The sequence below is a fragment of the Botrytis sinoallii genome, assembly GCF_014898435.1.
Source record: "Botrytis sinoallii strain Bc 23 chromosome Unknown BSIN_011, whole genome shotgun sequence".
In the NCBI taxonomy this organism is placed as follows: domain Eukaryota; kingdom Fungi; phylum Ascomycota; class Leotiomycetes; order Helotiales; family Sclerotiniaceae; genus Botrytis; species Botrytis sinoallii.
Window position 1 is genome coordinate 1,272,370 of NW_024066038.1, and position 243,793 is coordinate 1,516,162.

The 243,793-nt window shown below is 40.5% G+C and overlaps 64 protein-coding genes across 64 annotated transcripts; 31 read left to right on the forward strand and 33 right to left on the reverse strand.

The window, feature by feature from the left end:
* Window positions 1–28,364: 28,364 nt before the first annotated feature.
* On the reverse strand, window positions 28,365–30,207 carry EAF02_006983 (uncharacterized protein; the record flags this gene model as incomplete). The annotated part of the gene is made up of 3 exons (XM_038903031.1): window positions 28,365–28,514; window positions 28,606–29,751; window positions 29,806–30,207. The coding sequence occupies 3 exons, from the start codon at window positions 30,205–30,207 to the stop codon at window positions 28,365–28,367; spliced, it is 1,698 nt and encodes a 565-aa protein (XP_038757352.1).
* A 674-nt stretch (window positions 30,208–30,881) lies between these two features.
* On the forward strand, window positions 30,882–34,259 carry EAF02_006984 (uncharacterized protein). Its single transcript, XM_038903032.1, has 2 exons — window positions 30,882–31,441; window positions 31,510–34,259. The coding sequence occupies exons 1-2, from the start codon at window positions 31,294–31,296 to the stop codon at window positions 33,903–33,905; spliced, it is 2,544 nt and encodes an 847-aa protein (XP_038757353.1). The 5' UTR covers window positions 30,882–31,293; the 3' UTR covers window positions 33,906–34,259.
* Window positions 34,260–35,262: 1,003 nt separating this feature from the next.
* EAF02_006985 (uncharacterized protein) lies at window positions 35,263–36,362 on the reverse strand (the record flags this gene model as incomplete). The annotated part of the gene is made up of 2 exons (XM_038903033.1): window positions 35,263–35,504; window positions 35,564–36,362. 2 exons carry the CDS (start codon window positions 36,360–36,362, stop codon window positions 35,263–35,265), a joined length of 1,041 nt encoding a protein of 346 aa, XP_038757354.1.
* A 468-nt stretch (window positions 36,363–36,830) lies between these two features.
* EAF02_006986 (uncharacterized protein) lies at window positions 36,831–39,725 on the reverse strand (the record flags this gene model as incomplete). Its single annotated transcript, XM_038903034.1, has 8 exons — window positions 36,831–37,035; window positions 37,110–37,417; window positions 37,532–37,642; window positions 37,728–38,468; window positions 38,517–38,853; window positions 38,902–38,970; window positions 39,037–39,398; window positions 39,678–39,725. 8 exons carry the CDS (start codon window positions 39,723–39,725, stop codon window positions 36,831–36,833), a joined length of 2,181 nt encoding a protein of 726 aa, XP_038757355.1.
* A 4,796-nt stretch (window positions 39,726–44,521) lies between these two features.
* EAF02_006987 (uncharacterized protein) lies at window positions 44,522–46,471 on the reverse strand (the record flags this gene model as incomplete). Its single annotated transcript, XM_038903035.1, has 5 exons — window positions 44,522–45,077; window positions 45,128–45,499; window positions 45,546–46,054; window positions 46,107–46,329; window positions 46,464–46,471. 5 exons carry the CDS (start codon window positions 46,469–46,471, stop codon window positions 44,522–44,524), a joined length of 1,668 nt encoding a protein of 555 aa, XP_038757356.1.
* Window positions 46,472–47,346: 875 nt separating this feature from the next.
* Window positions 47,347–47,863, reverse strand: EAF02_006988 (uncharacterized protein; the record flags this gene model as incomplete). The annotated part of the gene is made up of 2 exons (XM_038903036.1): window positions 47,347–47,688; window positions 47,819–47,863. 2 exons carry the CDS (start codon window positions 47,861–47,863, stop codon window positions 47,347–47,349), a joined length of 387 nt encoding a protein of 128 aa, XP_038757357.1.
* Window positions 47,864–48,039: 176 nt separating this feature from the next.
* Window positions 48,040–48,255, forward strand: EAF02_006989 (uncharacterized protein; the record flags this gene model as incomplete). Its single annotated transcript, XM_038903037.1, has 1 exon — window positions 48,040–48,255. One exon carries the CDS (start codon window positions 48,040–48,042, stop codon window positions 48,253–48,255), a length of 216 nt encoding a protein of 71 aa, XP_038757358.1.
* Window positions 48,256–50,398: 2,143 nt separating this feature from the next.
* On the forward strand, window positions 50,399–52,156 carry EAF02_006990 (uncharacterized protein; the record flags this gene model as incomplete). Its single annotated transcript, XM_038903038.1, has 6 exons — window positions 50,399–50,455; window positions 50,516–50,546; window positions 50,607–50,662; window positions 50,730–50,815; window positions 50,871–51,011; window positions 51,061–52,156. The coding sequence occupies 6 exons, from the start codon at window positions 50,399–50,401 to the stop codon at window positions 52,154–52,156; spliced, it is 1,467 nt and encodes a 488-aa protein (XP_038757359.1).
* Window positions 52,157–53,133: 977 nt separating this feature from the next.
* Window positions 53,134–54,900, forward strand: EAF02_006991 (uncharacterized protein; the record flags this gene model as incomplete). The annotated part of the gene is made up of 4 exons (XM_038903039.1): window positions 53,134–53,322; window positions 53,377–53,451; window positions 53,503–54,540; window positions 54,601–54,900. 4 exons carry the CDS (start codon window positions 53,134–53,136, stop codon window positions 54,898–54,900), a joined length of 1,602 nt encoding a protein of 533 aa, XP_038757360.1.
* Window positions 54,901–58,596: 3,696 nt separating this feature from the next.
* EAF02_006992 (uncharacterized protein) lies at window positions 58,597–63,802 on the reverse strand (the record flags this gene model as incomplete). Its single annotated transcript, XM_038903040.1, has 7 exons — window positions 58,597–58,923; window positions 58,982–61,337; window positions 61,396–61,685; window positions 61,751–63,058; window positions 63,117–63,445; window positions 63,541–63,564; window positions 63,616–63,802. 7 exons carry the CDS (start codon window positions 63,800–63,802, stop codon window positions 58,597–58,599), a joined length of 4,821 nt encoding a protein of 1,606 aa, XP_038757361.1.
* Window positions 63,803–64,254: 452 nt separating this feature from the next.
* On the forward strand, window positions 64,255–65,079 carry EAF02_006993 (uncharacterized protein; the record flags this gene model as incomplete). The annotated part of the gene is made up of 1 exon (XM_038903041.1): window positions 64,255–65,079. One exon carries the CDS (start codon window positions 64,255–64,257, stop codon window positions 65,077–65,079), a length of 825 nt encoding a protein of 274 aa, XP_038757362.1.
* A 1,378-nt stretch (window positions 65,080–66,457) lies between these two features.
* Window positions 66,458–67,500, reverse strand: EAF02_006994 (uncharacterized protein; the record flags this gene model as incomplete). Its single annotated transcript, XM_038903042.1, has 3 exons — window positions 66,458–66,792; window positions 66,867–67,379; window positions 67,446–67,500. 3 exons carry the CDS (start codon window positions 67,498–67,500, stop codon window positions 66,458–66,460), a joined length of 903 nt encoding a protein of 300 aa, XP_038757363.1.
* A 1,198-nt stretch (window positions 67,501–68,698) lies between these two features.
* Window positions 68,699–69,970, reverse strand: EAF02_006995 (uncharacterized protein; the record flags this gene model as incomplete). Its single annotated transcript, XM_038903043.1, has 1 exon — window positions 68,699–69,970. One exon carries the CDS (start codon window positions 69,968–69,970, stop codon window positions 68,699–68,701), a length of 1,272 nt encoding a protein of 423 aa, XP_038757364.1.
* Window positions 69,971–71,776: 1,806 nt separating this feature from the next.
* Window positions 71,777–74,083, reverse strand: EAF02_006996 (uncharacterized protein; the record flags this gene model as incomplete). Its single annotated transcript, XM_038903044.1, has 4 exons — window positions 71,777–72,771; window positions 72,822–72,975; window positions 73,025–73,341; window positions 73,390–74,083. 4 exons carry the CDS (start codon window positions 74,081–74,083, stop codon window positions 71,777–71,779), a joined length of 2,160 nt encoding a protein of 719 aa, XP_038757365.1.
* Window positions 74,084–74,996: 913 nt separating this feature from the next.
* Window positions 74,997–76,108, forward strand: EAF02_006997 (uncharacterized protein; the record flags this gene model as incomplete). Its single annotated transcript, XM_038903045.1, has 2 exons — window positions 74,997–75,065; window positions 75,191–76,108. The coding sequence occupies 2 exons, from the start codon at window positions 74,997–74,999 to the stop codon at window positions 76,106–76,108; spliced, it is 987 nt and encodes a 328-aa protein (XP_038757366.1).
* Window positions 76,109–78,136: 2,028 nt separating this feature from the next.
* Window positions 78,137–80,836, reverse strand: EAF02_006998 (uncharacterized protein; the record flags this gene model as incomplete). Its single annotated transcript, XM_038903046.1, has 4 exons — window positions 78,137–78,591; window positions 79,285–79,668; window positions 79,724–80,508; window positions 80,601–80,836. 4 exons carry the CDS (start codon window positions 80,834–80,836, stop codon window positions 78,137–78,139), a joined length of 1,860 nt encoding a protein of 619 aa, XP_038757367.1.
* A 1,301-nt stretch (window positions 80,837–82,137) lies between these two features.
* EAF02_006999 (uncharacterized protein) lies at window positions 82,138–83,103 on the reverse strand (the record flags this gene model as incomplete). Its single annotated transcript, XM_038903047.1, has 2 exons — window positions 82,138–82,541; window positions 82,629–83,103. 2 exons carry the CDS (start codon window positions 83,101–83,103, stop codon window positions 82,138–82,140), a joined length of 879 nt encoding a protein of 292 aa, XP_038757368.1.
* A 1,104-nt stretch (window positions 83,104–84,207) lies between these two features.
* EAF02_007000 (uncharacterized protein) lies at window positions 84,208–85,175 on the reverse strand (the record flags this gene model as incomplete). The annotated part of the gene is made up of 2 exons (XM_038903048.1): window positions 84,208–84,875; window positions 84,950–85,175. The coding sequence occupies 2 exons, from the start codon at window positions 85,173–85,175 to the stop codon at window positions 84,208–84,210; spliced, it is 894 nt and encodes a 297-aa protein (XP_038757369.1).
* A 630-nt stretch (window positions 85,176–85,805) lies between these two features.
* Window positions 85,806–89,471, reverse strand: EAF02_007001 (uncharacterized protein; the record flags this gene model as incomplete). The annotated part of the gene is made up of 9 exons (XM_038903049.1): window positions 85,806–85,985; window positions 86,052–86,948; window positions 87,157–87,473; window positions 87,505–87,622; window positions 87,687–87,877; window positions 87,899–88,404; window positions 88,471–88,942; window positions 88,972–89,275; window positions 89,352–89,471. 8 exons carry the CDS (start codon window positions 89,469–89,471, stop codon window positions 86,493–86,495), a joined length of 2,484 nt encoding a protein of 827 aa, XP_038757370.1. The 3' UTR covers window positions 85,806–85,985; window positions 86,052–86,492.
* Window positions 89,472–90,930: 1,459 nt separating this feature from the next.
* On the reverse strand, window positions 90,931–92,685 carry EAF02_007002 (uncharacterized protein; the record flags this gene model as incomplete). The annotated part of the gene is made up of 1 exon (XM_038903050.1): window positions 90,931–92,685. The coding sequence occupies one exon, from the start codon at window positions 92,683–92,685 to the stop codon at window positions 90,931–90,933; it is 1,755 nt and encodes a 584-aa protein (XP_038757371.1).
* Window positions 92,686–93,519: 834 nt separating this feature from the next.
* EAF02_007003 (uncharacterized protein) lies at window positions 93,520–95,524 on the reverse strand. Its single transcript, XM_038903051.1, has 6 exons — window positions 95,403–95,524; window positions 95,320–95,346; window positions 95,034–95,169; window positions 94,868–94,921; window positions 94,528–94,786; window positions 93,520–94,455 (listed from the first exon to the last, which is right to left on the reverse strand). The coding sequence occupies exons 2-6, from the start codon at window positions 95,338–95,340 to the stop codon at window positions 94,317–94,319; spliced, it is 609 nt and encodes a 202-aa protein (XP_038757372.1). The 5' UTR covers window positions 95,341–95,346; window positions 95,403–95,524; the 3' UTR covers window positions 93,520–94,316.
* Window positions 95,525–96,700: 1,176 nt separating this feature from the next.
* On the reverse strand, window positions 96,701–98,460 carry EAF02_007004 (uncharacterized protein; the record flags this gene model as incomplete). The annotated part of the gene is made up of 2 exons (XM_038903052.1): window positions 96,701–97,837; window positions 98,431–98,460. The coding sequence occupies 2 exons, from the start codon at window positions 98,458–98,460 to the stop codon at window positions 96,701–96,703; spliced, it is 1,167 nt and encodes a 388-aa protein (XP_038757373.1).
* A 1,041-nt stretch (window positions 98,461–99,501) lies between these two features.
* EAF02_007005 (uncharacterized protein) lies at window positions 99,502–100,155 on the forward strand (the record flags this gene model as incomplete). Its single annotated transcript, XM_038903053.1, has 3 exons — window positions 99,502–99,553; window positions 99,800–99,898; window positions 99,989–100,155. 3 exons carry the CDS (start codon window positions 99,502–99,504, stop codon window positions 100,153–100,155), a joined length of 318 nt encoding a protein of 105 aa, XP_038757374.1.
* A 291-nt stretch (window positions 100,156–100,446) lies between these two features.
* EAF02_007006 (uncharacterized protein) lies at window positions 100,447–101,550 on the reverse strand (the record flags this gene model as incomplete). Its single annotated transcript, XM_038903054.1, has 1 exon — window positions 100,447–101,550. One exon carries the CDS (start codon window positions 101,548–101,550, stop codon window positions 100,447–100,449), a length of 1,104 nt encoding a protein of 367 aa, XP_038757375.1.
* Window positions 101,551–103,104: 1,554 nt separating this feature from the next.
* Window positions 103,105–106,618, forward strand: EAF02_007007 (uncharacterized protein). Its single transcript, XM_038903055.1, has 4 exons — window positions 103,105–104,505; window positions 104,554–105,273; window positions 105,323–105,434; window positions 105,483–106,618. Exons 1-4 carry the CDS (start codon window positions 103,753–103,755, stop codon window positions 105,755–105,757), a joined length of 1,860 nt encoding a protein of 619 aa, XP_038757376.1. The 5' UTR covers window positions 103,105–103,752; the 3' UTR covers window positions 105,758–106,618.
* A 634-nt stretch (window positions 106,619–107,252) lies between these two features.
* EAF02_007008 (uncharacterized protein) lies at window positions 107,253–108,187 on the forward strand (the record flags this gene model as incomplete). The annotated part of the gene is made up of 4 exons (XM_038903056.1): window positions 107,253–107,266; window positions 107,650–107,720; window positions 107,786–107,877; window positions 108,149–108,187. The coding sequence occupies 4 exons, from the start codon at window positions 107,253–107,255 to the stop codon at window positions 108,185–108,187; spliced, it is 216 nt and encodes a 71-aa protein (XP_038757377.1).
* Window positions 108,188–109,985: 1,798 nt separating this feature from the next.
* On the reverse strand, window positions 109,986–110,825 carry EAF02_007009 (uncharacterized protein; the record flags this gene model as incomplete). The annotated part of the gene is made up of 1 exon (XM_038903057.1): window positions 109,986–110,825. The coding sequence occupies one exon, from the start codon at window positions 110,823–110,825 to the stop codon at window positions 109,986–109,988; it is 840 nt and encodes a 279-aa protein (XP_038757378.1).
* A 1,222-nt stretch (window positions 110,826–112,047) lies between these two features.
* On the reverse strand, window positions 112,048–112,347 carry EAF02_007010 (uncharacterized protein; the record flags this gene model as incomplete). The annotated part of the gene is made up of 1 exon (XM_038903058.1): window positions 112,048–112,347. The coding sequence occupies one exon, from the start codon at window positions 112,345–112,347 to the stop codon at window positions 112,048–112,050; it is 300 nt and encodes a 99-aa protein (XP_038757379.1).
* Window positions 112,348–114,017: 1,670 nt separating this feature from the next.
* EAF02_007011 (uncharacterized protein) lies at window positions 114,018–114,878 on the reverse strand (the record flags this gene model as incomplete). The annotated part of the gene is made up of 1 exon (XM_038903059.1): window positions 114,018–114,878. One exon carries the CDS (start codon window positions 114,876–114,878, stop codon window positions 114,018–114,020), a length of 861 nt encoding a protein of 286 aa, XP_038757380.1.
* A 783-nt stretch (window positions 114,879–115,661) lies between these two features.
* On the reverse strand, window positions 115,662–116,681 carry EAF02_007012 (uncharacterized protein; the record flags this gene model as incomplete). Its single annotated transcript, XM_038903060.1, has 1 exon — window positions 115,662–116,681. The coding sequence occupies one exon, from the start codon at window positions 116,679–116,681 to the stop codon at window positions 115,662–115,664; it is 1,020 nt and encodes a 339-aa protein (XP_038757381.1).
* Window positions 116,682–117,605: 924 nt separating this feature from the next.
* On the forward strand, window positions 117,606–120,070 carry EAF02_007013 (uncharacterized protein). Its single transcript, XM_038903061.1, has 3 exons — window positions 117,606–118,387; window positions 118,442–119,583; window positions 119,634–120,070. Exons 1-3 carry the CDS (start codon window positions 117,767–117,769, stop codon window positions 119,758–119,760), a joined length of 1,890 nt encoding a protein of 629 aa, XP_038757382.1. The 5' UTR covers window positions 117,606–117,766; the 3' UTR covers window positions 119,761–120,070.
* A 2,340-nt stretch (window positions 120,071–122,410) lies between these two features.
* Window positions 122,411–127,879, forward strand: EAF02_007014 (uncharacterized protein; the record flags this gene model as incomplete). Its single annotated transcript, XM_038903062.1, has 4 exons — window positions 122,411–122,878; window positions 122,939–123,220; window positions 123,283–127,582; window positions 127,701–127,879. 4 exons carry the CDS (start codon window positions 122,411–122,413, stop codon window positions 127,877–127,879), a joined length of 5,229 nt encoding a protein of 1,742 aa, XP_038757383.1.
* Window positions 127,880–129,496: 1,617 nt separating this feature from the next.
* On the forward strand, window positions 129,497–130,526 carry EAF02_007015 (uncharacterized protein; the record flags this gene model as incomplete). Its single annotated transcript, XM_038903063.1, has 3 exons — window positions 129,497–129,643; window positions 129,886–130,026; window positions 130,335–130,526. 3 exons carry the CDS (start codon window positions 129,497–129,499, stop codon window positions 130,524–130,526), a joined length of 480 nt encoding a protein of 159 aa, XP_038757384.1.
* A 5,001-nt stretch (window positions 130,527–135,527) lies between these two features.
* On the reverse strand, window positions 135,528–138,696 carry EAF02_007016 (uncharacterized protein; the record flags this gene model as incomplete). The annotated part of the gene is made up of 3 exons (XM_038903064.1): window positions 135,528–136,794; window positions 136,932–137,088; window positions 137,148–138,696. 3 exons carry the CDS (start codon window positions 138,694–138,696, stop codon window positions 135,528–135,530), a joined length of 2,973 nt encoding a protein of 990 aa, XP_038757385.1.
* Window positions 138,697–138,928: 232 nt separating this feature from the next.
* Window positions 138,929–139,410, forward strand: EAF02_007017 (uncharacterized protein; the record flags this gene model as incomplete). The annotated part of the gene is made up of 3 exons (XM_038903065.1): window positions 138,929–138,956; window positions 139,040–139,179; window positions 139,264–139,410. 3 exons carry the CDS (start codon window positions 138,929–138,931, stop codon window positions 139,408–139,410), a joined length of 315 nt encoding a protein of 104 aa, XP_038757386.1.
* Window positions 139,411–140,502: 1,092 nt separating this feature from the next.
* EAF02_007018 (uncharacterized protein) lies at window positions 140,503–142,923 on the forward strand (the record flags this gene model as incomplete). The annotated part of the gene is made up of 4 exons (XM_038903066.1): window positions 140,503–140,737; window positions 140,795–141,161; window positions 141,237–142,134; window positions 142,255–142,923. 4 exons carry the CDS (start codon window positions 140,503–140,505, stop codon window positions 142,921–142,923), a joined length of 2,169 nt encoding a protein of 722 aa, XP_038757387.1.
* Window positions 142,924–146,360: 3,437 nt separating this feature from the next.
* On the forward strand, window positions 146,361–148,115 carry EAF02_007019 (uncharacterized protein; the record flags this gene model as incomplete). Its single annotated transcript, XM_038903067.1, has 3 exons — window positions 146,361–146,558; window positions 146,608–147,885; window positions 147,939–148,115. The coding sequence occupies 3 exons, from the start codon at window positions 146,361–146,363 to the stop codon at window positions 148,113–148,115; spliced, it is 1,653 nt and encodes a 550-aa protein (XP_038757388.1).
* A 260-nt stretch (window positions 148,116–148,375) lies between these two features.
* EAF02_007020 (uncharacterized protein) lies at window positions 148,376–149,458 on the reverse strand (the record flags this gene model as incomplete). Its single annotated transcript, XM_038903068.1, has 3 exons — window positions 148,376–148,812; window positions 148,862–149,294; window positions 149,348–149,458. 3 exons carry the CDS (start codon window positions 149,456–149,458, stop codon window positions 148,376–148,378), a joined length of 981 nt encoding a protein of 326 aa, XP_038757389.1.
* A 2,417-nt stretch (window positions 149,459–151,875) lies between these two features.
* Window positions 151,876–152,391, forward strand: EAF02_007021 (uncharacterized protein; the record flags this gene model as incomplete). The annotated part of the gene is made up of 1 exon (XM_038903069.1): window positions 151,876–152,391. The coding sequence occupies one exon, from the start codon at window positions 151,876–151,878 to the stop codon at window positions 152,389–152,391; it is 516 nt and encodes a 171-aa protein (XP_038757390.1).
* Window positions 152,392–153,245: 854 nt separating this feature from the next.
* On the forward strand, window positions 153,246–155,760 carry EAF02_007022 (uncharacterized protein). Its single transcript, XM_038903070.1, has 6 exons — window positions 153,246–153,507; window positions 153,564–153,597; window positions 153,647–154,059; window positions 154,132–154,620; window positions 154,693–154,782; window positions 154,841–155,760. The coding sequence occupies exons 1-6, from the start codon at window positions 153,327–153,329 to the stop codon at window positions 155,548–155,550; spliced, it is 1,917 nt and encodes a 638-aa protein (XP_038757391.1). The 5' UTR covers window positions 153,246–153,326; the 3' UTR covers window positions 155,551–155,760.
* A 2,981-nt stretch (window positions 155,761–158,741) lies between these two features.
* EAF02_007023 (uncharacterized protein) lies at window positions 158,742–159,548 on the reverse strand (the record flags this gene model as incomplete). The annotated part of the gene is made up of 2 exons (XM_038903071.1): window positions 158,742–159,046; window positions 159,110–159,548. The coding sequence occupies 2 exons, from the start codon at window positions 159,546–159,548 to the stop codon at window positions 158,742–158,744; spliced, it is 744 nt and encodes a 247-aa protein (XP_038757392.1).
* Window positions 159,549–160,317: 769 nt separating this feature from the next.
* Window positions 160,318–163,438, forward strand: EAF02_007024 (uncharacterized protein). The gene is made up of 4 exons (XM_038903072.1): window positions 160,318–160,726; window positions 160,792–160,886; window positions 160,948–162,926; window positions 162,981–163,438. Exons 1-4 carry the CDS (start codon window positions 160,547–160,549, stop codon window positions 163,190–163,192), a joined length of 2,466 nt encoding a protein of 821 aa, XP_038757393.1. The 5' UTR covers window positions 160,318–160,546; the 3' UTR covers window positions 163,193–163,438.
* A 488-nt stretch (window positions 163,439–163,926) lies between these two features.
* On the forward strand, window positions 163,927–166,844 carry EAF02_007025 (uncharacterized protein). Its single transcript, XM_038903073.1, has 4 exons — window positions 163,927–164,197; window positions 164,283–164,406; window positions 164,462–164,811; window positions 164,863–166,844. The coding sequence occupies exons 1-4, from the start codon at window positions 164,149–164,151 to the stop codon at window positions 165,285–165,287; spliced, it is 948 nt and encodes a 315-aa protein (XP_038757394.1). The 5' UTR covers window positions 163,927–164,148; the 3' UTR covers window positions 165,288–166,844.
* Window positions 166,845–169,420: 2,576 nt separating this feature from the next.
* EAF02_007026 (uncharacterized protein) lies at window positions 169,421–171,688 on the reverse strand (the record flags this gene model as incomplete). The annotated part of the gene is made up of 1 exon (XM_038903074.1): window positions 169,421–171,688. The coding sequence occupies one exon, from the start codon at window positions 171,686–171,688 to the stop codon at window positions 169,421–169,423; it is 2,268 nt and encodes a 755-aa protein (XP_038757395.1).
* A 1,236-nt stretch (window positions 171,689–172,924) lies between these two features.
* On the forward strand, window positions 172,925–173,522 carry EAF02_007027 (uncharacterized protein; the record flags this gene model as incomplete). The annotated part of the gene is made up of 3 exons (XM_038903075.1): window positions 172,925–173,151; window positions 173,223–173,434; window positions 173,491–173,522. 3 exons carry the CDS (start codon window positions 172,925–172,927, stop codon window positions 173,520–173,522), a joined length of 471 nt encoding a protein of 156 aa, XP_038757396.1.
* A 1,642-nt stretch (window positions 173,523–175,164) lies between these two features.
* Window positions 175,165–175,617, forward strand: EAF02_007028 (uncharacterized protein; the record flags this gene model as incomplete). Its single annotated transcript, XM_038903076.1, has 2 exons — window positions 175,165–175,283; window positions 175,356–175,617. The coding sequence occupies 2 exons, from the start codon at window positions 175,165–175,167 to the stop codon at window positions 175,615–175,617; spliced, it is 381 nt and encodes a 126-aa protein (XP_038757397.1).
* A 1,285-nt stretch (window positions 175,618–176,902) lies between these two features.
* Window positions 176,903–177,254, reverse strand: EAF02_007029 (uncharacterized protein; the record flags this gene model as incomplete). The annotated part of the gene is given in 2 exon segments (XM_038903077.1): window positions 176,903–177,173; window positions 177,190–177,254. 2 exon segments carry the CDS (start codon window positions 177,252–177,254, stop codon window positions 176,903–176,905), a joined length of 336 nt encoding a protein of 111 aa, XP_038757398.1.
* A 7,937-nt stretch (window positions 177,255–185,191) lies between these two features.
* EAF02_007030 (uncharacterized protein) lies at window positions 185,192–187,645 on the reverse strand. Its single transcript, XM_038903078.1, has 2 exons — window positions 186,153–187,645; window positions 185,192–186,052 (listed from the first exon to the last, which is right to left on the reverse strand). Exons 1-2 carry the CDS (start codon window positions 186,833–186,835, stop codon window positions 185,542–185,544), a joined length of 1,194 nt encoding a protein of 397 aa, XP_038757399.1. The 5' UTR covers window positions 186,836–187,645; the 3' UTR covers window positions 185,192–185,541.
* Window positions 187,646–187,859: 214 nt separating this feature from the next.
* Window positions 187,860–188,447, forward strand: EAF02_007031 (uncharacterized protein; the record flags this gene model as incomplete). Its single annotated transcript, XM_038903079.1, has 1 exon — window positions 187,860–188,447. One exon carries the CDS (start codon window positions 187,860–187,862, stop codon window positions 188,445–188,447), a length of 588 nt encoding a protein of 195 aa, XP_038757400.1.
* A 2,664-nt stretch (window positions 188,448–191,111) lies between these two features.
* Window positions 191,112–192,101, reverse strand: EAF02_007032 (uncharacterized protein). The gene is made up of 2 exons (XM_038903080.1): window positions 191,623–192,101; window positions 191,112–191,572 (listed from the first exon to the last, which is right to left on the reverse strand). The coding sequence occupies exons 1-2, from the start codon at window positions 191,933–191,935 to the stop codon at window positions 191,211–191,213; spliced, it is 675 nt and encodes a 224-aa protein (XP_038757401.1). The 5' UTR covers window positions 191,936–192,101; the 3' UTR covers window positions 191,112–191,210.
* Window positions 192,102–194,133: 2,032 nt separating this feature from the next.
* EAF02_007033 (uncharacterized protein) lies at window positions 194,134–195,506 on the forward strand (the record flags this gene model as incomplete). The annotated part of the gene is made up of 2 exons (XM_038903081.1): window positions 194,134–194,223; window positions 194,352–195,506. 2 exons carry the CDS (start codon window positions 194,134–194,136, stop codon window positions 195,504–195,506), a joined length of 1,245 nt encoding a protein of 414 aa, XP_038757402.1.
* Window positions 195,507–202,279: 6,773 nt separating this feature from the next.
* Window positions 202,280–205,383, forward strand: EAF02_007034 (uncharacterized protein; the record flags this gene model as incomplete). Its single annotated transcript, XM_038903082.1, has 6 exons — window positions 202,280–202,517; window positions 202,569–202,599; window positions 202,693–203,518; window positions 203,650–203,832; window positions 203,998–204,135; window positions 204,313–205,383. 6 exons carry the CDS (start codon window positions 202,280–202,282, stop codon window positions 205,381–205,383), a joined length of 2,487 nt encoding a protein of 828 aa, XP_038757403.1.
* A 1,137-nt stretch (window positions 205,384–206,520) lies between these two features.
* Window positions 206,521–208,352, forward strand: EAF02_007035 (uncharacterized protein; the record flags this gene model as incomplete). Its single annotated transcript, XM_038903083.1, has 3 exons — window positions 206,521–206,920; window positions 206,970–207,268; window positions 207,318–208,352. 3 exons carry the CDS (start codon window positions 206,521–206,523, stop codon window positions 208,350–208,352), a joined length of 1,734 nt encoding a protein of 577 aa, XP_038757404.1.
* Window positions 208,353–219,539: 11,187 nt separating this feature from the next.
* On the reverse strand, window positions 219,540–222,096 carry EAF02_007036 (uncharacterized protein). The gene is made up of 3 exons (XM_038903084.1): window positions 221,704–222,096; window positions 220,766–221,643; window positions 219,540–220,712 (listed from the first exon to the last, which is right to left on the reverse strand). Exons 1-3 carry the CDS (start codon window positions 221,725–221,727, stop codon window positions 219,884–219,886), a joined length of 1,731 nt encoding a protein of 576 aa, XP_038757405.1. The 5' UTR covers window positions 221,728–222,096; the 3' UTR covers window positions 219,540–219,883.
* A 623-nt stretch (window positions 222,097–222,719) lies between these two features.
* On the forward strand, window positions 222,720–224,005 carry EAF02_007037 (uncharacterized protein; the record flags this gene model as incomplete). Its single annotated transcript, XM_038903085.1, has 2 exons — window positions 222,720–222,792; window positions 222,873–224,005. 2 exons carry the CDS (start codon window positions 222,720–222,722, stop codon window positions 224,003–224,005), a joined length of 1,206 nt encoding a protein of 401 aa, XP_038757406.1.
* Window positions 224,006–224,236: 231 nt separating this feature from the next.
* Window positions 224,237–225,350, reverse strand: EAF02_007038 (uncharacterized protein; the record flags this gene model as incomplete). Its single annotated transcript, XM_038903086.1, has 3 exons — window positions 224,237–224,449; window positions 224,494–224,759; window positions 224,843–225,350. 3 exons carry the CDS (start codon window positions 225,348–225,350, stop codon window positions 224,237–224,239), a joined length of 987 nt encoding a protein of 328 aa, XP_038757407.1.
* A 1,187-nt stretch (window positions 225,351–226,537) lies between these two features.
* EAF02_007039 (uncharacterized protein) lies at window positions 226,538–227,378 on the forward strand (the record flags this gene model as incomplete). Its single annotated transcript, XM_038903087.1, has 3 exons — window positions 226,538–226,768; window positions 226,829–226,872; window positions 226,991–227,378. 3 exons carry the CDS (start codon window positions 226,538–226,540, stop codon window positions 227,376–227,378), a joined length of 663 nt encoding a protein of 220 aa, XP_038757408.1.
* Window positions 227,379–227,594: 216 nt separating this feature from the next.
* On the forward strand, window positions 227,595–228,027 carry EAF02_007040 (uncharacterized protein; the record flags this gene model as incomplete). The annotated part of the gene is made up of 2 exons (XM_038903088.1): window positions 227,595–227,803; window positions 227,860–228,027. 2 exons carry the CDS (start codon window positions 227,595–227,597, stop codon window positions 227,918–227,920), a joined length of 270 nt encoding a protein of 89 aa, XP_038757409.1. The 3' UTR covers window positions 227,921–228,027.
* Window positions 228,028–228,323: 296 nt separating this feature from the next.
* On the reverse strand, window positions 228,324–230,466 carry EAF02_007041 (uncharacterized protein; the record flags this gene model as incomplete). The annotated part of the gene is made up of 8 exons (XM_038903089.1): window positions 228,324–228,458; window positions 228,564–228,731; window positions 228,803–228,974; window positions 229,026–229,137; window positions 229,193–229,491; window positions 229,544–229,748; window positions 229,808–230,092; window positions 230,175–230,466. 8 exons carry the CDS (start codon window positions 230,464–230,466, stop codon window positions 228,324–228,326), a joined length of 1,668 nt encoding a protein of 555 aa, XP_038757410.1.
* A 1,262-nt stretch (window positions 230,467–231,728) lies between these two features.
* EAF02_007042 (uncharacterized protein) lies at window positions 231,729–234,098 on the reverse strand (the record flags this gene model as incomplete). Its single annotated transcript, XM_038903090.1, has 12 exons — window positions 231,729–231,768; window positions 231,823–231,896; window positions 232,004–232,033; window positions 232,085–232,266; window positions 232,326–232,555; window positions 232,609–232,899; window positions 232,958–233,059; window positions 233,109–233,143; window positions 233,205–233,301; window positions 233,348–233,456; window positions 233,512–233,704; window positions 233,769–234,098. The coding sequence occupies 12 exons, from the start codon at window positions 234,096–234,098 to the stop codon at window positions 231,729–231,731; spliced, it is 1,713 nt and encodes a 570-aa protein (XP_038757411.1).
* A 991-nt stretch (window positions 234,099–235,089) lies between these two features.
* Window positions 235,090–235,725, forward strand: EAF02_007043 (uncharacterized protein; the record flags this gene model as incomplete). Its single annotated transcript, XM_038903091.1, has 1 exon — window positions 235,090–235,725. The coding sequence occupies one exon, from the start codon at window positions 235,090–235,092 to the stop codon at window positions 235,723–235,725; it is 636 nt and encodes a 211-aa protein (XP_038757412.1).
* A 2,112-nt stretch (window positions 235,726–237,837) lies between these two features.
* Window positions 237,838–239,875, forward strand: EAF02_007044 (uncharacterized protein; the record flags this gene model as incomplete). The annotated part of the gene is made up of 6 exons (XM_038903092.1): window positions 237,838–237,924; window positions 238,005–238,082; window positions 238,196–238,245; window positions 238,517–238,698; window positions 238,748–239,565; window positions 239,621–239,875. 6 exons carry the CDS (start codon window positions 237,838–237,840, stop codon window positions 239,873–239,875), a joined length of 1,470 nt encoding a protein of 489 aa, XP_038757413.1.
* Window positions 239,876–240,769: 894 nt separating this feature from the next.
* EAF02_007045 (uncharacterized protein) lies at window positions 240,770–241,628 on the forward strand (the record flags this gene model as incomplete). Its single annotated transcript, XM_038903093.1, has 2 exons — window positions 240,770–241,140; window positions 241,293–241,628. 2 exons carry the CDS (start codon window positions 240,770–240,772, stop codon window positions 241,570–241,572), a joined length of 651 nt encoding a protein of 216 aa, XP_038757414.1. The 3' UTR covers window positions 241,573–241,628.
* A 484-nt stretch (window positions 241,629–242,112) lies between these two features.
* On the reverse strand, window positions 242,113–243,542 carry EAF02_007046 (uncharacterized protein; the record flags this gene model as incomplete). Its single annotated transcript, XM_038903094.1, has 2 exons — window positions 242,113–242,857; window positions 242,908–243,542. The coding sequence occupies 2 exons, from the start codon at window positions 243,540–243,542 to the stop codon at window positions 242,113–242,115; spliced, it is 1,380 nt and encodes a 459-aa protein (XP_038757415.1).
* Between the last annotated feature and the right edge of the window lie 251 nt (window positions 243,543–243,793).

Consider the following 243,793-nt stretch of genomic DNA (forward strand, 5'->3'; position numbering starts at 1 on the left):
CTTCCGAAATAAGCGAATTTTCGTAAAATTCGAATCGCTTGGTAACCAATAACTGCCAGAGGCTTGCTTTCGGCTTCATATTATCTTTGAATTTGAATGAAAGATTGGTGAGCTTCAAAATATATAAATACTCTATTATAGTAATAGATAAACAAGAATAGAATATTCAATAAATTTGTAGGTCGCTCAACAAAATAATTAGATTTGAAAAAGGTTTGCTATCAATATTCGGAAAGGATTATTATAAAGACTGACTTTACAAACGGAGGTTTTTCTTGTTCTTCCTTTTCCCGATAATAGGAGATACCCTCTCAATAAAATCAACTGAAATATCAGAAATCCGGACTCCACAATTCGCAAGGGAATCTGTATAATATTGCTATCGATATCTTGAAGATTGAAATAGATAAGTAGTACTAAGATTATGTTGTAATAATTCGTCTTTGAATCTTACAATTTCGTTTTACAAATTCTCAAAATCTTTAAGAGTCAGCATTTGTTCTTCCTATAACGGGAAAGTGTGCGTCGATATACTACCCTCGAGAGTTAATACCTCGATTGAGAAGTTGTTTCCAGACTGTTTACCCTTTCCACATCTATTAGTATTTATATTAAAACCGTAAAAACTATAACCATCACTCTATTGAGATTAACTATCATCAACTAGAAACGCTCGGCCAGCAAGAAGAAAAGAGCGATAGAGTTTTTTTGAAATAAATGGATCGAATATGATAGTAATACTTGTAACTCTATATATTGAGAGTTTATTATTTTTCATCGAGTAGATTTACTCAGAATCAGCCCTCTTCCTATAAGTGATATCAAATGTCCTCGATATACCCAAGAAAGTATTATAGTTATAAGGTATTATTTGATTGGCCACCAGATAGCCGTGCAATCGTATAATGAGTTGTAAATAATGTGACACTTTGCCTTAAAAGAATTACGAGAGCAGGGTATAATTTATCCTTAAAATCTATAACTATAGAATCGGAAGCAAAGCGCTTGTAGAGCACTCCTATATACTAGCTATATACACGTGATCGTGCACGTGCGCAAGCGCGCACATGAGCGATCGCAGCTGCGATTGGATGCGATCCGTGACACTAAATATAGTATCCAGAAACCCTACTATCAGATAATCTATCAAGAATACTAATAATATTAAGATAATCAATATTCCAAAAGAGATTATTATTAGCAAAACTCTCAAAATAGTTTTACCAAATAAATATCAAGGTAATTGATAAAAACTCAATATTTTCCTTTTATAATTTGAAATCTATTTCAGATTTAATGAGGATAAATTCATTACTAAGGAAACTAAAAGTGTATAGACTATATTATATCTTTAAAAAGAAATAATCAAATAAATGTAATTATATTTGTATAACTATTTCGAATATAACGATACAGATTGTATATAATCTATCCAAATAATCTTTAATAGTTTTGAAGGTTTTAAGATAGAAATTTATAGGATTTTTGAAAATTCTAATAAGCTAAAGATAATGGAAGATAAGATCTTTAACTTTAAGTAGATAGGATTAATATTAAAATATACTACAGAATTCCGAAGATATATAGGGATAACTAAATAAAACAAGATTACTATTATAAGCTATTATCATAAAGAACTCAAATCAGAAATATATTTGAAACTTAATAAAGAAAAGAAAAATAATAATTTGAATAGATTAATTAAAAGCTTTATTAATATCGATAATTGTTTATACAGGTATAAACAAATCTAATAATTATACAAACCTTAAACAAATCATAAACAAGAATATTATTATAAGAATAAGAGCAAATCACATTATAGTATATTTATTTATTTATTTATTTATTTATAGTGATTAACATCTAATATCTGTCACGGGATCACTTCTGGGAGTATTCAGAAGCTTTACCGCTGAGCTAAACGCCCGAAAGACTAGGAGGTAGAACTGGAAGTTCTACCTTACTCTCACATATATAGCAGGACAGGACAGGACAGAAAGGGCTTAGTGTCACCCCGTGACACCACCCCCCTCCTTAAGGTATGGTCTCCATACCATCACCTACTAGGAGGTTTCAGGATTCAGGATTCTGGATTCTAATGCCTCAAGCATTCAGACAGGCAGACAGGATCTATATATGCTAGCCCCCAGACCAATGGCCTGTAAGCTATAAGTGGGCCCCCCACACAGCTCCACTTATAACCAAGGGTAGTTCTACCTAATGTCACGGGATCACTTCTGGGAGTATTCAGAAGCTTTACCGCTGAGCTAAACGCCCGAAAGACTAGGAGGTAGAACTGGAAGTTCTACCTTACTCTCACATATATAGCAGGACAGGACAGGACAGAAAGGGCTTAGTGTCACCCCGTGACAATATCTGACCTCTTAAGGGGTATTCTAGATGTACTAAGAAACGGGCCTACGGACCGCTAGTGTTCCAGCCATTTATAATAATATAATGTTAGCTAATCAGGAGCTTGTTGTCTCTAGTATTTCCCTACTCAATACTACTCATGGCGATTCTGTAGCTGTTTTGTCTAAGGATTTGTGGTTCTGTTTTAAAGAGCCTTATTTTGTATGTTATCCGAATGTTAACGGATAATCAGATCGATCGTTATCAATCGGAAGAGTGCTTAAAGTGCTTATAACTGTTCAGTGCGGATCTTAGATTGATTAGAATAGAAAGCTTATTCTCAAAGTATTAGAGCAGATTGGAATTCATATAGTTTTGTGTAGTTTGAGCATATCCTAGTATAGAATCTGGATCTAATAAGAAGATCAGTAAAGCTATATTGTATTCACAAAATACAATTGATATATACTATCATATTCCATTCGAATTGAAATCGATTTGGTATAAACAGCTAGTCGTTATACATTTGATTATTGATTGAACATTGAAAAAAATATAATAGGCTTTTCTCAATTCTATATATATAAATATTCATACTATTTTCGTAATTGAATCTAATATAATAAACTATAAAGTCATTATATCCGATTCGTATTGCTATAAATCTGTATAGTATTCTGCGAGAAAGCTTGAAGCTTTCCGACTTCAAGATATCATATACTGGTTTTTATGTATTGTACATTTCGGAGATCAGACCCCTTTTTTCCTTTCATTATCTACTCTCGGAGCACCGACATTTGGCATGTAGAACAGAGCAGGAGCTGCTGACTGTGAGGAGGCAGGATGGGCTAGGGTCAAGCGGCCCCACATTATAGTATACAGAGTTATAAAAACCCTATAGAATTAGATACTATATACTATAAGAAAAGGAATAATAATCTAGAAAAAAAATGAAAATGAGAAAATAACTTATATTTTAAATATAGAAAAGCAGGATACTAAGCAATAAACTATCAAAACAAAAGATAAAAGATAAACAAGGAAATTTCAAATCTAAATTTAGCAAAGATTAACTCAATATTATCTTTATAATCTAAAAAGATGCAATTATACCCGATAATCCCGATACCTTTATTTTTGAAAAGTTTTAATAATTATATCAAAAGTTATTATAAAATAAAAAGAGAGAAATATAATAGATCTATAAAAACAAGAGTATTTACAAATCCCAATACTCTTTATAACCAAAGGAATTCATTAAAGGGAAGTAAATGAAAACTCTTAGGAAGAGATAGAAACCAATTATACTATACTATATTGAACTATATACTATAATGAATTCTACGAAATTCATCAATCAAATAAAAAAGCAACCAGATAATTTCTTAAGAAAAGAAAGATAAGGAATCAATAATTCAATAAAACAAATAAAAAACAAGTTATTTAGTAACTAAATACTATAGGACAAATAGGATAGATATATTGTAAGATTAAAATAAACGAATAAATATAGTAAGCTATGATAGATTTAAGGATTACAGAAAACTTTATTATACTAGAAACTATAAAATACTTGGGAGTTTTATTTCAAAAAAAACAATAACCCTATTAATTGTAGTTAGTTGATAGACAATTAATAGAATCTGATGGGAATGTTTTATAGAAAATATAATTAGTATAAATGAATATAATCTAATACTTAGAGATTATATAACTTAATATTATGCTATTAGGCTAATAACAAATTATTTTAAAAATATTATAATTGAAGATATATAATCTTAGGATAAATTAATTATAGAAAATAGTAATATTCAATTAATATAAGAATAGTTATAAGGATATATTTAAGATATTTGTAAAACAGAATATATATTAAAAGGAGTTGAATGTAAACAATCCCGGTAATGTAGGATATCTAGTCTAAAGTTTTTTATTAAGAGCAAAGATCAGTATATTTTCTCTATAAATACAAAAGCCAATGATATAGCAGGAAATTGTAATTAAGACAGAAAAGCTTATGATATCAGAATAGTACAAAAAATATGAATATATGTTTAAAGAATCAGGAATTTATAAGGCTTTATTAGAATATAAGCTATAGGATTATAAGATAATATTAAAGAAAAGCAAGATATTTATATATATTCTAATTTATTCAATATCAATTGATAAACTGAAAATGCTTAGGGAATATATTAATAACAATTTGGCTAAGGAATGGATTAGGGAATCTATATTCCAAATAGCAAATCCAATTATATGGATATCCAAGAAAAATAGTATTAAGAAATTAGTTATAGATTATAAAAAGCTTAATATGCTTATTAAAAAGAATCAATATTCATTTCCATTAGCTATGGAATTAAGAGATCGATTAAACAGAGCTATCATATTTATCAAGATGAATTTATACAATAAATACCATTTGATTAGAATAAAGGAAGGTAAAAAATAGAAAACTATTTTCAAAACAAAATATAGACTATATGAATATTAAGTTATACCGTTCAAGCTAATTAATATACTAACTACTTTTATAAAACTTATAAACAATATATTATTACTATACTTAGATATTTATTGTATATGCTATTTGAATGATATTCTAATATATTCAAATAATAAAAGCTAATATATCAAGAATGTCAATAGCATTCTCGAAAGCTTAATCAAAGCAGATTTGCTATACAAATCAAATAAATACAAATTCTATATTAAGGAAACAGAATTCTTAAGATTTATTATATCAAGTCAAAAACTCAAAATGAGTAAAGATAAGATTAAAATAATATTTAAATAAAAGCAGTCAAATATAATTAAGGAGTTATAATCCTTTCTAGAATTTATCAACTTTTATTGAAAGTTTATTAAAGGTTATTTAGGGATTGTAATATCCTTAATCAATTTAACCAAGAAAAATCAAGGAAGTTTTGAGTGGACTGTTGAAGTATAAAGAGCATTCAATATATTCAAATAAGTAATAGTAAAAAAGCCAATACTATTAACATTCAACCCGGAAAAACTAATTATAATAGAAATCGATTCCTCTGATTTCATTATAGGAACAGTTTTAAGCTAGTTGGGCTAGAATAAGAAATAACAATCAATTATATTCTATTCCCGAAAACTATTATTAGCCGAATTAAATTACAAAATATACAACAAAGAATTACTAGCAATAATAAATGCATTTAGAGAATAACAAATATATTTAAAAGGATTGAAATATATAGTACAAGTATATACAGATTATAAGAACTTAGTTTACTTTATTACAATAAAGCAATTAAACAGACAACAAATTAGATGGTTGGAGATTATAGCCAATTATAATTTTAAAATTTCATATATCAAAAAATCAGAAAACGCTAGAGCCAATACTCTTAGCCGAAAACCAGAATATCAAGAGAATAAGTTATACGAATTATATATTATATTCAAAAAAGAAAGCGAATCATTGATTTACAATACACTATAGCTTGTAGCTATATATATATTAGAAAACAATTATCTTAGAATCAAGATCCAATTATATTACTGTTGGGATAGGGATCATGTAACTGACCGTGCTAGCGCATGCGCTAGCGCCCCTGTACTATAGCATATATGTTCGTAGCCTTTAGTTTTTAGAACCTTGAGCAATATTACAATAATATGAATCATTAGTATTATATTACTTCACCATTCTTATGGTGATATTAATATTGATTAGTGATATTACAGATCAGGAGTCTGGCACCTTAATTTCAAATGTAATGTGGGTTTGTGACTAAGGTTGATATTTCTTTGAAGAGGTATAAGCTCTCGTATCAAAGCAATGTGGTTTGATATCTACCCTTGTGTGAATAAGAATTGTTGGTAATGTGGTGGTAGTTTTTGTGTTCAGTATTAATCTAACGTGGTTTAATATTAACAAATCGAGTTTAGTTGATAATGTGGTAACAATTTTTACAATCAATCTTAGTCTATATTTTATTTTTCAAGGTAATGTGTGTTGAAGAATACAAACCAGTAGCTACCAGTTTGGGCTAAGTATTATTTTCTAACAAATAAGTACAATTTTGCCGGATTTTGGTAAAATTATATTTAAGCATCTCACCTCATTATCTACCTGTTATCCATCAACATGATAGGATCTTACAAAGACGATTTTGTGGAGTATAAGTCTAAACGCAACAACAACATTGAAAGTATGATCGAATTGATTGTATTATTAGTTATTGTGATTGATGATTTTAATATAATAGCTAAGCAATGATAGGACAACTCTATTAATCTTACAAAGGAAGTAGGTATAAAAGAGGTTAGGGATTTTTGTAAGTACAAACTTTATGAATATCAACGATCGAAGTATTATGACAGTGAGCTATGGTCGGACTACTTTTGCGAATTTGAATATTTCAATTTGGGATATTTTTAAGCAGTCGGTATACGTTTTTTATACAAGTTGAGACATGAACTGTGTTTATATAGCATATTTGTTACAAAACACGAGATCTGCATGATACAACCTATTTATGATGCTTTAGTTGATACAATCCAATCATTGTATAGAGAATGGTCAGATAAAGAGATTGTGGATACACTTGCAGATAAAGGATTTACATTTTAATCAAAAAGCATATAGAAGAGGATAGATGAAAAAGATATTTGAGTTTCTGTATATGCATTACTAAAAGAATCCAAGGTATTTCAAGTAAGCAGCCAGCCCGAACCATTAGGTTTCAATCAATACAGGCTACCACAGTTACCAAGTGTTCTATCTCAGATCGCGACAATTTCAGGATTCAGCCCTTTAGGTGGTAAAGGAAAGGGTGTTGATATTAAACAAAAAGCGTTATCAAAACCACAAGTACCCCATTATTATAAATCCGTTCCCCAACCTAATACCGGCTTTCTACAAGAAAATAGTGAACCCAACTCACCCGCATACTTATTCTACAATCAGAAGAAACCATTACCTTTACGACTAGTTTAGTATGGATAGTTTCGACCCGAAATATCTTTTCGACGATCCGACCCTTCATTACTATAACCGCCTCTACCATTATAAAAAAGAAATGGTCAACTATCTGGTAATCCATCCGGTAGTAATGGTGGTTCAAGTAAAGGAGGAGGAGGAGGAGGTAATGGAAGCAGAGGAAATGATTTTCTATAAGGTGGTTATGGTGGGAATGGCAGTGGTGGAGGCAAAGGCGATATGGGAGGAGGAGGAGGAGGTGATCCAGGATACGATTATGGCATTCCGGAGATCTTTCCAAATCCATTATCAAGAGTTATAAATATCGGTCAACTTTTTGGAAATCTTGTGAAACTTTATAATAAGGATAACAAATACAGTGGACAAGATGATAATTTCATACACAAATTTAATATATTCCTCAACAATTGCTAATATATTGATCTATTTGATAATCTATTTCTAAGAGCATTTCCTGCTATGCTTGTTGATATAGTACTTGATTTTTATTATATGAATTTAGAGACTATACCGGTATTGATATAGAAGATTCACAAGTTGTTTATAGATATATTCGAAGGCCCCAAGCACAAAAAAAATATCATACGGCAATAGGAAGTTGTTACACTAAAGAGTATGATAGTATAATCAGAGAATGATAGGAAATCAATTATTCACTGTTTATAACAGATGGTGATAAGATTACATTATTTATATAAAGGATTCAGTAATATGATTAGGATAAAGAATTTATTTTATCAAAAGATTATCAATGTATGTGTATCAATATTAGCATGCTTTCTAGTTTGTTTTTGCCTAGCTAACAATATATCAAATCTCCTTGAAAAACTTTGTTCAGCTATTATGACATAGAAGCTGGCTTATTTGAATAAAAATATGATATTCTATACCGATCAGAAGTATTAATGTGGAGGAGGATACAATTAGAATAGAGGATTTGGATGAGGTGGTCGATAATTATTCAAATCACGAACTAAAAAGAAGTGTTTTGTTTGCAAAAAGGATGATTGTTGGTCAACCAGATATAGCAAGGAGGAGTGTGACGAGTTATGATGCAAATATAAGGAGTGGTTTAAGGGTACTAATAACAATTTTGATAAAGGTTTTGAGTAGTTTTTTGTTGAATACGAAGGTTCCAATTAAGATGATATTGAGAAATCTGATATTAATACTAATAAGAAGGTTGAAGTTTACTTTGCTTAATATGAACTTCAAGATTCACCAGAACAAGAATCACATTCAAGCTTTGTTACTCAAAACAGACTTATCAATAATAAAGAGATTATAATGAAATTAACTAATAAAATATTCATTTATACCCTGATATACCGAACTTAAAAGAAAATCATATTTATAAATAAATACAACTCCAAAAAGTTTAAGGGTATTATTATTAATATAGCTGTAGCGGAATGGTTTATAGTAGGATTTAATCAATATATGGTATACAAAACAACTATCGAGAATGTTATCTTAGACAAAAGCAGAGCAGAAATCGTAAACGTGGTATTCGGGATTGGAAAAGCTGAATCTTTTGGATTAGTCAAATTTCATCTACTTTTAGGAATTATCGAATTTTATATTATGGATGTAGAAACACTATTTCTACTATCATTTAATGATATAAATCGTTTTGGTATATACTACAATAATATTATCGACACTGTCGTTACAAAAACAGGAGAAAATTATTCTTGTATTCGATGTAATAAGTATACAGTTCTACTATAGCAAATAAATATACAGCAGTTCATACAACAAACTATCGAGAATAATAAGTGTTACCTTACCGATATAGAACTACAATACCTACACCATCGCTTTGGTCATCCATCGGTATATAGACTTTTACGAGTACTACAGCAAGCTGACCACAATGACATCTCAAAAGCCGAGATTGACAAGCTCAACAAGTTCTGTCAACATTGTCAAAAGTACGGAAAATCACCGGATCGATTTAAATTCAATCTACGAGATGATGTTGACTTTAATCATTTAATAATAATTGATATTATATATATTGATATTTACCCCATTTTACACATCATTAATGAAAATACACAATTCCAAACTACACAATAACTAAATAACATCACCGCAAAACACACTTTCGATACACTTCGAAAATACTAAATAAATACTTACACCAGTCCATTAGATTTTATTATACATAATACTAGAAAAAACTTTGTAAACAAGGAATTCGTTCAATATGCTATGATCATATCGATAAGAACAAAGAGTATACCAGTTGAGGTATATTAATCAATTAGTATAGTTGAACGCTACTATGCAGTCATTAAGAGAGCATATACTATTATCTCCGATAAGCTCGATAACTCTACCACAAAAGAGATAATGTTACAAATAGCTATAAAAGCAGTAAACGACACTGCAGAACCAGACAGATTAGTTTTAACACTTCTAGTCTTTGGAGCATATCCGCGGATATCTGAATCTGATCCACCCACACCTACAGTTTTACAGCGATAATTAGTAATCAAAAAAACAATAAATAAGATTCATAAATTACAAACAATATAACAAATATCTAACACTTTGAATCAGCAAAATAGATTGTTTACAATAGCTTTATACGACTTACCTGTCAATTCAAAGATTTGGGTATGGAGAGAACATAAAGAATAGACAGAACCATATTATTTATTGGATATAAAAGATGAGATATATATAATATAACTATCAAGCAGATTAATAGAATTTTGTACTACTCAGGTTAAACCTTATGTAGAGGATGTATAGGATTGGCCTCAGGATTAATTCCAATTATCTACTGAATCAGCACAAATACCATCTATACAAACTGGATTGATGCAGCAAGAGTAATTTATTGTATCTAGTGCAAGCAAAACAATTTTGCCAAAATCTAGCAAAGTTATATCTACCCCCTCACCAGCTATTACTAGGAGTAGGAATTTAGAGAAGATCCTCTTGGATATATCCAAAAACCCCCAACCTTAACAATGATAAATCCCTTAAATAGTAATTTTAGCACAATTAACACTTTTCGCAAAAAAAGAAAATATCAAATTTACAGAATACCTACCAGATTTATCGATTTTTTTATCAGAGGAAGATAAGTTTAATGATATATAGTATATTAAATGTTATACAACGTTTACTGATACCTCACCATTAACAATTTTTATAAAATCAAAACGAAAGGAGGTCGACGGACTTATAGAAAACAATATTTTCTAATTTATAAAGATTACGAATATCCCCACAAGTACAAAGATTTTTAACTCTCGTTTTGTCAACAAGATTAAAAATAAAGGAATTGACAAAACATTTCCCAAATCCCAATTAATCATACAAACATAAAAAGATCAAGAAAAAAGTATTATTTTAACACAATCGCTAATAATACAACGTGTCAGCCAACATATTATGCTAACAGTGATGGCGATGCTACCCAAGAACAAGATAACCATAAATATTCGCAACATTATATAAGTATATACACAATCAATATCGAACTTAGTTCGAAAGTTTTATACTCAACCACCACCGGAAATGGACGTTCCAGAAGACTTTATCCTGTAAGTTGTACAACCATTATATGGTATCCCGGAAGTAGACAATTATTGGTTTAGTATCTATCACAAGTATCATACCAATGCTCTTAAGATGATATAATTGATCTATAATCTATGTTTGTTATATATAATTAAAAACAATACAACATTCAGCATTGTTGAATTACAAACAAATAATATATTTATTATAACTAATAAAGTATTTACAGATTGTAAACAAACTGAACTCAAAAACGCTAAATTCACAGCAAAAGAGTGTGAAATATTTATATCAGATATATTATTCAAATTTAATGGTAATTTGATTATTTAGTGGGATAATGGTACAATCTACCTCAACCAGAAAAAACAATACAAAAACCTTTATCTAATCAATTCAAAACCATTTAATATGCAAGGCATACATAACAAGTTTAGAAAGTCGGCGACAACAAAAAACCAATATATTGCATAACACGCTCGAAAAGCATATATGGCAATTATATATTAATCAAAGGCAGCCTTTGATTTGTTATATACAGTATAAACAATCAATCCAAAAGAAAAAAATGTTAATACTTTCAATAAACACATTCAATGGTAAATTGACAATTCAGAAAGAAAACTATAATTTATTCTACTTGATATAAACTCTCTCAAATTGATTATATTCACAGATATATTCTTTGCTAATAATAAAGATTTGTCCTCCCAGATTAGATATATTATCATTCTAATAAACAAATTCGATAGGGCTAATATTATTCATTAATCGTCAATCAAGTGTAAAAGAATTACTAAAAATATATTAGTATTAGAGCTCTATAATATGATTTTGGGCTTTAATATTAGCATAACAATCAAAGGCATATTTGATAAGATCTTCCCAAATTGTAAGATATCATTAATTATATATATCGATTTGAGATTATTATACAACTGTTTTATGAAGCTTGGTATAATTATCAAAAAGAGATTAATAATCAATATAATAGTGATTCAAAAGGTATACAAAAAACAGGAAATTATAAAGATCAAATGGATTAATAGAAAATCTAATCCAGTAGATGCAATAATTAAATCTAAATCATATCAAGCCCTAAAGGATTTGATCAATAATAATACTATAAAAATTAAAATCACAAAATAAATTGAAAAAGATTAATGGTATAGATAGTTATACTGAAAAAGGGATATTAACTAGAAAAGATATGATACGATAACTTTAGAGAATCGCTAGTGTTGGGATAGGGATTATATAACTGACCGCACTAGTATATATACTAGCACCCCCACACTATAGCATATACGTTTGTAGCCTTTAGCTTTTAGAACCTTGAGCAATATTACAACAATATAAATTATTAGTACTATATTACTTCACCATCCCCATGATAATACCAATAATTATAATAAAGATACTATAGCTATATGTATATACAAAATAATAGAATCAGGATTTACAATAGAAAACAAGATCATATATTTTTATAGAAAAGTATATATTCTGAGTCAAATAATCAAGAAATTTGTAACAGAATAATATAAATTATTAATATATAGATATCAAGAAATTGCAAAAACATTTACAAGAATATAGGAAATCAGTTATTTTCTATGAATGAAAACGATAGTTGAAGAAGTTATTAGAAATTGTAATATCTGTATACAAAACAAGTCATTACGATATATTCCGTATAATCAGCTCTAAATCCTAGATATACCTTCTCAATCATGAAAATCTATTATATAGGACTTTGTAATCAAACTATTATTCTCAAAGGATTCTATTACAGGAATTGAATACAATGTGATATTCAATGTAATAAATAGATTAACGAAATTTGTTTATATGATACTATTTAAGGAAATATAGAATACTAAATAATTAGTATATATATTCCTAAAAGGTATAATAAATATATACAGAGTACTAAATAAGATAATCTCAAATCGAAATAAGCTTTTTATTTCGAAATTCTGGATTACCTTATTAATACTTATAGGTATTAAAAGAAAGCTATCGATATCTTTTTACCCACAAACAGATAATCAAATAAAAAGGATTAATTAGATAATAAAAGCATATCTTAAATACTATATAAATTATCGATAAGATAATTAAATAGAACTATTATTTATAGTACAATTCGTATATAATATATCGAAAACAGAAACCACAAAAATCATTCTAGTATAAGCTAATTTTGGATTTAATTTATAAGCATATAAAATCCCGATATTATAAAAAGTTAATATTGAATTAATAATAATACAAGTCAAATAGCTAAAAGATCTCTAAGAGTAATTAGCTTTTGATTTAAGATTCATATCTTCTAGAATAGTAATATATTACAATACAAAACGTAATATGAAACCTATACTTAAAAAAAAGAATAAAATTTATTTGCTATAATAAAACATCGAAATCAAGAGACCAAGCAATAAACTTGACTACAGGAAACTAAGACCATTCAAAATTGATAAGGTAATAAAAACAATTAATTATCAATTGAAATTATTAGATATAATAAATATCCATCTAGTATTCCATATATCCTTATTTGAACTAGTACCATTAGGAATGCCAAATGTATCATTTACAGAAATTGAATTAATCAATCCAAATATTATATACAATATCGAAATAATACTAAACTATAAATACATCAAAAACAAAATTAAGTATTTAATCAAATAACTAGATTACTTATATACACCCTCTTTATCACCGAGGAATAAGAGCCACCTACTCCTCCGGCAGCAGGGAAGGCCAATTGCAGCCAGCCAGAACAAAGGTCCAGGTAATCAGCCAGTGCCTTTCCTGAATCAAGGAGACAACTTTAATAGGGCCCTATTACATATTAGAATATCAAACAGATCCTACTAAAAACCTTACAAAAAAGGTAGCAACAGAGTAATTTCAGGAATGATAAAACAAGCGTATACACAATCAGATCACCATATTCTCTGATAAATCAGAACAAACCGATAAGGATAATAGACGAATAGGATATGGATATATTATATATAGAGAACAGACAATAGTATATGAAGGAAACAGTGAATTGCATTACAACTCTCATGTATTCGACACGGAAGTGATCGGGGTATACCGAGGTCTCCAAGCAGTGATCAGAAATATCACCGGTATAAAACAAATGGAAATCTGTATGTGTATCGATAGCACATTGGTGATATAGGGAATAAGAGGCACAGCCTCTATCACATCGCAATGGGCTTTCCTCAAATATCACAAACTGATACAAACACACTCGATCCAGATCAAATGATCGCCAGGCCACACAGGGATCGAAGAGAATAAGCATACAGATACACTCGCTAATAAAGGGACAAGAAAATCAGTCTCAGAGCATGCGAATCGACCTACACAAGTGGTATCCATTCTATAGCAAAAACTGCTATAAAATCAGCAGTATAGATGTAATGAATCAAACAAAAACCAATGCTCTCCAAACAATACTAGAAATAAAATCCAAGGAGCACAAATAAATGCTTTAATAAACTAGAACTCTCACAAGCTACTTTCTACTGTATGCTAGCGATTCGCTCAGTATATAGCGATTTCGAAAGCTATCATTGATGATTTAAATACAAGGAAACAATAATCCATTGCTTATATAACACATATAAATCCTTCAAGCATATCATGCATTACCACAAAATCCTTGCGATCTATAAAACCTGGTCTCCAGATATCAGGCCCAAATACCCACCCGCAACCGGACGGCTCAAAAACGATTACTGAAACAGCTAATGCATATACCAGCCAAGTTCGCTGAATTTATTGCTATAACAGACTTCTACAGGAGTATATGCCCTAGAATGCTACCAGAAGAATAGAAAGAGGAAATAAAAATGGATTAACCGATCCGGGTGAATACAAATACAAAATAGGAGACAATCGATATAGCAAGACTATAAAGAACAAAATCGATATATACAATACTCTACGCTACACTAGAATACATACAAAAGCTACCCTTACAAAATAAAGCAGCTCTCAATCAAAACATTATATAAAAGATCGGAAAACACGCACAAAAGCACTCAAAGGATCGGAGACAAAGCGCAAGCGCACTAGCTATCGCTTGAAAGGCTACTAAAGGTATTGAGACCTCATTTTTAGGAAAAGGGGATCATGTAAATTAGAGATTATCCCGCAGTTAGCCCAACCGTAATGCCCCCTGGGAGGCTCGCCTATACGGCCCGGTTGAAAATTACTAATAATAATAATAATAATAGATTACTTATATTTAGAAAATATATAGAAACTCAAGAAAAATCTTAGTTATTCTAAGAAACTATAAGCATTTTACCTGAAGTACCCATATCTACCAATAAAGCCTTAAGCTTTGCATTAAATAATAAAGGCAATAAGAGATTGAAAAAACTAAAAGAAAAACCATTAGAAATAAATACAATAACAACAATTACTGTTTCTTTCTTTATATACTCCTTTTCTAATTTTTTCTTTTCCAATCTTTCATTCTCCTCAATTAAATCAAACTCTTCTAGTATACAAAGATCCCAACGAATCATTTCCTTTTTATACTTATAAAGAAATTCTTATTACTTGTATAATCGAAAAATCCGAATATTAATCTTCTGTAATTGAGTGAAGATCTTTTCTTCCTCCAAATATAGCAACTCTTATTATCGCTCCAAAGATTTATAGTCTATAAATATCTCTAACCCAAAATAACAATAATCTTTTTTATAATAGATACACTCAATACAACACTATAATAAACTATCATCAATAATACAACGACAATTGAATTTGATGTATAAATCGCAAGAATCTCTTTCAATACCAGAATGCTCGACACAGCGAATCAAGTTAAGAATATCATAAACAGAAATTGTTTGTGTAGGAGGTATATTGAAGAAGAAAACATTACAATCATTTAAGTAAACGAAAGGGAAGATGTATTAATATAAATACTTGGGATAAATACTAGGCTAAGAAGGGGATAGTGTTATAATGAATTAGTAATAGGTTATAGAATCACTAACTTATAGACTATAATAATATTATAGGCCTTAGTAATTTAGTTGTAATATATCGAGGGATACTAAATACTTAAGGAAAGCCTTAGGTATGTATATAGTATTAGTTATAGGATACCCTAGAAACCTAGAATATAGTTCTTAGAATAGTAGGTTCTAGGAAAAACAGAATACAGTAAACAAGAAGGCTTTATTAGGATTAATAATGTTTTAGGGGATTAAATCCCAGAATAAAAGAACAAGCTAGGATAATAGAAATCATGGGATAAGTGTTATGTAATCAAAAGCTGATTAATTTATTAATCGACTTGCTAATCAACTTATTTATTTATTTATTTATTTATTTTAATTTACATCCAGAGGGCAAGCTGCAGGGGCTCGCCACGATCTCCTAGGGGGTATTAGGGATGGATTATGCTAGTGGGGGTGCTGGCATAGCCACACATTCTATTCTTCTATGGTTGTGATGCAGATTGGAAGAGAAACGGCTAGGAGTGTTGTATGTGTTCCTGCTGTTTGTCTTTTGTTTGTAATGTTGATGCTATTCAATCTACTTCATATTGAATAGTTCAGATTTATAGTTGGCTAGAGGACCCTATATTGTCAGTTTTTGTTTAGTACAGTTTGTATATAATGATAAAAAGGGGAAAGCGATTTCAAAAGGAATGCAATTCTGGTTAACAATGTAAAAGTAGGAGATTAAAGGATCTTTAAAGAGACTGAATGTGATTGCTTGAAGTGATTAGTGATTACTAGAAAGATTGTAAAGTTTATTAGGGTTTTCAGAAAAAGAAAGAGATAGTCGATTGTACTCTTTGTGTCTCGCAAGATTAAACTGGGTTTGTTCGGCTAATTGTCGAATTGAATACAAAAGTATCGGCAAAGCACCAGGTGTTCAGGCTTTTTGCTGTATCCGCAGAAGCATTCTAAAGTAGCATTGTTGTACTGAAAGTGTTGGTAATAGGATGTGAAATCCCTATATCCGATTCTAAGTATTACTAGTCGCTGAAGAATAGGATAGGGGAAAGCAAATTCCTTAAATTCCTTGACTTAATAGTTGAAATACTAGTAATAATATCGGCCAGCAAGAATAATCTCATTTTGCTTTCACTATCTCTATTCTGCTTCTTATCTAAGGGTTCTGACTGTTGAGCTTATTCCACTGATAATAGGAAACAATAAATTGTTATTCTCGATACAATCACTGCGAGTACCCAGATCAACAAGCCGATCGGCCTTCTCGTTTCCAAGGATTCCAGTATATCCAGATAACCATCGGATTGCTATTTGCTTGTTTCTTATAATCTCATGACAGTATAGAAATGCTCATTAGGATGAGTCGAAAGTGTTATCCCTGATATATCAGATGACTGAGGTATTGTTAATATATATAGTGATCTATCTAACCAGCTTTAGTCAGACAGCACGCTCCAAACCTTTTAGAGCACTTACTACCTCAGTATCGAAGATATGCAAGAACGGATTGATTGCTCTATAGCCAAATACTATTGGAAATTGTTCCCGATAGATTGTGTAACCATAACCGACTATCTTTTGTCCTTAATAATATTATTCAATATTATTCAAAAAGATTATAATATAGCTATTAGACAAACAATTCCATTATTGTATGAATTCAAGCGCGATTACTTTTTTCTTCATATTTCCTGTAGAGTCTTTGCGGCTTTCTGTAGAGAAATACAGTGGGGAGAATATTAATCTTGATACTTTCGGGATTAATCCAGTTAGTCTGTAGAGATTGGTATTGTTTATTTTGTATTGAGATGCTTACACTAAACGAATTACTAATGAATGGTTTTCGTTCACCTTATAAAGTCGGAGCGCGAATCTTATTCGTACTTGTTTGAGTGCTAGTTCGCTAGATAATAGTTTAGAGTTTTTTAGGATTACAATAGTTGGAGTTGTGTGCTAAGCAGGTAGAATTCCTTTTATTGCTAAAACGATTGTTCGATCGACTTTAATAATATAATTGTTTAACCTTGTGTTTACTATTATGCCACAAGCAGTTCCCCCTACCCGGTTTGGCTTTATTCGGTCTATATACCATACCTCGAATCCATAAAGAGCAGCGGGGAGGACACAGATGATCATCACCTTGCGCAGCACTGCAGCTGGCGGATCGTGTTGTATCTGTACGAGCCTTTTGATGTGCCTTGCAATCTTATAGGCTTTTGCTTCTTGTTCTGCTATATATCTTTTGAAGGAAAACTTCCAATTAAACTAGATTCCCAATCAGTATAAGACTAGTTAAACAATTTTGTTGCCCGTCTCACTAATTAAACAGATTATTATCTTATTGTTTATTTCTAAATACAAAGTGTATGTTTCTTTCCTTTGGAAGAAGTATATTATCTCTAACTTTTCCGGTACAAATACTATACGGTTTCGTTTACTCTATTGGAAAATCTAATAGAGATTGCATTGAGAAGATCAATATTCTTGCAAATGTTTTTGAATATGCGATAAATATAGATATCGTCAGTATACCCAAAATATAGCTTGGTGTCTTGATTCAAAAGCTCAGTAAGGTATAGAACATATAGTATGGGTGAGAGTGGGGAGCCCTATGGGTGCTGTATTTAACGTGGCTGTATTCTGTGGTTGTGTTTTCCAGCCGAACTTTTATTAAGCAGTCGCTCAGAAAGGCTTGGACTAGTTGTAGGAGTGAGCGGGGCTACCCTTGTTGGTGCATATATTCCAGTAGCCTGTTCGGCAGGAGTGCGTCGAATGCGCCTTGTACATCCAGTATAACTATTATAACTTCTTGTTTACAGACAAAAGCCTCTTCGATATTGTATACAAATAAAATGACTAGATCCATTGCTGTTTGCTTAGAGAGCACTCTACTATATTGAGGGCTGAATATATCTGTTATTATCACAATCTATAAGATATATTGAGCAATTATGTATTCTAGATTCTTTGAGATATATAAGAATAGGGCTATCGGTTGCCAGGATTGTATTAATGATTTGTCTTTCTTTTCAATCTTAGGGATTATTATTACCTCTACCCATCTCCATCTATCTGGAAAGTAGCTAAATTACAAGTATCTATTGAAGATCCCAGCAATTACCAATCTAATAGAATCCTAGCAAACCTTCAGAAGGCAAACAGTAACCTGGTTAGGCCCGGTGAAATACTTGAGATTTCTATAATACTCTTTTTCATTTCTTCAAAAAACACTTCTGTACTTTATAGGAATTCATTGGATATACAGTCTAACCGAAGTGGGTTTGTTGTGAGATCGTTACTGTTATCAAAGTATTCGAGAATTTCCTTTTATAAAACCCAGGCTTTTTCTGTAGTATCTTCGATTGTTACGTTATCGACGACTAGGGGTAGTGCTTTGAGGTTGATAGTAAGCTTGTATCAGTTTATTATTTTGTATAGGTCTCTGTTGTAGCTGATTCTGTCAATGATCCTGTGTTAGTACTAGCGTTTCGCTTTTCTGATTGTGGTTATCAATCCCTGTTGTTGTTGTTTTGTTTGATTGGTGCCCTCAGCTCTAGCTGTTTTATAGTTTTGATATGCCGTTCTGTATTCGCTTGTCTATTAGGGGGCAGAATATTTGGAAACGCTTTTCTCTTTTCTTGTTAAGCGAATTGCTAATTCAAATAAAGAATCTAGTATTCCTATTAATTTATTAACCTATCCAACAAGCATCTTCACTGAACTTGGAAAGTGGGAAACTTTATTCTTTATAATCCTTTAAAAGACTAAAAGGCCTTTCTTACTAATTATACAATCAAAGGGCTTAGTAATAGATAAGATAAGATTCGAAATTATAATTATTTATATTTTATAGTCGGAGCTGCTTTTTAGATTAGTATTAACGACAATACTAGTAAACGGGATATTAGAAAAGGTTAGATCAATTGTGTGATCTGCTTTGTGGATAGGGATTCCTGGGATTCCAATAAAGTTTATTCTACTCGAAATAAACTATTCTGTAAGGAGAGTTCCTTAATTGGCCGAGGTTATATCAGGTTCAAATAAATCATGCTTGGTATTGAAGTTGTTGCCTATTATTATACGATTAGGGAACACTATAGAGATTACTAAATCCACCATCTCTCTGGTGTCTGGCTGTTGGTATATATTAATAATTTATATATTGTTCACTTTTATTTAAAAAAGATTTCGATATGATTGAATATATCTTTGTTGAGTGTGTAGTTGTTTGTTTTTGTGTATGTATATTATCGTTCTTGGTTTTTCCCTCTCTCTTTCGGGATCGTTTAGGCTATCCCAGCTATTTGTCGGTGTAAAGAAATCGTACCCCGAATGGTTTTGGATCCGAATTTTAGGGTATATAAAGAGTTTCTGTATATATAGGATCTTCAAATCTTATTCGTATATTATTTGTAGTATTGCAATATACACTCCTGTCTTTTTCTATATATTTATTTAACCGATTTGTATAGATTGGACTGTAGTTGTCTAACAGCTGGCACTGCAGTGCCAAGAGGAGTAGCTATTTATTCAGATCGATATCGATATCTATACCAATATATTGCGATAGCGTAATGTTGAAGAGTGTTTTCTTATTTAGACTGCCTTTATTTGGGTGCTTTCTTTTAGGGTAGCAGGGGTTCTCAGGTAAGCTGCTAGCCAAAAAGGTATTCTGAAAAGTATATTCGGAGCTACTTAGGTTTTTATACGTAATGATACGTTTCCTACGGATTGGAGGGGGTATCTCTACTGCAATGTTTTAGAAAGCTATTACAGTCGAGGTAAATGTTTTATTGGCTAATGCTTTAACAATCAAACAAGTTTTTCGATTGTATTTCTTAATCTCGTAAACTTCGGATTTCGTAAAGTATACGACTTTTCTATTGACTCGGCACAGCATTACAGAACAATTGTTGTATCCAGCTTGAAACGGTTCTACATAATTTGTATATTCAATCTTAGTTTTACATTTAAACCCAAACAGGCTGTTGTGGTTTGTTTATAGGATACTACAGTTGTTATATCTTGGAACACTCTTATATATCATTAGATTACAGAAACCCTAGTATCCTGAATTATAATAAATGATATATTATTTTGACTTAATATATCGAGCTCATTTAGAATTATCAAAAGCCTGAAGGGAGAGATTTCTTTCGATAGGCTAACGATCCAGATCTGCTTATAAGAGTCGATTGTTCGGATGATAGTTCGACAATCGATTGGGGGAGTGCCTGTTTGTATTGATATTTCCTTGGTTACTATTTCCTTAATGATAAGTATTCTATTTCTATTTAGATTATAAAGAAAAGTTGGAATCCTTTTTAATATATAGCAATACCAGATTATAGATTGTTCTAGGCTATTATAATTCAGGATCTTCTTAATCTTTTCTGTATTCTCGATTTTGAGAAGTTTATTGCATATAGCGCTACTGGTAGCATGTACTACCCAATCAATAGCTGTAGAGGTAATAGCTATTATATTGGTGTCTTTTAGATTAGGGATAGCTTTATCGATTGCCTTTCTTAATATATAGGTGCTTGGGTAACTTATTGTTGGTATAACAATTTCTATTGTTAGTAAACAGGTATCCATTCTGGTTTTCCGGGGTTTGACTAATCTCTATTTATTGGCCTGTCTTTGTATATATACATTCACGTTTGTAAATATACTTAAGTTTTTCGGGGTCTTTATAATATCCGCGTAGGTACGGTTTGGATTATTGCTGTTTCTATTTCCAGTTATAGATTATATTATACTTTATGATAATCTAGTTTTGATATTGTTTATTGCTATATTATATACTTCTTTATTGAAAACTGCTTTCTCTAATATACTATCAGCTTTGAATTAGTAAAGTATTGTTTCGAATGCTTTGTAGACTTTGTGTTTGAGTTGCACTTGCTCGTCGAGAGTATTAAATTGTATTGTAATAGAGGATCCTCTCATTGCTTGCAGGCTTGATACAACAGCTCTCGCAGCTTTTGCACTATAAACACTTATACTGCTGTAGTTGAATGGTAAAGATGAGAATGATGATTGGTTGCGAGTGAACCGAGAATCGATCGCAATCAGCACCCTTGTAGGAATAATCGCTATAGCACTTATGTCATTTGCGACGATTGTAGCTATATCTGATACTAGAGCTTACATAATCGAAAGGTGTGGCTTAATACGATCTAAGCTCGTTGATATGTGTTTTTGATTTGAATTGCTAATCAATTTATTAATTGACTTTAGAATAAAGATCTATATAGAGAATAGATTTTATTATAATATAGAGCTTTATACTCAAAAACAATTATTAGTTTTATCACTATAGTTACAAGAATTACAATCAGTTACAATCTTATTAAATTCCTACTTGAAGTTTAGTCTAAACCACCTCGAGAGATCTCTAGCCACTTCCACGTGACCCTAGAGGCAGCTCCCGTAACATATTGCAATAAAAAACTCTTTTAAAGGAAAATACTCTGCTTTCAGATCAACCCTATTCCCACCCCCTCTTATTATTTCAAAACTACAATGGGAAGGGTATAAACAATCCAGAAAATAGAAATAATCTAACCTTTCTCAAATCGAATTAAGCAATATCTATTTAGTAAAGATATAAGGAAAGACTTCTAATCCAGATAAAATCATTTAAGAGATTATTATAAAGACCTATAAAACAATCCTACAAACCTTTTTTATTCTTTTCAATAAACTTATTAATCTAGAATATCATTCTCAATATTGGAAACAAGCTACTAGGGTCATTTTAAAGAAAACCTCAAAACCAGATTATTCAGCTCTAAAAGTATATAAATGTCATGGGATCACCTCTGAGAGTATTCAGAAGCTTTACCGCTGAGCTAAATGCCCAAAAGACTAGGAGGTAGAATTGAAAGTTCTACCTTACTCTCATATATATAGCAGGACAGGACAGGACAGAAAGGGCTTAGTGTCACCCTGTGACAATAGAATTATTATATCACTAAATTGCTTTGGAAAAATAAGCAAAAGGATTCTAGCTTAATAATTAGAATATTTAGCAGAAACTATTTATCTTTTATATAAGAATTAAATAGAAGGTTGCTAAAAGAAATCAGTAATTAATATTATACTTTTATTAACTACAGAAATCAAAAGAAATAAATAGACTAATAAAAAGACCTTAATATTATTTATAAATATAAAGAAAGCCTTCGATTATATTTCGAAAAATCAACTATTAGAGATTTGTAAGAAACTAAAATTGTTTACAAATCTTATAGCCTGAATAACTTTATTTCTTTAATAAAGATAATTAAAACTATTTTTTAATAATCAAATCGAATCTTTCAAATTAATTTCAACTGGAATATTATAAGGCAGTCCAATTTCTCCAATCCTTTTTCTTATATATATTAGGAACCTCTTTCTATCCAATTCAATCAAATTTCTTTTTATATTAATAATATTGTTTTAATTATTAATTTATCTATATAAAAAAAGAATATCAAATCACTAGAAAGAGTTACAAAACAAATCTACAAACTCAGCTCAAGGAATATTATTCAATTCGATCTAGCAAAAACAAAACTAATATACTTTTCATTATCCAGATTAACGAAAAACTATTTAATCATATTACCTAATTCGGAAATAATTATATCTCAATCTTTAATTAGATAATTAAGAATATAATTCAATCCAAACCTCAAATTCAATCAACATATTAATATTCGGATTATACAAACAAAAGAAGCCTTTTACCGAATAACTTGTTTAGTTAATATCGAAAAGGGCCTTAGTCCTAAAACTCTTAAACAGTTATATATAGTATATATAACCAGTATAGCCGATTACAAATCAGTAATTTGGTGAAGAGATCAAACCCATTTTAAAAATATAATACAATCACTTCAAAACCTAGCTCTTCGAAAGATATTAAAAGTATTCAAAACTGTTTCAATTTTTTCAATAAAAATAGAAACAAATATAAAGCCTGTAAAAATTCAATTAGATTTAAATATTAGATAATACGTATTTCGTTTAATCAAACTAATATCAAATTATTCAATTAATATCGAAAAAGATATATTAACTCAATATTAAACTAATTTAGAAGTAATCTCTATTTCTTTAAGAAAACAATATAAGCCCATTTAATTGAATAAAATCAGAAAATCGATAAATAAGGATTTCAACCTTTCCTTATTTAAAAAAATTATTTATTTTAATTTCTCTCTATAAAAAAAAGAAATTCCTTTCAGAATTAATATTAACAATTCGTCAAAAGAAGATATTACTATTCTTTACAATATTGTTTTTAATCATAGAGATAAGGATACTATTTATATTTATATTAATGCTTTTTTTATTGAAAAGGGAGTAGGTATTAGGGTAGGTATAATAGCTATATAATCAAATAATCGAATTTTATATTAAGAGCGAAGCAATATTGGTATTAATCAATTGATATATAATAAAAAGCTTTATGAAATTACAAGAACTATTGAATATACTAGCTCAATTGCTTATATTAATCAAAAATTCAAAATCTACTCGGATAATCAAGTAGATTTATATTGTTTAAAGATACCTTCAGATTATTTAGGATAAGTATATCAAATAAGAATAATCAAAACGGCAGAAGTTATTAAAGCTAAAGGAACTGAAATATCTTTAAACTGAATTTCAGGATATATTTTAATTGAAAAAAATGAATTAGTAAATAAACTAGCAAAAGAAGTAATCATAATACAATCTATCTCAAATAAAACAAACTTTAGATTACTAAATATAATTATCAAAGAATACACTTCAGATTAATAACTTGATATTCTCAACCAATATAAACTCAAATCAAACCAATCCCTATTAACTTACTCGAAGCTATTTCTATGGAAAATTGGCTCGAAAATCAAGCTACCAAGCAGAACTACTCGAAATACTGTTAGCACATTCTTTCAACTCAAATTAGATTATGAATATATCAAATTCTATTTATATTACTTTAAACTTATTAATAACAAATGTATTATTATTATTATTATTATTAGTAATTTTCAACCGGGCCGTATAGACGAGCCTCCCAGGGGGCATTACGGTTGGGCTAACTGTGGGATGATCTTCTAGTTTACATGATCCCCCTTTCCTAGGGATGAGGTCTCAATACCCTCAATAGCCTCCCAAGCGATAGCTAGCGCACTTGCGCCTTCGTCTCCGATCCTCTGAGCACCTCCGTACGCGCTTTCCGATTTCCTATATAGTATTTGTTTGAAAGCTGCTTTATCCTGTAAGGGTAGCTTTTGTATATATTCTATTGCAGCATAGTATACCGTATGCTTCAATTTTCTTCCATGTAGCTTTTCTAAATCTATCCCCTTCTACTCCCTGCTTATATTCGCTTGGATTAATCGATCCCTTTCCTTCTCTCTTTTTATTCTTCTGATAGTGTTTTAGGGTATATGCTTTTATAGAAATCTGTTATAACAATAAATTTAGCGAATTTGGCTGGTATATACATTAGCTGTTTCAGTAGTTGTTCTTGAGCTGCTTGATTGTAGGGTGGATATTTGGGCTTGATATCTGGGAGCCAGGTTTCATAGGTCGCGAGGACTTTGCAACAATGCACAATATGCTCGGGGGATTTGAATACTCCGCATAAGCAGTGGATTGTTGCTTCCTCGTGTTTAAATCGTCGGTGGTAGCTTTCGAAGTCGCCATGTGCTGAGCGGATCGCTAAATAACAAATGTAGATATAGTAATATCGAGGCATTTCAACATTTCCTTATTAGCTATTCGATATATATTATTATTATTATTATTAGTAATTTTCAACCGGGCCGTATAGGCGAGCCTCCCAGGGGGCATTACGGTTAGGCTAACTACAGGATAATCTCTAATTTATATGATCCCCCTCTCCTAAAAATGAGATCTCAATACCCTCAGTAGCCTCCCAAACGATAACTAGCACGTTTACACTTTTGTCTCCGATCCTCTAAACACCTCTGTACACGCTTTCCGATCTTTTATATAATGTTTTGATTGAAAGCTGCTTTATTCTATAAAAATAGCTTTTATATATATTCTAGTGTAGTATAGTATATTGTATATATTGATTTTATTCTTTATAGTCTTATTATATCGATTGCCTCCTATTCTGTATTTATATTTACCCGGATTGATCAATTTATTTCTATTTCCTTTTCCTATTCTTCTGGTAGTGTTTTAGAGTATATACTCCTGTAGAAGTCTATTATAGCAATAAATTCAGTAAACTTGGCTGGTATGTGCATTAGCTATTTCAATAATCATTTTTGAACTACTCGATTGTGGGGTAAATATTTGGGCTTGATATCTAGGGGTCAGGTTTTATAGATCGCAAGGATTTTGTGGCAGTGTATAATATGCTTAAAGGATTTGTATATGTTATATAAGCAATAGATTATTGTTTCCTTGTATTTAAATTATTGATGATAACTTTCGAAATCGCTGTGTACTAAGTGGATTGTTAATATATAATAAAGAGTAGTTTGTGAGAGTTCTAGTTTATTAGAATATTTGTTTATACTTTTTGGATTTTATTTTTGGTATTATTTGAAGAGCATTGGTTTCTATTTGATTCACTATACCTATACTATCGATTCCATAATAGTTTTTGCTATAAAGTGGATATTGCTTGCTATAGATCGATTTGTATGCTCTAAGGCTGATTTTCTTATTCCTTTATTAGTAAATGTATCCATATACTTATTCCCTTCGATTTTTATATAGCCTAATAATCATTTGATTTGAATCGAGTGCGTTTATATCAATTTATAATATTTGAAAAAAGCCTATTACAATGTAATAAAGGTTATACCTTTCATTCCTTATATTACCAATATACTATCAATATACATACAGATTTTTATTTGTTTTATACTAATAATATTTCTGATCACTATTTGAAGGCCTCGATATACCCTAATCGCTTTTGTATCGAATATATAAGAGTTGTAATACAATCTATTGTTTTCTTTATATACTACCATCTGTCCTCTATATACAATATATCTATATCCTATTTGCCTATTATCCTTATTGGTCTGTTCCGATTTATTAGAGAATATAATAATCTGATTGTGTATATACTTGTTCCACTATTCCTGAAACTACTCTATCGCTATTTTTTTTATAAGGCTTTTAATAGGATTCATTCGATATCCTAATATATAGTGAGGCCCTACTAAAATCGTTTCCTTAATTCGGGGAAGGTACTGGCTGATTACCTGAACCTTTGTTCTGACTAGCTGTAATTAGCCTTCCCTATTACCGGAGGAGTAGATGGCTTTTATCCCTTGGTGATAAAGAGAGTGTTTTGGATTAATAGTTTGAACACGGAGAGCTGCTTTCCATTTTATTTGTTCTAGTACTATTTCTACTAATAGGAGAATACTGTCCCTCATTATTATTATATTCAGGGTTATTCATTAGACTAGAAGGACTCCTCTGATTACTATTCATAGGACCTTATTGATAGCTAGAATCGCTTCTCCTAATTGAACACTCACTACTACTGGTGTCCCGTCTCAGTGCTGTCCAGTGGTTTTTGTTTGTCCTGCGTACCATACCTCTGCCCCATATTCGATATATAAAACAAAAAGAAAAGAGATCTTTAAAAAGATATCATTATCCAAAAACACTATACAATTCCTATTATATACAAAAATAGATATCGGATTAGCTATCAAATTTATCAATATCACCAAAATCGCTATAAGGGTATGGCATTTAACAAGGATTTTTGAATAAGAAATAATAAAGAAAGGAATAGTAATGGAAAAGGAGAGAAAAGAAAAGAATAAAAAAGAAATAATTGAGGAAATAAAAGAAAGGTTTGATTTCCTTATAATTTCTTGATTTTCAAAATTTTTTTATTATATGTAATATATATAATGAGCGGGCATTATTCCCCAGCATTTGTTTTCACTTCTTTAATTAGATTATATCCAATATTATAAATTAAAAAGTTATTTGTTAGGCTCTTAGGGCCTAGCTGTTCTGTATAGTCTTGGACTGAAGATGGATGTTAATAAAATCAATTAATCAATCAATCAATCATATGGAACCCCAATACAACATTCTCTAACCCTTGGAAACAATTCAACGCAAAATCCTCAATTCTTCGCCACCTCCTTAATAACGGAAATCTATTACCTCAAATTCATTCTCACATACCACCTCTAAATCTTCAAATTTCTCCTTTCACTTCTTTGACTAGTCGGACGAAGATTACCCGGAACCTGAGAGATGTACTGCGAATATCCAGTTCGAAGTCAATATAAATAATTACATCATGATTACCCTGAGGTTTTGATATCATCTATATGGGGATCGAAATTTGAAACGGTGAACGGAAGGCCAAATTTAATCAACGCAAAGTGGAATGGGGTCGGCCCCTTCGTATAAGAGTTTGACCAAGTTGATAGCCTTGCGTGAATCCCTAGGTGCTCAGCCGACTACTACTTATCTCCATTTCTCTCTTGTTTTCTCCTAGCTGATTCGACCTCTTTAACTTTCTTTTGACTTCTCCATCGTATTCCATATTTCATAATTATTATCAATATCGGGCTGTAGATCAAAAACAGAAGGGCCAGGATCGTATATGACCACTATGAAAATGTCAGTACATATTCAATCCAATAGTCATATGAGAAGAACATGCCGTTGCTCTGTTAAGCCCCAAAGGAAACCCAAACTTACCCCGGTACCGATGGCATTGACCATAGGGACAATAACCGCAGTCGCAATCGCTCCCAGTTCACATCGTACCACATTGTTTGCAGCTGTAGCTGTAGCTGGTCTACCAGGATAGATATCCACCATCAAGATATTGAGGACTTGAAAACTTGCAACCAGAGCATACCCTATCACAAACAATAATATCACTGGTCCAGCGATACTAACATGGTGACCCATAACCCAGCCATAAGCAATTATGGCTAAAGCACCGAGATAGAACAACGGGAGTGCAATCTCCAGTCGCGCTTTCTCGATTGGAAAATTGGTGAGATCCATTTGACGATTTTTGACGAGTGGAAAGTTATGAAGTTTGGCGTATCGGCGATAGTTGAAGTCTACTATCTTCCCAGTAGTAAAAGCAGAGATAAGAGATCCTGCACCGACAGGAATGAACATTAATGATACTTTTAGCTGTGAGAATCCGTACAAAGAGCTAAATTGTGATGAAGCGCCCGTAGAAATTGCATAATAGCAAGTTAAACTTATACCCGCTGCGCCTAATAATAGTCCTGCTTCTTTATCCGCAAGAACTTTGAGTGTAGATAGTGGATTTGGGACCTGTAGCTTATAGTTCTTGCGCAGGGCTGTAAACTTCTCTGCATCCAAGGGAATTCCTTTCTTACGACGATTCGAATGTCGTATGTGGTCTGTAATGTTCATGCAGAGAAATGGTGGAGGTATGGAACCATCGCCAACTAAATTTCGACAAGTTTCCGGAAGAAAGAGAATAAGAGGTATAAATACGATGCATGAATATATCAAGAGAAACCAAAAAATCCAATGCCAACCTGCATATTGCCCTAATATTCCTCCAATGATAGGAGCAACCATAGGACCAAGAATACTACCAAGAGAAGCCCATGCAACGTAAGTACCGCGCTCAGAAGAAGTGATAATATCACCAACTAAACCATTTGCAAGAGCTACTGTCCCACTACTTCCTGCACTTTGCAAGCAACGTAGGGCCATCAACGCTGGGTATGAATTTTGAAGTCCAAGACCGAGAGTTGTGAAGAAGTAAACAATGAAGCAAACGATATATGCTGGACGTCTTCCAGCTTTGTCTGACAATCCCGCAATCATCATAGGTGCTAAGCCTTGAATAACCTAGAGACTGATTAGAATATTACAAGTACAGAGGAAAGGGCGAATACCACATACTAAGAACAAAGTGACCGTAAGACTGATTTTCGCATTTGATACATGGAGATCTTTCGCAATTTGACTGAGAGATGGATAATATATGCTCGTTGACATGGGAGAAAAGAGGCTTGCCATGGACCCGGTAAGAACAATCATTTTCTTTTGAGAGGTAGAGAAGACACTATATGGAACATCTGATACTGCATTGGGTTCCGTATTCTCAACCGTTTCGGAAGGTGGTTCGAGTACTTCATTATCATTGTTTTTGATCAACTTCTCATCACCGATTCTGCTATGAGGCTGAGCGCTCGTGACATCGGGAGAGATGGGGTTCGCTTGAGGGTTGGAGGGTTTCTGAGCACCAGTCTCAGGAACAAGACCAAGTTGACTAGTAGATGAGATTTTGGGTTCATTCTCCATCGTAGAACGTAAAATCTAACAATAGCTTTAATAGCCATCGCATTTTACAATCACAATGTGTTGAACTTTATATCTCTTCTCATGACACCCAACACGGCAAATATTCACCGTCTATCGCCGGATTTAAATAGTTATCTCCAAAGATTGCAGGGGCAACGGAGCCGACAAATTGCGACACGTTGATCCAACAGAAATTCGCATACATCATGACTAGTGACTGGTGACTGACCAAGTGCAAACCTCGAAAGTTAAGTATGATGATCATACTCGAAGATAGTATCGCTTCTCTTCAAGAAGTAGCAACATCAAGAACAAGAACCCCCATTCTGAGCTTGAGCCCTGTCGATAACATGCAGGCACATTGATGCAGCCATCTCTCTGGGGAAACTTCTCCGCATTTTCTAAAACCGTTTGCCCATACTAGGTATGCTCAATGCTCATCGGGAGGTTTATCAGACGCAATACCCCATACATGGTATAGATGCTCATCTTTGACAAGTTTCTTTTTGAAAACGGCCTGTATGAAATACTGTGATACCACCCATCATCGTGGCCGCATAAGCCATCATGTTGTCCGGGCACTAAAACATTGTGTTGTGATTGGTGTTTGCTGAATTGTATGGTGGATATTGCTGTCAAGCTAGCTGCAGCTACCCAGCCACCAGCTAAAAACTGTCTGCTTCTCATCTCCCCCACGAACCAGAAAACTGTCATGCTTGGTTCTAGGTTTCTTTGATTAAACAATCCTGTAATATGATCTTATATTCTCAGAAACATCAATGAATTATCAAAAGCTTCATTTTTGAGAGAATCATTGTTTCAACAGTTCTGCCCCAGCTAATTGGCTTCACCGCGTTGGTTACCTAGCGAACCCATCATAATTATTTACAACTTTGTGCGATAAGCACATTTTCATAGTCAAGATCCTTCCCAGCCGCCCATATTATAATCTTCCAGAACAACATTTCTTCTACATTCTCCTCTATTTTCGTTGATAATCTGGAATGCGACAAGATTATAATTATCTCGAATTACTCTACGGATTTTGAAATTGTCTGCCATTAGGCGGCAGATCCGCCCGTCGCAATGGCGACTGATGATCTCTCTCCACCGGGGAGCAGTACATATTCATCAAATACAATGTATGTTGGAGATGGGACATGGGATGCTACGAAAAATGATTTCTTGTTGCCCAATTTAATGGGCTTAAATTTTGAGACGATGAGATATAATGGTGAGTGAATCTTTGCCAGCATCTGGTTTGTTGAGATTGCAATGAATGACGGAGCTGACTGTAAATAGGAATGGGAAATAGATTCGCGACAATGCCTGGATATAAAGGATTAATTACAGCTCATGGTGTCCTTGCTGCAATGACCTTTCTATTCATCGTACCTGCGGCGATATTCATTGCGAGATTTTATGGCCGGGATATACGAAATGCGATTCGATATCACATATACTTGCAAATCATGACGCTTCTTCTATCAACGGTTATTTTCATACTTGGATGGATGGCAGTAGGCAATGCGCGAAGTTTAACGAATCCTCATCATGGTATCGGATTGGCAATTTATGTTCTCATCTGGGTACAATTCTTATCGGGCTGGTTGACACATAATTCGGAAAAGAAACGAGTCTTGAGAAGGATTCCATTAAAGGCTGTCTTGCATCAATGGATAGGCCGTGCAACAGCACTTCTTGCAATTGCACAAGTACCTCTAGGACTGACTTTATATGGATCGCCAAAATACCTCTTTATACTATTTGCGGTCTGGATGGGTCTGTTGGTATTACTATACTTCATTCTTTCCTACAGGGCACTACAGGTGCTTCCTGAAGTATTGCGAGAAGGAAGTCGACATGGCGAAGTAATTCAAGAGAGAAGAAAAAGTTCATTTGGCATAGGAATACTTGGTCCATTACTCGCAGGTGCCGGAGCTGCTGCTTTACTCGGAAATCGAGATCGAGACAGGAGTAGAAGTAGGAGTCGCAGCCGCAGTCGCAATCACAGTAGAATTCGAGAAGAAGTTATACCTTCGCGCAGGGGCTCAAGATCTCGACGCGGATCAGTAAGTTATGTCGAAGAAGAGAAATATGAGTCTAGGAAAAAGGAAGGTGGCGGCGTTATGAACTCATTATTTAAGGGTGCGGCAGTTCTTGGAGCTGGTGCGCTCGCGAAGAGCTTCTTCGATCGACGACAACGAACAAAGCATGAGGACGAATATTCTTCTGTTGCTCCGGATACTCCAGGTAGAAGGCAACATAGACGCAATGACAGCGAATATAGCGATTCAACTCTTACAACCGAACAAACAAATCATTATGAAAATCGCCGAGGAAGTCGTTCCATCTTACCTGGACCTGGAGCTCCAGTAGCTGCTGCGGCTGCTATTAGTGCTGCAAAAGCACGTCCAACAACTCCAAGACCCGTAACGCCCGTAACTCCGAGACCAGTACGAAGTCAAGCTGGCCGAACTCATAGTTTTGATTCTATGAGTTATTCCTACGATTACGGATCTGGTACTACAGATAGCCCATCTCGAAGACCACAAGAAAATAATGGACTACGAAATGGCTTACTTGCTAGTTTGGGAATAGGCTGGTTTGCCAAGAAAATGAAAGATCGTAGAGAAAAGAAGGAAATGGATCGCATTGAACGCGAGGAAGATGAAAGATACGAGCGAGAGAGAGCTTCTCGACATATTAATCAAGGTTCACATTTGACAAGCGACGCGTTTCCACCAAGAACTCATATCAGACAAAGTTCAATAGAATCATCTGAACTTTCATCACTTGTCCATCCTCATCCCGCACCTAGAGCAACAGTATCAGTACCAGCTCCAGTTCCGGTAAATATGGGTCAATCTCGTTCTCACCATGATGTCGTTACAGAAACAGTTTCAATGCCTCCTATGCCCACCGATCCACGTGGCGTTCTTCATCAACCTTCCGATAGTGATGTTACTCCAACCCCTGGTCGAAGTCGTCGCCGATCATCTATTCGAAGAGAGGAAGGAGAAGCGGCTGCTGCTGCCGCTGCTGCTGGAGCTGCTGGTCTTGCCGCAGAAGAGGAACGTCGTCGTCAAAGATCCCACTCTAGATCAGCAGTTGCAAGTCCTCCTGTCAGTGTTAAAGTCAAAATGCATGGCGATAAAGACCGCAATGTTACTTTGAGACGTCTTACAGAACAAGAAGCTGCAGCAGAACGTGCCTCAAGAAGAGCTCGAAGTGGCCAAAGACGTTCGCGAAGGGATTCAACAAGTGATTTCAGTGATGGCGAAGTATCATCTAGGTATAGACGAGAAGCTGAGAAGAGAGCTGAGAGAAGAGCTGAATCAATGGTTAGAGATAAACACGAAGAAGCTGGCATTCCACCACCACCAATAGGTCCTCTTACACCACCGAACCCTGCATTTGCAGGTGGAAAGAAACCTAAAGATTCAGGTTACTACTCTGGACGACCGCAGAGTTCTGGTAGACCACAAAGTGCTGGTAAGCTAGATCCGAGTGTTGCTGGAGGAAGTATATTCGATGCAGGAAGGAGTAATATGTCGGAAGATACTCATGGTACATGGAGTGCCATGAGTCCAGATTCTGGTACTGATCACGCAAGAGAAAGGCGACAAAGGAGGAGAATGGAGAGGCAAAGACAAAGTATAGGGACTGGAACGGCTGGCACAGTTGATTTTACTTGAGTTTTGATCCTCGAGTTGTATTATTGTTTGGTGTTTGGAGTTGGCAAAATCGGGCTGGACTATTTGCTCTTTTTTTGATGAAAATATAAAGTGGATGAGATGGTAAAACGGAACGATATGTATGAAGATGTTGACTTATGTTCAAGCTTTTAGTATATGGCTGATGAGATTATGAATGAAAGCGGGATGGGATGCGATATGATACGATATGATTTTTTCCCTAAGGAAAATCCTCAGCGATGCGGTTAGGATAGGCGAGCAATCTGGCATAGATACCTACGTACCTACGTACCTTTTCTGCATGTTATTTTAGCTTCTTGTTTTTCTACTTAATTGATATTATTAATTTTGCAAATGATCATGTTTATCTAGGAACTGATTGCCATTGTGTAGAATTTTGAAGGATCAGGCCAGTGCTTGCTTGGACTTGGAATTGGGTTGGATCAAAGTTTACGGATGGCGTTTCCTGAATGTGGGGTTTCATGAGGGGCTGGTGGGCTATAGGGGTTTAAGTTTTCTACTTGCTGTTTGCTGTGTGATTTTTGGCGTTTCGGATAAGTGTCCAAGTACATCAAGAAGTTAAGGGGAGTGGTATTAATTTGATTTGGTTCGCGTGCTTGATTAAGTGGATCATTCCGAGATAGGAGTAAAGTAAGTGCGATTTTTAGGGCATGAGAGTACCTAGGTACTTAAAGGGCTTTTGGGGGTTATGAGAGTAATTTGCCGTATATACACTCGATTGATCGGCTGGGGTGACGATTCAAATGCCTGTCTAGTGTTTAGTTGGCGATGAATCTTGATGGACATCTCAATAGTTTTCAATTTTGTGCAGATTTGTTTACTCCAAACCGTATTGTTGGTATCAACTTGTTTGATAAGTGTAAAGTACTTTGTTCTATCATGGTTGTAATTGGGCTTGATCATTATGCCTGAAATTACTATGTCAGTACAAAGTACTGTAAACAATAGTGAAAGGGTTCTAGGGTATAGCTCACTATCATCAACAATTCGACTAAGTTTGTATTATTTGAAATTAACCAAGCTTAGGTACTCGGATAAATAGTAATTTGAACACTTTTGATTGGCTATAGCTATATACAATCGAGAACTATACACAGAGTACGTCCTTTCGCTTCTAAGTGTGCTTAGTTGCCCTCACTATCTTGTTTAAGGCTCTGTATGCAATGCACACGCAATTTCAACTATCTATAGGAAGTTAGTACTTATATAAGGAAGCGCTAGCGCCTCGCTGGCTAACAGTGTGACCTGTTATGATCACATGATCAAATTCCCGACACATAGTTCTATCCAACTAATGTACAGAAACACTCCGTTAAAAGAAACTTGTGGTACATATCTAGGATATGCCAAGCAACGATCTTCCGTCGTGGAGAACATCAGTTACGACTCTGATGCCGTTTGTTATAGCATCCATGCGCCGAGAGAGTTGTGGTTCCCACACAGTGTAATAACTTTCCGATTCTTCTGCACATAAGTCCTTCATCTCAGACACATAGTTCAACGACTTTCTTTCCCGAATGTAATTTGTAATGGTGTCCTTATACATTGTGGGGTCGGAAATTTCTATGAAAAGATAATCTAGAAGTGGTCAGTGAGACTGAATTCTCACAGTTTCATGGAGGGGAGAAAGTTATTACCCATGTGTATGAGCACCTTGATGATTTTTCTACTTATCATTTGCTTGAGCTCGTTCGATTCTTCTGGTCCTTGATCCTCAATTCCGCATCTTTCGCATAATTTATACAATTCTGTTAACTTCTCAGATAGGAGTTCATGAAGATCCTGGAGCTGCCCTCTGATATTAAGTGCTTTCAAGTTCCATGCAGATTTGTAGGGATTTTTATCTAAATTCGTGCAGTGAATGAGAGTTCTCAAACCATGCAATAAGGTAAGATACAGAGTGCCGAGATCCTTCAAATCACGAGCCCTAATTCTTTCCTCATGTAACTCCAGTTGAGACTTGTTACCGTCTTGAGAATTTGGATCGAGCCGTTCTCGTTGATTTTGACACTCATACCCCAGTTCCATGCCCTCGATCATCCGTTTTCTCTTCGTAAGAACCACGAAGGTCATCCTCGGGTCATTTTTGATCCGGGATATTTCCTCGCGAGTGCCTGGGACGTAGATAGCAATGGGATTATAGATATCTTTCGCTTTGAGCTCAAAGCCCTCTTTGCCACCATGGAAATACCATCTCATGGCGTTGGTGAAGTCCATGTGATTAGAAAGGTTATTGAAATTATAGCGACCTAAATATCCTTCCATGTCTTCGATAATCTCCCAATATCTATTTACGTCGTTGGGGAGGTAGGTGATGAGCTGGGGTCTTGGTTCATGGAGTGGTCTGCCTCCCATAAGTTGTAACTTGATAGCATTAATTCGTCGAGCAGCATCATTGTAGGTCGCAAACATCCCGTGGATTGTCCATTCTGTCATTGTGTAGGTTAATTGGATGTAGTGAGATAATCAAAAATAGTGAATGCTTGAAGAAGTAGTTTGTCGAAGGAGAAAATTACAAAGCTCTGTGCTCAATCCTTCTTTCTCATGAACGATGATAATCAATCGGAAGTAGAAGGAGATCAAAAGACACATCATGTCCTCACCTTCCTTTGTCAAATATTGACAAACTTGGTCATTCTTGGCATCTGCAAGTTGCAACGCTACTCATTAATATCGTCTATATGTGAACCTTAATACTCACATGCTTCCTATACAATTTATGCTTGAATTCAGACATTTCCCAACTTTTCCGAGTATTTCGCACACCTTAAGTACAAGATTTCGCATGAACCTTTCTACCACGATACAAGCCTCATCATCCGTCCCTTCCCTGTATGCCGCCAATACTAATCACTTCTTGTGACGTATACTGGCGACATCGATAGTAAATGACCAGGCGTTTGTTCAAACAGTCTCTCCGGTATTATTTATTGTTGAATCCTCTTGGCTGTTGTTCGATGTTGAATTACGAGGAAACTTAAGAAGTTGACGCATCCATTGAAATGCATTTCCAAAAGCAACAAAAATCTTCCAGAAAAACTGACTTATCCACCGGAATAAACTTCTAAAGTGAACAAGGAACCATTTGGAAATGATTGTCATCGAATAGCTAGATGAGCAAGATATTATTAGTATAGCTCCTTGTGTCAAGTAGCCTGATATGTATTTCATGGCGAAACGTACATTGGAATCCACCATTCCGAAGGTTCTCCGTCACCTCTCTTGGGGCCAAAAGTCGATTCAAATCTCTGGGCCCGCTTGTCCCACTCAGATTCGTCCGGCCGCCGCCAAGACTCTTTGTCATCCGAGCTCTGTTTACATATCTGCTTTATCACACCTGCCCTAAGCGGCTCATAAACTCTCCTCGACTGCTTTACAATGTTGCCGAGATTGAAGACAATCAGGTATGTTACGAACCCAACAAGAATAGTTGTGAGTATGAAAGGGCTTCTTGTACCACTGCTGGTGATGTCGGGGATCGCCCAAAGTGCCTGCAGAGCTATCAGTACCCATCTGTAGCTTTATCTCGATATATTTGCGCCGAAAATTGAAGAGCCAGATAGTGACGAGGAATTAAAGGGAAATTGCCTTTACGGAGTACTTACAGCACAAAATGCCAGTGGTAAATAGAAGATACTGACATAAGTCAGTAGCTTGACGTTCTCTCCTAGCCGTGTCGACGCTCTGCTTTCCATGAGAGCGCTAGCATTGAACAGCTAAGCAGAACAAAATTTGTCAATCGTGAACTTCTGGTAATATATTAAGTGTACACTAGAGAACAATCATCAGGGAATCACTTACTCCATCGCGGTAAGCTTGTGCAGTTTCTTGTTGGTGCTTAAATTGCGATTGCCAATTTATCAAGGACTCCACCTCAACATCAATTTTCTTGGCCAGATTTTTGATCTTCTGGCTATTCTCTCTCAAGTTGTCAAAGGAGGCTGAGGATTCACTTTCTTTAGGAACGTCGGCATTTCGAAAAGGTAGCTCAGTATTAATTTCCTCGTCTGGACCTGGAACCTTCCTCTTCTTACCCATTCTCATTTTACTGGACGTTGAACATGAATCGTTGTCTCGAGACACATGACCCTGATTTCTTTCAAGATACGATTCGACGCGCGCCTCGCGAAATAACGTCCATTGTTTAATGTTGTCTTCGATGCTGATTTGGAACTCATTGACACACCCAATTACCCAAAAGTACAGCCTAGATTGGCTGAAATTCTCATCGTCAAATAAGAGTTCGACGTAAGTCGCGGGATTCATAAAATCTTCATGTAGCAGGCCTTCTATATGCTGATACAGCTCTTCCCACCGTTTAACAACTAACTTCATAGCGTAAAGAATGCTGGTGAGCTCTGCTGTCAGCATACATCTTTGGATTGCAATATCTCTTATGTCGGGGCCGGATGAAAGCTTGAGAGGATTGTCGAAATTGTCGTGAGACAGGAAGAAGTCAGACGGAGTCAGTAACAGTAAGGTCCAGCAAAGCTCGGATTCTTCTTCCTGGGGGTCTTTACGTGACTCCGATCGTGCAAGAATCTGCTTAGTTGGGGTTAATCGCTTAGTGTATCAATGGCACGGGCTTACTGTGAATGCACTTCTTCGAAAAGCTTCAGCTTCAGCTTCACCTTTAGCTGTCTTCAGGTAAAGTTCTCCGGTTTTCCAGCTTTCGCCTTTAGGTATCTTCCAATACCCGATCTTCTCGTAGAAAACAATGTGAAAACCATTGTTTTGATCGTAATAAGGATTTGCGGATTTGCTACCTAACCTCTTCGAACACTTAAGGTGAAGTTGAATCGTCATTTCAATGGGACCATCTACAAAACGGGCCTTTCTATCGGAAATTAGGTATGGAAACGAACATAGAATTCTATCGCCACAATCTTTTTTCGGGTCTAGTACCGATGAAAGGCCTTGGCACCATCTGTTAGAAGTCAGAGCAGTAAAATATTTCACCTTCAGTACTACATACATAATTCTTCTCCATTGATCAACGAGCCATTTGGGAGCAGTATTTTGTTTTTCTCTCTTCCAACGGTCTCTGTATTGGACGTGAATTTAATACTGCCAAGTGCATTATTATGTAAAAGCAATCGGGGGTACTAACTGGGTGCTTGTAGTTTCAAATAATATGACACTCTCCGTATCAGGCTTATAACAGGCAAGAATTGGCTTCGCTGGGTTCGTAAGATTGCTGTCCAGAATCTCGAATTGAAAGTGTTCATTCTTGATCATAGAAAATTGTTTCAGTCTCTCTCTCGAACCCTCAATTTTGAATCCAAGACCACGTCGTTTGAACCGTTCTACATCCAAATAGAATGAAAGTTCAATTCTAGAATCTTGAGGTACTAATCGACAAGCTCCAATTTCTCTGATTATCTGTTGTATGATGGCCTCCGATTCTTTGGAAACCGGCCAATTCAAATCTCTAAGATCTGGGGGAGGTGGTGATACATATTTCGAAAATTCCTGGCAAAAAATATTACATGAGTGATGAATACATAACAAAGCGATAGATAAAGTGCTTACTTCCTACAATCATGAGCAATTAACATTAGCAATGTTTCAAATCAAGGTACTAAACACACAAGTACCGTTCGCTATTGTAGACTGTACTAACCTGCTGCAATCATCGGAACAAGATTAACAATCATGTACATCAGATAGAATATAAAATCAGCCAGCAAGATTTACTTACATCCTGTCATAAATTAGCGGCTACTTTCATCAAAAAGACTTTTTACTTACCTGACCAGGCTCAACTATATCAGAATTCGCTGCACTCTCCGATTTCATAGTTACTATACCAACTTACTGAAAGTAATGCAATTTCTTCCACGGTATATTGTGAATCCGGTGATTCAAGGAAATTATGTTAAAGTTTCACAAGTATCTTCAAAATCAAAGCAAAGAATACCTGTTACAAATGTATCTCAGAATGATGAGGAACAAAAGTTGAAAATACGTGCTAGTATCTTGTTCTCATAACCTTTACACTATTATAAGATCAATGATGTTCTTCGAACCCTGGATACCAACGACGATCACACAATGAGTGCATGTTATTGACGGACTGTCACTCTATAACGATGTCGGGCGACCCAATCAAAACAGTACACATAATATACATGCGCTCCATATGTTAGACGAATACTACATCAAGTTCAGCCGCATTCTTCTCAGTGGTTCTTTACAATGGAGTAACTGCAAAACCCCCACGCCACCACAAAACACATTCAGTGAGCAGCGTAGCATTTGCTGAAATAGGAAAGTTTTGCGACGGGAGAGTGACAAGGATCATACTTTCGATAAATCATACATGAAGCTTATATAATTTGTGCATCGCCAGCTTGAACTCAACCAACTTACACGTCATGACTTTGAGCTTGTTCTTGTTCTTGGTGTCAAAAATGTGTTGGAATTGGGATATTCCCCTCTACCACTGAGCAGAATGAGAGGAGATATAATCTTTAATAGGATATTGAATTTTGGAAGCAAATATCTCAAAAATTCACATCGTCGCAATGCAAGACTACAATAAGCAGGCAGGAAATTAAACGAATTTTCCTACCAGAGGTACATTTCCCATGCAAAGTATAGAGGTGAGAAAACGTTGCTCCATATTTTCAGTCTAATATAACCCCGCAAGTTTGATTGCCGTTTCTTGGATCTGATTTGCATTTTCTAAGCACCTTGAAACTTAACAATTGGTTTCAAAGCACTAGATGTATCCCGATAGTCTATGAGCTAAATCACCCCCCTGTATATTTAAAATCATTCTTCTATGTAGGTCGGAGTTTTGTAGTTACGCGAGAGACTAGATCTAAACATTATATATCAATCGAAATCACATACTCAAGACAAGATATCTAGATTGAATTGAAGTGCTGGAGAAGCGGGGTAGCTTCTATCAACTTGTTAGAGATTTGATACTCTTGGCAAACACTATTATGCACGTCATAAACTAACAAGCAGGAAGCGGATCACGTGTGTCTGACTTCTTGGACCTAAGCGTGGAGCTACTGCGGAACTAGGGGGGCATATTATGGACTTTCCCGCACTTCATAGATATCATTTTCCCCAGGCACATCAAACCACAAATCGCAAGGATCGATCAATCATTCGACTTAGATTTGCAACAAGATAAACGTCTACCCCACCATCAATAACTACAGCGCATTTAGATGCTCCAGTAACGATTGCTGTTGCTGATCTCACCGACATCATGAACGACTCCAATATTAGCGACTCCCATTCCATCGCTTCTGAGTCTTCTGATGATGACGACCATTCCGAATACTGAGGCCACGATTGTTGCCTCTTTCGCCGATATGAATACGCCATACCCTCATATTTCTTCGTAGCTGCAGGGACTACGGGGGAGTATCTTACTGAGAATTTCCTCAAGTTTCAGTTCTTAACAAATCGTGATTTAGCTTACATATCGCCCACCGTTCGATAGGTATACCCAACTGACAGAATTTGATCCTCCGTAGTAGCGGAAGCCGAATTTGGTGATTCCACCATGCCAGAAACGGAAAAAGAAACTTTATTCAGCATATCACAATAGTTCGATTGCTTTGATATCCAAGAACCGGAGTATAAAAAAGAACTCATGTTCACTGGCCTCCAGAGAAGTACAAGACAGATTATTGATTTCATCGAGGCATAAGCGAAACTTTGGTCCATGCATAGAATTATTCTCCGATGCATTGATCAAGTTTGTGTAACAACCATTTCAGTTTTTTTTAGGTCTCAGTATTGCTAACGGTGGTCTCATTAAATTGCCTAGCTGATTTTCATATAAAAAACATCGAGCATATCATCTCACAAGCATCACAAGCGATGTCTAGCGAGATGATGTGGACAGAGTTTTTCAACTTAAGTCAATCCCGCGCACAACTCCATTTCTATCTACTCATTCGAAAGATGACAATACTGTTCCCTCCGCACATGGAATAGCTTTACGCCATATAATTAATCAGCTCTTATCGGATATAGGTTGAGAAAAGTATAGGACGAGAACCACCAGGTTCATCAAAAACATAGGGAGGATAATACATTCGATTTCATTGACAAGTGTATGGAAATCTGATCAAAATCTCATGCTCAACAAGTTTCTTTTGTAAAAAAGTCTGAGATATAGAGATATTTGATGGCACATTGGAGTAATTTGAAACTCTTCCCATAGTCTCGAACAGCAATTCTAATTCCTTACACCTGTATATATTCTCAATTCTCAATTCCCAATATACACATTACCCACCTTTACAATTAATACGTCCTAGCTACCCCGTAACATCATAAGCACCGATAAGATCTTAATGATATTTCTTTAAGCAAAGACTACCCAATTCTAGCTCCGTTCTGCGATTATTCTTTAAAATGTTATTAAGGAGCGAACTACGCTAGAAAATTAACCGAAACCAAAAAAGCTAGCCGAGGTAACCGATCACGAGATATTCTAACTTCTGAAAGGGTTATATAGTATTAGCATCTCTCATGCTCATTAATATCTGTAACTAGAATCTCGATATTTTGCTTGATATACTAGTTAACATAAAGTGCACTAGGTAATTAGAGCTATTCAATCCAACCCAATCAAAAAAAATAACTCCCAATTATCCAAATAACAAACCTAAACAACAGAAACATATTATCCATATCATCACCATTAATACAAACACCAAGCTAACAAATCAAACACCCAAATTCCAGTATTCCAATCAGAAGAACAAGTTCTCTTCTCCTCCCCATTTCCCTCTCATCCATTTCGCTCTAACTTATTTATCCCCTCTCACCCCAACTCACTTCCCCAAAATAATCATCCCCAAAATTCCAAATCCATCCCCCAAAATTCCCAAATTCCGAGCCCCCAAGATCCCCACCACCAAAAACCCTCCCCTTCAAGAAAAATCATCAATACACAAAATTATAACCTTCTCTTTCACCTTTATTTTCCAAAAAATGTAATTACAATTCTCAACTCTCAACTCTCAACTCTCAATTCTCATTTCTCATTTCTTAACAACTACTCTATTCATCCGCCCATTCATTCATCCATCGATTCTCCACACCCTTTACAAACATTACAAATTACAAATTGCAAGTTGCATTTCCCTCCAAACTTCTTCCTCAAAGTTCATATAATCCAATAACAAACAAACCAATTCAATCATGCAATCATTCAATAATCCCCAACAACAACCAATTCAATCACAACATCAAATCTCAAATCTCAAAATCTCGAATATTTCCCACTCATCTCAAAATCTCAAGCTACCTATTTACCTACCTCTAACCCCAAATATCATTCTCAGCTCACCTCACCTCACCTCCGCTCCACAAAAATACCTCCCTAAGCCTTCTCTTTTCTCCTCTCCTCTCCTCTCCTCTCTTTCCCTCACTCTCCTACCAATCAACTAATTAATACCAACACCAACATTAATCAACCATCAACCATCTCCATTCCATTTCCATTCCATGTCCATTTCCATTTCCATTTCCATTTCCAGGTCCATTTCCATGGTCCAGGTCCATGTCCATTTCCATTTCCATTTCATTTCCAGTTCCATTGCCATTTCCATTTCCAATTTCCATTCCATTTCCTTTCCATTGCCATTTCCATTTCCATTTCATTTCCATTTCCATTCCATGTCCATGTCCATGTCCATTTCTATCTTTATCTGAATCTTTCATTTCATTTCCATCTTTATTTTATTTAATCAAATTCCATAATCTACTGACTACTCTACTTACTACTCTACTTACTACTCTACTTACTACTCTACTTACTACTCTACTTACTACTCTACTTACTACTCTCTACTCTACCCTCCTATCATCCCAATTCACAATCCACAAACCGCAAAAGAACAATAGAAATAAACTCTTCAACTTATTCCCTATTCCCTATTCCATATTTCTGTGTCAGAAGCTAAGAGTAGCTATCTATCTATCTCTCTTTCCATCCTTCTTTCACCCTTCTCTTTCCACCCTCTCTTTCCAACCCTTCTCTTTCCACCCTTCTCTTTCCACCCTTCTCTTTCCACCCTTCTCTTTCCACCCTTCTCTTTCCACCCTTCTCTTTCCACCCTTCTCTTTATATCCTTACAAACCTACCTACAAATCTCGAAAACAGATAAGTAATATAAATAATACATCTCGAATATCACTATATCATATCTATCATATCATATCACATTATATCAACACCACATCAATATCACATCAACATCACACATCACCATATCAACATCACATAAAACACCCAAGCATAAACATTAGATAATATTTCATTTTTCCTCTTCTCTTCCCTCTCCCCCTCCCCCTCAGCTTAACCCTCCCCTTCCCCCCATCCCCACCTCCTCAGACCCCATAATTCTCCCACAAATTATATTCACCCACCCCTTCCCATCCCAGATGTCATAATATGCACTCAACTTTGTTAATCCCAATCTCCCCAACCGAATATCATATCTTCACCAGCCGAAAAACGCCGTACCTCAAGATATAAAGAAAAAAACCTTTAGTTCTTCTTCCATCAATTCTCTAACCAAATAAAATTTCCCCAAACCGATTTTGAGCTAGACTTAACCAGTCTTAGCTTTCTTAGCCGGTCTCTCCTCATCACTAGCCCCTTCATCTTCACTATCACTTCCGGAACTTTCATGGGCAGAATCATATTCTTCTGCCACATCACTCTCGCTATCCGTTTTGAAATCTTCATCCACGCTCTCATCATCCTCATCAGCACTTCCTCTATCAGCTCTAGCTGCCACGACTTCTTCATCCGAAGATTGCATATCTGGATTATTGAGAAGAGCAATGTGTGCTGTATTATCTTCATCCATCTCATTCTTAACACGAATTCCCTTGATCTTAAAGAAATCCTCAAGATTCTTTTGTTCTTCGCGATTGATGTTACTGAATTGAGTTTCGCCAGCTCCACCCTTCATTCCAACTGCGATATCGAAGGTACGGGAAGCCGAAGTGGCTCCACCAACACGAGAGAAAGTTATAACTGTAATTTGCTCGTAGGTAATATATGTAGCAGGTTTTGGAACGAACATGAAAGCTTTCTCCAAGCAATAAAGGAAACCTTCACTAGCTTTGATAGAACATTTGATACCATATTGTGAGTGATGACTAATAATGTTAGTAAAGCATATAGACAAATATTGGGAGAAAAAACTTACCTCAAGAAATCCTTAGCCGGTTGGTTAATCTTCTTTCCGGCAAGACCACGGAATACTTGTGTGACAACTTCATGTAATGGTTGTTCATAATGTATACTCAACTTTCCAGCGTATTTGTCTTTCATTACATCCTCAGTCATATTCAGATCAATGGTAACTTCTTCATCCTTCTTGAACTGCATAACCAAGAAAGGATATCTGGTTTGACCTTGACGTAAGGGTGGATCCAAACCGATACAAATCATAAAATGTAATTCATCAGGCTTTGGTAGAACCATGAATTTCTTGATATTGTCGTATTGAATCTTGTAATCGTATGTTTTACCACGTAATCGGAAGGAGTTTTCGTACATATCGATATCGAAACGTCCTCTGCGAACAATTAGTTTAGTACCAAAAAAACAAAAATGCGACATACCTTGGTGTAAGATGTAAGACATCCAAAAAAGTGGCAACAGTATCTCCAGCAACATCACCAATTTCAGCCTTCTCCATTAAAGTGTCATAAAATATGGTAGAAGCATTGGTTTCCTCTCCATCGGCTTCCTCTCCAGAATCCTCTTCTCCTTCACGAGCTCCTTTCTTTGACGCAACACCAGGAATATAGAATCTCATCTCAACAAGTTGATCTTTTCCAGCACCAGATTTCTTTCCCTTGGCACGCGCACCTCCTAAAGCTCCATTTGTACCCGTATCATCAGCATTTGCAGGAGTGAACTCGACCGCAACTTCATTCTTGCCTGCCAAATTTGTGTTTGAGATCTCGGTGTATGGGATTTCGAATGCGGGTCTGTTTTGAACGTTGAAAACCAATTCCGACTTTCCAAATTCACCTTTACCCCAATTCCACCCTCTTAGAGCGTGCTCCTTGTGCTCCAAATTCGTGCTGTACCAGTTTTTGAAAACTTTACTCAATCGCTCAAAGTCCTACATTGTATCAGAAAGAATGCGCCAAGTGAAACATGTATAGTATACTAACATCTTGTAAGAAACCATCAAGTTGACAGATATCACCATTGCGCAACAAAAGCTTCACTTCAAAACCTTTCGCTGCCTTGCTCCATTGCGCGCCTGCGATATTACTGCTCTCGAGTGTAAATGTATCTCCGCCGCTCGATGGTTTCCATCCGAATCCAGTTTCAGCGAATCTGCATCGACCTGACTCTTTCGAGAGATCAAGGAAGATATTTTCGAAACTCTCCCTGGTGAATTTAACAATGTTAGCAACCAGATCTGAAAAAGCCTCGTCTTTGACTTTAACAACTTTCAACATTTTATTAATTTATATCCGAATCGCAATCGAATCCAATTCGTATCTGAAAGAAGTTATACTTACATAGCCATATTTCGAGTTTTGGTGGTGGGTAGCTATTACTTTTCGTGAAGAACGATTTTTCTGCAGGACAATTTGACAATGGAGGTCGCGGTCGCGTTGAGAAAGACGCATAAATTGATTAAGCTCAGGATCACGTGATGATATCGTTTTTGGCCATACAATGCTATCATAAAAGTTCAGACGAGAAAAGAAAGGGGATTATCTAAATCCGAGAGGATAAACTCGTGTTCAAGAATATCACAAGCTAATTGCGAGCTATTCAGTATTCTCTTGAATCCAGTTCAAAACATTACTATTTGAAGAGAGTTCACATACATAGCTGTTGGCCTATGCTGCAAGGCTACAAGTCAAGTCAAGATGTAGTATCTCTGATATCGTGATTACTCCATTTTTCTAAATGAAATGAACATTCAATAATCCATATTCCTCAACTCATTCCCAAATCTCCCAAATCATTCCCAAATCTATTGTTCGCCTTTTCAATCCTTCGTTGATCTCAATCCAACACAAACTGAAGTATCACTTTTCTCAAGTCTATCTTTTCACATAAAACACATGTAGGAAGCATTCAAGTTATAATTTCATCCTTAGACTCCTTATGTCTACTTGTTCTAATAATGAGCAAGTTACATGCCAATTTAAAAACATCATCTCTCGCTAATGCGTGCGCTGGTGTGGTATAAGAGCTTTGAAAACAGTTGTCGACCCCCATCAAATGAAATGGTATAACAGTTAGGCTTAAGGTGACGTAAAAGACAAAACATGAACGGAACGCCAATCGATGCCCATAATTGTCCCGAGTGAAAATCCGTAACACAATAGTCGTCCTCCTAACATAGTAGCCATATCGTCCCCCGATTCAACATCCAACATCCACCATCCCTTATGCGGCATTCTCCTTTTCACTCTCGGAGAGAGCGGTCTTCTCGTTCATTGATAATGTAGGTGATTCGGCAGATGATTGTGAAGGTGACTTCTTTCGCATGACGGCATCCTGACTACCCATTCTTCGACCCAATGCCCTCTCCAACTTGGCTCCCAATGCCAACTTGCCCATATTGTCTCTCTTCTCCGTCGTCAGATCACAACGTTGACTCTCCAACTTCTTATTGTGTAACTTGTCGAACCCTTCTTCGATAGCGGTGAATTCTTCTCGAGCAGAATCGGTGGTTTCGATAGAGATGGCTTGGCTGTAGGTACTAAAGCGGTTGCCTTTGGAGGAGACCTTTGTGGAAGGCATAATTGTCAGCGATGATCGATGATTATTTGTGGAGGTAATTTTTGCTGGAGTATAAGTGATGAATCGACAGGAAGTTTGTGTAGAATGAAGAGGAGAGTAAAGGAAATAAACATACACTTGGTGCCATGATAGGACGGGAAGAATCTAAGGAAGCAACCATCTTTGCGATATTCGTTTCAGATTGACACGGGGTGAGATTTTATGACAGATTAAATCAAGGTTTCCTCTTGTAGTATGATGTGGTCCCTAATAACCACCGTTATATGATCGAATCGCAGAGTGGCTCGAGGGAGTGAAAAGGTATGAGCTATCTCAGGCTATTCTGGTCTGGAAGTGATGGCGTTGATCCACGTCTTCGGCTTTTTTGTAGTAGCAGCAGGTGTTCAAGTGGGTCAAGGCCTGGATGCCACGAGGAAAAGGGAATTGGAAGGGCAGTTAACTTCAAACAGGAGTGAGAGAGTGTTAGGAAAGTCTTTCAGGAAATTCAAGGGACCCCTTCTCGAAGGTGGATCACGGCCAGTCAAAAAGCTTCTAAAAACGGCAACGCACTGACTAAATATGGCAGCAATCACTTGCAGAATGGCAGACTTGCAGGTGAAATTAGAAAGATACAGAGACGCGAATTTCCTTTTAAAGTCGGTGGAACGTTTGTAAGACTCAATTGAGAGGGACAAGAGATAAAAGGCAATGGTTGATTAGTCGATGGAAAGGGTCTACAATCTCTGATATGTGGTTCGACGGAATTTCTGGAGGATCGATTTGATGCAGTCAGCTTTTCAAGTTCCACGAATATCAATGAGCAATTTGATCGGAATAATAAATGTGATGGGAAAGATTTACCTTGTGGAAGGGAGGAAAGAAACGTGGAGGGTAGGGATTCTGAAATCTATTGATTATGATGGGGTTGATATCAGTAGCTATTCGTGTTATATCTGTGAAGTGGAGAAACCGATGGAAATTTGTAATGTTAGACGTTGAGTGTTAGGGATTCATAGGTATTGCTTTTGGCTGACAGAGAATAGATGGAAGAAGAAGGTATCTTTGAATTAGGTAGATTGGGAAGAGAAGAGAAGAGAAGAGAAGAGCAGAGCAGAGCAGAGTCAAAAGAGATCAATTTTCTAATTTTGTCTGTCTGCCGCCGATATACGATAGATGCACTGCCTTGTATTCCTCTAAGGGTATTGGTGAGTATCAAGGTCAATCCTCCTTCCACTTTCCACTCGTATCCAACCAACAATACCTAGATCAGTCCGAAGCAATAGATGATTTAAGTATGGCAGCACAATTGAGATTCAGGTATCGATACTCATGAATGATCGATTCGAACTGGTCTCGTCTACCTACCTAAGTAATGTCTACCTAAGCATTTACATGTTTCGGAAGAGGCCGTAGTATTCCACGGACAGTTGGTATATGCCCATCTTGTTTAGAAATGGAAATAGAACCTTTGATAAACACTGAACTAGCGAGAAACTGCAATTCATTATAGACAACCATGAACAGTACCTACCTCAAGAAGATCTGAACTGGAGACTAGACACTCGAAGCTATTATTATATAGAGAATCAAGGCTATTAATGATTCATCCAATGAGACAGAGAATCTGGAGTGTCGGGTTCACAATGTATCTACGAAGTATGAAGTACATGACAGATGGGAAAGAACGCTTGAAAAGGACCACCAGGGCCCGACCTGAACATAATCGGTGAAAATAACGTTGATTGCTAGCTCAATCAAGTTTGATTATTACCTTTGCACGTGGCAACCACGATATATTCTAGATTAAGAAGAACGCCGTCGTATTGGGTCGCATTGAACTAGGGAAATCTAGTAATGCTTGTATCATACCATATGAAACAGAAGAGACGTTAGCACGTTCGCACGTTGATTACTAGGTAGTTGAACATGTAAGATCTTACACATAGCCTAAGGTTAATTAGTAATTGCTCTTGCGTCCTGCACGGTACAATAGACATTCATCTACATCACGCACACAACCATAATCAACCAATTGGAAATCCTCAAGGCCATTCGCACCTTACATGTGTGGTGGGATTTTGCTTTTTTCGGTATTGGGTTGGATGTGAAAGTCGTATTGGAGTGCATATGCAGGATGCCATCGAGGGGAAGAGGATAGGAGGGGTAGGCAAAAACACTCGATGGCACCCCTCATCAGCTTTCGGCAATTCTGTCTGGTCACCGGTGCTATCAAAGTAAGTGCGAATAGACTCTGGTACTTTGGATATGTACGGATATGTACAGAAGCCAAAGGTTTGGAAGGCAGTGAGGGAATCTGGGATAAAATATCCAAGAAGTGGTGTGTATTTTGGGTAAATAATAAAGCAGAGCAGTTCAGTTCAAGATAGTACCTGCTTGATCTATCCATGGATGGAATGGATGCAGCAATTGGAAGGAATCGATGAATTAATTGCTAATCGCCCTTTCCTCATGAGTATCATCCCATCACTCCTTGACCTCATACCTCATAAGAGAAGACCGAAAAAAAAAAGCAATAAATTATATACCTTACCCCACCATAAAATATCCACCTTCATTTTCTCACACTCGCAACGTACCTGGGTAGTACATCACAGAACTACGAGTATTCAAACAATTCTAGACACTACCTACCTAGGTAAACATTGAAACTACAAATTCTATTCCCACATTCAAACCTACCAACTGAACCTCCACAATGCCGAAGAAACAATTTTTGAGAGATACCAAGAAAAAGTCCAAGCATGCACCACAGGTAAGTCTTCACAAATGAATCAAATCAATGAATGTATGGAATGCAATGTAACATCTGCAGATCCCAGCAACTGCTGATGAATATCTTGCCGGTAAGTCATGCTTTAATTCGTAAGCCTTCAGATGGCCACGGAAGCTGAGACATGTCATAGCTGGAGTGGATTTCGAAGAAGCAGGTGAGAAGTGGAGAGGTGGTGATGCTATAAAGGTAAGACTTCAGTTAACCACCTCCGCTCATGTCTTCAATGGAATCTAAAAAAACCGAATCACAATAGTCGACGAGATTCTTTGTCAGAGCAATCGACAATTATGAAGAAGCATTAAAAAAGTTTCCAAATTCCTTCGATCTTGCTTACAACAGGTGAGTTCTTTTTGTCCTTGAATTCTAGTGACGAAGATGGGCTAACATTTTACAGAGCCCGAGTCTTGTATGAGCTCACACAGTATCCAAAGCTTAGAGCACAACTACCTGGAACTCTCTTGGACCTTCTATCGGCTGCTCTAGAAGCCAGTCGATTTGCATTGAGTTTAAAGCAGGACAATGCAGATATCCTGTTGTATGTAGTACACAAATCCTTTGGTGCTTTTCACGGCTAACGACATCAGCAACACCGCCCAGGTTCTTACCAGTATTGCGGAAGTAACATTAGAAACGAGAAATGTTGGTAATGATGACAACCTAGCTTTACTGGAGGAAGCTATTGAGCTCTTTCAGAGATGTTTGGCGTTACAGGAGTACCAATACACTGAATCACAAACCCAAGCTGAATCTGTGCCCACATCAGATGACGATCCAGACATGGAAGAAGGTGGAGTTCCATTATCTGATTCTAACTCTCAGCCCCCACAAGATGATCGATGGGCGAGTATTGTTGAGCCAGTAACTCTTGAAACTTTACTAGACACAGTAGTAGCTCAGCTTCAAACACTCGCAATACTGTGTGGACTGGTGAACGTCGATGCTGGTCGAGGTCTTGCGTGGATTGAAGAGTATTCAATGACACTCATTGGTCAAAAATTACAAACCTACCTCGAAGGCACTGTAGACCGACAACAAGAAGCTGGTCTTGCAAAGTCCAACTTTATCGCCGCTCTCGCCGATGCCAATTTCAGATTCCAACGAATTGATATCGGTACATACGAACGAACCTTAAACGATGCTTACGCATCCTTGAGCCTTGACGATCATCCCGAGGGACTTTGTGACAAAGCTGAAGCATTCATCTCATATAATTCTTCTCTTCGTCTGAATCATAAAGCAGTTCAATCACCCGAAGCATCAGCATCACGATGGAAGGTATTAACGGCAGCACTCGACAATCTGACGAAAGCTTCAAAACTTCCTTCGGCCGAAAATTTACCAAAGATTCATATTTTACGGGGTGATGTTGACCTTCTGAGATTTCAGTTGGGACAGCCACCTAGTAACTACGAGATTTCTTTCAAGAATGGGGCAGTTTTGACCAAGAATGCCGAGAAATTCTATCGTGGCGCTGGAAATTTTGCGAAAGTTGAGGGGTTGAGGAAAGAGTTAGAGGAAGCTGAAGTTAAGGAAGCTCTAGCTATGAGTTTGCATGGCGAGCAAGATAAGTTATTGAGATGTGTTAAGTTGCAACCGGAGGTAGTAAGGAATACTCTGGAGGATGCTATTGATGACGGTTTGATTTCATATGAGGCTCTATCCGCCATGGGTATTGCATAGTGGTCAAAGGGCTTTTTGGTATTTAAGGTCATGGTTGTTCAAGAAGCTGTGAAGATGATTGAATTATCCCAACAGACTCATTACTTCAAAAGATGACAATGACAGCCAAAAGATGACTGATTGTCTTTGGACTGTATATGAGACTGTCAATTATTGACATTTATGTCACAGTCGTTGAGAGCATAGATGTGTACATAGTCTCATGGCAAGAAATCATCACGCTACTTTGCTGCTATCTTCCTTCACTCTTATGGCTTCAGCCTCACAACTTGATTTCATGAATCTAAATAAACCCAAATTGTTCAAGCTCTTAACAACTTGGAGGTTTCAATGAAGTGAAGTCCTTGCCCCGTTATGTGTCTAGCTATGGTATATGTATCTGGTATCTTCAACACTCACCTGGAACATTCACTTACTCCGTACATATATCATTTCACTCTTCACTAATAGAACCCTGTTGTTTAGTTCTGGTCTGTGCGCGAAGCTCCTTCATGCCTCAGGCAATAGATCGGAGTTCTTCTCTTCGCTTATGAATTTGTAAAATAATGGAGACTTAGAACAGCTTCATCCTTTCCCACCATCGACTACCCCAAGAAAATTCTTTTCGACATCTTTCTACACCTCAAAACGCATTTACCTACAATCAAGAAGCTTCTTTCTGTACTTCTGATCAATCCCTCCACAAAACGCTCGTAATATCGATCCTCGAATCTTTAAAGTGATTATCTTCTCCAGATCTCACAAATATTCACAATACCTTTAACAAACATTCCCAAAATTTGGAAAACCCCGCGATTTCTGTGATAGGACTCTATTCTGCCATTTTTCACCCAATTTTGAGCTTCGTTCAAACCCATCTGCGACAGTTCATTTCATCTGTCTGAAATTTCTTAGAAAAACATCTCTCCGAGACCCCTCTTATCTTCTAATTCTTGTGAGGTTGACAAAAGTCTTCCTTCCCCACCTTTTCTAAAATCATGGCCGCCAATGGTACTTTCAATCAACAAGACCAATACAAGACAACCGAACAATATCCAGCTACTTCGGGTGCCGCTGGTTCCTCAACCGGAGGTGCTTCCGGTGGAGAGCTCTCTAAAGATGAAGTTGGATGGTACTTTGTTGAGCAGTATTACACTACTTTAAGCAAATCTCCAGAAAAGCTCCACGTAAGTTTCATGATTGCTGCTATTAAAACTACAATTTGCGCTAACACTGTATAGCTTTTCTATGGAAAGCCATCTCAATTCGTTTCCGGTGTCGAGGGAGCTCAAGCGCCAGTATCTGTTGGCCGAGCTGTAAGTTTTGCGCGCCTTCATAACTGCAACTGTGGCTAATTTTTTTCGCAGGGTATCCAAGAACGTATTCGCGAACTCGATTTCCAAGACTGCAAAGTTCGTGTCACCAACGTCGATTCCCAATCCTCCTTCGATAACATCGTCATCCAAGTTATTGGTGAAACTTCCAACAAGTCTGCCGAGCCCAAGAAATTCGTTCAAACTTTCGTTTTAGCTCAACAAGCTACCGGTTATTTCGTTCTCAACGATGTCTTCAGATATATCAATGATGAGGGTGAAGAAGAACAAGTTGAAGCTACTGAGACCAAGGAGGAGTCTGCGCCAGCTCCTATTGCTGAGGACGTCGAAATGCCAGCTGCACCAGGTGCTGCCGAGGAGACTGCAGCTCCAGAAGCTACTTTAGATGCCGAGGTCGTTGACAAGAAGTTGGAAGAGACCATCGAGGCTGAGCCCGCCACTGCCGAGCCAACTACAAATGGAGAATCAACTGAGGCTGCTACCGAAGTTGAGGAGAAGCCAGAAGAGCCAAAAGCTGAGGAGCCAGCCCCTACACCAGAGGAAATTGAGAAGGCTGTTGATGAGGAAGTCAAGGAACCCGAAAAGCCAAAGGACCCCGTTCCAACTCCAGAGCTTTCCAGACAACCTTCTGCCGCTAAGCCAGCTCCTGTTCAACCCGCTACCCCAGCTAAGCCGTTGAGTTGGGCTGCCCGTATTGCCGCTTCAGCTGGCACAGCACCAAAACCCGCTGTTCCAATTGTGCAACCAAAGGCCGCCGCCGCTCCAGCTGCACAAAAGCCCGCTGCTGCCGCTCAACCAGCTGCTAAGCAACCAACGACCCCAGCAACAACCGCTGCCACTCCAGCTGCCGAGAAGAAGGACAACTCACCAACAGGTTCTGCCGGATGGCAAACCGCTGGAGGTGATGCTAAGAGACAAAACAGACCTCAATCTATCTCTCAGCAAGCAACAGAAGACAAGGGAACTTTGGGATACGTCCGTAATGTCAACGCTTCGGTCAAGGACGATGAATTGCGCTCCATCTTGAGCTCTTTCGGCGAGTTGGTCTACTTTGATATCAACCGCGCTAAGGTATGCCATTTATTCCATTCCAATGAATGTGTTTCATGATTATAACTAATTCGCATTCAGAACTGTGCTTTCGTCGAATACGCCAATGCCTCCGGTTACCAAGCAGCAGCTCAGGCCAACCCCCACAAGATCGGCGAAGAAACTATCTACGTTGAACCTCGCCGACCAAAGGCTTCTGCATACGGTGGAAATGGTTACTCTGGTGGTGGACGTGGTGGAATGACCCAACGTGGCCGTGGTGGATTTGAACAAGGTCGTCCTGGAAACCAATCTCGAGGCAACTTTGGTGGAGCAAACCGTGGACGTGGAAATGCTAATGGACCAAGAGGAGGTCGTGGTGGTGCCACTCAAGCAGCTTAAATGCAAATATCAACAAACCCACCTTATAAGTTAAAACGTCGCATTCATCACCGATTACCAGAGCATGGAACCTTCGACGATGTACCATATTCAGTCACCTTGGCTTACGAGACCAAGAACCTTCTACCTTGTACTCTACTTGATCACGAAAATTTCTCGGGGCCTTCCTTTCAAATTCATGCTTTTTAGGACAGCAAAAGTTCAGCAACTTGATTGTTGGCTCATAGTTTATGCGGTATCATGCTATATGAATAGCTTTATGCTTTTCTTTTTCACGTTAAAAATTTGAGGATGGATTGGGTGCAACTTTTTTTTAATGGACCACAGAATTTACGCAATTTATGATGTACTCTTTTGTCTGTCTCGACTCTCTGGCATTGCAAGAATTTGATTTCCCATACGCACTTTCAATTTGCTCTTTTTTGCCATACCACCTATTCTTCAATTTCACATCTTTTCTTTGAATTATAATGCATAGCATGTTATGATGATTACGGATGGATGGATGGATGGGGTCGGTAATGGGAAAACAATATGTGTTGATGGGCTATACCCACGTGTGTTGGGCGAGGCTCATTGTGACGATGGATGGATGAATGGATTGGCATGAAATGGACTGAGAACGGATGGCTGGATACTCCGATGTGTAGACAGAAAATCTATACGTTGCTGGTGAATACTGAGTAACCTTTGGCTTGTGGAAACACGCTTGCTCAATGAGTTTGTGGAGGCAGTAGAGGGAATGGAAGTGGATGCATGGTAGATAGGATTGCTAAACTGAGGTGTGTAACGGGAAGAATGAATAATAAAATTATGAAATATGAGATGAGATGAGATGAGATGAGATGAGATGAGATAATGTTTGAGTGAATGAGTGAGTAAATGAATGATTAGATAAATGAATATCGAAACTTCAAGATGGATTGAGAACCCGGAGAAAAATAAGCGAGATGATGAAATAAATGATCAGGGGTGAGAATCTAATCTAGATGGATGATACGGTATATAAGTATGTATGTATGTATGTTGTATAATTAATTGATTAATGTTCTATATAATTAATAGAGATATAGAGATATAGAGCGTGCGGATGCATTTGCTGATAAAGGGACAAGAAAATCAGCCTCAGGGCATGCGAATCGATCTATAGTAAGCGGTATCCGCTTTATAGCAAAAACTGTTATGGAATCGGTAGTATAGGTGTGGTGGATTAAATAGAAATTAATGTTTTTTAAATAGTATTAGAAATGGAATTCAAGGAGTACAAATAAATGTTTTAATGAATTAGAACTCTCACAAACTATTCTTTATTGTATACTAGTGATTTGTTTAGTATATGGCGATTTCGAAAGTTATTATTGATGATTTAAATATGAGGAAGTAACGATTTATTGTTTATGTGGTGTATATAAATCCCCCGAGCATATTGTGTATTACCACAAAATCCTTGTGACCTACAAAACCTGGCCCCCAGATATTAGGTTCAAATATTTATTCTGCAATTGGGTGGCTCAAGAATGATTATTGAAATAGTTAATGTACATATTAGTCAAGTTTGCTGAATTTATTGTTATAATAGATTTCTATAGGAACATATGTTCTAGAACGCTATCAAAAGAATAGGAAGAGGAAATGGAAATGGATTGATTGATTTGGGTGAATATAAATACAGAATAGGAGGCGATCGATATAGTAAGGCTATAAAGAACAAAATCGATATATGTAATATATTGTGTTGTACTAGAATACATACAAAAGCTACCTTTATAGGATAAAGCAGTTCTCAATTAAAACATTATATAAAAGATTGGAAAGCGTGTATGGAGGTGCTTAGAGGATTGGAGACAAAAGTGCAAGCGTGTTAGCTATCGCTTGGGAGGCTATTGAGGGTATTGAGATCTCATTTTTAGGAGAGGGGGATCATGTAAATTAGAGATTATCCCGCAGTTAGCTTAACTGTAATGCCCCCTGGGAGGCTCGCCTATACGGCCCGGTTGAAAATTACTAATAATAATAATAATAATAATAATAATAATAATAATAATATAATAATAATAATAATAATAATAATAATAATAATAGAGATATAGAGATATAGAGATATAGAGATATAGAGATATAGAGATATAGAGATATAGAGATATAGAGATATAGAGATATTTATATAATATATAGTAAATTATTTTCATCCTCCTCCAAAGTCATTTAATCACTCTCACATTCTAAAATTATGGAGTGATTTACTCTTTTTATACTTCTTAGATTCTATATAGAATAGAATCTATAGTAGAAAAACAAGAAAGAAAAAAACTTTAGATGAAAAGAAATAATATATCTGTAGAATCTATCTTCCGATTATAGAATATAGTTTATGATGATTGGAATTTAGTTTTTTATTGTGGAATCTAGTCTCCTGTTGTAGAATCGAGGCTTTCTTTATCATAGAATCTAATCTAAAATATCTAGAATCTAATTCAAAATGAATAGATTCCATCGTAAAATCTATCGTAAAATCCAAGATACATGAGAGTAAATTATCTTTCAATTTTAAAGCATGAGAGTAATTATATCGCTTTTAGGGGGCAGGAGAGTAATTTGCTATATAATATGATAATTTTATTCTACTCGACTATATAATTGGGATGTAAATATAACTGAAGATTTAGATGTTTTGTTGTTGTGTTGTTGTACGAAATAAAGCTGGGAAATGGAAATGGAAATATTTGGGATTTGGGCTTGAGAAGATTGAGAAGATTGAATGTTATATATTGAGTGCTGAGTGCTGAATATTAAATATCGAGTATTCAGAAACCCAAAAACTACTCGAGTATTATCATTATTATCATTATTATATTATATACATCACGCTATGCTACGCTAGGCTATGCTATGCTACGCTAGGCTATGCTATGCTACGCTAGTCTTTGCTTTGCTAGGTATATCAAGCTAATCTTGAATCAATACTCCATCACGCTGCGCTTCTCTGCATCCATCTCTGAATTAAGTATAGAAAGTCGTTTATTGATTTTTCCAATTCCTGGTTTCCAATTCTTAAGTCCCTACTCTGTATTCAAGAGGTGAGAAGGGGGACGTGTGAGATGAGAGAAAAGTGTTTCGCTGTGTTCATGTATCCTGAATCTTGGATCCTGAATCTTGGATCTTGGATTATGAATTTTGAAATTTGAAATTTGAAATTTGAATAAGGGATTAGTTTTGCTGGAGGGAGGGGGGGGGGGGGGGGAATGTGTGGGGGTGTTGAAGATTGAGAATTGGGATTGAGATTTGAGAGGAGAGAGGTTGGATTGAGTTTGAGATGATTGTGGTGAGGTGAAGTGAGGTGAGGATCATGCGTGGCTTTAAAAAATCGTTTCCGAGAGTTGGGTAATGGTTGGTTCGAGAATATAGCGTAATTCTACCCCCCGGATGACGTAGCTTTCATGGTGTGAGCCTCCATTTATCATAAATGCCAAACCAGACAATCCAGATCTCTTCGGTTTCTTCCAAAATCCCTATCCAAGATACTCATGTGCATCAAACAACTTTCGATTCGGTATCGACCTACTCTCGTCGTAGCGATACAGGAATCGGGTCTAGATTCAAAAAATCGGTGGGCCTCGGAAAAAATCGGCACGAGGATTGCCACACTGCCAACAGTTGAATAAATCAGGCTGATTATAGAAGCCGCAACCAAATACATTACAATTCCAACCCGGGGAGGAAAATAGCCAGTCGTAGTTTGACCAACTTGACCAGGAGCGACGAGAGTGGTATCCGTACCGCCGCATTTCCAACAGCTGATATCCCGGGAAGAATTATGGGCTGCACATCCTGATGCACCGCAATACCAATCACCGGCATGGAAAACATTGACTGTTGCTCGAGGCGGCGGGTTGTGAAAGATAATACGAGGATTACCACATTTTCGACAACGTACCACGCCGTTATCATTTGTCTCGCCACAATTAAATGAGCTACAATTCCATAGAATAGGAATTGCCGGCGCTTTAGAACGACTGCCGCAACCTTTACAGACAACATGATTGGCATAGTTGTGTCTGGAACAATCTCTGAATGGACATACCCAATCCCCGGGCTGGAAAATCTCGATGCTACCATCCACTCTCCTTGTTCCGCGCGGACTGGAACATTTCTTACAGATGATGGACTCGGAAATATTGCGTTCTCCACACCCTCTTGATATACAGAACCAATCGCCAGGAACCGGATAGAAAAATCCAGCACCATTTGTAATTCTCCTTGGTTGGAATGCGTGAGGGTTCCTTGGAGATCCCTTTGTCAGCATGTTTCTTTTTCTCTCCTCCATGTTATAATCATGTCCCATTTTGTCGGCAGTTGCTTTAGTTGGAGCAGGGAGTCTCTTTTTTCTCTCCCTAGTTTCCTTCCGAAGTGTGCAGTCAGAGCTCTTCGTTTGCCAGGGATATCTCAAGATTATTTCATCGTCTTCTGATTTTTCCTCTCCTGACCCTTCATCATCTGAATTATTCCCAAGACTGAAATTGTCGCCCGTATTTCTCATGACTTTCTGGACTTCCCAATACCGAGTCTCAATTAGCTTGTTCACTTCTTGATCCCAATCCGCGTGGAAAAAACTTGAGATTTTCTCCGCTATCTCGATCCAATTCCCAGGTAGTCCCTCGACTAGATGATCACCTTTTGTTAACCGACTCGGGTAGAAAAAATCCGTGGGGGGATCGAGATCAGACTTAGGTTTAGCGTGTAGCTGGTTCCCTGCATCTGCAATATGCGGTAGGTTCGGATGAGGAAAATTGCCAGGAAGTGATGTGTAATCCGGATAACCGCTCCTGGACCAAGTCGGGGTAGAATTATTGGCGCCGAGATTGAGATCTGGCTCATTAGCTTTATTAGCCTGCATAGAGTTTCCTAAGCCAGCACGGTATCGTGAGCTCGAATAAGGAAAATTGTCAAGAACCAATGCGTCGAGTCTCCAGCTCGAGGGGCAATCAATTGTATGATGTCCTACTTTATCGCACGTAAAACATATCTTGCTTGCATTTTCGTCTGACACGGCTTTGTCTGCTTCTTGGATTTTTGAATTCCCACCAGATATTGTACTGCTTGCATGATTGCTCTGCCTGTGAGAACGGGAGTGTAGTATTGTTGGGATTGATGATCTTAGCGATTTCTTATTGTTACAATCTTCTTCATCCAGTAAGAGGATATCTGGATCTGGTAGTGGAATTGATGACTTTAGCGATTCCTCAGTATTGCAATCCTCATTATCAATTAAGAAGGTATCTGGATCTGGCAGTGCGATTGGTGACCTTAGTGGTTCCTTAGTATTGCAATCTTCATTATCCAATAAGAAGACATCTGGATCTCGCAATGGGACTGATAAATCGATTTTATCATTGGGCCATTCACAATCAAGAGAATCAGCAAAGGAATCAGGATCTAGAAGTTCCGGCCATGAATTACTAGGGTTAGAAACAGTCTCCTGCAAACGTGTTGTCAATAAAGGATCTTCTGGCTCTGGTAGATATGCACCAGATGATGATGTACATTGTCTCTCACTCCGCCTCATAGTTCTGGGTGATTTCTGCTGTAAATTAGAAGATCTAGGGCTTGTTTGAAATTGAGGCATAGAACTGGAATCTTCATCATCTGCTTCTAAATAAGATTGATCTGTTGGAGTCGAGGACTTTTTGTTTGATTTTTTCGGGTATGCTACTTCTGAGTCCAATAGCTGTTGATTTTGCGAAATCGAACCATTCGTTGAAGATGATTGTTCCGGCTCTATAATCTGTATTGGGGATTGCGTCACTGAAGGCGGTGATTCGGTCTTTGAAGTAGGTTGCGTGATTCTCATCTGTGGTAGTATATGAACAGGTGTGGCTGATTTGCCGTGGTTTGCAGTGTCTTCTTCCAGTAACGATGATTGATGTCCATTGTCCCGTAGTGATTGCTTTTCTCTTTTATGTGGTGGCTTATAAATCGATGAGGATGATTCACTATTTCCTTGCGGCAATGTCAAAGGCAATTTCTCTTCTGAAGCTAACATCTGCTTTGCTTTGAAAGGAGGTACATATGGTGGGCGGCTCTGCTGAAGGTGATTTTCCTTCAACTTGGTAGCATCTTGATGGATATCGTCAACCTTGGAAACCGTTTGGACCTCCCTTGAAGCTAGCTCCATGTTTTTATTTGCAACATGGCCAAATTGTTTTTCATTTGATGCTGAAGGCAGATTTTGGCTATTATCAATGGTCTTTGGTGAGTTCCTTGACTCCATGGGCCCGGAGATAAGCCCTGTTTGATTCTTGACCTCATTAGTGGATTGCAAGTGTTGTGATTCCGTAGAATCTGAAATTACCATCTGTTTCTTGTTGTTGCCAGAATCGGATGTAGCTACTTGTGTGTGACTCGAGGATAGCTTCGAACGACTATCTGCGACACTCTCACTTTGTGTTTCATTCAAGACCGGGAATTTATCTTGACTTCCAGTCACGTGTTTTAAACCGTCTCAGCGACTGTGGTCTGGCAATAATGGTCATTGTCTTAGCAGCGGGGGCAATGGTTCGTGCATCACTCGATGATCGGTTCAATTCCTTATGCGAAATACCCTTAGCTTTTTGTCTTCTGTTCAATGCCGGATATGTGTCTTGCGTTACAACGAGATAAGACTGTGACTCCTCAGGGCCCGTGGAATTGTTGTTGTCGTTTGAATCTTGGACTCCTACACTTGGTGCGGTTTGAACATAGCTCAAAGGCGACTTTCTAATGCTTGGGAAAGAAGGCGTTGTAAGTGTCTTGGTACTGATGAGGTAGACATCACTGGATTCCGTCTAATATTTTTGGATTTAAGATTCTTGACCTGCAAGCCTTCCGGTGGCAATTCTTCGCTTGTTGAAGATTTACCACTACTGTTACTACTGCCTCCGCTACTGCTGTCGTGACGATTTGCTGGATACTCCAGGTTAGGTGCTTGATTTCCTGGTGCTCCGAAAGATTGACGCCTTTCACTCGTGTTAATCTTCGAGCCAGAAATTGGTTCGGGGGATATTACGTATCGACCACGGATTTCTAACAATACCCTCAACTCCCTCTCCTTGAGTTCTTTCATCTTAAGTTGATTGCACTGATTGGTCGTCAACATCTCCACCCTCTTCTCAAAGCTATTGATCTCTTTGAGGTCTCTCCTTAGGTTGGAAATTCTCTTCTCCAACTGTTTCTGTTCCTTAGATTGTTCGTACTTGAATTCTGCAAATTTTGACAGTTGATTTTCTCCTTGTTCGCTTTGACCACTTGACTGAGTATCTATATTGACAGGAACACAATCTAGAACTTTTTCTGGAGATGATAAATCTCGCCGTTTGTAATTTTCGACAGCGGGAGTGAGGTTACTTCCGAATTCTTTTCTAACAACCAAATTCTCAGACGTAGGTGTGCTTTCGCTTGGGACATTTGACGAAGTACCTTCATTGAAGGGATTATCAGGTGCATACCTCTGTGTATAATTCTGATACATGCTCTGCTCTTCTTCTGCATAACTGTGGGAAGATGAGGGACTGTGAACATCTATTGCCTTGCCTTTTCCCTTTTCTTCGGCCGAAGGAACGGTTCTTTCATTGTCTGGAGATGAATCATGGTTTCTTGGGCGATAGTTTTCTGGTGCATGATAAGCATTCAGCTTTGCTTCAAATTCCAGCTCTTTAGCCTGTTTTGTCTTGATATCTTTTCTCATCCGGATGGTCAACCACTCTCCTCTAGCTTTTTTTGACTCAAACTCTGAAATACATTCGAGAGCTTCTGCCAAGCGAACAATCTCACTAGTAATGATTTCACTATCACTTGCTGCTTCGCTCATCGACTTTAGGAATACTTCAAACTTGTAGCCTAGGTCGGCCGACTTTCGATTTAATCTCCAGTGAAAGTACCATAGCCTTGGTAAGATTGTATCCATTGTGCGGGGGTATGCTTGAGAGAGAACTTTATCTGGTGTTTCCCATGCTGGATCCGGATATAATCCCTTCGGTATCCCATAATCATCGTATGATACCTCAAACTTGCCTACTTGCTTCAAGGAAAAGTCGTATGTCCATGGGTGCTGTCTCCCCGACTTAACTTTTAAAAAATTACGAATATCCTTAGACGAACGAATTGGAGGACAGTTCATTCTTTTCTGGTCGCACAATGTTAGCCATGAATCCCAAAGGCCTTCAGACATTGGAGATTTATACCAGAATAAGATAAGCCCAATCTCCCCTGCCTGTAGACTTTGGTAGCGCACTGCATTCATCATATAAATGCTTCTTAGTATTGCATCGCGGACAACCTGAGATGAACCCAAACTCGTCCACAGGAGCCACACAGTGACTCAAGATGTGACCTCTCATATTACAGTTTGCGCAAATCGCGTCGTGATACCTCTTGTGATCCCGTTTCATATTGCCATGGGATGCTTGCTGTGTCTTAATTGGCGATCGACTCAGATTTGGTGTGATGGGTTGTTTTGACGATCCTGCAGTTGGTAAGAGTGTAGTGGGAGTTTCCTGCGACGAATCCTGTTCTGGTGAAGTGGAAGTGGATCTTTTTACAGGCTTTTGGATTGATTTTGATCTCTGGACTCAAAGGATTGTCTCGAGGTGCTTTTTGACGATATACCCGCGAAGAAAGGTTCATCAGGCCCTGTAGCAAGATCAGTATGCGAGGCAAATTCTCCAGAAGTAGCCCACTAACAGAAATGTTTCCATGTCTCGACTTTGGCCGTCAGTGATCGAAACTCTTCAGACACATTGGAGTCATCACTCTGGAGACGATCCATGGTTTGGCCATACCAACTATAAATCGCACTATATCCTATGCCATCTGAGTGTGCTTTATGGCCCATTGCCTCCAGTCCCTCCGTATAACTGTGGCCGCTCATATTAATAGTTGATCGTGCAATGTGAATGATAAATTTCAATAATAATTCTGATAAGTAATACAATTTTGGTGCCCAAGATTATTTTCCTGAAATGCTATTAATTGAGGATAGATTGTGGGTGCAGACACATTTTGTGATATGCGATGAAATTCGACTGCTCGCTGTTGCCATGCACAATAAGAATTTCTCGCAAGAGCAACCATCTGTCGACACAGAGAAGGAACGAACAGAACCAAAATACAGTTGAAGGGCGCCCATCATGATAGTTTTCTTTTGATCAAATTTCTCAGCGCCCCTTATAACCAATACTCTTTGTAACTATTTGAAGCACATAGAATACAGTATTGATATAAACCACAAAATCTGCATTCCGATATTCTACCAAAAGATCTTCAAGAAGATCACTCACATCAAATTCATCCTGCATATTACGGCTTGTATCGATCGAGAAAATGGAAATCGTCAAGCGGAGAAACGAGGGTATCGAGAAGATGGCATCTGGAGGACCTCTCTACGATACAAGCACCCCAAAATTGGATGCCGGAGTGTCGCCCTCCACTGAACCTCTCAAATCACACGAATATGTCCGATCGTCTCAATCCAAGGGCTCGCTCAATGCTATCCATGATGATCTGCTTCATGCGCCGTCATTATATGAAAAAGGAAATGAATCTTCTACCAGCGTCAATGTTGGCACTTCACTTCAATCACCTGCATTCGATCTGAGCCATGACAACTTGTCAGATGATATAGACGACTATCATTGCTTAGGTTCACCTGTCGAGATCGGCTTTGATCAGCTTCGACAAGGTCATGTACGATCACGAAGCCCTGATCTACCAGCTATACAAGAGGAAGATGAAAGGGAGATTCATGACTTAGATAAGGAACTGGAAGCTAGAATGGCTAGTTGCAGCTTTGATACGGATGAAGGAAAAGACAATAAGCTTCAATCCGGTTACAACTTGGAGGATAGACTTGAGCTGAACGACAAGACCTGGACCCCTCTAGAACCTTCCATTACTCGATGGTCAGAAGAAGATCTGTCTTGGCGTCAGGGGGATCTTTCGGCATCTGATTTAGCCAGACGATTAGTTGAAGTAAACAAGCAGCGAGAGAGACAAATGGAGGTATCGAAAGTATTCTGGAGAAATCCTCATCACAACCGAAAAAAGCGGGGCTTCAAATATCATATTTCGAAAGCCTTGGAGAAACTTCCTAGCAGCACAAAAATGAAGATGAGCAGGTTGGGTGTTGCAAATCAAGTAGACAAATAAGTAGGTTATGTGTGGGTCAGTTTGCGAGGCAAGGAAATGAGGATAGTATATATCAGCCCATCCAGCGATAATAATAATAATAATAGGGATGCGAAGACTCAACACCTGTACGCGGTGCATCCTACGAACCTCCAGCTCTCTCTTGAGAGTCTGCAGAGCTAAGATTGAGTCGCAGATGGAATTGGAAGAATTGGAAGGAGAGAGGTTCAGAGATATAGCGAAGGATTATATTACGATTTTACAACAGCAATACCTACGAAGAGTTGAATACCAGCTTTAGACGTGGATACGAAGGTTACGGAAGCCCCGGTTAGATTCAACATCTACCATCGATTACTATTTCAAATATAGAAATATGATATGTAGTAGGTTTCTTCTTTTAGAAGAGTCTTTTCGATATAGAGCTTGCCGTTGCTCTACTTGTACTACAACCCTTTTTTATACCCTTTGGCTTTTAGCCACTCGAATACTACGACGATACAATACAGAGAATGCCATCGCTTTCAAATTAATACCATGCTCTGGGTATTGATATAATACAATATTTTTCTTTTAATTTTCGAATTTTCGAATTTTCCGAATTGATTTGTGTGTGGGCAATAGAGTTTAGGATTCGGCTTTGCCCCATTATTTTCAATAGTTTCGATTATACACATCTAATAAGAGCTGGAGGATATCAAGCTTATGAAGATATACAAGGGGTTAGTTTAAAAGAGATAAAGATAGAGAAGAGTGGTGCCTTTTTTTGCTATCTTACTAGCAAGAGGATTCTTTGTTATATTGGAAGCAACTCGGAAAGGGATAACTCTTGTCTTTTATAGAAAGGGAAGGATAGCAAATTGGATTTAGGATTTTAAAAAGAGAAATTGGATATTGGGATGCTTTAATTGGATTAGGGGTAGGGGAAGAGTGAGGAAGGAAGTGTCTTAGAGGATGAAGACTATTTAATCTCTATTTGTACTCCGAATAGAGATCGGGCATAGCACCCCAGCATTCGTTTTTACTCCCCCAAATTGAATATATCTACTATAGATATCCACTAGCAGTTATTAGGTTCTTAAAGCCTAGCCGTCCTAAATAGTCTTGGACTGAGAAAAGGACGTTAATTAAATCAATCAATCAATCAATCAATCAATCAATCAATAATAATAATAATAACAGCGTTGTATGATGTATTTTGATTGAGCATCCCTGACTTGTGAAGTTGATGAATTGTCAAAAAAAGTTCGGACCGGATCAATGTTTTTACGAAAAAGCCTCGGCATTGAAGAGATGTTGAATCTCTTTCAATTACAAGACCTTCCACCCTATCTATCCCATCTTCCGGTGATCCCATGAGAAATCTTTTCCACACTTCGGAAAGTTTCACGGCCTGAAGTCAAGTATCTTTCCCCATAAAACTGATATCCTTAACCGCATCCAACTCTCCCAAAAACCCCTCATATTTCTGTCTAATCAACTTCCACGCCGTTGGACCCAAAGGAAGTCGAAGTGGTACTTTCTCTCCACGACTAGCTATCTTATAGATAGTTTCTGCTATACCATTGGGGTCAAGCATACCAACACCGCTCTTGATACCCATATTTACCCATTTCTCGAGTATACGAGCAGGCATATCGGAAGCAGAATAAGCGGGATGAGGTGCAGTGTGAGCTTTGCTGTGGCCTTCAAAGTTGGTTTTCACACCAGATGGCTCGATTATACAAAAATTAACTGGTCAAAAGAGGTCTCGTTAGTTGTGTGGGAAGAGACAATGAAGTGAAATGCGAAAGTGATTATCAACATACTATTCCAATCAGGATGCATTTCTCGCGCAACAGATTCAGTCCAACCTTCCACTGCATATTTACCAGCGTGATAATAAGCATTACCAGGAAATGAACACAATCCCGCTAGAGAAGAAATCTGGTAAATGACTCCTCCACGATGTTCTTTATGCTGGCGCATAACTTCAACAGCTTTCATTGTGACTCTGGCTGTGCCAAAAAATAAAGTTTCGACTTCTAAATGAGCTTCTTCCTCAGTCGCCGATTCGGTGTCTCCAGAAAGGGAGTAACCAGCATTGTTGATAACAATGTCAAGATGGAAAGAGTCACCGAAATGCTTAGAAACAGCAGCAAATGCTTCATTAATTGACTTAGCAGAGGTTACGTCGAGAGCGAGTTTAAGAATATTAGGATTAGAGTCGGGAAGGTAAGCGAGATCGGATGGATTGCGAGCTGTGGCAATCAAACGCTGATTGGGTTTACTGGTGACTAATCCCGAGATGGCTCGGCCGATTCCAGATGAACAGCCGGTAACTTTTCACGATAGACATTAGTCATTTGCTTTCTTAAACTCGCAATGATAGTTGGGGAGTAGCGCACTCAACCAGGTTGCATCAGCTGGAAGTTCGTAAGGCTTGGCATTAACTGGATTCATCTTGATAGTGTTTGGTTAGATTTTAGTATCGACAGGTGCGTTCTATTTTGTTCTCGTTAAGGTTTTGTGCTTGTCTTTTCACTGTGGTCAACTTTGGGCTTCTTATATCCAAAATCCTTATCAACCCCACACCAAATACAGATTATTGGAACTGACGTAACCTTAGATACGTACTGTTCACGATTTGGTCAAAGCTGTAAACCCCCTATTATGATATTCGCTTCACGGCGAGCTGAGTTTGTTTCCCCGAGCAAAGAGTGGGTTGGGAAAACGAGTCGGAAATTCTGGGGGAGGATTGACTCATTCGGCCAGGGCTTAAAGGATTCTATTGATGCAGATGCTGCAGTCAGCGATCTCGTGATCGTCACCAGAGCTCCACCAATCACTGTGTTTCATTACGTTCTTTTGCATATCTATCACATATTCTGAAGAACAAATCAACCTCGTTTCTAACCAAAAAGGCTGAACTTCTGGAAGTAAGGTTCCAGATCATTGGCTTCTAATCATACACCTCGGATGATAAGTTGCTAATATTTCCACTTCAAATCCCAAAGCTTTTATTAAACGTCGGAACTATATCCGAGTCTGATCTCTCAATGTAAGAATAATTTCATTCGGAGTAAAAAATTTATCATTCGAAAGCTTGGCATGTATCCTCTTTACTTTCTTCAGAGCTGAAACGCTATACAAAAGAACCAAATTTTGGAGGACTAATGTCTCGAGAGCACGCCATATCTGCTCTCGTTCTCAGCGATGAAGGTTGATAAGAAGGCATCTCAGTGTCTTTTCAAATTCATACGGTCGCGAACAGGGCAGAACTACGAGGCTCACAAAAACATGGATTGATAATATCTCAGCGATATCATATGTCCAAAGCGCATTTCGTTTCCCAATCAACATTCAATATCCGAGTGTACAATACATCCTCACCTCAAAAGTCACAAATTTAGATATTCAATGTCATAAAATCTCCGTATACATAATTTTATTCCTATCTAACATTTAAACCTCTCTCGAAACGACAAAATCCAAACCAGCCATCCCAGACGCTGAAATATATACCCTCCACGCCCTCACCAAAAAGCATTTTTGCAAAAGTGCAGAAAAAGAATCTAAGAAATATCTCCAAATCACCAATCTCACATACAAAACACCCCCAATATCAGTTTACCATCAAAACAATCTAATCCTTAGATCTCTAAAGAATATTAACTTTTCTAGTCTCCTCAGGCAAAACCCCAGTAACGATAAACGTCTTACTTCCAAACGTCATTGTCTCGGTCTTGAATTCAAAAGTCTTACTATCAATCTCAATCTTACCCGTGAATTCAGGTTTTTGCACATGAACACCAGTGGGTTTAGCATGGCCACTCTCAACAGCCCGAACAGATTCCTTCTGATTGGAAGGTTTGGCATGACCGGATTCGTGCGCTTGAGAATGTTTTTTGGTGCCGGTAGGTTTGACGTGTTTGGATTGGTGTTTCTTGCCTCCCTTGCCGGTTGGTTTGGGGTGGCCAGATTTATGCTCCTTGTTTCCCTTGCCAGTTGGCTTTGCTAGTCTACTCTCGTGGTCTTTGCCGCCTTTGCCAGTTGGCTTGGTTTGTCCACTCTCATGAGTACCAGTTGGCTTAACGTGTCCGCTCTCAACAGCACGAGCTGGCTCTTTGTGCCCAGTAGGCCTAGCATAGCTCGATTCGTGGACCTGGGAGTGTTCCTTGGCACCAGAAGGCTTGGCATTACCGGATTCGTGAGCATAGCCCTCTTTGGTTCCAGTGGGCTTGGCATGAGTGGACTCATGTTCCTTTTCGTTCTTTCCAGATGGCTTAGCATGTCCGCTTTCATGAGGCTTATGATCTTTAGCTTCAGTGGGTTTGGCATCTCCGCTCTTATGTTCCTTTCTACCCTTTCCAGACACTTTTGCATGTCCACTTTCATGCGGTTTCTCGTTCTTGAAGACGGAGGTTGCAGAGGGGTGGGAATGTTCTTTCTTTCCACTACCAGTGGGCTTCGCATGATCACTTTCATATTCGTAAACTGCACTTCCTGTTGGCTTTGCCTTACGGGATTTGCTCACAGTGGTACCTTCGACAATGTCGGTTTCAAGAGCCCTTTTAGAGAGATGACCGGTTGGTTTAGCGTGGCTGCTTTCGTGGCCCTTGGATGCCAGGCCAGTTGGCTTGGAACTGTCATGAGACTCGACACTAGATGGTCGGAAGTGGTGGACTTCAGTCTTACCACCAGATGGGTGGATGGTGAATTTAGATTCCTCCTCTTCTGTGCAGGTGGGGATGGGCTCCTTAGCAGTGAAGGAACCGGTAGGGTGGATCTTGAAGGAGTGTTCAACGGAGCCAGTAGGTTTAACATGGGATCCACTGTGCTGAACGACATCGGAGCTAAGAGTGATGGGGGAAGCAGTGATCATGGAGATAAGGAGAGCGGCAGTTGCGCCGGAGATCTTGGAGAATTGCATGATGATAGATGTCAATCTGCGTAAATTTGGGTTCAGAAAGTTAATTTGTTTGCTTGCAATGATACAAAAATGCTTAAGCGGAATTCAAAGTAAGGACCGGCCGATATTGGAATCAAAAAATTGAATTGTAAAGAGTGTGATAATAAAAAACGCAAAAAGCAGAACGCGACTTTAATTACAGTGTTTGAACTGATGAAGCAGAAGAGATACCATAAAAATATGATCTCGGCATATATATATATATACTTGGCACATTGAAAAGGAGTCTAGACTTGCCCTTCAGTTGCAGCAAGCCATTCATCCTCATCTCATCACTGCGCAACCTCGTAATCCTTCTTCCTTTGCGCCACCAGTATCATGACATATTATTTTCTGGGGAAGCATCTCGTTGCTTCCCGCAAGCTGGTCAGATACAACCATTTGATAGACGAAATCAAGAAGATACAAGAAGGTAGGATCGGAGGAATGGCTAAATATATAAAAAGAATCCATTTCTTTCAAGAACAGGCACTCGATTTCATGTCGAACGGTTCGCCAGGAAATATGAAACCAGACCCTTCAAAAGGCTAATTGTATAAACAAACGTAAGATACCATTCCTAGAAGGTCCCAATAGCAAACGGAACTATCCATCCAGAAGTTCAAAAATACTGCATAATCTCAGGGGCAATAAGCTCGATAAGACAGTGTAATTAAAAACAGGAAATCCTTTCACCCAAAACTCGAAACAACCCCCAACCACGTGCTTGGGAATCTGACAGCCCTGAATCTTCGGAAATACCACCTCTTCTCCCGTCTAGGAAAACAGTACGGAAGATATAATCTAATCGTGACAGAATACTTGGCATAGCCTACTGAAGGAAGAAACGAACACCAGTGGAAACCTTGGAATGATACTAAGCTTTGCGGGAGGATTGAAGAATTGCTTAATTGTCAATCGGTGAAATTGGTGATTGCGCGTCTTCTTAACCCCTTCAGAATTCGGTTGTAGAGTAAGCTCGGAGAGATTCTCAGGATTTTGAATGTTGTAGATTTTCTCGAGAATGGGACTGCGTTAATACGGTCGGTCGGTAAAAGTCTAGATGCTGAGCGACCCAACATCGCTATAACCTAGAAGCTGACATACTACTATTGTTGTACAGCACAACAGGGTTTCAAAGCGATAGACAAGTCCTTACCTTTAATTCGATAATCATTAAAATTCTGCGATAAAGATTTAGATGTACATCGTCGGTTGTGCAGATCAATTCTCTCTTTTCGACCTTTTCAACTATAGAATATGTAGTGTGATGTAATGAAAAACGCAGAATATCTAGGGTGTGCGACTGTACATGTAGTTTCAGGGCCCTTGTGCCTTGGGAAACTTGTGGATGATTGAGAGAATACGAGCCAATGACTCAAGGGACGTATCTAAATCAATAGGTAAGCTCACCCCCAAATTCAAACCCATAAAATGCTGCAAGGGAGACCAATCATACTTGACTGGGTTTAAAAAATGAACTATTAAAATTTGATATGCTATTTAACTGGTATCTCTTTTGCTCGCGCTTCAGCTTCAAGGCCACAAATCTCGCATTTGCATCAGCAGGCTACAAATACTAACAATGCCATACATATATTCTCCATCCAGATTCCTACCCCGTCATGTAATATCGTATCATCACGCCAATAAATCCCACTGCGAAAAAATGCAACAAGAAACACCTGGAATGCCCGTGGGCCCACCCCACGAATTGAATAAGCTATCTTAACCACTTTGCACCAAGTACAGCCAGCCAAATCGCTAAATGCATCTCAATCGTGAATTTCATCTCCAGTCCACAAATTTTTGGACTCCAGTCCAATCTAATCCCCATATGCTGGCACCACTGGGCTGCCAGTTGCGGTTGATCCAAAATGCCAGACCACCAATAATCCCAAAGCTACTCACCACTTGTAAGGCGATGATACCTCGCCGTTTCATGTCTTCGTTGAATTCTAAAATCCCAAGGGGATCGTTTGCATTCAAGATCGAGTTGGAAGATGTTCGAGAATATTTTCCCCGCTTGACTAAAGCTCCAGTATCAGAATTCCATCGAGGTTGGCGCGCTTGAGAGATTGGTACAAGTGTGCCATCCTGTACACATTCTCCGAGTCTCTCTGTCAACCACACTGCCCTTTCACTCCGGGCTAAAGTTTCGAATCTAGCACGCTCATTCTGAAGACTCCTTTGTAAATCAATGGCCCAATTCGAAAGTCTTACTTGTGCCAGCCTCTCTTCACGTTGAGTATGATCTGTTATACGGGCCAACGCGTAAGATGTTGTCGCACCAACAGGCGCAGTAAGGACTTGTGAGGTAGATGACGACATCAATGATTGCGCAAGAGGTCGATACAAACTTTGTGGCTTCTGCACCAATTGATTATTCCGCCATGCTACAAATTTCTTCGCTGCCGAATTTCTTAGCCACGCTATGCTATCTGGCTCAAACAATTGATCGACAAGAGCTCCTAGCTCTGACTGAACTAACGGTTGAACGTAATCAGAGTTCATGAGAAAGCTAGCATCCATGGTCTCGTGGTCTTTTGACAGCATAGTGGATATAGCATAAGGTGCAGCTGGTTGAGAGGATTCTAGAGCATCGTCAAAGGATAAGCCAAAGAGGAATGGCCGTATATTAGCAGCCCGAAGCTCGCTCAATACATGCCTTTTGACGCTGGCAAGGTCCTCAAGCGACAAAACTTCTGATCGTGCTATAAGAGGTATAACATTCGTCATTGAAGATATGCGTCGTAGATATTCAATATCAACAGGTTTTATTCCTGGCTAAGGGTCAATTGTTTGTGCAGAAAGTAAGTTCTCAAAGACTTACGATTTACGATGATGTAGAAGACGACATCCACTTGAGAACCGCCATTCCCACCAAGCAAATGTATCATATCAGAATCGGTCATGCCATCTTTGGATTCAACTTTCTGAAACTGAGACTCGATGTAATCAACAACTGGATTAATCACTTCGAGGCACTAAATTAATTAGCTGATAGTATAGCCATAACAGTAAGACGAAGCTCACGGAAGTCTTATTTCCATAACCAGGGGTATCAACAAAGCATAAATTTCTTTCTAGAACCGAATCACCCATACTCTTTCGTCGGCGTAGGACCTTACTTTCGTCAACTTCCGACCACCAACTAGGATATGCCTTAGTGCTAGCATATATTTCTGTGATTTGGTATGTAGTCTGCATATTGCCACCTCCAGATTTAGCTTTATTTTTGGAATGTCGTCGTTTCTCGGAGACCGGGGATGGTGAAGTAGATAGAGGATCGACATGAACTATATCTTCACAGACTTGTACTATTGCTTTGATTAAGGACGTCTTGCCAACACCTAAAGAATGTCAAAATAGTGAGATGTGATGGAGTGAGGTTTATTTACCTGAGTCTCCAGCGATCAATACCTTCAACCTCCCCATATTCTTTCCCTTCTCGGTAAATGGCCGCCTGCTAGGCATTTTTATACTCGGCATAACTAGTTGAGGGTCAGAGCAGCTATCCATCATTGCCGGCGCATTCGGTTCATCTTCTTCACCAGATACAATAGCCTGACTTGATATTTCGTCATTTAATGATTCAGTATCTGACATTCTCGAACCAGGACTACTTATAATAGATTCACCAGCAGCAGAATACAAAGAAAAAGGGGTATAAGGTCTGGAGGCTTCGGTAGTTGAGGGGCGGACCGGAGAAGTAGTTCCGCTGAGATCGTAGGATGCCTTTCGGGAACGAGATCTCGAATCTCCTACAGATTGTAACTTTTCTGCCAAATTCTTCTTGAATTTCTCCCTAGCTCTGTCGTATTTTCCATCCTCATCACCGCTACCTTCAGAGAAAGAGCTAATTGTAGTGTCAATACTCTCCACACCGTATGTACTATTCTTCAAAGAATCGCGATGTTTTAATGGAACACGAATTGGTTGAGCTTCTCCAGATTCTAATGTTCTCTCGTCTGTAAGGAAATAGCTCATCTGCGGAGCTTGTGTTCTTGTTGCAAGTGGTGTTATGTCGTTATCGTTAATACTCCTACTGCGAGATCTTCCCCTGTAAGCGTCGTCGCCTGGTAAAGGGCGCATTTTGGATTGTTTGATAAGGAGTCGTTTGTGGAGAAGCGGGGATCAAGTTCTTATCATGCTTTAAATGCTTTGAAACCTAGGTATTGTATGGTAATTCCATAGAAAAGTGAAGGTATTTAAACAATCCCTTTATTAGGAATTGAAGTTGTCTCGTAAGTTGTAGCACGGTTGCTTGGGTAGGCATGTAACAATACTAGTACCCCGCCGCGTGATATCGAATGTAGGAAGAAGAGATCCTGATTCCTGATTCATTCATTGCAGCAAAAGCCCAACCAGCCAAAAGTACAGGAGCCGATTAGCGGTGAATCTTACCTAACTCCGATCTGTACTAAAGTCATACCGACATTAGTGTCAAAAGCAAGCACCTGAGCACGTGCTGAGGCATCAACGAAAGATAAGATAAGGCATCAGCTTTGTATCAACCTTATTTCATATCAACCTTATTATTAAGCGCTTGATATTTTGAGTTTAAGCGCCTTATTTGGTGTAATATACCCAAAATTGGATATCAATTAACGGCTAAACTCAATATGGTTACTTTCGTTCATCATTCTTCCTATTGTACCACCTTCACTGGACCATACATGCACGATAATTGGAAGCATTTCCCGACGATCGTTTCTCGAGTGAATTAATCCCTACATCATTTTGCTCCGGTTTTCTTTTCCACAGGGAAAGATCTCCAATTTTATTGCAATCAATCAAAACGGCTTCTCACGGGTCGAAAGACGCGCTGTCGATTCTAGAGCAAACTTGCACCCCAAAGTCCATTTTGTTCAATACAGTTCGCAAAAGATCTTTACTAAAGCCTCCTCACACATTTCCCCCTTCTCCAACTGTGCAGCGACTTCCCCACTCTCTGCCAAGTTCTATCAGCATACAAGATCTTGATACCGAGCACCTCACAGACAAGATGGACAATAGGAAACACCCCAGTTCCTTCCAGCAGCTGGAGAAGTTAGGAGAGGGCACTTACGCTACTGTGAGTACATGAGGGGAATCTTGAGATCCATGTAGCGCAGCGCGATCTGCGCTCGATATACTGTCCTAACAAGGGCTCTTCTTGTAGCGGACTTGTAGATGTTCTTCGATACTGACTCATACAAGGTTTTCAAAGGTAGAAACAGACAGACCGGTGAACTTGTCGCTTTGAAGGAGATCCACCTCGATTCCGAAGAAGGTACACCATCGACTGCGATCAGAGAAATTTCGTTGATGAAAGAGTTGAAACATGAGAATATTGTCAGCTTACACGATGTCATACATACCGAGAATAAACTCATGTTGGTTTTTGAACATATGGACAAGGACTTGAAGAAATATATGGACACTGCAGGAGACAGAGGAGCTTTACCACCTCCTACGATCAAATCATTCATGCACCAACTCCTCAAGGGAATCGATTTCTGTCATCAAAATCGGGTCCTTCACAGAGATTTAAAGCCCCAAAACCTCCTCATCAACATGAAGGGCCAACTCAAACTTGCAGATTTTGGTCTTGCGCGTGCATTTGGTATCCCTGTCAACACTTTCTCCAACGAGGTGGTTACTTTATGGTACAGAGCACCAGATGTCCTCCTTGGAAGCCGAACCTACAATACCAGTATTGACATTTGGTCTGCGGGATGCATTATGGCAGAAATGTATACTGGACGTCCCTTGTTTCCTGGAACAACCAATGAGGATCAGTTGGTACGAATTTTCAGGATCATGGGAACCCCGTCTGAGCGAACATGGCCTGGAATCTCTCAATTTACCGAGTACAAGTCAAACTTTCAGATGTATGCAACTCAAGATCTACGAGTCATTCTACCTCAAATTGATGCGGTTGGTATCGACCTTCTTCAAAGAATGTTGCAATTAAGACCAGAATTGAGAATCAGCGCACATGATGCTTTAAGCCATCCATGGTTCAACGACTTACCAGGAGCAATGAGACGCCCACAAGTACAACAAGGACAGATGCCGATGCAAAGGGGATATGCGCCACAAGAGGTTGCCCAAGGAGGTTACCAACAATATTGACGGATTTCTTTTAAACTGACTTATGATACCTCTATCATTGGGGGAAAGGCGTTAGACTGGATTGCATGGAGAGACTTGGGTGCGTGTGTTTTCATAGCAGGTTATGATCGATCCATGATAATGAATTTCTTTAGCTTCCGATTCATGATCTTCATTTTACGTACGGATACAATTTCTATATGACATACTTTTAAAACTATACCTGGGCGATTACCTCAGCCTCATGTTCACAGACCCTTATTTGTGACTTATGTTGCATGTCTGATGTTTCGGGCTGTGCAAACATATAACCACCAGTTTTCTTGGCTTGACAGTGGCTCTTTTACAAACCAAAACACCCGTGCGTAATTCTGGTTCAAGTGCATGATTTCCTAGTAGCCTTGAAAATCGAAGAAAGATGAGAATCCACAATCTTTATATCTGAATTGGGATTGCATATCAAGACTCGATGTAATTTCAAATGTTCAACGGGGATTGTCGATTTTTAGCGATACACATATCGTTATTTCTACTTGGGAGCTCACCGGGGTAAGGAGATTTTGGTGAGCTTTGAGTATTTCAAGGCTCATTAAGAGAAGCTCATGGGAAAGAAATAACTGCCGCATGGATGCTTGTGCAGATGGAGCAAGTAAAATATGCTAAGAGAGTATCAATATATGATCATTGTACTGAAGGTTTTGATTGCGAATATAAGAGGTTTTTCTTCTCAATTTGTTGGGAAATAATACTCTGAGTGCATAATAACTGCTGGTGTGCGATCATTCAACACGTTTATAAGGCGTAGATGCGCATCTTGTAGACCCTCTCGCCAAAGCCAGATAGTTTGGCTCATATCTAGGCAGCAGAGAATCCACTTAAAATTGAACGGGGAGTTTTTTCACTAGTTATTGATAGCATCTCTATCACTCGCCATCGTCAAAATGAGCACTCCCTCACAGCCCACGATGATAAAGCCTGCGCGTTACCATAGTAATCACACTTCCGATAGCTCGCGCCAAAGTATTCATTGGATTACCACAGCGCCACAACTTCTCATTTGGGCTCGATCCCGTGGTCTACTTCTCGCATGTATGGTATCGTCTGTGTATTGGTTTCCCACCTTAGATTTGCAAGTGTAATCACAAACGTTCTCTTCATTCGACAGTACTATGAATCTTAGCCCAGCACTATTAAATTATATGTCTGTTACATGTCACTGTATGAAAGTCATAGGTGAACAGGACCCGATGACTCGAGACATAAAGGCTTATGTTGATTACGAAGAATCTACGACTTTCAATCCGGGACGAGTTTCTTTTCCTGATGTTGATGGTGGTGAGATTTGTCTATGTATACCACACATGTTTGGTTTTCGATAGAGATATAGAGCCACCTGAGAAGAAAAAGCAGAAGCTAAGTGCCCGGCTGCGGATGTTGATGAATAGCTGATTAGTACAGTGGATGAATGTGAGGGAGATGATGCACGGTTGGAGTCCATCAAGGGTGTGATTGTAAGTCACCGGAATGTGTAGATATAAATAAGGTAAGCGCTTACTTCTCGATTTTGTGACTGTTGTGGGGATTCCCTGATGGAGAATGCAAGGCGTGTGTATTCTCTTCCTAAAATCTTCTAGTGACAACTGCAACATGCAAATTGTGGTGGAAGAGGAGCCAGTGGCAAGTGTTTAGGCGTGGGCTTTTTCGAACTTCTCTCATCATTGTATGGCGCGCATGTAGATATTTACTAATGATCATGACTGTTAGGATATGGAAGATGGAAGAATGTTCATAGGATGTGATTGTGTTGAGCACGACTAGTTATTATCATCAGATGGATGTGCACGGAGTAGAAAGCTTTAGCTGAAAAGAAGAGTTGCGAATAGCAGAATAAGAATTTGAGGCAGATGACAAACTCATCGAGAGAATCGTGGCACATTGACATTGGTTTACAGATAAACCCTTCCAGAAGGGTCTCATTCCGAGCTGAGAGCGCGAGTGAGTTTATTACACACAGAATCTACCATATCCCACGACTATTATCATCCAAAATCAGCACACACTTAAGTAAACACCTGTCATCGGTAAACCTGATGTTAACCCCGCTGGATACTGTGGCCATATCTCATACACATTCTTATTTCCCACAACTCCATCCGCAAACCGAAACACAAAGCTCAGCACACCATTCTCAGGACATGGCAATGAATTGACCGTTGTATCGAGACGCACCACTGGTGTGAGTACACCAAAATGTTGAGGGAGATCGGAGTCTTCAGGAAAGAAGGTTGAAGTCCAGGTTGGTGGGATAGCGAATGGAGAATTGGAGGGTGGAGAGATGATAGAGATATCGAGTGTGGGTGGAGTTGGTGAGGTAAGTGACCAGCCTAGATACTGCGATTCGAAAAATGGAAAGGTGGCAGCGAGGGTGCAGGTCTGGTTTGTGCTAGAGGGGTTCTGTGTGGATGGAGGGATTGTGAAGGATAGGTATTGAAGGAGAGCGGTAGCTGGAGATCACGTTAGCAATCAAATCACTGTGGGGATGAAAGTGGTATTAGAGAAATAAGTAGATTTACTGGAATTCTGGTATACGAAGAATGAACCAGCACCGTTGCTACTTATGGCATTTGAGTAGCTTGCATTAGGAGCGGCGCTTGAAATCTGGGAGATCCAAGTTGGTGAAATGTTTCGGCATTCTCGAGTCGATAGGGATCTGTCAGGGATGTTTGGGATAATGGATGCTATAGAACTTGTCACAATGAACAACAAAAGTATCAGGAAAGTCTCTGACTGGTACATCTTGAAATATGAGAAAATTATTTCACAGTGCCTTGTACTCAATCGATGTATCAGAAGATTTAGACGTTTATTAAAAGTGCTGCCTATCGCATGAAAGAACATTTAGGTCATGCGAATCATTGCTCGAATATACAAAAACATCACGAGGTCGAGATCGTATTGTAGTGAGAATAAGTCTCACGGAATTTGACTTGGCGTAAGCAGTATTTTGGCAGATCGCGGATGATTATGTCTTTCGGAAGACTTTCCGTAATCCCTTGACAGCAACGTAAGTTTACTCGGTTTTATGTAAAGAGAAGTCTAATGGAATCTAGAATTCTTCCTCATTCTTTCTCCATAAATCATCAACGCCACAAGTGCAGGTAAGAAAGTGATACAAATAAAAGCTAACAACGAATTACCCCATCCGAGCCCCAATTGGCTATATAAAGGTGGTCCAACGAGCGGTAGAATGGCAGCAAATAAAGCACGAAGTATACAGCACACGGCCACTGCCGAAGCTGCATGTAGTTCATGTACATCGACGAGATAGTTCTCTGTGGGAAGTATTGCCAATATGAAACTAAAGCCCACGATTGCAGTACCGATAATAGGAACGATCCAATGAACGTGCTTTTCGGCAGACCAACCGTAGAGAAAAAGACCGATGGGAAGAACTATGGCACCCAGAAGCATGAGGGGAAGTCGATGCTCGGGTTTCAGATGTCCTTCTTGTGATTTTTTGTACTTGATGTATCGGTCGGAGACCATGGCATAGAGTAGCATAGCTATAACATTTCCAGTAGCTGACATACGTTAGTCTCATTTGTATACATCCGATCAAAGAACGAAAATCCGTACCTCTTCCCAAAAATGCAAGTCCCACGGGACCTTGGCCAAGTCCGTAATTATCCTCTAAGATTGGAGTGAGAGTGGTAAGAATAACATAAGAGATTCCATACACCAGAGCCGTGAAGAAAGATATGATAAACACAATTGGCGAAAGGAACAGCATTTTGATTGGCCGTAACAAAGAATCCTTCAAATCCGCATGTTTCTCCGAACTTCCGTACTTGGATCGCAAATTTTCGTTGCCAGTACTTTTGCGAAGTCTCTCTACTTTTCGTTGCACAAGTTTCACCTTGTATGTTTCTCGAAATGTGAGAAATCCAAAACAAGTTACTGCTCCTACGGCAATCACAACAATCCAGATACTCCATCGCCAGCCTTTTGCTTCGGTAATATAGGAACCAACGACCGGCCCTGCAAATGGTCCTAGTAGTGGGAAGGCAATAGCTACTGACATGGCGGTACCTCGATCTTCTTTTCTGAAGAGATCCCCAACGATACTGGGCCCTAAAGTCACCGAGCAAACGACCAGTCCGCATAGAAAACGAAAAGCGATAAGCATGGACATATTGGTACTCAATGCCCCTCCTGTAAGACATAGGATAAAGAGGATATTTCCAACATGATATACAGGCATTCGACCGTAGATCTCCGACAAAGGTCCCACCAAGAAAGGTCCAAAGACTTCACCAAGCTCCCAAATGGACACGAGCAAAGTTGAGTATAGCTCATTTGTAACGTGAAACTCTTCCATTACTCTTGGCACTGCTGGAACGATAGTTATGGTTCCCAAGTTACTATATGAGAATTCGTTAGACATCTGATATGAGGATTATGAATTCGCGCAAGCTTGAGGCGAGGGACTAGTTGAACGAGGAGATCAACATACACCAACATGAAAATCAATGCCGTACAGCTAACGATTGACCATTTCCGCCACAAGGGCCAGTTGAGAGGATGTTCTGGTTCATTCTCGTCCAGATCAATGATATTTTCATCGTTTTCCAGGGCGTCGGTTTCAGTAGTCGAAACGTTCGGTTTTTCTGAGGGTACGGCGATGTCCTGGTCGGATTTGGTTGCTAATGCTCCTTCCTGCAGGGCAACGTCGAGCACTGGATTGTCCATTATTAGCGTAAGCTTGGCTGAAAAACAAACTCAAGACAACTTGCAGATCTAGATACTATTATATTGGACAAACGTGTTGTACTTGTCATCAAACTGTTGGGATTTCCGAAGAAAAGCCGACAGTGTAATATCGACACCTAGTCAACGGAGTTATATTACCAACTCTCATCTGTTTGGAGCTCGAACTACATTGTGAGTGACTGCCGTCACTTTTCGAATTACTATTGAAGGATCAGGGATACTTACGACTAAGGCTACTGTAGTCTTGCTAATAAAGTAGATTCCCGTCAGGCTTAACCATGTTGGGAGAAATTCGACCGCTCCAATTGAGGAGTGTAGGAAGACCATACAGATCTGAAGATAGTAAGAATCTATGACCAGATTTGCATTGATTTGTCCTCGGTACGGTACTTGCGTCTATGGGATGAGATCAATCAGACTTATGATTGCCTTGCAGAAAAGCTTGTGAGCAGTAACAACACCAATCATATTGACTCGAGCCATAGATAAGACATAGATATATTTCCATATCTCGACCCACGTTGTTCCACAATCATTCACAGACCAACACATCTATTGTTGGTGTCGGCAGATGTTTGATTCGATCGTGGTTCATCAAAAGAGTATGTACTATTGTGGGTCGTGCGGCGTAGCTACTACCCGACACAGATTCTCATCTCGGACACGCCTCTTTTCTGAATTAAGGGCTTGCGTGTTTGATCTGATGACGCAACAGATGTGACGCTTGCCACTTCTTTATTCTCAGGGGACTCAAGCGATTGTGCGGAGACATTATTGAATAGTGTCTATCCTCGGACCCAGACGTACCATCTGGCCTACCCATTATACCCATTGCGAGCACTGGTTGAGAGCAGTCAAATGGGATCTATACATCAAATGCCTATCATAGCGTACATTGAATCTCAAATCCATCGCTCGAGAGCCTCACAGGGAGAATCGCAAGTCTCGTGAACAAACTAGAAAACAATTGGAACACCAGTCACAAATTTCACAATGATACGCCAGAGTTCACCATATTTTCATCTCGCACGCTGCTTGAATGTGCTCCGCGATCAAATCATGTGCAATGTGCAATGTGCAATCTGGAAACTCCACGATACGCAGGATTTCAACAAAATCAGAAGGAGTAGTCTTGGCCAAATGCGTATATATCGTCACTGAGAGCAAGTTAAGGCTTGGACTGATGAGTATACAGCTTATCAGAGAGGACAGGATCAACGAACTGAAAAGTGATGGCTTCTGTCGGCCCAAGTCCTCAGCCCCTCCACTTTGAGTCACCATCATATACCACTCTCCCCCGGCTTCTTTCCCGTACAAACAACCCTAGGAATACACAATGCATTGCCCTCCTCCGCCTCTCTCTCCCCCCTCTCAATCAACCTCCACCACATTTCCGCCGCCTCCTCCTTCCCAATCCTCATCAAACTATCCGCAAATTCCTCCATCGTCAATAAATGCTGTTCATTAAACGCTCTCACCAATCTATCTTCATCTCCAAAACTCTGCACATCTATCTCCTCCAACCCAGCATCTTTGAGAAAAGACGGAATTTGAAGCGTCCAATCATATCGTCCATTTGCCCAGGACATGCTGCGGATTTGTTGGAGAGCCGGGGCTTGTATAGAAGAAGAGGGAGTTTTGACGTGCATGTTTACGCAATCGAGTTCATCCCATTGTAGATATCCTGTAATATTCCAGTTAGCTTTCAGACCTCACCTATCTCTTTCTTCTTTCTCAATCTCTTAAAATTAGATCGAAAAGAGAATCTCACCTCCCGGCTTCAACATCCTCATCAATTTCCCCACAAACTCTAGAATCTGACTCTCCCCCTCCAAAACCAAAACAAGCAATCTCGCATGCACAAAATCAAACAATCCAACCCATTCCCCCGGTACATCTTCAAAAATATCCCATTTCCTCACCTCCGTGTTTCCTGCTAACCATTTCTCATTCGGCGCCTGCTTGATATCTTTATCAAGCCCCACTAGCTTCCCATCTGGAAACTGCCTTCCTATATCCAGTAGCCATGCTGCTGTGCCCGTTGCTACATCCGCAATTTTGACATCCTTGGGTAAATGCAGAAGAATAGATGGATGGATATTAAACCCAAGTGCTTCTTTCCAGAGATAGTGTTGCAGATTGAGTCGACAAGAGGAGATGTGGGTACGAGTGCGAGCACGGTTGAGAATATAGCCGTGGCCGGAGGAGAGACTCCAGTCTGTTTTTGAAGATTCGGGTTCTGACATTGTGGATTGTGGCGATCGATGGAACGGGATGGAAAATTGAGGATTTTCTTGAATTTAGGAGGAGTAGATAGTAGATATGGAAAGGCAGTGAGAAGAAAAAGAAAACATCAACATCGGGAATCCAGATGATGGATACCCGAAAATGAAGAAGCCATGTCTACACGAGTTCATCCACTAGTATGCACTCCGCCGCAAAATGTATCAGTTGATATATCAGTACACACAAAATCCATGATATAACTCGCAGACCAGACGTAAAGTTGGTGAATCAACGATTGTACTCTCCTCCTTCACCAACAGTTGATTTCTATAAACGGCATCCCGATGCGAGATAACTACGTATGTTTGCACTAGCAATGATAATTATAGACTAATCGCAATCAAGAAATAGATGCCTGATTAACCAACTGTTGGAACCGTAGTTGGAATTGAATACCCCGCTATCTAGTCGACAATGACAACTAATCACTGGTCCAATCTCATGTAATCCAGGCATCGAGGAATAAATGACGTCCCGAAGCATTAGATGAACGAACGAAAAGAGGAATGCATAATATCATACCGACATACGAAACAAACCACAGCAAACCAATACATCGATTCCTTCAAACCCAGAAATCCGAAAAGAACTCGAGTTACGTATCTTCTTGATTGAAATGAAATGAACATTGATATAAAATATAAATATAAATATAAATAACTCAACACCGAATCCCTCGTACCCAAGACATTCTGTCTCAAAATATAAAGATATTACACAAATACCTGCTTTCCAAGAAAAGTAAATTCCCATATAACAATGCCATCCCATCTGCAAGCTATGCATGGAAATCATTACCAGACCACTCCAAGAGACTGTAATCACTTATATCATGTCTGCTTCCCATTCATCCAACACATCCAGACAGATGATTCGAGCCATCTGAAGAAAAAACCCCCGACTCCGATATTTTCCCATCAAAATTTCATAATCCATCCAAATCCAACAAATCCCTTCATCCAATATATTCTCTAGCCAGAGAAAAACAAGATGTAAATTCCCTAATCACACATATCGATCACACACATCGATCCCGATAATCTCTCTCCTCTACTCCACCCATTTCACGCCAACCTCGTCGCCTGACTCTTAATCTCCCCATCCCCCAACTCCCTCACCGGCTGCGTCCCCGGCATCTCGATATGATATTCCGGCGCATACATTTCATACGCCACGGGTTCGGGTTCACTCCTCGAATAATCGCTCGAATCCTCCATCTTCTCATTCATCGGCACGTCCGAAGTAGGATATACCGTATAATGCGTCTTTTTCGCCTGTTTCTTGCGCCAGAAGAAGAATCCCGCGGCCAATGCTAGGAGCGCTACAATTGCGATACCAATTCCGATTCCGGCTTTGGCTCCGCCGGAAAGACCGGTTGCTGGAGTGCTATCGGTGGAAATCCCGGTCTGGGTCGATGATGAGGAGGCGGTTGCGGAGTTACTGGTGGAAGAGGTGGTAGGATTTGGAGATGCTGTCGTGGTGGCATCACTGCCAGCCGAAGCAGTAGTTGATATCGATGTTGATGTCGTTGAAGTTGACGAATCCGTAGGTAAGGGTAATCCTAAAGTTGTAGGTGATGCACGTTGATTTTGGTCAACGATGAAATGTTCACTATTGGCTCCATATCCATTTGATGCATTTGGTTTCAAATCGAACCAACAAGGTGAACCACCTAACCATCTCCAATTGATTGGCGCAGAGCCATTAAATGCTGTCACCGTGGTATAGCTTTCTGTGAGAGAAATATCGAGTGAGTTTGCATTGCTCCGTCATGTTTTTTTGTAACATTCTACGATGATATCTTACCTGTGATTAGTGGACCCGTGAGGTCCGTGATATTTTGACAATAGATCCAAAGTTGAGGCTCTGGAAAGGGAGACGTGTAGGTTACATTAACGGTGTCGAGATAGTTGATGGTGAGATTGTCCGTTGGATACAGAAAAACAACACCATGATCATCAGCTCCAGTATATCCTATACTCCACGAGAAGCAAGTGAGAAATGTCAAGAAATAATTCCGTGAGTAATACATGTTGATGACTGCGATAATTGATGTCCTAGTTTAAGTTACACTGAGGATCGAGGTCATCAAAAGATTCCATGTTGGATACGTGAAAGATTTGAGTCTTCTGAGAGATGTTGAACAAGGAAATGGGGCTCATGGGTCTAAGGGCTAGGTCTTTGCCCAGAACCAAAATATGGGTTAAATGGGATTCTTCCTTAATGCCAATGAAAACAGTGGAGATCTGTTATGATGGTCTCCTGTCAACTTTATTCAGAAGGAAGTAAGCTTAACCTTTTCATTTCTTAGAAATTTATTCCTAATTGGCTTGGCAGCTTTTCTTTGGTGGTATTTGTATTTCTAATGGAGGGTGGGATGATTTGATACTGCACTGCCTACTCGGGTAGTATTCTATATTGAACACTGGTACTCTAAAGGAGGTCGCAGGGTTGATCTGGTTATCCCTGTAGCATGGCTGGAGCATGGCTGGATCGTGGCATTCAAATACCTACTGGGGTATGGTCATGAACGGAAATGATCATTCTGATACCAAAACTTCGAGATTGACGAAAATCAACCTTCATGAATGCAGCACAAGCACGAAGAATATAAGCAAGAAGACACAACACGCGAGCACAGAAGGAGTTCCTCTTTCCTCCCCCACCGCTAGAGCCAACCTAGTGTCAGTTTTTTCTTGATGCCATCTAAAACAGTGGAGATATGATACTACAGCCTCCTCTCTCCTGTCAACTTCTTTCTTCAAAAGGAATTAAACGATAAGCGTAACGGACAATAAACTTTTTTGCTGTCACAGAACCTGATCACTGATTGGCTCTCTACCTAGGATTGAATTAGCGATATATATATTTGGAGAATATCTTTGTACGTAGGTGGGATGATGCATACCTATCCCTTATCTGATTGGTGAAACTAGATTAGCCAAGTCAGCCAAGCAAGCCATTTTAGCCTCCCGAGATTAAGCTTATTGTTCCCACGTTCCACGATCCCCCTGTCTCAAGTCTCACACCTATCAAGAACCATCTTCACTACGTAAAATTCGAGACGTTACACCGCCTAAAAATAAAAAACCTCGTGTATATCCCGTTTCTTCATGTATATCCCGTTTCCTCATGTGTGCCAAGTTTATCCCCAAGAATAAAAAAGTGCGAGCCGACGAACAGATCATTGGAATTTTCTGCTTGGTAACAATGTAACCCCAGCACGTGCTGGGTCTATAACAGGGTTGAGCTTGTAGAAGTCAAAGTGGAACCATGTCTGATCAACAACAGACAGGATCCTCACCGGCGTTTAACGTCCTTCACGACTTGCTGAATCACATCATTCAAATCATAAAGCCCACAATTGCCAGGTCATTACCGCCAGGGTCATAACACTAGTAATATAAGCGGCAACTCCAGATGCTTCTTGAATATCTTTCTCCAGTATTGTCCAACAAATAGCAAATGCTATTCCTAAGACTGAGGAGAGTATAAACATAACGGTAATTGCCAAGGACGTAATTAATCCCTCGACAAAATGTAATCCCCAGCCTAGATTTTCGCTTAACCTATTTGCATTAAATGCGATCGGTTCGATCTTCCTGCGGGAAATTTGTTGGAGGTAGAAATTTGAATTGACATCAGAAATTGAAGGGCAGTCTTGAGAAAGATGTAACATGTGTTCTGGACCAATGGGAGGAACCATTTTTGGAGGTGGTGGTTGTGCAAAATCATACTCATTGGTTGTTGGTGGAGAATCATTAGGTTTGATATGATCAACATAGTCGCCTGGACAAGCTTCGAACTATGTAAAGTCAGCAATGTTATTCCACACGTTCAATCAAAACCGGGAAATTCGATGTTGACCAGCTGGTAAAGAGATTATTGCTGCTCAAGATTTAGACGAACACTTCGTCCAATACTCTCAAAGCCCAGACTCCGTTCAAAACCCCCCGGATTCTGAAACCCCAAAATACTGATAAAGAAATTCAACCGGGATCTGGAGCTCATACACCTATAAATTCGGTTCTCCTCAACTTCAAAATTGCCCAATCCTTCCACGTCTTTTCTTTATTATAAGCGCATTCCAGAGCTTTGAAGAAAGTTATGTCGATCAATGGATCTTGGTTTTCGTCCTTACACACATGAAGTGGCTTGAGATGAGTTGTGTATGGTTTCTTCTTCATACACAAGTGAAGCCAACGGCATTCATCGGCAGGCAGACAGACCGGATTTTTCGGGGGACTCGCTTTGACAAACGTTGGCAGGGGTATTCCGAAGTTTCGAAAGTTTTCTCGAGATGAGATTAATGCCATTCTGGAGTCTCCCACTAATCCAAAGTTTCGTCCCCAATGGTTGACTTGTTATCTGTGCTCGAGTTATGTAGCCTGCTTGCATCAATTCCTTTGCAAAATCTACAACTGCTCCTTCCCGACCTGGGAGCTCAGTAAAGTCGTCGTAGGAAGTATGTCCACATTTCTGGTAGGTTATTAGCATACAGCTGAATCTTTGACTATACATTTTCATAAAGTCGTTCTTACACATGTCCAAACCATGCGTCGAGTAGCATTTGGTAAAGTCCCATATTTGCTAAGTAAATTCCGTACGCTAGATGCGTTCCGATCGATTGGATATAACTATCGAAAGGTGATTTCGCTAGGTTGCAATATAACTCTTCGAACATAATCCGAGCTCTATAATTCTGAAGAAGGACTTCCTTCTTGAAGATCTTTTCTGAACATTATCTTCTCTTACTGACATCAGATAGTTTACCGTTCTCGATCTCTTTCATCCGATGTTTTGGACCACGGAGAAGAGTTGAAAAACCTGCCAGACGTCCTCGGTATGGATCGGACCTCTTTACCTCTCCCAAAGTGATAGACAACTTCATACTTTCGAAACATTCCTGTGAGAACAACCGACGTTCGTGGTGCTGCACTCGACTCCAAGTTTTGAGAGCATAACTCATGCAAACATTCGCGTCAGCAGGAGAATAGATAGCCCACACATATTCCCTATAGCCCAGACACAATAAGTGATCTATACGGTGCCAATCCGGAACTGCTTCAGAGTACACTCGCAGAGAAGGGGGTTGTTTAGCTATTTGTAACAATAAAATGAATGCAGGTTTCCTATCCAGGAGTAGAGGGGAGGTACGCTCAACATCGAAGTTGGGAGCATCAATAAAACTACTGAATGTATCGGGGTGATCATTGTCGAAATTAGCGGGATGTTGAGAAAATGTGACTCGACCGTGTTTTCTAAAATTTGGAAAGATTTGTTAGCCTCCACAATGAATGTAATTTGTTTAAAAGAAGTATCCTCACTCATCACCCCACAATAATTGGTATATAAGAATGCCATAGAAGCCCAAAGAATTCTCAATTGAAACGGCGCAAGCACTTTGCACATCGCAGAAGAGAAGAAATGGATGAAGAGCGTCAGAGATACGAATCGGAAGGAGTGGATTAGTGAGCTGGCATAATGCATAGTTTATCTGCATGGCTCGATTTGACATAGGTAGACTTCTGAGAATGAGCGCTCCCTCATGTTTTGTCCGTGATGAACCAATGATTGGTTCCCTATAATCTGTGACCATGTTACATGGGTTCGTTCTGCTCTTATGGTTGCTTTCAGGTGACCTCCATTTCACATCGTCCGAATACAAGTCGTCAGAATACAAATCGTCTTTGTAAAGTTCTTTCCTTTCGCTAATGCTGATAGGAGAAGCTTTTTCCTGTTTTAACATGGATTTCTTTGACCCAGAATCAAACCCCCATGAGTGATCTGCATTAAGTCCTGTAGAAGGTGTGGAAGTTATTAAAGACGTTGAAAGTATTTGTGGTGTTGAATTTGCTGGAGAGATTTGAGATATTTCAGGTATTGGAGGATCGGAAGTATTTGCGGTGTTGGAGAATCCGAAGATATTGAAGGCGTTGTAGGTATCGAAAGTGTAGAAACCATAGATACAGCTTCAATCTCAAAAATCTCCATTTTCCTACTCCATTTCTCAATCTTTCCATCCGGTTTACTTTCCAATCCCCAATCCCACGTCAAACTCCGATCCTTCTCAGCAGACTCACCCCACCCACCACTTTCTTCGAAGCAAGTGCCCCCTTCCTCATCCGCACTCTTCTCGGATCAAGTAAAGCATGATACCTTTCTAACATCCTCGGCATCTTCAACTCCAACTCATAATCCCTCTCACACTCCCTCTCACACTCCCTCTCACACTCCCTCTCACACTCCCTCTCCCCCAATCCATCCTCTTCCTCTCCCAATACGTCTTCGGCATATCCTTTACCGCACCATCACAAGCCTTGGACATCTCCCCCAAGACCTTCACCACCTCCTCAACGACTCCGAACCCCCTTTCAACACCACAGAACGACATTTCAATCTCTCTTTCATAACAAGATAAACAATATCCATTCCACTAGAATTTGATTGCATCGCCTCATCCAGAGAAGAATCGGAAATCCCCAACAACAATTCAGCACGCGTTTTCAACCCCTCTCTCATAGCATCATCGTAGATTTTCAACCAATCGAGATCTAGAACCCCTTGACATCCATGTCAACAGATTCCCCATTGTGAAATCTGAATGCGAATCCCAACTCCGTAACTTCCACACACCCAAAAATCCGCAAATCCAAACGAACAAAACCCCCATAAACCATACACAGAAACTCAACAAGATAAACAGAACACTCAATAACCCACTCCCATCTCATGCGCCACATCGTCTTCCTTCTCGATAGACTCGGCGCAGCCACGCATCAAACCGCCCATGTAATTCCCGAGGTCATCAATGGATCTCAGCCCTCCAGATGTGAATTTTCCACCCGCCCGAACTCCTCATTACCCTTGCAATACTCTATGAATCATAGAATACGTGCATCATGGATATCCTATCGACCCTCATTATCTCCCTATATTCAAAAAAAAAATTATAAAAAAAATTGAAAATTGAAAAGCATAAGATACTGAATTAGATATTCAACAAGAAAGGTACCTACCTACCTATGGAATAGAAAGTCTGAGGGTGGACGTATGCATTCAACTCAAGATCGATCCACGCCAAGGTTAAATCCGGTGGTCGCCGTGATTCTTGGCAAGTAACCTTAAGTAAGCAAGAATAAGGTTACACAAGTATATATTTCTCATCCCATCCATACAATAGCAAATACATTACATTTGACAAACGATCAAAAAATATAAATGAATAATCTGGATCCTCTCAGACCAAATAGGTCCAATACAAATATACATTATTATTATTAGGTTACCCGATATCTTTTCATTCCAAGAGTGCAAATGTGATAGATAACCTTATACACGTGATCATGATTCCGCCACGGAAAATGATATGAAAGTCTACAATACAATACAATATCACCTATCGAAAACCGGCCTGATAAGTGTACCTAGGTACTTACTTCAATTTATAGTGATATAGTGATATAGTGATAAGATATAAAAACACAGATCTATACTTACTTACATCTTCATCTCCCCATTTCGCCCCACCCACCAACCTATTCTAGCCTTTGGAAACCTCCAAATTCCTCTAGAGCTTCTTCAGCCCTCAAGCCCTCTAACCTCCATATACATATCTCATGCATACACATATACACATCACATCAAATCAAATATACCGAATTATTTCCATTAACTTCACAGTATAGTATACAACAACGTTCTAGCTCGATCCCGCTCTCATCCATTCCATTCCATTCCATTCCATTCCATCTCTCCTCTCCTCTCCTCCCAACCCATCCACCCCCCTATTTCTCCTCCCAATTCCCCCTCGCCCACTCCCTCAAAACATTCTTCTTCACCTTCCCCGTACTCGTCTTCGGCAATTCCTTTACCACAACTACTTCCTTCGGCACCATAAACCTACTAATACTACTCTCCTCCTTTGCCCACCTCACCACATCCTCACCTTTCAAGCCCCCCTTCCCTCCTTCTCCCGCTCCACCCCCCTCCCTAACAGTAACAAAAGCCACCGGACACTCCCCCCACTTCTCATCCTGCACCGCCACCACCCCCGCCTCCAACACCCCCTCATGCTGCACCAACATCGCCTCCAACGCCACACTACTTATATTCTCCCCCCCACTAATAATAATATCCTTCGCGCGATCCAGAATCTGCGCACTCCCATCCTCATGCCACACGGCCAAATCTCCACTATGCAGTGCACCACCCGCAAAGAGCTTTCTCGTCGCTTCTTCATCGTTATAATATCCCTTTGCACATATATTCCCCAGGAAGATGATTTCTCCAATTTCTTTCCCGTCGCGCGCGACATCTATAAGTCTATCATCCGGTTGATCGGGTTTAATAATGCGGAGATTGAGAGACGTGAGGAATCCATGTCCTTGTCGCGCCATGCGGTTATATTTTTCTTTCAGTGAGATGTCTTCCCAAACAGGCATGTGGTAACCCTTTGTGATGGGACCATAGGTTTCCGTCATCCCATATACATGGACTGGAATGAGATTGAGATTTGTCATTGTTTCGAAAAGATGAGCTGTAGGTGGTGATGCGGCGACGGTGACGCGGACTGGATTTGGGAGTTGGGCTGCTTCTTTCGAGGCGCAAAGTAGAGTATTTACGGTAGGTGCGGCGTTAAAATGGGTGATGGGTTGAGATTTCAGTAAGTTCCATATCAGAGGATAATCGATTTTGCGAAGACAGAAGTGAGTACCCCTAACTGCTGTTACAGCCCAAGGAAAAGTCCATCCCACAGCATGGAACATGGGAAGTGTCCAGAGATAACCACATCTTCCTTTATGAAAATTCAACCCCGATTCCACCACATTTCCCATAGCCGCAAGATATGCACCCCGATGAGTATAAATCACCCCCTTAGGTTTCGCCGTCGTTCCACTCGTAAATGGAATCGCAATCGTACCATCCTCATCATCAGCCTGCGCATGCAATCCATTCCAACCTTTCCCCCCATTCTCCACATCATATTTCAAGCCCTCCAAAACCGCATGATCGAATTCCCCCTCATCTCTATCCGTATCCTCATCCACAATAATTTTCACCCCTCGATTCCTCCCCCTATATCCTTCCAACAACCCCACAAATTCTCTATCCACAATAATACAATCCACCTCCGCAAACTCAAAAATATAAATAATATCCTCCTCCTTCAACCGATAATTAACTCCCACATGTATTCCCCCGGCCGCCGCGACACCAAAAATACTCTCGAGAAAAGCAGGCGTGTTCGGACATAGTATTCCTATCCGAGCAAATTTATGGTTTTTGAGATAATATGCTAAACCGCGAGAGCGATCTGCAAATTCCTGATAAGATCGTGTGATCGTTTGTCCATTCGCAGTAACATGATGGATAGCTGGAGCATCGGGTTCAATCGCTGCTGCGCGGGGAAGAAAAAATGTAGGTGAAAGGGTATGGATGTGATGTTTTGGAGCCGGCAGCGTTGTTGAAGATGTGTTTGATCCAGAAGAAGGTAATAAATGATTAACCAGACTCTGAAGCCTAGAAGCAGGACCTGACATTTTGGAATCCTAATTTGATATGAATGATTTGGAACAGTCCGCTAGCCAAGTCTCGGTGTCCTGAATGATTTTATCGACTCGACGTCTCTCGAGAGCTTTTATAATTACTCTCTTTGCCTCTCTATCTCTGACTGCGTCCTCGAGTCTGTACTACACCTCTTCAGCCTAGTTCCCCCGTCTTCGTAATTTCTCTTAACGATCCGATCCGTTGTCTCAAACCCTTCGTTTAAGCTCGTATTGTCTTCCCTAACCTTACCGGATCTGGTGAATGTATATCAATCGACCAATCGATATAACTCTAATATCTTCCTCGAATGTCGTAAATATAACTCTGAAAAAACAATCCCAATCGACCAATTCATCAATCAAATCAGTTCAAATCAGTTCAATTCGAATTAAAATCCACTCAGACCCAACTAAATCTCTTCACCCAAAGACCCGATCAATAAGTAAACAAAGGAGTTAATAATAAGTATCCTGATACATAGGTATGTAATCTTACCTCCTCCAACATCCATCTATCCATCTAGGATAATAAAAACATTTATACTTTACCAGCCAGAACTAGAGGCCCCTCCTCCCGCCGCAATAATGTGGAGTAACTTACAAGTGCATTCCACAAAATCCAATTACCCCACCATCCCCTCTCCAATCCAACCCATCCAATCCATCCAACCACACAAATCCAACCAATCATCTCCAATAATCCACACTCCCTTCACCCGCGGCAATGTTCAACCCTTTGCAAAGGAATAAATTCCGCCCCGCTCGGCATCGGCTTCGGAGTTCCGGAGCGGGTACTCTTGTCACTGTTCTATTTCATCGACTTCATCGTGCATCTGTCTTGCTTGATTTACGAAGAATTCCATGAAGATCCCAATTGAACATCATAATCATGTGCATCGTAATCATATATTCCTACCTGGGTAATCCGTGAAGACGGAAAGGAGGGTTTACAATAACCGAAAGGTGCTTCAACAGAACATGAGAATGCAAAATGGGAAGTTGGGAGGTGGTGATAAGGGGTAAATGCAAAGCACTTCAACAAAATAATAATGGTGGACGATCAGATCCTTGAAAGTTTGGGAATCTAGAAATCTTTGGTTCTACCTATGGGTATATCAGTTGAGCTGTTAAAGGTAGCCAACAAATTACATCATATCATGATGATCTTATAAGCTCAAGTTTCATAAGATCCACCGTACTCTCTCCAACAAAACTGCTCTTTGAATTCACAAAGAATTTAAAGTAACTTGTACCAAACCGATGCTCATTCATAAACTGTAACTAAAATGGATTTCAATATTATTTTTCACAATTCCACTTCCATTTCCACAAGACCAAACGCAATGTATTCATTCTTGATTCATGCCTTGGGCTTTTCATTTTGCTATGAACTGCATGCAAGCCGAAGCATTACACATCAGAGTTCCTTGCTGCATCAGACTCCTTTTGCCATTACAGCATTTCCCAATATTGTGTAAATGGTAAATGAATACCAGGCCTTGAGATCTTCCAATGAATGGTAGAACAAAGCATTGACGTTGTTATTGTTGAAAAGAAGAAACCGTTAAACAACCCAATCCATCCACCCAGCAGCGCAAAATCACATCAAATAAGGTCCAGGATATTTAATAGCCGAGAGCAGCCAACTCAGTCTTGGTCTTATCGTCGATCTTAGCAGACTTCTGGGCTTCTGAAAGCTGCTTGCGTGCTGCCTTCTTGCGCTCGTAGTATGCTGCGCTCTTAACCTTTCTTCTCTCCTCAAGTCTGTAATCATTCGTATTAGTAACCATCTCGGGAACTTCCGGAATTCAACCCAATCCCAAAGAATTTACTAACCTAGCGACAACATCTTGGTATTTCCATCCGACCTCGTGGCTCAATCTACCGACAGTGCAGTATTTGCGTCCAGGCTTCAATCTCAACACTCTCAAAGCTTGGGGAACGACAACGCGCTTGACTTTGTCGTATGGTTGTGGGACACCCTCGAAAACCTTAAGTCTCTCCATGGCGGCGGCACCACGGGCGGTCTTGTGAGGAATCATACCACGGACGGTCTTGTAGAAGATTCTGGATGGGGCACGGAAATGGAAAGGACCTATTCGTGAAAAAGTCAGGAAAATTTCCTTGTATCGAGTGCGAATCGCAGAATCGCAATTGGCGGATTATGATATCTTACCTCCACGGGTTGGGTTGTATCTGGTCATCTTTCGGAGGTAGGCGTGGTACTTGACTATTATCGAAATTGAATCAGTCTTCCATCATTTCATATATTCCACCCAGACGCGACATCAAATCCATCATCTCCAATCCCATCGCAATTTCAGATAAAGGTGAAAACGTACGCTTCGCACGGAAGAACTCTCCAGAGATGTTCAAGGCCTCACATCGTACAACGACGATCTTCTGGCCGTTGAGCAACTGCTTTGCAACAGTGCTTGCAAGTCGACCAAGAAGGTGACCCTTGGCATCGATCGTGATCTATTATAAGAAATCCAACATCAGCAATTCGTTCCTATTCGTATTCGTCCACACTGCTGAGTTCCCCCAAAACCATTTCCCATGATTGTTGTCGCAAGATATTGAATGTGGCTTTGGTTGCCATGGATATGTATGGAATTGAGCACTTACGACTGGCTCGAAGGTCGACATCGTGTCCTGGATAAATTGTCAGAATGAAATCGAAAGGCGTACAGAAATTCAAATTGCTCTACCTTCGTTATTTAATGAGGGCGGTGTCGTGGTTTGTCGGTTGGTCGTTGTCTTCAAATTCCTTTACGGTTGATGGATTCTCCAAATTGACACCGGTTTTCGCGCTAAAAATATTAGCCGAGTCCCAGGGCTAACAACCCCAATTTGATGGAAAATTGAAAAGAATTATTTATTGAGTGAGGCAAAATGATGGCGATGATGAATCAATAATTTTCTCTTCAATGGCAATGTTTATTTAATTTCATGTTGAACTCACTTTGATCATGTCCAGTATTGTTGAGAAAATTGAAGTTAACCATGTGTGCAATTGCAGCCTTGCCATTTTTACGTTGATCGAATTTTCACTTCAAGCAAGCCTCGCCAACCTGATGGCAGATAATAAGGCAGCAATTTTGATCGCATGAACTGAGCAGATACCAATGATTGTTATCTAATATTTCAAATCAAAGTGATGTTTATGACTCAAGGTGACTTGATATCACCCGGCAAGTGATGGTTGCAATACAGTGCGCGAGGCAGTCAACCATTTCAGCACCTGATAATTGGAATGATTCGGACAATTATTATCAACTGGGTGCTTGGGACTTATCCAATACTCGGACATCCATACTCGAATGTCCAGGACAACACAAAGTCGAATATTCAACACGGCTGCGGAGTTGTGAAATTCATCAAGATACTACCTAGAAACGGTACGTAGACTTCTCGATGTATCAGGCGGTTGTAGAGTAGAATGCAATAAAATACTCCGAATAAAAGTGTCAAAGCCCTTTGAGTTATGGTCACAATTATGATATCACATGTAGCAGGAGGCAAAATGGGTTATACACTTTAGTCTTGACATACATTCAATTCCTGTAATCTTTAATATAAACACTCTGGCCAAATAGCATATACATGCATTTCCAGAATATCAAACCACAAGTCATATCATGCTCATATTGATGCTCCTCGATGCAAACAGAATGATCAACCCTCTCGCATCTTTCCCATGTGTCAATGACGCTCACCCCTGCACTTCAATTCGAACCCCTCCTTTCCTATCATCAACTTATTAACACATATCCCATCTATGCAGTACGCCATGCCAAATTGCAAATATTGCAATATACCATTCCTCCCTAGAAGTGGAGAAGCCCAATCATACCCAGTATATGCATAGCATCCCAATTGAACAAATTTTGTAAATGCAACAAAAGATAGATGCATTCCTCAATGCAGAAGTAATCCGGAGTCGGAACTTGGTGATTGATTCACTTCTACTCCCAAATAAAACTGATGTAGCCGAAATAAAACCCCCCTATTCTGCACCTGGAACCTTTGAATCAAGTTCATTAAGAACATCTTGAACCTCTCTCACAAGAGCTTTCCTAGTTTCCCTCGCTGTCTGGTCACCCTCCGTCTCAACCGCATCCAACTTCAATAGTACTTGTCCCATAATAGTCTCACTCAACTTCTTATGTTCGAAATCCTTCTTCTTTTGGTCTTCTGGCGGACTCGCAATAAATGCTTCTGCTAACGGTAAGATGTCATTGTGGAAGGTATCTGAAATAGCGTTTAATTTCTCGATTGGTGTTTTGGGTGTTGGAGGAGGGATTGGTGAAGCTGTTCTGGAAGTCGCAGATGATTCCATTTGAGGTGTTTTGAGATTATTATTGCTCTTCTTCTTTCCCTTCTTATTCTTCGATTTGCGAATTCGTTTCCTGAGCTTGGCGGCGGTCCCTTCTACTTCTTCGCTTTCATCTCCCGAATCTTCACTTCCAGTTGCTGCGTCCCCGACAATGCAAAGAATCTCCGACTCATTTCTTATTCCATAACTTCGAACAAGGGCATGATCATCCTTTAATTGTTGTCCCTTGTAAACCAATTTCAACTTCCTCCAATTTGAAACTTCCATCAAGGCGGCAGCTCTTTTTCTTACATCACTGACTTCTAACTTTCCATCCCCAATACTGTAAGCTGGGAATTTGACCGGATATGTAATCCCCTTGTTCTTCACCAATAGCACATCATCTTCCTCTTGTGCAGAATGAGGTGGTCTCAAATGTGGATCATAGATTCTTCTTGGTTGCTCCAAATCCTCACCAGTTATATATTCATAATCCTCATCTTGTACCTGCGGTGGATTACCTCGACTCGAAAAGGGACTCAAACGACTGGCACCACCACTGAACCAACTATTTCCCCAACGACTCATGCTCACAGCAGCTGCAAGTAAAACAAAGGCGCTACCCGCTAATGCTGTAGGCGGAACCTGATCGATATGTGTATATTTTGCCGCTTGTTCGATGTACGCTTGAGCGGGTTCAGGTATTTGCGAATAGGCGGATTGAAGATGTTGAACGGTCGTGTCAAGATAGGTTTGAAGAGAATCAGGAAGACGTTGAATGGCAGAAGACAGGGTGCCACCTTGCGAGTCCAAAACGCGGGAAGCCACCTTGGCTGATTTTCTGTCTTTAGTCCTGTGGAGGGGACTTTTTCCTTGAGAAAACTTGTGAATGTGATATGACAAGGCCTTCGATATATGTGGGATGTAGGGTTTAAGGTGGGGTGATTGACTCGTATGTTAAGGCTTTCGATGACGGGGTCTCGAAGCTGATGGAAAGATGGAACAATTTGGAGAGTAATGGATTTAATGTTGTCTTTTGTCTTTTGTCTTTTTCATGCGCAGAAGTTTTGATTGATGAGGATTGATTCTAATTAAGAATTTGATGGCGGTGAGGATGATCAAGCGAGTGAGAGTGAGAGTGAGAGTGAGAGTCAAAGTTAGAGTCACAGTTAGAGTGAGTGAGGATGAGATATTATTGTGTATAATTACCGATCTCGATAGAGGTCAGGGTGAATATCAAAAAGTATTATAAGGCGGCCGAATGTATGATGGATGGGGTCTAGAAAGGGTTCAGACGATATCAATCCTGTACTAGAGCGAGATGACATCTGTCCATTCATCAATTGCCGGCCGCTTCTCTAGTTTTCCTTCTACTGTACCGTATTGAACCGTACCGCACCGGCTGTCTGTAAAGTACTGACTGTATATATATCCTTTCTTCTACCCAGCATGATGGAGTATTTTACAATAAATAAGACACATTCAGACATACGAAGCATCCATCTCTTACTCTACTTGCTTACTTGATAGTACCCAATAACCTCAACATCGCTTCTTCTAGCCATCCATCCATATCAAATAGATCACAGGGCTGTCCACGGGGATGCCAACACATGTTTTTCTTAGCAGATCAATTACAAGACAAGTACGAGTACCACCAAGGGATGCTTTGCCTCACTCTTGCATGATTCCATTCTACCTTGATGATAGGTATCCAATGTCAATTCTATGTCAATTCTTTGTCCATCATTCCAATGAATCAAAGCATTGTTACTAATTCATCGACCAAGGAAAGATCTTTATGATTCTTATATCACAACACTCTCAGAGTACAATACTACTACTATCCTCGAGCCACTCATAAAGCTTTAGGTATACCTATTCAATAGAAAGAAATATAACAATAATAGCTGCATACCTACGAGTAGTACTCTACTCTACTCCGTACACACATGAATACATTTGTCAGCAAAGAATTCAAACCATTCAATGACTCTGTCCTGGTACTCCGTCTAACCAAAGTCCACAACTCCTTTCGAAAATCCATCCCACAGCTCCCAGCTGATCTACAGAGTCCCATGCCTTCCCTTTCCATGCCTGTCCAGTGACGCAATATCCCAATCAAATCTGCAATCACGCCCAGGTAAGCTCATTCGCAGGTTCGTAATTTCGTAAATGAATGATTACACAATCCTCTCCATTTCTAGAACCTCTCCGCCCCTCACCCAATTGCTAATCAATCAAACCACACCAAATCAAAATCAACCCCTCCTTCCCACCATCCACTTCTCCCTACACAAATCACACAAATCACAGATATCTACTAGTACTCCTTCCGGAACTCCCCATCCCCATCCACATTCGACATTTACATATAAACCACCCCGCCCACCTCACCTGCCAGACCTAGGTATAAACCGGTCTCATACCATTCGCCCATCATTAATATCTTCCGTCGTTTCTTCACCACCACTCCCATTACCGCCGCCAGAATGTCTGCTGCTCAAACCAAAGCCGAGGGCATTATTGATGGTAACGCTGTTGGTATGTTGTGATTTTTTTTCTCTCTCGCTCTCTCTTTCTTCTTGTGGTGCTGGGGAGATACTCAGCTATGCTGCTACGCGATGTACTCTCTGGATACGAAACTTGTCTGCTCCTCGAGTAATCTCTGAGCTTAGAGATTACTCGAAGAGAGGAGTATGGAATGCTACAATGAGAAATCAAGAGAAGAGAAGAGAAGACAATGAGAATATCACACTCGAAACAAACAACTAACCAGTCTATAACCAGCCGTCTTCAGCAAATCCTACTGTCCACACTGCAAAGCCGCCAAGAAGCTCTTGACCGATTTGAAGGCAAATTTTTACGCTATCGAGCTTGATCAAGTTGGTATGTTTGACCCGTTTCCTCTTCTTCCTCAATGCCCCTCCCCTCCTCTCCTTCTTCTCTTAAGATATCTTCAACTAACTCTCCCCCTAGACGACGGATCAGCTATCCAATCCTACCTTGTCGAAAAGACTGGCCAAAGCTCCGTCCCTAATATCTTCATCGGACAAAAACATGTTGGTGGAAACTCGGATTTGCAGGCGAAGGATAAGAAGGATTTGGAAAGTCAGTTGAAGGAATTGAATGCTATCGCGGCTTAGAGGTTTCTTGAAGAGATTGTGTTGATGGATCAGAGGGGAAAGAAAGTGGAGTGCTTGAAGTGGATGAAGTGGATGAATTGCATGATTATGGGAAGCGCATAGAATAGCTCGTTTGCTGAGAGTGCAGGAATGAATCGATGAATATGATACATAAATATTGATTTATTTACTCGTGTTTGGTGATATGCCATGCTAAGTAATACTGTGCTCTACCATGCCAGACCTCCCATTTCATATCATATCATAACAATACTCATACAGACAAACATACATACATAAACAAGCTCCAATCTATACCCTCACCATCCCCTCGACACTCCCAACTGGACGTTCCACCAACCTCATAACCCCCTCCACCACACTCCTCCTCGCCTCCTCACTACTCACATTCGCACCCGCCAGATACCCCAACCAAATGCCCCTACTGATCCTCTCATCCCTCACCTCTCCCAACCGCTGACTCCCACTCACCCCATCCTCATACCACACCCCCAACTTCCCACTCTCATCGCGACTCAACAAAAGTTCCCGTCCCTTGGGTACACTCCCCCGATTAAACAACGCCTTGAATTCTCCCACCGCCTTCCCAAAGGCTTCATCCCCAAACTCCTCTCTATTTTTCTGTGCGCGCGCCGTAAGACTCCGCACCCACGCGTCGCGCAGATGATGGAAATCCGTATTTCTCGTGGGGACAATGCGGACGATGGATTTTATTTCCGGGTGTTTGAGAATGGCCGACCAGATTTCTTCACTGCGGGCGGGGTCGAGCAGCATTGCTTTCAGGGCATCTTTTTCGTTGGCGACGAGGGTGGAGGCGCCGTTGGGGGCGGCGAGCTGGAGCAGAGAGGTTTGCAGAATGGGGATAGAGGAGGGGGAGATGTACAGACCGAGGACGTAGACTTGGATGTGGAGGAAGGAGACGGTGCGGATGCCGAGGCCGAGGAGTTGGTAGGGTTCGGGGGCGTGCGTGGAGGGGGAAGGGGTGAAGTGGAGGGTTTTGGGGAAGGGGGGGGTGCTGCTGGTGCCGGTGGGGATGAGCTCTTCGTCTTCGGGGGCGGGTTTGGGAGAGGGAGGGAGAATGGTGACGGGAGTGGAGGGGGAGAGGGAGTTGCTAGAACGAGAACTGTCGAGTTTGGAAGGTGGAGGTATCTCGATGGAGGTTGCGGTTACCCAGATGCAGACCATGCCGACGAGGAAGCCGGAGGCGGAATATGAGATGCGGCGTTTGTAGTAGGCGCGACGGGTCGCTTCGAGTCGGTGGAGCGAAATCGGATCGAGCTGGGGGGTTGAGGGGGATTTGCTGGTTATGCTGCGGGTGGGTGTGCGGAGGGGAGAGAGGCATGGTCGTTTGGGGAGGGTGCGCAGCGTGCGGGATGTGAGGGGGAGGAAGGACATTTTGGTGGTTTGGGTGCTGCTGGGTTGGGTGTGGATGTGCGTTGTGTTGTATTGTGTTATGTTGGGTGAGTTAGATTTTGTGTAGACCCCTAAGAAGAGAAATTGAGGTGGGTGGGTGAGGGGTGAGTGGTTTGAAATATGAGCTGATTTGATAATGGATAGATGGATGGAGGGATGGATGGAGCTTGCACGCACCCTCGCGTATTGAGAAGCTTTTTAGTGGAATCTGGGGAAAAGCTAAAAGCTAAATTTTATTTTTTCTAATATGATTTAATTGGTTTGTATCGTGCAGTACATGTATTAAGGATTTATATTATTATTTGCTTCTACCGGTAGATTACAGATGATGTTTATGATTTTCTATCTATATTGTAGATATTGGAATAGATGTCTGGGTATAAATAGGATAGGGTGAAATTGATTCTGTAAGTATGTTATTTTTCTGTGGAGGGGTTTGATTGTGATTTGATACTACCTCTCTATCAGTTTATATAAAAGTATCTACTTCTTTTCAATACCTGCTTATATAGATATATATATTGTTTTAGATTTTAATAAATCTTTAGGTAGGTACTATTAGATACTAGGTAGACAGACAGACAGATAGATATCCTTCCTTCTGATACCATCATCATCATCATCATCATCATCATCAACAACAACAACAAGTCACTAGACTTCCATACACACAAAGTATATTCTAGACTACCTATCTACCTACCCCCCTGCCCAACAATACTTAAATCATATTACCCGAATAATGCGATATGATAGTCGAGTATAAAATAGATATCAACTCCAGCTACCTAGTCTATATCTAAAAACCTCTCATAGGTTCTTGAATTCGAAAGTAGAGATATTCGGTGCAATTATATTATTTGATAATGAATGATCTTACTAGTATTACTAGAGGTTATGCTAGGTATGCATATAAGAGAGAGGTAAGAGTAGATTTCCTTATGGTTGTGGATGTGGAAGATGGATGGAGAAGATGGTGGGTGATAATGTTAGATGTTACTTACTTTGTATGGTGATACTATGTTTTTGACTAGTAATAGATACATAGATGACGCTCCGCTAGTCCAGACACTATCTACATAGGAACTATACTATTGCTTGAGGATTGAGTCCTCTCAATACTATCTGCTATATACTTCGTAGATACATAAATGACGCTCCGCTAGCCCTCCGGGGGCCACTGCCGTGGAGGCAGACTATTTGGATAAATAGAAATCACAATATTCGATCAATAAAAGTTTGACGAATTAAAGTTCTAATCGTTCTAGATGTCATTCACATTCAAGTCTATAAATAGCATTTTATATGTTTTTGATAGGATGATATGCACCTTGAATAGTTTTCATCACTTCAAGGAGTTTGAATGTAGATGATTTGATGATGGTCTAATTGAATCAATTTGTAATTGTTGAGGTATCAGGTTTCTTTTTAGGTGAAAGAAAGATTAGGATCTTGAATGAATCGTTTTAATAGATGGAATAGACAAATCGAAGAATGTTGAACTGTGCATGTTGTCGTTCGCCAGCCAAAGATTTATCGTATATTATATATCGAGGGGATTGCTGACTAAGGACGGTATCAACACACACATTTGATCCATCACTCTCTCCCTTATCAAGCTTCTTCTTACCTCAAACCACTATCCCACCAAACCCTCCAAACACACATTTACCCTGTAAAGCAAAGCACAAAATCCAAAACGGAACTTCTCCTGCAACCAAAAGCCAAATGCAAAGTCCAAGCCAAAGCCTCCAAAATTGAAAACATTAAATAAGAAGAGAAGAACACAGCACGATCAAATATTGCTTGTTCCCATCGCTCAATTTCCCTGGAAGCAAACAAAACTGATAATTAAATTAAAACCTCCTCAACCAAATACCTTTCAGACTTCTTCGTCATCCATAAATATTCCCAGAAATTTACGAATTTCGCGACATTTTTTATCCTCCCTTACATACCCAAAACCCTGGGAAAATCTTCCATGATATCGACGAGGCTGAGCAACCCACAATTGTCAGCAACCTCCTCATTTCACCCCTTTGCACGACATTGGTCTCGATATCGGTTTATCAACTGCCTCCAAACGTAGCGCCAAATCTAGAAAAGCATCCCGGCGATTGCTCCATCACTGCCTCCCACTTCAGTCAGATACTTCGACGACATCATCTCCCTTCATTCATCACGATGAAGGCTCGACCTACGAGGATGCCTCTCCTCAACTCCGGTTTTCCATCTCGTGCGACTCCTGATATAGGTGATGATTCGCATTCATCTACGAGTAATTCCCCCGCGCGTGCCGATTATGAAGAATCCGATTTCTTCGCTGGAAACAACGATTCACAATCCTCAATCGGCGTACCAACTTTTCAAGATATGGCTGTTACAGAGACATGTATATCCGCATCCAATAGACTGCCCGCCGAAGTTCTCATCAACATATTCTCAAAACTCACTCATCCAAACGATATTCTATCTTGCATGCGAGTATGTAAGAAATGGGCTAGGAACAGTGTGGATTTATTATGGCATCGACCGGCATGTTCAACATTTCCGAAACTCGGGCATATCTGCAATACGCTCACCTTGGAAAATCCCTATTTCGCATATCGAGATTTCATCAAAAGATTAAATTTGGCAGTTTTGGCAGATCGCGTCAGTGACGGGACTGTTCGTCCTCTTTCCGTATGCACAAAGGTGGAAAGATTAACATTGACCAACTGCGAGGGTATCTCAGATAGTGGTTTGACCGAATTGATTACCGATAACAGTCACTTACTTGCTCTGGATATTTCTGGAGTGAAACAAATTACCGACACTTCCATGTTCACTTTGGCGGAGCATTGCCGTCGATTACAAGGTCTAAACATATCGCAGTGTGTTGGAATTACTTCTGAATCGATGGTGAAAGTGGCGGAGAGTTGTCATCACCTCAAACGGGTAAGTTAGCTGAAATTGATTCAAGATTTATACTGACTTAACTTGTAGCTCAAATTGAATGAGTGTGAGCAACTGGACGACAGGGCTATCATGGCATTTGCTCAAAATTGCCGTAACATCCTCGAAATCGATCTCCACCAATGTAAGAATATTGGAAACGACCCAGTAACTAATCTCATCACACATGGAAATGCTCTCCGGGAACTTCGATTGGCAAATTGTGAATTGATTACCGATTCGGCATTCCTTAACCTACCTCATAAAGCGATATATGATCATTTACGAATCTTGGATCTTACAAGTTGTCACCGACTCACAGATGCTGCTGTTGAGAAGATTATAGCTGTTGCTCCAAGATTGAGGAATTTAGTCTTCGCAAAATGTAGGCTCTTGACGGACCATGCCGTCCATTCCATTAGCAGGCTGGGAAAAAATCTTCACTACCTTCATCTTGGACATTGTGGACAAATTACTGATGCTGCTGTCATTAAACTTGTTCAAGCATGCAATCGGATTCGTTATATCGATCTAGGTTGTTGTGTTCACCTCACAGATTTATCCGTCACAAAACTAGCTACTCTTCCTAAACTAAGGCGTATTGGGTTGGTCAAGTGTGTAAATATCACCGATGAAAGTGTTATAGCATTAGCCGTCGCACAAAAACAACGACAATTAGCTCACCGAGGACATCATATCGATGAACCAGCCTATAATGGGAGTTGTCTCGAAAGAGTACATCTTAGCTATTGTGCTAATTTAACACTCCAAGTAAGTGGAAGACAATTGTGCATGAGGAATTTCGCTAACAAAATTACAGAGTATCATATTACTACTTAGAAATTGTTCGAAATTAACACATCTGAGTTTGACTGGTGTTCACGCTTTTCTTCGAAGAGATCTCGAACAGTTTTGTAGAGAGGCTCCCGCGGGTAAGTTCTTCACTTTATGCTTTCCTTCCATGTGTTGACATCATTTAGAATTTACCGATCATCAACGCAATGTATTTTGTGTCTTTTCCGGACCTGGTGTAAATGGTCTACGCAATTTTTTAACTCAAAATTTAACCATGGAGTCGGATCAGGTAGCTCCTGAAGACGAAGGAGCCCTTTCTATTGAAGGGGTTACGAATTCACAACAGCCTCTGGGGGCTCAAGATGACCAGATAATGTCTGGGATGATGAATGCTACTGCATTAAATCCCGATGAAAATGACGGTGATGACGACGAGGTGTTGGATGCAGTATTTCCTTGATACTCATTCGATTTACCGCGCAACCCAGTATCTTATAGCACTTCATAAGCTATCACTTTAAGGATATTAGACATACGATACACTCTAAATAGAAGTCAGAGAACGTGCATCGATATATCCAATCATTGGGAAATGGAGTTAAGGAGTGGGCAAGGAATAATTAATGGACGTACATACCCAATTCATTACGAATCGTCTTTCGCATATCAGTCAGGTTTTGGACGGGAATGAATGAATGAATACATGGAGGTTGTCTTCATGGTACATAGATATCTTTTCAACTAGCGAGCGGGCGATGGGATTGTAAAGGCGTAGTATTTGTATATGCACATTTCTTGGCGCTTTGGGTGATGATGAATCGTGGATTTGGTAGAGGCTTTTTGTTTTTTTGCTAAAGTGAGTGCGATATGGAATGATTGATTGGGTGGATGGAATGGAATGGAATGGATTGGAATGGGCTTTATATGAGGGTATGGGTGGAGGTACAGTTCTATTATATCAATCAATCAATCAATCGTTTCGCGGGTGGCTTACCTCGAGATTCGCTAGTATTGTAGATGATGGTATTGACTGGGATACCTGTGTCTAGATAAAAGACGTACTGATCCGATGAGTGGTGAGACTGAATTTCCTCGCTGTCTGTCTTGTCTGTCTAATTAATGGATGGATGGATGGATAGATGGATGGATAGTAATACGGTAGGGTAGAAGTAGAACATGATGTTATGCTATGTTATGCTATGCTATTGACTCAGTTCTGTTCTGTTCGTTTTCATTCACTTCAATGTGATGGATGTGATGGATGTGATGATTTGATAGGATATAATGTGATTTATTGATATGATATAATGTGATAGGTAGGTAATTGTTTATTCATCTTTTTATTCATCTTTTTCATTTTCTTTTTCTTTTATCCTTTTGTTTGAGAAATCTTGAAATAGAGATGGGGTGACTGGACTGGACTGGTTGTCAGGGGGGTACGTCATTTGTGTGTGGTGTTGTGGTCTTGTGGTCTGGATTTTGGGATTGGGGGTTGTGATTGGGGGTTTGGGATTGAGGGGTTGTGATTCTGGGAAAGAGGGTTAGAGTTTGGGGAATGGGGATGGGGAGGTGGGAAGGTGGGTGGTATATAAGGACTTGAGTATCTCTTTCTTTCTTTCTCTCTTTCTGGATGGATGTAAGACTTACATACATACATACATAATATACCTACCTACCTACATACATATCTTAGGAACCTACCTGGATCCAGAACGAATATACATACATACATATCAGAATCAGAATCAGAATTGGAATTGGAATCGGAATTGGAATCGGAATCAGAATCGGATTGGATTTACTTGTTTTTTCGTCCATTTATCTATCCTGAACTGGAAACCCGAAACTGGAAACTCGGAGTGAGCAAGATCAGAAGGAATTGATTTCTGGTATACAGAATCGTATACACATACATACATACATACATACATACATACATACATACATATACAAATATGCATTCTATTAAGTTCGTCTCTCTTTTTGGTTTGTGGTTTTGGTTTTGTGAGTTTTGAGAGTTTGAGGGGCTGGGATTTTGAGGAGGTGGGATTGCGGTGCTGCTGATGTTTGGAATGAGGGGATGAGGGGGAGAGGGAGGGGGAGGGGGAAAGTTTGTTTGAGATTTGAGATCAGGAATTCGGGATGGGAATGGGGATCTAGATGAATTTGTTATTTCTTTGTTGCGAGTTGCTTGTTGCGAGATTTCATCTTGCTTAGAAGTTGATCTGGGGATTCTTTCGTGGAATGGAATGGGATGGATTGTTGTTGTTGTAGTAGTAGAGATCTGGATGGGAAAGCTGCAAAGGTTGAAAGGTTGAGAATATACTGATTCGGTGTGCTTGCTCTGTTTAGAAATGCCTCGAATTATGTTGCGGAGAAGACGAAGGCTGGGGGGAAGGAGAGTAGTAAGGAGATTAATAAGAGTGAGTTCTATCTTCATTCTTGACATTAGGAGTAGAATTACCAGGCTAATAGGTTTGCGTGGCAGGTATAGCGAAAGATCGCAATATGCCCATTAGTACTCGTGTGCATGCGGCTGTGAAGGCGGTGGGTGATAAGATTGAGAAACATGGTCATGATGTATGGATACCCTTTTCTTTTTCTCGAGTGCTTGTGGGATGTTGAAGATGGAGTTGTGGTGTTTGGAGAGTTGATGAGGTGTTTGGTGAGGGAATGTTGTGGTCAGTGGTGGTGTGGATGAGTGGATGGGTAAGGGTAGGGGCAATGAGAGTGAGGGCGAGGAAAAAAGGGAGTTTGGGCTCCGAAATTGAGGGAGACCGGAGAGGAGAGAAGAGGGATGAAAGAAAGCGAATGGTTGAAGTACATAAGCTGACAAGTCTTGGGGTTCCAGGCAAAAGCGTCGTATCATAAGGAAGTCGTTAAGCATTAACGTTATGGCCTAGATCGAGAGTTCACGGGGTTGAAGAGAGCTTCAATGAACGGTGGCGCTGATGTATTGAAGAGCTAGTGTAGGATTGAGCTGAGACATGAGTTGAGTCTCTGGTTATAGAAGGGAAAGATGGTGGGTGGCAAGAATGAACGATCCGAGTTGTGGCGCTATACCTGGAGTTGATATCTTGGGGATTGGAAGTTCATTATTAGATATGGGGCTATAAATCAATTGTTTTTCAAATTGCTTGTTGATTTTTGTCTGTCAATTTTTGTCTGTCAATTTCTGTCTGTCAATTCTATCAACCACGATATCCAAGTGGATATTGTGGTTTGAAACACGCAGGTTTAACTCATTAACTCATTGAATATTGAGGTTATTTTTTTAATTTACATTCTCAATTTTTTTTTAAATTTCTTTTCTTAAGTTTGAAGGAAAACTAATTTACAAAGAACTTTTTTTTCTTGTTTTATCTTCTTTCGCTGGCCCATAACTCATTCCTCTCTTACATAGTATAAGGATATCAATTGATTCATGTTGCTACAAAATCAATCTCATCATTCCCGAAAATCACATGCAAACTTCTACTCGAGGTCTACAAATAGATCATTATGGCAAAAGCAATTGTTGAATTCAAGGTCTACAGTGATGAAATATACCCAAATACTTGTGGCACTGTGGCAGAGAGGGCAGCTAGCATTTTATGAACAGATTGCACAAAGATTGTGTATACCCGCAGACAATCTAAAAATCATCTATTTTACAAATGACCTATCAAAAACGTTGCTCTACAGGTATATACCGCTAGAACTAAGACTAGATTTCGAATGTTGGAGAGTTCAAGTGAACCTGCGGTCTTGATTTTCAGTCTCAGAACATTCACCCACCAAACCCCTCCTTTAAACACCCGTTTGCCCTTCTCTCAGACTTTCCATTTCACAAACGCCAAACAGATGACTAAAGTCGACCAAAGTCCAAAATTCCGTTGTGACATTCAAATATCTTCATTGTATGTGTACGTGTGGTCAATGGACTTTAATAGTACAGGCTCTAAGACCTTCTAAACGTGGAAGCACTCAACTCATATATCCAGGTCTTCATTTCTAAGACTGACTACCAAAGCTGAATTATTCTTCAAAATCCAATCCATGTACAAAAAAGGATCGTTGTCCAAGATGGCATCCACATTCAAGATAGGCTTCATTTCTACGATTGGTTTCATAGTCAAGATGATCCTGCCAGGCCCTTTCAAAAAGGGCTTGAACGCCGGCATAAACATTTCGAGTGACTTGAATGGGTGCTCCCCTGGGATCCCAGTGGAGATAAGCACCCTTTTCTAGATGAAGAAAGCATCTCTCATCTTCTCTCATTGGGACTTTGACTTTTTGTCCCTTGTTTTGGGAAATAGAGTTTCCAGACCCGCGTTCTTCTGGATATGAAGGTAGAGACGAAGACGAAGAAGATGGTGAGACTTTTCCACTGGTAAACTCAAATGGTATTTCACCGTTCGGATTCCACGTCGAAAAAATCTTCACCCATCAATACTTGTGTGCCGCCTTGGCCTCGGGTAATTGCGGAGACATTTAGCCTCACAGCATCCCCTAAAGCACATACTTGAAATTTTAATCCATGCCAGAAGTGTCTGTTGCCAGAATTCTCATGTTCCTTTATGTAATCTTGAAAATCCTTTTCTAGTTGCACCCCGTGGTTCAATCTATTGTTAAAATGAGACTGGATTCCAACGATGGGCAATCCGAAATTGGTCCCCCTCCCCCAAATCCAATTGTATCTTGGTGCATTAATTGGGCTCATGATAATCTCCCGGACAGAAGGATAGAGTGGCAAGAGATGATGCCGTGTATTTCCCATCCACCTTTCGCCCAGGTGGATTGCCAGGATCGCCCCAATTGACGATTGCAGTGTTTGTTTCACCAAGAAGGATATATTGGATACTGGAAATCTGTGGGCAGCACTGGGTAATGAAGTTCCACATATCTTTGCTTGCAATATTCTTCTCCTTATCTGCAGGGAGATCTTCCGGTTCCCCAATACGCACAAGAGCATTCCTTGCATTGCCGGCTTGTAAGTCGACGAAAGTCTCGTTGATATCGGGATCTGCTACATGATAGCCACTACCTCTATCAGAGATCAAGAGTCGAATGCCTTCAACTACCTCATATCTTCCATTATTTCCCGGTGGCTTCCACAATGGACGATACTCGATGCTGGAAGTATATGCTATGGACCTTAGCTTGAGATGTTGAGGTCCCAATCCCAAATCGCCATTGACCAAGGAAAAAAGTACGGGATCCATAATCAAAGTATCGCGACCCATGTCGATGAAACCACGAACAACAACGTAGAATAATCTCCCATCCGAATTCAAATAATATTTGTGTTCGTGTGGTATCATATGGGATCGAACCGGGTAACGAGCCTTGAGCCTTACACACTGTGTATTTCTGCAGTTCCCAAACGCGTGCGGCTTCACACCCAATTTGACTTCCCATTCATGCGATAATTGAATCTCGGATATGATGTAGTTTTGCAGCCAGATTTCACGAGATTCCCGACAGGCAGATCGGAGGGGGGGATTTCTCGGGCTGGGTCTCGTCTCCTCGGTAGAGGTCACTCCCATTTTCGTAGAAACAGAATTGCAAACTGGACTGTCCCCACGTCTCGGGGCGGTTGAGAAATCGATGGATTTGTGCCCGTGTGCTCATTGATGACATGTGGATGATGCGTGGTTCGGGTAAGCTGTATTCCCAGATTTTGGCTCGGATTGTGTAGGGGACGTCCTTGAAGCGATGGAATGAGGATTCGGCCTTTGGTTGTAAAAGGGGGGGGTGGGTCGCCATGGTTTCTGACGGTTTTGTTGGATCGGTCATGTTTCGTTGTGGGGATAGGAGGCTGTGATTTGAGGTTTGATGTGAACGTATTTGTTTAGTATGATGATATAAGATATAGGATATTGGGAGTATGATGCTGAAGATGACTGAAGATGCCAGAATGTATCAAATGAGATGAATATATCAGAGGTAAGATACTGGTAATTCGTCGAATGTATAGTTATCACATGTAAGATAAGATATCGGAAAGTAGATTGTATGAAGTAGAATCGAATAATGAACAATTGCAGAACAAGAAATATGGGAAAGCAGTCCGCTCTTATATACACAATTCAGAACAAGACTAAGACTACTCAACGACAAAAATTCCTAGTGTGGGTTCAAGCTTTTCACTTTTAGTACCTGGTCTAGTCCAACGCTATTATCTACTCAAGTACACTATTTCGTCATTGACACATATCAGATTCTATTAGGGTATGAGAAATCTTTTAGGGTGATCTAGTTTTTTTTCGCTTTCTAGTATATTAGCATCTATGTTAGATTACTACACGTGGGTTTTATGATCATCAGGATTGGAAAAGAATGATACTTTAATGAGATGTCTATTTTTGAAAGCTGCGAGAGGCTTGGAAGGTTTTTTTACCAGAAAGGAGTTTACTACGAGCCGATGTATATAGAAAATTCTAATCAATATTCTATCTAATTCCCAAAATAAACCATACCAATCACTCATATAAGGTTATACCACATAAGGAAATCTCACACCTAACACACCTTCCCTACAAACACCAAAAATCCCCAACATCTTCCCCTTAGCTCACAAATCCACCTAAACAACCATTCTCAAATCCACACACCATATTCCCTCCTTCCAAGAAATTCTTCGTGAACTTAAAGTTGAAGTTCTTCGGACAATGCTAGTATTTAGCATAGTTGATGGGGTACAGTTCGAAGCGAGCGAGGTATTTTAGCCCCCTTTAAAGTTTCTATAGTGATTAATCACGTGTAACCCTAACTTACTTTAGAGCTTTGAAAAGTCGTTATTGGAGGTAGATTATGATTTTTCTTTTCTTTGGGAGGAATGGGAGGGGTGCGGAGCATATGTGTAGAGTTAAGGTTTGGAGACTTGGAAATAGGCACTTTGTGGTTTAGTGTTGGTTTGGATTTTTTATGGATAGTAGTAGTAGTAATAGTAATAGTAGTAGTAGTAGTAGTAGTAGTAGTAGTAGTAGTAGTAGTAGTAGTAGTAGTAGTAGTAGTAGTAGTAGTAGTAGTAGTAGTAGTAGTAGTAGTAGTAGTAGTAAAATCCATTCTCGGTCCAGTCTATCTATTTCTTTATGGATACTAATTGATATTATGGAATACTGATAATAGGTATGACGATATAGCTCTACAAGAGTACACAATGACCACATTCTCTATCCATAACACCTAGATATATACCATCAAATATACATTTCATATATTACATCAGAGTCTTTTTTACTACAATCTAAACCATCATTTCCTCTTGCGAATTCTCTTCCTCTCTCATGATAATAGCTCACTCACAAAAAGCATAAAAAGAATACTTCTTCCCCTCCACACCCATCTCTAGACTACTATTTTTTAGCAGTAATCAGAGGAACTCATAATCTCATGAGTTTTATACAATTCAACAACTACCCTACCTATAACCAACCGCATCTCATCATATCCATGAACTTTCCCGCGTTATCCCATCCGCATTCAAGATATGATTGCCATCGAAATCTAGGAACAAATCCATAGTGGTATTCATCATTGATCTCTCGCAGCGCAGTATAGCAGTTCTCGAAGTTAAATCAGTGAGAAGATTCAATATTTCCTTGTCTATGGTGATTGTAAATAGGTATCCATGTCTATTATATTCAATGATGATCGGAAGAGATACATACGAATATGTGTTGAATCAATTTGCAAAGGGGCGGGAAGAAAGATGATCTAAATATTCGGGGTACCCATCTTAAAAGATGGACGAGGGCAGGATCTTAGCTCTCGAAGATCGAGGCAAATGCCAATTGTTTGATATGTGAGTTGAGTTATTTTGATGTTTAGAGTATGTTTAATCTTCGAGATAGATTTCGAACTTGAGATGATTTCAACACTAGAGGTAGATCGAATCTCTAGAACGATTCCCCCCAAAAGCACCACATGAGTATTCCCACCTCTACTTCCACATCCACGACTCCATAACCAGACCATCCCAATACCTCAGTGGGAGAAACTCGAGCAACGTTCTCCCTATACAATTCTATTTTCTTTCTCCCGCAATCATGAAATCGAATATAACATGATGCATACAATATACAAAAGTGACAAGACAAGACACACAATGAAAGGAAACACTTAGGATTTAGACGTCACAGCTCCTCGTATGTAATACCTCAACATAGATCGCTCTAATAGATGTTCATTTTAGGGAACTCCTAACCAGACACCTTCCGGTGTACATCTGTATATAATTTTTATGTTATGTAGTTTGATAGAGAGAGGAGGTGTTGAGGAATAAAGATTTCCAAAGCTGTTTGGAAAGCCTTAGATCGGGGAAACGTAAGATTACATACTGAACTTGTAGTGATTATAATGCACCGAGTAATTCGGATTAGTAGACTATAGATGGATGGTTTGACTTCATTGCGTGAAAGGTCGAGGAGACGCCTGGAAGTCTTTCTTTTAAAGGCCGAGGTGTATAATTTTGGCGCCCAAGAATATTTCTGTTGGACTATGCTCCAAACTATTGGAAATCCAGGCGGTATTCACAAATAGATATTTTCGCTCTTTGAAACTGCATGAGAAGTATTTAAAGGTTGCAATTAATATTGAAATGAAAGTACTGAAGAGGTGACCTAATATTGTTAACCCACGTGTGCAAATGTAGGATTATTTAAAGAGATCCTTTCTCCCTCCTGTCTTTCTCTTCTTATGCCTCGCCTCGCACTCCCCAATTCTTCCATTTCATCTCACCTCCCCGCTCGCTCATCCCCTTCATGATCATCCAGACTCCTGTTAGCCTCCAACTCTCTTATCCTCTCTGAACGTCTCGGCTTAACATAAACCTCATACCCATCCCTCTTATCCTCCACTCTCCACCCCATCTCCTTGTTCCCCAACTCCACACATTTGTACATAAAGTTTTCTCCCCATCTCTCCTTCCACCTCGTATTCAGAATCTTGATCTTCTGATCCCATCTAAAACATCCCTCCTTCAGCTCCAATCTCTTCAAATTCCTCAAGCGGGAAATCATCTCCGTAGTGCTTTTGAATAGACAAGGTTCTCCTAGCATCAAAAACTTGAGCTTTTCCTCCATCTTAGCAATGTCGAGACCTCGAGATAACGGAATTTGGAAACTCTTCAACATTTGTAAACTCCCTTGGAACAGTTTGACCGCACGATCAGATTGTATGTATAGCGTGTCCTTTTCCCAATTAAAGTATATCGGATTCCTCAAACAATGTGCGAATTCGAGTCCATATTCCTTGCACGCAACTTCTCTCGCCATAATGTTAACATGTAGAAGTGCCGGTAAAGTGGTCTTTACAACGAGCTTTGCACTTTTGTATTTGCCCCCGTACTTCTCTCCTGCGTACCATTCCCGAGTCCATTTATCAGGTTCATCGACGAGAATCTCGACGGCCTTGAGAGAGATGATTCGGCCTTCGGGAAGAGCTTCTTTGAAAATCATGTTTTGTAGTTCAGGGGCTAGCTTTGCGAATTGATGAAACGTTGCTTTTTGGTTCACAGGACGTCGGGGTCGGATATAGGTAGACATTTCGGTGGATCTGATATTATTCTCGAGAAGATGTTGACATGGTTGATTCATGATTTAGATGGAAGCGGGATACTCGCAGATGATGAGATCGGTGAGCTGTTGTTTTAAAGATCGAGGGATCTATATTGCGAAGCAGATAAAGAGGACCTCGAGAGGATCTGTCAATAGAATGTTAGAAATAAAGTGTTATAATGAGACTTTCCAGTGCCTTTCATTCAAGTGGATAGAAAAGAATGGTAAAGACCAGAATGCGGTAATCCTTCGTAGTAAACTCCACGACTTACCAAATGAGATGACGGCGATCTTTCAAAAAGAATGCCAGATCGATTTGGGGCCGACTTGTAAAGTTGAAGATGATCCCATCTCAAAACTGATCTCCATTTCTAAGTAAAATGAAGAGACTGACGCGTTCGCGCCGTGATTTGTTATTCTCAGCGCGAATTGAAAAACGTTCAGCCTTTCCCCTTTACTCTCAAATCACATGTACAGCCTTGTGTAGGGCTGAGAGCCCGTGAATGTCATGGATCAATCTTGGGAAATTCTTTGATGAAAATGTGTGTAAGCGACTTGACTTGGAAATAGTGAATATGTGATGTGGTAGCCTCGCGGTTTGTTTGCTCTTGCCCTTTGAACCGATTTGTGCCTTACACCCTCAGCTGGAGTTCAACGTTGGCTCGATCAGGTGAATATCCAATCTTCATATCTTGGAGAATGTACGAACAACCATCAAACAGCCGGTAGAGATGATAACGATTGAGTACACAGACATTCAATGTTCTTTTCCGAGTTCGATTTATCTAGTATATATCCACGGTGCATATCTAGAATTGCCTTCTACTTTGCAGCTACCGCGAGAATATCTGCAACCATCCTCATATTCACAGGACACTCAATACCCAACTCTTGTGCTCTTCTCACAATGTATCCATTAATATAATGAATTTCTGTTTCACTGCCCTTACTAACATCTTGAAGCATAGAGCTTCTGTTTTGTGAAGTGGCCGAAGCAACATTCGAAATGGCGTTTCGCAAACTTTCTGTTGAAAACCTTTCTTTCAAGCCCGGAATTCCTTGAAGTTCTGGAAGAGAACAGAAGACTTGACTTATTTCGGATATCAGACCGTCAAAGTCACTTCTTATACCTCCGACCATGGAAGGTTCCACAATCATACCGTTTAAACAATCGTTCAAGGCAGTGAGAGGATTTATGACTGCATTTACAGCCAATTTTTGCAATTGAAGGAGTTTGAACTCGTCCCAAGGAACTTCACTCGCGCCGAGAAGTTTTGAGTCAATGACTTGTTGCAAGAGATAGCTTCCATGAGGAGTCTTCTCAATATCATCCCCTGGATTACCAAGGATAACGGAACCATGGCCTGCAAAGACAGCTGTGAAGTCGTCTGTTCGATACACACCATGAGATGCTATACCAAATAAATAATGTGGTCTTTCTTTAGGATCTGGGAAGATGCTCTTATTGACTTCTTCAACCACTCCCATACCGTTGTGTATGAAGATTATAGTTGACAAAGGGGTAAATCGATATTTAATCATGGAAAGTGCCTCAGCCGTTTTGTGAGATTTTGTGGTGACTATCAGATTAGATATATACTTAATATCTAGGGGACTTGGAAGATCATCCATGGACACAAGCTCTGCATTATATTGACCCTCCCAATTCCAAACGCCGTCATGATGAATCCCAATCTTTGGTCCTTTGGCTTTGGCTATTTCATATAGTTTTGGGCGATGGAGTAACAATGTTAGAGGAGGGGGGTTTGGTTTTGTAGCTAATGAGTGCGCAAAGAGCTTTCCCAGATTTCCAAGACCCAAGATGTGTATGGTAGAGTCCATTTCCGATGAATTTGCATTTTTAGAATGATAATGTTGTGAATTGGTTTTCTGTCGAGTAAATTGTATGGAGGGAGTCAATATACATCTGTGGATTCTTTTGAAACCTGGGAGTTTACAATGTTTGGAGTAGGAGGGGAACATTGCCTTGCTCTCACAATTTGTTGTCACAGACAAATCATGATGTTGTTGATCTATATGATGACTAATTTACTTGCACAGTTGGTACTCGATGGTGACCATATTTCCTTATTGTTGATAAACTTTCAAGATTGGGCATGCATGCTTTCTCTAAACCAATCAGATGGAAACGTGAGTAAGTACTCTAAATGATAGGCAAGCCGTGGCATTAAAGAGTGAAACAGTGATTTCAAGAGTGATGGCGAGAAAGTTGAAAGTTGAAATCTTGTACTCTGCAGAAGTCAACAGTGTGGCAATCAAGGAGAAAGCCCTTGGCACGTGATCTTATCCGCTCGCTATCTACGTCAGATTATTTTTAGCCTATCGCCTTGAATGTGAATTAGAGAGGACCTGACTGGTGGAGTGGGTGAAAGGAAAGACTGTGGGGAGGTGATCTAACATAGCCTTGCAGTTGCAAATGCACTGTATACAACAAACCTCACTAGAAGAAAGATAGAGAGAGACCGTAATTGATTGATATACTTTTACTACATTATGCCAAGTCACTAAGATGTTTTACACCTTCGTTTCAATACAAATGTTTCTTCAATACAAATCTTTCTTCACTGTAGATAAATGTATATCCTAAAGATCAGAATAAAAGTCGGCAATTACGAGTGTGAACTTGAAATCGATATTCCACGGTAAACCACTCTCCATTAATAAACACACACTCATAAATTACTAACTTCCTGCCCAATCCAGGTGGCACTAACTTAATCGATAATGAAAAAGCCTTGAAGTGTTTTAGTGTAAGAAAAAAACCCCCACCAAAAGATTTCTCCCCACCATCATTACGATCATCCTGAAAAAAAGGTCAACTCGATAAAAAAGAAAAGAAAGAAATCAAAGAATTTCTTCCTTCAACAATCGATTATTATCACGATAACTTCAAATAATTAATCAACATGGTTTCAGCATCAAAAGCCGCTCGTGATGCGAAGAGAGCCGCCGAAGGAAAGCCAGCAAAGAAGACTGTTGCTTCCAAATCAAAGGCTGGCTCCAAGGCTGCATCTGGTACCACAACACCTGGCGAATTAGCCACCGACGGTGATGGAAATGTTCTCCCTGATGAGGAGCAACCTGCGACAAAGGATATGGATGAAGTCAAGAGATTGGCAGCACAAATGGATAAACATGGTCTCTCTGATCGTGTTACAACTGGTGTTCTCAGTTCCCTCAAGCAAAGTCGTGACGTTAAGATTACATCCGCATCGCTGGTTTTCCACGGTCGTGTCCTTTTGAACGATACAACCATGGAACTTACATATGGACGTCGTTATGGTCTCTTGGGAGAGAACGGTTGCGGAAAGTCTACTCTTCTCAAGGCTATCGATATGCGCGAATACCCTGTTCCAGATCACGTCGATATCTACTTATTAAACGAGGGTGCTCCTCCTAGTGACTTGGGTGCCTTGGAATGGGTCGTCAGAGAAGCAGAGAATGAGATGAAGAGGCTCGATGATGAAGCCGAGCGTTTGTTGGAAGAGGAAGGACCAGAATCTCCTGTCCTTTTGGATCTCTACGAGGTAAGATTTTTCAAAAGATAAGATATACCGTGTACTTTGCTAAATGGAAAACAGCGTATGGATACCATGGATCCATCTACTTTCTCGACTCGTGCATCCCTCATTTTGACTGGTCTCGGTTTCAATAAGGTCACTATCCACAAGAAGACCAAGGATATGTCTGGAGGATGGCGTATGCGTGTCGCTTTGGCCAAAGCTCTTTTCGTCAAGCCTTCCCTTCTCCTTCTCGATGACCCTACTGCACATTTGGATTTGGAAGCCTGCGTGTGGTTGGAAGAATACTTGAAGAAATGGGACCGAACCCTCATCCTTGTTTCCCACTCTATGGATTTCCTCAACGGTGTATGCACCAACATGATCGATATGCGCTCGAGACAACTCATCTACTACGGTGGTAACTACGATTCTTACGCGAAGACTAGATATGAACAAGAAGTCAACCAAATGAAGGCTTACCAAAAGCAACAAGATGAAATTGTTCACATTAAGAAATTCATCGCTTCAGCTGGTACATATGCCAACTTGGTCAGACAAGCCAAATCTAGACAAAAGATTTTGGACAAGATGGAGGCCGATGGTTTCATTCAAAAGGTTGAGGAGGATCGTGTCTTCACTTTCAGATTCGCAGATGTTGAGAAGCTTCCACCACCAGTTTTGTCTTTCGATGATGTCACTTTCTCATACTCCGGTGATTCCAAGGATGATCTCTACCGAAACCTCGACCTTGGTGTTGACATGGACTCCCGTACTGCTCTCGTCGGACCCAACGGTGTTGGTAAATCCACCCTTCTCCGTCTTATGACTGGAAAGCTTTCTCCTACTGGAGGAACTGTTTCTCGTCACACACATTTGAAGATGGGTGTTTACTCTCAACATTCTTCTGAACAATTGGATCTCACCAAGTCCGCATTGGACTTCGTCAGAGATAAGTATGCCTCAAAGAGTCAAGATTACCAATACTGGCGTCAACAACTTGGAAAGTATGGTCTCAGTGGTGAATCACAAACCGCATTGATGGGTACTCTTTCCGAAGGACAAAAGTCCAGAATTGTTTTTGCTTTGTTGGCTATCGATGGACCAAACATGTTGTTGTTGGATGAACCTACCAACGGTTTGGATATTCCTACTATTGACAGTTTGGCTGATGCTATCAATGCTTTCACCGGTGGTGTTGTTGTTGTTTCTCACGATTTCAGGTAAGCATTTTTGATTCTGGTTAAACGAATCATGTGCTAATTATATATAGATTACTCGATAAGATTGCCAAGGATATTATGGTTTGCGAGAACCAAACCATCAAGAGATGGGATGGTACTATCGCCGAGTACAAGAACCACTTGAGAAAGAAGATGGTTTCTGCAGGTGCTGTTTAAATTGACTATATATTAACCAAATTCCGTACAATATTCGGTCCAAAAACAAAAGTTTGATTGATGCATCTACGGACGACTACACATACGGGGTGGCATTCATCAAGGGATATCCCTCTCATGACCCGAAATTGAGGAGGCCGCGGAGGGATTAGGGCGGTGGATGATTTGATGAAACACCGCTTTCTTTTGGTGGGATAGAATGCGAGTCTGTTTTAGATGGCGTTAATTCGGTGCAGAATTTACTGGAGAGAATGAACATTATTACATGAATTTGTTGTTTTGATGGTTGAAGAGTGATGTGAAAGTTTTGTGATTGTAATGATGTCTTTGATTTGTGAGTGATAGGGCTGGGATGCATGGCGCAGGTAGGTATTTAGTCAATCTCTTGTATTCCATAGGACCCCGCCATGTTGGAACTTGGAGGGTGATGGGTGGCATTTTACAACTGTGGTAAATTTGGAGTGTAGGTCAGTAGGTATTTTTTTTTGATGATTTCTAGATGATAGATGACAGACGATAGTCCCCTTGAGTCTTGATTATTGAGTCTTGATTACCTAGTATTTCCTAAAAGAAAGATAAGAGGGGAATGTTTGGACCTTGGATTTCTGGGATAGATGGATGGTTATGTAATTGCCGAAATTGTGGATTGATTGAATGATTGAAAGGAAGGAAGAAAGAAAGTGTTACAGTACATTCAATTTTAACAAGGCGCCGGTTCCGAGTAGGAAAATCGAGTACATAGATATTTCTGTGGAAATTGTTCTGGATGGGGTTACAATAGAAGTGTGTGGTGTGGTTGTGTGTAGGTATTCGGTTAATGGGCGAGACGGGGAATGTGTTGGTGGCGTTGAAGGGGACGGGGATTGGGGATGGGATCATTGGGATAGGATGAGATGGTGGTTGTGGGGCTTGGATTGAGGCTGGATGTTGAAGGGAGGAGGGAGAGGAGGGAGAGAGGAGAGAATATTACGGGATGGGATGAGGTGGTATAGTGGTGGGAGTGGAAGTGGGAGTGAAGAAAGAAATTATAAGAGAGAAGAAAGAAAGAAAGAAGAAAAAGAATGATTGTGGAAGAGTGAAGGGATGAGACGAGTAGGTAGTGAAGATAGATCTAGTCCCGGTAGTATTCTTTGACTTATTCTTTGTATGGGAAACCTCTTTTCCCTTTCTCTTCTTCTACGAGTTGAGTTGAGCTGAGTATACCTACCTGCCTGAGGAATCAATCAGGATGGATGATTTACTCCGTACTTTGTACGATGATTACCTCCACTACATAAATTACATCCATGGGATCAAAGCTCACATTCTCTCTAGGTACTCGAGCATGCAGGGGTGATTTCTTCTTCTAGACCCATTCATCAGCCAATCATATGAGAGTTACGATGTCATAACGTGAAAAGAACGCAGCTCTCAAACCACACCTTTCTCTTCACTCCCAAGAGTGTGAGGAAAATAAGGAACGCTTCACTCCAACTACACTACACCTACGTGAGTGAGATTAAGAAAGTCCAGATCTGGAATGAATGGGGCATTATCCTTTGTGACCCCAAGAAAATGAGAAATTGGTGTATTGTTGTTGGATTCGAATATGAAGAACCATCTCTAAGGAATTTGTTTTATTTTGGATCGATTCTTTCCATGATATTTTGACATCTCGATTCCGAGGTACCGTTGATAATAAGTATATCTTCTAATTTTGGACATGTCAATATCATACCTAGGTAATTAGGTCGTAGGTAACACTTCCAAGGAAATCCATAACATCATAAGGGAAACATGGAATGTCGTGATGAGTTGCTTCTTCTCTAATCATCAATCAATCAATCAATCAATCAATCAATCAATCAATCAATCAATCAATCGATCAATCGATCAATCTAACCAACAACCCAATTTTCGGAACTCTCCTTAAACCTCACTCACAACTTACTTGACTTAATTAATCGTCTTCTCTTTCATACCTTTCTCTCCCTCTCTCTCTCCTAGGCGCGCATTTTTGCCTGGCTGGCTGAAGAATCAATCGTATGATGATCTTTCAAACTCAAACTCAAATCGAATCGAATCAACTTCCTCTCTTCCTCTACCTACCAACATATTATTAAGAGAACGGGTTGACAATTCAACGTCGCGGAAACGGCAATCGAGATCAAGATACTTCCATTCATTTGTATTGTATCAGTATACCACCAACCTACCTACCGACTCTCTGCCTAGATACCGACGACTGTTATCACTTCCACACATTGCTTGCCAATTATCAATTACTTCTTTCTTTCCTTGATCAATTCACTCACAACTTTATCGTCCAATCCAATATATTCGACCTCTTCATTGTATACCTACTTAGGTACATCTCGATTCACTGGAATGAAATTTCTCATCTTGGATGTTTTTTTTAAAGTGATTGATGATTGTGATAAGAGAGAAGTTTCTAATTTCGTTGTATCAATAACCCATCAAGAAAAAGAAAATATTCAAGTCGTCTGGTACCAATTCCCAATTCAAATTCCAGAATTCCGAATCTCCTCAGTATTCTCGTTGGCGCATCGCAACCCTCTCGGAATTTGATCCATGGAGCGCTAGATCGATAAAATATAAACTTAAGTACCTGGTTATATATATGGGAGTGGAAGGGGTGCCAAATTCAAATATGGACTCGAGATTTCATGCTACAGTGATGCGACGGGCAGAAGATGATCAAGAAGAGGCTGTCTCTTCAATAAGGCGAGATGGGATAATGAATGGACCAAGCACAACCAGCGTCAGCGGCTCAAACATAATTCGCGACGTTGCTTCACCGAGACAACAATCACAAACGGAAATTCGTTCAATCCTTAACCCATCAACTTTTTCACCTGGCGCACCTCCACCATTCAATCAATATCATCAACCAGCGGCCGTACCTCAACTTATACAACCAGCACACATTCCTCTTCCGACAACTTCAACTTCAGCCTTGGGTCTAAGTGCCCCTTTGCATCAAAAGGAAAGAGATTCTACTTATCAACGCGATCAAAAACCACCCAGCAATTACTACGACCCGACTTCCGACTCGAGTGAGAGAAGACCTACGGTTACGGAATCTATATGGAGCGATAGGGAAGCTAAGACATCACAAGTAAGATATTTCCCACACACCCACGAAAAGGATAGTCAATCTCCTAACATCTCACAAAAGAATCGTGAATCTTATCCATACAACCAAAATCCACCACCTGAATCATCTGCGAATGGTTCACTAAATCAATATAACGGCGTCTATAAATCTCCTGTTAATTCTCATTTTCCACCGCGATCCCCCATCTCACACGCGCACCCACAAGGTCGCGTACCTCCTCCAGTCACACAATCACCACGATTGACCACGATGGAATCACCAGTGAGTCGGCATAATGGGATAAGTGGAGGGCCAGTACAGCATGACAGGCCAGTCATTAAACAAGAACCTGTACCTGCTAGTGTAAGTCAAAACTATGTTCACCTTCTACTTTTATCAACATCATCTAATTTATTGCCTTTCAGACTCCAAGCAGACCAGCAGATCCAATGTCCTTCTCGAGTATATTATCTAGCGCTGCTCCTGAACCAACGCCAACACCAAAGCCTCAATCCACTCCCACTCCCGCCGCATCAAAACCTCGCAAACCTTCACGACCAGCTATGCCTACGTTGAAGCCGGAACCCTCTCCAGCCCCTAGTTCTCGACAATCGTCCATCGCACCAGCTCCTCCACCACCTACAACCTCACGAGTACCCGCAAAGCGCAAGGCGAATGGAGAAGCGAAATCTACACCAAAACCTAAGCCATTTACAAAGGATCAAGAAAGGGATATTGTTATTCTGATGTCAAAGCTAGATAGAGAACCGGAAGATAGCGACATGGAATTTGCAGAAGAGAAGAAACTGTATGAGACACGATCACTCAAACGAAAAATCGAGGTCGAGAATCTGGAAATTGCCAAAACCAAGAAGCGTCGAACTGATTATTCCAACTTGATGACCAAGAAGATGGGGAAGCATGCTAAAGCGGGTGAAGAGCGCTATAGAGAGGTCGAAGGAGATGCAGCCATCTCCAAAGTCCAAGCCGATGAAATCCAAACAGAAAAGGAGCGTAAGAAAGATATGCAGAGGAAGCGTCGTCGCGAAAAGACTGTTCAGCATAACATGGAAGCAAAGGAACTTGCTCTGGCCAAGGCTAAAGAAGCACTGGATGATCAAGACAGAAATAAGTTCCTTCGAGATGCCCAGAGAGCTGAGAAGAAGGCACAACAGACTAAATTGGTACTTGCTAGAGGAGATAAGGGTCCAGAGATTCGAGCCGTTTCGCCTATGGAACCTAATATGCAGGGCGGTAGTATGTCGACGTTTACAGCTGTCGATCCTGATTCAACCAAGAAACCAAAACGCGGTGGTGCTCGCCCTAGAAAGTCCAAGGAACAGAAGCAAGCAGAGAAAGATTCGGCAGCAGCAGCTCAAGAGGCAATCGATAAAGGTGAATCACCAGCACTCATGCCAATTAGGGATGCGACAGAGTTTAGAGACATGAAGCCACTTCCATCGAAAGAAGGAGGTACAAAGATCAAGCTCAAGTTGAAGGCACCAGTAGAACCGGTGGAAGTTAAGGAAGAATCTCCTCCTGTTCCTGTTGATCAACATAATACGAAAATGTTTCACGTTGTCTATGATCAAATTTGGAAAGATCTTGCCCGAAAAGAGGTTCCCAAGGTTTTCAAATTGGCTATGGATTCTTACTCCATTCGAGGATCGAATTTGAAGAAGACTGCAATTCTAGCCTCAAAGGAAGCCAAACGATGGCAATTACGAACAAACAAGGGCACCAAGGATCTTCAAGCTCGTGCCAAACGTGTTATGCGAGAGATGATGTCTTTCTGGAAACGCAACGAACGTGAAGAACGTGATACTCGAAGAGCCGCCGAGAAACAGGAGATTGAAAATGCCAAGAAAGCCGAAGCCGATCGTGAAGCAAATAGACAAAAGAGGAAGCTCAACTTCCTTATTTCACAGACTGAACTTTACTCTCATTTCATCGGCAAGAAAATCAAGACGGACGAAGTTGAGAGATCTACCGATCACCCTGATGTTGCGGCACCGGCCGAGCCAAATCATTCGAAACCAGATGATATTGATCTACCTGAAGGTTCTGCTCCTGCAAAGGTCACGAATTTTGAAGATCTTGACTTTGATGCTGAGGATGAATCTGTATTGAAAGCTGCTGCCATGGCTAATGCTCAAAATGCTATTCAAGAAGCCCAGAACAAGGCCAGAGCGTTCAATAAACAAGATGATGCGCCTGCTATGGATAACGATGGGGAGATGAACTTTCAAAATCCTGCCGGTATGGGAGATGTCGATATTGAACAACCTAAAATGCTTCAAGCTCAACTCAAGGAATATCAACTCAAGGGTCTCAACTGGCTCGTCAATCTTTATGAACAAGGTATCAATGGTATCTTGGCAGATGAGATGGGTCTTGGTAAGACTGTTCAATCTATTTCGGTCATGGCTTATTTGGCGGAGAAACATGGTATCTGGGGTCCGTTCTTAGTCGTTGCTCCTGCATCAACACTTCACAACTGGCAACAAGAAATCACCAAATTCGTTCCAAAGTTAAAGGTATTACCTTACTGGGGCACAGCAGCTGATCGAAAGGTTCTTCGAAAGTTCTGGGATCGTAAGCATATCACTTATACCGAGGAAGCTCCTTTCCATGTCCTCATTACATCCTATCAACTTGTCGTCTCGGATGTCGCCTATTTCCAAAAGATGAAGTGGCAATACATGATCTTGGATGAGGCTCAAGCTATCAAGAGTTCACAAAGTTCTAGATGGAAGAGTCTACTTGGTTTCCATTGCAGAAATCGTCTTCTGCTAACCGGCACTCCAATTCAAAATAATATGCAAGAACTTTGGGCTCTATTACATTTCATCATGCCTAGTTTGTTCGATTCTCATGACGAATTCAGTGAATGGTTTTCTAAGGATATTGAAAGTCATGCTCAAAGTAACACCAAACTGAACGAGGATCAACTCAAACGTTTGCACATGATTTTGAAGCCTTTTATGCTTCGTCGTGTCAAGAAGCATGTGCAGAAGGAATTGGGTGATAAGATTGAAGAAGATATCTTCTGTGATCTTACCTATCGTCAAAGAGCATACTACAGCAACCTTCGAAATCAAATCAGTATCATGGATCTCATCGAGAAAGCCACAATTGGAGATGATAATGATACTGGTACGTTGATGAATTTGGTAATGCAATTCCGAAAGGTTTGTAATCATCCAGATCTTTTCGAACGTGCCGAAACTACGTCGCCTTTATCTTTCAGTTACTTTGCCGAAGCGGGTTCGTTCTTGAGAGAAGGTCCTAATGTCACCGTGGCTTACTCGGCACGTAATCTGATTCAGTACTCTCTACCTCGATTGGTATGGCGTGAAGGTGGACGACTTGACTTGCCTGGACGAGATAATGAAGGTGCCGGTGTCAAGGCCAAATGCTTGGAATCACTTTTCAATGTTTGGAAGCCTGAGAACATCGTTGACAGTTCCAAAGAAGATGGTGCATTCTCATGGCTTCGTTTTGCAAATACCTCAGTTCAAGAGGCATCTACAGCTTCGAGCAAGGATGTTTTTGCTCGTGCTGTGGATATTGTAAAGAAGCCACAAAGTCTTGGTAGGCTTAGCATTGTCTATGATGAAGAGGAAGACAAGAATTATACCCCGGTTCATGCTATGCTTCAAATTGTCGAGAGGAAAGATCGCAAGCCTCTTGCTGAAGTCACAAATGAGGGATACCTCAACAAACTCTTCAATGTGGCTAAGAATGTTTGGGATGAATCTGGTATAAGCCGAATGGAACAATGTGGTCGACCAAGTGCAACCGCTCCTCCTATTGAAGTCGATTGTTCTAGTCGAGGTGCTGTTCTCGAGAGACAAAAGATTTTGTTCAATGTTTCGATGAGACGCGCCTTATTTGGTCCTTCACCTGTTGAAGAAAAGGCATTTATTACCTCCAAGGTTTCACCATCATTCTATCCGCCAAAGCCAATGTTACCAGCACCTACCTCCGAAAAACAACGCTTCACCAATATCAAAGTACCATCCATGCGTCGCTTTGTTACCGATTCTGGTAAGCTTGCTAAGCTTGATGCTTTGCTCACCAAACTCAAGGAAGGTGGTCATCGCGTTCTTTTGTATTTCCAAATGACACGTATGATTGATCTCATGGAAGAGTATTTGACATATCGCAATTATAAATACCTTCGTCTTGACGGTTCTACCAAACTTGAAGATCGAAGAGATACTGTTCATGATTTCCAAACTCGACCAGAAATTTTCATCTTTTTGTTAAGTACAAGAGCTGGTGGTTTGGGTATTAATCTTACAAGTGCGGATACAGTCATCTTTTATGATTCTGATTGGAATCCTACAATTGATAGTCAAGCTATGGATCGAGCTCATCGTTTAGGTCAAACGAGACAAGTTACTGTTTATCGTATGATTACTCGTGGTACTATTGAAGAACGAATTCGTAAGAGAGCACTTCAAAAAGAAGAGGTTCAAAAGGTTGTTATGACTGGTGGTGCTGGTGGTGGTGTAGACTTCAATGCCAGAAGTAAAGAGAATAGAACCAAGGATATTGCCATGTGGTTGGTGGATGATGAAGAAGCTGCGGAAATTGAGAGGAAGGCCGCTGAACAGGCGAGATATGAAGCTGAGAACCCTAATCTAAATAAGAAGGGTAAGAGTAAAGGAAAGAAGGCCAAGGAGGGTGCTGGCAGTTTGGAGGATCTTTATCATGAGGGTGAGTTTTAGTCCCATCTTTAGATTTACATAGCGTGGTTTAATTTCATTCTTTAAAAGAAGGATGGGATGAGTACCATGAGATGATTATGAGAATTTTTACTAACTATGGTGAATAGGCGAAGGACATTTTGACGATGGATCTAATAGACCCAGTGGTACTGCAACACCTATTGCAGGTGATTCTAGCGCGAAAAAAGGATCGAGTAGAAAGACTGCTAGTGGTGGGAGAAGTAAAAAGGCAAAGACAGCTAAAGAGAGGTTGGCCATGGCAGATGGAGATGTGGATATGGCATAGAAGTATGAGGATATAAGGTGATATGGGTATTATGAAGGGATAATGGGTGGGAATGGGTGGATTGATATGGATTGTACGATTGCTTGGTAATATTATGATGGGGATTTGCAAATGGAAAAACATCATTGGAGAATGAATGGGCAAAGGAGTAGAGAGAAAAAGTAAAGAGATTTTTAAGAAAACTTGAGATTATTAAGAGTTCAATTGCAGATCAGATTTAAAGGGGAAGCTTGGAAGCATGCATGGATGGATGGATGGGCATGAGCTTGACTTGGCTTGGCTTGGCTTGGTTTGGCTTGCTTGAGCTACCTATCTATGGCTGGCTGAGATGGGAAAATGTCATTTGTATTATACTTAGGTACTTATATTATTTTACTTTGGTGACTGACTCTACTTTACTTTACTTGATTTCTTGCCTTATCTTGCCTTGGTGGAGATGGTTTATTATGATGATTTAGAGTAGAACAGAAGTAGATGTGGTTTGGTTATTTCTTATTCAATTTTGTTTTCCTAGTGGGATTTCTTGGGGGGGGGGGATTACTTTGAAATTTTGATTTTTCATAGGGGAAATGAGGGGTTTAATATTTGATTTTTCATAGGGGAAATGAGGGATTTGATAAGGGAAATGATGGGGGAAATGGGGGAAATGGAGGATTTGGAGGATTTGGAGGATTTGGAGGATTTGGATGGGGATGGATGAAGATTTGGAGAGGAGTGGAGGGGGATGATTGGATGGATGGAGATTTGGAAGTGATGTGGAAGTGATGTGGATAGATGGATGGAGATTTGGAGAGGGATAGATGGAGAGGGATGTGGAAGTGATGTGGATGAATGAATGGATGAATGGATCGCTTGTTCGGGTATATGTAATATGTAATAAGTATGCAATATGCAATATGCAATACGATATATTCTTCCTTGTTTATTTGCTACGAGTAGGTACTGTGATGCTGTGATGCTGTCATGCTGATATTGATCTTGATATTGATATTGATACGAGGTACCCCGCAGTGAAGTTTGTGCTGTATGTTGTACTGTATGTCTGAAATGGGAGAATGATATGGTATGGTGGGATGTAGTTAGATAATTAGATAGTTAGAAGGGTAAATAGCTGGAAGGAAGAAGACTAGCTGCATGCATGCATGCATTTCTTTCCGAGAGGGGAAGTTGGGATGTGTATGGCTCGTGCGGGTTTGTATGGATTTGGATAATAGAAGAATAGATATTTACAAGGTAATAAACCACTCACTCACTCACTTACCTAGTACTTACTTACCGAGCTTACTTACCCTTCTACCCCTCTTTTTTCTTCCAAATACCTGCTAGGTAGGTAGTCGTGATGTGATGTGATGTAATGCTTATAAGCTAGCTGCGAGGCTGCGAGGCCGCTTGGATCTTGTGTGATGTGCATTTGTATGTATTAGGTATCTAGATACCTAGGTAGGTATTGTATTTTCTTATTTATATATATAAGAAAAGAAGTATTTCTCTTTTCTCTTTTTTAAAACTTTTTCTTTAAAGTTTTATTCTAACAATTTTTGTGATTTTGTTTTTGTGATTTTATTTGTTTGTCGTGCATGGAAGATACACATACATACATACACATACACACATACAATGCAAACCCCAAATATCATCAGTGCCGACGTGGCACCGCAATTCTACGATAGTATTAGTGATCGCTATGATAAGTATTATGCGCAGAATCAGGGCTTGTTGGATTTTGTCAGAGAGAGTTTGGAGTTGCTGCCGAGGGATGCTGAGGTGAGTGATGTGTGGATGGATGGATTTTTTCGTGTGTTGGGGGTTTCTGTGGGGATTCTTGGGATTGGGAGATGAGGCATTGGATTCAGGAGATGTACTTTTTCTTATTCACTTTCTCAAAGATGTTGAATGAATCACTATATCTCCCCCTCTTGTGAAAAACACACAGGGAATTGCGTTCCCCCGCCTTATCTAACCCAATCTCAAATCAACCAACTAACTAACTAACCTCCCTCACCCAGGTCCTAGACGTCGGATGCGGAACCGGCATTCCCACCTCCCTCGCGGTGACGAACTCCGGTCGCAAAGTGCACGGCATCGACATCTCACGCAAGATGATCGCTCGCTCGCGGGAAAATGTTCCGGCGGGAACATTCGAGTTGGTGAGTATGTTGGATTATGTACCGAGAGAGGGGCTCAAATATGATGGCATGTTTGTTGTGCTATCCATGTTTCATTTCACGAGAGAGGAAATGCGGAGGGCGGTGGGGAGGTGGAGGGAGTGGGTGAAGGGGGGTGGGGAGGGATATGTTTTTTGTGGGGACGATTGCGGCGGAGGATGCGGTGGGGATTGGGGAGGGGGTGGTTTCGGATGATGGGGTGGGTATCTATTTCTTTATTTCTTTTTCTTTTTTTTTTGTTCGCTATAGAGATTAGAGAAATGACAATACTGATTATAAACTCGTGCTAGCGCTACGCAGAACATGTCCCGGGAAAATTCATGGGCGAAGTGAACACGAATTTTCTGTACACGCAACTAGGATGGGAGGAAGTTTTGGCGGAGAATGGATTTGAGATTGTGAAGGAGGGGAAGGCGGTTTTTGAACCCCCGGAAGAGGCGGAATGTGATAGGGAAGTGAATTTTTTATTACGGCGAGGATGAGGTAGAGTGTTGGTGGAGATGGGGAGGATGGGAGGGGAGTGGAAGGGATGGGATAGGATGGGATGGGATAGGATGGGATGGGGTAGAGAGGAGGAATGAATGATGGAGATGATGGGGATGGTGGATGGATTTCAGGTTTGGGAATAATGTAGTATTGATTGAGTCTCTTTGGTTCCACATCACTGAGTACAAAATTCAAAATTCAAACAAGTCATTACTATTTTCACATAACCACAATTTCAAGGCGCCAGGATTCTCAACGCAGTTTCTTCACCAAGCTGATGGAAATACCATTCATTAATTTCCCATGATACTTCTCATAATCCTTCTCAAAGACGAAAAAACTCCTCGTAAGAATATCCTTCCCCAAACTCCAGAACCACAAAACTAAACTTCTTCTCTCCACGAATCCCAGCACCCATTCTTGCCATCACCATGCGGCCACTATTTTTCTTGGAATAATATGGGTATCCATCTCTTACAATCTCCTCGGGATACGAGGAGTTCCTCAAATTGAATTTCCTTTGATGTGACAACTCGGCAGAACTTGTATACATTCTTTGCTCATCCCTCCGTCGTTTTGATTTTTGGAGTCTTGTTTTGTCTTTGGAATTTGAAGGTTGAAGTAAGTTGAGTTTGTCGGTTGGAGTTTCGATTCTATATTCGGATGTGGTTTCGAGAGGGTGTGCGCTCGCATCTTCCTGTGTATGTGAGGGGCGCCCACCCCTTATATATAAGCTTGATCATGGTGTTTGGAGTCTGCTGTATTTTTGATTCGTAGTTATGCGTTGATTTGTAGTGAAGGATAGTTATTGACATGTGGGAAAAGGAGTAAGACGTAGTGTTTACTTACGAAGTTGTATGGATATCCGTCTCTTACCATCTCCTCTCCCTCGGAGGGCGCGGAGGGATCTCAAATCGAGTCTCATTGATGTGATAAACTCGGTAGATGGTGTGTAGAAACGGGTATGATCGAACACCATGCGCATGGTGGAGATATCTCAGGGAACCACTTGCTCTATTTTTGTTAGCGGAAGTTGATTGAATATTTGACTGATCTGCTAGGGGCTTAAACATACCTTGGCTATCAAGACTTTCTGCGCCAAACAGATAGATGGCCTTGTACGGACCAACGGGCTCTGAGAAGCTGCCATCTTGATTGTGGTGGGTTTCCAGGGGACCCACTAGTACCGTCCTCGGAACCATTATCGTCTTCGTCAAACTGCAGGTATTTTTTTGTGTATGACTTCTTGTCGATGCAGTCTATTGCAAATGAGTAAGTAATCGAGGTAAGAAGATAAGAAGGAATTCTTCACGCGACTTACACCGAAGAATCAACCATTGTGCGACAAGCCTGCGAGACAAAAGACTTTGAAATCGATCTATTAATCTCCAACAAACAAATCAGCAACGAGAAATATTTGAAAGATTCTCGATGGAATTGTAAAAAACAATTACCATCAATCTATCGATCCAAAAATAACCATTATTGAAATACCTTTCGTGAGATTTTCGCTTCGAAGAAAAGCCGTTGTTTCTCCGAATAGGAGAGAGTAGTTGGAGAAAGTTTGGAAAACTGGATTTGGGAATTAAGGGAAGGGATAAAGAAATTTTTGCAATACTAGAATGAATTTTGATCACGCTGTTAATGAGATTAGGACTTGTCTAGTGGGAGGAAATGAGTCACCTCCAATCAAAAATAGGGCTTGAGCGGGTTAACTGGGGGAGAATAAGACGGGCGGATGTGACATGGGTCGTGGATTTCGGCACACGTAGATTTTGTTTTTGTTTTTTCAAAACTATCTTATCTTTCCAAATTAAACCGTTCAAGAGGAGTTCGAAAAGGGGAGAAAAGAAGCCAACAGAATCTTCTACATAGCCTTACCTCCTTCCGTCTCTACAACTGTATCTTAACAACTAAAAGCAAACGCCTATCGTGCGAGTATTCTATTCCAAAGGTCGTCGCTCCCTACGTGAGTACCACCTCGTTCTCATTGCGGTAACACTTTTAACTGACACACCTTCCCAAGACCCCCCATTTCTAATTCTTCCGAAAACTCAAATGTGAGCAGATTTTCAAAGTTATCGATTGTGCATCTTTCCATTGGGAATTTGTATTCTCTGTTGAAGGTTCAGATCAAGCAAGTCATTCATCTTCTTTGGCATCATACCGCTGGTGATTATTCTCCGCGGTAACTTTGTAACATTGAGCTAATCTTTTATCCATTCAATAGCTATTCGTCGCAATCCTGAGTTCATGTTCAGGAACATTCGAATTCAATTCTAAACGTCTCATTGCAGCACGCAAACGCCAAGGAAAGAGTCACATGTTTCTTTCTTCTTTCCAAACTCTCTTCATCAGATTCGATCTACCGGAGGCATCAGTAAATCAAGCTTTGTCTCTCCTGTCTTTCACACCCGCTATTCCTTACGTGACGGAAAATTCACCCAAGGGTACCTGCTGCTGCCCACTAAAATGAAGAGTAGCCGACTCGCGTGTTCCTATTCGCGGATGATCGATGCTCATAACCAGAGATTGATAAGTGTACAATCCACTACGACACGTTCACCAACACCCCTTCGAGCTGCTATCAGTTACCGGAATCATAGTATGTACTCGCAAATCCCACTTTTAAACATTCGCAAACCTTTGAACTAACTGGATTGACAGGATAAAAAACTCCATCGAGGTTTTTACGCTGTTCTCACAACCTTCTTCATATCAACAAGGAAGAGGTCGCAAGTTCCTCCGCTGTTTTCTTTTTTTTCTTTTTGAGATAAAGTGCTACTTCAAAAGTCTGCTCGATCAATGCTTTGTCAGTTCTCTGATCACCGCAGTTGATTTTGTCAAATTTCAGCGAGATGTCTTACAGATCTTTCTTAGTAGGAGCGAGAAAGAGACTATTCCCTTTATATCCTATTTGCCGCAGAGAAAATGAGGAATCGCTGCTGCGTCTGGATTTGCTTCTTGGCATCGATAATGACCGATCGCTGTTCACATGCCATGGACAATTGTCGAGACACTCTATTGATGTTTGAAAATCCTAAAGCGACTTTGGGACTTCAGCGAGATGTCTTACAGTACATGAGCACGGCCATAACAAATAGGCCCGCTTCAGCCCTCATCAGCCGGTCCAGGATTGCGTCCCGTTGCTTCGGCATCAATCAGAACGGCCACTGAAGATCCTAATCATAAAGAGGACATCTTTCCCACGATTGCTGCGCGCATGACCCCGCTTCAACAATTCCCTCCTCTGCCTCCCCCTTGCCACCAGAAGCAGAGCATCTGCAGAACCAACGAAAATTCGAGTTTAAGCAACTATGCGCGGTCCATGAGCGTCTTAAGTCAATCTGGCAAGGGCACCTTCTGCTTACCCCACTACCAATTCTACACCAAATCCTCTCGCCCATGACACAGGCAGTTGGGAACCCTTCTACTCTGCAAGGTCTGCGATGTTTCTAGATGCCTCAAGATATCCAATTTGAAGTGGACAATCCCGCCACATTATCCAAATCCCCTGAGATCCGGCTCATCCTGGTCCAATGAAATCTTGCCAAACATCACCGTCGACCAGGATGAGCCCAAATCACCAAAGGGATAGGACTTCCCGCGTTAGATCGCGCTACAAAACAGCGACTCGTTCTTGAGTTTAACAAATTCCCCTGGATTGCAGATCGAACGAATAATCAGCATATGAACGCGGGTGGGTGGATAGCCTGTAAGCATCTACCGGCTTCTCAGCAAAGAGCACATACTAATTCTCTTGAACTTCCAAGTTTCAGTCCCGTTGCTGAAACTGGGGAGTTGGAGCGGATTAGGATGTGCTCTTTGTTGAGACACGGGTGGATGTTTACTGATTATTCATTACCTGCTTTTATGTGCTGATTGCAGCTTGGATCTTGGATCTTGGGCGAGATGTCTTGATGAGACTATTCTTCGTTTTTGATATTCCCTACTGGCCATTGCTTTAAGCAAGTATTTTTTGCTAATTTCACTGAAATGATGCAGGGTACGAGGGAATAGCATGGAGAAACAGCGGACTTTCCATCCAAACTTCGATTATATGGTCCCGGTGGTGACCTTTGGGCTTGGAAAGATTTCAAAAAGTGTGGAGGAGAAGCGCAGTTTGCAAGAGGAGACAAGTGGGAACGTATGAGGGCGATGTCGCGCAGGTAGGGGTGATCAATTTTACTTCAGGGAGGACGATGGAATCAATGTCCACAGTTTGGTTCGTGGTGGCTGTCCTTAGCACTGCAAATACTGCCATTGTTCTTACGAGCAGATAGCATCATTCTCAAAATAGTAATTAAAGCTTTCCTTCCAACAATCGTGTTATCCCTGAATATAAACTTGTGTGAAGACCGTCTTAATAAGAAAGCAGGATACACCCGATAAATCTTTCGCGTACCATATGCAAGTTGTTATGAAATGTGAAAAGATTGACAGTAAGACTACAATTTGAAGCGGATTATATTTTCTGCATTTTCCAATATTCTCCACCTATTTCGCATCCCCAGTTGTCACTTTTTGAATCATCAAAAGGTACCCACCAAAAAGGATACTTCCCTGCAAGAGAACAATTGTGCTCACGATGCCAATACTATTCAATTCAACTGGGCCGACGGTGAAAGGTACAAGATTATCAACCGCGTCAGCCTTGGCGCAAGGGAATCAATTATGAGATCATGATTTCGACGAGCTTATACGCAATGAACCACGAGGTTTGAAACAACATCATAATATCAACCGCTAGCTATAAACATTATGTGCACCGAGTGGGGTGGGTAATGAATATGTAAATTGCTCTCGGTGAGATAAAGTACAGAGCAAACTAGAATAATTACAAATAATACTCCCATTTTCCAATCAGACCATCCCATCCAGCTCTTGGTGATTTTTCGTGGCCTCATGAACCATAGCGCCTGTGTATATGTAGGTATGAAACCATCCCAAAGTCCCAATATGTTACATATCTACAAAAGAATCGAACCCCATTTTATTTACCAAGCATCTTCATCATCCCAAGTAATTTCCTCATCTTCCTGTTTGCTATCTTCTACTGCAGGAACCTCGTGACTTCTACCAGTACTTCCACTAGAATTCCTTGAATGGACACTTCCGCGTTCAGATGATGTAGCGTTAGCATTAACAGGCGGCGCGTTAATCAACCAACCAATTCCACCAGCCAAAGTACCAACGGCAGCATTACGAAGTTGATCTCTCTTCCGTAATGATGTTCGTCCACTTGAAGATCCAGTAAGATCTGTAGCCGGTCCAGGAACTTCTGCTTGCATGGGAACATTATGGCTCTCACCCATAGTTTCCGCACGTTGTGACTTTCCTCTGAACATCGATAGCGCTGATAACCCTGTTTGAGCACGAGTGATACTTTCTTTTGAAAGATCGAAAAATGACACAGGTGCCTCTTCATTCTTGTTTTTTCGAGGGGTTCTGGCGTTGGAATATTTTCTGGCAGGTGTAGCAGCATAACCGCCTGGCATGTTCTTATCATCGGCTTTCTCATCCCAAGCTTCTTCTTGTTCTGCCTCTTCCTTGATCATTGTTTCGAGCTCTTCCTCACATCTACGATATGCGTTTAGAACCTCTTGCAAAGTATCCCGTGGCGCCAATCGTAGAGCTTGAGCCAAGCAATCCATTCTCTGTTGGAGATGCCTAATCTCTGGGTTTCCACTAGTATTACCGAGATGAGTAGCTCGTGTAGTTTGGGAGTTTTTACGATATTTGCCAGCTTGTAAAGCTGCACGCCATGACCAATCATCAATTGGTCTAGGTGGGCGTTGACCAATACATCCCGTATTTCTTCGCTCAAGCTCTGGCATACGTGTGTGTGCTTGACGACCAACAGCCTTGAGACGAGTGACGACGTAAGAATAAGCTGTCTCAAAATCGTCTTCCGCAAGAGCCATATCAATACACATACTGATAACACGTTTTTCGGCGATCTTTAATTTCAAATCAGGAGTGGTTGGATATCCGTCTGGGATTGGTATGTTTAAACCGGCTTTGGCCATTTCTCCAGCCATACGTAAAAAGTCGTTGATTTGTGTATAGCTTTTGTCATTCTGTTCAAGTATTTTGTTCAAGATTGACAAAGGATCAGGATTGACTCGTAGGCTGACTGGTTTGAATGGCTGTCCTTGTTTCAACACCAAACTGTAACGGCCTATTTCATCCGTTACTTGAATGAGATTGCGTAATTCTTGAGCTCGAGGATGGCCGTTTATTGTATCTGGAAATGCATTGAGACTTAAGAATGGGTTAGCAAGTTCTATATGAGATCATAAATGCATAGAGAATCTTCTTCTTTCGTCCCATGAATGGCGATTGAAGGGAGAACAAAATTGGACACGTGGCCCCAATATAAAAAGGTAAAAAAGACTTACATTTCATCGCATTTTTTAACTCCACCTCTTGACTTGTTAGGATTTGTGGCAATATCGTAGGCATTCTCAGCTGCAGTAAAGATGGCGTGTTGCAAATACTCTTCTGGGATAGGCTTTTCCGCTGGAGTTTCATAGATAGATCGAGCAAGAGTATATCCTAAATGAGAAGATTGTCAACAACCGAAGGGGCATGGTAGAAGTAGATACGGTACATACGGGCATTTGCGATGAGCAATTTAAAGGCTTCTACCTCAATTGATTCTTTGTGGATTCGACCGAAAACACCCCTTCCCTGACTCGCATCGGTCGTGCCCTCAAACTCTTCAGCTCCCCAATCTCGTAACCATAACAACTCATTCCTCATTTTGATCCAGAAGCGATCATCAGAACCAGAATGATGACCAAACGAGGAGATGAATCCTCTAAATGCCATCATTTGCTCACGCTCATCTTGGAGTAAAGCGAGCTCTCCAGCTCTCTTAACAGTGCACCCCTCTCCTCCTCTAGTGAGGAGATATGCACTAACCAGTAATGCTTTGATTAAATTAATGGATGATTCATTTGGATTCGTCAAGGTATTCTTCTCTTCTAAATGATTATTTCGAAGATGCTTTGCATTCTTTCGGTTACAAATAACTTCCTCAAAGGTGGGTATAGGAGTCAATATAGCTGCTGCTGCTTCCAATGTAGGCATCTTATCCATATCAAGTAATGTAAGAATTCTGGAAAGAATTCGATGAACACCTTCCAAAGCTTCCATGGAGCTTTCAGGGATAAGGTAAGCTGTCGCAAGAGCAGCTTTTGCATATCGTTGTTCTAAATGGCGTTGATCCTCTTCATCTAACCATTCCGTTCCATCCTCAAATCCTCCCAAGTCTACGTCTCCTGGCCCATCCCATTGTTCAATTGCCTTGACGGCTGTTGTCCAAGATATACCTGCTTCAGCAGTGACCCATGCAAATACCAATTCCCAACCAGCGTACTTATGGTTTATAATTCCTGCCTTTTCTAACGATGCTGCTGCTTGTGACTGCTTTGTGGAGTTATCCTGAACTTTCCTTCGCTTCCGTCTATTGTCTCCATAAAGCCATGGGCCAGTCAGTCCACGCAAATCTCGCCCTACGGATTGATTTTCCTCGCCCGATGTGCTTGAATCCTTCCCTGTCTTTGAGAGCAAGTACTTTGTTCCTTTAACATCATCTAAAGCTTCAAATTCGCGTATGGTGAGTATTGGTTGAGTACCTGAGTGATATTCGTAATTGAGACGAAGGAGGGGTAGAATGGTGGAAATTGTCCAGGTTCGTAGATATGATGAATATGATAAGAAAGGAGCTAATAGTGTTGGAACTTCACTGAGTAAGCCGGTGTTTTCGTCAATTCGCAATGCACGTTGTATCAAAAACATAACGAGGTGGTCGTCGAGAATATTCGACGGCGCATCTTTCCATCGTAGAGGAAGGAGATGTAATTTCTTGACCCTTTTATGGACTTCTGCGGGGTTAATGCCTTTGATCGAGTCTAAAATAATGGTATCCTCCGAATCATCTATGATTTCACCCGATAAAATGTCCTCTATAAATGGCACATATTTGGAAGACTCCAAACTTTCTGGTAGATGGGTAAGAAGTATGCGGAAGACAAGGTCATTTCGTAGAATGTTTCGATGTCGCGACACAAGAGTTCGTAGAAGTCGTAAATCTGATTTTGTTGCAAAGTCTATAGCAAGCCATAGAACCATAGCAGGTTCCAAATCTGGGTTTGCCATTGCTACCCTTTGGTCGAGCATTCCCAAATGTCAGGAACTGGATTTTCGATGTGTTATATAACCAAGCTGTCGGATAGCAGCAGCTAGAAAGTTCCCGCTGTCTGGCTTTCAGGCCTAATATAAGAGGCACATATGCATACTACCCCTGTATGGTTAGCGTTAATTCAATGCTGTAATTGAACATCACATTTACAACCTCAACCCCTCCAAACTTCACAATTCAACGCAAAAGATGGCATCTGGTTACGGTCTTAGTGGGGGTATGTGTTGAATCATTCTTGCGAATGAATGGCAGATGTTCCGTGTTTGGAATGAAATCAATGGCTAACTAATTGCTCTCAAGGTCCTTCCCGATGCTTTCCATTCTGGCAAGAAGTCTTAGCTTGTTACGTCGTCAACACCTCTACAGAGAGTGATGCAGGAAAGAGAGTGTGCGCGCCGGTCTTGGAGGATTACTATGAGTGCCTACATCACAAGAAGGAGGTCGGTACTTATCCATCGCGGAACTGGCGGTATTCGACCGCAAGCCCTAGAATTATTTGCTGACCAGGTTGTCTCTATGATTAGCACGCGAGAACAATGGCAATTCAAGCCGCATATCACAAAGCTGAACAAGCGAACCCCCGGGACGATGCGCCGAAAGCAGGAGTAGTAAGAAATCTGGGGCTGCTGGATAAGGAAGAAGATACCAAGAAAGTGCTGGGAATGAAGTGAGAGTTACAGGCAGAATTTGGCGGATGTTGTACATTAGGAGCGATCATGATCAATGCCAGTAATTGAAAAAGAATCTTTGGTACTGCTTATTTGGGCGACAGATGTTAAAATGGCTACTATCCATTCCAAGTGTTCGGCGAAGGATTTAGGGTAGCACTTCCGGGCTGGTAAGTTAATCATTCTCTGACCACGTGCGTCCTTGTTGTGAAGATTTCAATCTCTCACTACTTTATCTGGGGGCCATCTCAGTCACGTAGGAATATTTCTCGTGTTACGTGTAAGTACCAAACGGCCAGCCTCAAACATAAAAGATTGGCAGGTGAATATGATATGTTCGTCAATGGATATCGGAGTTAGGGATGGATGCTATAAAATTCGAAGCAATGTACTATCTTCATCGAATAAACTGATCTTACTGATTCATGACCCAGCTCAAAGGGAAAAGGTCGATCCTTCTTCCGGCATATCTAGTTTGCTCCCCCTTTTCTCTCAAGAATAGTCTTACAGACTGAAGCCGGTCGAAAGCTTGGTACTCGGTACTGTTATAAGTGAGGGAAGGGAAACATGATTTTTGTTTGAGGTAGACTTGCATGTCAGCTTCTTGCAAGGCTATTCAAAATCTTGTCCCTTAGGATGTTCGCTATATCATTCGTATTCCACCTCAAATACTAGATATACTTGGGAGATTAGTGACAATAACACGGGAGACATGAATATCCCATATGTCGCCATTTGAAAATCTCATCTCACAAAGAACAGATGAGATTAAAATGTTGAAAAATGAAGAGAAGTTTGAATATCCGTGTTTGGAGTGATGTTCGGGATTAGTTCTCGTCCGTTTAGTAAAGTGAAGTTCGCTACTTCTTCATACGGTAGCTTCTACTTCAAGATATCATACGTCTTTTCAGAATCACATTTTCTTCTACAATTTCATTCAGTGATTTCGTTCATTCCATTCACTCATTTCTTCGTTTTCCATTCACATCAATCCTGGGCATCAAAAATGGTATTTTGAAACAAATCTCCCTGTACGATTTCAATACCTTCAATACTTTCAAACCTCAAGATTCTATCTCTAGCAATTTTGTCAAGATGCCGGCGCATAAAGGGATCAAACTGCAAATAATTTCGCAGTGGGAATTGAAAATGCACCCAGAGTTTCCGCATCCAGAAAGTACTCAATTCACATTTCGATCACCAAAATTGGACAAAGAAGCTTTCGAAGGCCATGGTCACTCACCAGCTACTAAATCTAATGACAGTAAAGCCGATCGTTTGCTTGGTAGACAGTCCTCAATTATTTCGGTGTATATACCATCAGCATCAGGTAAAAGCCTCCCAAGGTGAAGAAGAAGATGCGCGCGCACATCTAATACTTATATAGGATCTCGATTTTTTATACGTTACAATGTCGGCGGCGCCGCAGATCAATGTCCATGGTTCTACTTCAAATTATATATGAATGGCCGGCACGTTACATCTTGGGGAACAAATACGAAGAACCGACCGAGCGGGCAAGTGATGAGAGCATTGTTCGAGCCAGGCGTAGAATGGGATTACAAGGAAGGTAAAACAACTTACAAAAATCCCGGTACAGAATACAGACCATTCTTCTTCAGCCAGGAAGATGGAGATTGTGCTGCTGCGGATGATGGTGGTTTGATCGAGATCAAGGTCTTTCGCGCTCGCGGTCGCAAGAGAAGAAATCCGCAGCTTGTGCAACACAAAGATCAGTCAAAATATGGTGTTATGTAAGTCTTATAACGCACTCTACACGCTTCTGTCGTAGAATAGCTTGCTCGAATGATTTAGCTAATCTCATTCAGTATGCCCACTCATGGCCTTGTAGAGAAACCTCAAGATGCGAGATATTACGATTGGCATTTGAAGGATGCGAAAGACAATCCATTTGTAACATTCAAATTTCATTATAGAAGTTGGGATCATCTGGAAAAGTTGCATCTTATACCTCCTAACCATCCTAGAATTCTTGAAACCCAGGTCCCAGCTTTGGCTAGGCACCTAATGGCCTCAAGTCAAATTATACCTCGACCGGACCAACCAACTGAATCACCACATACTCCAACAAAATACTTGGGCAAAGTTTATACTAGCGATCAAGTACACGATTCTCTCCGAGCTGCCTACCCTCCATTCGACCTTAGCGACAGTCCTTGTGATTATGATGAAAGACAACCTTGGATGTCCCGAATCTTGGACACGAATCAACTAGATTCGTTGTTAACGGTCAAGAAGGATCATAGAGATGCATTTATTGTTTCTTCTAATTCTACGACGGAGCCCGATCCGTTCTATATATCATCATCTGCTGGAGAGAAAGGTATCGGGAGAAAAATCATGCCAATTTCAAAATTTTCAGCGCTATCCATTGATGGTGCTGGATCGGCATCTTCACATGAATGGTTGGCTAGTGAGTACAATACTAGACCGTTACCTGATATCCCAAGTCGAACTTCGTCAGCGGCTTCCCGGGCATCAGCAACATCTCGTGCACCATCTGTTACTCCTTCTTTACTTTCTTATATTGACAGAGATCAGCCATCTCCCGAGCCAGTTATTGGAACTGCAATTGCAGTATCCATTGACTCGGATGTTTCTGAGATATCTATTGAGTACGAGAATGATAGTGAAGAAGACGAATTTGAGGAGGAATATAATTTTGAAGGTTTATCAGCTTTGTCTCCACCGCCTTCTAGAACTGATGTATGGTTCCAATTTGATTTCATCCATTTTATCCTTCTCATGTCTAATCCCTGGCCACAAATTTTCCTTACCTCGCCCAAATTCGGATGAAACCACAGTACTAACAATCTTGATAAATAGTCCAGGAGACAAGGAATTATCTCACCATCAACAATACAACCTTCTTTCTCCCTTCCAAATGTCACGATACGTAGGCAGCAGCATTCAGTAGATGAAATCTCGTCATTGAGAATCCCCCCAAGAAAAGATTCCATCACTGGTAAATCATTCATCAGCACAACAAGCGACGACAACACAGGCACACTTTCCCTCACCGAATCAGAGTGGATGCGACGTACACCCTCCCCCGTAAAAGAATCAGAATGGATGCGACGTACTCCCTCTCCCGGCAAGGAAACTATAATTGAAAGGCTTTGGAGTCCAGCACCAGAAAAGAGAGAAATTTTGAAGAATAGATTGCTATCTTCGGAGAGAATGGCGGAAATGATGGAGTTGAGTATAACTGAAGATGATGATGACTTACCGCAGCAGGAACATGAAACTGAAGACAATGCATGGGATGTAGATAGGGGCTTAGATGGCGGTGCAGTGGAATTGGTGACTTTACGTCATCAGCATTATCTGAGTGAACGAAGCGGAAGAGAGAATGTTGGAGTGAATTATGATGATGGAAATGTCTCTGGAGAATATGAAGTTAATGCTATGAAGATGAGGGAGAAAAACGGAAGTGGGAGTTCACCGGAAAGTTTTGAGAACCGTATGAGTATGAGGGATGGGAATTGGATTTAAGGGTGGGAATATTGTTCTTGGGATGAAAGGGCAGAGTGTATGAGAAATTTGAGTATATGTAATAGTAATTAGCTAATATTTAGTATAGCTATGGCTGGCTGTAGCTATGGGTGTGACTATCTAGGTAGTCAATGAGTCGATACTAAAGTAATTATAGAATAATCACTTTGGTAAATAAGAGAAGTTTTGATTGAAATAAGATCTGAGGTAATAGGATGAAGGTAGATCGTGCAGCACTGTGAAAGTGAGAGAAAGTAAAACGCACGTAAACGTGAAAACAAAACTGTACTAGATGGGGAGAGATGCGTGGCTTAAATTTCGAATAGCTGGATTTGAATCAACTACTATTCATTGCATATGAGTAATCTCTATCTACGTATATATCTACCTCAGCTAGCTAACCAACTGACTATCTATCTAGGTATCCACCGAGTAATGAGTAAGGAAGCCAAAAGAAGAATCAAAAAAGCCAACACCGAAACAAGAAATCAGAGCTCGAGCTAGAAAGCTCAAAGTAAAAGAGAGATACCTATCCCGCAATCAAGATATGGCGAGGAAATGTATGTTGTACTATCATGTTACTTGCGTGGGATATGGATATGATATTAGGGCAGTTGTTCATATTTCACGATTTTCTAAGTACTGGGCAGGAGATGAAGTGGAGGTCTTCTCAAGTTCCCAAGCTGCGGTTGGGAAAATTGGAGGGATTTGTATCTTGGAATGTGGAGAGGTGGAAAGTTGGAAAGGAAGATTTGATTTAATATGGTTCATAGATGGAAATGGACATGGTTATCGCTAAGGTGCACGAAGGTCATAGTAGTATATCTCGATTTTCTGAAGATGTATCTAGCTAACACTGTTGATCCGTGATAATACCTACCTACGTATGTACAGCAATCCTCAGAGCTCACTTATACAAACTCTCCTAGCAACAGGAGAAACTACGCGGCAACAGATCAACCCCGATAGCCAGAAACAGAAAAGTGTGTTACACACAATCCCTTCTTGTCCTACCATCAACCACGCTGCGAAGCGCACCGTACAGCCATTTGCCGACCATACCAAGCCTCTTTATTTCCCGGGAGTTCTCCTATTTTCCAACGTTGCAGCAAAGGGTGTCTGGCTTACTTATCGAAGCCACATTCCGAAGGCATTTGCCCAATACGATACGTGATATGTATTTGAAAATCGGCATTTGAGCGTGGTTGTATCGGCAAACTTGGATTTCTATCACTGTGAGAGGTATAGAATGTCTTCCCATGTCATGGAAAGCCATTGATATCATCCGCACCTTTCTTGTCCATTCTTATCCTTGGTTCCGTTGATGTGAAAAAAAGCAATCAGTTGGGTTTCCATGATTTGTCATGTTGGCTATCTGATTTAAACCTCTCATTTGCCCAAGGTTGTACCGGATCATTTCCAGTTTTCCCCTAGCTGGAACCGCTCGCAGAGGAACATGTGTAAATCATCTAAAGAGTAATAAGAAGGTAGGCAACTACGCGCTTGAAAGTAATAATCTTCTCAATATCATGCTTGGTATATCAGAATTGGAGGTTTCTGCAGGAATCAAGATCGACGCTTGAAATGGGAACTCCCCAAGGTATCTTCTCTACAACTCTAATCAGGTAGTTGTTTACACTGACCAGGAAACAAGTTTGATGGGTACAATCGTCGATGGAAAGAAATTGAGGCACGCGTCACCAAGTGATCAGGTAACACAAAACTTACAAGGCCATAGTGGCAGCTAACAGATGTGCCAATCCTTGCCAAGTCACTTTCTTGCATGAATCCCTTCTGGTGCAAGAAACTTTTACAGATGAACGATCAGTATTAAAAGTTAGCCGCGCTTTCCAATAACGAATATCCGCCAAAAAATGATGTTGCAATGTTAATCATGCAACTTCCACCGTGTAGAAAGGGGCGCGCTTGGTGTATGCGAACATCCGCACAAGGGATCCTGGTCAGTCTGTAAAAGCTACCACACGTGGAATGTTTGTCCTTTTGCCACGTGAAGTTAATAAGTCCTTAGACCATTGACCACTCTCCGAACCAAACATATCTTTAATGAAAACGGCAATGTGGCTTCGAGTCCGATGGCAAAACTAAGCAACTAGCCTACGTTTGCGAATACGACAGATGATATGATGGATATGAGTCCCTCAGTGAATGGAGAACCAAGAGTCTGTACTAATCCTTGCAAAGTAACGGTGCGATGCAGCTCCATCATAGTTCTTTTTTAGCTAAGGTAAATGATTGTTGATCTTTGGCTGGCATCCATCGTCTTGTGCACATGAAATATTGGGGAATGAAGATATTGGCCAGAATTGACTTGTCAAAATGCAAGTACCTAGTGTGTAAAGGGTTCTGCATAACATGGTAGGAAAGGTTCCTGTGCAGGTAGACTTTAAAAAGTGGAACTGAAAGTCCTTGTGTAACAAGCCGCCGGCTTATGCCGACTAGCACTTTTGCAGTCTTTTGTCTTCGCGCAAAATTCACCCTTCGAAGCCATTCTACAGATACCCCCTAGTTAGACATACTTGCGAGATGATGACAGAGCAAAGGCAGTTTTTGGTCAGTTTCAGTGGCGGAACGGCGGGATGAATAGAAGACAGCAGTAATGGCAAAAGTTTGTATTGGCTATCATCATTATAGCGATCAAAACGCCAAACAATTTCAGATCCTGTCAGTTACTAAGGAGTTTTGCCGCTGAGTTCGGTAGGGAGTATGCAAGTATCCGTCCCGGTTCCTTCGTTACCAAGAAAGGGTGAACGTATGTGGGTACTACTACGGAAACGCGCAGTAATAGAATTAGGCAGTAAATGATCTGAATGACCGGGCATGTTGAGATATTTGCAGCGTTTTCAAGCCTTTTGGAAATTGTAAAGAAGAGAGCTATGACAAAATTAAAAGAAAATGCAATCAAGGGGATGACACTGATCTGAGCTTCCTTCTTCGGAGTCTCTGGAAGTTGATAATCTAATGAAATCGCGCTTGGCCCGATCATTGTAATCAATGTCATTATTTCCCGAAGTATGAAATATAAAGCTTAAGGCCCTAGCTTTCACGAGTGTTGCATATACTGATCAACACTTGTCTTGTGGGTGGGATCATATATAACGACGTCTAATGTAAGTGTTCCATCATATTTCCCTTCTAGTATCTGGTTGCGAACTTTGCGGGGAAGGATTAACACTCGTTATCCGGTAGAAATATTGATTGGTTGCCAAAAGGTTCTCGCCGCTTCACCAAAATAGCAAGGAGAGAATCTAGTGCCCAGTTTGTAGCTTGACCGCCTTAACCTTTGGGTGTATCTACACCATTCCTGCATATGTAGTATATGCAGAAGTAATGAGTAAATTCGACTTGTTTAAGTGCATCTCGTTGTTGATGTATGTGTCGCAAACGTACTTAGCAATAAGATAGCGGTCAAGAAAGAAATGGTGTTAAACCACAGTGATCCCCGAATCATGTCGAACAGCATCGAATTCTTTTTCGCAAATCATTGTGTGTTCCCCTTAATGTCGGAACCATTATTCGAGATGGATAGCAACGCTTTCAGTGTCGTCAACCCACCAGCTACGAAAGGTTGGGAGCAAAATTTTGAAAGCTTTCGAGACCACAAAAATTTTCCACTGGTAGGTAGACAGGGACTGACAAAGACTTATCATGAACTGACTTAAGCAGTTTCAAAACGAAAGTGGCGAGCTCTGTCAAGATACGACACCACTTTCGGGGAACCGGGAAGGCAATAACAATTCGCCAAAAACGCCAACATGTGCAGTATTACATCCACGACGGCATCCTTCCAAATCGCATTCCTATTCCATTCCCTTACATCCAGCACATAACATGACGCAAGCTTATGGTCCAGATTCAACACTTGGGGTAGATTACACCCAGATGGGTATAGATCAGGGTCGAGGAAGTTTTACAGCGTTCCAAAATTGCAGGACTTCGACACCATTTTCAATGGCACACGGATCTTTCTCCGGCAATGCTTCAACCACAGATCGTTTCAACAATGTCACCATAGCTCCAAGTGTAGACTATGACGATCTCCACAAGTCCAATACAGACAGACTCGAATCACACGAGTCTCTTGCGTCAGGGTTTATTACGCACGACGGCATATTGGGTGATTGGTGGTCGACTGAGAATGGCAACCTGATGAATAAAATCAATGATCATCTGAGTGGAATGGTAGCATCGTATGACATTCCGATCTTTCCTGATGGCCTTCCTAGACCACAAAATGAGCAGCTAGAGAATTTTGAGGAGAGCTGGAATGATGAGTGGGTAACAGAGAGTGAATGGCCACCAGCCTCTTTTGTTCCGAGTACGATCAAACCCAGAACGTTGAACCTTAGTGCATCATTTACTTCCACTGCCTCTACCACCACCAGGGCATCCAGCCAAGTCTCGACATTTTCACCAGAGTCCACTGCTGTCACAAGTACTTCGGATTATACCCCAAGTCCTTCCCCAGCCGAAGGACAATCCAAAGACCACACCCCCCAATCACGTTCTCGACACATGCTCCCAAGTTCGAGACCGATCAGAAACCACATCCCCGATAGGTTCGATGAATATGAAACGGCCACAAACAGGCTAGTGGAAAATCGGCACCCAAGCGCTAGCACTCCCATTCGTGCAATTCAAAATACTCGAAGCCATAGAACAATTAAGAATGACCTTGATATCAAGCATTGCAATGTAACGCTTACGCCCAAAAATGATTTTCTTGATGGTAAATCTTCGTCAACCATCGGGAATACGCCACTACTTACTCGATCTGAACAAAATAACTTTTTGATTCGCTCAAGGCAAGCTGGTATGTCATACAAGGCAATTCGATCCAATGGGAATTTTACCGCTGCGGAATCCACACTCAGGGGCCGATTTCGAACGTTAACCAAAGACAAGAAAGATCGAGTAAGACAGCCGAAATGGACAGAAGACGATGTGTGTAGATCCTTTAACTTACCGGGGACAATGAGGCTAACACTTATTTTTAGATAAAGTTATTGAGCAAGGCTGTGAAAAAGCTTGGGCGCAACACAAGTAAGGGTTCAGAGCCACAATGGAAGAAAGTCGCCCAATACATCTATGATAATGGAGGATCATATCATTTTGGTTACGCCACTTGTCGAAAACGCTGGATTGCGCTTAAGAGTGTTGATAAGAAGGTATGAGATTGTGCCAAGATCTGAAAAGGAAAAATATCGAAGCCCAAGATATAATTCATATCGGATAGAATGGTTACCTATGTGGTGAGAGACACAACGCATTCGTGAATCAGCGGGTTTGGAAAACCACTTGACGTCGAACAAAATACCAGCGGGTGATCGAGAGTCAGCTGATTGGGCGTCCAAGTAGAAAGGTAATGCTGGGCTGGCTTTGTGTTATGACTATGGTTTAATAAACAGATATCTTAGCCTGTATCAAATCCATTTTATATCTTTCCGTCTAATGGTTTATCGAAAGTACCAGAATTTGTATGTTGAGAATCAGCTGTATTATGCAGAGGTACTCCTATCGTCTTGAGAACATTAACAAGTATTCCCTCGTCCTTACGAACGGCATCCCATTCAATCTCACTCTTAACTAGTAGTGTACCCGCTAGAAGAGTGCCATTCAAAGCAACAGATCCGATGATTTTGCCATCAACATTCTTGATCTCAAGCCCCTCCGACGTTCGAGGACATAATACCATGGATTTATTGGTAAGTCCCAAGTTGTAGCTGATGGGCGACTCTTCTTTGTGGTCTTGAGAAGGCATAGTTTTCATCAGCTGACAAGCTTTCTGATGCAATTCTAAGTAGGTTGCATGCAAATCTGACGGTTGAACATTGCTTTTGAAAGACGCGGCGAAGTATGTGAATGGGAGCTCTGCATAAGGTATCAGCCCATATATACAAAAAAGATACAAAATAATTACCTGGCGCGGGTGTGTCAACGAGACTGTCGATCAATGGAGACCATTCCAACTCTTTCTCTAGTCCTGCTCTCATCGATTCAACTGGAAGGAATTGGATGTGTCTATGGGGCTGCGACGCTCCCGAGTATTCCCCCGAATTGAAGAATCCAAACAATTCTTCTCCTTCCGCATGGTATGATTTTAAACAATTGTATGCCGCCACAAGATCAGCTTCCTCCAACAAGTGTGTCTGTTCTTTGAACTCTTTCGTTGAAAGAATGAAATGATCCGGTATAACAGGAAATTTATTAAGTACGAGGTTGTGCGACCCAAACTCTGTTACAAGCAACGACGGGGACGGTTTCAGAAATGGATTGAATGGCTTTTGAGAGATATCTTTGGGCTTGTCGGTCTTAGGTTTATGTGCCAACGCTGGAGAATATCGCAATTGAAACTATGACAATCAGTATGTATAGCTAATGAGGGACAACCATATTGAGCTCTTACCGGTAGCGAATTGCAATGCAAAATGGTCAATTGAGTCTGGAAATAGGTGATATCGCCAGCAGCTTGAGCTGCTTTGAATTTCTCGCGAACTAGAGCAGGTAAGTTTCGCATGATTGTGGATTTGAAGGGTGAAGATATTGAAGGATGTTGATGACCTAGTTTCCAAAGTTTCCCCAGATAAGATAGGGTTGTGGCACCAGTGGGGGCATGGATTGACGGGACACTTCCCAACCATCGAAATTTATAACAAAGTCATTCTTGGATTATTTGATATTAGAAGTTGTGGTTGAATTGTAACAGTTCGTTAAATATATATACGAGTTGATATATCAAGAGATATCCACAAGTCCTTTTTGTATTGTCCCGTCAGTCCGGACAACAACAGGTGCGGCGATAAGAACAATCCCCGATGACAGTGATATGTATCACCGTCATCGATGTGTGCAAAATATCAATGCTTTTAAAATTTAAACGTTGAAATTTTATCTCACCCATTCGAATTCATTCTGAATTCGGACTATTGATTCTTGCACAATTTGGTATCAAGTCGCACTAGACGGCAATACTTTTTGCCTCAGATGTAGCGATGCGGCAGCGACGTCAAGATGGCGAACAATGATCATATATCACTGTGGCAGATTCACAACGCCTCACTTGACTAGCCAATGTGTCAAACAAGATGATAAAATCGTATAGTCATAGATATAGAGATGATGTTATCAATCCTGTTGGTATTCTCACTCGTCTTGGAGATAGTACCTAGTCTTGGTTCCATGAAGAGGGCTACTAAGATCTAGTTGATCTCCTAGAACCCAGATATGCTCATGTTTTTTATTCGATCATCATCACACTGTTCTCAGTATACTTGGCACTCCGTCCAAAAGAAAGTTCTTGCGGTTCTTGCTACTCATTCCAACATTTGGCAAAAACTTTGCCGCACAGCAGAGTCAATACAACAGCCCTAATTCCCAACATCACGGCCTTCCCACGCGAGACAAAGAACACATGATGGTTGTTTCTCTGCTGTCAATTTTGAGATGTTTTCAATATGGACTCGGAGGCCCTAGGTGTCGCAAATAGCCTGCAGGTTATAAAGGTCTTGATGCACGTTTATTTTAGTTCGGCTTCACCAACTTTTCGGAAACGAAGGGAGATCTCGACTTCTGCTGCCGCAGTGTGGTATATAATTCATACCTTTGTGTTTCTATTTATATTAGTGCTGAAGTCAAACAATCAAGCGGCATTTGGATTTCTATTCTAGATATTATAATAACAAGATTGCTAGATTGCTAGATTGCTGAATAGCGAATCTCTATATCACAACACTAGAAAGTACTATCCAAGAATAGTTTTAGATGTCAACTGTAAGCTAAACTCACCGCCTCAAACTTTCTCTTTTTATTTAAGGATTTAAATGAGTGCTTCAATGCTATTATTGGCAAGAACACTTGAGTAAAGTCACAAGCGATACATGAATCACCTCAACCTGGCTTTACAGTCACAATGGGGAGCACTCTCTTGATGTATACGTTTCAAAGAATTGCAATTAGAAGCTCAAGTAAATCCACCAATACGTACAGATCTTCAATCAACGGTGCAGCTCCGGCTTTCTCTACTTTATTTTTATTTCTACCACCTTCTTGACCTTCTCGGGAGCACTCGCTCTTCATCTACCGCTAGATTCGACTTTTGACTCGACAACTACTGCACTAACCGCCTAGCAGTGCTAATTATCTTCTACGAGCTATGAGGTCAATATCGAGAAGCATGCCATTATTCGAATTATAATGCCTCGATAAACAACATCAACCCATAATCAGTGAAACCCAACTCAATGCTGACCCGTTTTGCAGGAGTGAGTCTATTATGCCATTTTTAACAACATACATGTTTTTGATACAATAATTTGAGACTTCGAATCCATTTTTGCCTCTACTGACTAATCTCGAACTGATATACGTTTCGTGCTTTTCAATTCTAAGAATACCCAGAGGTCATCTCGCTCCAAATAGACTCTGCGTTTTGTTTCACAGTCACTTCTCTCTACGAGAAGGAATACCAGGTATGCTAGCTTTTTCCGGCATGCCATATTTATTTTTGAATTCCTCCCATGTCAAATATCGCTCTTACATACTTGGATAATTCCGTGTTGAACTTTGCCGCGACCTTCTTTGTGCTGCCAAAAGTGGCTGACGAGGATTCTCGGCCAGATCAAATGATCGTGGCTGCCGCTGCACCAGATTCTGAATTTAGAAACGAATTTCAAGTGAGTTCCAATTGCATTTATATACTTGAGATAGTCCTAGAACACGAATTCAAACAAAAAGAAAAACAAGTATACAGATCCTGAGACTCATCCTTCAGATCTGATCCACATATCCCACCAAACTCGTTTGCTCGACTTGACTCCATCGAATCCATCTACTCGCTATCACTCACTACTTTTTTACCAACATCCACCAAAACGCAAACACCATCCTTACGCAATGTATAAACTTCTTTCGCTTTCATCGTTGATTGTTCTCGCGATGTCTCCCGGGTCATTTGCTTTCAATTTTAATCGAGATGGAACCATACTCTCATCAATTACAACAATCCCCACAGGAAGAGCAGTCGTTCAACAGAATCTTGCCATCATGGAAGAGGTTGCTGGTACCTTGACTTGTGTTAAGAATGATGATAAAGTTGCAACTAGCAATGATCTCATATGTGTATGCGATGGCTTAGATTGCTCCGTAGATGAGAGTGGCAAATTTGTCGTTTCGCTTAATTGTGAGGAGGGTGAGGCAGGAAACTTTTCTTGTGTATCTGGATATCATTCCTCTGGTGTCGATAGCTCCCCTGACAAGAAAAAACGTGATGGCATTCCAAAGACCACCAACCAAAACGCGACCAGCCAACCATCTTTCAAAACACGTCGAGGCTTTAGCTTCATTGGGGGACTTTGCGAATTCTTCACTGGTGGCAGTGGTAAATACGATAAATTCTTTGAGAAACGCGAGTTGAGCTTTGCATCCGGTTCTAGTCAGTACACAGACCAGTAATCCTCTACGCACTCATATACGCAATTTGCAACTGGTCGCAACCATGACCCAAATAATCACCTTACAACTGTAACGGGCCGCAAGTTTTGTGGTCATTTTGGCTTCTGTCAGGACGAAGATTCCAACCTTACATTAGCTTGGGCCGATAAAATGGAAGCGATGACCATCGCAGATTTTGTTTAGATGAGCACTTCTTTATTTGAGTATTGACGATGGGTCTGGAAAAGCTTTTGTCAAAGCACTGAAAACTTTGCAATATGGGCAGGGCCTGGATTTATGTCTCTCCTTTCTTGTTTACCGGCGTTTCTCTTATTCTGATCTCGTTCCGGCCCTGAGGGCTCTTTGTATGTTTTTCTCCGCTCCTTTCCCAGACTTCAGTCATGCGTATCAGAGAATTTACTACTGGGTTCCATCAGATGATGCTATCCAAAGTAGCTGTTTATCATGTTTATCATGTTTATATCAATCGTTTCTAGTTTTTGTAATTTCCAACGTTGTTTTCATGTCCTAAGCACATATGTCGATGTTTCTGGTGATAATTCCGAAGCTAAGAGACATCCAAGCGAAAAAATTAATCGTAAAATATCATCGTTTCCTCAGTATTCAATGGTAACCGAACCTCGGACTGAAGATTGTTAATATTGCCCCACCATGCCTGTGAGCCTGTGTCTGGGGTTGTCGGTAATCTTTCAGCTCGCTCCTAATCGACACTAAGGATCTAGATTGCTGCAGTCATTGACGAATCGGGGATAAATAACCATATCTCAACCAATAACCAGGTAACAATCTTTAAAGTTTTTTTTATGATGCAGATCTTTATTCAGATATACACTTGATATAGAATCAGCACAAAAAACTGAAATTGTATATGAGCAGCGCGAGGTAGCCATCAATAACTTCCTTTCTGATTACTGACATTATTCACATCGGACAAGATGAATTTGTCATTCTCGTTCGTGTTCTTTTTATCCATCTTTCATGATGTGGCATGTTACCCAGTCTTCTCCGGGAAGGTTCTCGAAAGATCAGCAGATCTCCTACCAATTTATGATTATGTGATAGTAGGAGGAGGAACAAGTGGACTCGTCGTTGCAAATCGTTTGTCCAAAAATGCTAGTAAGTCCAGTACCTCACAAAAACTCGTCATTTCACTCTTGTTAACATTGATCAAGATACAACCGTTCTCGTGATCGAGGCAGGAAATTTGTACGACCTCAAATTCTCATGACTTTTACCCATACTCACATTTTATCAGTCACAAAAATGAGGATTTCATAACAGTCCCTCTGATAACCACCGCCAATCTCCCCGTACTTGGTAATGGTCCTCGTGGCACAATCTATGATTGGAACACAACCTCAGTTCCACAATCGAACCTCGGAAATCGATCGATTGATCTTTCGGCTGGGAAAGTAATTGGCGGTTCTTCTGCCATAAATGGTATGGCATTCATGCGCGGTAATGCAGCTGAATATGATCATTGGGAAGAGCTTGGAAATGCTGGATGGAATTGGGAGGGTCTACTTCCATATTTCAAGGAAAGCGAACATTTTACTCCTGCCGACGAAGAGGAAGTGCAGGACTGGGGCATTGAATACGACGCAACCGTCCACGGGGAAAATGGGTTTGTCCAGAATGGATATCCGAGTTTCGTTTGGCCTAGTACTAGTAAGTTTCTCCTTGTACAATATATCTTACCAATTTTTGCCTATTTCAAAGAATACAAACTAAACCTCCCAGAAAATTTCTTAAACGCCTTCTTCGAACTCGGCGTCTCATATATAAAAGACTCTTTCGCAGGCCTCAATGCCGGCGTGTTCTTCATCATTCTTTCTATTACCCCCGATACCAAAGAACGCAGTACATCTCAATCTTTTTTGCCTCCAAGCTCTAATTTGACTGTTCGTCCTAACTTACATGTATTGACCTCTAATACTGTTACCAAAATTCTCTTCTCTACTCCTTCCAATTATTCATCTGAAACATCAAAAGAATCAAGAGCCACGGGAGTAGAATATGCAGCTGGTGTGGATGAAGAGAAATTTACGGTAAATGCTAAGAAAGAGGTGATTCTAAGTGCCGGAGCACAGCGAACCCCGCAACTATTACAGATTTCTGGCATAGGACGACGTGATGTGTTGGAAAATTTAGGCATTGAGGTCGTGGTCGAGAGTGAAGGTGTTGGCGAGAATTACCAAGATCACTTATTGCTTACTACTGTCAACAATGGTAAGTTGTGTTATTTTGTGTCAATTTATAACTTGATTTTGAATGGCTTTACTGATTTGAGTCAATTTAAAGCTCCGAATATCGCGATTCAGACTGGGAATCTCAGTACGAACGCTACGTGGCTTGAAGAGCAGCTTGAATTGTATCACGAGAAAAGGGAAGGTGAGATACCGTTTTACATGATTATTTGAGGCATATAGCCATACTAACAGATTATCAGGGCCTTTCACAACCGCCTCAGCAAACGTCTTTGCTTTCCTCCCTCTCGCCACAATTCTAAATGTTTCTTCCCCCTCCACCCTCTCTACCCTCCAATCTCTTTCCCAGTCCAAAAATGTATCTCAATACCTCCTCCCATCTACCCCCTCTTCCGTTCTCGCTGGCTACAAACTCCAACATCAAATTCTTGCATCCAATCTTCTCTCCAAAAACACCTCCCACGTGGAGATGATAGTCAGCGATGGTATCATCATCCCCGCCATGCAGCTCCCCTTCTCTCGTGGCCGCGTCTCCATTTCCTCACCCTCTGCTTTCGATTTCCCTCTCCTAAATCCAAATTATCTTTCCAACCCAATAGATTTGCTTCAACTCACCGTCGCATTCAATTACACGCGTCTCATGCGTACTACTTCCTCTCTCCAAGCAATCAATCTCACAGAATCATATCCAGGTTCGAGTGTAACAACTCAAGCAGAGATTGAGGAATATGTGAGGGAATCGGTAGCGAGTGAACATCATCATTCGGGTACAGCATCGATGTTGCCGAGAGAATTGGGTGGTGTGGTGGATGAGGGATTGAGAGTTTATGGGGTGAAGGGGTTGAGAGTAGTGGATGCTAGTGTGATTCCGATGATTGTTGGAGCGCACTTGCAGGGGACTGTGTATGGAGTTGCGGAAAAGGGTGCAGCGAAGATCTTGGAGGATGCATAGGGTTGTTAATACTTCTGTTTCGGGTATGGTCTTGAATTTTATGTATCTGTCAAGTATGTGAGGTTCGACACGGCACTAGGTCAGATTTCAATACCGCAAAATATTGGATTCACTCCAACTGAGACCCACAATGGAGCATCCATTTCTTGTATATATCTTGCTGTTGATTGAAACCTCGTCTCCCAAGTTTTACAACATTGAATAAATTGCTCGAACAAGGTGATTCCGCCATCGTCTTCTTTCAGGGCCACACAAGATAATTCATATGCAACTCGTAACAGATAGCCTTCGATGTACAAAAATACTAAGTGTAATAAGTCAAAAATGCCGTCTCAATAATGCCAAACAAAACATAAACAGCAAAATTAGGCAATGACAACATTTACACCCAACCGACAACCCCCGCCAAGAAAAGTCCTTGTCGCACGATTTTTTTTTGCTCCCTGGATCACAATGCATATTAGGGACAGAGAATGAGAACAAGTCGGCGCCCATTTAAATCATTAATTTCATTCTTTGCTGAGTTCTTAGTCTAGAAAAGTTACCAGAAAGTTCTTCCTTAAGTAACGAACTCGCTTCTCGATTTCTGGTATTCACTCATTCTGTGATATAGATCTTTCTGGAGTTCCACTGATGAAGTCTCTTATTCCCTTCTTACGTATTATTGGTGAATGACCTTCAGAGAAATCCACTAGTCATCACTGCGTACCGTATGATTCTCGCACAACCGAGCCATGCTTTTCGTACTTGCTTATTTAAGAAAGTCTTAGACTACTTCCTGATATCCCCAATGCCCGGCGAAACATAAATCTCTCTACAAGTCTGGGAGATCTTGTTCATCTCCCTTGAATAGTTTACCAATTTCGATTCGGTGCAAATTGGGGCTTGAAACAATACAAGGGAAATCTCTAAGTGGCATATAACAACAACTCCTGACAACAAGAATGAATGATTAGACAGCAGAAATGAACCGATCGCACAAACGACTCAGCGCTAGAGTCTCTGAAGGCCACTATCTTGCGCTGGGCTTAGATAGAATTGTGGCATGTGATAAGAAGAGCCCATGAGTATTCCGAAGGTGAGATTCTCTTATGCCCAAGTAGTATTATATGACATCTTAAGAGGCTTTGAGTACTTAAAGATCTCATGGGCTATGATACAGACTCCTCACATAGTGACTCATATTTCCCAGTTTAATGCGCTTACAGAGGAGTGAACAGCCCTAGGAGCTGTCAATCTACCTCATAGAATATATCTAGGCAGTTAGGCACGATCAGCCATCTAGAACTAAAGTATCTGGGCATATAAATGCTGCGTTTAGATATTTCTTTATTTTCAGATATGAACATGATGGACAGCAAGATCCGTGGTAGAAGGATATCTCGGAAACTCTGAAAAAGAGTGCGCATCGAAGTCCACAAACTCCCAAATATCCAGTTGGGACTTTAGGATTCGGTGGACTTGATGAACAAAAGAACAGTATACCACGCAAAACAATGAAAATGCCCAGCGACAACAAAAAGAACTACTCGAATAATGATCAAAAGAATTCTTTTAATATTCGAAGTCCACCAATACCCGGGATTAAGGACCTTTAGGTTCGCTCCGGATAAATACAGATAAACGGGGTGCTCAAATGTTGAAGCATATAGCCTATTGTAGTCGTGGCGATTGTTCTGTGACCTCTACTAAATCTTCAAGTCAAAGGTTTTAAATAACAAATCCATTGTCTCGCAGTTTTCTTGTGGCGATCTCAGATCCACCCCGACCTTCCAATGCACTCATTGCGGTACATGATCCACTCTCCTGACTTGTATCCCGCTATACCTACAAACATCATATCTAACCCCTCTGATCTCAAGCTGTAGTTACCTAGGCAGAGCTATGTGCGGGCCTATATAAACATCTTCTATCCCTTGATGTGATCTCCAAAGCTACCGCTAAGAACTTTCAATATAACAAGGCTCTATCTCATCAAAAAGATTGGAGCTATTATCTTTGCAATTCCGAGAATTACCCACCTGCTTCCTTTCTCTTTACCAATCCATATCCCAAGTATAAACTAAATATCATCCACAAGAAGGAACGACGAGGATGGCAGCAACACACAAGCTTCGACAGTGAAAATAATCATTAGAATTCAGATAATAGAATTTCATGGCCATATCACTCTGATAAGATCAAGAAGTTTTCTATGACAAACTTGAATGATGTGCTAACATTTCAAATTCGTACCCTGTGGCTTGATCTTTCATCGTTCTGAAAGTGTTATAGACCGATTAGAGACTGATAGAGAGTGTAGTTTATATATCACTCCACCCAACTTCTGTAGATCCAACACCTTTCGATGTTCCATCAAGATATTCACTCTTCCTGGCATATGATTGCAAATCCCAGTGGATACGTACTCCAGAAAGAAGACGTGAGAAAGCGTCCATCATCTTAATAAGCAACTCCTCAAACATCCCACATTTTCCCTCAATATATAAATACAGCTTCTCCAGCCCTCAAAATTCAACCAGCAAATCTTACCATTCTCCCGGGAAACTAGAATGGTGTCTGTTTCCTTTCAAGAATGGGTTGGTGTGATACAATATAACTGGAGACACATAGATAGCATCTGAATATTAAGCACAACTACAATATAGAGCATAAGATGTCGCCTAACTCAAAATGAAATCGAGGAGCACCACAAAGACAGCGGAAGAGGTAGTCGACGACACTGAAATATCCTCGCTAGCAATGGGATATGATCCAAAATCGATACGCGAAGATGGCAAGAAAGGGGAGATTCAATTAATTGTTACCGCTACCGCTATACCTTAATAACGAGAATCAGAGAATGTGTGACTTTCTTTGGATCCGCTTTCGGAACATGATTAAAGCGAAGGGTTTGCATCTTTGGATGCAGTCCTTGGTGATGTAGAAATCATGAGAATCACCATAAAGCATGCGTTCTCGCATGGCTTCACAAATGTTCGTGGGGTTATAGAGTGGTATAACCTCGAGAGGGATTTCACAAAATATCGAACACTGTCCAGGAAAATTCATTGAGCATGTTTTTCCAGCCATAGCATTTCTGGGTAAAATTTATGACCTCTTGTCCCCCAAGAGATATAGAAAACTTCGATTATGATAGTATTTTATTTTACTTCTTTTGACCACACGTTGTGGGCGACGCGATTTATAACTCAAGCACTCATTCCGCCAGCTCCGTGATAAACTGCTCCTGTAACATAGGAACTTTCCTCACTCAACAAGAAGGCAATGATTGAAGCCATTTCCTCTGCAGTACCGAGTCTTCTCAAGACAATAGAATCATACTCCCCCTCCTTTACATGAGTCTCTCGAGCGTGCCCCATCATTGGTGTATCAATTGGACCAGGAGCTAAAGCATTCACTCGTACATTTCTATCACCGACTTCCATTGCGGCAGTACGGGTAAGCCCAATAACTCCATGTTTGCTAGCGACATAGGGTCCTATTTTCGCAAATCCTGCATTGAAGCACTTTGTATGAGCTTAAAATCAAACATCTTGATGTGATGGAAATGACTAACCGTGCGTTCCAGCAATGGAAGATACATTGACAATGCTTCCACCATTTTCAATTTTTGATAGCTCAGCTCTCAGAGAGTACATCATGCCGGTTAAATTAACCGCAATGATTTTGTCCCATTCCTCGTCTTCTAGATCTTGGATCTTCATCACACCATGATGTTTACCAATAACCCCCGCACAATTGGCAGCACCATCTAGTTTCCCAAATTCAGTCACAATCTCGTCAATCCAGCCTTCAACTGATTTACGATTTGACACATCGACTATCGAGCCCTTGACTTGTGTGACAAAACCACCCTCCATGACAGTTTCGAGAGATTCATTGGATATATCGCCAATGCAGACGATGGCACCACGTGAACTGAGAAGCTTGGCTGTAGCAAGACCAATCCCTGATGCACCTCCCGTGATGGCGATTACCTTGCCTTTCATCGACATGATGGTGGTGTTGAGCTATTAGTTTTCTCGGTGATAGTGTTTGCAAACAGGCTGGATATTGATAAAATGGATGGCGGGAACGAGGAAGTGACATTTAAGAACCAAAAAAGTAAGAATACCAGATGAGGGGTTGTCGCGATAGGGGGATGTAACCTCAAGTAATGGTGAGCACTAAGCTATTCATGGCTGTTCAAACTGCCAGCTGAAATGAGTCAAAGAGAATTATCACGAGATTGGCATTTTCTTCGATTGGTACCTCGCCAAAAATGAGTGGGTAGGTAGCTAAGGAAAGAATTGATTCAGATGATCTTCCTGTACTCCAAGTTGGATATTATATTCGTACCCATCTAGGTAGTCTTTGATTCATGTGTTAGACAAGATGCAGCAGCGTATTTAATAGTCGGCTCTTCCAAGAGACTAAATAGTCCCTGACTATCAATTCATCCTCTTGGTTTTGAAGGTTGTCGTCTGAACCTATTCTAAGACACATTGGCGGTGTTGATGGTGTTGGTTGTGGTTGAAGGTAGCTCAAATTCTCCATAATCCGTGGATCTCTTGATAAGCATAACTTTATGGATAATCTTCATAAAACAACGTGGAGTTATGCAAACAACGCTAGCCCCCGCATTTCCCGTCTCATGACAACATACTACTCCGTACTTCGTAGAACAGGGGAAAAGGTTAAACTAAGATGGAGCCGGTTGTTTCGTACCTTGAATGGTGTACCAAGGCTCCTTCCTACCTCCCTATGCAAAAGAGTAAGTTTGGTCTCATGATTGTCTTTCCATAAGAACAAAGCTCAGTAAGCAAGACTTTCTCATCCTTTTCCATCATCAACTATTTACTATTCTTCATCACATGGAGTCGAAATAGTTTGTGAATGTTTATTTATCATTTGAACTTTCCAATCCTTCTTGTCTCTTTTGAATCGGTTCTTTTGATGGTACTTTGATGAATACGAGTACATACATATATGCACGCAACATAACACATCAACCATGCGTTGGACAAATTACCTGCAGGCTGCATCTGCAATAGCAGCGACGGTCGCACAAGCTTCTACATTGACCCCGCCAGTGATACCATTGATTGTTCGAAATCCATATTTGAGTGCTTGGTTAGGACATGCAAGAGAGAATCCATGGGAACATTGGCCTATATTCTGGACAGGTCAAGAGGTATGGAATTGAAGAATATCTTTCCGCCATTCAAGTCCGGTCACTAAAACTTCTATTTTATATAGATTGGATTCTCTGTCCTTGCCTCAGTACCAGGCGCCGATACTGTTTATCCATTGTTGGGTAGACCTCACGATTCATTAAGTAAATCCGGAGATAGGTAAGTTGAGAGCTATTGACAGTCATTGTTGAATTGCAAACAGCAACTAATTCATTCATAGCTTCAATGTATCATATCCTACATTCCTAGGTGCTACTTTTGATGCTTCAACTACAAACCTTACATATAATATTCCGTCGCCTTCTAAATCCCAAGAACCACTCGAAGTCGTTTTATCCTTCCTATCCCCAATTACACCAACCTCTACTTTCCGACAATCAATACCTGCGGCATACTTAACTGTGTATGTCACCGGAGATTTTGATCTCGATGTATACTTGGATATAAATGGATTATGGGTTAGTGGTAACAGGGCCAATGCCATTGATTGGTCATTCAGTCAGAGTGAACCGGCAAAGGATAGCAAAGATCCACCACTAAAGATCTGGAAGGCCAAGAGAGTAGTTGAGCAATTGTTCACTGAATGGGGTGACCGTTCAGAATGGGGACAATTACACTTCATAGGCCCAGCTGAAGCCAACCATCAAGCTGGTACATCTGGTATACTACGAACCAACTTTTCACGAAGCGGGAAATTACAAAATACTGTTGACACCAACTTTCGAGGAATTATGGATGAGGAACCAGTTTTCGCATTTGCCTATTCATTCAAGCTCAATTCTACTTCCAATTCCACTTCTGCTGAAAGTGGGAAAACATACGCCAGTGCTCTCTTTACCATTGCACATATCCAAAATCCTGTCATTCAATTTGCTTCCGCTCGAGGCTTGACAGCTATGCGTCCATTGTGGGCTTCTTATTATCCGGAAGCTGATGACCTGCTTGAATACCATTATAACGACTTTCAAACAGCCTTTAATCTCGCAAGCAACTATTCGGATCAACTTGCAATTGATGCTTTACAATCTGGATCTGAAGATTACAAGGACATCCTCGCGCTCAGTGCACGTCAAGTATTGGGTGCTGCATCTTTTGCTGGTACTCCTGATGACCCTGTTATTTTCTTCAAGGAAATCTCGTCTGATGGAAACATGAACACCATTGATGTCATTTACCCCGCTTTCCCATTCTTCTTATACACCAATCCTAGATGGTTGGCGTATATGCTGGAACCTTTGATCGAACACATGCTTAGTGGTCAATATCCTAATGATTACGCCATGCATGATCTTGGTTCGTCATTCCCTAACGCAACAGGACATCCAGACGGTAGAGATGAATACATGCCCGTTGAAGAATGTGGTAATATGCTCATCATGGGTTTGGCATTGGTCAACTCACTTAAATATGACACTAAGCCAGCAAGTATCTGGTCCAATCAAGGTGATCACAAAACCACCCAATTCATTGAAAGTGCTTTCCCACTTTTTGTCGATGAGGATGGTATGGATGATAGTGTTGGGGGTCCCATCGAGGCCAAGGGTGAAAAGCAAGCAAGAAAATGGGTCAAGAAATCATATAAATTATGGAAACAATGGACTGGTTATTTGGTCAGGGAAACTCTTATCCCTAGTAATCAATTGTCGACCGATGACTTTGCGGGGTGGTTAGCCAACCAAACAAACCTTGCATTGAAAGGTATCATAGGAATCAAGGCTATGAGCGAGATTGCTGAAGTTGTTGGTGAAACCGAAGATGCTATTTTCTACCGCAATATTTCCGAAACCTACATCAAACGATGGGAGGATGAATTTGCCTTTTCCAGAGATGGAACTCATGCTAAATTGGCATATTCTTGGTACGGATCATGGACCATTCTATACAATCTGTTTGCAGATTCATTACTCTGTTTCCACATCCCATCAAGCTCTTCATCTACTTCAAGTATCGGGAACGATCAAAAACCTATTACTCTTCCCGATCAACAAACTTCAAAGACCGGATTTGTAAGTGACAAGGTTTACAAACTACAGAGTGATTGGTACCACTCAGTTCGACAGAAGTACGGTTTACCTCTTGATAGTCGTCATCTTTATACCAAAAGTGATTGGGAATTTTTTGCAGTTTCAGTTGCTAGTAAGAAGGTTCGCGAAGAAATTGTCGACTCAATTGCACTATGGGTCAACGAGACTACAACAGGTATATAATTCTGTACTGGCAAGTAAATAATATCTAAACCTAACATTATCACAGATAAACCACTTACAGATTTGTATGACACTGAGGGAACTGGTGGGTTCCCAGGTATCGAGTTTAAAGCTAGACCGGTTGTTGGAGGACATTTTGCTTTCTTAGCATTAGAAAGAGCATGTGATGGGAAGGCTGTTGCTGCATTAGACTTCTTAAATGAAGACGAGAAGTTAGACGTATATGAAGAAGAGATGATGCATACCGAAGAATTGTAGATTATAGCGGTATTATTGGTAGTCAGGTCTCTAGATATCTTTAACATATGAGTTTGGTTGAAACTAGGGAAAAGGAAGCAGTGCAGGCAAGTGCATTTCCTTACAACTACAAGTTTGATTGGGAGGTTTAGGATTATCAATAGAACCCATACGAATACCATTGATGTATATTGCAATTGGATACACTATCATTGATTCGCGTTCCTTGATTTCTCAGCTATTCAGCTTTACGTGCAGTACCCTGACCTGACCTGGTTGGTGGTTATGATGATTCTAGGAAGGATTGCCAATTGTGCTCGAGTAAAGATTGATATGATTGACATACGTACACAGATATGACATCAAACACTAGGTACAGTAAAACTTCAAATCATCCGTATAATTTATTCGATATACTTCCTCCACTCCTACGCATCAAGACCTAGACCTACCAGTAATATTTCTTTTTGTCAAACAAAGGAAATTACCTCTTGTTGCTTGTAAACCCGTACCTGATCATGATTGATGATTGATACATTGGCTGCCAGGTAATTATAAAACCTGATACCTGATACCTCAAATTATTTGTTTTCAGCTTCACCGCGTTATTTAGCTTAGCCGCTGTCGGTTAGTGTTAGCGCTAGGCCCAATTTTAAATTCGCGACAACTTCTTTTACTTGACGATCTGACCTAACGTGCCTCTTCCTTTCAACAACAACTTTCTTCCCATCTTGTTTCTTTATTAATCCATTACCCCCCCCCCCCCCCCCCCCCCCCCCCCCCCATCAACAGTATCAAATATTTGCATTCCTGCAATCTCATTTGATATTATTCTTTCTCTACCTCACAGATCTTGAGCGTTTACAGAGCTCGAAAATTCGTTTGCGACAGCTCCAGCTTTCAAATCAGCAAAACAAATCAACCCTTTTTTTAACCCATTTCGTGTTTTCGTCTTACAATAACACATCATCATCATCATGACTTCCACTATGGATTATGAGAACGAGAACGGCACTCGTTACGAAGGTATTTATTTTCACTCTTTCGCATGTTTTGAAGCTTTTCTTGATAATTTTGTAATCGTGTACTAATTTATCTTCTTCACTTTTAGATGAGGCTCCTCGATACGAGCGTGATCGCAGCGCATCTCCTCGTCCAACTCGTCGCAATGACAGCCCACGTGGAGGACCTCGCCGATCTGCTTCCCCAGACAGAAACGGTCGTGCCGATGAGCGGTTAGTTCATTTAATCACGAATCACAAAATAGCACATTCTGACAAATAATCACAGCAGCGGACCTAAGAATGATCGCGGACCAGGACCACAAGATGATGGTGCTGTTAACCCAGGTTCTAACCTTTTCGTCACTGGTATTCACCCACGTCTTCTCGAAGAAGAGGTTTCTCGTCTTTTCGAGAAGTATGGTGATGTTGAGAAGTGCCAAATTATGCGCGACCCTCACACCCGTGAATCTCGTGGTTTTGGTTTCGTCAAGATGATCACTTCTGATCAAGCTGATGCTGCCAAGGAAGGCCTTCAAGGTGAGGTTATCGAAGGCCGCACTTTGAGCATTGAAAAGGCTCGTCGTGCTCGTCCTCGTACCCCAACCCCTGGCAAGTACTTTGGTCCACCAAAGAGAGGTATGTATCTGATTATTCTTTATTTCATCTACACAACTAACACGTATACAGAGGATCCTCGTGGACCTCCTCGTGGCGGATGGGGTGGAGACCGTTACGATGATCGTCGCCGTGGAGGTGGATACCGCTATGAACCATACGGTGGTGGACGCTATGGTGGCAGAGACGACCGAGACCGAGGTTACAGCCGCCGTGATCGTGACGACTACAACGACGCTCCCCGTGGAATTGATCGTTACGCTGGACCCCGCGATGGTGGTGACCGTTACAGCCGCTCTGGTGATGACCGACGTGGAGGTGGAGGAGGATACGAAAACCGTGATCGTGGATACGACAGAGGTGGTCGTGATGATAGACCAGCTCGAGACCCGGCTCCCGCTGCTGCCTATGGTGATCAAGCTCCTCGTGGAGATGCTCGAGAGCCATATGGAGGTAGAGCCTACGATGATGATAGACATTCCCGTCGTGAATATTAATTGCTAACCAACATAGGTGGTGAGCGCCCTGCTCGTTAAATCGTACGATCTCGAAGAACGCAGAGGACAGCTTTGGATCTGCGACTTTCATTGATGCGGGTGTACCTCCACTTGTGCTTCTCTTCTCGTTTGTATTCATCATGGTCCAAGGCTTCGGGCAACGGAAAATGCCAAAAAAAAGTGCGCTGGTATACAAATGTTGCGGCGGAATTTCGAGCGAGAACATACGATTCCCTTTGATTTCATTTTACAACGGATGCTAGGGTTTCTTTCATAATATTCAGGTTTTTCGGTTCGACGTACGGTCATTTGGGCGGAGTTTACAGCAAAGACGATCCTTTAGTATAGGGGTGCGTTCTTCCATGGGACATATCACTGGCTTTTTTCGATCAGCTCCCTCATCACCTTATGTCCTCCTTGTACCACTATTCAGTTGAGACTGAGTTTTTTTTATCGCAACCAATTTGCCACGGCCCTATACGCCTCGAAGATCTTGTCGACTTCGTTCGTCTTTAGTCGCCATAAACAAAAGAATTCGATACAACTCATACTCACACACTATAATACCCATGACAACATTACAAAAGAATTATTCGCAAAAAAAAAAAATGCTATTTCGATACGTATTACATATTGACAGCAAGTTTCAACGTGCTTGTTAATTTCGAAAGAAGATTATTTTCGATTTCACTCAATGTCGCCCATAATGATAATTGCCACCTGTCGTGCTCGCCCCCAATCCGCCCTACTCACAAATTCACAATAGCATTCATACAAACAAAGAAACACCCATCAATCCCATTCTATAGGCGACTAGTCGTAAATCAACCATGCCTATTGCATCCATATCACATACATCGCAATGCCATCGAGACCAGTAATCGCTCAAAAATATTTGCATCCGGTCAAGATGCACTCCCATATTCGCAATTCTGAGACTATACGTAGTATCATTCTTGATGCAAACGGTAGTTATCATGAACACAAATTATTCGCACAAAGCCTTTCTTGTTGATAAAACAAGAACAAAGAAAAGAAAGATTTGAAATAAAGAAATGAAGAAAGAAAGGTAATTCTCCGAATGGTAGAGATAAAGAGCTGACTGATATTATCATGGTTTATTGTAGGTAAATGTTTGGATTCGCTATTACATTCCTTCAAGCAAGGGAATGTGGAGTGGCGTTACGCAATGGATGTATGATGTCTTACCTGAGAAAGTAAATCCCATGGTTCGGTTGAGAAATTACATGGGTAATGGAGACACGAGCCATGGCATTACGGGAAAGTTCCCGTCGCTCTGACATGATCTTTTATATCGTGGCTGACGAGAGAAAAGGAAAATAGGTATTTGAAGGTTTGTGTTGTTGAGTGCATTTATTTTTACAATTGTTTTTGTTCAGCTGATGTTGCTTTTTGTTCATTTCTGTGTTTGACATCAGATGTGAGTATGCAGGGTTGGGTTGAATGGGGAGGAGGACAATGCGGAGTTGAGAAGTTACGGAGGTGAGGAGGAGATGGTCTACTGGAGGAATTTGTGCGACGTTGTCTTTTAGTAGGGTCGCTGTCTATCGGTGTTAGATACTTTTCACGCTCGAATTTTTTACTATTACGAGGGGGTTAAAAATATAAAACTTGTTGCTTCGATTTTTTATATGAATCGAATAACGAAGTCTTGATACTAGGTAGGTAGTCAATTATTACCTACAAATCGCCTTCCTGTATTCCCGATTGTGAGAATCTAGGTAGGCATGTCGTTACCGTGCTTCTTCTTTCTATAGGTAGGTAGGATCATAGATGATTGTATTGTATCATATGGGTTACGATTCTCTCTATATCCCCTAGGAACACTCACTATGTGGTACTAAGTAAGTTATATCTATTATATCACTACTTCCCTCTCCCTCTTCTCCTCTCCTCTCCTCTTCCTATTCCTTCACCTTCAACCCACTCCCCTTTATATTCTTTTTCATTCTTTTCATATATATATGGCGATTGTGATGGATAAATAAATAAATATACTTAGGTTAGTAGTCGATGTTGTATTTGCTGGGGGGCGATGGTGGTGATAGGTGGGTGATTGTGGGTGATGGTGGGTGATGGTGGGTGATGGGTTGATGGGTTGGTTTACTGATTGATTTATGGGTTTTACTATTTTCGTACTTGAGAGTTTGGGGATTGAGGATTGAGAATGGGGATGGAGGATCGGTATATACTTTTCTTTTCTTTTCTTTTTGCTAGGGATGGGGGATGGGGACGATGATGGGGTTGAGAATGAGAATGAGATTTATGGGATAGTGGGCACTAGGTAGGTATATGAGTATCTAGGTAGATGGTGTAGGTAGGTAGGTAGGTGAGTAGGTAGGTGAGTAGATAGATGAGTAGATAGATGTATAGGTAGATAGGTAGGTAGATAGGTAGGTGAGTAGGTATATATATTATAAATAGTTTCCTATCTAATCTTACATAGATACATGGAAATCTGTAATGTGATGTGAAAAATCTGATATGGATTTCCGATAACGATTTTGGGGTTGGGGTAGAGAGGTGGTGGGTGGTGGGTAATGGGTAATGGGTAGTGGGTAAGGGGTAGTGGGTAATGGGTAGTGGGAGATGGTTGAGATAATATTTTTTGTATGGATATATGTATATGTATATATGTATATATGTGAAATAGGGCTGGGGAGAGTAGGGATGGATAGAGTATGCGGGGTTTTGGGTGTGTGGGTGGGACTGTGTGATGAGTGGTATGGGAGGTGGGAGATGGGAGATGGTGGAGGAGGGAGAAATTTAAATGAAGAATTAAAACTTATTTTGGAATAGATGGAGGATAATGAGTATTATGATGAGCTGGGGATGTGATGTGGTGAGATGAGGTAAGGTAGGTAAGGTAGGTATCCAGATGTGTGTGCGCGGAGGAGCGAAAGGAAACGGAGGAAAGATGTAGATAGTATGTATATATATATGTACCTATACATATCGATAAACATGAACAAACGAACTAATCATCACATCAGAAGAATCACAAGCACCAAGTAATCACCGAGAAAGTGGACAGCGAGCGTAACGTCAAGTCTTGATATTGATTCAACCTTTTTCTTAAAAATTCATCGCTATGCTATGAAACTATGCTGTGATGCTATCCTACTGTATGCAATACAATGCAGGAAAGTCTGTTCATCTATCTCTATACGAGACAACGCAACAAGTATATGGGTATCATACGCCAAAAAGTATGCATCCATTCAATGAGACCTTAAAGCCAAAGGACGGAAGGATTCAACAATCTCCAACCCCTACTCAATCATACACTCACTCTTCTCATCACACACGAGCTCTTCAAGAACAATTCCTATCTTCTCAATATTAGCATTTCTTCTTCCAAACTCAGATAGTAACAGTGAAACCCATTCATATCAACAAAGGGAAAAGAAAATGTAAAAAGGAATTAAAATCAGAGTTGCACAAAGTGCTCGGTTGTATCGCCAGAACGAGGTTCTTGAGGCCTCTCAGTAACACGGACCAATTTTGCTCATCATATTGTATATTGTGAGGGGAGAGATATGAATTGGGATTGAGTGCGGTACTTACATTTGGTGAATAATGGATATGCGCAGGATGGTAAAGCAAAGGTCGATAATTGTCTGCACATCAATCAAGTTGAAGTAGGCAGCAACATTGTGTCTTCATATCAGCTACAGAAGTAGCATGAAGATACACAACTTGAAGCAGTTGATGTGATGTTGTGTGAGTACAAGTTGAAGAAATTATTTTCCTGAAGAGATTTTATGGTGCGGGTCGTACAATCTCGCTTCTCATTTGTCAGGGCAACGGTCGACCCACTTAAACTTTCAGACTCTACATCGTACAAAGTAAACCAACATGTTGATATTGAATATGATTGATCAGTATTGCCGTCGCCGTTGTATCAAGTGATATGTTTCCGGCGATGTAAATTGTAACTCGACATTGATGAGTGCATTTGTAGGTTCCTGAGTGGGAGGATTCCAAACTATGAATTTGTGTCAGCATTTCGGGCACGAGACGTGAAGATGATTGAAACCTACCAATAATTCTCCCTAGGTCCTCAGTCTCAGTCTCTCAGATATAACAGATGCTCAAATCCCCATAGATTATCATTCAGAAGGGGGTTGTAAATTCTCCCACTGCGTCTTTTGATAAAAGTCCACAACATCCTCATCCATAGCGATTTGTTCCCTGGAGTAACCTGTAACCGTAAGGCCCTCCAACGTCGTTGCCCGTGATAAAGCAACATATAACTGACCTGACTCAAAAATATCTTTACTTGATACCTCAACATGTTCCATCGTCATGCCTTGACTTTTATGAATCGACAAAGCCCAGGCTAAGATGAGTGGTATTTGAGTTCTGCAAGCAAGATATCTATCTTCTACCGTTCCCATCAAAGTTTCTGATGAAACCGGCGCAATTGCAGTCGTCTTACCATCCGTAAACTTCACAACAGGTCTCCAAGGGTTCTTTTCAATAAAATGGTTCATTTGAACTTGTCTCCAATCTGCATGGTCACCCTGGATCACAGCTGCTGGCCATTTTTGTGCATTTACAAATCCGACTATTGTACCCTGAGAACCATTCACCAAGCCACCTTTTTGCTCTTGGTTGTGAAGTAAAACTACTTTCGCACCCACTTTCAACGTCAATCTTTTGGGAAAACGATGGTATTCCGATATGGCGATTTTATATTCTTCCATCTTCTTGTTAATCTCGTGCTGACGCAAATAATCAAGCTCGTTTCGATAGAGTTGACATGAATCATCAAGGGCTTCCCAGACCTTTGCTTCTGATTTTATCAAATCCAATTGAGAATCATTGAACCGGTCAACATCAAAACGCTTTGCCATGAGACGTGTAGGAAAAGCATTGGGCGGAAGCACCTTTGGACGTATCAGATCATGCCATTCTGCATCGCTCAATTTAACACCATTGCGAACTTTGTTCAACAGGTCTTTGAACTTCTCGTCCTTCTGTCGATGAATTTGCTCCAAATTGACATGTCTAAACTTAAGTTGTTTCCACACGGGAGCATTGAATGCCCATTTATCACCCGGCTTGAAAGGGTTATTGTCTGAACGATCTTTGCATAGATTACTCTTACAAACACGGTCAAAAACTCCAGCCATCTCAACTCCACATATCATGCAATGCTCGAAAGGTTTTACAGGAGGAAGTTGATAAAAATCGCCCAAAAATATCACTTGAATACCCCCGAAAGGTTTCTTGGTTTGCTTTACCGTCTGGAGAAGTAAATTGAAACGCTCAAGGAATTGGCTTTCAACCATTGAAATTTCTTCCAATATCAGAACTTCTAATCTTCGAAGAGCTTTTATTGTTTTCTCCTTTATGTTATTGTCATCGAGAAGTCGATCGAGGGGCATCTTGAATGAATCTGGTTTCCACCCAGCAACTGAATATGTTGTTCTTCCATTCAAGGGCAGCGCCGCCAATCCAGTAGGAGCAGCAACCTGAACTTTCGGGATATTTGAATTTTTGTCCTGTAGCGTTCTCTTTAGCTTTTCTATGATTTGCAGTAGGGTAACTGTTTTCCCAGATCCAGCGGCACCGGTAAGAAAAATATTATCTCTACCCATTGCCATCTTGACGACTAATTTCTGCTCGGTTGTAAGTTCAACAGGCTTAGGGATATCTTCACACGTTGAAGTGATGTTATCGAGAATTTCTTCATCAGATAACTCAAATTCTGAGTCTGGAATTTCAACATCAGGGTTTAGTGTAGGTGTGTTGTCGCCAGATTTTGCCTTCTTGAACGATTGTGTTTTTCCTCCTTCGGAATCGAGAAGTCTGTCGGGTGATATTGCACGCTCTGGACTTCTTGTAAGGTCAATAAAGGTTTTTTCGGTTGATATAGCACTGATTTCTGCTTCAATCGGTCGAGCAGAGGTTATTACGGCACTATCTTTGATGTTTATGGAAGAATCTTCATCTTCATACTTCCTTTTCAACCCTACCCGTGCGTTTAAATGATTATCAATCACAGTTTGATTCACAACTCTAGAGAGATCTGAAAGATTATTCTCTAATGTGTCATGTGGTACACCTTCAGTAGGCGCAAAGCCTTGAGTCTGTAACCACCCATTCCATGCTTTTTGAGCTTCATCATGGGTCTCATAACCTTTGAACTTGGCACCAGAGAAACCTGATGTAGATGCTTCACATTGAGCCCACCCATCAAGAATTCCAGTTGTTCTACCTCGACATACTACAAAGTAGTTCTTTTTGGGTCCTCTTTTACCCATAACGAGCGCTCTGGTTTGGCAAACATCCGTTTGATTGGGTCGTGGATATTTGGTCGACAATTTGTTGGCAAAGAGAGATAAGAAGACTGGCAATCTAATCTTTGACATGCGGTAGACAATCTAGAGCGTAGGATACCTTGTAGGTAAAGACCATTCAATGCAATTATAGAACCACCCGAATCATAGAATTTCTGGATCCAATGGTGTCAGAATAGATATGGCACATTCAAGGGAGCACAATGATTTTTGAGACAATCTTTTCTATATTGATGCGTAGGGTAGAAGTTGTAATGGGAGGTTGGTGTCGCAAGGTTGAGATGGATATGATATGATATGATATTGGATAGATAATCGCATCGAGCAGCCGGTATCAAGAGAAGGTCTAGATTATCCCAAATCAGATCATTAATTGTCAGCAGGATATGATAAGAATGATGACATACCATGTATGAAGGGAGTGAATTGATAATCCGGTAGTTCTGATATGGTTCTCGACCTTCAATATCAAATAATGCTGGCTGGTGGTATGGTATGGGTGTAGATGAACTTGGTGGTTATCAAATTGACGTGAATTCCAAATTCTTCCCACGATAATTTGATGGATACTTGGGTAGCATTGTCCAAAAGCCTTGTTCAACCCATGTGAGCCTCGTCCTGAAAGACTCCGGAAAGTCCGTGCTCCGAAAACACCCTGAAAATAGATTAACTTACCCCTCCCTGCCTCTAATGTAGCACCTGGTAGGTACCCGAGTAGAACTGCACTGCTACCTTTACTCCAATCTAAACGCCATCGCCATCCATATTTCCAATCCTTTGGCATTCCCTCAACCATTCCAACATGCACGAAATATTAATATCACACAACCAAAATCCAAAGGAGAAAGTCAATTGTCTATTTTGGAACTCCGGTACGCAAAAGACCTTATCAAGAGCATCAAAGTACCACAGATGATGAAAAAGCGGGTTTTCGGATCGTCCCTATTATCTTAGACCTTCCTAGAGCTTCTTAGAGGTTCTTAGTATTCCAAATACTCGCAACTTATGGGGTTACATTCCGAATTATTGTGGCTAATGAACAACAATGACACCAATGACAGCAACAACACCAACAACACCAATAACACCATCGCACAAGGTAGCTCTCATGCATATACGCTTAAGTGACGTTATGGCGGGGTGAGTGAGTGAATACTTCATAGGGTAAGTATGGGACGTCACCCCTCTTCGCAGTCTTCTATTTCATTCTTCGACATCCACTCTTCAACTCAACACATCACATCTACAACATTATACTATCTTAGAAACAATCTAACCTTTTCAATACCAAATACTTAAATCGCAATCATGGTCAAGGTCGGAGATTCCATCCCAACTGTCGAGCTCGCCGAGGGCAACCCAGGCCAAAAGGTCAACATTGCTGCCGAGATTGGTGAAGGTTCTGGTATCATCATCGGTGTTCCAGCAGCTTTCAGTCCAACATGCTCTGATTCTCACGTTCATGGTTATATCCTTCACCCAAAGCTTGAGTCCGCAGGAAAGGTCTTTGTTGTATCCGTCAACGATGCTTTCGTGTAAGAACTTCCCAACTCCGCAACTCCGACCCCACATCCTTGAGGCTGAACCTGGCTAACTTTATGAACAGTATGAACGCATGGGGTAAATCCCTTGACGCAGACAAGAAGAGTGGTATCCGTTTCCTTGGTGACCAAGATGGAAGCTTCACTCGTGCTTGGGATCTTGAATTCCCAGCTGCTCCATTATTGGGCACAAACCGAAGCAAGAGATACGCAATCGTTATCGAGGGTGGTAAAGTCAAGAGTGTCAACATTGAGCCAGATAACATTGGACACACTGGTATGTTTGAAAGACCGGCCTATACTTGAACAAATATGCTAACAGCTATCCCCTAGTCTCCGGCGCTGATAAGATTCTTGGAGAGTAAGGAAAGGATTGATGAAAGGATTGGTTTGAATAACAGCTTATATGTCATATAGACACACGGTCAAACATCGTGAGGGGAAACTTTGAGATTTGGGTTATGATAGTTACAATTGAAGAATTTTTTTCAAACATATGAGATCATTTATTCATGTCAAAATGTTGATGTTATTAAAGGAGTTGGGGATGAGAGGTAGAATGCAACTACTAGGTACATGTCTGCCAACACAGCCCTCGACTTCTACATTTCTCTGTCCCAACATCACCACACCGCAGTATCAACACAACATAAATTACCTACAGCTGGTTCTTGACAACTCTTCCCTTGTTGGTGTCAGTCCCCAGTGGAAACTACAACAAGTTGCACCGTTCCACACCGGCAGTGACCGTACTCGCCATGTAGTCCGTCCACATTGGTGACTTGAGGTCATTTAATCACTAAAACTTTAGCATCAAGTCCTTTGGATATTTAAGTACTCTTCATACATGAATGAAATATGGCCTGGACTCCTGTCTTTTCATGCTAACCATCTATATATTTCAAAGGCGCCGGCTATTCCGAGGAAAACCACAATGAAGAGAAGTCTTTCATTTAATTTCATAGATTCAATGCCTTATTGATTTTTTCTCTTGAATCTATTGAGGTTTAAAAGTCCGACGGCCGGAAGAATTCTCATGATGGATTCTGGAAGGACTCCGAAGGAGAGAGTTGTTACAGGGAACTAGGGAGTGTGTTATAGCTAGATAACGCTTAATGATATCGTATAGTTGTGGAAGTCCACATCGCATTTAATCAATCTATGCTGCATTGCTGCTATTTCAGATGAAACTCTTATGAATAAGGTATTCTATACGAACAGCTATAGATGTACGAAATTCAATGTTCTCTCGCGTTCTAGATTACTTGTGGAAAGCTTCTCGATCGGTGTGCACGCAATTAAATCTATACATCCTAGCCCTAGCAAGGTTTGTGAATATCACCGAATCAGCTCGGTGTAGGGATTGATATTGTGTATTATAGGGAAAATTTGGAAAATATGGAATCATCCCTCCAGGTAGACCATTCTGCTTTCAAGTTATCCATCTATCCATGAGTTGAGGCTGTGCCAAGACATCCAGGAGTTTGGTTGGGGTGCAGATACTTATATCAACATGGGATCGAGATACACGGTACCGACGCAGTGATACTGTGTGAAGCAAATAGACAAACGAGCGGACGAATCGATACATGTTGTTTATATTACGACCATCACATCCAAATGAACTCAATCTTTCCATCGTCCCCATTATCCCTTCCCCTGAATCTATCTGCTAAACATCGGATGGACCCACCCACGTGTTTCATCGGCCCGTCGCCGCTACACCTCCCTACCGGCAACGCGACAAACCCCAGATCGCTGAACCCCCCTCGTAGGTTCTTTCTCGCATTATTTCCCCGATGAGAGTGGATTGGAGATGGATCCTTTGTTTATTTCATGTTGATTTCACTCTATTCCATATTGCGCATTGCGTGGTTATGGACCTTTAATCTATTTCAAAAGGTACATATATATCTCGATTTCTCGTTTCTGTATGATCATTTTTCATCTCAAATCATCCATCTCTCTACCTTTAGCATATAAAATAAATCTCCAAAGAAAATCATCATGCGTTTCTTCACTTCCATCCTCAGCATTGCTGCTTTCAGCACTCTCGCAACCGCAACCCTCGACCCCGCTACCTCAAACACCAAGGGCTACGACCCCAAATCCCCCGCTTTGCACAGGTAAACAACCCTTCTCCCTTCCAAATACCAAATCAAATCACTAACCCTTCCCCCAGCCACAAAGTCTCCAAGCCATCCAAGCCGACGAATGCGCATACAACCACGCGTGTCTTCCGGGACCCAAACCTTTGCCGTCTTCCAACAAGATCATCAATATGATAGCGCCCACGGTGCTCCGTATGGAACCTGTTCCGCATACAAGTGTACTGCGCCTACCAAGTCGGAGTTGACGGCCGGAGCGGATTACTGGGTGTTTTATTGGGGGAATGAGGGAACAGGTAAAGGGGTGGGAACAACTTGTATCAAGAGTCCTGTGGATGGTACTGTGGTGTGAGAATTCGACGGGAAAGTTTGTTTATGGGGAAAGAACTGTGTTAAGGGATGTATTTGGTGGGTGAAGGGAAAGGGGGAAGGGGAAGGAGGAGTGGGGAATTGGAGGAAATGCGATGGAAGTGATGAAAGAGGTGAAGAAAGGCTTTGTTTAACTTTGTACATATTTTATTCGCGAGACGCCAATGAAATTTTCCATGCTTACTCGATACACATCTTTTTTTCTCATCTTGATACCTTCCTACCTATCAACTCACACTCTGCAATCCAAATCACGAGTTTTCCTCCAAAACCCAAATGTCTCACTCCTCCCCATCTCATTCGATATCCATCCCGGCCCCACTTCCCACCACCCTCATCACCGCTAAAAACGCAATCCTCCAACGCACGCACGCACGAACAGCGTGGAGTGTTAAAATAGAGTTTGTTGCATGTCTGCAGAATACCACCTTCTTTTGTGAGTTTCTGGAAGGGGTAGAGATGATGCTGATCTGTGAAGTTTTCGGGGGGTCTAGGCTAGAGAGAGATGGGTGAGGGTTTTGTTGCTTGTCTGGTTGATGTTACCTTGAAAATTGGAGTGCTGGGATAGGAAGGGATGGATTGTGGATGGTTGTTAAGCTGTGTTCTTTTTTGGAGGGGGACAACGATTTTGTGAAGGCTTGGGATGTGGTTGGTTGTTGGATGGGATGGGGGTGGTGTTTGCGTGTGGTTGCTGGGGAGAAAGAAATAGCTTCTTTTGTTGCGTATCTGTGAATGCTACGTTCGTTCCTTGTTCATCTGATTGGGGAGGGTCGGTGGTGAGCCTCAGATTGTCTTGGGAGGATGGAGATCTATTCCTGGATAGGGATGTGGATGGGGATCCTTTACTGTAGGTTTTGAGAAGGGGTTTTGTTGCATGTCTGGTGAATGCTACCTTCTTCGATGAGTTGGCTGGATTGGGTATGCAGAGCGGGGATTTGGGGATTAGGTGGTGAGATATGGATCGATGTGATATAGATGGATCTTTCACCCCATTCTTTGGAATGAGAAGCAATTGTTGCATATCTGATGAATGATACCTTCTTCTATTTCGTCCCATCTTTAACGCCGGGATGGAATTGTTGCACGTCTGGTCAATGCTACCTTCTTCCATAAACTGTCCGGATTGGGTATGCAGAGCGGGGACTTCAGGTCCCAAGAGGTAAGACACATCTCAATGTGATATAATGGATCCTTCACCACATTTTTGGCAACGAGGATGAATTGTTGCATATCTGATGAATACTACCTTCTTCCATGTCACTCCATCTTTAAGCCTGAGAAGCAAGTATTGCGTATCTGATGAATGTTACCTTCTTCCATCCATCACCTAAATCCAGAATACCACGCAAAGTCGCGTGAGCCGTAGTATCGACAACTGCGTATCTTCCACTTAGGTTAAGATGATATAACCATCTCGATACATTCTCCCTTAACCTCCCCATATTCTCACGACCAGAAATCTTGTCCACTTGATTAACACCACTTTCTCCCTCCCTTCTCCATCGAAGATGCCAAGTGCCAAGTTCAAGCACATGATATCTTAATATAATCTTACCCAAGATTTTCCATCTCTCTGCATCCTTCAAGACGCTTCCCATGACCGAGAAGGATTTGTTGCATATCTCATAAATGCTACCTCCTAGGTTTGTTTGTGTATTTTTGGTTAGGGTGAAGAATACTGTTTGGTGGAAGATCTGAGCATGGCCTGTGGGATGTGTGATGTGTGATGTGTGATGTGTGATGTGTGAGATGACGATGGACCGAGTCGAAGGATTGATTGTTGAAGAATGGGGGATGATGATGATAACGGTGATGATGACAGCAAGCGTGAAAGGTGGGGTAGATGGGCGCTTAAATTTTTATATTTGGAATTTGCAAAACTTCGGGATTTTGAGCGCTTGTGATTACAATGGTTCTGAGAATTTCGTGTGGGTGATTTCAGAATGATGGATGCTTGTGGTGGTAGTTTTATTATTGCATGATTTGATGATTTTTAGAGCAGAGTTTGTGTCACGGTATTTTCTTCACCGCTAGTCTCGGTATGTAGGTAGATGAGTAGAATTGACAGTGAGATCAAATTATATCTCTTTAATAACAATACCATCAGTATCTTTTTGATTGTCGTTCATTTTATTTGATTTGTCAATTTCGCAATTCTGGCAAGACAGTTCAAGGAGACTATAGCTACCATGGGAATGCTCCAAGAATATTGACTTGTTAACCCCGATATTCCATATCCAAATAAGTCTTCGCTTGGTAATACTTTTTGGCTTTGATTTTCCGATGCTGAACAAGTGTTGATTCATATAGTTTGTCCTGTGTGTGCATCTTGCGCTGGAAAGCTTAAAGGATAATGGGCCCAGGAGGGGTAGAGAAGACATGTGAATCATATACTCTACAGACTCCTTGAGTTAGTGAATCATAGACAGTAATCAAAGGTTCATACAGATGTCTTTCTGCTATTTAAGGCCTTTAACTCTCCTATCTAAAAATCAAAACAATTTCAAGTCAAGTCTGTGCGATGAAAGGTGTTCTGGTCTAGCGGTCAGTCCAAACTCGTGTTTATAACCGTATTGTACTGATACCTGTGTCCTACATTTCGTTTTGGTTGACGACATTTTGGTAGCTAAGCACGAAAGACTTTGTTTGTTTTCATCCAATAATGGAGTTTTGCTGTTGCTGTGGAGTCTTGCTGTCACTACGATTCCGAATGTGACTATGCAAATAGCGTATACGAATAGATCCCGAGACTTTGAGATAAACATTATATCTAAACCCCAGAGTTCATGCAATCTTATATAATGTATCCCTTCTACTGTGTCTGTCGGATGCAACTTTCTCCTTGGTTTTTTGAGCTGCACTTTAAAATGTCGGTTGGAGACAAGATATAAATAGGTAGCTGAGTGGTTTGGGGACACAATGACGATTCCTCTTTGGGTAATACTCTATTAATGACTTTCTCATCAATTTATCCGCTCTGATCAAGCCTAAGTAGAGCAGATTCACCTCGGAGGTTCATACATTTACCTGTAAAGTCTTTGGTGGGCAAGTGGTGACTTTACATATCATCAATGACTGACTCGCGTATCCGTAGAAATATTATATGGCGGTAATTAAACATTCAACGTTAGAACTCGTGTTAAGTGTATCCAACACCTTCCAGACAGAACTATGGGAGAACAATTACTACAGAGGATGTCATGCTTCTAGGATCGTGCCTAATCTCTATTCCCCATATTCTCACATCCTGTACTCTGGTACAAGTCTTGAATTCTTCCACTACCTACCTAGTTGTGATATCATCTAACAACTATTAATGTTATCAAAAGTTCTATTGCTGCCTGCTTTCCTACTTCATCTTACGTGTAGATCGTCTCTTCCACATGGCCAATGAATCAACATCTAGATCCGCTCACCTTCTATATCCAGCATGGTGTGTTTTCTCCATACGTGTGTCTTACACATTTATTCTGCAAACTCCATCCAGTCCTTGTGGCGCTTCTTCGTCTGAAGGCCATTAGTCGTTGGGGACTTCGAGCTAGGTACCCATGTCATGAGCTTTAAATAAGCATAAATGTAGTCATTCAGAGGCCAAGAACCTGTGATCTACCCTTGGTCAGATAAAACGCATTTTGTTTGCTACGTTGAATTATCCCGATTGAGATATTTCAAGCGAACTCAATCAATGGATGTGCGAGGGAAGCCCAAGCCCTGAAACGGAGATTTCTCATCTCATTGCATAAATGGACTGATTTCTCCGAAGAAATGCTGCAATACTTCTGATACACCGAGGGACGGAGAATATTGTAGGCGCTGTCGTCTCACGGGTCTAGTGACGGCATATAGAGGTGTTATATACCCTATTTTACTGTAGAGAATCATGACCAAGTATAGATTCTACGCAAGTGATCGAGCGTATCATTCGTTGTCGCACTTTGCCGCAGTGATTATCATGATCGTTAATCTTATGACTGTTGTCATTTATCTTTTAAATGATCACCACTTATCTCATCCATTATAAATTCCATACCGCATCAAACCCAGAAGACTCAAACTCTCACGCAGGAATGGGGATATTAGACATCTCAGTAAGGTTTGTACTGCAAATTCAAAGCTCCATGACTCTGGACTTAAGGTCTGTATGTGCCTTATGTCAAGAGTGCATGAGAATGAAGAGTCTTCACTCTGCCTCTCTTAAATAGATCTCGAAGGATTGACGTGGTAGTCTGAAGTGGATCTACATTTGTGAGCAATAGCATATGAGGTAGGAAGGGGTTTATTATTCATGTGAACGTTATTATATATCATCTGTATGATTAAGGCTCGTGATATCCTCAGAATACTGAGTAAGATAGTGAATATAAAAATAGCAGTCAAAATTTAGGCTCTCCAAGAAGTCTTATTCTCTCCATGCGATATAAATGAAGCTGTTTTCTACCAGAATATTTATCTTTATATTTAATTCAACGCCTTCAAACCATTACAACAATGTTTTTGAGATACTTTCACAGTACTGCTGGTTAAATCTATCAGCACTATATTTTCACAACGCTTTTGTTACAAATATTCGATTTTCTAGTCTGGGTTGAGATGTTTACTTTATTGTTGTTCAATGCTTTATCGTATTGTATGTGAATATGCTTGTGATAAATGGTAAATTTAGGTTTGACCGCCGTTTCTAAATCAACACTCGTGTAAGTTTTCAGAGATACTCTGGCGGGGATGTAAGGATTTTTTGGGGAAGGGGGTAGTTTTTGTGGGAGAATGATTACTTCACCATGTTACCCATGTATCTTCAACTATGTGTCTGCGGTTTGCAAATTGTTCATCCAAATTGATCATCGTTAAATATGACAATGGATTTTCTAGTTATTTGACTGCTCATGGTCCCTTTCATATCATTTCAATTCTTAAATTTCTAGTCTATGAGCAGCTTGAGTTGTCGTATATTCATACTCATTTATTCGACATACATACATGATATAATCCCACATATCTTCGACCAATTTTAGTCAACAACTCAACTCATACATGATACCACAGGAGTCATGGATCTTGTCTACCTATCATGATTGAAACCTGAGACTTAGCAGGGTATTGTTTATCTATCTCAAAGAATATATAGAACCCACAATGTGTATTGAGTGAGTCTTATTTTCTTGCACGCCTGGTCAATTTTGAACTCTTATCTGATCCATCCGATGCACTGGACTTGCATGATGTTGATCTGAAAAGTGGATCTACCGGGAAAGAGAGGGGGGAGTGTTAGGGCTTTCGCGCCAGAATATTTTCAGGATCACTATAAAGAGAGCCACATCGCCAACAATATTTCCTGTTACAATGGGGGTTTGAGGGGTGTCGAATTTAACGATGTAGGTCAAATCAAACCTGCAATATTTATTTGTGGCTTAACAAGTTATGCAAAGCATTTCTGCTGTAAGAAATTATCTTTGAATAATGAGATATTCAATCCACCATTCAAACTCTTTGTTGTCGGGATGATTGTGTCATTGTCCATTCACGCTAAACGAGAAGTTTTAGCGACAGTGATCTACTTTCTAGAAGATGCAGCATAACAATGAACGCGAAGTCAGTTTCAGTTTATCATTTCTGGTGATACTAAAAGCGACTCCGTGGTATGCAAATAATTAAAGCCATCTTGGAGGTGAAGCCGACATATAGTTATGGGCTATGGAACGTGAGAACAAGAATATGCCATGAGATATGACCTAAATAGTGTTATAAATAGGCGATATCCAAGATTGGCGATGAAAGATGAGGCACTGAACATTTCGTGTATATGAACAACCGCTTCAATTACCTAATTGTGGGCAACTTTTAGAGCAGTGAATTCTTTATGAGAGCCTCGAGGTTAAGCCTTGGGAGTTGTTGCATTGATAGGGCCTTATAAAGATAGTCCATCGCATCGAGATATCCTTCACCATAACCAATTATCAAACGACGCTTAAATTGTACTATGTTTCATCAACCTATTCTGAAGCATCAAAAATCTTCTTAGAGGCGGGTAAGATTACACATTATACTGATATTGAAGGGGTCTTGCAATCTTCCATCTTCTCATCCGACTTTCGCTATATCATTCATTCGTCGAGGATATCTATATTGTTGTTGATATATTTCGGATATGTGTTGAAGTTCCAAGACACTCAAATAATAAAAGTATCTTGTCGACCCAGATGTCATGGTGCATCCAAACCACAGTCAAGATTTCAGATTCCTTGTCGGCTAGACTCCGCTTCAAGTCACCAGCCCCTGGAACTCCACTCTCGTTTGTAAAACTTTCAGGACCTCACTATATATACTCCCTGGTTTGAATCATGTAAGACAAATCTCCAAACAAATTGAGTGACACAAAACAAGATATCCATCTGCGATAGTGTATTGTAAGTGAAGCTACATAAGTATTGTAGAGCGATGCATGCACAAGTCTAAAGGTCAGAGTCTATGTATCACAAGTCTGCCACCAGACGATATCATATACTATCATTCATAATCTCTCACCGTTATTCCTTTCTCAATCAATAGTTATTGTCAAAGCTAGAACGAGAACACTAACAGAACTTTCGCCGTCACTGAATTATATAGATCAACCCATATGTTCTCACTTTTCTACTCCATATCATCAAAACTAACAAAGCCTTCATTAAGTATCTACATACTTATAAAAACAATGCCGCACCTCAGCGATCGAAACTATGTATCAATCAACACCCTAAACCATGTTCGTTTGACTGGAGCTTGTTCCTGCAGGCGTATAATTCCCGATCGAAGCTGTTGCTTATATAATAAAATATTGGGGGTATGACGAAGAAGAAAACACTAAGACTAGCCTCGATTCACACTCCCATATCTGGTTGTTGTAAAATTGAAATCTGGATGTACAGTAAAATAAGTGAATCTCGCATCGGCCGAACTCCAGCTGCAAACTTGTACATTCAAGTTCGCAGTATCTATCAGATAGCCGTGATCTTCCTGTCCACGTAATTTTTGTAGGGAGGTCAAGGGGTCATCGAAGAGACTTGAAGGTCTGTGGAAATCTAAGGATGGTCAAATCATGACGTGAGATACTGTGTTGAGAGTGGGTGTTAGAAGCAGAGAAAGTAGGCGGTAGAAAATGATCTTCTTTGATCTAATTTTCATCATGTTGCCGTCCATTTTCTATAATTGCTGTCGAGAGAGGTATGGGATGCTGTCGTTACAGCCAATCTTTTTTCATCATTCACTCACTAATCTAATTTTCTCGGCCTCAATTCCCATACTTTCTCCAAGATCTACTCAGAGGCTCGATCATTCATCATCGAACTCGAATTTACCCAGACTATCAACCAGAATCTATCTCAGATTCGGAGCTACCGGTATCTCTATGACATTTCGATCTATGGCCTTGAGGAACAACAATGTGAAAATTCTAAATCCCCAGGGAAGGCTTCAAAACTAATAAGAGGCTTGAGTATAATCAACAAGTAAATTCTATAGCTACACTAACACAATCTAGAAAGCCACATCACATCTCAAGGTTCTACCTGTATTCACCACACCTGCAGGCTCAAATTCCTTAACTTTAAAACATTAAAAGCCTCGAGAATTAAGGAAACACAGCAAAAAAAGACACCAAATTCAAGATTGGCCAATTTTCCATGCAGCAGTAATCTGTCTTCGCAGAGTAGTAACGCCATATCATATTGGTAGTGGCATCTGTATGGGTAAGATCATCGATGTATGGCATTATCACCTACCATCCATCTAATCTCAGAGAAATTCAATAATCAGTTCCAGTTGTTTTGTTACTATTGCCGGATTGCGGTAGAACTTATTGTCATTCTCACTTATTGCCATATCTCAATCCATATGCCCCCCCTTCATCCCCTTTCTTCACCCCTTTCATCACCTTTCTTCACCCCTTTCATCATACCTTTCCCTAGTACAAGCAAATTTTACATACTGTGAGGGAAGAAATCTCTCTCCAAAAGGCACACATGATGTGTCTCATAACTCCGTTTTCTCATAATAGAGAAATGCGAGCGATATCCTTCCGTTTATATATCCATCACTTCGGTTAGAATATGCTCAATTGCTGCAGTGCAAGTGAGGTGGAGGTCACGAGAGACAGTGAATTGTTAAATGGAGTAGCGGAGCAGATTATATGGGGATATGGGGGTGATACTCCTCGAAATCTAACTGATTCATTCCCATGATTGCAAGTACCCAGGTAGGCATCACCAATCAAGAAATCGTGAATGCACCATTGAGATGTCCTGCAGGCACCATATCTGCTCAGAAGCAACATGAGAAGTAGATCCATCGACGTCCTAACCGGAAAATCATCTTTTTGTTTTAGCAGTCTTGTTGTCCATTTCTCTTCCACTTTCGTCCATTCTTCCGATGAAGTAGCCTTTCGTTGTCATCAAATACTTGTTTCCACATCACAGCCAAAAACCACAATGCAAAATCCTCTCACAATCCTCTCTTTATTCGGGTACCATACCTCCTACCCTAATACGAATCCAGCACACCATAAAGAGAGTTCTGTAGACCCTCGGTTACTGGCCGCCATTCATATTGTTATTGAAGCTGCTCTTGGATTGATCGATTTACTTAAGATACTCGGGAGACTTTATAGGCCCCTACTACTCTGAGATCCAGCAGGTATGAGAGAACAGTCATCTCAGAATATTCACCATTACTCTCAAGAATTGACGATAATCAAGCCCCAGCCCAAATCAGAAAGCAACTGATATTCATTACCTAGGAAGGTGCACATAACATAGAACACTTCTGATCGCGTCATTCACTTTTGTCCTACTCCAATTCACTCCACTCCCTTCCGTAAAACCCTCCAAACCCTAATTCCCATTCTGCACGCCAGACGACGGCTACATAAACATTTCTCAACCAAGAGTAAACTCCCTAGAGTCACACACTAAACCAATTGGCGATTTTCTCAAGTGAACCATTGCTGCTCTCAAGACCTTCAAAAACAAAGCACCTTGCGCATTGTACTTCCTCCAGCACACGACCCCAATCCAGCCTTAGAAACCCAAATTCTCAACTCATGAATGAACTCAACTCAAAGTGACAAAAGCAAAAACAGCCTATGACAACGATACTTCATCACCACTTACCGAATCCCATTACCATTATCAAGCTCTCTGCCCCACTGTGGATCCTTAGCTTGCTAGGCACTTGCCAGAACTTCCCTTTTAAATGTATAACCGCTATCCATAAAGCCATATACTCTAAAATCTTCTCTCACAATCGATTTCCCGTTCCCCTCCCTAAGCGAGTCAAACCGACTGCTTTGATCCAACCACAGCTACACGTAAGGGAGTCTTTCGCTAGTCTATGTTCTGCTGTAACGAATCCAGATCTCAGAATCGAAACCTTTCATACCCTCCTAAACTCCCCTGCCCGACTTCGGGGATGTTAGATCCGTCTGTAAACGCCATTTTCCCCCATGCACACAATTCATCCGTACTTCATCAAAAGTATCTGCCCCTCATCATTTCTCAATCCAAATGTATACAAAAGGTTCATAAGTTTAATTTGTATTTATATTTTTATTTGACGAGAAGAAAGGCTCATCTGTCTATTTATCTTCACGCCTTCTATATTATCCATCCGTGAATCCATCCATCCAAGTGGTGAGCCAGCCAGCCAACTAACCAGTCAACCAACTATCTATCCGGATATCCATCCAAGCGCCCGACCTGAACCCGTTCTTCTATTCGGTCTGGTGTTTAGAATAACTTCTCGTCTTTCTATGTTTATCCACATCTCGCACTTTGTGTGCTCTTGCCTTGGATCTTGGTATCTATTCGGCGCGGGTGAATTTTCTCCTCAACATCTGTATGCCTTTCCATATCATGTCCTCTTCTATACTACCGTCTCAAGCACCCACCTCACCACCAGCACTCTCTACTAATCTCCTTCTCCAGTCCTCACAAACCTGTTCAAATCCCCCGACTACTCCTCTACAAACACCAGCGCATTCCCTTTCCCCCAGCCTCCTCTCCCAATCTCCTTGTTCTACCCACTTCTCTCCTTCTTCTCTGAGCTCCTCTTCCCTTCTCATTTCGCCGACCAATTCCTTTGCTGATTTCAATTTCCTTGATGCTTGTACTGTAGTTTGTCTAGACATATGTAATGTATCCGACAAGTATGTGATCGTTTGAATTAAATCAGTGGTCAGAGAATGCAAGGAGGTGATTGATGAAAGAGATTGTGTTGAAGGGCGAGGAATGGAATCGCTAAGGGTGTCGAGGAGAGGGAGGAGTGTGTCTATAAATTCCGGAGTAGGCGGCGCGGACAGAGGAGAGAAGAGGGGGTGGGAAAGGTTTTGGATGAGACGGGTTTGATGGAGGAGGTGCGTTGAAAGGGCAGTATGGGTCGTTACTAGTCTTTTATTCGGATTAGTATTTCTATAAAAGGAGGATGAAGTATTTCTCTCGACGAAAGGAGGAAATGAAAGATAAAGAACATCCAGAAAGAGTGACAAACCTAGTAGTATTTCCCTCCACCCCAGACTGACCTCCCAAATCTTTCAAACTTTCAATGACCCTCTTAACAACCCCATCAGCTTGACTCCCATTATTTTCCGTACCCCTCCTTGCCAACCCCTCTACCATATCCATTCTCGCCAATAAAGCCGGTCCAAAGGCCGGACTCTCCAAATCCGAATCTCCTCCATAATCACTCCCATCATATTCAGACGGCGATCTCGCATGGCCTAACGCATGAACTCTCCCATGTCCGGCTGTCGGCGGTGTCAAGGTCGAATTTGAATTCATAGCTGTGTGTTGTTTTTTCGGACTCGTAACATCTACACCACTATCCCTCACTACATTCTTGTCTTCTTCCGCATCCTCATGATCCGACTCCGTTGGCGCCATGCTTTGAAAATTAAGATCTGCTTCGTCCATTTCTCCTTCATCTTCACTCCATGCATCTGCTAATTCATCTGCTAGATTTCCAAGTCCATTTCCTCCGTTTTGCGCTGACCCAAGTACATCCATACCAACTCCATCAACACTACTGCTAAAGTCTCGAATCATATGATTTGGTGTAGTGGGTGTATGTATGGAAGATTTGGAAAGTCTGCGTGAAAGGCTCATGGTTGAGGGTGAGAAATCCAGTGCGGAAGGGTGTCGACTATGCCTAGGAGTTTGTGGTGAAGGAGGCATTTTGACAGGTATGGAAGTTTAATTTCTCGGTCTTTCTATCGTCTTTAGGGAATTTTGTGATTCAGAATCGGATGCGGTGTTCTTTTATGTTTTCCTTCCGTTTGATGTGGTATGATTTCCTACAGTTGTATGTAATATATTCTCTCCTATTCGATTTCCTAAAACGAATTTATTTCGATCTGCAATATGAACCAATATCCGTATTCCTAAAAAGCCGTAGCAAAGTCGTAGGAGTTGTAGTATAATGGTATGAGTGAGTGAATATGACTCCGCGCACAAATATAAATGGTTAGTAAAACAACAATGTTTCTTTTCCTTCTTCGCTGTATTGTCGACGTGGAAACCCAAAGACACTTGAACCTTGTTATAGTATCAAACAACAGCTAAGGTCAACAGGGTAGTCCTCCAAGGTGATATCAAATCTCGCTTTTATTATTATTGTGAACCAGCGCAGAGTAAAACACCGTGCAAGATGGTTTGGCGAGGAGGATTGATGGGTCCCTGAAAGTCTAATCCTTATCTGAGATGATATGATTGATACTTGGCGATGAGGTAGGATGAGGGAGGTGTCTATCTGTGCGGTTGACAGGAAAGACTTCGTACCTACTATTCCATTTTGGCTTTCTCTCAGTCGAATATATTAGTCTGCTGTTTGGGAGTATAAAAAAACGAGAGACCAATCCAATAGACAAGCAAGTTCCTTGCAATGGTCGATTTTTGATGTGCCGCAATATCATCGGCGTTCGGTACTCGATGATGGCGGTGACACATGGCAATATAATTTTGGTCTCCGGTTTTGAGTTATGTTGTAGCTACAAACTACCTTTCATGAGACACGAATTTTCCCACAACATACCATACTGTTCCAATTCTTCAAAGAAAGAAAACCACAACCTAACAAACCGCACACTCAACGACGCAACAGACTTTTGAGTACAACATCATCGATTGAAGCTCCAAGCAGCTCAAGACATACTATCCTAACATCAGTTCAAGAAGCACCATCCCACTACCCCTCATCGAAATGACAACCCTCCGCCCTTTTTCCGCCCTCGACGTCCTGAAATTTAATCCCACAAACCTCGATCCCTTAACTGAAACATACGATCTCAGTTTTTACTTCTCCTATCTAGCACGATGGCCGCATCTCTTTACCGTCGCTCTCTCCCCTTCTTCTGCCATCACCGGTTACATAATGGGCAAAACTGAGTCCTCTCCACAATCGATGCTTCTCTCGCAATCTCCGCATTATCTACCATGGCACGCGCATATCACTGCTCTCACCGTATCTCCCTCCGCGCGACGATTAGGTCTTGCAAGAACTTTGTCTCAAGTTTTAGAGAAAGGAGGAGAAGAATATGATGCTTGGTTTGTGGATTTGTTTGTGAGGAAAAGTAACATGATTGCGCAGGAACTTTACAAGGGACTGGGTTATAGTGTTTTCAGGACGGTCAAAGGATATTATAATGAGTTTGTCGGGGGAGAAGAGGTGGATGAGGGTGAGGGGGAGGATGCGTATGATATGCGGAAACCGTTGAGGAGGGATAAGAATCTAAAACATGTTCGGGAAAATGGGGAGAGTTTCGAGGTTATGCCGGAGGATGTTTGGTAAGAGACAGGATTGGGGGTTGGATCAAAGATTTGACTTGGGATGATATGTGGAGTTTAAAGAAGGCGGTTGAGATTAATTTCTCCCGCAAAGGATCATGCTGTGTCGCTGGCTGGGGAGGATTAAATATTGAAATTTGGAGAGTTTAAGGCATATGAGAGGCATGATAATGAACATCATGGTATATGGATGATATATGTCTCTACGGGCGATGGAGCTCATCCAAGTATAAGGCACCCTTGCCTAGAACACCTATCTTTCGTTCGTCTACCATTTTGCACCATGTTCAAATATTCAAGAAGATGAATCGGCCCATCTTCAGCTTTTCCAGCTTGAAGTCAAGCCTAAGTTCTACCTGGAGAAACATTTGGATCATTGATTGATTTTGAATGTCTCGGAATGATAGGTGATTTTAAAACAAAAAACCGACGGCGGGACGAAAGTTCAAATGACCGACGCAATTTGGTGATTGGCTATCTCTAACGATATACGAGATATGAGATGAAGTTTCGTACAAGATATGTTATTCCGCCTATTATGTATAAACTATCCCATTCAATACATACGTCTTGTTATGCATGTTTCTTTTACATACTCTCACAATTTGCCATCCACTGCTTTTACCCTTCCCTCCTGTTCCCACTACCATACCTCGAGCATACCTCATCCCACCTATTTTCCACCCGCAGTACCCCCACCATCCAACTCTGGCACTCTACTCCCTACACTCTCCCCCGGCAAGCAAACCTGTTCCTCAAACGCTCCTCCCAACTTTGCGAAATTATACAATCCATGCACAATCGCCTCTTCATGCTCAACTTTCCCATACTATCGAGTGTTCCCTCTGTGGGAAATTTTTGACCCACTTCTCCGAGGACTCTTGCAGTTTCGGTATGTGCTGCGCTGTTGTGGATAGAACCGCCTGGGCGGGGGAGTGTAGGAAGGGAGGAGGATAGAGAGGGGAGAGTGAGGGTGTTCGATACTGGGGTTTGTGTTAGGGGGGCCGAGAAATGAGAATTAGGGAGAGGGGACTTAGGAGAGAAGCAAACTTTTAGGTTCAATCCCAATTTCAAATTCTACTTCCCCAAATATCTTTTCGAAATCCCCATCTAATCTTTCAACCTCCAATCTCGATGTTCTTTCTCCCCAGCTATATCTTCATATCTATATTCCATACAATTTTCCTCTTCATCCTCATTTTTCCTTCCTCTCCCACTCATACTCCTTAGTTTCTCAGAAATACAATGCTCAAGTGTTTGAATTTTAGAAGAATGAAACGTATGAACAGGCGGATATTGTTTCTCACTCGGTCTCTCAAGCAAAAACACAAATGTAAATTCACGCGGAAGCCCCGAGTCCTGCTGTGCATTTTCTTCGAGCGAAAAATGCAGGAGTGTATCCGGATACCGAATCGAATGCTCGAAAGTACTGCGTGTGGAACCTTGTCTTCATACATAAGTCGACATAATCAACGACCCAAATACGAAAAAGAAAAAACCAGCAGAAGCGGGAAGAAAGAAAGGGAAAACATACATCTTCATCATCGTCCCCACAACTTTACTTTTCTCCTCGCCAATGCTCGGCTTCACACATACATTTGCCGGTCCCTGCGTCACACCCAGCGAAGTTCCCAATTGAAAATTCCACTTCAAACTCTCTGTGCTTATTTTTCCATATGCTTGATGCGGCGCATATTTGAGGAACCTCAAATTCCTTTTTTGATCACGGACTTTGATATCGATTACTGCGCTCTCGAAGCGGTGCGCAGGGGTAGAGGGATGGAATATGAAACTGAGAGCGACGAATGTTATGTGTAAGGTATGTTTGGTGTGGAGATTGGCATCGGAATAGACACCGTGTTGGAGGCGTTGGAGATGCACGGATATGAATGTGTGGCCGGGGAAAGAGGATTCGAAGAGCAGGTGAGAGTTGATTTGGTATTTTTCGTCGGGGCCGTTCTTGTTGGATTTGGTGGTGGGGGGAATAGTGGATGAGATGGTTGTGGAGGGAATGTCGGAGATCGTTGTGTTGATAATGGTAGATTCGGAAGAGGTTGAGCTTGGTTCTTTGGATTTTTGGAGTGGAGGAGATGTTGTATTATATTCTTGTTCTTGGAAGTGATTACATTCTTGAATGTCTTCTGAATCTTCTCAGAAGTCGTATCTTGGGAACGCTGTAAGTCTTGCGATGTTTGATGTTTTCGAGTTGTTTTATCTCGGCTTGGCTCTTTAATAGGTCATATTTTCAAGGAAGACTTCCTCTCTGATAGTGTCTTCAAATTTGGCACTTCAGAAATGCGGCGACTAATTGATTTGCATTGCTTTTTCATGTAGGAAGTCATGTTGAAAATCGATGTCGAGAGAAGATCGATTGTGAAGTTCACTAAGATACAGAAGAAGGATATTTAAAGGAATTTGGAACTGGTTAGGAAAGTGCTTGTGACTCTCGCCCATGTAGTGGCAGTTTGAAATATCCAAGAACATAAGAAGCCGTTGGTGGTACTCTGAATGGAGGCATCACAAGAGCTTGTGTGACGAAATTCTCAAAGTATAATTGTAGCTAGAGTCTAAAGCTGGCGCATTCGGACCTTCCATCCACGTAACTTTTGTGAGAGGGAGTTGACAAATCACTGATGTTTAGAGAAACCATGTAGTTCAATCGAGAAAGATAGCAAGAATAATAAATTGCTAGCCAAGAGGTCTTCCATGACCTATGTTGTCACCAGTAAAACATCTAAATCCATTTCAATCCCTAGCTCATACATAATCAAACTTTTGGGTCCAATTGCATAGCAACCACTGTCACTTCAGGAAACATTTCAGTTCTTCCAGTTTCTCTGAAACCATTTTTCGTATATAGCAGAGTTCCAGCACGAGAGGCTTCTAGTACAAGGGGAACTTGTTCTTTTTGAGCCAAATCAATTCCATATTTGAGCATCATTCCACCAACACCACGACGATGACATTTAGGATGTACTGCTAATGCAGCTAACTCCAAATACTCTGGAATCGAGCCAAAATGATCAACCGATAGATTCCTCATGTAATGGATCTTATCCCAAGGCCGGTCGCGATCAAGGAAGTATTCAGAATACCACATTTCCGCTCCTATCAATGTTCTTTCCAATTCTGTTTGATGATTAGTGCATTCACAAGAGAGAAGGTATGGAAGATCATACTCGAAAATAAAGTATCAGTTTGCCACTTCTTCGCTGCTTCGCTCTTTCCCACTCTTGTCCAAAAAGCGTATCCAAGCAACTCAGATTGTCCAGACCAAAACTCATCATTTTCATCGCTCATCGAGACATAACAATGTGTGCCGGCTTCAACAAGACGTTTTCTAATGCGTAAATTGATACTTCGACGGAGGGAGCCATTTGCAACAGCTTCGGGAGGAAATAGTATTGTTTGTAAATCGTCATCACGGAATGCTTCAGTTCCGAGATCAGCCAGAGCGGGCAAGTCATCTCTTTTCAATCGTCTGAGATGCATAATTCTTTAATAAGAGTAAAACTTTGCGCAACGATGGGATTTAGATCTTGAGAAGAAGTTTGCCAAGAGTGATCAATACCATCATCTTGGTACTTATAGCAAGGCAGCAAAAATGTTTATCAGATCATTCGTTATGTTATCTATTACCAATCTATTCAGATAAACAGCTCGTATCAACAACTTATGAAAGTCTCCGTCGGCCTGAACCAATTTTTGCCTATCTACCTAGGTAGTACCTAGTTGTTGCTGACTGCAGTGATTAAGCAGAAAGATGACACACGCCGAAGCACGTAAAGAGAGGGTGGGAGCATATTGCTGCTTCCAAGGTTTCTTTGATTTTTACTCCGTGGCTGTACATAAGCGGAGGTGAATTTTGAATATTGAATCCCATCAAGTCCAAAATGTTGTGTTAATCCTATCGATTGATATTACCTACAAACTGTTGGATTGTATGTAAGGTTGTCTCGAAGTTGTGTTGTCTGGCTGTGCACCAACAAATGATCTACGCTTACAAATCATCCAAATTAGGCTTAAACCTTAAGCTTAATCATTCGGTTCATTAAATATTCCGATTCCCGTTGCACACTTGCACTGCACTACCAGTAGACACAAACATCTCTTCCTCAATTCATTCGGTATTCTTCACTACACCGACAGTGAATCATCAAGCAAGTCATGCCAACAGGCACTGCTCATTGCCAGCGCTTGCGCTTAGCTACCTAGGTAGTTTGACCCTTTGGGCTTCTGGCTCCTAGTCTATCTCCTTGTTGGTCTCTGAACTTGCTGTTTTTATGTGCCGCTAATGAGAACTCATCTAGAATCATCACATTCATCAATATCAATCGAAGTGGATTCAAATCTTCCTTGTCCTCTTCATTTACACCAGAATTCAAGGAGAACGAAGTCGTGTAGTAATGTTGTGAAAAGCCGCTCGATGAAAGTGAAACCTTTGTCAGTAGACATTGGTAAACATGCAACAAAAGATGTGAAATCAAGAATAACAACATTTGGGAGCAGAACTTGTACGATTGTCAAGGAAAATCAAAGTTCCAAGCAAGCGGATCAGCTTGGAGGCGTTGTTTGGTTGAATGTATCTACTAGGTATTTCCTCATCTTTCCCACCAACTTCTGTTTCTGAGAGCCCCCTTTCTTCTCGTCTGAGCCAATTCGTTGTTAAGTTTTTTTTTTCTGCTTAGCAATAAGAAATATAGATACTTGCACCCATTTCAGCTTGCTCTCAAAGATCATATGAGAAATCAACCTAGGAAAACTAGCAACCTTACATGAACCTTTTGAAGTTTAGAAATGCTTGAAGCAGAGCCGCACAGGTACCGATTTGTTCTTTCTTTGAATTCTGTTCAGTTGCATTCAAAATATTCATACTTGGGGAGGGATGTGGTTAGGCAGCTTCATGAGCGAGAGTCTTTCTTTGGGAATGAGTACATGTCAGGTAATTGATTTGGAGTGAGGAATTTAATATGGATATATGATTGAGGTTGTTTCTAGGGCTCACAGCGTTGGAAAGCCTCTTTGAAATGTCTAATTTCTTCTGTCACTTCTGCTCTTGCTCTTTATGATCTCCATGGAGTTACAATGCACATACCCTCTTCATATCCTGAAATGTAATTCCAACAGATGACAGTATCATTTGCATCCTTGGCATCAATCCCTTTGCTGCAAGAAGAAAGTTCAAAAGAAGAGACACTTATTATCCTTTCTTGTCTGTATCCAGAATGCAGATGGCATAGTACCTGCGTTTGTAGGTTTGATTGGCAAATGTAATTTGCCTAAGCAGCCCAAACTATGTAAAGGGAGGCGGAAGTCTTTGTCTAAAAAAGGCTTCTGGTGTCCTGTTCAATTCTCAATTATTCAGTACGGCTGTCAGCATATGACTTAATCTCATTCACTACAGTTCATACAGCTCTCTTTTGACTAAATTTAATAAGCAACTTCGGGTCGAGAATGGCTCGAGCGCCTTTGAAATAGTCTTTTAAGAACTCTCCAATAGCTCGAACTCGCACCAAAAACAACAATTCCATCAAGGTACATCACCACCATAACCATCATCGTCGCCACCACCATTAGCATATGACTGTCCCATCCTGAGGATAGACTTTCAATCTACCAATATTCGTTTCACCTCCTGATCAAACGTTTACATCTGGAGAATGATTCGTCAAAATCAGTTAATTTCGGCAATGTGGACCCGGAGATGTGTTGCTACAACCTGGAGATTACATCATGTCAAGTTTCACAACAATGTACAAAATCAATCCAATCTGGAGCAGGTTCGTAACCCTATTTCTGTTCCCCATACATCTACATATCTATACCATAAACATCACTTTTGTCGTTTGAAATCAATTTTGTTATATGACCAGAAAAATTAACAGCACACTAATAATGAATTCAACAGGACGCCGCGACACAGATACCATATTCTCTATTAGGAAGAGTTCCTCTTGGTTCTCAGGATAGAAAGCAGCTGGATTCAGGCGACATTAGTTCAATGCAATCAAAAATCAAAGAAGATGTGAATTTTACAGAAGTAGTCCTTCATACAGACACGCTCACATGCGAGAGAATACTCACAAATGATCCCACTCATCACGAAAGAAAAAATCTCACACTTCAAGAGGTACTGGCAGATTTGAAGGAATTGAAACAATATAAACAGACCTCATCAGAAGATATCTGGAAGCTGGAAAATAACAACCGGAAGCTGGAAAATGACACCCAGAAGCTGGAAAATAACAACCGGAAGCTGGAAAATGACATCCAGAAGCTGGAAAATGACACCCAGAAGCTGGAAAATAACACCCAGAAGCTGGAAAATGACAACCGGAAGCTGAAAAATGACAAAAAGCGAAGACACGCTGGTGAGGTGGTTAACATGAGAGATCAATTGGCTCGATTAGTCCTCTCCGGCGAGGTCAATAAACAACGCAAACAGCAGGTACATGATCCAAAAGATATGAAGGATACTAAAGATGTTCGAAATTGGTTTGCACACGAAATTGATCTGGATACAACATTCGAACAAATAGCTCTTTACGATCAATTTGATATCTGCTGCATCACAATCTTTGGAGAAACACAGAATAAAATCAAAGAATTGCTTACATGGGATAAGGATGGAGAATGTGAAGTTTACAACATCTTCAATGAGCACGGCGAAGCTTGGCACAATCAATTCGCCAACACCTGTATAGATCCTTTCAATAAATGGTTGACAGCAATATACGCACTAAAAGAAACAGAATCAGCTATGTTGGAGAACCCATTTTCCTATCTCGAAACTCGCATTCAGAAACAAAAGGATGGGATCAAGGAAGCAATTAGAGAATGGAATGAAACCTTTATGACGGATAAATCAAAGAGAGGAAAGAGAAGAGGAAGATGCCGCGAACTGATTAGGAAGGATTACACAGACAGAGGATTGATGGAGCAGATAAGAGCAGCTCTATTACAAGGTGTGACTTTGGTTGAAGTTAGTGGCGAGAGTAAGGAGATTGAGGAGAGTAAGAACAATGAGGAGAGTAAGAACAATGAGGAGGGCAAGGAGAAGTAAGAGGGCAAGAGTAAGAAAACTAAGAAGAGGGGTGAATTCTCAACGCGGAAATGGAGTAAAAAATGGTGACCGGCTTAGATAGGAGTATGGTTGGGCAAGAGGAGTTGTTTGCATTGGTTTACTCTAGGCCTGGGCAGGAAGGGGAACAACGATGTAGTGGGATAAATGCTTGTTTGGGTTGGTTCTGTCCTGGGAAGGCATCTCAAAATTAGATTCACGTTCGCAAAGATTAAAACACATTCCACTCGCCCTTTCTCTAACCAAAGCCCAAACTAATATGTTTTCATAACTCATACCTCGGAGATGTGCAACAAGACATATAGGGAAAAGTATCCACGTGATGTAGATTTACCTCTACTCAAGCCACGCCAGTCATTCTGATTTGATTGACTTGACCAGGAGAGCTCGCACATATTTACAAAAAGATAAATCAAAGTCAGTTGACAAAGTAAACAAATATCTTCTTTGCACAGTACCTACTAGGTAGGTAGATAGTTGAACTTCGATCGATTTGGCACGTGTCGAACAATACCCGTGCAATTTGAAAGTCCACAACTCCACAACTCCTCCACGATCTCAACCTGCAAAACGAAATATCATCTATGGATGTTCAAAGTGAGCTCTCAACCTAGGAATGCACGTTATCGTATCGTTGACCCGCTCACTCGATTCATACACACGAAAACTCCAAAATTAAAGCTTGATCACGATCCAAACAACTTCAACCCTTATTTTCGTGGACGTGTCATGGTGCACAAATAGATGCACGATGCCCGCATAAGAATATCTACACTTGACGGCCGAACCAATTTACGAGTGTTCTGAGGCGAATGAAGAATCTTGGGATACGAAGTTGATGATACTCCAGTAGTACTGTGGGTTTACACAGCAGCATCAAAATGAGACCCCCGAGTGTGGAGAAGATTTCATGCATGGTTCAACGGAGTTCCACAAATATTCTCACTCCGTACAGTACAAGTTACCTCTTGGGAGACAAGTTCAGCCTCTTCAAATGAAGTAGCTGTTCCTCAAAATTAAAAGGTTTACAACAAATATTCAGTCAATTGGTATTCGTTACCCCTCAACGAGAAATTTATTTGTCATATTCCTCATTCCACATGGAACTCACATTTTACTGTGTTCACGGTAGCATACATATGAAAGGACCAAATGCACCAATCTCCAATATTCTACATGTCAGCCGCACAAAAATACGCAAAAGCTTGCTTCATTTCGATAGTTCCAAGTGGATAGATCGAGGTACATGGAAAGCTTTCAACATCATATGGTTACATTCATAACAAGGATTCCATCTCAAGTCGGACATCTGATGCTAACGTTCCTGACTAAAACGGATGCAGTAACCATGAGAAAGATTAAAGCGGACAAGTTTCAATCCACTTGGAAAGATAACGTTACTTTTGATGTTCTGGTTGATATCAATGCTTCCTAGAAAGGATCAAGAATGATCTCAAGGCCTTTTAACTTATATTTAAAGCTGTCATGAACGCTCGGTCGTCATTGGGCGTATTTTGATAATAGATCCTCCGAAGAATGTGAGATCAAGAACATGCTCAAGTAAGTCGGGTACCCCACTTTCGGGCCACCCCTCTTTTGGGCCACCTTAAAAATTCATATTATATAGTTTTAAAACATCATTTATTCAACAACTACTCGGCATCATAATAAATACTTGAGGCTACACTTTCATCATCATCATTAGCATCTCCCATATCAATTTCACGATCTCCCGCCGCAATTTGCGCCTCCCTAATCTCTTTAATCTTAGAAAACTTCGAATTTGGACTAGTTTTCATTTTGCGTTTCTTTTTAGGAACGACTTGCTTCAATTGATGCTCCAATTGCTTTATTCGATGCTCAGACTGCAGAATTTCATAGTCCTTAGCGTCGAATCCCTTAGTAATTTTCCTAAAAAGCTGGCGGCGAGTATAGAGATCGGTCTCTTTGTTTTAAAGGAACATATACGAATATGATCTTAAATCACTAGCTTTTCGAGGCGTTTTAAAAGTTGAAATTGTGGACTCCTTATTCCATTGATGCACAGGATCATCATCAGAATGTAAATTCTGATTCGTAACTTCCTTATTGCTGTTCTCAAGCAACAATCTGGACATAATAGGCTTAGCGCGGTTTAGAGGCCATAAACCTGAAGCTTTCCACCCAGATAGTATATTATACTCTGTTAAACCATCCAGTCGTGCTTTCTGATAGCATGTGAGGAAATTAGTCTTTCCAACTGCTCCAGAATCCGATAAAGAGGCCAATTTATTGAGGTAGTGCCTGTATGCTCTTTTGAGAGGTGAGAATACGGATAAATCAAGAGGCTGTAGGACGTGTGACGTATGTGGTGGAAGGAATAAGAGGTGTATGTTGTGCTTAAAGCACTCATACATAAATTCAGTAGTTTCATGACTTCCATGCCCGTCCAATATAAGGAGTCTTGGCTCATCCGGTGAGGGGGGGGCTGTCTGAGGTATAAAGACCTTTTTAAGCCATTCTAGGGCAGTATCATTCGTAGTCCACCCATTATCTGTAGCAGTGAAATGCCACCCTTTATAGGGCTTTAAATCAACCGGAAACCATTGTTGTTGTACTGATTTTCCCTTCAATATAATGAGGGGATCAAGAGCTCTCCCCACGGCTGAGATGCACTCTATAAGTGACGTCCAAGCTCTAGAACCAGGCTCCTTTTTCTGAATAAAACGACGTTCTGAGCTTCCTAGAACTAGTCCATTTAGTCCCTGGCCTTCTTGTATGCCTGCTTCATCTATATTATACCGGTGCTGAGGCTTAATATGACGAATTGAGGGCAAATCCAACTTTGGGAACCATTGACTAATAGTATCGACAGTTGCACCTTTGACATGTGCTGAATCGATCCTAACTTATCTTTTAGTCCTAATCTCTGGATTCCTTCGAAGAAAGTTCGTAACCCATCGTTTCCCAAGTGTAGAATCACCTCCTCTAATATCGAGGAGGCGCTCCCCAATTTTCCCGAATTTGCCGATGTGTAGGACTAGTACCCAAAGACTCTTGGACTAATATCCAATCTGCCAATCGTTTCTCCTGCATCGGGGCTATCTTTTGCATATGTTGCGCACCTTTTTCATGAGATAGGTGACCATTTATACGGTTTTGAAGAGTAACCCTCGGAATCCCATAATCCGAAGCGGCTTGTCGGATTGAATGCCCATTCACCACTGCACGTAAAGCCGAATTAATATCAACTTCGGTATATGTCTTAGGCATGATGTAAATAATGATATATCAAAATTTTAAATCAATTGATTCAAGCGTTGTGAAGTTATTAAAGAATAAATAAGAGAGGTCCCTTCTTACGGTGAGCTTTTTTAAGGTGGCCCAAAAGAGGGGTGGCCCGAAAGTGGGGTACCCGACTTATGTTTTAAAAGTGATGTCGGAAAAAAACTTTATCGCGCCTCTGTGCCTCAAAACCATCAAAATCTCCCACTCGTAATAATCCACGATAATCTCACCGAGATAAATTTACATGATGTAAGTCGGTTACCCTACTTTCGGGCCACCCCTGTTTTGGGCCACTTTTCGATCACTTTTCACACCAAAAATGGAATTTCTAACTTTCTTATTTATGAATAGAATACATTGAAAATTTATATACATATAATTTAGATCGTTTTGAACTTATTCTGAAATTTTTAGATTTTTAGGATTTTTCTGTATTGAGATCTAGAGCTTCAAAATATCGATTTTTTAATTTGTATGGGAATCACATACAAATTTGAAAATTTTATAAAATCTTCAATAACTTTTTAATAAAAATTGCTAAAAATAAACTATAAAATTTTATTATAAATTTATAGCATATTTTATTTAGGAGATTCAGAAAAAATAGAAAATTTCTTATAAATAAATATTTAAAGGGGTACCCTCAAAATAACAGGGATTATTTATACTATTCTAAACTTACTGTATACTATATCTATATCTGTTAATTTTTTTGAATTTTTTTTTTAAATTTCTATATAGATTTGAATTCAAAACTTTCAAAAAGATATACAGTTTTCTTTTAATAGTTGTTGTTAAAAAGTTATTAAAGATTTTATAAAATTTTCAAATTTGTATAACGTGGTTTATCAGTGGGTCGGCTATATCAGTGGATCGGCCACTTTTACCTCGAATTATTATTCTATTTTCGACACGTGTTTTTTTTTATAACTAAACATGGAAAGTCATTCTAAAGAAGTATATATAATCTTAGCTATTCAAGCTATTGAATCAAATAAAAAATTGATAATTCGAAAGGCAGTTCAGCTCTATGGTATACCTCGATCTATATTGGGTGATAGAATTCGAGGTAAACCTAATATGGCTGAGAGTCGATCAAAAAGTTATAATTTAATTGAATTGGAAGAGGAGGTACTTATTCAATATATACTTAATATAAATAATAAAGGATTTTCATTTAAATTGAGTATTGTTGAAGATATGGCAAATTATATATTCGAAACGCGAGGGGCAAGGAAGGTTGGAAAGCTCTGGGCTTATCGATTTGTAAAGCGTTATATAGAATTAGAGATGTGTTTTAATTGTGTTTATAACTTTCAAAGAGCTCTCTGCGAAGATCCCAAGCTTATTAAAAACTAGTTTCACCTAGTTTCGAATATATGGGCAAAATATGGTATTCTCGATTGCGATTTCTATAACTTCAACGAAACTGGTTTTATGATGGGTATAATATATCCCGGAATGGTAGTAACTAGTACTAAACGAAATGGCAAAAGCAAGGCAATACAATTAGGCAATAAAGAATGGGCTACAGCAATCATATGTGGTAATAAAAAAAGGAAACTATATTATCATTCTTAGTTATACAAAGACAATATCATTTTTCTAATTAATATACAGAAAGTGGTTTTCCTGCAGATTGGGTTATCAAAACTACTTCTAATAAATAAACAAATAATAAAACGGGATTAGAATGGCTAAAGTATTTTGATAAGCATATAGTTTATCAAATAAAGGGCAAATATCGAATGCTAGTATTAAATAAACACGAAAGTTACGAATCAATACCTTTTCAATTATACTACAAATCAAATAACATTATAACAATCAAACTACCACCACATTCAAGTCATTTAACTCAACCGTTTGATATTGACTGTTTTGATGTATTGAAACAAGCATATGATTGTCAAATTAATAGATTTATTAAAGCTTATATCAATCATATCACTAAGGTTGAATTCCTTATAACTTTTAAAGCTGTATATCAATAATCAATTACAATTCAGAATATAAAAGCTAGTTTTCAAGGAGCAGATTTAATACTATTCGATCTTCAAGTTATACTTTTGAAATTAAATATTCGGATTCGTATGCTTACCCTTTTATTTATTAATTCAAATACTTAAATCTCTCAAACATTTCACAATCCAACTAAAGCTTTTTCACAATTAATTTTAGTAAAATCTCAAATAGCTTGCTATCAATCAAGCTCTTCTATATCTATATTTGAAACTGTATTGGCTTTAGCTAAAGGTATAGAGAGATTAGCTTATGAGAATACACTTTTAAGTGCAAAGAATTGTATACTTCGAAAGGCAAATGAGACATTAAGCAAACATCGACACACTAAAAAGATTCAATTATGTAATAAAGAAGTACTTATTGAACAAAAGGCTAAAGATATATTATCTCAGCAAAAGATTGATATTCAGATTCAACACAACAAACATCAAAAAAGAGAGAATTCTAATAAAAAAGCATCTTCTAATCAATACTATAATAAATACGAAAAGACTAAGCATAATACAAGAACTTATCAAAATAATATAATAAATCCTAGATTATTAAATTCTTCATAATTTCAATCAATTGATTTAATCGTTATTGAATAATATAGCTTTAGAATAATAATTCGAGATAAAAGTGGCCGATCCACTAATATGGCCGACCCACTGATAAACCACGTTATGATTTCTATACAAATTAAAAAATCGATATTTTAAAGCTTTAGATCTCAATACAGAAAAATCCTAAAAATCTAAAAATTTCAGAATAAGCTTAAATCGATCTAAATTATATATATATAAATTTTTATCAAATTATATTATATATTGATAGAGATATTAATAGGCCTAAAAGGTGATTTTTGGTGTGAAAGTGTCACGGATTGGTTATAACTCTACTTAGTAGGTTTGATGTTGATCAAACTACTTATACCCTTTTGGGGTTACGTGGCTTAGTGGTAGAGTACTTGGCGCCGTGACAGAAAGAGTGGCCCAAAACCCTGGTGGCCCGAAAGTAGGGTAACCGACTTAGCTTGGAAATTTATCTGCAATGTTCTCGGCTTGCCGCAAAGCCGAGCAAGTGTGCATTCGTCGGAATTTGATAGTCAGCTATTGTCTTCTTGTCTAGACCTTTTCATTATCATACTATAGATAGCTCACAACATCAAAGATTGTACAGTTACCATGCATGCGCCACGCGATTTTATCTGCAAATAATGTTGTGTTTGATACTAGGAATAAATACATGAATAACTTTGTGAAATTATTCTAGTTGCTGGCACAAACGAACACCGGGTTTGTCTCCATGAAGACTGTACCTTCATCACCATAATTTTGAAGTGTGAAGTGAGTATATATTGTCTCAGCCCACCCTCAAAGTTTATTCTTCTTCAAGTTCAAAGTGGTTCCAGCATTCCCAGTTCTCTTTTGACACATCTTGCTGTCAGTATTTTGTTTTTGTTAACCTCATCGCTATCCGAGATGTTAAGCTTCACCTCGCTCTCAATTGCAACGGCAATGACTACACTCTTTTTAGGCACCAATGCTGGTCCTTTACTGGCTGAAAGATGGGCACCAGAGCTTCCTACATGTACAAACACCACAGATTTTGTGTATGCAGGCTGTTTCATAGATCCAAGCTCCCCAAGTGCTTTGTTATTCAGGACCGATCTCAATAGTCAAAACATGACAGTTGAAATTTGTGTTGATTTCTGTAAAGGTAAAGTCTTTGAAAATTGTCGTCTATCAAGTGGTGACTAATGTATTGTAGGTAATGGATATAAATATGCTGGATTAGAATAGTGAGTACAGGCGCAAAGTTTCGAAACATACCAGCGACAGATGGCTATATCCTTCTAATTGAAGGTCCGAAACGATAACTGACCTGTTTGCAGCTACGGAGAATGTTTTTGCGGTGCCTCTGTTGGTGGCCCACAAACGTCCGAATCAAACTGTTCTTTCCCATGTACTGGAGATAATACCGAATCGTGCGGTGGGAATGATATACTCTCAGTTTACCAAGATACCACATTCCCAACTGTCGATAGTACTATCATTTCTGATTACACACCAATGGGATGCTATTCCGATCTTGGGCCCAATGGTCGTACTCTCGCATGGAAACAAGACCAAATCCCCGACGCTGATTTAACGATCGAAGCTTGTCTTCAAGCATGCAAAGAAGGAGGGTATGCTTTTGCTGGAGTTGAATACTCACAAGAATGTTATTGTGGCGTTGTACTTGGTAATGGAACCGCAAAAGTTGATGAGTCAAATTGTCAAATGACTTGTAATGGTAATACCACCGAGTTATGCGGTGGTGCAGCAAATCTATACCTTTACGTCGCCGAAGACTTGCTATCAACGGATCCTTGCAATGGTAATCCAGGTGGCCCAGTATCATCTTCGACCAGTTCATCTTCTCCATCTACTTCGGCTTCTACTTCTGCTCCAGTATCCTCGTCTACTGGAACAAAGATTACTTCAACTTTGAGTTCATCTATCTCGAGTTATTCTTCTTCTTTGTCGAGTGATACTAGTTCATCTTCAGCAGCTTCTACACCATATTATTCTTCACCACCATATACGCCTCCACCATATACGCCTCCGCCTTACACACCGCCTCCTTATTCCTTCGCTCCGGTATCTTCATCTATCTATTCGTCTGTTATAACCTCGTCCTCTTCCTCACCGGCTTCACCCGCACCAGCATCCTCATCGGTAAGTCTGATCCGCATGATAAGGTCTTTTTGAGATCTCGTATCACATGACCCTTCTTACCCTTGATTCATTCCTGTTTTTGTTTTGTATGAAATTTCTGATAAAAAGACACTAACTCCTTAAATTTGCAGTCATCGGTTTCATCAGCCGCTCCATCGTCCTCGTCGACATCTATTTCCCCATCTTCTCCCTCTTCAATTCCTTCAAGTTCCGCTTCATCGTCGTATTCATCCGCTTCAGCTTCTTCCTCTTCGTCCCCAATCTCATCTGCTCCTCCGTCGTCGGCTTCTTCCTCATCGCCAGCCTCATCATCGGTAAGATTAATTAGTTTGATGCTTCAAATTCTCCAATCTCAGATAGCCCTCACTTCTCTTTACATTTTATCCCACACAATCCCTTTGTACCCTAAAGAGCTCTGACTCATTATTCTTTCTTGAAATTTTATTTTAATAGAATGATACTGACTCTGAAACATCTAGTCGTCTGTTTCCGCTGCTCCATCATCTTCTTCCACGTCTGTTTCTCCCTCATATTCCTCATCGCCACCAACCACATATTCAGCTCCTGCATCTTCTTCCTCGATCTCACATCCTTCATCCACCCCTCCATTATCATCTGTAAGTTGAGTTTATATATAAAACGTGCACTCCTTTCCATCCGGTGTCTCTTTCAAATAAACTAGCAGTCTCATGTTACTGTTCGGATTTCTTCCTAACATCTAATATTGCTTTGACTACTGATCTATGATGGAAGGATTTATTTGAAGTGCGTTTACTGAGTATGGTTTTATGTAGTCATCAATTCCATTCAATCCTCCATCATCATCACCTTCCTCAACAGCAGGACCAACTTCTCCAACATTATCTTCCTCTACAATTTCCTCTACGATTTCTTCTCTTTCTTCGCCTTCTACTATTTCTCAATCTTCGACCACGACATATTTTTCATCTTCGGTATCTTCAACTGCTCCAACATCCTCGACAACTACAATTTTACCCTCGACATCCATATCATCCACACAGCCATCCACTACTGCCTCTCCGACTACACCAAAAACTATCGCTACAATATGCACCACTGCTATTGTAACAACTCCAACCCCAACCTGCGAATATAAAGTTAGAAACTGGTGTTCTAATCCCCTCCCTCCCTTTACCGATCAAAATTCTTGTTTGGCTGCTGCAAATTCTTGTCTCGTACAATTGACATCCTGTCTCTTGTCCGCTGGATTCCCTGGATCCCTTCAATGTCTACAATTTTCCTCTTGGTGTCAGGAAATTGAATCTTATTGTGGGAGCTATTGTCCTGGGTCTTCTTGTTCAAACACTGGATGTAGATCTAGACATCCTCCAGCAGGCTACACGCCCCCAGTTATCAGTGTAAGAACAAGTATCTACACATGTCCCACCACTATCCAAATCTCAACATTCAAACCAACATCTACCTCTTCAATCGCTCCTCTTCCTACGTGCAACAACATCTGCGTTCAACCTAATAATCCTTCTCAAGGATACAGTTCCTATTCCCCTGTTGGATCAATTCCAATTCCATGCTATACATGCAATAATCTACAACCAGAATATAGCTCTGGGTATCCATTTAAACTCTATACAGCCAAAAATTCAGAAGATAGTCCAAGTTACCAAAGACCGGATTGTGGGCAAGGATGTCAAGATGCTTGTGACGCGCAGTATGAAAGTTGTGTGGGTACTTATGCTCAGGGTTGTGGATATGGAGGTGGTGGAGGGGGTGATACGTATGCAAGTGCATTGGTCAAATGTGTACAGCAAAAGGCTGATTGTTATATTGTCAATGAGGGGGTAGGAGGTGAGGGGAGATGTGGGAGTTATGGGGTGGGGTATTAGATCAAGAGGGGATGCGGGTGTGAAGAGAATAGCTTGGATGGTGGTTAGGGGTTTTTTTTGTTGCTCGATGGATGCGAAAATGAGGGAATATCTGAGGGAGGTTCTTTTCTTTCCTTCAGTGAGATAGTTGTACTCACCTAGTTTTTGCTAACATTCATCTCGTAAGAGTTGAAATCTTTACATTCTATATAGATATTTATCACTATTTTTAACATTCTTACCCCTTGTATCATTCGATGCTGGACATTGTGTTAAACAAATATAATATTGAATGTGACGCTTGAAGGAAACGACTTTCGGTGTTTAGCATTGACGGTTTCGTAACTTTATTGTTGGATAGCTGAATGTAAGTTTAGAAATTGTGTTATGGAAGTCAAGACTATCTCACTATGGGATATATATTGACTCAGACAGTTTGTTTGCTCTTGACTGCGAGTGAGTCTTCTAGTGCAAAAAAGTTGTTTGTAAACATCGAAGTAGGTGTAGGGTCACGCAGTCCTCACGTGGGATGGAAGCTGCTGGTGGCTGCCCAGGTGAGATGGCTGCCAGGTGAGAATTAAATGTGGCTGGTGAATGTGGCTTGTCGGGCTTCCGCGGAAAAGTAACCTCGGGAGAGTGAAACAAGATTCTTAACCCCCCGATACTCTAGCCGATCGATGATCATGTTGTTTTTCCCAAGTATCTCTTGGAGGTCGTCTCTAAATTGCAATAAGCCCTTCTAACATGATTTATTGTTAATCTTATACCTGAGCTAAAATGATTCGTTGAATTTTCTCTATGGAGTTCATATCCGCAGGCATATCGGATGTTACCCCTTCATCGTCGGAACTTTGCTATGGAAACATCTCGGACCGCAACCTTTCTTAGCATTGATACAAATTTATGATTCGCAAGTCAATAAACCCCAAGATCCATGAATATACCAGATGAATCAAAATCGCGGAGGACTCTAGGTAATACCATTGGTAATGTTTATAGTCAGGTACACGGAATGAGAGTGGGGCATACTACGGAACTGAATTGCCCCTCTATCCTTAGACAAAGTATATATAACATGAATGGACTTGCAATGCCGAAGGGGATCTCATTCCGATTTTTGATTTAATAAAGTCTTCAAACAACAGAATTTATATCACCATGGGGGATTCTACCAAAAACATATCAGCTGATCATTCTGGTTCAACACGTTATTCAGTAATTAATGGTTCTCAAGAAGCTACTCGAACTCTACAACAATTGGTCAGTAGTGAACTTCCCTCAGAAGTATTGAAACATCTAGAAGACGTTACTTATACAACTGCAATCGATGGAACTCAAATCTATTTCCCATGTCCTTTCAAAGAAACTGAAGCTACAGTTGCATTAAAATCAGTCGAAGCAAGCGTTGTAGCTGCCATTGCGGATCTTCGTTATGGAGAACAGAAAAGGAAAATCGAAATCAATCTTGAGCAAACCGCTACTTTCTTATTCTCAACGTATATTGCTACAATTGCCGGAATGAATAAACAACATCCTGATGTTAAATCGAGACTGAAAGGTATTTTTCTTGAACATATTTCAGGAATATTTATTGATACATTTTACAGATACGGACTTGCTCAAAGCACAAGCTATCTTGTATCGCAGACTGTCAGCAAATCTTTATGAAACTAAGAATCAAGGGGAATACTTCCATATCCATGGATCATTAGAAGCTGGAAAAACATTGAATATGATTGGTTTGGAAGCATATCGACCAGATCTTACAGATTATAGGGAATGTATTGATGTTATCGAAAAGCATGTCAAACAATATACGGCTGCGGAATTGGAGATTATGAATGCTGAAATAAATCAAGCTGGTGTAACAGCATTGAAATGGGAAGATTTTAAGAAGACAAGCCATGTAAGAATCTTCACCTCACTCTATTATGTTTTACTAATTAATCATTCAGGGCCAAACACTTCTCAACTTACCTCCATGGCAACTCGATAGCCTTCAAGATGATTCCCCACCATGTCCATTCCCAGAAGTAGCTCCCGCAACTCCTACTTCCAAACCACAAGTATTATCCGGAATTCGCGTTTTAGAATTGTGTCGTATTATTGCTGGACCTGCCATGGGTCGAACACTCGCTGAATATGGTGCCCAAGTCATCAAAGTTACATCTCCAAATTTATCTGATGTTCCATTTTTCCAAGTCGATGGAAATACCGGTAAACACACCGCGGATATCGATCTTAAAACGCCAGCTGGTCGTGCCACGTTTGAGGAATTACTTAAATTCGCCGATGTTATTCTCGATGGATATAGACCAGGAGCTTTGGAACGATTAGGTTACGGTCCAGATAATATCGTAAACTTGGTCTCTGGAAGAGGCAAGGGAATTGTGTATGTCTCCGAAGATTGTTTTGGTTATCAAGGAGAATGGGCTGGTAGACCTGGATGGCAACAAATCGCAGATTGTGTAACGGGAGTAGCCTGGGCTCAAGGAGAATTTATGGGTCTCAATGAACCTGTCGTTCCTCCTTTCCCTATGTCTGATTATGGAACTGGATGTATGGGTGCTATTGCTGCTTTGGTGGGATTATTTCGAAGAGCTAAGGAAGGAGGGAGTTGGAGAGGAACGACTAGTCTTTGTCAATATGATGTGTTTTTACTGGGATTAGGATTATATGGGGATGATGTTAAAGAGAAGGTTAGGAAAGATCATGATGATCATTTCTTTGATTTGAGACATGCGGATAGTGTGGATGAGGTTGGTGGGAGAGCATTAAAAAGTATGAGGAGAGCACATCCCGAATTATTCGACGAGAAAAATATGCAAAAGACATTCAGCAAAGGATTCGGCGAGGAAATCAAATGGTGCAGAAGTCCCGTCTCAATTGAAGGATTACGAGTCGGATTCGAAAGAGCAAGTCGTCCAAACGGTTATGATAAACCGACGTGGGAGAATTGGGAAATCGAGAAAGAAGTGGTGGAAGGATAAATTACACACTTTGCTTTGGATAGGTAGGGTATCATATCTCAAATTTGTATCAAAGAAGCGAATACGATGTTCACTCATAATAATGACCTCGCTTGTTGTCATGTGTAACCATCGCCAACGCATTTATATTGCATGGACATCTCGCAAGCGAGTGCACTCTTTTTGCCTAATTACAACCCGGAAGCGCGGGATGGGATGGCGTATTGCCTATACCATTTTAACTCAACATTTGTATGCTTTATCCAATGGTTGACGGGAAAGTTAATATGGAGATCAATATATAGTAAGAATATTACGAACAAGTCCCCGTGATATGGAGGGGTAATCTAATGTGTATTAATAGATAGATTCATTCGCGTGGCACATATTTATTTGGGTTTTCATGATGCTTGGCAGGCTGAAATTTACAGCTTTTGAGGCGGGATTGGTGATCGAGGGCTGCCTTTTGTTGCAAGTCGATATCTGAATCTTTGGAGACGAGAAGAAATGGCTTGCAGGAACTATAGGGCGGATTTTTTAGTGGAGAAAATGCTTAGTGCCGGGGAGTTTATTGGTGTGGAGTTTGTGGAGTGGGCTTGGTAGGGGGGTGGGGTCGAATGGATGGGGATGGAGAGATGGTATGTCGGGGAGGTAAGAGGGTCGGGGACGAAACTGGTGGGTGGAAGGGATAGGGAATGAGGAGTGGCTTGTGAATGGTGAGATGAGTTTGATGTGTGGTGTGGTGTGGCCTGGGCTGAGCTGGGGCTTGGACTTGGACTTGAGAATTGATGACGGATGGGTGAGTGGATGTACGGTACTTGAGACTACAAAAGGTACTTACTCGCTGACTCTGTAAATGTATCTCGTAGTCTTCAAGCATGGACCTTGATGGGAAGTCTCATGAAGTAATGGTAATGCTATTTTCTGCTGATATACATATATGAAAAAGCACCTGGTGGCGGAATGAGCGAATAGAGATCCGAGCCAATGGCCAGGTAAAGATGATGTGTAATGAACATCATGTTCTTGATACCTATGAACACGCTTCTCCTTCTTCTTCAAGACGATTGGAAGATCATAGGGTGAGACTGTAAGCCTTCTGTGATGCGGCCAGTAAATGACAAGCTGGGCTTGAACATTTGGAAGAACAAGAAGATGAGTCGATGAAGATCCCGCGTTTTCATGCGTTCGATGTGATGTTACCGCACACGACATGGCTTAGTGAGATATGGGTGTGATGTTTTCTTGGAATGACTTCTTTGAGTTCTCGGGTTGGTATGTGAGGTTTTGAGGCGTTGGAGTGGGGTGGGCGATTGATTGAGCTGAGGGGAGACGGAGGGGGAGCTTGCGTTTGGTTGGATATCTGGGGTTTGATTGGACTTGCTTTTTCATGCTGCGTTGAAGCTGTACTAGGGATTTGCGGTGGCTATACTGTGGTTATAGATGTGAACCTATAGTGTGTGAGATGAAATGGATTGATATTGGTGAGAGGCTGTTGGTCGAAACTATTTGGGTGCATCGCATTGTGTTACAGAAATTGTGACTCAATTCCTTCTGCTTTTGTCTCTATTTAACTCTGTATTTGTGTTCAAATGGGGTGAGGAATGCTTTCATATTCACTTCCGCTTGTACTTGGCACTTTGAAGTCCTTGAAATATTGTTAACCTTGGAATATTTGATGTGGATTGGAAGTTGTACTCTTTCGTTCCAATAGACTTCAGTCTTCGAAATGGTTTAGTGGTTACATCGAATTTTGTGGACATGACGCTACGACACTTCGTATAGATTTTCATAGATTTTCATAGAGTAAATGGATGGTTTCTGACACTTGGTACTTGGCGAATACTTCCGTCTGAAGAATACTACCCTCCCAGAGAAATAAAAACATACACTTGCTGGTGGAAGCAGCAGCATTACAATCAGATTCATAACAGTAAAGGTTCTAACCGTCGTTCCCGCCACATCTGCGTTCAGATACAGGATATTTTGCAGCACCAGGAATGGAAATCAGAGACCCCTCTCCACACTACGGATGTTTTTGGCAATTTATGTAGATCCTAGATCTTTCCGCGGTCCAACCAGTCTTCACTCTGAGCATGTCAAATTCAGAAAATGGAACTTAGAATACTTGCAATTTATCTACGAAATTCATGGAGATAGGATGTTGTATTCACTGTATTGTGGCATCATATCGAACTACCATCATACCCCTCTTTCAGGATGCGTAGGATTTCTTGGGGTTTTGGTGGCTGAATTCAGCTGAGCAGATAATCGTGTAGATGATCGTATTTATTTTATTGGTGTATTGGGTCTTGCCAAGTTCAAGACTCAGAAAATCTTACAGAAGTGAATGATCTATCAGGTTGAGGAAGTTTGAGAAACTATAGGGCGTTGTTTTGAACTACTATGTGTATTTAAGTCAATGGAATAACCTCGCTTTTCCCTTTAATTCAGAAATTAAGGATCCTATAATGGAGGCAAGAAAAGGTGTGGTTGACTCTACTTCTCTCTTAGACTCTGATCCTACTCTGTATGATGATCTCCCTGCCAAAGTCCGTTCAGATACTGGACTCCTCTTCATTTTGGGAGCAATAATTATTTTTTGTGTCTTGGACAGCAAAGAGTTAAAATACGAAGCATGGATAGTAATTCCAACGGCAAAAACATGGTAAGTGGCACTGTTAGTCAGTCAGTATCGCCGTCGTTGGCGTGAAAACGTCTGATCTACTCACTTTTTGAATTCCCCAGATTCACAAATTTCGAGACCCGATTTTGCACCGAAAGATTGGCTTAAAAGACGATTCATGTGCCCCGATGCACGACCACGGCTTCTTATTGGTATCGAAGTGTCTAGGTTTGCAATCTTTCCTTCGAAAAATGCCGAGACTGCACCTTTATGTATGCACTTCGCGAAACGTATTATTTGTCACAATAAGTGATTTAATGTAACCGGTTTCTTCACCTTCTTTTAATTACACTTTGCGAATCTTGGGGCGAGGAATCTGGGAAATCTCTGTATTTTGTAATATACTGGCTTGTACACAGTATTACAATAAATAAGCAGAGCATGTTGGCAAATCTCAGATTTAAAAAAGTAGCATAGCATCTGTAAGTGATTTTCCAGAGGATTTTTGGACATGCTTTTTCTTGCGAGATATTGGAAAGCTGAGGTATCGTCCTACGGAAGTGGAGGATCGTGTCTCAAAACTTAATCTCAAGATATTATGTCCATATTATTCAGAGCACTAGATGTGAAGTTCAAACATCACTGGTTAATCATATTCCACAACAATTTTCAACTCACGATGACCACATTATTATATTTACTATGACCAAGTTGATCGCGGTCAAGAATTAGCCCTGGCTTATCAGGACGATGGGATCTTCTTGTTTTGGATGATATATAACGTCAAAAATCATTATATGAAAAATAAGATTGAGTTGTATTTTTCACCTTTTTTTATAATATAATCCCCAACTTTTGTTTAGCTGATGAGAGCATCCGGTGATCGCTTGAGTGATTTGATATAGCGTGACATGATGATCAAATGAATCTGTTATAATCGCGAACTGATTCTTAAGTTGTCTTAGAAAGTCGACTTTTTTACTTGATATTAATTCAATATTATATGTAGTACTCAATATTTCGACGATATTTTTTTGATTTTACATCGGGCGATATCGTTTAATATAGAATTTTAAAAAGTAAGATACCTTTAAATATAATTCTTTACGAATATATTATAGACTTTTTTAAAAGGCTCTGTTGATTAATTTAAAAAAATCATATTATATTCAATGTATAGTTTTTGAGAGAAGTCTTCTTAATTTTTATCTGAGAAATTATTTTCGAGATGGAAGTTAAAAGAAGTTTGGAAAATAAGACTCTTGAAAATAATAGAGGGCTTTATCTAAAACTCCTAATTCTACTTATTTCAAAAATTTACCTTTTATTTAAAATTAAATATTTCTTAGATTTTTTCTTAATTTTAGGGTTTAACTATTCTTTGTGATAGGAAATTAAAAAAAATATGCGATAATATTTTAGTTTTTGATTACATTATAAATTTTAATTTACAACTATATAGAGTATCTATCTAAGTAATTACTCGTATATTCAAGTCTCAATATTCTTCAGACTTTTTTCTTAATTTCCTTTTTATAACTAATATTAAGAGTAGAAATTAAGAAATGTATTATGAATTTTTTTTATTAATATATTTTGAATTTTAATACTAAGAGAATTTTAATATTTAACTGAGAAGCAAATGTCATTTACAATTCATAAGGTATTTAGATGTTTTTTTTTTAATTTTGTAGGAAGAGATACTACTTCATTTATAAATTAAAAGAATATTTCAAAAAGTATTATTTTTAAATTTATTATTGAGTTTTGTTCCTAAAAGATTATACTATTTTAATTTGAAAATAATTTTTATATTATATTGCTAATCGAACTAGCTCTTTCTCTGTATACTATTTACGCTCTATAATTGAGCTTCTACACATCACTTTTCTTCTTGTGTATTCTCGTTATTCTTAGGTTGCAATATTTATATTATGATTCAATAAACTGATATGCGCAAGATTGACTATCAGGTCAACCTCCCATACGATGTGATAACATGGTAGATTTCATGTGAATGGTTTAAACGTGATTTGCCAATTCCCTTTAGATCAAGCCTTGGAACGCACTACGGGTCAATAGGCTGAGTTCGTGATTATATAAACGCTCCAAGGCACCCACCTATTCACACTACACGTATCGAATTGAAGAGGAAAATCTGTCATGGTACGGGTAAAGACTTATATTGTACCATAAGGGTAGAAGAGCTATGGAAGAGTGAAGCCCTACTTATAGGAAGTAGGGCGCGCTAGTATTCTGTGCCTGAGGCACGAAGGCAACTACAGATCATGTAGTTGGCGCCGTGACAAAATCTGACTTTAGATCATTTCGGCTTGAACCATACTTCGGGTTATTTCTCTAACAACATGTGGATTACTCTTCGTCTCGTTTAACATCTGAAGTTTCGCCAAAATGAATTTTCTGCACGTATTCCAGAAAATCTATTGTCGTCAGTCTTCCACTTTGATTGTAACTAAATGTTTCAATCTTCTTCGACATCCTAGAAATCTCAAATATTGTCGATTACCTTCGAATTTTCTGCAAAATGATTCCACGAGTAGTTTTGTGGACTTTCTGTCATATCTTCTTAGTTTAAATCTGAGATGATTGCATTAGCCTGAGATTCAATCAATCGGTTTGTTTGATAAATTGTTTGGATCGTTGTTTTGGATTTGATATCGAGTTCTTATGTCATTCTCCTCCAACTCATGTCAGTGAATTTGTGATCATTTTGTTGCAACTTTTGCCCGAAGAGATCACATTATCTGGATGATGCAGGCTTTTTGTTTGAAATAAGCGAGTGAGTTTTGAATCTTTGCCTACTTCAGATTTGTTCGTTGCATATTTGAATCGTAGAAACGTGAGAAGCCTCTCAAAGTAGAAGCTTAGAATGATTGCCTGGTATCAGGCCCTGTAAATCTCTGTTTGCATATCTTCATGGTAAAGCTTTCAGAGATCAAATATTTCATGCTCAATTTTACAAGCCCTAACGGATTCGTGTGGTATTGCCGTTCATCTTTTGTCTCACTACCTAGGTACTCATTGTCATTCTCAGAGCTCGTAAAATCGCTTGTTCGACAGAATATTAAAATTATGGAGTTTCTATGATGGAGAGTGTAACTCTAGTATCATTGCTGGGATAATCGACAGTGAAAATGTCTAATCGAACGACAAGCCAACTTTTTTTGTCACGCTCCTCGGGTTGAAATTTTTGACTTGCGAATCGTAACTTCATTACCTTTATGAGGGAATTCCCCAAGAATTGAGATTAAATAGAGACTAGAATTTCAATATCTACAAGCAAATATTATTGCCAAAGTTTTCATTACATAGGGTTCATGATTACTGTCGTCGCTTAGTGTCGCTTATTGCGCAGAGCCCCTAATCATCTCTGAGTCGGATGCTAGAGAAAAGATGTCTCAAGACATTCGCTGGAAAATACGATTAAATGAGAGGATTTGTTATGAAATCGAGAATTCTTGTCGTGAGTGCTACAAATAATGATGAAGCTTCTAATGTATCAGCACTGATTTTCAATGATTCTTTTGACAAGCCTAGTCTTCAACATCGCATCGCATATTCCTCAACTGGTTGCTCCAAGTAAGCGTATAGCGTAATGACTATGAAGAAGAAATAATTTTAGATGTAAGGAGGTCTATATAGACGTTGTAATGAAATGACTACAAGAAACAAAGTGACAAAACAGCAGTGAATTTTAAAGTAAGTGTCGGACTCATATTCCCCTAGATCTAGATGCCATAGCTTCAAACCCTTCAATCTTCTCAATATCAATATATAAATAACTTACAATTCTATTTTGAATCCTCAGCAAACGAGGAAAGTAGAGACTACTTGATATCATGTGGGAATTTTTGTCTTCCAACTGTCTCCGAGGCTTGTTACTCTATCTCTATCTCAAAGTTATGCTCTGCAATATGTGACTAGCAGCAACTACGAGAAGGATATGATACTGGTACCTTTCAAGTCCCATTATCATTCTAATATTACGAGTTTAGCTTTTAAAAATATCGTACACCCACTGACTTCTTTCTGCTCTCGAACTCAAATCTAGATTTTCTTATTTCTCGTCACTTGCTTCTCTTACTGCCATTTCCTATTCTCATCGACAGAATGTATTAAACAACATTAATGACACCAATGATAGTGAGATAACAAGAGTTCAAGTACAATTCTCACTCCCGATCAATCAAACATAAATTCAGAATTTACCGTATTAATCTGCACAGCTCAACTTTGGTCTCGAAACCTGTGATCTGTACTAGTTTGGTTTGTTCTCACTACATGATAGAAAACTACGTCGAAATTCAAGCGTTTATATATAGGCCAGATATATTGAAACTCCCAGCACAGAGGTCGCAATACCTGATTGAATCATTCACAGCTACCTACTGAATGGTATTTAATTCACTCCATCTTCGAAGTGTTACATTCATTTTCGTTCCAGGCTCTTTTCTCAAGGTCTATAATTAGTCTTTTGCTATACATGATTATATAAACCCCCATCTTGCCTTCTTACATTTCTTCGAAAGGAAGCCTAGAAGGAAGAAACAGTAATATTGAGTGAAATATCCCACCTATTATCACGATCTTCCTGGGCTTTTCGTTCAATACTTTGAATAGGAGCTAGTTCCTAGAGTTCAAAATTGTAGAATATACCACTAGTTACAACTTTATTCCCACTTAAGAGTGTTACTATCATTCCCGGTCCTTTCGCATATTATCTGAATTTTATCCAATTTTTCATCAAGAATCTTGTTGCTGCTATTCCATCATTTTCGTCACATTTCAAAGAACAATACACCGCCCCATAGCAATGATAATCACCACCTGAGAATAGCGACTCAGCTCCGGAACTCAGGTTTGATACTATCAATAATTGTTAAATCAACCAAAAGATCATGATTCAAAATAAAGTATCTCCCTAGCCGCAAGTACGGACCAAGAAAAGGTTGGAATCAAGACATTTAGGAAGAAGAGAACAGTGGGTGACTGAAGCGCTTTTATAGAAAAGAGGTATAAAATCATTACCGCGGCTAGGTAGAGAAATTGGGGGTTAGTGAATAACACTGAAGCGCCGGAGAAGTTCCCATCCGCGGTAAGTGGAGTCATCACCCACTCAAGCCAACATACAAGTCTTTAATTCCACCACTGCATCTCTCTCATACCCCGCACCTCCTTGTTGATTCCTTGGTGATTCCTTGTATGTTTCTTCCATTCTCATATATAAAAGCATCGTCACTTCTCGACTATCCAATACAAACAAATCAAAAGCTAAGACCAAACGTTGAAGGGGTTCTTTCTCGCTGTGGGTGTTGTTTCGTTATCTGACATCGCTTCATTGAAAGCTTTGGAGGTATGACCTGGTAAAGCTAAGATCCTAGTCTTTATGGTGTACAAGAACTTGATATCAAGCTATTACTGCCATGTAACTCCTTATCATTGTCAATATACTCAAAATGCATTATTTCCACAACACCTGTTCACAATTTAAAAATTGAACAAAAGGAATCGACAAAAAACATACATGAATATACCCAAAATCTCATCAATACATCCTACAAGTTCAGACAATACAGAATCACTCTATTCTACAGATGCGGAATCCCTCCCCTGTGGCCAATTGAGGCTATTTCGTCATCATGTCTTGAAGAGGATAAACTCATCAAGAGCAGTGCTTTTATAAGTTATATGGGAGATAAGGATGCTCAAGGAGAGTATTTAAAGTGGTCACGAGTCTAGACATGAACAAAGAAGAAGAGTGAATTATGCGTCACGGAATGCAGATCGAGGTGGTCATTCAATTGAATATGCTATTTTCCCCTCAATTCTTCTTGGGCTCCCATAACTCCGCACAGCTCCATTCTTTCTCAGATTCTCACACAATCTATAAAAATCATCACCGCCCCCCTCAAGGCTCATAATTACACCTTACAATAAGGAATGATGATATAGAGACTAAGGAAACTAACAACTGCATCAGGCGCTCCTGCAATCCAAACTTTCCGCAACTTTCGGACCTCAAAAATCGTGCTTGGCACTCATTGATCAAAACAACTCATAAAATTATGCTTGAAAGTCGTTTTGATTGTTGTTAAACAAACATCTGCTACCGTCAACAACTACTTTCGCTACAAGCGACTCTACTTCGTAGCCTCCGATCCCAATTTCCCACTCCTACACTTCTTGTGTCTCGAAAGTCGAAAATAAGCCCAGAACACTTCAAGCTATAGCTTCAAGAATTTCATCCCAAGCTTTGGACCATATGCTATGCAAATGAACTATTCTGCGTTCCGTTACCGTTACCGTTATCGAAACAGGAGAAGCTTACGTTTTTGTGCCGAGAAACGAAATTTAGCGAGAGAGTAATTAGCGAGCGTGATATCGAGGAGGGGTGTATAGAAATAATCCATTTGAATTCTCCAGTAAAGTACTTCCGTGCGCGATTCTTTCTTCTCCTTCCCCATCCACTTTCAACATCCTACTGATTCCCAGATATTCACTTACGCAACCGTATCGCTCTCCCCTCCCAAAGTGACTCTCTACATTTTCCGACTCCTAGCATATATAAACATCCACTTCATTCTTCCTAAACCTTCAACAAAAATGATTAGAAAGATTTTGGCTACCCAGTCTATGCAATCTCTTTGTCCATTTCAACTAATCTCAAACCACCATTGCTTCCCTTTCCACTTTTTGACGTAAAAACCAGCGAGCACTCATTTTTCGTAACTTATCTCTTATTATCATCTACACTTCTTTATCGTCAACCCCCTAAGTCTCATCACCATCATCACAACTCCCCACCATCTCATCTAAATATTTCCCTGCCATCCCAGCTTGCCTCCCAAACCACCTCGTATTAAAGGACATTCTCTCCCTGATAAAGAAACAGAAACCAGTTGGTTCAATTCCACACCCTTTAATTTCAAAGACTTCCGTGTTCCACGAATGTAATATCTTACAAATAATTAGCTCAGGGTAGGTATTCAAACTTTATATAGGTACCTACACAACCCCGCGCTTGATTATTTGGAAATTCAACCACACCCATGCGATAAGCAACAATAGTGAATCATCAGAAATCATTACGCGCATCCCTCTCTTGACTAACTCTGCACTAGACCCTGTACCCATACCCACCCTCCAATCAATCAATCAACACCTCACAACCCCATCACCCATTTCCCCTCCATCAAGAAGATCAAATCAAACATTCCATAATTTCGACATACAGCAAGATGGAAATGGTGTACTTTCAAAGTTGCTCTAGATATCTATTTCCACTTCCACATTACAGCCCTCACCATTCCACCTTCTATCCCATCCCCCTCCTTCTCTTCCATCAAAGAAAAAATCCAACGGCATTCACCCGAGTATCATCACTACCCTAGAAAACTTACTGTCATTCCAAACTTTCTTTCCTCCTTTTGCCTTCCCATCATCAAAATCAACCCGTGTATCAACTCTCTCATCTCATCATCAAACCCTATTATCAAACTAGAAAATCTCTAATCTACCTGGAGCTCTATCCATCAATCAGAGAAATAATTATTATCACAATTCCACTCCACTCCACTCCACCCCAACCCCAATCCCCAACTCAAACTTCACCTCAATCTCCCAATCAAACTCAAAATTCCCACTCTCCTTAATATTTCCACCCTCCCCTCCTTAATATTCTTATCCTCATCTCTATCCCCATTCCCTCCTTCCACCCAAAACCACCCCAATCCCAATTCCCATCCCCATCCCCATCCCCATCCCCCCTTCCCAATCCCAAACCCCCTCTAATCAAACCTCCCTAACCAAAGCAATCAACATATTATATAGACCCAAAACCATACATTCAAACCCATACACTCGAACCAAGTAATCCTACAAAGAACTGACGATATCATAGCACGGAATACTAGATACCTACCTACCTATTATTATATCAAAAAGAAAAATAAAGGCTATTTGAGTACCCGGGCCTAGCTAGGTAAGTGAGCGAGTGACTAAATAAGTGAGGGAATCAGCGAGGGAATCAGCTCCACCTCACACCTCACACAATAATCCACCCCCCGCTCCCTCTCCCACCCCCCTCAAAAACAGGAACCCCAGTACCTACCTACCTATCCACATCACTCTGCCCTCCTTACCCACCCTCCCTACCTAACCCAACTCTTCCCCAATTTTACCAACCGAGATGCACCAAACTCCCCATCCAAACTCCCCATTCATCCTCCCCATCCCATCCATACTCTTTCCCTTTCCCTTTGTCTTCCCCTTCATACTCCCCATCCATCATCTACCCCTCCCCTCCCCTCCCCCAAGCAGTAGGGGCAGCACAAACAAAAGCATATCCTCCCTCCTACACTCTCCTTTCCCACACACCGCCGTTCGAATTCGAATTCAAATTCAAATTCCAACACTATGGATAATTATACTACCTACGACTTACCCGTCGATAAAAACGAGCTACCTATCTAATATTCCACCCTCCTCTCTTCATCCACTTCTACTTCTTCGCTACATAGTCACATTCACATTCACATTCACGTTCACATATACATTCACTACATCGCAAGTTCCATCATATTTCCATTAGATATAAGTTCCAATTGCTCAAATGTAGGACCACCAGGTCTCATTTTTCCAAAACCACATGCATTCTTCAATACATATAATATATATGTACCAGCATATATTCTCATTAAATATGCGATCCTATATCCTCCTTCCTCCCTCCTCGCTCCGACCTTATTTCCCATTTCATATACCCACCAATCATTCATGCATATACCCCCAATACCATCCTTCCAAATCCCAACCGTGATCAAAATCCCAGACCCTAATTTCCTTTCCCATTCATCATGAACCTCTATTTCCATGCCTCAGAAACAATAACCCTTGAATCAAACACCTACATCAAATCCATTTTTGGAAACATTCTCGGTCCCGCAAATCCCTTGACCACCACACTCTGAATATCAATATTTCCATCACTCCTCCCATCGGGACTCCACAACTTCAAAAGAATATATTTCCCACTAATCGGTGTACTAAATTTAATAGTACACTTACTCTTATCCCTCTCAATAAAGAATTTCGCATGAGGAACCATAAGTTCACCTCCTACAGCTGCAACTGCTTCTTGTGTTGCGATTTGAGATGCTTCTGCCGCTTCTGCTAACGTAATGTTACTAGCTGTTTCCCTCCTTTCCAATTGTGGTCTATTTCTTGAGACTCTTGCAGAATATGATGCATCGTAATAGTAATGAGTACCATCATCTGAAAGTCTGTAACCTGCTGGAGGAAATTCATCTTCATCATCACTACTTTCTTCCGGTAGTCGAAGATCATCTGAAATATCTCTAGATACTCTCATTCTATAAGCTGCTCGACGATTTCTTCGAGGTTGATCCTCATTATCAGAATAGTCACTACTACATTCCATAGTGACTTGATATGGTGAAGTAATATTGGTAAAATCGGATGGAATTTGGGCTGTCGGTGGAATATATGGAGTATTTAAGTCGCATTCAGGATCTTGAGCACCCAATTGAACAAGACGTCCCGCACGAGCTTGAGCAGTTGTCATACTTCTAGTACCATCATCATTATGACGAATAGACATTATAGAAACAGGTGGCCTTTCTCGAGATGGTGAGGAATATTGAATTTGGTATTGCGCAGTACGAGTAAGGAGATCGTTCGATGTTCCGGAGACAAATACCATACCTTCTTGAACTCTGAGTATTAATTAGCATTGCGCGGTATTGGAAACAGATCATAAAATACTGACGGGGCTGTGTATCCTTTATGAGGTGCCTTGATAACTATTTCTGAAAGAGAAAATGTAGTTTCGCCTTGATGTTTCAAGACAATATTACAACGATTACTTTTAGTACAGTAAACGGTATTATCATCTTTCAAAACATTATCTGAACCATATTCTCCTTCTGGACAACTTTGAAATAATCCTCCATCACAACTAACAATCTCCATTTGTAAAGTACCAGGTTCGACTTGACCATACTTTCCATATTTAAAGCCTTGCCACGATTCTCCTTTATTATCTTGATCCAATTTTCTTCTCTTGGTTCTACGACCAAACTCTCCCTCGGTGACATGATCGGGTGACGGTAGCCTGGAACCGATTGGGGTCGCTAATAAAGTTCGAAGGTTTAAACTTGCGGCTTCTAATTGTCTTACATCTTCGGATAAGGAGTTCAGAAGATTGCCTTCGACTGAAGCACGTTGTGGTTCCATATATCGATCGGATTGTAAGAGGCGAGGTCTTCGACGACCAAGTAGAGGAGGAATAGGCCTGGTTGCATCTCGCCTTCTTATAACTTCGGCTCTTCGTGCATTTACATCCCTTTCCCTCTCATTCTCATCAGCTTCCTCCCGACTTGATCCATGATTTAATGTTGAGCGTCTTCCTCCTAATCTATGTTGCCTCTCGACCCTACGTTCTGACGATGACATATTTCTTATATCTTCGGCTTCTGCTCTTCGTGCTTCAGTGTATCGACCTATTGCTCTGTAAAGTTCACCCGATGGACTGATGGTATTATTCGAATTAGGACCGCGCTCTAGAATTTCTTGAACTAATCTTTCTGCTGTTTCGGTGGGAGAATCTGTGGATGAATGACTCGGTGGATCATCAAAGTTCCCCGACTTTAATCAAATTAATTAGTGGGATAGATCATATGGCGAATGTTAGGAAGATGAATGTACCATTGAAAAGAGACGCCTTGACATGGGGGATTGGATTGAATTGAATCTTTGTAAGCCAATGGCGAGGCGATTGCGGAGAGAATGAATATGGATGTTCTCGAGTGGATTGACAAAGGATGTGGGGAGAGATATTATTCGTATAGGATGTTTCTTTAATAAGAAGTTTATGGATCGCTGATGTTGAATGTATGTGTGTACTCCGTATGTATGTATGTACTAGGTAGAGGTGTGTGAGTGGATATTTAAATATTTGATCGATTGGGTGATGGTGTTGTAGTAAGAAGACGTGGTTTGTTGAACCCTTGAAGTAATGAAGTGAGTGAGGTCTGAGGTGTGAGGAGTGAGGAGTGAGGAGTGAGGTGTAAGGTGTAAGGTGTAAGGTGTAAGGTGTAATCAGGTGTAAGGTGTAAGGTGTAATCAGGTGTAAGGAGTGAGGTGTGAGGTGTGATGAGTGATGAGTGAGGTGTGAAATGCGAAATGTGAGGTGTGAGATATGTAAGTGAAGTAAAGAATTGGTGTGAGTGGTGAATGATCATGGCAGAAATTCCTATGGGGCTTTGTGGGGTTGATTCGGATTACATAGAACTAGGACAATAGAAGATTAGATAGGAACATCATTAGACAAAGAACTGGGTAAGCAGGCAGGTAAGCTGAGCTGTGGATGGATGGATGGATGGATGGATGGCAAAGTGAACATCAATCAAAACTTGAACACAAGTAAAGATTTCCATATTCGATTTATCGTCGCAGCCTCAATATCAAAAAAGTATATCCTCCTTATAAGTTAATGAATCAATCAAAAACAAGGCACAATTTCAGCCTCACATCTCAAAAAATCACGCTAAGATAGCAAAAGATTAAGCTTTAAGGTTACTTATCATCAAACCATAAGATTACCTTCCTTCACCTACGAAGTCAAGTTCTAGAATTTACATATTCACATCTCCAACTTCTCTCGCCTTCCAATTCTACAACCAACAACCAGCATTCAATCGCACAATTCCACAATATCCAAAATGGATCTCCCTTCAATGGAAGTACCCAATCCCAACGTCGTGCCCATCATGACTTCAGCAGGTATCAGCGCCGGTAAGTCTTCTGTTCCCTCCCCTCCTAGCAAACAACAAACAACAAAAAGCAAGAAAAAACTAACATTCATTCCCTCAAAGATGAAATCGCGCTCTATGATCGACAAATCCGACTCTGGGGAGTTCAAGCCCAAGAGAAAATCCGCTCCGCCAACATCCTCCTCATAACCATGAAAGCCCTCTCCAACGAAACAGCCAAAAATCTCGTCTTGGCCGGAATCCACTCCATAACCATCTGCGATCATGCTATCGTTACCCCCGCCGATCTAGGTGCTCAATTTTTCATCTCCGAAGCTGATATTGGTTCAAACCGCGCTGAAGCCGCGGCGCCTCAAATACGAAAATTGAATCCGAGAGTAAATGTGATTGTGGACAAAGATGATATCAGAAGCAAAGGACCGCAATATTTTGGGGGATTTGATATTGTGATTGCGGCGGATCTGGACCCGGAGAGTTTGAATATCATTAATACGGCTACGAGATTAAATCACAAACCTTTTTATGCAGCGGGGGTTCATGGATTCTATGGCTTTATTTTCTCGGATTTGATTCAACATGATTATGTGGTGGAGAGAGAACGAAGCAATAGACCTACCCTTCTACAATCAGAAACACGAACTCGCAGTGTCATTGATGTCAAGACGAAGAAGGAAAATGGAAAATCTATGGAGGTTGTTACAAAGAGAGAGTTTTATTCGACCTGGTTTTTGGCTAGTGATGCTGCAACATTACCTGCTGAATATCTCAAAAGCAGACGTCGTTTAAGGGCAGTTACTCCAATTTTGACATGTCTACGAGCATTATGGGAATTTGTTCAACTTCAAAATGGTCGATTGCCTTCAACCAAAGAAGACCTTCAACTATTTACTGTCTTGGCTCATAAAAAGCACACAGCGTTAGGGCTTCCTGTTGAAACACTACGTTCGGAAGTCCTACGAAGTTTTCTCCAAAATCTTGGTAGCGAAATAGCTCCTGTTACAGCGGTCCTTGGTGGTCAACTTGCACAAGATGTTATTAATGTGCTTGGTCACCGACAACAACCCATTCAAAATATGGTTTTGTTTGATGGAGATACAATGGAAGCACCAATGTATGCTTTACATCCTGAAGGTACTCTTGGTGAAGGGTTGCTGAAGTCGGGTGGAGAGATCCTTTTGAACGGTCCAGTCATGGTACAACAAGCATCATTCCCTCTGGACGTCATTGAACTCTAGATTTCGGTAAATGCGAAGAAAAGTCGATAACATCAAAAGTTGGCGGATATGGCGTTATATCGGAGGAGTTTCAGGGTAAATGTACAAATAGATGATATCATAGTATGGCAAATAGCCAACTACGCATAATGAGTAACAATGTTTTCGCCGATCGTGTGGAAGATTGATGCCTCCTTGGAATCTTTTGCTTGTTGCCTAGAATTCTTCTTCTCTTGGGTTGTTGGTGCCGCTTCATCTTGTCTCGGTCCAATCTTGGTTTAGAGGTTCATCTCCGTCCCCGCTAACACCATTTATGATATCTTCCTCGTTTCCTTCATCATTCGACCCACTGTCGTCATCTCTTTCAATCCCTTTCTCAAACTCCCCATCATCCGCTTCAAAGTCTTCATTCATATCCTCATCTTCGCCTTCCACCTCACTCTCATCATCACTACTCTCATCCTTCTTCTTTTTCCCAACTCCCTGTTTCACCCCTCCCCCTTTCTCACAAACACAAAACTTCTGCTACTCCTCTCCTCTCCCTTCCATCCCCCTCCTCCCTTCACAACCCCCATTGTGCGCGCATGTTTATACCCCGGATACGCTCCCGCCTGAAACTTAAAACTCCGCTCCACTTCCAATCCAGCATGTCGACCTAGATCGCGTATATTCCACAACGTGTACGGTTCGCCTTCGAAGAGTGTGATGATTATTGAAGAGCCTTTTGTAGGGGAGAGGGAGGGGATTGCGCGCGCGAGAAAGGATGTGAGAAGTTCTGGAGGGTGCGTTAGTATTTCTTTCGGAAATGGAAGCGCATGTTCCTCGAATAGAATAAGGGATCAGAAAAGAAAAACAAACCTTGATTATACCTAACCTGCCGATTCACATCCGTACTCTTCCCACCCACATGCGGAAAATTAAAAATGATCCGATCCATCACTCCATCTCCCCTCCCTCCTTTCGCATTCGTCCACGCTCGCATCTTCGTCGCATCAACCCCATATTTTACAATTCCTCCTCCCTCTTCAATCTCCTTTATATTCTCTCCCACATGCGGATATTTCTCCTGCAGTATCTGTAGTGAAGATTCGAAAACCGTAGCAGTTAACTTTTTTACTTCATGATGGGTGATTAAGGAGCGCGCAAATGAGAGGTCGCCGTCGCCTATCAGCAGGATGGAATCGCGAGAGGAAAAGGGGATTACAGGAATAGTCTGGTGTGTTTGTTTGTGTTTTTTCGTGGGCATGCCAGAGGGTTTTGGGGTCTTGGAGCTGGGTTTCGATATTCCGGCTGGTTTGGGTTTTCCGGGTCCGCGGCCTCCCTTGATTTTTTTGGAGGAGGACTTGAGACGTTTATTTTTACCCATGGTAGGTTTATGTATATATAATTTTGCGATTGGGCGGGAAAATGGAGGATTGCGAATTGCGAATTGAGAATGTGAATTGAGGATTCGAGGGGAGGAAAGTTCATAACCTGGAGATGGAAATTATTGTGGAGATGCGGGGACGAGGATGGATTGCGGCCGCTTGGTCCGCTTGAGATTTTTATCCGCCCCGTGAGTTTCGTTGGTTTAAGTATCAATATTCTACAAGTTTCTTTCCATGTGTGGTGATATCTCTGATATCTGTTCTTCCGCGCTGTTAGAGATCCTGTCTGCATGTACAGTATCAAGTGGTTATTGTAATCCAGAGCTTATGTCATGCACCAACTAAAGTTACCGGTGTTTTCTTCACAACTTTCTCTCATTGTCCTCCAATTTTCCCAAATCAATGCTTAGATGTCTTTTTGAATATCGTCCCGGACTGATTATCTGAGTAAGAGGGTGAAAAGGATTCGATGTTGAGCGTTACATTTGCTTTTTTCCTATTTGGCTCGTGAAGAATGTGCATCTCTTCTTCTTCCAGCCTTTGCTTCAACCGCCTCGATAATCCGAAAGACCAGTCCCGGTTTCTCATCCAAGTTTGCTTCCAAGTCTGAATCTTTGAATACGGATGAATTTGTGAAAATATAAGAGAAATACTTCACATTTGATCAGAAGAGAGTGATTGGTCTCGTCGACTTGGAGTTCATTGTACCTGTTAGAAATCCTGGGCATCTCTTTAGAGGTCATTGATTAATTGTGACAGTTATCTTCTGGTAAAGAGTAAGCTCTGAATATCATTTTCTGAACACAAGTATATAAGCGTCGCTTGATTTTGGGATAAGTTTCATTCAAGCAATGCTCTGCACTTTTGCCATTGGTACACATTAATAAAAAAGTTCCATCTCCAAATCTCTCTCTAGCAGCACTTCTAGAGAAATCAGAATATCGGAGTTGTTTCCGTATGTAGTTGGGATACTGCACATGATGAGTTGCGTTAGTGTCTACCAACCTTTGCTGCAGTTGGAACTGATAATGGATATGTGCCAATAGAGGAGGAATTCCCCAACATTACGTGATTTTGGTCTCTCAAGGGAATAATCTCTTCGTCATTGTGCAATGTACCACTATTTAAAGGATGTAGTTTCCCAAAGGAGATTTTAGGATTGATTTGGAAAAAACGATCACTCAAGATGTCTCCAGCCACAAGAATAGCAGAGTTAGCCGCGTCGATTCAAAGAAATACCAGCAAAGTTGATGAATATCTTGCGTCGAATAACATTCCTTCTCCTTCTTTTGATGTTTCCTGCCCCCTCAGACTCTCTCTACCGCCAGACATTCAAGCTTCTAGAAATGTTATTCTTGAAGCATCGGATGAGTTAACTGCTCTTATGCTTGGACCTGTGGAATCTTTGATTCCTCCAGTATGTCTTCCCAGTGTTTTCCTTTCAGAAAAAATATAAATTGACTTTTTTTTTGCATAGCCAAATGCTTGGATAAGTGTGACCGCTTTACAACGATTTGGGATGTAAGAACAATATTCAAACCTAACTTAAACGTCATCAAATCATGTCCATAGACTCATGCCTTCTTCATTATGTTCTCTCCTACACCTTTAACCCACAAACAACTAACCATCACCCCAGCGCTAAATCGTTCCCCTCAACCCGCACCTCCACCTTCCTCGAAATCGCCGAAAAATGTTCCATTCCTGAATCCGACGTTCGTAGCTTAATACGACACGCAATGTCCTTCTATATATTCCACGAGCCATCTCCAGGAATAGTCGCACACACAGCATCTTCCAAAGCGCTTGCTGAGATCCCTCCCGTCTCCGATTTCATCGGTTTCGTAAGCGAAGAAATGCTACCCGCTTCCACTCGTCTCGTCGATGCTATGATCAAATGGCCTGGATCGCAGGAATCTAATGAATCGGGCTATGCACTTGTTAATGGAGCAGATGTTCCCATGATGCATATATATCAAGGGACTCTAGACGCTCGCAACAAATGGGAAAAGCAATGGCTTTTTTGAAAAGCAGACCAAGTGGAGAGTGTACAACGCGTTTTGGAAAGTTTTTCATGGGACGATGCTGCAAATGGTCTTGTGGTAGATGTAGGCGGTGCGAAAGGAAAAGCTGGGATTGAGCTTTTAAGGTTTCTTCCCAAGCTTAAGTGTATTGTTCAGGATCAACTCGAAGTAGTCAGAGATACAACCATACCTGATGATTTGCAGGACAGATTAAGTTTCATGGCGCATGATTTCTTTCAAGAGCAATCTGTAAAGGGAGCAGACGTATATCTTATTTGTAATGTGTTACATGACTGGTCTGATAAATACGCGGCTAGGATTTTGAAAAATTTGATTCCGGCGTTGAAGAGAGGAGCGAGGGTATTGGTTTGTGATAGGGTGCTTCCGGCTCCGTGTACATTGACGCCATATCAGATGAGGAGACAGAGGTATGTTTGGTTATTTCACGTTGTGGGAAAGAGATTCATTGGCTAACTCATATCAGAGCAGATGATTCATATATGAAGGGGATCCAGAATGCTAGAGTTCGCGATCCGAATGATTAGGAACAACTTTTTGTGTCGGTGGATGAGAGGTTTAAGTCGTTTCAAATGGGAACGGTTGATGGGTCGGAGTTGTCTACGATTTGTGTTACTTGGGAGGATGAGGATATGTTTGAGATGTAATGGGTTGAACGGCACGAGAGGTATTTCAAATAAAAATACTTCGATCTCGGAGTCGCCATGGCTCAGTTTGAATAAAGATGTTAGATCTGAACATCGATCTAATGAGCAATATCAGAAGAAATCCAAACTTCATTGCATATGCATCTTTACCATTCATCTCAATTCCAACTTTCAAAGCAAACTCACTCGATTTATCATGGTGGAATTGCATCAAAAATTCTTTTAACATTTTACATTCGTGATTTTACATAACCTATTATCATTTTCATCCACAATATACATCTTACTCCATACTCTTAATATCACTCGCAACCTCGAACTTAGCATCAGTCTTTTGTCTAACCTCCTCAACATCTACACCTGGTGCCAGCTCGGTCAATGTGAGACCACCATTGATTCTGTCAACTTCGAATACACACTAAAAATATGGGTGTTAGTATTTTAATTATTAAATCTTTCCATCAACCCAACTCATAAGGGTTGATAAGGCGTAGAGGGAATTTAGAGATATACGAAGACTTACCAAATCAGTAATAATAGTGCTGACGACCTTTGCTCCAGTCAAAGGTAAACTGCAATCTTGAACAATCTTTGCGCTTCCGTCTTTTGCTACATGTTCTGTTGCGACGACGATTTTAGTTTCGTCAGGGTTGGAGACGAGATCCATTGCTCCGCCCATTCCTTTGAAGATCTGTGGATTTGATTGATTAGTTTTGCTATACTTAGATGGGGGGTAAAAGGAAGATCAAGGAAATAGCTTACCTTTCCAGGAATCATATAATTGGCCAAATCACCATTAGCTCCAACTTGGAGTGCTCCAAGGACAGAGACATCGATATGGCCACCACGGATCATAGCGAAGGATTCGGCACTGTCGAAGGTGGAGGCACCCGGGATAAGAGTTACGGTTTCTTTACCGGCGTTGATGATATCGCTTGGAGACATTAGTTTGTCGTCGATGTTCCACAAATGGGAGAAAACTTACGGATCAACTTCTTCTTCAGTTGGATATGCACCCATTCCCAAAATACCATTCTCAGATTGGATCCAAACCTTTGTTTCAGGAGACAAGAAAGAAGGTGCGAGAGTTGGAATACCTACCCCCAATTAACCATTGTTCGCCACAGCTCAAAACATGGGAACCAAACATACCAATACCAAGGTTGACATAGTAACCATTCTTCAATTCCTTTGCAGTTCTCCTGGCAATTCTATCTCTTCTGATAATTGCATCTGATTTATTCGAAGTATCTTCTTTACCTTCTGGTGCACGAGTCTTCTTCAATTCTAATTTCTTAGGAACGGTAGCTGGAACAATACGATCGATGTAGATTCCTTGAAGATGAACATCGGCTGGAGCAATCGATCCAACTGGTACGATCTCTTCGGCTTCAACAATAGCGACTTTAGCAGCCTTGGCCATGATAGGTCCGAATGTTCTAGTGGTGTATCTATAATTTGTTAATATCATAATATCTTCGGCATTGGATCACGGGGAATCACCTGAATTGACAGTTTCCAGCTTCATCGACTTTCCATGCCCGGAGAATAGCAACATCTCCTTTAATAGCTTTCTCCATCGAATAAGTCTTGCCGTCAAATTCTCTGGTTTCTCTTACTTGTCCTTTCTCTAAAACAGTATTTTCTTTTGAGCCTTCTGCTGGGGGACCCAATCTAGTAGGGATACCACCTGTCTGTAACAATGTACCTATAAACCATCAATATAAATATTCTTTATCTCATCTCAAGGATCAAGCAGATACTTACTAACACCAGTAGGGGTATAGAAAGCCGGGATACCAGCCCCACCAGCCCTCAATCTCTCAGCAATTGTTCCCTGAGGACATAATTCAATAGCAATTTTTCCCTCGAGATATTTCTTCTCAAGAACCTTATTACTACCGATAAAACTTAAAATTAAACGGTTTACTTGACCGGATTGTGTCAAGGCGCCTAGACCACCTGGTATCGATGCTCCAGCGTTGTTGGAAACGGCGGTTAAGGAATGAAGACTTTCTGGTCCTCTTCTTTCTAATGCTTCGATAATAGTTTCTATATTTCATATCAGAATCACATCTTATGAAGATCCCCTCAAGGATCAAAAATCATGCAGAAAAAAGCCAAAATAACATACCAGCCGTTCCACACAATCCGAACCCCGCACTCAAAATCGTCGATCCGCTCTTGATATCCGCAACGGCCTCATCAGCATTCTTATATACTTTACTCGCGCCTCTGACAATCTTTGGTGCTTTGCTAACGTTCTCCTCATCTTTATATGGGTTTCGAGGCGCTTCTAAAAGTCGGGCATAGCTTTGAAAGTGTCGACAATCTCGTGATTTTTGACCCCACTGACAACGGATAGATGATGTTATGCGGAGGCCCGGAAGGCGAGTTGTGTTGAGAATACGGCGGGAGAGAGACATATTTACAGATTGAGGAAAGATTCAGGAATTGAAGGGTAATTGATAGAGGAAAAGAAGTTTTTGTAAGAAATAGTAAATGTCGTTGACGCGATGAAATCGGCAATTGATTTGAAGCCGGGGGAGTTAAGCGTCGGCTATTGATCTGGATCCGATGAAGGGGCGAGAATATTCACCAACCTCTCGATACAAAAAATGGGAATAATTCAACAAGAAGAATATATATAGTTGAGAATTGAATGGGGATAATAGAGTATATATATATCTATCATTCAATTCAAATTAGTCCTCGATATTTGTCTTGACTCTTCTGCCCAGCCAGCGTTCAGACACAGACACTGTCGGGTAACCAATCCCCGGTAGAAGTTATCGGATAATGTCTTTTCCACCATTTTGTACATGTGCATATACCGAATACTTCTCCCGATTCTTTCACTGCCCCTTTATGGAGTTTCTCGCTTCAGAACTGTTAGGAGCGGAGTCAAAAATATACCGGATCGATTGGAGGATTAATAAAGTCAGCAGATCTGGGGATTTCAAAAATGTGATCAAACCCCACATTTCTAAGTTTCACGAACGAGTACCAAAATGATGCTCAATAAAATTTTCTAATCAGTCCTAAATTCAAAGCAAACGCTGAACCTCAAAATTTGACAGTTCCATCTCCATTTCCAGGTGATGCAAGAATGTTCAAGGATATAAGTCAGTCTATGTATGCTATAGGCACAAGAATCAAAAGAGCAAAAGTTCGATCGATGGAGGTATTGAACCACACCCGATTTGAACGGATAACCTTTCGATCTGGAGTCGAACGCGCTACCGTTGCGCCAGCGGTCCTATTGATCTATCGAGTGATGCCTTTTTTCTTACTATATACCCATAACCACATTCACCTAGGAAGTGGGCAAAGAGGGGTTCCCATTGGAATCGGGGTATACGTTCCGAGAACGGATGTGGGGCTAGTGGGGGAAATGGAAATTCATTTTATGATTGCGGAGGTAAAGATCGCGGACAATTCAAGGTAAGAAGGAATTTTTCAAGAATAGATCACACGAGACACTGCCATAGATTGGATATGGCTGCCATCACCTTGAACGATAAGCAGCAATTTAAATAACAAATAAATCCTCTTGACATCTTTGAAGTTGCTTGTACTCTTACCGATGTTGTCCCACTACACTCAAAGCTTGGCAGAACGAGAGTAGCTTGAGATACTCAGGGCGAGAGTTTCAAGCATCTAATATTCAAAATTCGACTTTTGGAGCTCATGGCTCATTGAATATCTTTCCTGGATTCAATAGCCAACTATTTTGTTCTGAATTAGCTTCCCCTCCACTTGAATGTTAGTTGGGGAAATACTTTGGATCAAGAGAATGCTTGAGTTTTTTCATGACAGTAATTGTATCGAGGCCGAGTTCCTTCATCAAGCAATCCTAATAATAAAAAATTAGCTAGGGGGCCATAATGAAACTGTATTGGATATTTGAAGTTTTGCTGATGCTATACAGCTCAACCAAACCCCCAAATTCTCTTTACTCACTTTCTTACCGAGACCTATTCCATGCTCGCCCTAAATCGACTTAGCAATTGACCGTATACTTGATAGTTCAAAGGTACTAACAGAACTAGTTCCTTCCATCTCCAATGCTCTGTCAAGCATATCATACACACATTTTTTGACAGCAGCTGTCTCGACTGGATCTTTTGGGTTATACATAACAGCTTGGTGAAAATTTCCATCTCCTACATGACCCAGCACACTAGAAAATAAACCGAGTTTCCCCGATTCTGCTTTCGAAATATCTACAAAGGCATCAGCTTAAGTAGGTAGATAAGTGAAGTTCAATAAAATGATGACCTACCTATAATCTCGGCCAACCTTGACATAGGTACTGCACAATCTGTACTCCAAATTTCTGTACCTGGTGGCCGTTGTGCTAGCATGGCCCACAGAGCTTCTTTCCTCGCGGACCATAGAACAGACTTGTCTTCTTCTGTTCGTGCGAATTGAAACTCTCCACCTTTCCATTGTTTGGCTATGGTCTGCACTCGCTGGATATGGTCTTTTATTGCTTGCTCTGTACCAGAAAACCTATTTTCGTCAGTACGACATTGGCACGGGTAAATCAGTCAAAAGATAGCTACTTGAAAAATAATGTCGGTCGCTCTTCCCACATCCTTCCTCCAGTGCCTCCATTCTTATTGATGACCTGCATCTGAACTTCATCCATAACTTCCATGGCCGCTAACGGGATTCCTGTCCTAATGATTTTTGAAGCAGCTGTTGCAGCATCAGCAACAGAAGGAAATGTAACTACCGCAACACTAGTCGAATCGGGAACTACAGCCAACTTGAGAGTTATTTCTGTAATCAACCCCAAAGTTCCTTCTGCTCCTACGAAGAGTGAGGTTAAATTGTAACCTGCGGAGGTTTTACTACTTTATGGTTAGAGCAGATGATGCACGAAGATCAAATCAAAAGATGGAAATATACCGTGGCCTTCTTCGGGTTTTTATTACTGTTCCATCAGCCAAAACAACAGTCAGATTAATAACCCAGTCTTTCATGGTGCCATATCTCATTGCATTGGTACCACTAAGAAATGTGAGAATTGCCAGGAATATTTAGGAGCAGATGAATGTACCTGCAGTTTGTAGAGACCATCCCTCCAATGTGAGCCTAGAAATATTAGAGTTTACATTCAAGAATCTAAAACATTTACTCCCTCTGAATAACATACCGTTGGACTAGGATCCAGTGGAAGAAAAAGTCCAGTATCCTTGATTTGCTCATTGAGATTCACCCAATTAACAGCTGGCTGTACGACAACATCCATACTTTTGAGAGTCAACGTAGTTACATTACAATAGCAATCAGACTCACTCATCTGGATGGAATTGAACAATTTTATCCATCTTTACAAAGTCAATACTCAACCCCGAGCAGGGAGTAGAAATATGGCCTTCCACACTTGAGCCCGCACCAAATGGTACTATTTTTAACCAGTCAGTATTATTGATACCATGCGATTGTTCACAAGAACTCACTCATGGGAACTCTATACTTGGAACAAATCTTTGCAATTCTGACAACATCACCTGTGTCTTTCGGATAGACAACCGCAAGAGGTCTTGTCTCCGAGTTTGAAGTAGACCATTCCGAGTAAGAATGCCTCAATAGTTCTTCCTCATCATAGCTAATTGAATCATCTCCTAATTCATTGGCGATCTCCTGAATGGCCTGTTTTACATCTTAGTTAAATGGTTATCACGTGATAGTCCAAATTCCTTCCTCCAAAACTTACTTGAAGCATAACAGTTGGTTCTGCATACTTTATGGAAGATCCGAAGACTTTTTGATCAAGTTTACCTTGGTATGACATATAGCCATATCCAACACATAGTGATGCGGTTGCAGACGCGAGAGAACATAATAACACTGTTGACTTGCTGAAAGTGGAAGAAGTAACGGTCCCGTTATGAGCCGAATTAGAGACGAACCGTGTTCTCAGCATTGAGGATCTACCATGTAGACTTCCAGCTAAGGTCTGGCGTAATGTTGAAGTATTGGCTGGCATCTTCGCAGGGACGGAGTGTTTACTAGCTTGAAAAATAGGTGATAGAAGACGATTCATGTTGACTGCTTGTTTCATCAACTAGAAGTCCAGATTTGCCAAGATTCATATCAAACACAACGAATATAAAGTTTGAATTGTATATTAAGATATAAACGTCGCGAGGTGGTACATTCTCGTGACTTTTAACATGTTAAGCGGAGGAGTGAGGAAGCATTCCGCACTAATGCACCCCAACCTTGGCAGTACAGTCATCGGCGATTCTCCGGCAAAAACTGTATTGAACAAATTGAGAACTTATTGATTATTAATGACATCAACATCAATCCTGTCAACAATGTTACACTCACAAAATTCAAACAATCATGAGAATCATTACATGGCTTAGATTCTTGCCAGTTGTTCTTAAGCTTTTTGACGCCCCTGCCATGTTGTATTTTCAAAAATACCTATATCTTGAACCATCCACTTGAAGTCTTGAACCGCACAGACTCATCGACTTGACTTAATCGGATTGAAGTATAGGAGGAATTGCGAGCGCATTATCCATTGGCTCAGAAGCTTATATACGAATTGCGTGTGAACCTAAAAGTACGAGTCGTGAACAAAGCGACCTTACTTTTCCAATTGAAACACGTCCAATTGGAAGTGTCCAATTCATTCCTCTGTTGGTTTATATGAAGTCTCATTGCCCCAAGTATGGTTTTGATAGATCATATAATTTTTGACCTCTAATTTCACTTTACGGTATTGCTCAATATTACCTAGGCATGAGAGGTTTACCAAGGCGTCAATCAATACACTAGTCTGTTTAGTTGAAGGAAGAGTAATGGACTAACTCCATATCAGAGTATAAGACTGCAAGTACTTCAGACGTCATAGTAACTTTGAAAGCAATCACTCATGAATACTTAAGTTGGTAGAGATCCCAACTCTTAACCTTTCTAGTGATACGGTCAATTCGTTGCCAGCTTTGTTGGAAATTCTCCTCCCAAATCAATCCAAGATCACATCAGTTCATTTGTATACCACCTATCGAAAGAGATTCACAATGTCTATGTATGACAATACTTCTTGTATTTGCCAATTACAGCGTCATTTAATACATTCTCCTCGATATCAATACTTCATATTGGCAATTGAATTGCTTCTTCCCTTTTTCAAAACACTGTTGGACCGCCTCGATGTCATAATTTCTCGGAGTATACCTCCCGCACGCAATTTGACAGTATTAGACAAATGGCGTTGGAATGGTCTTTTGTGTACAGTCAAGAACGCTCTAAAGTTGTCCAAGATAGAGGAATTACCGATGGATATCCTGCTTGATATTCTTGACCGAGTACCCATCTCATCAGCTGCTGCCTTTTCGATTTGTAGTCCGCACATCAAAAAACGAATGAGAAATCAATATCTCCAGCATCTGAATACCCAGCCTTATCAAAAGCTACATTTCTTAGAGCTCCTCGCCAATCACTTGTCCAATCATGTTGTATGCGAGCTATGTCTCATCATTCACCATGTAGACAACGCAGGATCGTTGCAGTACTACAAGCGATTTTATGGCAAATCTCATTGGAATCGCATGCGTCGGATTTCGAAAAAGATTGATTCACAACTTTTGTTGATTGACAAATTATTACAACCCACCTACAGAGAGCGAGTTTTGACTCAGTTACTGGACGGATAAGGATATCCAGCATGGGACTGCAACAATGCCATTTGGATAATGGCTATAAACATGTTTTATCAGCGAGAGGATTGCGTCGGCCTACTTGATCCCATGTCAAATATTATTACGAATCATACGGAGTTGCTTGCCCCGGTGGCAATAGATTCCGGTATATTATACGATGGTGGGTCCTTTATACCTCTAACGGGGGGAACCACATCATTTTAGAGGGCCGAGAAGGGGCAAGTTAGTTCTGATATATGCCGGCGGTGGCGTTGGGATAAATCCAATGATACACTTATTATGAGAAGTCTCGCGGACTTCTACTCAAAGCAAAAAGCTCACTGGTGCAAATATCGGTGGGGTCGTTACAGTGCAACCATTGTATTGCGGAGTTCCAGGTTGATATCAAAAGTTCGTTGGGGCTGAGGCTAAAAGTTACACGCACACCATGAAAAAATCTGGGATAAAAATGGGGAGAGGGCGCGAATAGCAGGTGATATTTAGAAGACCTTTGTGGATAAATCATCCTTTTCTTCCCATTCTATTAGAAATTCGGAGTATTTTAGACATCCTCAACAAAGCATCTATAATTTAGCTACGAGATCCAAATTTCCCTGTTGTATCGCAAAATGTGCTGTAGTAATCCGTCTTAAAGCCGCCAGATAAGTATCAATATCAATTCGTGCATTCCAAAACGCATTCTAGCTGGAAAATCACATGAGTTGATCCGTAGGAAGTGAATTCGAGGGACCGGAGAAGTTGTTCGCAACAATAGGCTCATTATCGTATGTTAAGTACAATTTCGATTTCAATAGTGAGACAAAACTCGCAATTTAGTCCATAATGCATAATTCTTAGGCGTATCGAGTGATGCTAGGCATACATAAGAAAAATCTCTCAGCACTGGACACTTGTCTTGATTAATATAAGGCTTCATGGACTTTGGTGTCCATGGAAAGCTCGGCTCAAGATTTGATAGTCCTGCTAGAAGAAGAGCAGCCTGAAATGACAAGCAAGTTACTGTATTTAAGCTTCGCCTGCCATATTTTTCTTGTACCATATCAGATAACGCACTTGCATGCTGCATCAATGAGAATAGAAGCTGTATACGGAACAATATCCGTAGACGATGGCTCGGAAGATGCCCAGGGCCTTCCTTATAGCAGCAGTGAGTGGGGTTGTGGGGTGGGATCCACTCAATGAGCTTATCACACGCTAATCCTCTATGATAGCTATTTCTCAGTTACAAATTGATCAATTGCCATGTTCAGATTTGTGCCTGATTTCATCGGTGATCAATGTGATAAAAACAGTTACCATGTGATACCGAAGAGACAACAATCCTGCAACGGCGGCCACGTTTTGATCTAGTTTGATGTAGCCCAGCTCAGTCGAAGATCCGCGAAGCTACAAGTTTGCTCACTCGCATGTTAATTAACTCTGCTTTGGCCCGCCCGCAAGTTTTTTGATGACTACATAGAACGTGTAGGTTTTAGTCGCATTCAACGTCAACTAGGAGGCTCGACCCAGGGTTGGCGTTGCTTTGCAAGTCTAGCATTCTGTGCTTTGTTGTTGCCCCTCTTCTGAAGTTTTCTATTTTGAGAAAGCCCCATCTTGTGTAGCGACCCAAGAAGAATGCGTAAAGAGAGTATTGATAGTTCTAGAACTCTGCGCAGGTCCATATTTGACGGAATCATCATTCAACGAACATGAAAGTTGCACCCGTAAACCAGCAATATGCTTAGAACAAGGTTAATCAGTAGAGAGAAATTATTCGGCCACGATAAGCCACTTATTTATGAAGGCGTGTAGCCAACTAATTACATTTCGCCATGATATGTAAGTTCTCTTGTAACCAATAGGTGAATAGTACAAGCTGTGTGTTTGCACAGCCATCAATTTGTTGTTATTAACTTCAATTCATTGGCTCAAAGTGATGCCACTTGGTGATTCAGCCCTCATCTACACGAACACTCGCATTCAAGGTTGACTAGGTACCTGTCGGTGAGTTCATTTGGTAACAAATCCGAACACAAAATAATTTTCAAGCCTCATGAATTGTGTATTAATGATGGTGCAAAACGCGCTGCATTCAATGTTTAGCCATTTTGTACCATTTAGACCATCATGGATCAATTTTTATTTGACCAACATTTACAAGACTGCACTATAGCTGAAGAGAAAACAACATGTTTCGAAACTTTCCTTTATACTGTAAGTCACCTAATCTGATGAACGTTGTAAATCATCGCTGTTTTCTATCGGGACGTTCATGATCTAATTGACCGTAAAAGGATCCGGAATACCGAACGACGGTGACTGAAGAGACCATTCTTGAGGTCGAAGAATTCGATGACTTTTTGGATCAAAAGGTGAGATCTAAAGTTCAAGCAACGAGAAAAGCAATGTTCGATTGCTCAAACAGCGTTGATAAATTGATAGTCTGTTGTTGAAATCAAGTTAGAATTAAGCTTACAGATTCTAGGGCAGATTTAAAAACAAAAATCAAGGATGCATCGGAGGAATCAGACTCATGTAAGAATTTTCAGCGCACAGAATATTTCGTTTCAGGTATCCTAAGAGATGTCAATGACGAAGATGATTGCGAATCTTTGATATTACTAGACCATAGCATTTTCCACATTCCGTTTGACCAACTCATCATATCAGCCAACTCGGCTGTCTAGTCAATCAGCACGAGTGTGATTAGCTTTAGAGTCTCTGTTTGGCTTTGAAGATACCATCTCGAATTTTAATTCGATTGGGCGCTCTAGTATGACGAAACCTCCTTTACTAATATTACCAGCCTGCAAGGAAATGCAATCCATCCTAATACATTCGAACCCAAGTTTTTATCTTTACCTAAAGGCTTTCATAAAAAAATGGTGGACGCAATGCATCTTCCTCATTCATGGATTGAAACTCTAAGCGCAGTGGGCCCATTTTACTGGTCTGGATATGAGCAAAACGAAAATGATCTTTATCTTCGTAAGTGGTTGTAAAAATGATAACATGCTACAAAGCTGATCGTTGCCAGAGATAATATACCGCAAGAGTGACGTGAAAAAACCATCTAAAGCTCGAAACTGGGAATTGATTCTCTCACACTCTCTTAAGACTGGTATCACGAACGCTTTTTTCAAGAGTACACCTCGATCTGATGTTGCTCAATGTGTTAGATGTCTTCGTGAATGCGTCGGTGAAATCGACCATCCGCTGTTCCTTCCCACTCTTGTCTTTTCTTGCGATATTGATGTCGGAGAAGACAAACGCCACAGAGACAATCGAGAACGGGTCCGAATCCTAGAAAAAGATGTGATAGAAATATCCCACAAATATGCTGACCCCGACTTTACCAGGAGAGATAACGTCAATCTTCCACAAATCAACAGTGATCTAGTAGACTGCCATAAGAATGTTTTGTGGAAGCGACCGGAAGGGTATACTACTATTGTCCAAAAAATGGAGAAGACATTAGCGGACTTCAAAAATTTGTGGCCGGATGACAGAAAGGAAAGACTAAGGAAGATTCAAACAATGATGGAGGGAAGGCTTGAATTACTGCAGTCTAGACTTCAGGGAATAAGCACCCATCGTGAAGTTACAATCTCAAGGTTGAAATTGATTGGGAACGTGTTAGAAAATTTGGTCTCGCTGGATATTCACAAGCAAGAGAAAGAGAGACAATTTGGTAAATACAAGAGGCAGAGAACTGCACGCTTAATGGAAAACAAAGACCAAGAGCTGAAAGCAAAGGAGAAAACACAGAGAGAGCTAGAAATAATGCTAGAGACACGGAAGCAGACAACTATGTCATTGCTAGGCGTTTGGTTTCTGCCTGGTACTTTCTTTGCAGTAAGTTTGACTGAACACGAAAATTTATCTGCTTAAACAGCTAATTGGAGCATAGGCAATCTTTAGTACCACTTTTTTCAATTTCCAACACGGTGTTTACGCGGGGATAGTCGCGAAGAAATTTTACGTCTACTGGGCATCTACAATTCCGACCACTTTGACATTGTGGGCAATGTGGCTCCTCTGGCAAAGAAGAACTAAGAAAATGCTAGAGAAAAGAGATGAGGAATTTCGAGATCTTGAGCTACAAAGCAAAAGGGCACGAGATGATATATACAGAGAAGAAAACAACTTTTGGGGAGCAGATTAATTTCTTAGCTTTGACATCATATATCCCTCTGATTTGAATTCATTGTTTGCACATATGAAACAGCTTTTGGGGATTGGGAGAAAGATAGTCCAATACAATCGCTGGGAAAAGGGCAATACCTGACTACACGCAAAGGTTGACCACTAATGAGTAAGGTCCATTGGGAATTGATTGAGATCTTCCAAGCCCATGAATAACATGTAGTCCCATAAACTGCTGCTAGACAAACATGACGCTTTTTTTTTGGCACTGGCAAGAATACATCATAGATACAATGGATTGTCATCGTCCTGAAATCAGCTTGGAATCAGTTTTGATATCCAAACGCCACTTGGTCATTTAGATTCCTGTCATCCAGACTTTGATGTACAATATTCCATAAACAGTTGATCATAGTGTGCTATGCTCTTCCCATTTGCATCATCAAGATCACCCGGATTGACGACGATCAGGTGTGTTGTTCGGCACAGCGCAATTGACTCCAGTGATCAAATACACCTGAAATAAGTGATTCTTGGCACAATAGAACACCACAATGAATCCAATTTGACCATATCAGCTCACCATTCTTTAAATCATGCAGAAACAGTGAAAATATCTGCTTGGTAGTTCATCAAATAAAAAGCCGCCTGGAACTCAGCAGAAGTCCAGGGGAAGCAACGCTAAAAACACACGCTAAAACTGGCGAAAACGCGTCATTCCGCTATCAATTCGTTGCGACAACCAAATCGCAAAAAAATGTAAAGTAAACAATCGCTCATTCATCCATCCACACAATCCCCATCGTCGCAACCACAACTACAATTACAACTATACAATCAACCCTCATCCATACCCCGACTCAAACATCTCCGCAACCACAGAATCTCCCCACCACAACCCCAAACCCCAACCATGCCCAGCACCTCCCCCTCACCCTCCCCTCCCCCCCAAGCCCCCATTCCCCTCACCCCCGGCCCCCGCGCCAACGCTCTCTACACCGTCTATGAAAAATCTCTCGCTTCCGCTCTACACACTATTTCCTACCCCGCCTTCTCCTCCTGTTTCCCCTCCATCTCGCGCAATGCGCCGGAAGCGCTCAAAGCCGTGCATGGGCAGATGGTTTCCCGATTACGCCAATTCGCACTCGATGAGTTCGAGATGATTTTGCAGGAACGCAGAGTGGTGGAACGATTGAATGGCCTGGAGGGGGTGATTGAGAGTGCGAGACGGAGGAAAGCGAGGGGTGTGGATGCGGAGACGGAGGGGAGGGATCTGGGTGTTGCGTGAGTGTAGTTTTTTTATATATCTATCTTTCGTTCTTTATCTTTTTATTCTTGGGGTTCATGTCTACGCCCTTCTACTATTTCTCCCTACTATCACTATCATTCTCTCTATCCCCATAAACAAACAAACAACTAACTTCACCCCCCTCTAGCCCACACACCCTCCCCGCGCCCTCCATCCTCGCCGCCCATCTCACCCCCCTCTACACAACACAACAATCACAACTCAACGCCAAACTCCAAACGACACAATCGCAAAACGCGAGTCTCGCAGACGAAATCCAGAAACAGCGAGAGGAGATTGAAAAACTAGTAAGAGGGGTTGAAATTGTGGTTGAAGATCTGGATCGCGCGAATGAGGTTATGGATCGAGAGGTTGATGGATTGGGAAAGGAGGCTTTGGAGGCGGAGAATGCTTTGAGGGATGCGTAGGCTGGTTTTTGGTGGCTATGGAGTGGGGTTGTGAGACGTGGGGGGAGAAATGATAATGGGAGTTTCTTTGGGAGAAGACGGGAGTTTGGGTGTGATTGAGGAAGGTAATGGGAGGTGTATATTTATTGGCGTTTATTGGATTTCATCTCATGGCGCTTGGTGGTATTGAAAAGGGAATTCGGTGTACGCAGGAGTTACTTTGAACATTGGTCTTCATCCAGGCTAGGACACGAAAATGATGAAGTATAAAGTGTTTATTTATACTATACTGAAAGACCATGCATGCAATGCAATCTGCGATGGATTGCGCACTATATAACAATACAAACGAGTCAAGAAAATGTCTAGGCTCCAGAAACACCTCAATTCATATACCATGTTCCCGTCCTGGTATCTATAATCTCCTTAAAAGGTTTATCCATAACCAAAAAGAGTTGTATATTTGAGACGCTAATTTTACCCATCCAGCATGAACTCCACCATTACACCCAACCTAACAAATGAAAAGAAGTAAAGAAAACTCCATCCGAATTCTATAATTCAAGCCTTGACCGGCGTACCATTATGGCTTATTTTCCAGCTCCCACAATACTCTTCTCCATATTCCGGAGGTTCGCATCTGGTTAATGAGCCGGTACTCCAATCCACAATCCATTGTTTTCCCTTCATGATCAAGTAGTTTGATTTTCGAGGGGAGCGACTTGTGAGGATCGCCATGCATTTTTTGGCATATATCATATCGTATCTAGGAGACCAGGCATGTTCCGGACGCCATTTTCCCGTTTCGGGACAGAAAGAGTGGGAAGGGGTGGGGTTTGGCGTGCGTCGAAGCATGCGATGACGACGGGATCGACTACTTATGAGACCCATTTCGCGTAGAGCTTCCAGCGCGGCTTCGGATTCGTTCATGCATTCGTCGGGGATGCGTGATGTGTGAGGTGCGGATGATCGGGTCGAGGGTCGAGCGGTGGATGATCGAGAGGGAGTGGTGATGGCTCTACCTTCGGGAGTGTTTGAACTTGCGAAATTGGGATAATGTGTGCGAATGAGTTCTTCTTGCGCTCGAATAAGTTCATCGCTGACTTGTACCTCTCTGGCTTCTCTTCTTCTTCGTCTTCGTGGTCGTGGAATGGATTGATCTCGGGGTATTTGTCGCTCGTCAAGTGGAAGAGAGAGGTTGATAGCTGTGAAGAGTGATTGAAGCCAGGTAACGAATGTTTCAATTTTCACGCACGATAGAAGGAACTGGTCTGCTTCTGCTCTGACTCGAATAACATAGTGCTTCCTAGTAGCTATTAGTATTACCCTCTTAATACTTGGTGTATGTAAACCTACTTTACATAATCTGCAGCTATGCCAACTTCTGCATGTTGTAAATTGTAGCTTCCCAATAAACTTCCACGTTTTGTACCGACAGGTAAATCCGGTGTACTCTTTCGATCCCCAAGCTCCAAACCAAATACCCCCGAGCCTTTGACCTTGTGAAAAGTTAAGAGTGTTCCTCGCAAGGTTGCATATACTCGATACCAATTCCTGTCCGAAGCTCTGTGTATCGCGCCCTGCATTTCCATTTTCCTCATAAACACATTCTCCAAACTGATACCAGTAGAATATCCTGGGAGAATTTCCCTTCCTTCGTCTTCTCGAGGTTGAATATTTAAACGATTTCGCATATTTTGAGACCGAACGGAAGCATCGTAAGAAGGAGGAGAATCAAGTAGAGGATCTATTATTGACTGCGAATTTGTGGATTTATCGTCGACATCAATTTCTGGCTCATGTTCCGATTCTTCCTCTGGTTCCTCCTCAACTTCTGGTTCTTGTATGTGGTCGGAAGATTCATTATTTTGTTTGTAATATTCCTCCATCGATACTCTCCTTGAACTCGAGATTTGCGCGGATTGAGGATTAATTGTAATGTCATCCATTGTTACATGATTTCTGAAAACTTCAGTAACGTTTGTACTCATGTTTTGTGTATTTTGTTGATGTGTCCGCTCAGAAAATCTTATATCGTGTTGTACCAAATCCCGATCCTACATGATCTTTCTCATAACATTTGTACTGCATGCGGCAGATAGTGAATTGGCAAACGTTCTCCTATTGATTGTTTCTGAATAAGTTTCAATTGAGTTTTCCTAAAGTTACTCGGATATTCGCGTTGTAAAGAGGAGTTGAGACAACCGTAGAAGCAATTGAGTTGTGGAAGAATAAGAAGAAA

Excerpts from the sequence above, each read along its gene's own strand:
- EAF02_006984 (XM_038903032.1), top strand. The coding sequence starts at position 31,294 with ATGGCGACTGATGATCTCTCTCCACCGGGGAGCAGTACATATTCATCA. Across the intron at positions 31,442-31,509 it reads TGAGACGATGAGATATAATG|GAATGGGAAATAGATTCGCG; the intron begins GTGAGTGAATCT and ends GACTGTAAATAG.
- EAF02_007003 (XM_038903051.1), bottom strand. The coding sequence starts at position 95,340 with ATGTCGACCTTCGAGCCAGTC. Across the intron at positions 95,170-95,319 it reads TGTCGACCTTCGAGCCAGTC|ATCACGATCGATGCCAAGGG; the intron begins GTAAGTGCTCAA and ends TTCTTATAATAG. Across the intron at positions 94,922-95,033 it reads AGAGTTCTTCCGTGCGAAGC|TCAAGTACCACGCCTACCTC; the intron begins GTACGTTTTCAC and ends TTTCGATAATAG.
- EAF02_007007 (XM_038903055.1), top strand. The coding sequence starts at position 103,753 with ATGAAGGCTCGACCTACGAGGATGCCTCTCCTCAACTCCGGTTTTCCA. Across the intron at positions 104,506-104,553 it reads GTTGTCATCACCTCAAACGG|CTCAAATTGAATGAGTGTGA; the intron begins GTAAGTTAGCTG and ends CTTAACTTGTAG. Across the intron at positions 105,435-105,482 it reads TTGTAGAGAGGCTCCCGCGG|AATTTACCGATCATCAACGC; the intron begins GTAAGTTCTTCA and ends GACATCATTTAG.
- EAF02_007013 (XM_038903061.1), top strand. The coding sequence starts at position 117,767 with ATGGTTTCAGCATCAAAAGCCGCTCGTGATGCGAAGAGAGCCGCCGAA. Across the intron at positions 118,388-118,441 it reads TCCTTTTGGATCTCTACGAG|CGTATGGATACCATGGATCC; the intron begins GTAAGATTTTTC and ends AATGGAAAACAG. Across the intron at positions 119,584-119,633 it reads GTTGTTTCTCACGATTTCAG|ATTACTCGATAAGATTGCCA; the intron begins GTAAGCATTTTT and ends AATTATATATAG.
- EAF02_007022 (XM_038903070.1), top strand. The coding sequence starts at position 153,327 with ATGAATTTGTCATTCTCGTTCGTGTTCTTTTTATCCATCTTTCATGAT. Across the intron at positions 153,508-153,563 it reads TCGTTTGTCCAAAAATGCTA|ATACAACCGTTCTCGTGATC; the intron begins GTAAGTCCAGTA and ends ACATTGATCAAG. Across the intron at positions 153,598-153,646 it reads GTGATCGAGGCAGGAAATTT|TCACAAAAATGAGGATTTCA; the intron begins GTACGACCTCAA and ends ACATTTTATCAG.
- EAF02_007024 (XM_038903072.1), top strand. The coding sequence starts at position 160,547 with ATGCGTTGGACAAATTACCTGCAGGCTGCATCTGCAATAGCAGCGACG. Across the intron at positions 160,887-160,947 it reads TTAAGTAAATCCGGAGATAG|CTTCAATGTATCATATCCTA; the intron begins GTAAGTTGAGAG and ends ATTCATTCATAG. Across the intron at positions 162,927-162,980 it reads GGTCAACGAGACTACAACAG|ATAAACCACTTACAGATTTG; the intron begins GTATATAATTCT and ends ACATTATCACAG.
- EAF02_007025 (XM_038903073.1), top strand. The coding sequence starts at position 164,149 with ATGACTTCCACTATGGATTATGAGAACGAGAACGGCACTCGTTACGAA. Across the intron at positions 164,198-164,282 it reads GAACGGCACTCGTTACGAAG|ATGAGGCTCCTCGATACGAG; the intron begins GTATTTATTTTC and ends CTTCACTTTTAG. Across the intron at positions 164,812-164,862 it reads CTTTGGTCCACCAAAGAGAG|AGGATCCTCGTGGACCTCCT; the intron begins GTATGTATCTGA and ends ACACGTATACAG.
- EAF02_007030 (XM_038903078.1), bottom strand. The coding sequence starts at position 186,835 with ATGCCTCCTTCACCACAAACTCCTAGGCATAGTCGACACCCTTCCGCA. Across the intron at positions 186,053-186,152 it reads GTGGAGGGAAATACTACTAG|ACTAGTAACGACCCATACTG; the intron begins GTTTGTCACTCT and ends TCCGAATAAAAG.
- EAF02_007032 (XM_038903080.1), bottom strand. The coding sequence starts at position 191,935 with ATGCATCTCAGACGATTGAAAAGAGATGACTTGCCCGCTCTGGCTGAT. Across the intron at positions 191,573-191,622 it reads AACTGATACTTTATTTTCGA|AATTGGAAAGAACATTGATA; the intron begins GTATGATCTTCC and ends ATCATCAAACAG.
- EAF02_007036 (XM_038903084.1), bottom strand. The coding sequence starts at position 221,727 with ATGTCAAGGCGTCTCTTTTCAATG. Across the intron at positions 221,644-221,703 it reads CAAGGCGTCTCTTTTCAATG|TCGGGGAACTTTGATGATCC; the intron begins GTACATTCATCT and ends ATTTGATTAAAG. Across the intron at positions 220,713-220,765 it reads CATAAAGGATACACAGCCCC|AGTTCAAGAAGGTATGGTAT; the intron begins GTCAGTATTTTA and ends ATTAATACTCAG.